The sequence below is a fragment of the Caretta caretta genome, chromosome 4, assembly GCF_965140235.1.
Source record: "Caretta caretta isolate rCarCar2 chromosome 4, rCarCar1.hap1, whole genome shotgun sequence".
In the NCBI taxonomy this organism is placed as follows: Eukaryota; Metazoa; Chordata; order Testudines; family Cheloniidae; genus Caretta; species Caretta caretta.
This window is the reverse complement of record NC_134209.1, coordinates 89,687,241-89,974,144: the sequence shown is the minus strand read 5'-3', so window position 1 is coordinate 89,974,144 and position 286,904 is coordinate 89,687,241. Positions and strand designations below refer to the sequence as shown.

Sequence of the window (286,904 nt, the reverse complement as noted above, 5' to 3'; positions counted from 1 at the left end):
CAACATCCTCTGGCAAAAACTTCCACAGGTTGACTGTGCTTTGTGTGAAGTACTTCCTTTTATTTGTTTTAAACCTGCTGCCTAGTAATTTAATTACCATACTCTGTTAGACATAGTGTGCATGCTACTATGTTACTTAAACATCTGATTGACTTTCTGTATCTTTATGTATGAAATTGCCATATTTTTCACTTTCTTTACACTCATTTTACTCAATCTAGTTGCTAAAATTTGACTTTCACATTATTAGTTTGTTAGTCTCAGCCCGGAAAGTCCACTTCACTTTTTTATCTTAGGTTTTTATTTATTTTTGTGCTCTGTACAAAATCCCCAGCTCTAAGCAGATCCTGGAATGCTCATTTTTCAGCAGCTCCTGCTGAGCAGTATGTGAAGTAGAAAGTAGACTCTTCTGCTAGACTGACCTGACCCAGAAATAAAGAAGATTTTGTCTGTCTGAAGTGAGCAAACATGGTGTGTAAGTCAAGAACATATCAAAACATCAACTGCACTCAGGCAGTACCTTGACAATTATTTTTCCTTAGACCAGAGGGATGCTGGCTCAAGTGCTTACATCTGCATTAAAAGTTTCTCTGTTTAAGGGCCTGATCTGACAATGTGCTGAGCGTTCACAGCTCTCACTAAAGCTAGTGACTGCAGAATGCGTTCTGTACTTTGCAAAAGTGATACATCCTTTCAAGAGATGTAGGGAACACAACACACCAAGTCTGGTCTCAACCCCAGGGACTAGGCACAACTCCCCACACTGGAATACATGTTTGGGCAGTATACTAAAATAACTATCCTGAACCCCCAGAACACAACATCCTCCCTGTCAAAGTTCAAGAAAAATTCCTTGATAGGAAAAGCCACAGCTCAGTATAGTAACTAGAACTCTAACTAGAGATGCAGGGCAGACTACCCAACCTTGTGCGGTAAAAAAGAAAAAAAAGGGATTATTCTGCCCCAACTCACTCCCCCCACTCTATCTACTTACAGATTCAAGTGGACAGAGGGGTTTGTGATGTCTCATGGAATGGCCGCAGACTGGAGTAGATGGTCCCAGCATAGCCAGGAAAGGTAGAAGTTCCACAGACCCCCCCAGTACTAAGAGACAGAGTCCCTTGAGAGGTGCCCTCCAGTACCTTCCCTAATAGGACCAGACCCTACCTCCCCCAACTCTGAACATGGGTGAACAACAGGAACAGAAGCATCTACTGATCCAGAGATGAGGAGTCCTTTGAACCTGACTCAGGTTCCTCGCCTCCTCCTTGTGCTTGTGGAAGATCTATATATGCCATCTCACGAGGGAATCTCCTAAGCAAAGTGATAGGAAAGTGGGCCAGTAGCTTTTAAAATCATGCCAGAAAACTACTTGGGCATTCCCACAAAATTGCGAATCCAAACATGTATTCCAGGAGACAAAACGCGAGTACCCTGTTGACAGTCATGATTGTGTTTCAAGTTTTCTTGATGTTGACACACTTGTTTCTCCAGGCAAGGTTTCAAGAAACTCCAGTATTGGCCACCTCATCAGCAGTTCCACAGGCGATACACCTGTTGTGCCATGAGGGATTGTTCTAAAATTACTTAAAAACCAAGATACCCTTGTCTGCAGTGACCCCTCAGTGACATTCCTGAGTCCATTCTTAGAGAGTGCTGTTAGTCCTTTACCAACCATTTGTGGATAGGTGGTAGGAAGCAGAAGTTATAATTTGAACAAAAAGTCCTGGAATTCCTCACTGGTAAAGGCACTAGCATTGTCTGAGACCACGGTCTCAGGCAGACCATGTGTGCTAAATATGAACCGAAGCCCCTCAATAGATATAGATAAGGTAGTGACTCTGACTGGCATGACTTCCATACACTTGTGGTGGATGCACATTCTAAGGAACGGTTTCAGAGTAACAGCCGTGTTAGTCTGTATTCTCAAAAAGAAAAGGAGTACTTGTGGCACCTTAGAGACTAACCAATTTATTTGAGCATAAGCTTTCGTGAGCTACAGCTCTCTTCATCAGATGCATACTGTGGAAAGTATAGAAGATCTTTTTATACACACAAAGCATGAAAAAATGGGTGTTTACCACTACAAAAGGTTTTCTCTCCCCCCCACCCCACTCTCCTGCTGGTAATAGCTTATCTAAAGTGATCACTCTCCTTACAATGTGTATGATAGTCAAGGTGGGCCATTTCCAGCACAAATCCAGGGTTTAACAAGAACGTCTGGGGGGGGGGGGGAGGGGATAGGAAAAAACAAGGGGAAATAGGTTACCTTGCATAATGACTTAGCCACTCCCAGTCTCTATTCAAGTCTAAGTTAATTGTATCCAATTTGCAAATGAATTCCAATTAAACAGTCTCTCGCTGGAGTCTGGTTTTGAAGTTTTTTTGTTGTAATATCGCAACTTTCATGTCTGTAATCGCGTGACCAGAGAGATTGAAGTGTTCTCCGACTGGTTTATGAAGCCCCCAACTAAAACCCCTCCAACGCATTATTAAGGATCTACCACCTATCCTGAAGGATGACCCAACACTCTCACAAATCTTGGGAGACAGGCCAGTCCTTGCCTACAGGCAGCCCCCCAACCTGAAGCAAATACTCACCAGCAACCACATACCACACAACAGAACCACTAACCCAGGAACCTGTCCTTGCAACAAAGCCCGTTGCCAACTGTGCCCACATATCTATTCAGGGGACACCATCACAGGGCCTAATAACATCAGCCACACTATCAGAGGCTCGTTCACCTGCACATCCATCAATGTGATATATGCCATCATGTGCCAGCAATGCCCCTCTGCCATGTACATTGGTCAAACTGGACAGTCTCTACGTAAAAGAATAAATGGACACAAATCAGATGTCAAGAATTATAACATTCATAAACCAGTCGGAGAACACTTCAATCTCTCTGGTCACGCAATCACAGGCATGAAGGTCGCTATCTTAAACAAAAAAACTTCAAAACCAGACTCCAGCGAGAGACTGTTGAATTGGAATTCATTTGCAAATTGGATACAACTAACTTAGGCTTGAATAGAGACTGGGAGTGGCTAAGTCATTCTGCAAGGTAACCTATTTCCCCTTGTTTTTTCCTACCTTCCCCCCCTCCTCAGACGTTCTTGTTAAACCCTGGATTTGTGCTGGAAATGGCCCACCTTGATTATCATACACACTGTAAGGAGAGTGATCACTTTAGATAAGCTATTACCAGCAGGAGAGTGGGTGTGGGGAGAGAAAACCTTTTGTAGTGGTAAACACCCATTTTTTCATGCTTTGTGTGTATAAAAGGATCTTCTATACTTTCCACAGTATGCATCCGATGAAGTGAGCTGTAGCTCATGAAAGCTTGTGCTCAAATAAATTGGTTAGTCTCTAAGGTGCCACAAGTACTCCTTTTCTTCATTCAAAGGAACAATGACCCAAGGAAAGGTCCAGCATAGTTGATGCATAGTCTGATCCAAGGCCTTCCTGGCCATTCTCATGGTAATAAGTCTGCTACTGGGGGCGATTTTCTTAACTGTTGTCATGTGGCACAGTCCAGTACCACTTGCTATCTGTCTCTCTAGGCTTGGCTGCCAGGTGTAACTTCTGTCCAGAGATTTCATTTGGGTTGCCCCACAGTGAGTTCCGTGCAGTTCCTCCAGTATTAACTTTCTTTCCTTGGGAGGTGTTAGGATTCATGATCTCCAGAGTAGAGCCCCCACTTTGGAAACTTAGTTCCCAATGCCTGTGAGACTAAGGATGAATGTCTGAAGATACCATCAACTTGGGCCATCCATGTTGTACAAAATGAGACTTGGGACAGAACAGGATCTCAGTTAGTCCACTGAGCAATCTGCTTCGCTGTTAGTGGAGCTTCTCCTTCTCTGCCTAAAGCTAGAAGTACTTCTTGAGATACAGGGTTGTCCTCTGGTGCTTAATCCCCCAGCAGCCAATTTGCGGCTGTCCACATCACCAATTGCCTGTCTAGGCTTAGCGATAAGCTGATACTAATAGGCTGTTAGCAATAATGCCCAACATTGCAGGCATGCAGAAGCCAAAGGGGTAATAGCTTTGGCCTCCCCCAGAAGTCCTAAAAGTGTCTTATGGTCACTTATTACCGTGAATAAGAGATACTGCTGGAACTTCCTGACTGAAAAGACAATAGCCAAGCGTTCCTTATCTAATAGGGAACACCGTTGTTCTGCAGATGGTAAGGAGCGTGAGGCATAACAGACTGGCCTGCCAGTCCCTTCTTCCATTCAGTGCAAAATTACTGTGCCCACACTTTAGGGTGAAGTGTCAAGTAAGTACCAGGGCACACTTGGGGTCAAAATGCACCAGGAGTTTGACTGACTTCAGAAGCTCTTTGATTTCTTTGAAGGCAATCTCCTAATCCTTATTCCAGTGCCACCCTGCCCCTTTTTTGAGCAATGCATGAAGGGGGGAAAGCTATGTAAACAGATTTGCAATGAATCATCCATAGTAGTTTTAAAGGCCAAGGTATGCCTGGAGTTCATTCACATTTTCTGGAATCAGGGCTACTTTGATGGCTTTAAATCTTCTCTTCTAATGGTTGCAGTCCTTTCCCTAAAACATAATGCCCTAAATAACCCACCTTCTTGGCCATAAAAACATACTTTCAGCACTTGAGTTGCAACCTGACTTCCCTTAACCCTCGTAGGACTTCATCTAGGTTCTGGAGATGTTCTGCTGACTGTCATGTTGCAAGAACATGGTCTAGATATACCACGATATGGAGCAATGCAGCCAATAAACCTTCCATGACCCTTTGGAAGATAGGACAAGCAATTCTGTAAATTCTGAATGGTAAGCACGTGTACCAGTAGAGTCCCTTATGTTTATCGATAGCGACCACAGTTTTCGAATCTTCATTCAGGACTAACTGTTGGTAAGCAAGCATATCTAATTTGGTAGAACAAGACTCCACCTGCCAGCTTGTTGTAAAGATCTTCTATCTAATATGAGGAATGGGATAGTGCTCCAAGTGGATAGCCTGGTTTGCAGTTTGTTTGTAATTGCCGCAGATAGGTATGGAGCTGTCAGCTTTTACTACAGGTACTCCCGGAGCAGCCCATTCAGAGAATGTCACTGGCCAGATAATCCCCACAGTGTCTAAATGCCACAGTTTCTCTTCTACCCTGGCTTGTAGAGCATAAGGAATGGGGTGGCCTTGCAAAATCGAGAGCATGCAGTGGTATCTACCTGTATTTTCTACCTATATTTTCACCGGGAGATTCTAGAGCTCTCTCACCTCCTCTATAAATACTTGCTCATGTTTTTCCAAAAGGTCAATGATTGATTTTGTGCTTATGTGATATGAAGGTCCCAGAAGTCTTTTCCAGTCCAGGTTCAAGATGGAGATTCAGTTCCATCCAAAAAGGTTTGGCCCTGTCCCAGCTACTACAAAGAGAGGTAGACAAGCCCTCTGCGGTCCATACCTTACCTTGACTTCCACCCTCCCCTTTGAAGGACTTGAGTATTGCTTAGTTAGGGGATAAAAAAGTCAAGCTGGAGCATGCATCAGAGGTAATTTTGTAGGTCACTCGCCTCCAAAACTGTAGCCCTGTGCCAATCTCAATTTTCACATTCTGCCCATTCAACTGAAGCTCGATTAGGATTGGTTTCTTACAGGAGTCAGTCTGATTCAAGATAGCCTATACCTCATCTTACTCCTCCTCCTCTGATTCAAAGTCCCCAGCTGATGCTTCTTTCACACGGCGCGTCCTATTCCCCCCATTTTGTTCCGGGTATCCCCATATTCTGTGCCTCTAGTTCTGCAGCACCTAGCCAAATGTCCCTTCTTGTTACACCACCACCACTGAGGCTTTATGCCTGCACACTGTATGACAATGATCCCCCACCCCACACATCGGTAGCATTCCCTACTCCCTCTAGCAATAGCAGGTCACCTTCACGGTGTGGCTTGACTCTCCCTTTCCTATCCCCCAACCTGTTGATCCACTTGGCCGGGATTTGTGAAAGAGCGTGGCTGCCTCTGGTGGCCATCTCTAGTGCCACAGCAATATCCATGGCCTTTTGGAGTTTTAGGGTGGGCTTTGCCAGAATCCTTCACTGCATACCTTCATTGTTGATGCCAGAAACAATGCAGTTGCACAACGTATCCTCCAAACCATTTCCAAATTCCAAACTTTGGGCTGCCAGCTGGCGTAGAGGAGCCATAAACTGCGAGACAGATTAATAAGGCACCCTGAGGCAGGAGTTAAATTTAAACCACAAGACACTAACAGATGGTTTTGGTTCATAATGATCTGTCACTGTGTCAGATGTCACCATTCCAGGACTTCTTGGCTCCAGGAAATCAATAATCAGTCCATAAGTCGCTCAACCCACAACACTGAGGAGGATTTGTTTTGTCCATTACACCATTAGCCAATAGGTAACAGCAGATGCATTCTGCATAACATGTCCATGTTTCCTTCTGACTGGGTTCAAATTCCCCACCCTGCTGTGGTATGCCATTCCCTTGTGTGGCTGAAGAACCCAGAATCTGCACCTCCACGCTTCCTTGGAGTCTCACTCTGGCTTTTCAGGTCAGCAAGGCCCCTTCTCTCCTCTCAGGAAAACAGCCGTCCCAGCTTTTCAGGAGCACCACAGTCCAGAAACAGTGTTTTGCACCTGTCAGTCAGTATACCCTCGTTGCCAATGCTACAGCTGCTCAGAGGGTGTGCATGGAGCACAACACTCCAGGCCTGGTCTCAACAAATGCTTCTTTATTAACACACAAAATGACCCGTAAGGACCAGGCTAAACTCCCCACCACAGAGTACATGTCTATGGCCTATTCTAAACGAACTATCCTGAATGCCCAGAATACAAGAAAAAGGCACTTAGCACTTGACAGTACTTGGCAATGGGCTAAAATGCCAGAGATGACATCAGGTAAGTATTCTTTGGGATGAAATAATATAGATCTTAAAACAATCAACCATTTTCATTACATTATCTCTCTCCTGGTTTCTATGAATATAGCCATGACGTTATCCCTATCCCGTGAAGCAGAATTAACCAGGACTCCTGCAATCTCAAACCACTCAGCAGTTCCATCTTTTAAACACATCATGCTTTAACGTTGATTCTGCTCCCTGCATCTCATTTCCACCCCACACATGCAATGTCAGGGGTCAGCTGAGAGACGGAGGCGGAAGAGCAGTGCCTGTGTGCATGGTGCCCTCACTGACACTAGCTTGGCACACAGAGTGAACTGTGGGCTCCCACAGCTGCTATACTCTCCCCCGCCCCCTCTGCCCCACCCCCAGCAGCCCAGACCCTGGAGCAGGAAGAACATGACTGCCATCCCTTTCCCCCTCAGGGAGCTGCTACAGCTGAGGACTCAAGGTTGGAGCCTCCATCTGACTCCAGCTCCCTCTGCCAGTGAAAGGCAAGCTGGCAGCTTCTGAGAGAAAGAGAGGAGCCACTGGCCTGCCATACCCTGAATTGGTTAGGCAGAGCTGCTTCCTATTTGGTTTTGTCTGCTTGTGACAGGGGATGGAGGAAAAGGAGTGGAGCAAGCTGGAGAGAAAAGAGGCAGGGGAGGTCATGATGGGGGGAACAAAGGGAGAGAAGAACATGAATGGGTTTTAGTGAATAACTGATGCATTTTTAATTTTTAAAATTTATTTGTAATTATGGTTTTTAATTGAAAGTTTTCTCAGTTTTAATATGTAAGGGGAAAACACCAAACATTGGACCAGCTTACCAGGGGAGGTGGCGGACTCACCATCACTTGGAGCTTTTAAAATGAGATTAGATAACTGTCTAAACGAAATGCTTTCATCCAGTTTCTGGAGAACGTTCTATGGCCTGTGTGTATGGTGGGGGCAGGCTGGATGTTTGTTGCTTCTGGCTTTGGGGTCTATGAATCTGTGAATCTGTGACATGCACCTGTTCATTCCCTCCTTTCATGGGCCATGAGGAGAACAGAAAGCTCTGCATTGCCCTCAGCATGCTCAAAACACTTGCATCTCTGCCTTAAGAAAATTATTGTAATCAAATCTCATGCTTCAGGGCTTCAGCTGCTTGCCTGCAGGGGTCAGGAATAGTGTGTGTCTGCATATTACACCCATATTAAATCGATGTATATTTATGAAGAGCACAGGAGACATATAGACAACATAACACCCATGTTAAACCAAAGTGTTATAATGAGTGATGGGTAATGCTAGAGAAGATTACACTTCTGACAACTCAGACAAATTATTTTCTTGGAAAGAGGTACATCATTCAAGGAAATCACATCTCCATCAATAGTCAAGTAACAAGATTTCATACTTGCAGTAGATCAGAACTACTGTGTTCTAGATTAAAAAATCCTTATTGTTCAGATAATCTAGTTAACCCTAATTTTTAATTTTGGATTGGGATGGTGATAGTAAGGTGTTTTGTGAGGCTTGTGCAGTTAATCTTGGAATATTCTTTATTCTTCTATTAAAAAGGATGGCAAATCCATGTTTCATTTTGATCTTTTGACTAAGTCTGTAAAGTACAAACAGAAAAGTTTTACCTTGTACTTATCTCTTCCTATTCCCTTTCCTCCTAAATCTTCTTGTTCAATTCCCATTAGTCAAAAATCTGAAATAAGGTGTTTCATAGGAGTGAAAGGTCTTGCTTTCAGAGAATGAGTTTCATTTCTTCTAACTAGACTTGTATATTCTAATCTTAGAGTCTTAAGGGATCTCACAGTTTCTTTTACATACTCACAAGGGCTTTTTAAAACATATCTATCACATTATATCACACTGCTGTAAATGCCTGGTTGCTTCCTTTTCAATAGTTGGTAAAACAGATTCTCTCTCATCTATCCATGTAAGAGACATGGATAATTCTGCTGTGGTGGTTTCAGTAGGAAGCAAGTTGCACCTTTCCTTCCAAAAGTCTGAATAAGCCAACAGGTTCCTTCATTATTATAAGATACAAGAGATTTAATTAGATAATTTAGATATAAATGATCTACTTCAGATTAGATTTAAGAACGTTCCAAGTGGCTGCTAATATTTCTCCTTTCTTAAAGAAATTGTGTATACACTTGAACACAGAACACGCAATATAATGGGCCAAACCCTCTGCTGTGTTAAGGTGTGCTGGATGCTGGAGATGGGGGCAAACCATTATACAGTTGGTTACGGCTCCCTGATTCTTTCCTTGTGCAGCTCCAGAGCATCCCTTAGCGTATGCCAAAGGACCATCAGCTAACAACTACAGGAGTACATTGGTGCTTTGGCCATACCCTACCCTACCCAACTCCAGCCTCACACCACACACACACACGCCACAGAAGACGGAGGTGGCACAGGATCCAATTACATTCATTTTATTCTGCCTGAGAATTCCTCCAGGGGAGGGGAATTTTCAGATGGCCAGAGGCAGCCACTATCCATCCCTCTTTGTGCTGCCAAGCAATGCAAAGGGGCCAGATTGGACAAGAGAATGTGGTCCAATGTTATTTGTCCGGCTTCTATTCAATTCCATGGCAGTAAATGTAATTGCGTCTATCCTTTTCTCTTGTAACCTCCGTACACAACATGCTCACATTTATTCCATTGTCTGCTAACTTTAACAGCATCCAAAACAATCCTACTTCTCAACACAGGGGACTTTAAAAAACCAAAACAAATTATTTAGAAATTATACCAAAATGAAGTCACTTACTTTTTGGCCCTTTTTATAAATGATCTCATCTAAATTTTGAATGGATGTTTTATGAAAAAGTAATGATCCTTGAACTGATTTATGTGTTTGATTAAGTAAACCACTGATATGTTTTTGTTTTGAAAGGGGAAGAAAACAATCTGTATTGCTTGCCCCTATACCCCCACCCCTCCTCATGGTTCCTAAATTCCCTTTTCCAATTCACTATCATGACAAGGTCTAATAGAATATGTATTTATAATTAGGGATTCTCTCCTCCCCTCCTTCCCCACCCCCATTTGTCAGGTCAGTGTTCAGATTGCATCAGTTACTATGGACCACTGGCAACTTTTGTGCACCCCCCCAGCTGCTAGTCCAGCTCTACCTAATGTCCAAACTAAGTTGATAATGTTTAAATAAAGAACATTTGGGAGGGGGTGAGAACATGGAGGGTATTTTGAAAAATAGTATTTCTCTAAGCACACGATTTCCTGCTGTGTGCATGAAGCGTTCACAGGAGGAAACAATTCAATGCAGTGTACTGCACTCTGCTGAAACCCCCAAACACTTACCGGAAAGCACAGAAAAAGTCAAGTGATTAATGAAGAAGTGAGGTGATGAAAACTTAAACCTTCAATATCTCCAGAAAACCAAGGACTGGTGGTTCTGTTCAGCACTGATTATAATGTACTTTCATCAAATTTCCCCTTGCAGCGCTTGCCTCAGGTTACTTCCTCACAAAGATTCCTTTATATGGCACAAAATAAGATATTCACATAGGTTAGAGATGCACTGACCACTATTCAAAGAATAAATAGCCTAGTCACTTCATGAAAATACCAGGCACACAGCTTACTCCTGCTATCAGAGTAGTAAAATTCACTACTTGGACTTAAGCTGAATATTTCTGTTGGATACAGATCTGTTTTAGTTTTCATGTTTTTCAGCAACCAACGGCTTCCTAATGTTCTTTGGAAGAAAATATATGTATATTGGGTTTCGATACTAATGAGACCAGTTCTGGCCATCAAGATTTCCAGGAGAAATGATGTAATTCTAAAACCTCTGAAGAAAAATAAATCGCATTAGAGTAAGATTCAGAATCCAGATGGAAACGGTTTTATAAGTAATGAGGGAAAAGTTAATGTATTTGTTTGAACAGGATGCTATGTAGACAGACTAGAGTTTAAACCGCCCCCCCCCCCACCCCACTTAAGACTTGTCACGCTGGCAAGAACTGGAGACATCAGTTTGCAGACTGATACTTGGAGCTATTTAAAATGAGTGATACGCTCTCAAAACATTCTTTCACGTTATTTTTAAAATCATAGGTTCCAGTTCTGTGTCAGGTGTTGGGCACTGTCAGAGGCGGGACACTGGACTCGAGAGACCATGGGTCTGACCCAGTATGGCAATTCCTACTGTCCCGCTGTTGCAGGGAAGAATTCAGTAAGAGTGTCATAGTGGACCAGTAACAAAATCAGAGTGGGAAAGTCCCCCTGGGCTTTGCATTGAACAGGCCTTCCTTACATTCAAAAAGTCTCTTTCCAAAAATCTCTCACATAACCTGAGTTCTCTTAGAAACCCCCAAGAACTCTGACGTGTTTATGTCAGGCCACCACTCGTTACAGAAGTGTGGTCTCAGCTTTTGTTTTACTTAAAAATGAGCTGGTATAATGAGACAGACAGCTCTCATCCCAAAGATCTGACAGTGTCAGCTGGGCTCCTGGGGTGGGAGTGGGGTGGGCAGTGATGGCACTCTTCCAAGCTCTGCCCACAGAATAAGCTCTCGCCACAGGAGACAGGACTCACAATAGATTGTGCTGTTGCAGAAGATATGATCACACATGCTCTGTGGGCTCCCTGAGCTCATCTCCCCCTTACTGGGGTCCAGGTACACCCATGGGCTCAGCTGGACTCCTTGAGCTTGGCTGCCTTCTCAGCAAGGCTTGGATGCACAGACGGCTGGTGAAAATATTCTTTGTGGGGTTTGTGTAAAACTGTCAGGCCGTGCTCTCCAGTGCACGAGATCACTGCGTAAGTCATGGCCTGGTGTGGAGAGGAGGAAGTTGGCGAGCGAGTCCACCGTGCACTCACCCCAGAGCAGAGGCTCCTGACCTGCTGGGCTGGGCCTGGGTTCCCACTCTGGCTGGTAGCTCTTGCCATTTTCACCTTTGCTGTGGTGGGCTCCGCCAGATGGAGGGACACCCACTAGCCATCTGACCACCCCAAGAGGACAAGGAGGTGACAGGGACAGGCAAAGGGAAAGATCATCAACCCCACATAACACTCTAAAGTGAAGATGGGATGCTGATGCCAAGGAGGGAGAGGCCCTATGGGGGACTTCCTGGGTGAGCCATCGGGGACTGGAGCAATTGAAGAAGTCGGGGGTTGGTGCTGCCAGAAGTAGAGGGGAGGTTTTAAAAGGTGGGTGTATTGGGGAATGGGGTTTGGGGGAATGGTGAGCAGAGGGCTTGGAGAAGGGTTTTGGCAGGGTGATTTATGGAGCATTTATTTGGGAGGTTGTGACGGGAGGGGTTTATTTGAGATGTGTGTTTGTGTGATGGGGGTTGATGTGGTGGGATAGGTGGAAGGCTGTGGCCAGAGGAAGTTTGGTGGCGTTGAAGTTTATTTGGGGAGGGGGGAGAAGCTTGGGTGTTTTTATCTGGGGATGAGGTAGCAGGGGGCTAGATGGGTTTAAGCAGGGCTGGGTGGAGCTGTGAGGGGTTTGAGGGGAAGCAGGGGAGAGCTGTGGGAGGGGCAGGTTGCGCGGCTATGGTAGGGAGATTGGATGGGGGCCAGTGGAAGGGCAGGGTCAGGGGTTGGGCTGGGAGCAGAGGGAGCTGTGTCCTGGTGGCCCCAGCTGGATCCCCTCCTCTTGAGCCTCTTCTGTCCTCCATCTCGCTCATCTCCCTCTCTGGTACCAGCTCCACTCATGGGCACCAGACAGAACTGGCTTGCTGGGGGCACTCAGGACAGACTTTGCCCCCAGCACGACACTGGGCTCTCAGGACTCTCCCTCCTCATTCTGCTGCTGGGCAGCCAGGTGGTGCAGCACTGAGCTGTCCCTGGCACTGCTGGATCTGCAGAGCTGGACTGCACATGAAGGTGGCTGGATCTGGCCCCCCTCTAGCCCTAGCCAGCCACTGCCTATGTTTGTACACGCCACTGGGCTTCTTCACTTGCTTGTGGGGGCCCTCTTGCCCCTCTGGGCTCTGCTAGGCTCTTTCTTGATTGGAAAGCTTGGAGAAAAGTGGCAGCTTTCTCAAGTCTGTCGAGCAGTGCCAAAATGAGCTGCCACTTACAGTAGCTTGTGCAGATTTTCATCCTATAGCTCTCCTTTCTTACGTGCTTTGATGAGCAATGAAAGAGTTAATACTTGAAGTGACAATGTAATTTTCACTGGGTATTTGAGAGGTGGCAGAGGTTGCCTGAGCCTGAGCTCTCGTGGAATGGATCCTAATCTATACAGGTGGGTCAAAATGGGTCACCCTGTAACATGTCTTATAACCTGGGACCTATTGTGACAGTGTGAATGGAGATTGGTTGGCCCTTCATTCTGTCAGTACGCATTAGGGAACGTTTTGGAGAATTCCTAAATGGCTTTGTTCAGTCTGGATAGTAAGAAAAAAAGCTTGATAATATCGAAGGCATGAAGTTTAGCTCCTCCAAAGTGGAGTGAGGTTTGGGGAAGCATACAGCTAAACGGATCATCTGATTAGGATAACAATCAGAAATTAGAAATTAGTAACCTTAGATAAGGGCATCAAATCACTTGGTTCTTTTGGAATACTATATAAAGTTGCCCCACCGTAAGGGTTTACATCTTGCTTATTCTTCTGTCTAAGGTTATGGCCACTAAGAAGGCAGTCTTTATAGATAAGTGGTACAAAGAGCAGACTTCCAAAGGGCAGACTACCAAGGCTCAAAAGGAGGTGCCATCAAACTTGTTAAAACGGTACTGGGGTCCCAGAAGGGCAGGGTCTCTGCTTCGTGGGAAAACATGAATGAGACCCTTGAGAAATCTAGCCGCTGTCGGATGAGACAACAGTCTGGCCTTCCCACCGGAGGATAGTGATCAGAGATAGGTGCCAGATGCACTGCAAGGGAGCTGATGGAGAAGGCCAAATACTTTAACATGAGCAGGTAGTCCAGGGATGGCAGCCATCAGTGCTTCCAAGAGAGACAGATGATTCCCCGATACCCAGATAGAGAGCCTCTTCCATTTAGCAGCACAGGTAAGACTGGTGGAATCCTTTCTGTTGCAAGCTAGGATGTGTTGTGGTGTAACTCGTTTTCCACAACAGATGTACTGAACTATTAAGAAGCAGGATCGATCAGTGGATGTTAGCTAGCCAGCATCCAGGCTGTGAGGTGAGGGGGCCTGGGGCTGGGTGCAGGATTTGTCCCCTTCAATTGCGAGATGACATCTGGGAGCGTTGAGAGCGTAAGTGGGGGCCGTGTTAATAGGTTAATGAGATCGGCAAACCAAAACTGTCTGGGCCACGCCCTCATTTGAGCTGTATTGTTTGATCTTGAGGGAATTAGAGGGTAAGCATACGCGAGTCCGGATAGCCGTAGGATCAGAAAGACATCTGACCGGAAGCTGGAACTGGATCCTCCTCTGGAACAGAACCTATGGCGGTTGGACACAAAGAGTTCTAAACTCAGGCACCCCCAACCTGTGCAAGATGTCTTGCAGAATGGAGTCCTTGAGTGGTCCTTTGTGGTTGTCTGAGTATTAATGACTGGGATGGTGCCCTAAGGTGTTCTGTAGGCTACGAAGGCGCAGGGGCCCTGTCATAAACACACAGCTAAGGGTATCATAAAATCCCTCCTTTACCTGTAAGGGGTTAAGAAGCTCAAATAACTTGGCTGGCACCTGACCAAAAGGACCAATAAGGGAAGAAGATCCTTTCAAATCTGTGGGGGGAGGTCTTGTTTGTGCTCTCTTTGTTTGTGTTCTCTTGGAACAGAGAGAGGGACCAGGCAGGAAAAAACCCTCTCCTAAAACCCTACCTGAAATAAGCAGCTAAGATTACAAAAATTGTAAGTAAAGCAAGGAAATGTGTTAGATTATCTTTTGTTTTAGCTTGTGAATGTTCCCTATGTTCAGAGGGAGGTTTATTCCTGGTTTTTGTAACCTTAAAGCTTTGCCTAGAGGGGAATCCTCTGTGTTTTAAATCTTATTACCCTGTAAAATTACCTTCCATCCTGATTTTACAGAGGTGCTTCTTTTACTTTTGTCTTTATAATAAAGTTCTGCTTTTAAGAATCTGATTTGTTTTTAGTGTCCTAAAAACCCAAGGGTCTGGTCTGTGCTCACCTTGTTTACCTATCTGGTTTGGGGATTGGGGGCATATTTTGGGGAAACAGGAACGCCAAGTGGTCCTTTTCCTGAATCTTTGCCTAACTCACTTGGGTAGTGGCAGCAATACCGTCCAAGGACAAGGAAGAATTTGCGCCTTGGGGAAGTTTTTAACCTAAACTGGTAGAAATAAGCGTAAGGGGTCTTTCATGCGGGTCCCCACATCTGCACCCCAGAGTACAGAGTGGGGAGGGAACCCTGACAGGCCCATCGGTGTGACACTGACTGATGCACTTTTCCTCAAGGGGGATCACTTCCTGACACAGCAGCAACGAGCACGTTCCTCCCTGTGTGTTGATATAGTACATTGCAGTGGTATGTCCATGAGTAGCTGTACTGTGCCAGGAGGAATGCTATGCAGAACAGCCCTCAGTCAGGATGAGAAAAAATAGATTTCAGAGAAGCACATACCAGGGCAAAAGCATGATGCTATATCTGGGTTCCATGATTTCCCACTGACCCTGCTTATTTAGGGCCTCATATGGGAAGGTGATGAGCATTTCCTACCACCAGGAATAGGAAACAACCTCAGCACCCACTAACTGAAATTGGAGTTGAGCAAATACTCAGCACGTTGCAGGACTAGACCCAGAGAGTACAGGGGACAACTTCAACTGATTTAAAATGGTCACAGCTGCATTTTCTTCAGTTTACAACAACTGAATTTCTGCTCTGAATTCATTATGATGGGTGGGAGTCTAGAATTGTAATGGATTGCTTTCTTTATGGCACTTTGATTATTTACTCACTTCTCCTTTGCCCCTTAAATGGGTCAGACCTTAAAAGAAGCCCATTTTAAGAGAAACAAACATGGAAAAAATGAAACATACAAGGACCTTTTACAGAGAGTCTTCCCAGTGCTTGTGACATAGAACAAGAGAGTGGAGAATAAGCCACTGTGTATGTTGAGGAAGTCTAAGAATAAAGATTATAGGGAAACAGTCTACCTTTCTTTACAAGGCCTCGATTTACATCCCTGAAATGTCAAGTTTTGCTATTACAATGAAGTCCTGTTGAGGACAGAGCTGGCTTTTTATCACCACTTAAAATCTAATTAATCCGTATTGAAGCACAAAGATTTCTGTTGTATTTAGGGTGAGGGGTCATAGAGCCTTCTTTGTTCATCCGCAGACTTGTAATCATCAGGCACTGGAAGGTAATAGATCAAATCTTGATCAGAAAGCCTAACCCATGGTTTAGCAGAGTCCTTCGTCCTTTACATGAAACATTATATTCATGAAGAACAAAAAAGTGTTTCAGAGTTTTCAAAGGGTTAATATCTAAGCTTATATTCAGGGCACAAAGAACTAAGATCATCATAGCTCCAACCACCACAAAAGGTATCAGCCCTTAGAGAGACATTCCTCCTAAAGCTTTCTGGACTGTGCTCTTCTAATGGCTTTAGTCTACAGAACTGTGATGCAATTAAATGGCATTTTTTTCTCTCTGTTTGGATGGTTTCTATCCTGTCTCACTACCTATTTACCTGACTGGAAAAATCTCGCTTTAGAGTTAAATGAATTCGAGACCTGGACCATGGGACTCTGGCAAGTTTGTGTTTCCCAAGAGGAAGGGGGAATTCAATGTAAGGATTTTGATTCTTTCTTGGCTTTGCCTCCAGAGTTTAGGATTTCTAGGATTTTGATGTTTGTTTCAAATGGATTAGGACTTTTGGGCTTCTTGCTTTCAGGTTTTGGGTTGGACTGTTTGAAGATCGGTGAAAGACAACAGGAACTAAAGAAACGGCTATTACTGCTTGGAGGAATACTCTTCTGGATATCAGCAATTACAGTCATGGCCCCAGTTTCTTGGGTTGCTCACACTGTAGTCGAGGAAAATTTGGATGAGAATATCCCAGAGATTATTCCCAAGTGGGACTTGGGGGAAGCACTGTTTGTTGGCTGGTTTGCTGGAATATGTCTTATACTAGGAGGGTCACTACTTAATTGCACTGTCTGTTCATCGGAAGTCCATCCATCCTCAGTCCATTACACAGTAACAGAAATGCAAGATCACTGTCAACACTTGGAAACTGAAAATAGTCCTGAAAATCTAGGAGTTTAAGTAGTACAGACAGTCTTCTCTTTCTTTTCAGAACTCTAGCACAAGGCAGAAGCTTGTTCCAATAATGATTCAAAGGACCCTTTGTTACTTAGCTGATTCATTAAAGTTGTGTGTCTAATTCTTTCTTCCTGTAATTGTTCTTTCAACGTAGTGTCGTCGCTCCGGGGGGCAAAACTGTTTTGTTTTGCAGCAGGACATTAAAGCTATCATGACTGTATGGAAGAACCACTACTTTGTTTTGCTATTAAAGCTGAACTGTAGACCCCCAAAATGTATAAGGTTGCTCTCTCGTATGTTGGTTAAGAGCCAAAAATGTTAAGTTTCCTTTTCATGAGAAGCCAATTAAGTGGAATTCAAAGGCTTTGACTCCCTATGGCACAACCATCCACCTATCTGATCCAGTAACATTTTCATGATCGAGAGTATTTCCCACCTCTACAAATACCCTCAAAATACTTGTGTTCTGGGTATAGACTTTTGCTACAGAGAGAAGGAGATCTCTGTGTAAGAACTGTGTTTCTTTATCCAGGAAAATTCCCAAAACCCTAAGAAGACTGGCAGAGATCTCGTTTTTTTTAAAGCACTCTTAGTTTCTTAAAAATGCTGCATGTAATTCACCAGCATCACAGGCCAGTGTCCCAAAACAGCTAGTCGTTTGTTATCCCAACCTACTATGGGGAAAACAAGACACAAAAGTTAACCTGGATGTTCTGGCACCTGCATATTTCAGATACAAAGAAAAAAATTAAAGAGCCAGGGGTGGCTGAAAAATACCTAGTTGAAAGAGTTAATCTGCTCATAAGCATTTGCTATTTTATAGAGTATAGGAACTGAGTTTTTAATCATGAATACTTGAACGGCATTCAGTGAAAGATTTCGGTTAAACTTTTATCATATATAGCAGTTCTTGTACATGGAATTAGTCTGATTTTAAACAAATATACTTCTTAAAACTTTGTAAAATAAATGCAGTATTTTTCACAGGCAGACCACCTTATTTGTTAAACTATATAAAGTTTGCATGGGCTTATCCAAATATACGGAATGTGAATTATTCAGGTTATGAATTTTATCATCCCAAACAATGAGCTAATTAAAAACATCCAGAACTATTAAAACTACTTAGTGAAAAGGGTTGGAGTATTGTTACCCCAATAGCGATAGAAAGGGCACTATTATTGAGTGTATGCTTTTCTGTTCAAAGACCAGCTATTTTCTGAAAAGCAAAACCAATGGAATATGAGCCCAGCTGCAGCCACATCTTTGAATTACTGATTTATCACGTTATTTCTCTATACTCAAAGCAAATCCACAAGAAACCAGATCAAACGAAATCTGTCAAAAATCCTTTTACGAAATAGCATATAAAAGGAGGGAATTATTTCACAGCTTACAAAGTTTATGTTTAGCGCAACAAGCACTAAACAGAAAATGTATCTGTAGTAGTTGGTAGAGATATTCCTGAAGCGTTTGGACTCTATTATTAAAATGGATTTAGCCCACATAAGTAGGATGCAATTAGCTGGAATTTTATTATTTTTGTTAGGATAGGTTTTTACTGGTGCTTATAATAATTTGTCAGACTGGAAAAAATCTCAATTTGGATGTAAATGAACTGGAGACCTGGGACTTGGGACTCTGGCAAACCCGTACTGTTCAAGACGAATCAAGAGGAACACAGTGTAAGGACTTTGATTCTTTATTAGTTTTGCCTGCAGAGTTCAGGATTTTAGTGTCTACATCGAATGGGCTTGGGCTTTTGAGTCTCCTGATCTCTAGTTTTTGGACTGCCTGAAAATGGGAGCTTCGCAACATGAACTAAAAGAAATGACTGTTTACTGCATAAAGGAATACTTTTATGGATATCTGGAATCTGAACCTTACCCCCCGTTTCTTGCGTTACCCATGTTATGGCACAAACATTTTGGAATGAGGCTATTCTGGAGATTGTCCCAGATGGGAATTCGGGGGTGCACTATTTTCTGGCTGGTTTGGTAGATTCTTTGTGATACAAGGAATCATTACTTATATGCACAGCTTGTTCAGCTAAAGATCACGAATAGTCAGTTTGTTATGCAGTGGCAGAAATTCAAGATACCTATCAACTTTTGTAAATCGGAAATATAGATCTGAACATTTAAGAGACTTTAAGAAGGGCAGACACCCGTTTCCTTTCAAACTCGACGAGAAGAATCAAACTTTTCAGTTCAGGATTTGTAGGTTTATCTGACACAGACGAACCACCTCACCTACAAGGTGTTAGATTTTTAAAAAAACTTTGTTATTCCCTTTAATCACCAAGTTAGAACACTGCACCCTTCCTGCAAGTCCGGTAAACCATTTTCATGTTCATTGTGGAGAGAAAAAACAATTGAGACTTAACAGTGATTAGACTAATTACTTTGGTTGTATCTGTTGATATGATAATACAGTTTATGACTGCACATATCTGGTAAATAAAATACAAAATCATAATATATGGATGTTTAGTTTAAAAAGTTACCACACATTTTCACGTGTTGATCAATGTATCTGTCATATAAAAATAACTTACTATGGATCTAAAGTATGAGTTCTGGATTTTCTATTATGGAATATAGGCTTGATTCTATTCAATTAAATGGAAAAAAAACCTCCCAGTGACTTAATTGAGCAAGAATTTTTTCTTTGACTTGCGTATTTCCAACACTTAAGAAGCCTAAATAGTTTGCATTGGTGGATTTGCTGTGACAAGAAGGTAATGGGCAAGAAAGTTCTCGGTGTCCATTAAAAATGTTTATGCAAGACCTAGTGGGGTAGATCCTCAGGTGGTGCAAGGAGTCATAGCTCCACTGACTTCAGCAGAGCTATGGCCATTTACACCGTCTGAGGCTCTACCTCAGTCTCTCTGTTCTCTCATGTGCTAGGGTGACAGAGAGCAGAGGAGGGAGGTTAATGTGGGAAAGTGGAGTCCAGAGTTCCATGCCTATCTCATGTCACATGTAAATATATTTTTTGTACTATCAGTTTATACAGACCTCAATTTTCTCCATCACTAGAGCACCACACGCATTGGCACAAACTGTAGCTCATAAGAGCCTCAGGCCTAGAATACATTCCAGGACAATACTGAGCTGTGTTGCCTGCACGTGGAAGTTTGCACTTTGGATGGTTGTGGTCATAGCTATTATACACCGTTTTAATGAGCAGTGAATCTACTTGGACATTAACACTGGAGTTTAAGTGAAAACCGATGAGAGCACTTCCATTAGCATGATATGCCACGATCCTAAGGACTAGCAGTGATTGACGTTAACACTGCAGTGACTTTCTGAAGTCAACAAAAATAGTAAGTGAACATCTACTTTTGCAAAGAGCTCAGAAACAGCCCAGGAATCAAAGATTTCACTAAAATTAAACACTAGTCTACAAAACGGCTTTGTTAACGTTTTTTTTTTTTTTCAAATCACTGAAACACATTGAAAGTGCAGAGACAAAAGTTAATCTATGTGATGTATTTGCATACTTTTACAGACAAAATTAGAACAGAAACACATTCGGAGTATAACCTGATTAAATATTTAGTTCAGTCCTGAGCATTCGATGCTTAATACAGTATAAACATAGCAACAGTAAAAAAGATTTTAAAATTATTTGATTTGTATCCTAGAACAATTTCTGCTGAACTTCATTCATAATATTGTTTTGTACCTGTAATACTTAATTTTGATTACACAAGTGCAATTACATACTGATAACTGAAACACGAGAACTAATTACTGCATTTGTTATTCCCTGTACAGGGTAAACTCTAATTCTTCAAGAGTGAGATTTATAAATCTGAACTTCATGGTTTGTTCATATCCACTTTTAGTTCAGTCTATTGAATGTTTCAGCAGTGTGAATAATTTGAATTAGTAAAAAACAAAACCCCCACAACTGTTAAAAGCTGCCTATAAAAAAGTTTGTAACGCTACTAATGAGTTGGAAAGCGAGGAGAAAGAGCTGATATGTTTAAGTCTGTCTCATTTTAAAAATGAGCAAATTTTGCAAACTAAAGCCATCAGAACTTGACCGTCTTGGCCACACCCAATCAGAATTTATATTTTTATACTCCTCTGAAGGTTATTCAACATATACACAAACAGCAGCTAGTCTGGCAAGAATTTAGAAAGCTGTAAATATTTCCCACAATAGTTTAACATCAAACATTTTAAATGGCCAGAACTGAACTATATTTAACAGAACATAAATAAGACTGTAAATAAATAAAAAAATAAATCATACGGTACAATTCTACACATCCTACCAACACTTTATATAATCAAACTGAGAAGCTGAAACAGTCAACCTTCGTTTCACCTCTACAGTAAATGTCAAACTTCTGTTTTTAAAGTTTGACCTCACAAGCATGAATCATATCTTCTTGTTTCTAGTAGTCGTGTGTGTGTGTGTGTGTGTGTGTGTGTGTGTGTGTGTGTGTGTGTGTTAAAAGAACAGCAATAAATGGATATCCATGAAGAATGATGCTCAGTCAGTTGGCCTGACTGGCACTTGTTCAGAACTGTGTGGCCTCCAGTTATACATTTATTATTTCAAATCCTTTAAATGTATTTGTGTATCACAAGAAAATCCTTGGTGTGTTTAACAAAAGATTCTAGGCACAGAATTTTCTTACCTTGACATTCGCAAACATATTGTAGCTATGTTCTCTTCATCTTTCAACAAGGCTAATTACTTTCTGGAAAAGTGAAGTGCTATGTATAGGTGGCTTGTCAATATAATCTGTAGGTTAAGGACAAAGATTCTATCCATAGAATAAAAAAAAAAACTTTGAATTTAACATTTTTTTCAAAAACCTTCAGAGATTAGGTACTGTAGATACAAGTTGAGTTACATTGTTTGGCTATAAGATCAACCACAAAGTTTTGTTTTACCCAACAGCGTGTTGTAGATGCTTTATTCCAGATCTGATGCAGTCGCATGCTTCCCCAGGGACGATGACAAGCACATCCACATTGTGAAACAAAAAGGTCTGGTCAGATAAGTGAAAATTCTATTTTGATAGACATCTTGTGCACATTTACTCCTTAAGTTTGTTCAACTTGAACCATCATTATTCTGAAAAACAGCTTGTGTTTCATTTACTTAAAAAAAGGTAATGAGTACTGGAGTACATACCCAACTGAAATAGTTTATGGTTTCTAGGTCACAGATTTTTCCAGCATGGATTTCTACACCAACAATACTTCCGGTACTAGCGTCAGTGGATTCATTTTGAATTTGATGGGTAGTTTTTCCTCTTCTGACAACAGCACGGGTTTAATTTTTCATGAACCTGATCTTTTTTACATACTGCTTGTTGACAAAAGTAGACAACATTTAGGTCAAAAGGTTACATTTAAACGTAAGATTTGACAGCGCAGTGGTATGACTACTCATCTATAAACACTTTGATGTGAATTTGATTCAGCTTCAGTTTCAGAAAGCAGCTGCCCTTTTGGTAGTGTCACTGTTAAGAGGTTTTAGGGTTACTGGTCTGCCCTTTCCCCTCCCCACCTTGCAGATGCAAAGTACTGTACAGTGCAGCCCAAAGTACTGTACATTCACAAAATTATACTCCTGCACTCAGTACTCCACCTTCTTTCTTCACAGAAATAAAAAGGACAGTCAGGAAATGGTTTTCAGAAACAAAATCCCAACGTAGGTGATGGAAATTTATAAGATTTCATTTCTGCTTTCCGGTGAACAAAACCCATAAACAATCTCTATCTGCCTTGTTTCTCCCTTGTGACTGTCAAAAGGGACTAGAGCGGGCCAAAGCCTCCCAGCCAGCCATCCAATTATGATGTCAGTTGTGAGGATTTCCTGATCAAACAGATACTGCCTTAACAGAGAGAAGAAGAGAAGAGCGGCTAGTCCTGTAGGAAAAGAGGAAGAGTTAATGGAGACTACACCAACTATGAGCCCCAGGAGGATACAGGATGGGTTAAAGAGGATTACAAGGGAGAATAGGAATGGAAAGATCTTGCAGCCAGAGGGAACAGGGGATAGACTGGAGAATAGCACCGTCACCAAGAAAAGGCAGGTCTATGTGATTGGGGACTCTTTACTGAGAAGAATAGATAGGTCTGTAACCAGAGCTGATCCAGAGAATAGGAGGGTGTGCTGTCTTCCAGGTGCTAAAATACGGGATGTAGACCTGAGGTTGAAAAGGATTCTAAAGGGAGCAGGAAAGAATCCCCTAATTATCCTTCATGTGGGAACAAATGATACGGCAAGAGTCTCGCTGGAAAGTATTAAGGGAGACTATGCTAGGCTGGGGAAGACGCTTAAGGAAATCGAGGCTCAGGAGATCTTTAGTGGGATTCTGCCTGTTCCTAGAGAAGGGCAACAAAGGTGTGACAAGATTATGACTATCAACAGATGGCTTAGGCAGTGGTGCTATAAGGAGGGCTTTGGGATGTATGGCCACTGGGAGGCATTCATGGACAGAGGACAGTTCTCTCGGGATGGACTACATCTGAGTAGGGAAGGAAATAGACTTCTAGGATGGAGGGTGGCACAACTGATTAAGAGAGCTTTAAACTAGGAATTTGGGGAAGATGGTTGGGAGATGTCCAGGTAATCTCCACGCCGGATTTTAGCATTGGGAGGAAAGAAAACGAAGTAAGAGGATACAGCCATGGGTAGGAGGAAGGGCAGTGTAGATACCAGTCTAATAGGTTATACTGGCTGTAGAATGACCGGGCCTAATAGGGTACAGAATGTGAGTGAGGCCAAACAGCAAAAATTAAGATGTTTGTACACCAATGCGAGGAGCCTAGGTAACAAAATGGAGGAACTAGAGCTACTGGTGCAGGAAGTGAAACCAGATATAATAGGGATAACAGAAACATGGTGGAATAGTAGTCATGACTGGACTACAGGTATCGAAGGGTATGTGCTGTTTAGGAAAGACCGAAATAAAGATAAAGGTGATGGAGTAGCATTGTATATCAATGATGAGGTAGAATGTAAAGAAATAAGAAGCGATGAAATGGATAAGACTGAGTCCGTCTGGGCAAAAATTACATTGGGGAAGAAAACTATTAGAGCCTCCCCTGGGATAGTGCTTGGGGTGTGCTATAGACCGCCGGGATCTAATTTGGATATGGATAGAGCCCTTTTTAATGTGTTCAATAAAGTGAATACTAAAGGAGACTGTGTGATCATGGGAGACTTTAACTTCCCAGATAGAGACTGGAGGATGAGTGCTAGTAATAATAATAGGGCTCAGATTTTCCTAGATGCGATAGCTGATGGATTCCTTCAGCAAGTAGTTGCTGAACCAACTAGAGGGGATGCCATTTTAGATTTGGTTTTGGTGAGTAGTGAGGACCTCATAGAAGAAATGGTTGTAGGGGATAATCTTGGCTCAAGTGATCATGAGCTAATTCAGTTCAACGGAACGGAAGGATTAATAAAAATAAATCTGCAACTAGGGTTTTTGATTTCAAAAGGGCTGACTTTCAAAAATTAAGGAAATTAGTTAGGGAAGTGGATTGGACTGAAGAATTTATGGATCTAAAGGTAGAGGAGGCCTGGGATTATTTTAGATCAAAGCTGCAGAAGCTATCGGAAGCCTGCATCCCAAGAAAGGGGAAAAAATTCATAGGAGTTGTAGACCAAGCTGGATGAGCAAACATCTCAGAGAGGTGATTAAGAAAAAGCAGAAAGCATACAGGGAGTGGAAGAAGGGAGGGATCAGCAAGGAAAGCTACCTTATCGAGGTCAGAACATGTAGGGATAAAGTGAGACAGGCTAAAAGTCAAGTAGAGTTAGAACTTGCAAAGGGAATTAAAACCAATAGTAAAAGGTTCATTAGCCACATAAATAAGAAGAAAACAAGGAAAGAAGAAGGGGGACCGCTAAACACTGAGGATGGAGTGGAGGTCAAGGATAATCTAGACATGGCCCAATATCTAAACAAATACTTTGCCTCAGTCTTTAATAAGACTAAAGAGGATCTTAGGGATAATGGTAGCATGACAAATGGGAATGAGGATATGGAGGATATTTGAGGTAGAAGCGAAACTCAAACAGCTTAATGGGACTAAATTGGGGGGCCCAGATAATCTTCATCCAATAATATTAAAGGAATTGGCACAAGAAATTGCAAGCCTATTAGCAAGAATTTTTAATGAATCTGTAAACTCAGGGGTTGTACCGTATGATTGGAGAATTGCTAACATAGTTCCTATTTTTAAGAAAGGGGAAAAAAAGTGATCCGGGTAATTATAGGCCTGTTAGTTTGACATCTGTAGTATGCAAGGTCTTGAAAAAAATTTTGAAGGAGAAGGTAGTTAAGGACATTGAAGTCAATGGTAAATGGGACAAAATACAACATGGTTTTACAAAAGGAAGATCGTGCCAAACCAACCTGATCTCAAAAAGAAAAGGAGTACTTGTGGCACCTTAGAGACTAACCAATTTATTTGAGCATGAGCTTTCGTGAGCTACAGCTCACTTGATCTCCTTCTTTGAGAAAGTAACAGATTTTTTAGACAAAGGAAACGCAGTGGATCTAATTTACCTAGATTTCAGTAAGGCATTTGATACCGTGCCACATGGGGAATTATTAGTTAAATTGGATAAGATGGGGATCAATAGGAAAATTGAAAGGTGGATAAGGAATTGGTTAAAGGGGAGACTACAACGGGTCCTACTGAAAGGTGAACTGTCAGGCTGGAGGGAGGTTACCAGTGTAGTTCCTCAAGGATCGGTTTTGGGACCAATCTTATTTAATCTTTTTATTACTGACCTTGGCACAAAAAGTGGGAGTGTGCTAATCAAGTTTGCAGATGATACAAAGCTGGGAGGTATTGCCAATTTAGAGAAGGACAGGGATATCCTACAGGAGGATCTGGATGACCTTGTAAACTGGAGTAATAGTAATAGGATGAAATTTAATAGTGAGAAGTGTAAGGTCATGCATTTAGGGATTAATAACAAGAATTTTAGTTATAAGCTAGGGGTGCATGAATTAGAAGTAACGGACCAGGAGAAGGATCTTGGACTATTGGTTGATCATAGAATGACTATGAGCCGCCAATGTGATATGGCCGTGAAAAAAGCTAATGCGGTCTTGGGATGCATCAGGAGAGGTATTTCCAGTAGGGATAAGAAGGTTTTAGTACCGTTATACAAGGCACTGGTGAGACCTCACCTGGAATACTGTGTGCAGTTCTGGTCTCCCATGTTTAAGGAGGATGAATTCAAACTGGAACAGGTACAGAGAAGGGCTACTAGGATGATCCGAGGAATGGAAAACCTGTCTTATGAAAGGAGACTCAAGGAGCTTGGCTTGTTTAGCCTAACTAAAAGAAGGTTGAGGGGAGATATGATTGCTCTCTATAAATATATCAGAGGGATAAATACCAGAGAGGGAGAGGAATTATTTAATCTCAGTACTAATGTGGACACAAGAACAAATGGATATAAACTGGCCACCAGGAAATTTAGACTAGAAATTAGATGAAGGTTTCTAACCATCAGAGGAGTGAAGTTTTGGAATAGCCTTCCAGGGGAAGCAGTGGGGGCAAAAGATCTATCTGGCTTTAAGATTAAACTCGATAAGTTTATGGAGGAGATGGTATGATGGGATAACATGGTTTTGGTAATTAAATATTCACGGTAAATAGGCCCAATGGCCTGTGATGGGATATCAGATTGGGTGGGATCTGAGTTACCCAGGAAAGAATTTTCTGTAGTATCTGGCTGATGAATCTTGCCCATATGCTCAGGGTTTAGCTGATCGCCATATTTGGGGTCGGGAAGAAATTTTCCTCCAGGGCAGATTGGAAGAGGCCCTGGAGGTTTTTCACCTTCCTCTGTAGCATGGGGCACGGGTCACTTGCTGGAGGATTCTCTGCTCCTTGAAGTCTTTAAACTACGATTTGAGGACTTCAATAGCACAAATATAGGTGTGAGGGTTTTTTTGCAGGAGTGGTGGGTGAAATTCTGTGGCCTGCATTGTGCAGGAGGTCAGACTAGATGATCATAATGGTCCCTTCTGACCTAAATATCTATGAATCTATGAAACACTAACTTAACTCACTATTATGTGTCCTAGATTGATTGGCATCTGGGAGATTTCCTAAAATTATGCCAAAGAATCTCTGTTAGCCCTGGTCTACACTCCAGGGTTAGGTCGATTTTATAATGAATGCATCTACACAAGAAACCCCGTTCCATCGACCTAAAGGGCTCTTAAAATTGACTTCTGTACTCCTCCCTGGCGAGGGAAGTAGCACTAAAATTGACCTTGCTGGGTCGAATTTGGGTAGTATGGATGCAAATCTACGTTATTGGCCTCCAGAAGCTATCCTAGAGTGCTCCAATGTGACAGTTTTGGACAGCACTTTCAACTCTGATGCACTAGCCAGGTACACAGGAAAAGCCCTGGGAACTTTTGAATTTCATTTCCCATTTGGTCAGCGTGGCGAGCTCAGCAGCACAGGTGACCATGCAGTCTCCTTAGAATCGCAAACAAACTCCAGCATGCAGCGAAGGGGAGACACTGGATCTGATTGCCGTATGGGGAGAAGAATCTGTACAGACAGAGCTCCGATCAAAAAGAAGAAATGCTAATATATATGCCAAATCGCACAGGGCCTGATGGACAGAGGCTACAACAGGGACACACAGCAGTGCCGCGTGAAAGTCAAGGAGCTCAGGCAAACCTACCAAAAGACAAAGGAGGCAAATGGCTGCTCTGGGTCAGAGCCCCATACATGCTGCTTCTGTGATCAGCTGCATGGCATTCTAGGAGGGGACCCTACCACTACCCCACCACTGTCCGTGGACACCTGCAAGGGGGGAGTCTCATGCAACATGGAGGAGGAGGAGGAGGAGGAGGAGAATGCATAGCAGGCAAGTGGTGAATCCATTCTCCCCAGAAGCCAGGACCTTTTCATCACCCTGGAGCCAATACCCTCCCAAGGTGAGATCCCCAACCCTGAAGGCAGAGAAGGCACCTCTGGTGAGTGCACATTTGTAACTACAGTACAGGGTTTAAAAGCAACAGTGTTTAATGTTTGATTTGCCCTGAAGACTTGGGATGCATTCGCGGTCAGTACAGCTGCTGGAAAAGTCTGTTCACGTTTCTGGGGATGGAACGGGAATCCTCCAGGGACAACTCCATGAAGCTCTAACCTAATCAGCAAACAGCGCCAGTAAGCTTTTTAATGTCTAAAGGCACACTCTACCACCATTCTGCACTTGCTCAGCCTATAGTTGAGCTGCTCCTTGCTACTGTCCAGGCTGCCTGTGTATAGCTTCATGAGCCATGAGAGCAAGGGGTAGGCTGGGTCCCCAAGGATAACTATTGGCATTTCAACATCCCCAAAAGTAATTTTATGGTCTGGAAGCAAGTCCCTTCTTGCAGCTCTCAAACAGCCCAGAGTACCTAAAGATGCAAGCATCATGCACCTTTCCTGGCCATCCCACGCTGATGTCGGTGAAACGTCCCTTGTGATCCACCAGTGCTTGCAGCACCATTGAGAAGTATCCCTTGTGGTTTATGTACTGGTTGGCAAGGTGGTCCGGTGCCAAGATAGGGATATGCATTCCGTCTATTGCCCCACCACAGTTAGGGAAACCCATTGCAAAGCCATCCACTATGACCTGCCCATTTCCCAGAGTGACTACCCTTGATAGCAGAATGTCAGTGATTGCATTGGCTACTTGAATCACAGCAGTCCCCACAGTAGATTTGCCCACTCCAAACGGATTCCCGACTGACTGGTAACAGTCAGGTGTTGCAAGCTTCCACAGGGCTATAGCCACTCACTTCTCAACTGTCAGGGCAGCTCTCATCTTGGTATTCTTGTGCTTCAGGGCAGGGGAAAGCAACTCACAGAGTTCCAGGAAAGTTACCTTACACATGTGAAAGTTTTGCAGCCAGTGGGAATCATCCCCTACCTCCAAGACTATGCAGTCCCACCAGTATGTGCTTGTTTGCTGGGCCCAGAATCGGCATTCCACTGTATCAACCAGCCCCACTGCCGCCATGATGTCCCAATTGCCACATCCCATTCTTTCAGGAACGTCTGTGTCCATGTCCTCCTCACAATCGTCCTCGTGCTGCTGTCTCTTAGCCAGGTTCTGCACATACTGCAGTATAATGCGCGAGGTGTTTACAATGCTCACAACAGCAGCGGTGAGCTGAGCGGGCTCCATGCTTGCCGTGCTAAATGGCGTCTGCACAGGTAACACAGGAGAAAAGGTACAAAATGATTGTCTGCAGTTGCTTTCACGGAGGAAGGAGGGGAGACTGACAACATGTACTCAAAACCACCCACGACAATGTTTTTGCCCCTTCAGGCATTAGGAGCTTAACCCAGAATTCCAATGGGCAGCGGAGACTGAGGGAACTGTGGGATAGCTTCCCACAGTGCACCGCTCCGTGAGTCTATGCTAGCCACGGTAGTGAGGACGCACTCTGCCGATTTAATGCTCTTAGTGAGGACATACTGGATTAAGAGAAGATGTAGGTTTTGACTAATACTGCACTGGCATATTGGCTTACGCTCAGATAATTCATGTTCCAACACTACAGCAAATTGACCAATTCTAAATAAAAGGATGTTCTTAAAACGAGAGCTTAGACTGACCAACTCTACAGATTTAGAAGAGCCAGAAGACCAACCAGAACATGCTGTACCTGAACGACTGCACTTCCACTGGCACTTTCTGGCTCTGTTCCCGTAACCGACACACATCCTTGGAAGCTTTTCTCATCAATTTTTCAGCACTTAAACCCTGTTTCTGTTCCTCCTTTGATTGTTCAGCCTGTAGAGGGGGAAAATTACAACATCCAGCAATTGACAATTTCAAAGAGGCTGTAGGAGGAAGAATGTGGAGTTAAACCCACAGTCCAGTACCACTTGCTATCTGTCTCTCTAGGCTTGGCTGCCAGGTGTAACTTCTGTCCAGAGATTTCATTTGGGTTGCCCCACAGTGAGTTCCGTGCAGTTCCTCCAGTATTAACTTTCTTTCCTTGGGAGGTGTTAGGATTCATGATCTCCAGAGTAGAGCCCCCACTTTGGAAACTTAGTTCCCAATGCCTGTGAGACTAAGGATGAATGTCTGAAGATACCATCAACTTGGGCCATCCATGTTGTACAAAATGAGACTTGGGACAGAACAGGATCTCAGTTAGTCCACTGAGCAATCTGCTTCGCTGTTAGTGGAGCTTCTCCTTCTCTGCCTAAAGCTAGAAGTACTTCTTGAGATACAGGGTTGTCCTCTGGTGCTTAATCCCCCAGCAGCCAATTTGCGGCTGTCCACATCACCAATTGCCTGTCTAGGCTTAGCGATAAGCTGATACTAATAGGCTGTTAGCAATAATGCCCAACATTGCAGGCATGCAGAAGCCAAAGGGGTAATAGCTTTGGCCTCCCCCAGAAGTCCTAAAAGTGTCTTATGGTCACTTATTACCGTGAATAAGAGATACTGCTGGAACTTCCTGACTGAAAAGACAATAGCCAAGCGTTCCTTATCTAATAGGGAACACCGTTGTTCTGCAGATGGTAAGGAGCGTGAGGCATAACAGACTGGCCTGCCAGTCCCTTCTTCCATTCAGTGCAAAATTACTGTGCCCACACTTTAGGGTGAAGTGTCAAGTAAGTACCAGGGCACACTTGGGGTCAAAATGCACCAGGAGTTTGACTGACTTCAGAAGCTCTTTGATTTCTTTGAAGGCAATCTCCTAATCCTTATTCCAGTGCCACCCTGCCCCTTTTTTGAGCAATGCATGAAGGGGGGAAAGCTATGTAAACAGATTTGCAATGAATCATCCATAGTAGTTTTAAAGGCCAAGGTATGCCTGGAGTTCATTCACATTTTCTGGAATCAGGGCTACTTTGATGGCTTTAAATCTTCTCTTCTAATGGTTGCAGTCCTTTCCCTAAAACATAATGCCCTAAATAACCCACCTTCTTGGCCATAAAAACATACTTTCAGCACTTGAGTTGCAACCTGACTTCCCTTAACCCTCGTAGGACTTCATCTAGGTTCTGGAGATGTTCTGCTGACTGTCATGTTGCAAGAACATGGTCTAGATATACCACGATATGGAGCAATGCAGCCAATAAACCTTCCATGACCCTTTGGAAGATAGGACAAGCAATTCTGTAAATTCTGAATGGTAAGCACGTGTACCAGTAGAGTCCCTTATGTTTATCGATAGCGACCACAGTTTTCGAATCTTCATTCAGGACTAACTGTTGGTAAGCAAGCATATCTAATTTGGTAGAACAAGACTCCACCTGCCAGCTTGTTGTAAAGATCTTCTATCTAATATGAGGAATGGGATAGTGCTCCAAGTGGATAGCCTGGTTTGCAGTTTGTTTGTAATTGCCGCAGATAGGTATGGAGCTGTCAGCTTTTACTACAGGTACTCCCGGAGCAGCCCATTCAGAGAATGTCACTGGCCAGATAATCCCCACAGTGTCTAAATGCCACAGTTTCTCTTCTACCCTGGCTTGTAGAGCATAAGGAATGGGGTGGCCTTGCAAAATCGAGAGCATGCAGTGGTATCTACCTGTATTTTCTACCTATATTTTCACCGGGAGATTCTAGAGCTCTCTCACCTCCTCTATAAATACTTGCTCATGTTTTTCCAAAAGGTCAATGATTGATTTTGTGCTTATGTGATATGAAGGTCCCAGAAGTCTTTTCCAGTCCAGGTTCAAGATGGAGATTCAGTTCCATCCAAAAAGGTTTGGCCCTGTCCCAGCTACTACAAAGAGAGGTAGACAAGCCCTCTGCGGTCCATACCTTACCTTGACTTCCACCCTCCCCTTTGAAGGACTTGAGTATTGCTTAGTTAGGGGATAAAAAAGTCAAGCTGGAGCATGCATCAGAGGTAATTTTGTAGGTCACTCGCCTCCAAAACTGTAGCCCTGTGCCAATCTCAATTTTCACATTCTGCCCATTCAACTGAAGCTCGATTAGGATTCAGAGGAACAGCCGTGTTAGTCTGTATTCGCAAAAAGAAAAGGAGTACTTGTGGCACCTTAGAGACTAACCAATTTATTTGAGCATGAGCTTTCGTGAGCTACAGCTGACTTCATCAGATGCATACCGTGGAAACTGCAGCAGACTTTATATATACACAGAGAATATGAAACAATACCTCCTCCCACCCCACTGTCCTGCTGGTAACAGCTTATCTAAAGTGATCAACAGGTGGGCCATTTCCAGCACAAATCCAGGTTTTCTCACCCTCCACCCCCCCACACAAATTCACTCTCCTGCTGGTGCTAGCCCATCCAAAGTGACAACTCTTTACATAATCAAGTCGGGCTATTTCCTGCATAAATCCAGGTTTTCTCACATCCCCCCCACCCCCATACACACACAAACTCACTCTCCTGCTGGTAATAGCTCATCTAAACTGACCACTCTCCAAGTTTAAATCCAAGTTAAACCAGAACATCTGGGGGGGGGGGGGGTAGGAAAAAACAAGAGGAAACAGGCTACCTTGCATAATGACTTAGCCACTCCCAGTCTCTATTTAAGCCTAAATTAATAGTATCCAGTTTGCAAATGAATTCTACAAGCCATTACCCTATGATCCCACTGAGAGTTACCAAAAGCAACTACAGCATTTGCTCAAGAAACTTCCTGAAAAAGCACAAGATCAAATCCGCACAGACACACCCCTGGAACCCCGACCTGGGATATTCTATCTACTACCCAAGATCCATAAACCTGGAAATCCTGGGCGCCCCATCATCTCAGGCATTGGCACCCTGACAGCAGGATTGTCTGGCTATGTAGACTCCCTCCTCAGGCCCTACGCTACCAGCACTCCCAGCTACCTTCGAGACACCATTGACTTCCTGAGGAAACTTCAATCCATCGGTGATCTTCCTGATAACACCATCCTGGCTACTATGGATGTAGAAGCCCTCTACACCAACATTCCACACAAAGATGGACTACAAGCCGTCAAGAACACTATCCCCGATAATGTCACGGCTAACCTGGTGGCTGAACTTTGTGACTTTGTCCTTACCCATAACTATTTCACATTTGGGGACAATGTATACCTTCAGATCAGTGGCACTGCTATGGGTACCCGCATGGCCCCACAGTATGCCAACATTTTTATGGCTGATTTAGAACAACGCTTCCTCAGCTCTCGTCCCCTAAAGCCCCTACTCTACTTGCGCTATATTGATGACATCTTCATCATCTGGACCCATGGAAAAGAAGCCCTTGAGGAATTCCACCATGATTTCAACAATTTCCATCCCACCACCAACCTCAGCCTGGTCCAGTCCACACAAGAGATCCACTTCCTGGACACTACAGTGCTAATAAACAATGGCCACATAAACACCACCCTATACCGGAAACTTACTGACCGCTATTCCTACCTGCATGCCTCCAGCTTTCACCCTGACCACACCACACGATCCATCGTCTACAGCCAAGCTCTGCGATACAACCGCATTTGCTCCAACCCCTCAGACAGAGACAAACACCTACAAGATCTCTGTCAAGCTTTCTTACAACTACAATACCCACCTGCAGAAGTAAAGAAACAGATTGATAGAGCCAGAAGAGTTCCCAGAAGTTACCTACTACAGGACAGGCCTAACAAAGAAAATAACAGAACGCCACTAGCGGTCACCTTCAGCCCCCAACTAAAACCCCTCCAACGCATTATTAAGGATCTACAACCTATCCTAAAGGATGACCCAACACTCTCACAAGTCTTGGGAGGCAGGCCAGTCCTTGCCTACAGACAGCCCCGCAACCTGAAGCAAATACTCACCAACAACCACATACCACACAACAGAACCACTAACCCAGGAACTTATCCTTGCAACAAAGCCCGTTGCCAATTGTGCCCACATATCTATTCAGGGGACACCATCACAGGGCCTAATCACATCAGCCACACTATCAGAGGCTCGTTCACCTGCACATCCACCAATGTGATATATGCCATCATGTGCCAGCAATGCCCCTCTGCCATGTACATTGGTCAAACTGGACAGTCTCTACGTAAAAGAATAAATGGACACAAATCAGATGTCAAGAATTATAACATTCATAAACCAGTCGGAGAACACTTCAATCTCTCTGGTCACGCAATCACAGACATGAAGGTCGCTATCTTAAAACAAAAAAACTTCAAATCCAGACTCCAGCGAGAAACTGCTGAATTGGAATTCATTTGCAAATTGGATACTATTAATTTAGGCTTAAATAGAGACTGGGAGTGGCTAAGTCATTATGCAAGGTAGCCTGTTTCCTCTTGTTTTTTCCTACCCCCCCCCCAGATGTTCTGGTTTAACTTGGATTTAAACTTGGAGAGTGGTCAGTTTAGATGAGCTATTACCAGCAGGAGAGTGAGTTTGTGTGTGTATGGGGGTGGGGGGGATGTGAGAAAACCTGGATTTATGCAGGAAATAGCCCGACTTGATTATGTAAAGAGTTGTCACTTTGGATGGGCTAGCACCAGCAGGAGTGTGAATTTGTGTGGGGGGGTGGAGGGTGAGAAAACCTGGATTTGTGCTGGAAATGGCCCACCTGTTGATCACTTTAGATAAGCTGTTACCAGCAGGACAGTGGGGTGGGAGGAGGTATTGTTTCATATTCTCTGTGTATATATAAAGTCTGCTGCAGTTTCCACGGTATGCATCTGATGAAGTCAGCTGTAGCTCACGAAAGCTCATGCTCAAATAAATTGGTTAGTCTCTAAGGTGCCACAAGTACTCCTTTTCTTTTTGATTAGGATTGGTTTCTTACAGGAGTCAGTCTGATTCAAGATAGCCTATACCTCATCTTACTCCTCCTCCTCTGATTCAAAGTCCCCAGCTGATGCTTCTTTCACACGGCGCGTCCTATTCCCCCCATTTTGTTCCGGGTATCCCCATATTCTGTGCCTCTAGTTCTGCAGCACCTAGCCAAATGTCCCTTCTTGTTACACCACCACCACTGAGGCTTTATGCCTGCACACTGTATGACAATGATCCCCCACCCCACACATCGGTAGCATTCCCTACTCCCTCTAGCAATAGCAGGTCACCTTCACGGTGTGGCTTGACTCTCCCTTTCCTATCCCCCAACCTGTTGATCCACTTGGCCGGGATTTGTGAAAGAGCGTGGCTGCCTCTGGTGGCCATCTCTAGTGCCACAGCAATATCCATGGCCTTTTGGAGTTTTAGGGTGGGCTTTGCCAGAATCCTTCACTGCATACCTTCATTGTTGATGCCAGAAACAATGCAGTTGCACAACGTATCCTCCAAGCCATTTCCAAATTCCAAACTTTGGGCTGCCAGCTGGCGTAGAGGAGCCATAAACTGCGAGACAGATTAATAAGGCACCCTGAGGCAGGAGTTAAATTTAAACCACAAGACACTAACAGATGGTTTTGGTTCATAATGATCTGTCACTGCGTCAGATGTCACCATTCCAGGACTTCTTGGCTCCAGGAAATCAATAATCAGTCCATAAGTCGCTCAACCCACAACACTGAAGAGGATTTGTTTTGTCCATTACACCATTAGCCAATAGGTAACAGCAGATGCATTCTGCATAACATGTCCATGTTTCCTTCTGACTGGGTTCAAATTCCCCACCCTGCTGTGGTATGCCATTCCCTTGTGTGGCTGAAGAACCCAGAATCTGCACCTCCACGCTTCCTTGGAGTCTCACTCTGGCTTTTCAGGTCAGCAAGGCCCCTTCTCTCCTCTCAGGAAAACAGCCGTCCCAGCTTTTCAGGAGCACCACAGTCCAGGAACAGTGTTTTGCACCTGTCAGTCAGTATACCCTCGTTGCCAATGCTACAGCTGCTCAGAGGGTGTGCATGGAGCACAACACTCCAGGCCTGGTCTCAACAAATGCTGCTTTATTAACACACAAAATGACCCGTAAGGACCAGGCTAAACTCCCCACCACAGAGTACATGTCTATGGCCTATTCTAAACGAACTATCCTGAATGCCCAGAATACAAGAAAAAGGCACTTAGCACTTGACAGTACTTGGCAATGGGCTAAAATGCCAGAGATGACATCAGGTAAGTATTCTTTGGGATGAAATAATATAGATCTTAAAACAATCAACATTTTCATTACATTATCTCTCTCCTGGTTTCTATGAATATAGCCATGACATTATCCCTATCCCGTGAAGCAGAATTAACCAGGACTCCTGCAATCTCAAACCACTCAGCAGTTCCATCTTTTACAACACATCATGCTTTAACGTTGATTCTGCTCCCTGCATCTCATTTCCACCCCACACATGCAATGTCAGGGGTCAGCTGAGAGACGGAGGCGGAAGAGCAGTGCCTGTGTGCATGGTGCCCTCACTGACACGAGCTTGGCACACAGAGTGAACTGTGGGCTCCCACAGCTGCTATACTCTCCCGCGCCCCCTCTGCCCCACCCCCAGCAGCCCAGACCCTGGAGCAGGAAGAACATGACTGCCATCCCTTTCCCCCTCAGGGAGCTGCTACAGCTGAGGACTCAAGGTTGGAGCCTCCATCTGACTCCAGCTCCCTCTGCCAGTGAAAGGCAAGCTGGCAGCTTCTGAGAGAAAGAGAGGAGCCACTGGCCTGCCATACCCTGAATTGGTTAGGCAGAGCTGCTTCCTATTTGGTTTTGTCTGCTTGTGACAGGGGATGGAGGAAAAGGAGTGGAGCAAGCTGGAGAGAAAAGAGGCAGGGGAGGTCATGATGGGGGGAACAAAGGGAGAGAAGAACATGAATGGGTTTTAGTGAATAACTGATGCATTTTTAATTTTTAAAATTTATTTGTAATTATGGTTTTTAATTGAAAGTTTTCTCAGTTTTAATATGTAAGGGGAAAACACCAAACATTGGACCAGCTTACCAGGGGAGGTGGCGGACTCTCCATCACTTGGAGCTTTTAAAATGAGATTAGATAACTGTCTAAACGAAATGCTTTCATCCAGTTTCTGGAGAACGTTCTATGGCCTGTGTGTATGGTGGGGGCAGGCTGGATGTTTGTTGCTTCTGGCTTTGGGGTCTATGAATCTGTGAATCTGTGACATGCACCTGTTCATTCCCTCCTTTCATGGGCCATGAGGAGAACAGAAAGCTCTGCATTGCCCTCAGCATGCTCAAAACACTTGCATCTCTGCCTTAAGAAAATTATTGTAATCAAATCTCATGCTTCAGGGCTTCAGCTGCTTGCCTGCAGGGGTCAGGAATAGTGTGTGTCTGCATATTACACCCATATTAAATCGATGTATATTTATGAAGAGCACAGGAGACATATAGACAACATAACACCCATGTTAAACCAAAGTGTTATAATGAGTGATGGGTAATGCTAGAGAAGATTACACTTCTGACAACTCAGACAAATTATTTTCTTGGAAAGAGGTACATCATTCAAGGAAATCACATCTCCATCAATAGTCAAGTAACAAGATTTCATACTTGCAGTAGATCAGAACTACTGTGTTCTAGATTAAAAAATCCTTATTGTTCAGATAATCTAGTTAACCCTAATTTTTAATTTTGGATTGGGATGGTGATAGTAAGGTGTTTTGTGAGGCTTGTGCAGTTAATCTTGGAATATTCTTTATTCTTCTATTAAAAAGGATGGCAAATCCATGTTTCATTTTGATCTTTTGACTAAGTCTGTAAAGTACAAACAGAAAAGTTTTACCTTGTACTTATCTCTTCCTATTCCCTTTCCTCCTAAATCTTCTTGTTCAATTCCCATTAGTCAAAAATCTGAAATAAGGTGTTTCATAGGAGTGAAAGGTCTTGCTTTCAGAGAATGAGTTTCATTTCTTCTAACTAGACTTGTATATTCTAATCTTAGAGTCTTAAGGGATCTCACAGTTTCTTTTACATACTCACAAGGGCTTTTTAAAACATATCTATCACATTATATCACACTGCTGTAAATGCCTGGTTGCTTCCTTTTCAATAGTTGGTAAAACAGATTCTCTCTCATCTATCCATGTAAGAGACATGGATAATTCTGCTGTGGTGGTTTCAGTAGGAAGCAAGTTGCACCTTTTCTTCCAAAAGTCTGAATAAGCCAACAGGTTCCTTCATTATTATAAGATACAAGAGATTTAATTAGATAATTTAGATATAAATGATCTACTTCAGATTAGATTTAAGAACGTTCCAAGTGGCTGCTAATATTTCTCCTTTCTTAAAGAAATTGTGTATACACTTGAACACAGAACACGCAATATAATGGGCCAAACCCTCTGTGTGTTAAGGTGTGCTGGATGCTGGAGATGGGGGCAAACCATTATACAGTTGGTTACGGCTCCCTGATTCTTTCCTTGTGCAGCTCCAGAGCATCCCTTAGCGTATGCCAAAGGACCATCAGCTAACAACTACAGGAGCACATTGGTGCTTTGGCCATACCCTACCCTACCCTACTCCAGCCTCACACCACACACACACACGCCACAGAAGACGGAGGTGGCACAGGATCCAATTACATTCATTTTATTCTGCCTGAGGATTCCTCCAGGGGAGGGGAATTTTCAGATGGCCAGAGGCAGCCACTATCCATCCCTCTTTGTGCTGCCAAGCAATGCAAAGGGGCCAGATTGGACAAGAGAATGTGGTCCAATGTTATTTGTCCGGCTTCTATTCAATTCCATGGCAGTAAATGTAATTGCGTCTATCCTTTTCTCTTGTAACCTCCGTACACAACATGCTCACATTTATTCCATTGTCTGCTAACTTTAACAGCATCCAAAACAATCCTACTTCTCAACACAGGGGACTTTAAAAAACCAAAACAAATTATTTAGAAATTATACCAAAATGAAGTCACTTACTTTTTGGCCCTTTTTATAAATGATCTCATCTAAATTTTGAATGGATGTTTTATGAAAAAGTAATGATCCTTGAACTGATTTATGTGTTTGATTAAGTAAACCACTGATATGTTTTTGTTTTGAAAGGGGAAGAAAACAATCTGTATAGCTTGCCCCTATAACCCCACCCCTCCGCATGGTCCCTAAATTCTCTTTTCCAATTCACTATCATGACAAGGTCTAATAGAATATGTATTTATAATTAGGGATTCTCTCCTCCCCTCCTTCCCCCCCCCATTTGTCAGGTCAGTGTTCAGATTGCATCAGTTACTATGGACCACTGGCAACTTTTGTGCACCCCCCCCCCAGCTGCTAGTCCAGCTCTACCTAATGTCCAAACTAAGTTGATAATGTTTAAATAAAGAACATTTGGGAGGGGGTGAGAACATGGAGGGTATTTTGAAAAATAGTATTTCTCTAAGCACACGATTTCCTGCTGTGTGCATGAAGCGTTCACAGGAGGAAACAATTCAATGCAGTGTACTGCACTCTGCTGAAACCCCCAGACACTTACCGGAAAGCACAGAAAAAGTCAAGTGATTAATGAAAAAGTGAGGTGATGAAAACTTAAACCTTCAACATCTCCAGAAAACCAAGGACTGGTGGTTCTGTTCAGCACTGATTATAATGTACTTTCATCAAATTTCCCCTTGCAGCGCTTGCCTCAGGTTACTTCCTCACAAAGATTCCTTTATATGGCACAAAATAAGATATTCACATAGGTTAGAGATGCACTGACCACTATTCAAAGAATAAATAGCCTAGTCACTTCATGAAAATACCAGGCACACAGCTTACTCCTGCTATCAGAGTAGTAAAATTCACTACTTGGACTTAAGCTGAATATTTCTGTTGGATACAGATCTGTTTTAGTTTTCATGTTTTTCAGCAACCAACGGCTTCCTAATGTTCTTTGGAAGAAAATATATGTATATTGGGTTTCGATACTAATGAGACCAGTTCTGGCCATCAAGATTTCCAGGAGAAATGATGTAATTCTAAAACCTCTGAAGAAAAATAAATCGCATTAGAGTAAGATTCAGAATCCAGATGGAAACGGTTTTATAAGTAATGAGGGAAAAGTTAATGTATTTGTTTGAACAGGATGCTATGTAGACAGACTAGAGTTTAAACCGCCCCCCCCCCCACCCCACTTAAGACTTGTCACGCTGGCAAGAACTGGAGACATCAGTTTGCAGACTGATACTTGGAGCTATTTAAAATGAGTGATACGCTCTCAAAACATTCTTTCACGTTATTTTTAAAATCATAGGTTCCAGTTCTGTGTCAGGTGTTGGGCACTGTCAGAGGCGGGACACTGGACTCGAGAGACCATGGGTCTGACCCAGTATGGCAATTCCTACTGTCCCGCTGTTGCAGGGAAGAATTCAGTAAGAGTGTCATAGTGGACCAGTAACAAAATCAGAGTGGGAAAGTCCCCCTGGGCTTTGCATTGAACAGGCCTTCCTTACATTCAAAAAGTCTCTTTCCAAAAATCTCTCACATAACCTGAGTTCTCTTAGAAACCCCCAAGAACTCTGACGTGTTTATGTCAGGCCACCACTCGTTACAGAAGTGTGGTCTCAGCTTTTGTTTTACTTAAAAATGAGCTGGTATAATGAGACAGACAGCTCTCATCCCAAAGATCTGACAGTGTCAGCTGGGCTCCTGGGGTGGGAGTGGGGTGGGCAGTGATGGCACTCTTCCAAGCTCTGCCCACAGAATAAGCTCTCGCCACAGGAGACAGGACTCACAATAGATTGTGCTGTTGCAGAAGATATGATCACACATGCTCTGTGGGCTCCCTGAGCTCATCTCCCCCTTACTGGGGTCCAGGTACACCCATGGGCTCAGCTGGACTCCTTGAGCTTGGCTGCCTTCTCAGCAAGGCTTGGATGCACAGGCGGCTGGTGAAAATATTCTTTGTGGGGTTTGTGTAAAACTGTCAGGCCGTGCTCTCCAGTGCACGAGATCACTGCGTAAGTCATGGCCTGGTGTGGAGAGGAGGAAGTTGGCGAGCGAGTCCACCGTGCACTCACCCCAGAGCAGAGGCTCCTGACCTGCTGGGCTGGGCCTGGGTTCCCACTCTGGCTGGTAGCTCTTGCCATTTTCACCTTTGCTGTGGTGGGCTCCGCCAGATGGAGGGACACCCACTAGCCATCTGACCACCCCAAGAGGACAAGGAGGTGACAGGGACAGGCAAAGGGAAAGATCATCAACCCCACATAACACTCTAAAGTGAAGATGGGATGCTGATGCCAAGGAGGGAGAGGCCCTATGGGGGACTTCCTGGGTGAGCCATCGGGGACTGGAGCAATTGAAGAAGTCGGGGGTTGGTGCTGCCAGAAGTAGAGGGGAGGTTTTAAAAGGTGGGTGTATTGGGGAATGGGGTTTGGGGGAATGGTGAGCAGAGGGCTTGGAGAAGGGTTTTGGCAGGGTGATTTATGGAGCATTTATTTGGGAGGTTGTGACGGGAGGGGTTTATTTGAGATGTGTGTTTGTGTGATGGGGGTTGATGTGGTGGGATAGGTGGAAGGCTGTGGCCAGAGGAAGTTTGGTGGCATTGAAGTTTATTTGGGGAGGGGGGGAGAAGCTTGGGTGTTTTTATCTGGGGATGAGGTAGCAGGGGGCTAGATGGGTTTAAGCAGGGCTGGGTGGAGCTGTGAGGGGTTTGAGGGGAAGCAGGGGAGAGCTGTGGGAGGGGCAGGTTGCGCGGCTATGGTAGGGAGATTGGATGGGGGCCAGTGGAAGGGCAGGGTCAGGGGTTGGGCTGGGAGCAGAGGGAGCTGTGTCCTGGTGGCCCCAGCTGGATCCCCTCCTCTTGAGCCTCTTCTGTCCTCCATCTCGCTCATCTCCCTCTCTGGTACCAGCTCCACTCATGGGCACCAGACAGAACTGGCTTGCTGGGGGCACTCAGGACAGACTTTGCCCCCAGCACGACACTGGGCTCTCAGGACTCTCCCTCCTCATTCTGCTGCTGGGCAGCCAGGTGGTGCAGCACTGAGCTGTCCCTGGCACTGCTGGATCTGCAGAGCTGGACTGCACATGAAGGTGGCTGGATCTGGCCCCCCTCTAGCCCTAGCCAGCCACTGCCTATGTTTGTACACGCCACTGGGCTTCTTCACTTGCTTGTGGGGGCCCTCTTGCCCCTCTGGGCTCTGCTAGGCTCTTTCTTGATTGGAAAGCTTGGAGAAAAGTGGCAGCTTTCTCAAGTCTGTCGAGCAGTGCCAAAATGAGCTGCCACTTACAGTAGCTTGTGCAGATTTTCATCCTATAGCTCTCCTTTCTTACGTGCTTTGATGAGCAATGAAAGAGTTAATACTTGAAGTGACAATGTAATTTTCACTGGGTATTTGAGAGGTGGCAGAGGTTGCCTGAGCCTGAGCTCTCGTGGAATGGATCCTAATCTATACAGGTGGGTCAAAATGGGTCACCCTGTAACATGTCTTATAACCTGGGACCTATTGTGACAGTGTGAATGGAGATTGGTTGGCCCTTCATTCTGTCAGTACGCATTAGGGAACGTTTTGGAGAATTCCTAAATGGCTTTGTTCAGTCTGGATAGTAAGAAAAAAAGCTTGATAATATCGAAGGCATGAAGTTTAGCTCCTCCAAAGTGGAGTGAGGTTTGGGGAAGCATACAGCTAAACGGATCATCTGATTAGGATAACAATCAGAAATTAGAAATTAGTAACCTTAGATAAGGGCATCAAATCACTTGGTTCTTTTGGAATACTATATAAAGTTGCCCCACCGTAAGGGTTTACATCTTGCTTATTCTTCTGTCTAAGGTTATGGCCACTAAGAAGGCAGTCTTTATAGATAAGTGGTACAAAGAGCAGACTTCCAAAGGGCAGACTACCAAGGCTCAAAAGGAGGTGCCATCAAACTTGTTAAAACGGTACTGGGGTCCCAGAAGGGCAGGGTCTCTGCTTCGTGGGAAAACATGAATGAGACCCTTGAGAAATCTAGCCGCTGTCGGATGAGACAACAGTCTGGCCTTCCCACCGGAGGATAGTGATCAGAGATAGGTGCCAGATGCACTGCAAGGGAGCTGATGGAGAAGGCCAAATACTTTAACATGAGCAGGTAGTCCAGGGATGGCAGCCATCAGTGCTTCCAAGAGAGACAGATGATTCCCCGATACCCAGATAGAGAGCCTCTTCCATTTAGCAGCACAGGTAAGACTGGTGGAATCCTTTCTGTTGCAAGCTAGGATGTGTTGTGGTGTAACTCGTTTTCCACAACAGATGTACTGAACTATTAAGAAGCAGGATCGATCAGTGGATGTTAGCTAGCCAGCATCCAGGCTGTGAGGTGAGGGGGCCTGGGGCTGGGTGCAGGATTTGTCCCCTTCAATTGCGAGATGACATCTGGGAGCGTTGAGAGCGTAAGTGGGGGCCGTGTTAATAGGTTAATGAGATCGGCAAACCAAAACTGTCTGGGCCACGCCCTCATTTGAGCTGTATTGTTTGATCTTGAGGGAATTAGAGGGTAAGCATACGCGAGTCCGGATAGCCGTAGGATCAGAAAGACATCTGACCGGAAGCTGGAACTGGATCCTCCTCTGGAACAGAACCTATGGCGGTTGGACACAAAGAGTTCTAAACTCAGGCACCCCCAACCTGTGCAAGATGTCTTGCAGAATGGAGTCCTTGAGTGGTCCTTTGTGGTTGTCTGAGTATTAATGACTGGGATGGTGCCCTAAGGTGTTCTGTAGGCTACGAAGGCGCAGGGGCCCTGTCATAAACACACAGCTAAGGGTATCATAAAATCCCTCCTTTACCTGTAAGGGGTTAAGAAGCTCAAATAACTTGGCTGGCACCTGACCAAAAGGACCAATAAGGGAAGAAGATCCTTTCAAATCTGTGGGGGGAGGTCTTGTTTGTGCTCTCTTTGTTTGTGTTCTCTTGGAACAGAGAGAGGGACCAGGCAGGAAAAAACCCTCTCCTAAAACCCTACCTGAAATAAGCAGCTAAGATTACAAAAATTGTAAGTAAAGCAAGGAAATGTGTTAGATTATCTTTTGTTTTAGCTTGTGAATGTTCCCTATGTTCAGAGGGAGGTTTATTCCTGGTTTTTGTAACCTTAAAGCTTTGCCTAGAGGGGAATCCTCTGTGTTTTAAATCTTATTACCCTGTAAAATTACCTTCCATCCTGATTTTACAGAGGTGCTTCTTTTACTTTTGTCTTTATAATAAAGTTCTGCTTTTAAGAATCTGATTTGTTTTTAGTGTCCTAAAAACCCAAGGGTCTGGTCTGTGCTCACCTTGTTTACCTATCTGGTTTGGGGATTGGGGGCATATTTTGGGGAAACAGGAACGCCAAGTGGTCCTTTTCCTGAATCTTTGCCTAACTCACTTGGGTAGTGGCAGCAATACCGTCCAAGGACAAGGAAGAATTTGCGCCTTGGGGAAGTTTTTAACCTAAACTGGTAGAAATAAGCGTAAGGGGTCTTTCATGCGGGTCCCCACATCTGCACCCCAGAGTACAGAGTGGGGAGGGAACCCTGACAGGCCCATCGGTGTGACACTGACTGATGCACTTTTCCTCAAGGGGGATCACTTCCTGACACAGCAGCAACGAGCACGTTCCTCCCTGTGTGTTGATATAGTACATTGCAGTGGTGTGTCCATGAGTAGCTGTACTGTGCCAGGAGGAATGCTATGCAGAACAGCCCTCAGTCAGGATGAGAAAAAATAGATTTCAGAGAAGCACATACCAGGGCAAAAGCATGATGCTATATCTGGGTTCCATGATTTCCCACTGACCCTGCTTATTTAGGGCCTCATATGGGAAGGTGATGAGCATTTCCTACCACCAGGAATAGGAAACAACCTCAGCACCCACTAACTGAAATTGGAGTTGAGCAAATACTCAGCACGTTGCAGGACTAGACCCAGAGAGTACAGGGGACAACTTCAACTGATTTAAAATGGTCACAGCTGCATTTTCTTCAGTTTACAACAACTGAATTTCTGCTCTGAATTCATTATGATGGGTGGGAGTCTAGAATTGTAATGGATTGCTTTCTTTATGGCACTTTGATTATTTACTCACTTCTCCTTTGCCCCTTAAATGGGTCAGACCTTAAAAGAAGCCCATTTTAAGAGAAACAAACATGGAAAAAATGAAACATACAAGGACCTTTTACAGAGAGTCTTCCCAGTGCTTGTGACATAGAACAAGAGAGTGGAGAATAAGCCACTGTGTATGTTGAGGAAGTCTAAGAATAAAGATTATAGGGAAACAGTCTACCTTTCTTTACAAGGCCTCGATTTACATCCCTGAAATGTCAAGTTTTGCTATTACAATGAAGTCCTGTTGAGGACAGAGCTGGCTTTTTATCACCACTTAAAATCTAATTAATCCGTATTGAAGCACAAAGATTTCTGTTGTATTTAGGGTGAGGGGTCATAGAGCCTTCTTTGTTCATCCGCAGACTTGTAATCATCAGGCACTGGAAGGTAATAGATCAAATCTTGATCAGAAAGCCTAACCCATGGTTTAGCAGAGTCCTTCGTCCTTTACATGAAACATTATATTCATGAAGAACAAAAAAGTGTTTCAGAGTTTTCAAAGGGTTAATATCTAAGCTTATATTCAGGGCACAAAGAACTAAGATCATCATAGCTCCAACCACCACAAAAGGTATCAGCCCTTAGAGAGACATTCCTCCTAAAGCTTTCTGGACTGCTCTTCTAATGGCTTTAGTCTACAGAACTGTGATGCAATTAAATGGCATTTTTTTCTCTCTGTTTGGATGGTTTCTATCCTGTCTCACTACCTATTTACCTGACTGGAAAAATCTCGCTTTAGAGTTAAATGAATTCGAGACCTGGACCATGGGACTCTGGCAAGTTTGTGTTTCCCAAGAGGAAGGGGGAATTCAATGTAAGGATTTTGATTCTTTCTTGGCTTTGCCTCCAGAGTTTAGGATTTCTAGGATTTTGATGTTTGTTTCAAATGGATTAGGACTTTTGGGCTTCTTGCTTTCAGGTTTTGGGTTGGACTGTTTGAAGATCGGTGAAAGACAACAGGAACTAAAGAAACGGCTATTACTGCTTGGAGGAATACTCTTCTGGATATCAGCAATTACAGTCATGGCCCCAGTTTCTTGGGTTGCTCACACTGTAGTCGAGGAAAATTTGGATGAGAATATCCCAGAGATTATTCCCAAGTGGGACTTGGGGGAAGCACTGTTTGTTGGCTGGTTTGCTGGAATATGTCTTATACTAGGAGGGTCACTACTTAATTGCACTGTCTGTTCATCGGAAGTCCATCCATCCTCAGTCCATTACACAGTAACAGAAATGCAAGATCACTGTCAACACTTGGAAACTGAAAATAGTCCTGAAAATCTAGGAGTTTAAGTAGTACAGACAGTCTTCTCTTTCTTTTCAGAACTCTAGCACAAGGCAGAAGCTTGTTCCAACAATGATTCAAAGGACCCTTTGTTACTTAGCTGATTCATTAAAGTTGTGTGTCTAATTCTTTCTTCCTGTAATTGTTCTTTCAACGTAGTGTCGTCGCTCCGGGGGGCAAAACTGTTTTGTTTTGCAGCAGGACATTAAAGCTATCATGACTGTATGGAAGAACCACTACTTTGTTTTGCTATTAAAGCTGAACTGTAGACCCCCAAAATGTATAAGGTTGCTCTCTCGTATGTTGGTTAAGAGCCAAAAATGTTAAGTTTCCTTTTCATGAGAAGCCAATTAAGTGGAATTCAAAGGCTTTGACTCCCTATGGCACAACCATCCACCTATCTGATCCAGTAACATTTTCATGATCTAGAGTATTTCCCACCTCTACAAATACCCTCAAAATACTTGTGTTCTGGGTATAGACTTTTGCTACAGAGAGAAGGAGATCTCTGTGTAAGAACTGTGTTTCTTTATCCAGGAAAATTCCCAAAACCCTAAGAAGACTGGCAGAGATCTCGTTTTTTTTAAAGCACTCTTAGTTTCTTAAAAATGCTGCATGTAATTCACCAGCATCACAGGCCAGTGTCCCAAAACAGCTAGTCGTTTGTTATCCCAACCTACTATGGGGAAAACAAGACACAAAAGTTAACCTGGATGTTCTGGCACCTGCATATTTCAGATACAAAGAAAAAAATTAAAGAGCCAGGGGTGGCTGAAAAATACCTAGTTGAAAGAGTTAATCTGCTCATAAGCATTTGCTATTTTATAGAGTATAGGAACTGAGTTTTTAATCATGAATACTTGAATGGCATTCAGTGAAAGATTTCGGTTAAACTTTTATCATATATAGCAGTTCTTGTACATGGAATTAGTCTGATTTTAAACAAATATACTTCTTAAAACTTTGTAAAATAAATGCAGTATTTTTCACAGGCAGACCACCTTATTTGTTAAACTATATAAAGTTTGCATGGGCTTATCCAAATATACGGAATGTGAATTATTCAGGTTATGAATTTTATCATCCCAAACAATGAGCTAATTAAAAACATCCAGAACTATTAAAACTACTTAGTGAAAAGGGTTGGAGTATTGTTACCCCAATAGCGATAGAAAGGGCACTATTATTGAGTGTATGCTTTTCTGTTCAAAGACCAGCTATTTTCTGAAAAGCAAAACCAATGGAATATGAGCCCAGCTGCAGCCACATCTTTGAATTACTGATTTATCACGTTATTTCTCTATACTCAAAGCAAATCCACAAGAAACCAGATCAAACGAAATCTGTCAAAAATCCTTTTACGAAATAGCATATAAAAGGAGGGAATTATTTCACAGCTTACAAAGTTTATGTTTAGCGCAACAAGCACTAAACAGAAAATGTATCTGTAGTAGTTGGTAGAGATATTCCTGAAGCGTTTGGACTCTATTATTAAAATGGATTTAGCCCACATAAGTAGGATGCAATTAGCTGGAATTTTATTATTTTTGTTAGGATAGGTTTTTACTGGTGCTTATAATAATTTGTCAGACTGGAAAAAATCTCAATTTGGATGTAAATGAACTGGAGACCTGGGACTTGGGACTCTGGCAAACCCGTACTGTTCAAGACGAATCAAGAGGAACACAGTGTAAGGACTTTGATTCTTTATTAGTTTTGCCTGCAGAGTTCAGGATTTTAGTGTCTACATCGAATGGGCTTGGGCTTTTGAGTCTCCTGATCTCTAGTTTTTGGACTGCCTGAAAATGGGAGCTTCGCAACATGAACTAAAAGAAATGACTGTTTACTGCATAAAGGAATACTTTTATGGATATCTGGAATCTGAACCTTACCCCCCGTTTCTTGCGTTACCCATGTTATGGCACAAACATTTTGGAATGAGGCTATTCTGGAGATTGTCCCAGATGGGAATTCGGGGGTGCACTATTTTCTGGCTGGTTTGGTAGATTCTTTGTGATACAAGGAATCATTACTTATATGCACAGCTTGTTCAGCTAAAGATCACGAATAGTCAGTTTGTTATGCAGTGGCAGAAATTCAAGATACCTATCAACTTTTGTAAATCGGAAATATAGATCTGAACATTTAAGAGACTTTAAGAAGGGCAGACACCCGTTTCCTTTCAAACTCGACGAGAAGAATCAAACTTTTCAGTTCAGGATTTGTAGGTTTATCTGACACAGACGAACCACCTCACCTACAAGGTGTTAGATTTTTAAAAAAACTTTGTTATTCCCTTTAATCACCAAGTTAGAACACTGCACCCTTCCTGCAAGTCCGGTAAACCATTTTCATGTTCATTGTGGAGAGAAAAAACAATTGAGACTTAACAGTGATTAGACTAATTACTTTGGTTGTATCTGTTGATATGATAATACAGTTTATGACTGCACATATCTGGTAAATAAAATACAAAATCATAATATATGGATGTTTAGTTTAAAAAGTTACCACACATTTTCACGTGTTGATCAATGTATCTGTCATATAAAAATAACTTACTATGGATCTAAAGTATGAGTTCTGGATTTTCTATTATGGAATATAGGCTTGATTCTATTCAATTAAATGGAAAAAAAACCTCCCAGTGACTTAATTGAGCAAGAATTTTTTCTTTGACTTGCGTATTTCCAACACTTAAGAAGCCTAAATAGTTTGCATTGGTGGATTTGCTGTGACAAGAAGGTAATGGGCAAGAAAGTTCTCGGTGTCCATTAAAAATGTTTATGCAAGACCTAGTGGGGTAGATCCTCAGGTGGTGCAAGGAGTCATAGCTCCACTGACTTCAGCAGAGCTATGGCCATTTACACCGTCTGAGGCTCTACCTCAGTCTCTCTGTTCTCTCATGTGCTAGGGTGACAGAGAGCAGAGGAGGGAGGTTAATGTGGGAAAGTGGAGTCCAGAGTTCCATGCCTATCTCATGTCACATGTAAATATATTTTTTGTACTATCAGTTTATACAGACCTCAATTTTCTCCATCACTAGAGCACCACACGCATTGGCACAAACTGTAGCTCATAAGAGCCTCAGGCCTAGAATACATTCCAGGACAATACTGAGCTGTGTTGCCTGCACGTGGAAGTTTGCACTTTGGATGGTTGTGGTCATAGCTATTATACACCGTTTTAATGAGCAGTGAATCTACTTGGACATTAACACTGGAGTTTAAGTGAAAACCGATGAGAGCACTTCCATTAGCATGATATGCCACGATCCTAAGGACTAGCAGTGATTGACGTTAACACTGCAGTGACTTTCTGAAGTCAACAAAAATAGTAAGTGAACATCTACTTTTGCAAAGAGCTCAGAAACAGCCCAGGAATCAAAGATTTCACTAAAATTAAACACTAGTCTACAAAACGGCTTTGTTAACGTTTTTTATTTTTTTTCAAATCACTGAAACACATTGAAAGTGCAGAGACAAAAGTTAATCTATGTGATGTATTTGCATACTTTTACAGACAAAATTAGAACAGAAACACATTCGGAGTATAACCTGATTAAATATTTAGTTCAGTCCTGAGCATTCGATGCTTAATACAGTATAAACATAGCAACAGTAAAAAAGATTTTAAAATTATTTGATTTGTATCCTAGAACAATTTCTGCTGAACTTCATTCATAATATTGTTTTGTACCTGTAATACTTAATTTTGATTACACAAGTGCAATTACATACTGATAACTGAAACACGAGAACTAATTACTGCATTTGTTATTCCCTGTACAGGGTAAACTCTAATTCTTCAAGAGTGAGATTTATAAATCTGAACTTCATGGTTTGTTCATATCCACTTTTAGTTCAGTCTATTGAATGTTTCAGCAGTGTGAATAATTTGAATTAGTAAAAAACAAAACCCCCACAACTGTTAAAAGCTGCCTATAAATAAGTTTGTAACGCTACTAATGAGTTGGAAAGTGAGGAGAAAGAGCTGATATGTTTAAGTCTGTCTCATTTTAAAAATGAGCAAATTTTGCAAACTAAAGCCATCAGAACTTGACCGTCTTGGCCACACCCAATCAGAATTTATATTTTTATACTCCTCTGAAGGTTATTCAACATATACACAAACAGCAGCTAGTCTGGCAAGAATTTAGAAAGCTGTAAATATTTCCCACAATAGTTTAACATCAAACATTTTAAATGGCCAGAACTGAACTATATTTAACAGAACATAAATAAGACTGTAAATAAATAAAAAAATAAATCATACGGTACAATTCTACACATCCTACCAACACTTTATATAATCAAACTGAGAAGCTGAAACAGTCAACCTTCGTTTCACCTCTACAGTAAATGTCAAACTTCTGTTTTTAAAGTTTGACCTCACAAGCATGAATCATATCTTCTTGTTTCTAGTAGTCGTGTGTGTGTGTGTGTGTGTGTGTGTGTGTGTGTGTGTGTGTGTGTGTGTGTGTTAAAAGAACAGCAATAAATGGATATCCATGAAGAATGATGCTCAGTCAGTTGGCCTGACTGGCACTTGTTCAGAACTGTGTGGCCTCCAGTTATACATTTATTATTTCAAATCCTTTAAATGTATTTGTGTATCACAAGAAAATCCTTGGTGTGTTTAACAAAAAAGATTCTAGGCACAGAATTTTCTTACCTTGACATTCGCAAACATATTGTAGCTATGTTCTCTTCATCTTTCAACAAGGCTAATTACTTTCTGGAAAAGTGAAGTGCTATGTATAGGTGGCTTGTCAATATAATCTGTAGGTTAAGGACAAAGATTCTATCCATAGAATAAAAAAAAAAACTTTGAATTTAACATTTTTTTCAAAAACCTTCAGAGATTAGGTACTGTAGATACAAGTTGAGTTACATTGTTTGGCTATAAGATCAACCACAAAGTTTTGTTTTACCCAACAGCGTGTTGTAGATGCTTTATTCCAGATCTGATGCAGTCGCATGCTTCCCCAGGGACGATGACAAGCACATCCACATTGTGAAACAAAAAGGTCTGGTCAGATAAGTGAAAATTCTATTTTGATAGACATCTTGTGCACATTTACTCCTTAAGTTTGTTCAACTTGAACCATCATTATTCTGAAAAACAGCTTGTGTTTCATTTACTTAAAAAAAGGTAATGAGTACTGGAGTACATACCCAACTGAAATAGTTTATGGTTTCTAGGTCACAGATTTTTCCAGCATGGATTTCTACACCAACAATACTTCCGGTACTAGCGTCAGTGGATTCATTTTGAATTTGATGGGTAGTTTTTCCTCTTCTGACAACAGCACGGGTTTAATTTTTCATGAACCTGATCTTTTTTACATACTGCTTGTTGACAAAAGTAGACAACATTTAGGTCAAAAGGTTACATTTAAACGTAAGATTTGACAGCGCAGTGGTATGACTACTCATCTATAAACACTTTGATGTGAATTTGATTCAGCTTCAGTTTCAGAAAGCAGCTGCCCTTTTGGTAGTGTCACTGTTAAGAGGTTTTAGGGTTACTGGTCTGCCCTTTCCCCTCCCCACCTTGCAGATGCAAAGTACTGTACAGTGCAGCCCAAAGTACTGTACATTCACAAAATTATACTCCTGCACTCAGTACTCCACCTTCTTTCTTCACAGAAATAAAAAGGACAGTCAGGAAATGGTTTTCAGAAACAAAATCCCAACGTAGGTGATGGAAATCTAAACTGCACCTGTTACGAGGCAGCCTTGCTGTTTTGGAAAGGAGCTTGCATTCATGGTTAATTTCAAACTATAAAAGTCACACTTGTACAAAAATATTGCATGGCATAACAGCCATCTTCACAGTCTGCTCACGTGAAAATAGTGAAAAGACAAACAATCTTCTGTTGAACGTAATATTTCTCAACACAGTGCGGTTCAACAGGATACACACTTTCCTTTGTTCCATCTTTACAAAATAAGAGCACACATGCGATACATACAAACTGTACAAAATTAGCATCCGTGTACCAGAAGTGTTCCACTTTGGTTTTCTGCTAGTTGTGGTTTGTTTGTTTGTTTGTTTGTTCGGCGCCTTTTAACAGACAAGAACTCAGTTCGCTGTATTTTACAAATGAACATCTTTATAGTCGGATGTAAAATAGAAGATCTTTAAAAGCAGGAGGTTCTAACTACAAAACGTTCATCTAAAAAGATGAGCGAGTGGAAAAATACTTCAGTGAAAAATGTAATTATACATCATCTGCTGGTAGGGATGGTATGTTGATCTTCGCTCTTGTGAAGTAAGCTATCTTCTCCCTAGAATTAGAAAATAAGTTTAAGGAAACCTTTAAAGTGATCAGCAGCTAAAATACCACAAGAACTCCAACAGCTTCAGTATGTGATGAATAACGTAAGAGAACAGCTCTTTAAACTATCGGTTTTATGCAAAAATTTCAAGTACAAATAATTTATTCTATTGATTAAAAGCCTTGGGGTCAGTGCTTTCAAGGTATCCAATGAATATGCTTGCAGAGAACGCTGTTGCCAGAGAAGTCTGAAATGAAGGGCCTATATTATGCACACTTATCAAAAGAGAGAGAAGCTCCAGTGGGAACAAAAAATGAAGCTTCTCAGTACAGCAGCGGCAGCAACAAAAACTCGTAATCATAACATTGCGATCATGGTAACCATATATCCTAATATGGCATTAAAAGGGGAAGAGTCACTGCTAAAAGAGCGTTTGACATCTGATCCAGACTTTGAGAAAGAAAATTAGTGGAAGGGAAAAACAGGGCAGGAGTAACAAGCTGCATGAATTCCCTCAAAAAGAGGTAGGTAGAATTGTCACTATATGTTCCAGTTGCTTCCCCAGGCCTATCATTATCACCTCAGCCTTATCTGGATTACGCTTCAGTTAGCTAGCTAGCTAGCTCTCATGCATGTACCAGTCTCACTCAGATACTGAACCGGCTTTCAATAGCACTGCATGGCTTATAAGGGAAAGATACAGAGCTCAATGTCATCAGCATGCAGAAAGTACCTCCCCATTAGCCCTCTCAGTAGCCCAATGGACACGATGAATGAGATAGGGACAAAAGAGAGCCTTGAACTCCACAAGCCATTGCCCCTAGGGGATAAAGAGCCACACTACTCTTGGGGAGTACTTGGCAAAGGAAGGAACAGCGGCACCAAAGAGCAGTTGTGCCTTCTCTTGCTACAGTCTACAGCAAATCTGTAACATTTCATAATGAACAGCATTGAAAACAGCAGATTTATCAGCACAGGCACCAGGATCTTCACACTTCAGTAGGAGATCATCCACCGTTACTACCAATGCCAGCCCTGTACCCACGTTTGTACCAGATTGAAAAGTTTCAAGCAGATCTGGGGCATCTAGATACTCTTAATTGTCTCTATCACCTTAACCAAAAATGGGAGACTAGACAGCCGGTGGCATTTAACCATATTGCCAATGTTACATATTGGTTTCCTGATCAAGGGTTGCGCAACAGCTCCCTGAACAGATACCACCTACATGACCTGTCGGAAGGAGGGGGTCGACAAGCTCCACTAGCAACAGACCGACTACTCTCCTGCTGACCCTTACCAGCCAAGAAGGAAGTGAATTCAAAGAGACAGCAAAACACCTCTAATCTCTCTCATTGAATTGGACTGAACTTGACTCCAGTTCCTGCCACTCATTCACAGTAGCAGGCAGCCAAGCCCAAATCTGCTCAGTTTTATTCACAACATATCCCTCATAACTAGAGGAACTTTATCAACTACCCCAGGAAGGCAGCTCTGATCAACAAGTTCTCTGTCACCCAAACCTAATCTATTGATTGAGACGTTTTGGATGATATGGCAGAGGCAAAGAATCTTTACTTTGCCTCCCACATAACCATGGCATAAGAATTTAAAGACTCTTTATGACTCAATCTCTGAACATCAGCCCCAGATTTCCGTCTCTGGAGACTTTGCTGTCTTCATTCTCACTTCACCCATGATAGGTTATCTATAGACAAAGGAAATCCATGAGGGCAAAGCCAGATAAGATGGTGCATAGGACACAACGTATATGTAACCCTTCTGCCTGTCAGAGTTGGCAGCAACAAGGGCCGGGTTCAGTATCTAGGGGTTCCATTCCAATAACATAATGCAAAACCGGCTCAAGCCCCCACCCAGTGACCTGGGACAAATTTATACCACCCCCGCTGGGCGCCTCCAAGAGGCAATACTTCCCCTCTCACAAGCGCATAGTCTGAATGCAGCAAAAAGCCTTTTAATAACAGAGAGAAACAATGTGGCATTATGTTGGGGAAATACCACCAACGGGATTCATAACACAACCCATGAGCAAAAAATCCACCCCAAGCAAATTGGGGCGTGTCCTTTCCCTTTGGTTCTTGAGTCCAGCAACCCAAAATCACCCAAAGTCCCAAAAGTCCAACGACCCAAAAGTCTCTGTCCCTGATCAGAGTTCAAAAGTTTATCTGCAGAGTTTTACCTCCCAACCTGGGTGAAGATTGGGGGAGGAGGAGGTGAAGGGGCACCTTACGTGGTCCAAAGCTGATGGCCCCACCTCTCCCTGGGGCTCCGCTCTGCCAGCTGCCCCATGAGCTGCTCTAGGCATCTGACAAACTGCTCTGCTCCACCAGCCGCTCTGGTCGCCATCCCGCAAACTGCTCTGCAGTATAGCTTCAGGCTCCCCCACTACTTAACACAACACTCAGTGATTTCAGCTCTTAGTAAGTTTAGCTCTTTTGTGACTTCAGCTTGTAGTAGGGGAGCCTCAGTGCTCGTGCACCATTGGCCCAAAGTGAATTCAGCTCAGCAGCCTGTAACTAGACTCCTAATGGAATCAAAATTAGCTCTAATATTCCACAGTGGAGAGAGGAGGAAGTGCAATTAGCATGTAAGGCCCTCACGAGGGGGCCCATGCCACCAAGTATTAATACCTGTCCCCAGACTCTCTCAAGTCACAGAGTTTTGGAACCCATATCCCTTGCCTAGCAAGTGCTCCTTAGTTGACGGCGAGTCCCTCCGTCATAACAAAAGGCCAAGTACAGGTCCACTGTCCTTGATACCCATAATCAGGGTAATAACAATTTATTATTCCTGCCCCAATAACAGAGACACTGGGGATCCCACGGCAGCCAAAGTGACCATTTTGGCAGCAATTGGCTCATGCTAGGTGGGGTGGGTGTGCCTATGCAAATGAGATCGGCCCCTGAAGTTCTTTTCCACAACTTGCCACACCTCACCACCAGATGTCAGGGTGGAGCTCATCCTGACTCTGCTTACATATAGATTATGGATGATAAAAGTTTACAATATTCTACCAACCCCTCAATAGTGATCTTTCACAGGAATATCTTCCCACAGAGCCTCCTAGAGGTGCTCTACTTTCATTAGTTTTTGAGTGGGGACCATTAAAACAGGTCCATCGCCTGACAGGATAGGCGTGCCCTAAACTCAAACTATAGGGGGCTATTTCCCCAGTACATGGAGCCTGGATTCCAACTGCCTAAGCTTGAGCTCCAGTTCAAAACACTCGGTCAAGAGTGCAACTATCTGAACTGAGCCAGTAGCTACCAGTTCACATAGTTACATGGCCATCAGGAACTTCGGAGATGATACCAAGGTTTTATCGTCCCGATGGATGTTGAAGTCATTGTGTAACTATCTGCCTCAATTCCTCCAACAACACTACGGTTAGGAGCTTCCATAGCTCATGCCAAGATCTGGGAGAGCAATGGGTTGATTAGCACTCTGACAAAGTTCCTCCTCTGCCTTGGTGGGTCCTGCGCTTATTGGTGGATTTGCTCGCCTCAGAGGTTCACGGCAGCCCTCAGTTTGGCCACTTTCAAGGCTCAAATCTGCCGTTCACTCAGTTAGCCTCATCACTGGCCAGCATGGGGAAAAGGAAGAACAACAATCCCTTCAGTCTCTGCTGATCCACCTAATGGATTGGGGAACAGGCCAGAGACCTTCCCCTCTGTTGGAACCCACAGTCCAGGTCAACTCCTCCGGTATCAAGTTGGGAGAATGGAGGGATGGGGGGAACCCGGGCCCGCCCTCTACTCCGGGTTCCAGCCCAGGGCCCTGTGGATTGCAGCTGTCTACAGTGTCTCCTGTAACAGCTGCGTGACAGCTACAACTCCCTGGGCTACTTCCCCATGGCCTCCTCCCAACACCTTCTTTATTCTCACCACAGGACCTTCCTCCTGATGTCTGATAATGCCTGTACTGCTCAGTCTTCCAGTAGTATGCCTTCTCACTCTCGGCTCCTTGCGCCTCTTGCTCCCAGCTCCTCACACACACACCACAAACTGAAGTGAGCTCCTTTTTTAAAAAACCCAGGTGCCCTGATTAGCCTGCCTGTCTTAATTGATGCTGGCAGCTTCTTGATTGGCTGCAGGTGTTCTAATCAGCCTGTCTGCCTTAATTGTTTCCAGAAAGTTCCTGATTGTTCTGGAAACTTCCCTGTTACCTTACCCAGGGAAAAGGGACCTCCTTAACCTGGGGCTAATATATCTGCCTTCTAGCACTCTCTTGTAGCCATCTGGCCTGACCCTGTCACAGCACCCAAAAATTAGTCACAAATTAACTCCATTCCAAGACACACACACACACACACAGAAGATAAAGACAATATATTTTATCCCATTTTGCAGTGAGTGACTGCTGTATTCTGAGTTGGAGGCAAACAGCATGGCCATACTACCTCCCTGATCATTCTCCTTAGGTTGATTCTGTACTAAATAGCTGGCTGCTGCATCAGAATGGATCCATCAGTATTATCCTACCAGCTTTTGGTGATGCAAGCAAGATCAGGTATTCATCCTTCAGTCACCACAGGTGACACTATTCACCACCAATCTTGCATTTAACAGCATGAGCCTAAGGCTAGAACCACAGCCTCTTAAGAGTTAATGACAGGCAAAACCAACAGAAATGAAATTTATAAGATATCATTTCTGCTTTACACTGAACAAAACCCATAAACAATCTCTACCTGCCTTGTTTCTCCCTTGTGGCTGTCAAAAGGGACTAGAGCGGGCCAAAGCCTCCCAGCCAGCCATCCAATTATGGTGCCAGTTGTGAGGATTTCCTGATCAAATAGATATTGCCTTAACACTAACTTAACTCACTATTATGTGTCCTAGATTGATTGGCATCTGGGAGATTTACTAAAATTATGCCAAAGAATCTCTGTTAGCCCTGGTCTACACTCCAGGGTTAGGTCGATTTTATAATGAATGCGTCTACACAAGAAACCCCGTTCCATCCAGGGCTCTTAAAATTGACTTCTGTACTTCTCCCTGGCGAGGGGAGGAGCGCTAAAATTGACCTTGCTGTGTCAAATTTGGGGTAGTACGGATGCAAATCTACGTTACTGGCCTCCGGGAGCTATCCTAGAGTGCTCTAATGTGACCGCTTTAGACAGTACTTTCAACTCCGATGCACTAGCCAGGTACACAGGAAAAGCCCTGGCAACTTTTGAATTTCATTTCCCATTTGGTCAGCGTGGCAAGCTCAGCAGCACAGGTGACCATGCAGTCTCCTCAGAATCGCAAACAAACTCCAGCATGCAGCGAAGGGGAGACACTGGATCTGATTGCCATATGGGGAGAGGAATCTGTGCAGGCAGAGCTCCGATCAAAAAGAAGAAATGCTAATATATATGCCAAATCGCACAGGGCATAATGGACAGAGGCTACAACAGGGACCCACAGCAGTGCCACGTGAAAGTCAAGGAGCTCAGGCAAGCCTGCCAAGACAAAGGAGGCAAATGGTTGCTCTGGGTCAGAGCCCCATACATGCCGCTTCTGTGAGCGGCTGCATGGCATTCTAGGAGGGGACCATACCACTACCCCACCACTGTCCGTGGACACCTGCAAGGGGGGAGTCTCATGCGACATGGAGGAGGATTTTATGGAGGAGGAGGAGAATGCGCAGCAGGCAAGCGGTGAATCCGTTCTCCCCGGCAGCCAAGACCTTTTCATCACCCTGGAGCCAATACCCTCCCAAGGCAGGATCCCCGACCCTGAAGGTGGAGAAGGCACCTCTGGTGAGTGCACATTTGTAACTACAGTACAGGGTTTAAAAGCAACAGTGTTTAATGTTTGATTTGCCCTGAAGACTTGGGATGCATTTGCGGTCAGTATAGCTGCTGGAAAAGTCTGTTAATGTGTCTGGGGATGGAGCAGGAATCCTCCAGGGAGATCTCCATGAAGCTCTCCTAGAGGTACTCTGAAAGCCTTTGCAGAAGGTTTCTGCGGAGGGCTGCCTTATTTCAATCTCCACGGTAGGACACTTTATTAAGCCAAGCCAGTAGCAAGTAGTCTGGAATCACTGCAGCACAAAGCATGGCAGCGAATGGTCCAGGGATTTGGTCGCATTCAAGCAACATTCGGTTTTTATCTTTCTGTGTTAGCCTCAGGAGGGTGATATCATTCATGGTCACCTGGTTGAAATAGGGGAATTTTTGTAAGGGAACAGTAAAAGGACCCCGTTTATGCTGGGCTGTTTGTGCTCGGCTAAAAGGGATCATCCCACAGCCACACTGCGGGGGGAGGGGTGAAGGAATCATCCCAAATAGCCACGCGGGGGGGTAGAGGGAGGTGTGTGCTGCACATCCACACGAAAACCGCAGCCCCTCCTTTTAAATGGCAAACCCAACCGGCATTGCTATGGGAAAGGAGGGTGCTGCAGTTTGAAAACATTCCCACATGTTATGAAGGCGTAAGAAGCCAAACCCGCTCACCCTTTGGCTTACCATGGCTGCCTGGAAACCAAATTCTGTTGACCAGCCAGCCATGTGTGATGTGTCACCACACCAGCAGGCGCTCAATATAAAAGGCAAAATGCGACCTTGTACCTAAAGCACATGTGCTGTCTGCTGTGAATTGCTTGATTCACTGGGAAAGAGTCTCCCTTTTGTTCTCAGAAATGTATCGTCTTAAATTTTACTCTCCCTTTTTATCCCCCCACAGGTGCAAGTGTTTCTATGTTCCCCCTATCATCTCCGTCCCTGAGATTATCATAGATCAGAAGGCGAAAAAAATGAACTTGCAATGACATGTTTTCCGAGCTCATGCGGTCCTCCCGCACTGATAGAGCACAGCTGAATGCGTGGAGGCATTCAGTGGCAGAGTCCAGGAAAGCATTAAGTGAGTGCAATGAGAAGAGGCAGGATGCAATGCTCAGCCAAACGGGGGAGCAAACGGACATGCTCAGATGTCTGGTGGAGCTGCAGGAAAGCCAACAAGAGCACAAACTGACGTGGCATCCACTGTAAAAGCTCCTGCCCTCCTCCCCAAGTTCCATATTCTCCTCACCCACACGCCCAAGAACGCAGGCGGGTTGGGGAAGGCGGCTCCGGGCACCCAGCCACTCAACTCCAGGGGATGGCCTAAGCAACAGAAGGCTGTCATTCAAACAGTTTTGGTTTTTAGCGTGGCTACAATAAGCAATGTGCCCTTGTAGTCTCCTTCTCCCCTCCTCCCCCACCTCACCTAGGCTACCTTATCAGTTATCGCCCTTTTTAAAAAAATTAATACATAAAGAATGCATGGTTTCAAAACAATAGTGACTTTATTTCCTTTGCCAGCTGTGATCGAAGGTGGTTGGCTTACAGGGAATTAAAATCAAGAAAGGAGGCGGGTTTGCCTCAAGGAGAAACACACACAACATTTCCCAGAGTGACTACCCTTGATAGCAGAATGTCAGTGATTGCACTGGCTACTTGAATCACAGCAGTCTCAACAGTAGATTTGCCCATTCCAATTGATTCCCGACTGACCGGTAGCAGTCAGGCGTTGCAAGCTTCCACAGGGCTATCACCACTTGCTTCTCAACTGTCAGGGAAGCTCTCATCTTAGTATTCCTGCACTTCAGGGTGGGGGAAAGCAACTCACAGAACTCCAGGAAAGTGGCCTCACACATGTGAAAGTTTCGCAGCCACTGGGAATCATCCCCTACCTCCAAGCCTATGTGGTCCCACCAGTCTGTGATTGTTTGCTGGGCCCAGAATTGTCGTTCCACTGTATCAACCAGCCCCACTGCCGCCATGATGTCCCAATTGCCACATCCCATGCTTTCAGTAACGTCTGTGTCCATGTCCTCCTCACAATCGTCCTCACACAATCGTGCTGCTGTCTCTTAGCCAGATTCTGCACATACTGCAGTATAATGCGCGAGGTGTTTACAATGCTCACAACAGCAGCGGTGAGCTGAGCAGGCTCCATGCTTGCCGTGCTATGGCGTCTGCACAGGTAACCCAGAAAAAAAGGTGCAAAATGATTGTCTGCAGTTGCTTTCATGGAGGAAGGAGGGGAGACTGACAACATGTACTCAAAACCACCCACGACAATGCTTTTGCCCCTTCAGGCATTAGGAGCTTAACCCAGAATTCCAATGGGCAGCGGAGACTGAGGGAACTGTGGGATAGCTTCCCACAGTGCACCGCTCCGTGAGTCTATGCTAGCCACGGTAGTGAGGACGCACTCTGCCGATTTAATGCTCTTAGTGAGGACATACTGGATTAAGAGAAGATGTAGGTTTTGACTAATACTGCACTGGCATATTGGCTTACGCTCAGATAATTCATGTTCCAACACTACAGCAAATTGACCAATTCTAAATAAAAGGATGTTCTTAAAACGAGAGCTTAGACTGACCAACTCTACAGATTTAGAAGAGCCAGAAGACCAACCAGAACATGCTGTACCTGAACGACTGCACTTCCACTGGCACTTTCTGGCTCTGTTCCCGTAACCGACACACATCCTTGGAAGCTTTTCTCATCAATTTTTCAGCACTTAAACCCTGTTTCTGTTCCTCCTTTGATTGTTCAGCCTGTAGAGGGGGAAAATTACAACATCCAGCAATTGACAATTTCAAAGAGGCTGTAGGAGGAAGAATGTAGAGTTAAATCCATCAGGCAAAATCTCTTTATACAAGGGAGTTTATGGAACATAGCACAAAGTTACCGAGAACTCAAGTAGAAGTGGTGTGCATCGCTTCAATAGGGAGCTGAGCGTTACTTTAGAAATGGAAAGAATGCACCAGCACATCTGCTAGCTAGATGCCTGAGGTGAGATAATTTATTTCCTGGGTTTATAACAGACCAGGGCCATGCCAGTTTGTTGTAGTTATGTTCCTGAAAAATGCGACTTTAAGCTAAATCATTTTAATTCTTATGGGGAAATTGGATTCGCTTAATGTAAATGGGGGGGTTAGGTTCCAGGGAAATTTTTTTCACCAGACAAAAAACTATATATATACACACACACACACAGAGTTTTAAACAAACAGTTTAATACTGTACACAGCAATGATGATTGTGAAGTTTGGATGAGGTGGTGAAGTTAGAGGGTGGAAGAGGGTGGGATATTTCCCAGGGAACGCCTTACTGCTAAATGATGAACTAGCACTCGGCTGAGCCCTCAAGGGTTAACACATTGTTGTTAATGTAGCCTCACACTCTACAAGGCAGCATGAATGGAGGGAGGGGAAGACAGCATAGCAGAGAGAGACAGCGACACACACCCTGTGTGAGGGAGAGAGAGAGATGCGTATTGCCCCTTTAAGTACACTGACCCCATTCTAAGTACATTGCCTTTAAAAAAATCAGGAAGTTGAGACAGCAGCTGCAGCCAGCTCTCTCCGTCCTGAGCCCTGTCCTGTCCCCACCCTGCTTTATATGGAGAAGGGGTAAGGGGGGCAGGAGTAGGGGAGAGGGGGACACCCTGACATTAGCCCCCCCTTCCCTGCACAGCAAGCAGGAGGCTCCCAGGAGCAGCTCCAAGGCAGAGGGCAGGAGCAGCACATGGCAGTGGGGGGAGGGACAGCTGAACCGCTGGCAATTGGTAGTCTGCTGGGCAGCTGCTGCACAGGGAACTTAGGGGAGCAGGGAGCTGATGGGGGGCTGCCGGTCCACCCTGGTTCCAAGCTCCCACCAGCTAGCTCCAACGGGCTGCTCTTCCTGCAACCCGTGGACAAAGCAGGCGGCTGCCAAACCTTATAAGGGAGCACTGCACAACTTTAAACCAGCATGTTCCCTAATTGATCAGCAACGTAACAACGAGACAATGTTAAATGGGACGACTAAGTGAGGAGTTACTGTACCAGTCATTGCCTGGCCAAGTGTTTAGTTACAAAAAGGAAAGAGAAGGTGCCTTCCTAATATTTAAAATACTTCTGCCCATTTATACTTCTCTACAATGCTGTTCTTACCAGCTTCTTAAAAAGAGACCAGCTTGGCATTAGAGCTTAGCCCCTCTTATGTTAACTATTTTAGATCGATTACTTACAAATGACCATTTGCTTTAGGATTGCTAAGGAAAATAGTAGGGCTGTCGATTAATCACAGTTAACTCACGTGATTAACTCAAAAAAATTAATTGCGATTAATCGCAGTTTTAATTGTACTGTTAAACAATGGAATACCAATTGACATTTATTAAATATTTTGGATGTTTTTCTACAATTTCATATATACTGTATTCTGTGTTGTAATTGAAATCAAAGTGTACATTATTTTTAAATACAAATATTTGCACTGTAAAAATGATAAACAAAAGAAATAGTATTTTTCAATTCACCTCATACAAGTACTGTAGTGCAATCACTTTGTCATGAAAGTGCAACTTATAAATGTACATTTTTCTTGGTTACATAACTGCACTCAAAAACAAAACACTGTAAAATGTTAGAGCCTACAAGTCAACTCAGTCCTACTTCTTGTTCAGCCAATTGCAAACAAGTTTGTTTACATTTACAGGAGATAATGCTGCCCTCTTCTTATTTACAGTTTCACCAGAAAGTGAGAACAGGCATTCGCATGGCACTTTAGCATATCTGGCATGTAAATACCTTGCAATGCCAGCTACAAAACATCTGTATGTTCCTTCATGCTTCGGTCACCATTCCAGAGGATATGCTTCCATGCTAATGATGCTCTTTAAAAAAATAACGTGTTAATTAAATTTGTGACAACTTCTTAGGGGAGAATTTTATGTTCCTTGCTCTGTTTTACCTGCATTCTGCCATATATTTCATGGTATAGCAGTCTCAGATGATGTCCAGCACGTTTGTTTTAAGAACACTTTCACTGCAGATTTGACAAAACACAAAGAAGGTACCAATGTGATATTTCTAAAAATAGCTATAGCACTTGACCCAAGGTTTAAGAATCTGAAGTGCCTTCCAAAATCTGAGAGGGATGAGGTGTGGAGCATGCTTTCAGAAGTCTTAAAAGAGCAACACACCAGAACCCGAAAGCTACAGACCCGAACCACCAAAAAAAGAAAATCAACCTTCTGCTGGTGGCATCTGACTCAGATGATGAAAATGAACATGCGTCGGTCCGCATTATTTTGGATTATTATCAAGCAGAACCTGTCATCAGCATGGACACATGCCCCCTGGAACGGTGGTTGAAGCATGAAGGGACATATGAATCTTTAACATATCTGGCACGTAAATATCTTGTGATGCCAGCTACGACAGTGCTATGAGAACGCCTGTTCTCACTTTCAGGTGACATTGTAAATGAGAAGCAGGCAGCATTATCTTCTGCAAACATAAACAAACTTGTTTGTCTGAGTGATTGGCTGAACAAGAAGTAAGACTGAGTGGACTTGCAGGCTCTAAAATTTTACATTGTTTTATTTTTGAATGCAGTTACTTTTGTACATAATTCTACATTTGTAATTTCAACTTTCATGACAAAGAGATTGCACTACAGTATTTGTATTAGGTGAACTGAAAAATATTATTTCTTTTGGTTTTTTTACAGTGCAAATACTTGTAATAAAAAATAAAGTGAGCACTGTACATTGTATTCTGTATTGTAATTGAAATCAATATATTTGAAAATGTAGAAAAATCCAAAAATAGTTAAATAAATGGTATTCTATTATTTTTTTAATCGCACAATTAACTATGATTAATTTTAATCACTTGACAGCCCTAGAAACTAGTATTTTTATGGCAGTCACCAAATTGCACTGTGGAGTTGGGGTGCCACACAGCATTTTGGAGCAAGTGAGAGCCCATCCCCCTCCCTAGGCTTCAGAGGCCAAGTTCCAGCCTCAGCCACAGCTTCAAAGTGCTAGTGTGAACCCTGCTAGCCCAAGTCTGTCAACACACACTGGGAGGCTCGCTCCTGCTTGCTCCAAAATGCTATGAAGGCATACCCTGAATGTATAGGCTACAAAAAGCAGCACACCTGCAACCTGTTGAAAATGAACATCTCTAATTTGCCTTCAACAACAAAGTCTATTGTACTAACATTTTTAATACCCTCCTATTTCTTTCACTTCATTTTTTTTAAATAGAAGCAATTTTGCAGTAATACAAGAGAAAATATCCACTTCAGAACATTAATACTGAACCACACATTTTAAAGGTGAGAGAAGGAAAAAGAAAGCAGCAAAAATAGCTGTTTTTCTTGTACGTAAGCGATCATTATAGTAAAAAATTGTTCTACTATACTTGCATAGTGTCTCTGCACCAGTGATTATAGAAAAGTTACCACCCCGAATAAAGCTATGGTCAGTGTTTATTAGTATCACTGCAGAAACCACTCACCCATCCCCCTGGAAATCCCTCTCTTCCCTCAAAATATCAAGTCAGATTTTAAAATTGAGGTTAATACAGAAATATTTTCCCCATTAGTTCTTGGACACTAGCAGGCATGGTATATACACAGTAAGAATAGCAATCTGCAACTTACTGCTGGCAAGTAAAGTAACACTTGGAAAATTAATACATGTTTTGTCAGTGGCCATGTGTTAAAATCACAAGCATTCCCAGCTAATACTGATAATCAGAATATGTAAGCATCCACTATTTCAAGTTTTCTACTTTTATTTTCACTTCACAGATCTATGATATTTCTGGAAATTGTACCACATTTAAGAGTAAATAGCAGGAAAGGAACGTGCTGCCTCTGATAAATGCAGAAACAAAACACCTACAGTGAGAAAGACAGGTTTCAGAGGAACAGCCGTGTTAGTCTGTATTCGCAAAAAGAAAAGGAGTACTTGTGGCACCTTAGAGACTAACCAATTTATTTGAGCATGAACTTTCGTGAGCTACAGAGTAGCTCACGAAAGCTCATGCTCAAATAAATTGGTTAGTCTCTAAGGTGCCACAAGTACTCCTTTTCTTTTAGTGAGAAAGACAGATTGTCAAGAGAAAATTTGCAGCAGATCTGGAAAAAGCTCTCTCTGGGTCAGATCTGCATTTTCAGCACAGGGCAGAAAAGGTCACAGCCACATGGTAAATGGTTTTCTTCTACAGTTCAAGAAAGATAAAATAGCCCCAATTCTCTCCCTTCCTGGTAAGACAGGTGTGGGTCTCAGTGTTTCACCTGAATGCTTCTGCAAAATGTTACAAAATCGTTTTAATAAAGGACAGAGAGGCATTTACAAAAGTTCCGGTGACACGAGGTAACCTTTTAGTATGGATGTAGGGAGCAATATAGTACATCATGATCATGCCACAGCTTACAGTTTGTAATTATCTGGGGACAGCACTTGAAAGAGTGACTGGTAGGGCTTTTGTTATTCAAAGCCTTGAATTAACTCACTTCAGTACTTAACAGCACCCAAGGAGTTTGTGCTAGCACTACAGGCAGGGGCAACAGACTGGCCACTCTGCCAGACCTGAGATGGCTGTTATAGCCCTGCCCATCAATCCACTGATCAAAGTGCTTGCAGCTCCCATTTCAAAACCTGAAAAAAATAATAGCAGAGAAGTGTGTTTTCAGAGCACTTTCAATAACTGAGTTGCAGACCCTGTTTCCCCTACCTGAGCAATTCCTACATCAGGTACTGGAGGCACCATGAGCCTGCACTCTCATATTTAATTGGGAAGGGGCTGAGTTGCACCTTCCCCCAATGGAAGCAGCAGGCGCTTCAACTGATCTTGGGAAATCCATGGAGGCAGATATCTCAGTAAACAGGCCCTGGGCCTCTGTACTGGCTCCCAAGCCCCTCCCTCACCTCCAGCTTCTTCCGAACCCACAACAGTATGGTTTCTGATCGGGATCCCCCACTAACACTTTGCTCTTGGAGACCCTTTGGTGACAAGAGGGTTACATGAAGGAATGTTGCCACTGACAGTAGAACCCACACACAGTCCTTGTCCCAACCCTGCCCAGGACACACAACGCAGACTCCATGGGGTTAGTGAAAGATGCCACAGAAGCTGCGCTCTGCTTTTACTGCTTCTCCCCTATCTCCTGGGTTCTTTCACCTGCAGATGTGGAGGGGACAAGGATGCCCTGAAAAAAGCAACGCACATCATTTGGCTCTGGCTAACTCCAGTATTATTAAAGCTCAGTGCAGCATCACCAGGCTACCACATCGCACACTGTAGATGAAGAGGTGAGTGAGCATCAGGACAACTGAGCACAGGAAAGCTCTCCCCGTCTAAGCGTATGAGTTCTCAAACATTTTACAGAACAGACCCACTTGATGATAGATGTTTTCTCTTCTCCCATTACCAACGGAATGGACCACCTCCCCTTCCCATTCATAAATGTGGAGATCATCCCTTCATCAGTGTAAGGAGTTGAGACAGTGATTAGGTGAATTTACCTCATGTAAAGTGGCAAGGGCTTAAGTGTACTTAATCAATCATATACATACAGACATACACACACACAAACACACACACATGCGCGTGCCACACATTGGCTAGTGATATATAAACAAGCGCATAACCAATATAATCAATACAATGAGTTGGCTAGTTTGTAGGGTTACCAGTAAATAACCCTTTTTGGGAAGGAGTGCAAAACAAAGCCATTTGGCTAATTCAGATATAGCTTACTGTGTATTTTCTTATTCAGCTCTTGAAATGTCCCTGATATTTGGGTACACAACAAGGATGAAGTTACAATGACCCAGCCAAATATAATCAGAAATAAAGAAAGTCCCCAAAGTCCCAGACAAATACACAAGTTATACAAGTAAACAAGGTTTCAGAGTAGCAGCCGTGTTAGTTTGTATCTGCAAAAAGAACAGGAGTACTTGTGGCACCTTAGAGACTAACAAATTTATCTGTCAATGCTCTTTGCCAAACTCTCACAGGGCTAGAGAAACCAAACTGAAGCCAGACACCCTGGGTCTACCCAGAAAGACACTGAATTGACAGATACATTTGTTAGTCTCTAAGGTGCCACAAGTACTCCTGTTCTTTTTACAAGTAAACAAGTTATACAATTTAGGGCACAATGCAGAATGTTATATTTGTTCAGAAAACTTTATTATTATTATGCAATGAATCAGAGGAGAGGGGTATTGATAAAGATACAGAATCATCTTGGGTATAAAAGACTGTACTGAGACATTAAGTCTTTGCCTAGTGTGTGTACAGCCTGTTCATTGGCCCGTCACCCTCAATTGATCCCTGGGGTGTGGCACTTTGTACCTATGCTGAAATAAACCTGTTCCTTGGATCTCAACACTGGAGTTAGCAGTGGTTTTGTCTGTTACAGCAAGCAGTGATTGTCTGCTTTGCTAGGTTCATAAGGTAACCTGTGGGCCTGTCTGGTGGTCCTAAAAACATCCTTACAATCATCAGGCAACATCCCTGTGGCAAGTACAGCATTTGCTTACACAGAAAAATAATATAAGGAAAATATTTTTACATCAATAGCTGTCTTTAATACAAGTGTTAAGATCTTTTGGAAAAAAAGATAAAAATGTCTAACTTTTGCTGTTCTTTCCACTTCTCCTTCCCACTTGCTTCAATTTTCTCAGCTGAAAACCAGGTGAATAGTATCACCCAACTCTCTGCACACCATTAAAAAGTGCTCTACAGAGCACAGTTTGGCAAGCTCTGAGCAGATAAATACCTGGGGTGAGTAAGTTTCATATTGATCCAATGCAACAATTCATTTCTGAACACCTGTTCTAATTTCCTACATTGAATTACAGTATGAAAGCGCACAGGATACCAGTTAAAGACTTCTTAAAAATGAGAGACACCCAAAACATAAATCTGAACTAACTCAGTCTGGGGATGTTTAAGATCTGAGGTTTTAATTCATGCCTAACATATATATCAGTTTTTATACTGCCTAAAAAGAAACATCTGGGGTGACAGTTTTGTTGTAATATACAGTTGGTAAGGTATATTTCTTTATTTCTGCAATTGCACTTTAAAAAATAAATTCTCCAAGCATAAAATATAAAAAGGGTGCTAAAACCAAAGACTTGTCTATGTGGCATTAACCTCATAATTACAGATTATTTCCATATTAAGAGGTTAATTTACCAAACAGGGAAACAGAATGGGCTTTTTTTTTTTCTTTTTTTTTTTTTAAATGAAATACGGAAATCTTTCCCAGAACTGTACAGTGGATCAGAACTTTAGAGGACTATACTCTAGATATGTAAATACTGAGCATGTGATGATAGTTGTTTTGGGGAACTCATTTGATTTATTATTAAAATATTAAGACGCCTAAAACTTGTTTTGAAATGCTGGAAAATGTTTCTATTTTTTTTTTTTTTAAATCTCTTCCGTCTCCTTAACCCTATTCAAACCAGAAGAAATACATCCTATTGCAGAGGAACTATACAAGGTTCTCTGCACTATGGATGCTCACACTAGCCCTGTTGGAGTGGGGGCTATATGCCCTGTATGCACAGGGGAGGTCTCCACATTGGCTCCAAATAGGTTGCTGTGGTGGGACTGTTGTAGCAGGCCACAAAGGGACCACTGAATTTTTGTTTACACTGGTGACTGGGAAATCCCCCACGCCTTCAGGTTTTGTTTTCCACAGAAGATTATCTAAAATTCTCCTACACTTGTTGTAGCCGTATTGGTCCTAACTATGATGGGACTCACAGGCTTTGTAAAGAAATACGACCATGTTGAGTAGACTAGCCTGTTTCGCCAACACAGTGGTAAAGTGGCACCAGCAGCCAGTCTACAATAGCATTCTCAACATTGCTAGCACTGTTGGGGACTGCATCAGTACTAAAACAACCAACCACAACCACCCAACCCAACCGTGGGAGGGTATCCTACCAGCTCTGAGTGTAGACAGCTGTAGAAGGTGCCGAGAGACTGATTCATAGCCTGGAACAGGAGGCATTAGAGGGGACTGTACTGTAGCATGTACTGAATGCAACTTGGAGGTGGATGGCATTCTCCTTAATTCTCCAAAAAAGCCTAGGCTTTGCACTGGGGGGGGATGAGAACTTCAGCCACTGGTCCCCTGACACTAGAGATGTAAATATTGAATATTTTGGTACTTCCTTGAGGGACTGGCTAAATTTAGATAGTAAATATAAAATAAGTATTAAGGGACTGTAGCGGGGTGGACACCTGCTCAGGCCCAGAGAGGTTTAAGATAGCCCTGGGAGAGGGCTGGGGCAGGGGAAGAGCTGGGTTGATTGGCAGAGCAGCCGCAGCTGGGGCCACGCCCCAAACAGACCCAGTGGGCCTTATAAAAGCCAGGGAAGCCAGGAGCAGAAGAGCACTCTCTCTCTAGCTTCTGAAAAGGAGGGACCTCGCTGTAGGGACCTAAGCAGAGTACCTAGATTGGAGCAGGGCTGGGGAAGGGCCTGAGGAGCTGGGGCGCTCCAGCCAGGAAAGCCCCAGGCTGCGGCCTAGCATTAGGCCCAACAGGTACTGGGGTTGCAGGGGACAGCCCAAGGTTAGACAGAGGCAGCAGGCCCAAACCCAACCTTGCTTGTGATGAGTGGCTCATACTGCAGTCTGCCCCAGGGTGTGGGGGCTAGCTGGTGACTGGCAGGAGCCTACAACTGAGGCAAGGTAGGGATAGTGGGTGGGGGGTTCCCCTGGGAGCGGGAGACCCAGAACTGTGGGGTACTGCCAGGGGGCAGCACCCAGTGAAATGGGCACCGGGGTCCTGGGAGGGACATGGGAGCCAGCAGCAAGGTGAGACACCGGCCTGAAGAGGGCACTCCAGAAGCTGGAACGCTAATTACCTGAAATGACCAGCAGGAGGCACCGCCGGTGAGTCTGTGCCCCATGACAGGAACCTTTACAGTACTAACTAATTCAGAAGCATGTACATGGTAATGGGGATAACTATGGACTGGAGTAATCCCTTAGTTTTTAATAAGGTAATCGCTTCATATTTGTCTAAAGTGTGGAGGTAGAAATAAGGTATAATACTTAATTGCTTAACAAATTTAGCTTTTTCTTAAATAATTAAACTTTTCAAGTACAAAACAACCAGAGGGAGCTTAAACATACACAAAGAACCCAAGTGGATAAAAACAACAAACTTTGCACTGTCGGCACATTTTACCCAAGAATCTCCAAAAACTTTTCCCAACACAAGCTCTCCACACTACTGTGTGCTAGTATTACAGAACCATTTTGGAAAACAAGGAACTGATGGACAGAGAGGATATGTGCCTTGCATACAGAGAGTCTGTGGTAGACCCAGTAATTGATCCAGGCAATGTGAGCCCCTACATTGCTCTAATCAGTAGACTATTTTACATACAGTTTCTTACTTATATTTTAATCTTTTCTGAAATGCACCTACCTCTTGGTGGGTGAAACTCAGCTCTCCCTGGCCAAAGTCAGAAGAAGGGTGTTCTGAAGGACAAACTAAGATGGGGTGGGAGTGGGGGTCCTGTGAGGCTGTTGCACAGCCTTGCCGCAGGTATTATTACAGCCTATAGTCTCAAATCATGGCCTCTGCCTCTCTGGGCCCTCTTCGTTGAGGTTTCTAGACAGCTACCACTGAATAGAACCGCCCCCCCCTCCCTCCAACAAAACAAAAACATTGACTTCAATGGGAGTAGGACTGGGATTTAAGATTATTAAACCTTTAAATGGATTTCTATATTGTTTCAGAACACAAACTCCGCCTCCAAATGAAAAAGAGCGTTCTACCTCCAAATTAATTGGCTACTCAATCTGATGTGCAACTCTAGAACAACATTACTTTTGGTGTTTAGCGAATTCTAGGTTTAAATAAATAATGGAGTTTGGATTAATTCTTTAATAGATTTTTTCTTTAGATTTCCCATGATCTTTTACTCATGCTACATAATTCAACTTTGTAATTAGCTAAGCTTGATACTCCTATAAATATCTTCTAAAAACATCTAAACCAAATCTACCCAAGAACCTATAGTAAGGGATTTTTAATTTTCTTTGTTTAACACTGCTATGGACCCATTCCATCTATAGGCACATTACAGGACATTTTTTCATTTGTGCTTCCTTCACAACCAGACTATAACTATTAAGTTTTTAAGCACAGCCCTCCCTGGAAATAAATGAGTGCTTATCACACAATGATGGGGAGTTTTGTTCACTCTTTATACCTGCTTTTCAGCTTGTTTCAAGAGCTTTTGGAATTGCTCATCCTCCAACACACACTGGGGAAGGTCAGTCTCTGCTCTGGCTTTCATCTCCTCAAGCTTCTGTTTAAGATTGCGCAGTGCCTGAAGTTCATCGTTCAGCCGACTCTGTCGGGTCCGAGATGCCTGGAGGTCCAGCTCCAAGTCAAGAGAAGTGCGTACAGGGTGCTCTTGCGTAGCTCTTCGCATGATCGACTGGCATGCAGCCTGAATTGTTCAGGAATGATAATGTAATAAAAAGTAAGAGTACATTTAATATACAAAGGTGAGGTGAGTTGCCAGTTGAGTATGGAATTTTCACATTTATTTTTTCTGAGCGTAAGTTGCCATACCAGATCAGGTCAAAGTCCATAGGCCATCTACTCTGGAACTCTGCTTCTGGCAGCAGTCAGTGCCTAAAGCTTCACAAGATGCTGTAAAACTCCTGTAGTTCATACATTACAGATGCCATATGGCTATGCCTGCATAGACCCCTCATGTATATGAAGCCTTCACTTCCAGGAGTTTTTCTGTCCATCAGAATGCTACCTCCCTGAATGATGTTAGCTATGTTGCCAGAAGCCCTCTCCTGTGAAGACAACTGCATCTACAGTGGGGGTTTTGTTGGCATAACTATGTCGGTTGGGGTGTGGTTTTTTCACTCCCTTGACTGATGTAGCTATGCTGACATAATTTATGTGTAGATCAAAAGCCTTAGAGAAACTGCTTTCTGACCCTCACAGCAACACAATTATGAAGTATGAGATTTAATAGTCTTTAGCTTTCCTAGCTCTGCATGTGTCATTAATGGTCATAAAATTATCCAGGACTTCTAATTTTCCAGACGTAGCATTTGATTCAATGACCTCCTCTAGCAGGCCTTAATCCAGCAAGGCACTCAAATACATGTCTAACTTTAAGCGCAAGTAGTCCCATTGATTTCAGCATGACTATTAATTTTCTGAAGTACCTTGCTGATTTGGGACCTCAGTGAATGCCAGAGATTGACCATAGTCTGTAAAAAAGTATTTCCCTTTCAGTGCTTCAAATTTACTTCCTTTAATTTAATTGAGTTTTCTCACAAGATGGTCCGAGTAGAGCCCCCCAGACTTTGCAATCTCTTCTCCCACATCAACTCTGCCATCCTAAGTACAGTCAGCCTTCCTTAGACCCTTTCAATGCTTGTTGCATCTCTGAAGCCTAGTAATCAAAAATGGACACAGCCCCCTAGGTGAGAGTGTATATTTCATTTTATATATTGTCACAATATCCTTTTCTCCTTCAAATCCCTTCATTATTCACAAATGTTCTTGGAGGAAATTCATTTGAAAAAAACTTAAGTATGGCTGAACCCTTGAAAGTATGGGATTTTCTCAACCCTTCCACCAAAACTATGTTTAGGATGAATGTTCTTTATGTATACAGTATATAAACATGCATACTATTTTTTATTTAAATAGTGTGTTGTATTATTGAAGGATCCCGATGACTTTTATATACTGTACAGCATATCTCTGAAATAACTAACTCTAAATGTGAGGGTGGCAACTATCTAACACACATCCTAATAGTGAGGAAGGTGCAATTCTGCCCCAGGCTACCAGGGCAAACCTCTACTCTCACAAGAAATGCCATGGGATCATTACTATCCATCCATAGGGGAGAGAATTTTGTTGTTAAAGGTCTCATTCAAAGGACCTAGACACAATTAATGGAACTCTGTTTATCTGCTTTGGGAAGATGATGGGACAAGTCACACTTGTGTAAAGATTTGGATCTGGGATCCCAGGGAGTCTGGGTGTTTCAAAGAGATCACTCTATAGACTCAAGATGCCTAGAATCAAGCTGATGGTATAAAATGAAATAGCAAATATGTGGATCACTGTTCATGTGAGACAGCACGTACCCTTTTAACTCTCAGGCTCCGTCGTTCTGTGGCATTTCTCACAAAGAGAGACTTTTTGGCCAGTGTTGAGCTGTCACTGTCACTTCGATTCAGCTGTCAAAATATGGATATAAACACTCTGATATAAAACAGCAGTATATTTTAATACAAGGCTTGTTCTGGTTTTAAGTTAGAAACATTTAGGAAAAACTCAAGGATGTTGATGTGCTGGTGGGTCATTCTTGCAGTTCAATAAAACCTCTCAGTCAGATAAAATAAATGTCCAGAGTTAGCATCTTAAAGAGCGCAGAGGCATTTACTTCATGAAAGCAATCTGAAGCCACATACTGAAACCTAGGCTATTTAAGTGGTGTTGAAGGATAACAGTAGGTAATTTGACGCTATTTTTGTTCTTCAATTTACATTGCCAATCCAGACAATATCAGTGGTTCTATAACATGAATATAAGCATCCCCACACACATATCAAGACATTTCAGCAATTTTTACTTGAAAGCAAAACGATGATTCAGCCAGTAGGTCGGCAACCTAACTTCTTAGCTGAGACCCCATTTCCCAAACTTTTGAAAGTCAAGCCCCACTTTGAGGGAAGGGAATCCCCTGTTACCTCATGTACTGTTAAAGGCCCACTCACCTTAATGTATCAATCTTATATGCCCCCCTGGGGGAGTTATGCCCAACTCTGGCTTAGTCAATCACATTCTCTTCCTCCTAGAGCATGCTACCGTCACAGCATAATGACGACCCACAGGTGATGGAAGATACTCATGGCTTGAAATTGACTGTTGCATTAGTCATCAATTATGGTTAAATTAAAATAGGATTTTAATATTTCAGTAAAAAATTACAATATTTTACTGAAAATGCATTGTGGATTGTTTAAGAAGTTTAATTAGCTTAGCACAGGGCATACTGCCAAAGCATTGGTTGTTTTACAGTCCTCTTACTTCCAAGGTTGTGAATACTATTCATCTGCCTGGAGTAGACCCTTATCAACAGAGCTGCAAAGGGAAAAGCAAATTACTCTACACATTCACCTGGCCAACAAGCAGCAACCTCAATCTCAGTCTTATCTGGATTGAATGTATGTATGTGCAGATCCTCCTACAAGAACATTACTGCTTCTCAGAAATCAGTACCACAGACAAAACAACAACAGTGGCTCTTTTCTTAGGCTTTGTCTACACTGAGTACCTTACATGCGGCACAGCTGCGCCTCTACAGTTCTGCCACTGTAAGGTCCACCGTGTAGCTACTGTATGCCAGCAGGCGAAAGCTCTCCTGCTGGGGAAATAACACCACGCAACGAGCGGCAGTAGCTTTGTCAGCGGGAGACCGTCTCCCCACGACAAAGTGTTGTCCGCACCGGAGCTTTTCGTCAGTCAATCTTTTGTCAGTCAGGGGTGTGTGTTTTTTCACACGTCTGACAGACAAAAGTTTACCGACGAAAGTGCCCTGTAGACATAGCCTTAGTTATATTATAAAAGTACATGAGATGACAGATTGTTCTCAAACTGAATATCTATTAAGTATATCAATGTATATAGTAGCTGAATTAAAAGAAAGCTGGTTTAAAGTCTTATACAGTTATCTGAAAGATTATTAGTACTCTTTTCTGAACAGCTGAAAAAATTAACATGGACTACAGGAATTTTGCTGCTGAAATTTCAATGACTGACAAAGTCAGAGCCCTACAGCATTCTAATGCAGCATTTATGTGAAAAAGAAGAACCTTGTGACATGGGTATATATCCCTAGAGAGAAATCAGTCTTCTCCTATACAAATTCAGCTGCTAACTCATCAATGCTAATGATCAGACATTAGCATCTAAATTTTTGTTAAACACTTTTCAAAGGAACAAATGGGATTTGGGTCCCTACTTGTCCTTTGTGTCTTTGAGAATCTTCCCCTACAATCTCTGACTATATATACTTCATGAGAGTCACTTTCAAATCATCATGTGAGAAGAGGTGCTTCACTATAAGGGAGCAGACATCAGCAGGTAGCTAGCTGGAGTGAATGGTCTGTAACTTGAAGTCTTTAAACCACAATTTGAGGACTTCAGAAACTCTGAAAGAGGTCAATGGTCTATTACAGGAGTGGTGGGTCAAGTTCTGTGACCTGCAATATTCAGGAGGTCAGACTAGATGATCACAATGGTCCCTTCTGGCCTTGAAGTGCATATCCATCAAATGTTTTCTGCCCAGGACGTGCTGCACAGTGGGGGAGGAAGGATGGTCTTGTGGTTCAGGGAATGGAATGGGACCCAGAAGGTCTGGATTCTGTCACCAGCTCCAATAGTGGCTTCCTATATGACCTTCTGGCAAGTCATAATCTCTGCATCCTGGCCCTGCCACAGTCACAATCTGAGTATGGTACCTTGGTTTCATACTCTAGTTACATCTATACCAGCAAACTTCATAGCCATAATTTACCACCAGTTCAGCTCCACTGCTGGTAGGATGGGTGGAAGTTAAGGTGTTTATACTGCCATGCCCAAGTTTACACAACAGTAGCTAAAACCATCAGGGCCCTCTCTACATCACACCATCCACCATTATTTCCTCTGGAGGAGCTGCACAAGTAACAGCATTAGGGCTGCAAGGTTCACCAGTGTAAACGAGGTCTCAATGCATAGGGGTTAAACACCACACAGTGGGCCCTGGATTCAGCCAAACTTTGGAAAGCTTGTAGAATAGTATTCTATCAGTACCTAATATGCTTAGTGAGTGCAAGAGGAAGTGAAAGGTCATTTCAGAGGAGATTCACCTTGTGACAGGATAAATATGGCTTACTGCTAAGTGTTTTGATACCAATTATTTTCATTTTTTAATCAGATAAATCACCACAAAGTTGGGACCAACTTTGAAAATTTCATATTTAAAATGGAAACTTCTGACCAGTTGGGCAGTGGGATTGGTAAGGAATTAAAATGCTGAGAAAAAAAATTACATACTTGCCACTGAAGCCATACTGGGGTCAAAGCAAATATCCAATTTTTTTTTTAAAAAAGCATTCAATTTGTTTTTAAATTAAAATTTGTGTAACTCAGCTTGTGGTCACTTCTTAGATCTTAAAACAAATGTTTTTATTGTTTAAATACCAAACACTTATACCTATTGCTGATAAACTAAGACAGTCTCCATGTTATCACTGTTCAAAGGGAGACTAAAACTGTATTGTCAGAACCAAATTTGAGACTAACGCCCAAGGCAGAGCTCAGGGACACAGCTGCAGCAGGGTTTCAGAACTGCATCATGTAGATGCTACCATGATTTCAAATTGGATAGTTTGATTAAGCTTCAAACAGCTTTTTCCAGGCTATGTTGCCCTCACACTGTACGTTATTAAAAAACGCTAATGCAGTGTTTGCTTATTGTGAGCTTTATTCTAACACATTTTCAACAGATCAAAGATGCCAGATTATTTCAGTGCATTGCTATGTGTGAATTACTATTCTGTTTATACAGTGAAACCCACCCCTTTGCAGAGGTCCAACACAAGACACTTCATACATACAAGCCCTTTGCAAAGGGTTGCTTTTCATCCATAGTAAAAGTGTTTTGTGACAATATAGGACTTCACTGTAAGCCTGTTCCACTGTGCATCAATATGTTCTTTTGAAAATCCAAGAAAAGCACAATTTAGACTCTTGCAGGTGAAAAGTGGGTTTTCCCAGTACACGACTCATTGCCAATAATGTGCCATTGCCAAGGAATTAAATGACTATTTCGTTAATAGCATCTTATTGAGAGTGCTTTTCCTCTTACCCTACAGATGTACTGGTTCCGCTCTCCTGGAGAGAAGGTTTGCGACCGCACGATCATGCTGTTCCTGACAAAGGGACGCTGTCTGGAGCTCAAGCTGGCTCTGTCCTTGGGCCGGACTGCCATATTCTCATTAACGGCTTCCTCAGTATTAGTCTCTTTATCAACCTGTCAAGAGGAATTTAAAATAAAAAATACATAGACACATACACTCCCCTGCCAGCGGTATACCTTGCAAGCACTGTTTATTACCCTCCCAAGACCATTTAAGTTGAAACCCAACACAGAAAGCAAAGAATCTTACCCATAACTAAGTGCAGCAGTATTCAATTAAAAAAAAAAATCAGTTACAAAGTGTAAGAAAAACCTTGCCAAGTGTTCCCTGTGCCCAATACGATTGCCACTTCCATCTGAAACTTCTACAGCAGGGGCCTCACTAATCTGTAAACCACAATCCGGAAAGTCTGTACTCAGAACAAACAGTTGGGTTTGCAGTTTACGGTTACACAGCGAGGCTCTGATGCTGTGCTGGGGGCAGGGCTGAGAAGTGATGCCACATGCCTAAAGGATTAACTGGGCATTTCGTATTGCCCCTCGACTCCCTCCCTGCAGCAAACACCTTGAAACAGGGCTCCATCACTGACTGCTGCTGTTCTTCCTTGCCCACCCCATGGCAACTGCTAATCTGCCAACCTCACTAATCTGAACTGGGGCTTCCCACTCAACTAATTCATACAATATTAATTGGGTCCTACTTTATTTACTGTGCCCACTGAAGTAAGCATTTAGGTATCTTTTCTCCTTTTTCTACAGCCAAGTTGATTGTTCGTTGAAGTTTTCACGTATCTAGTTGTCCATACAGATCAGAGAATGTTTTAAGCAGCAGCACAGCAACTGTAGGAGGATCTGGCACTAGTAGATCACATTTCAATCAGTATTGCAATCAGACATTGCACTGCCACCTGCTGCTAGGCCTCTGACTCACTGCTGAATGCAAGTCTTCTTAACAAGGCCTAGATCGCAGCTTTCGGCCATGATTCAGAAAACTACTTAAGCATGTGTCTAACTTTAAGCAGGTGAGTTGTCCTGGGCATGTGCTTAAGCAGCTTGCTGAATCAGGACTATCATCTGTGCCTGCCAGCCTGGTCCCCAAAAGACCCTCAGTCCATTTGGCCACTCCCTGCACTAACTGAGAGCTAATTACAATCCCCAATGAGTCACTAGACCAGGCATTGAACTTTTCCAAGTTCAGATGGAAGATTTATGTCTAAATTCCCTGCGCTAATTTCAAAGATCTTAATTTTTTTTGAAACACAATCTTAAGAGAAATAAGAAAAAACTAAAGATGAAATCATGACATACATAAGCAAAAAATAACTTACACATTCATAACCTTCAAGCTACTAAACGGATTTTCTTTCAGCTTGAATTTTTTCCTTACTCAGAGACCAAGTACAGACTGGAGTTTTAAGGTGGTAGTTTTTTAGTTAAAAGCATGCAAAATTTTCAACTAGAATGAATGTTAGAAGTTCACGCTTGCCTAACTCAAAAATGACCAATCTGATTTTTCTCAAACTTACTGTACAAACAATTGCTATAATAAAATGTCATGATAATCTTTAAGCTTTCAGACCCGATATAATATTATGGCATACTCCTAGGGGAAGAAGCAAATAAATATTTCATAAGACTAAGTGGTGTCTTCAAACATGCCATATGCTTTAGGGAAGCACAATCTAAAATACTCACCAGAGTTGGCACTACAGCAGCTAACTGATTGCCAGGGGCATCCGCATGGTCACTTTCTTCCCCACCCTTCTTTTCGTCTGTCCCTGCTGTATCGGTGCATAATCTCAAATTATCTGTATATCCTCCTTCCTCTGCCAATTCAACTCCATCCTCCTCTTCATCCACAATTTCATCAGATGCCTCTTCTAGCATTTCTAACCTGCAAGAACAAAAGTAACCCAAGTTACCCTTGAACTGACAAGACCCACAAAAGAAAAGTACTGGAATGCCTAAATCCTGCACCTTGTACAAGAGGTGTATTGTTATCAACATGTTATCTTGATAAGAACAGGATGATTATAGTCTCACCAAATGCTTCCAAATTACTCATGTGAATGCATTTTTAATTATATGCTCCAAGAAAAAACAGAAAGCTCTGTTATAATTCACCTTTGAGAACATTTTAACAAAGCACACTAAATTTGATAGCACCATGCTGCTCTGGTGAGAACGTACATGAGAAATTTAATGCTATGAAAAAGCCTTATTAAAGCTTCCTGCACGTGATCACACATTTCTGTATGATAACTACAGAAAAGGAGTACTGGGAAATACTGTTCCTTAACATACACAACAAGATACAGTAATTTAGCAACTGAACCCGTCCCACTCATGAAGAAAGTTCACAGCCCCTCCAGAACAAGAACAAACCGCAAACAAACAGCACATATCCTGTCTATGACACGCAGCAGCCCTCTCACCCTAAATCCTATTCATCTCTCATTAAAGTTAATGGGTTGTATGGATTGCAATAAGATGGGACAAGTAGCATTTGTGATGTGGCATTTTGGGAAACTGTCAGTGAGTCAGGAAGAACTGAGTGGATTACACAGAAGGGCGGGGTGGGGTGGGACATTAGAACATTCAGTATATTTGGTAAACTTAAGTGAAGATAATGGATTGTCCCTGCAGAAGAACTAATTTTTTCCCCTGGCAGGTAAAGCACTTTTCCTAAGCCTACAGTGAGGGTCAATGGAAAGAACAACTTTACCAGTCTTCATCAGCACCCCTGTGCTCCTGCCCCTCTTCCTCCTCCTCCTCCTCCGCCAGCTCTTGCTCTACCGCTTCCAACTCAGCAGATGTCCTCTCCAACAGAGCCGAAACAGCATCCTGATGGCGTAAATAAATAGAATGAAACTAGGCACAGTATATTAGGCAAGAAATGACAATGCTTACAAGAGTTGTGTTTCCCTGGCATTCCCTTACACCAGGAAAATGTGATTAAGTGATAAGAAGGCAAAGTATGGAAGTTTATGCCAGGAATCAGAATTCCAGACATGCTACATACTAATTAGTTGTGTGAAAACATTCAAAGGGAGATACCATGAAGTATATTTCTTCTCTAATGAGGGGTGATTATAGTATCACCTAAATAGGAAGAAAAGATTATTTCTTAAAATCACATATGTCTCATGCTGTTCTTGTGATGGAAGCACAAAACAGAAAAGTTTGTTTTAGCTGAAATGATTAAGGTACAATTTGCATAAAAAGTATTTTTAAATGCAATGAAAATATTTTAACATGTGAGTGCAAAGAACAAAAAACAAAGCTGTTTCCAAAATATACACATGAAAATAAGAAACCAAATTAACTAACAGGGAAGCTAGGGAGACTCTTATTTTAAAACAATGTAAAGTAGGTCAGGGGAAGGAGAGATTGAAACATAGGACCCAATCCTACAACCCATAGTTAAGTGTTTGTAGAATGAGGGTCTATGCACATGCTTAATATTTACAAACCCATGTGGGACTAGTCAAGTTAAGCATGCACATGAGTGCTTGCAGGATTGGGACCCGAGCCCCTAGTAAAGTCAATGAATAAGAACTGCAGTTTGGTGCATGTAACATTAGTGCAACTGCCTCAGTGGGGTGAGGGAGTAGGGGTCAATGCCTTTTTTCTTGCTTTTACTGGCATAGCCAATGCACACTGCTCACCAAGTCATACGAGCCTGACAATTGCTTGTAAGGCAGAAACACCGATTCCTCATTTTGTTCCTTGTTCTTTTTGCCTGGAATTTGCTTGCAGGGCAGCAGATTATACCACAGAGTATAGGTCTCATTAGAAAGTGATAAATCTGCAAGGCTGAGCTGAGTTCCAGCCTACATGGAATGACAGATGGAAGGAAAAAGTTAAAATTGGTCATTTTTCCTTTATGAGAGCTGAGCTCTCATTCTATAGTATTTTTCACTGTACAAAGGGCACCACAAACTTGACGAGCATTTCTGGGCATTTTACAGCACAAAAAGCATTGTTTTTTTCCAGCGATGAAACAGAGTTTAAAGAGCAAATGGAAATCTGTACAAGCTACTCAATATTGCATATACCCTTTTTTTTTTTTTTTAATTAAATACCAAGCTGAGCATTTACCTGTTACAAAAAAATGAGACCCCTGAAAACCCCCAAGATGCTTCTCTGGTATTCTCTAGCATTAAATAATGAACAACTGTTGGAGTCCACTGCAGAGTGTACAGCTTGGGTTCTGGAGAGACAAAGCCACAATACCAATTCTGGTTGATCTCAGTCCACTTCTCCGCAGACAGTTGGCCCATCACAAAAATCACCCACAACCACCAATACTAACTGGAACCTTCCTGGCAGTATCAGCGAAGAAGAACAAGAGTGAATAGTATGGGAGATTAAGCTACCTTTTCATTCAGGGAAGGGAGGCCTTCAGGTGAGGTTTGAGGCTTACTGGTTGGGAACTATGGGGAAATTTGCACTATTGCTGCCAGGGCTATACCCTGGAGATTTAAATTCTCTGTTTTGTAGCTACAAAGAGGATTTCATTCTCCATGGCTGTCAGTCTGGGTGCCTGGTTGGCAAAGTTCACTGACAGCCCTGACATGTGTCCCTTCTGCAGTGAGGGAGACCCTGGTGCACATCTACCTGGAAGGCACTAAATGGCAGCCCCTCTTCTGGCTCCTCCAAAACCTCCTGCTGAGGTTCCAGTGCATTTTCCCCCACATCTTTTCCTGTACAGGCGAGTTGCATCATACACGCATTTAACTTACGCGAATTCAACTATATGCGCCTGGCAAAAAAAAGAAAAATGAATAAAAAAGAAAAATAACAATTCTGCCCACCATTCCACTCAATGAGTGTATGCCCTGGAGCGAGCGTGAGATGGGAGACGTGAGATGGGAATCTGCTGTTCCCTCAGTCGGTCTCAGTTCCCACTTGCCACTCGTGGTAGTGGAGTACAGGAGTCGACGGGAGAGCGCTCAGGGGTCGATTTACTGCGCCTAGGCTAGACGCTATAAGTCAATCCCCGCTGGATTGATCGCTGCCTGCCAATCTGGTGTGTGAGCATCTTGCTGCGCTGAGTGGATTCTAGTGCAGGGGTTGGCAACCTTTGAGAAGTGCCAAGTCTTCATTAATTTAAGGTTTGGCATGCCAGTAATACATTTTACATTTAAAGGGGCCAGCGGCTGGAACCCCAGACTGGCAGCGGGCTGAGCAGCGCCGGCGACTGGGACCCCGGCTGGCAGCAGAGTGCCACCAAAAATCAGCTCGTATGCCGCCTTTGGCACGCGTGCCGCAGGTTGCCGACCCCTGCTGTACAGGGTTGTGCAATATACACAAAACCATGTACAGTATACTTTATGGGCTATTTAAGGGATTTTCAAGGGCAATTTTGACTATATGCGATTTTCGCCTTACACGCTGACTTTAGAAACTAACCCCCGCTTAAGATGCGACTCGCCTGTACGCAGTCCCCGACTATAACTCCACAAAGTTGCTGGCCACCTCATCAAGCTCCTGCCGCTGGCCAAGATAACCATCCATCGGTCCAGGAGGAGGAAGCTCGAGGGGAGGTTCTTTACAAATGTGGGGCCTACTTGTGGACCTTATTTGTCTCATATACCTGTGCAGAGTTCCTCTGGGCAGTGTTCACTGGCTCCTTGGACTCCTCCTCAGAGCTATAGGCATTGTTCATGGTTCGCAGTTTATATTTTAAAGAGTCCTTGATTATTAATCAATGTGCCTCATATGCATCACCACTGCCGCTGGGCAACAATATGTGATGACAGTGATAACAAATACAAAATATGGAAAGACTTTAAAATAAACCAATTATCTCTCCCCATGACAGTATCCTGGAAGGGAAATTTCCTTTTGTCTTTTTCACATGATGGTAAGCTTAATGGTAAATGGAAGCAAGTTATTAGTTATGTGATGATGACACAGTTAATGATGTCAGAAGCCAGAATAAATGGATAATGTCACAGTCTACAGTATCCTAGATTGTTAATGTCACATATTATTACAATGAAGTATACTAGTCTCAAAACATGTAGCTTAATGCAATCTACAGTGTTGTACAAAAGATTTGCATTCCAGGCAGTGTTTTGTTACAACACAAGTTCGCATCACTTTGTTTTACATATTGTATTTTACACTTTGGAGACCCAATTCTACTCTGACTTGCATGAAGTTTAGATGAAATTACTCATGATCTACATCTGTGTGCTACACATCAACTGTCACTGTGAAATATCATGGCAAGATAGAGCTTTTAAAACGGTCTCCATCCAACACTGTATTGTATACATGTGGAATTGCAGAGAAATTTAATCATCAGTGCTATTAAGACAACTCAGATGTGGTACTGAATTCTTCTGCGAGCGTTGCAGAATTCTAGAACCCATATTCATCAGTGGGGAATAAAACAAACAAATGCATGCCAAGCAAAGCTAATAAAAAAAATGCATACCAGGCATTCTTCCCGTCGAATTTTACTGACAGAACAGACATCTACACGTAACGTCTTCTGCTGCAAAGCGTCTTGGGAAATGGCTACTCTGAATATCTCATTGAATAAAATGGTTTCCATAGCAGGATGGACTTTAGTGCGGAATAGACAGCTGATATCAACTGAAGATGGAAGTACTGCTACCCTAAAATAACTGAAGGGAGCAAAATAAAATGATGTACATGTGTAGCAAATAGCACCTACTGTACAAGCACAATTACAATTTAAGATCATTCACTAAATCCAAAATGAATGGCTTAACATTTTACCCCTGTAATTGTCTCATGCTCAGCTGCATGTGCACTATGCTTATCATGTGCCAGCTGCTGAGGGGAAAAGTGAATCACTGCAGCCAGCCTTCCACTGTGGAGGGAAACTGACCACAAGGTTTGAAGGAAAAGTGCATGCCAGGGAAATGGACAGGCAACAATTCAGTTGGGAGGAAGGAGAAAGAAGGGGCTGATAAGTTTAACTTCCCACCTGTCCCTTGCACAGCCATTTCCCCAAAAGTTATTTCTGTGCCTTGGGAAGGTAGTGACAGATGAGGTAGGCATTGCTGACTCTATCCAAATGAATCCTTTGCTTTAGTATTAAGTGAGACACGCTGAAGATCACGTCACAGACAGTGGGATACATTATCCTAATGGAAACAAGAAATCCTAGGAAGTTGAAAGATCCTTTTGGAACAGAGAGAGTTGGAAAATTGAGAGAGAAAAGTTAAACACTTAGAAATGAATTCAGTCACATGGTGAAATGCATTGTACCTCATATTTCTGAGAAAAAGGAAAAATGGAAAACTAGTAAAAGAGAAAGAAAACAGCTAGGAAAGATGAGAAGCAGTACTTGAAGGAGATTAAGATTATGCTAGTATTTAATAATCACACCCCTACTCCCACGTGTATATGGTAGCCTAAATTCAAGAGTCTCTGTACTCCTATTGAACACCCTGGCCAATCGTGTGGTTTCCATATTTGAATCCTGCCTTTACATATGCATCAAGTGTTCCAAGGATCTTTCCTTAACCCTCTTTTATGCACCTTCTCACTTTAGCTAGCTTCATTTTCACCTCATTATCAACCATCTTGGACTTCTCTTCTATACTGAAGTCCTCTAACTACGACTCCCAAGTATCTGCTTTTATTGACTGTATCAGGTCACAGCTATGTCAGGTTTCAGAGTAGCAGTCGTGTTAGTCTGTATTCGCAAAAAGAAAAGGAGTACTTGTGGCACCTTAGAGACTAACCAATTTATTTGAGCATAAGCTTTCCACTGCTGAATACTCTGAAAGACACTGACAACTGAATGTCTTAAATTCCAAATTGTGAAAACAAGGTTTCATAAAACCTACCATCAACAGCACAACACAATTATTTTTTTTTTAATAAGGGATCAATGAAAACAGGTGTTTTTTCCACAAATGTTCATTCTCCTGCATGTTTCAAAGATGGCAGTACTAAGTGAACAAAAGTGAAACGGACTTCATTGATTGTCATTGTACAAGCTAAGAAAAATGTAAACAGCTTACAAATACAGACAAGTACACTGGATTTTAAAAATTCTTTCACTTCTAACAGCTATGGCTTTATATCAGAAGAAAGCAGCTCATGTTTTTGAAATTAACAGTATACCTTTGAGTCCTTTTTGTGGAGTAAAAAATTCTTTGCCCCAGATCTCTGACTTCAACCATCTACTTTCATCCCAAGGCCAAAAATATTGGGAATCAACTTGTTTTTCTTACTATATTTTCAGACCATTGCTAATATTTGTACTCCACTTGATCTTTAACGCTCTAACTTTGACAGCCTTCTTCATGCTTATATTAGCCATATCTCATCTCAACTTTCCATTTTCACGGTCTTTCTAAATTCCTGCACTATAAATTTTAGGGGGGTATAATAGTGAGAGACACACAAAACTATTAACTCCAGAAAACAAGATTGTGTCACACACATCCTTCATGTTCACTGGCTTCCTATTGGTCAATGAACCCAGTTCAAAATAGCCTTAAAAATACCATCTCTCCATGGACTGGCTCCATCCTACCTCTAATCATATTAAGCCTCGGTAACAGCCTGTTGAGATACTCAAATATTACTGTACCTATTTTACAGCCTGGAAAATTTAAGCAGTTGTTTGCCCAAAGCCACACAGCAAGTTAATTTACAAGATCTAGGTGTAGAACTCAGAGATCTTTAATCCCAGTTTCCTACTCTAATCACCGTAAGGTCCATCAGTGGCTGTTAGCCAAGATGGTCAGGGATGCAATCCCATGTCCCTAAATCTCTGACTGCCAGAAGCTGGGACTGAATGACAGGGAATGGATCACATGATAACTGCCCTGTTTTCTTCATTCCCTCTGGAGCATCTGGCATCAGCCACTGTCAGAAGACAGGATACTAGGCTAGATGGACCACTAGTCTGACCCAGTATGGCCATTCTTATGTTCACTAAGAACACTCCCTCTTGTTTCTTTCATTACTTCCTACATCAGCCATTTTTCAATATTTTCATCAACCTGTTTTCCCCTTTTATTGTTTTGATATGTCTGCTGTCTATACAGCACAACACAGAGTCTAATTTTTGAGAGGCCCTCAAACATCACTTGTTAGAGGTGATGTGTCTAGCATTTTTGCTGAGCCACTTAGAGTTTATGAAATTGCCCCTTAAACTTATGACAGGCCCTTGTTTAAAACTAGTATACACTATTTTAAAATTATTTAAAATTTTATACACACGTAAGACCACATATATACACAACCTTCTGAGAGATTGTTGGAAAGATTATAGTAACAATGATTTTTTACCTACTATTTTTTAAAAACTATAACTTATAATTATACAGTATTTAAAGCTACAGTACCTTCCAAAAGGAATGAGTAAAGCATAATCACAGAAATCGTGCAATGTACACTTCAGCATTACTACTCAATGATTATTTTACTTACACTCTGGAACCAAAGGGGACAGAGAAGGCATGAAGATTTCTGAGCTGCATTACAATTACCACAAAACTTGAACTGCTTCGGTCATATCTGTTAAGATAAGAAGACAATGTGAGGCAGTTTTGCCACAAGATTCCCTAAATATGAACAGATGTTTCCCATTTGCTTATTACTTACCTAAGTCCTATTTGCACTTGGGCAGCCTCTAGAATCGTTGTGTCATCTTCACTATATACAGCATCTTCAGTTTCATTTGGTCTAGATCAGGTAAGTAAATAATTGGATACAAGGGTGAGAAAATCATAGTTAACTTTCAATTATCATAGAAGAATACAAAAAAAACCCCATAAGCCTCCCAACAGACAGATTTAATTGAATCACTTATCTGTAGCACAACTGAAAATTTCAGTGTTTGTACTGCAACAGCATAGGTTTTAAAACCAGCCACTGGAAATTGATTGGTTGTTTGAGGAAGGACATGGCATTAACAAGATTCATTGATTTTAAGGCCAGGAGTGACCATTGTGACTATCTAGTCTAATCTTCTGGATAACACAGGCCAAATACATCACTTACTGATGCAAAGAACAATGCACACAGTCAATATAGTGTCAAGACATCATGCCATGATTATTTTGTGATTGGGACTCCAATCTACGTTTATAGCTCTCTCTTCTCATAGCTGCCCAATCACTTCTTGATTGCAAGCAAAAGAGAGAAAACACCCACTCTTTCTCCCCACCTTTTGTTGCTGGAAACAAAGGAAGTCTCTCTCCTCTTTCCTTCCACCATCTCCTGGTGAATAGTAGATAGGAAGGGGATTTCTTCTCTCTTCCATCTACCCCACCATTCTTAGCTTTTTGGAGGGACAGGAAAGATCCCCATATATCCTACCTATTCATATTCTGCTTGCTGCAATTGTGACAAGCAGCATGAGGTGTCCTCTTGTGACCAAGATGGACTGAGATCCAACAGACAGTCTTCATGACCGCCACATGCAGCAGCACAAATCACTGCACATGACTTTAATCTAGGGCTGTCAAGCAATAAAAAAAACTTAATCGCGATAAAAAAATTAATCGCAATTAATTGCATGATTAATCGTGCTGTAAAACGGACTACGTGGCTCTGGGAAGAAGGATAAAGGAGTTTGAGGCGCAAGTGGTGTTCTCGTCCATCCTCCCCGTGGAAGGAAAAGGCCTGGGTAGGGACCGTCGAATCGTGGAAGTCAACGAATGGCTACGCAGGTGGTGTCGGAGAGAAGGCTTTCAATTCTTTGACCATGGGATGGTGTTCCATGAAGGAGGAGTGCTGGGCAGAGACAGGCTCCACCTTACGAAGAGAGGGAAGAGCATCTTTGCGAGCAGGCTGGCTAACCTAGTGAGGAGGGCTTTAAACTAGGTTCATCGGGGGAAGGAGACCAAAGCCCTGAGGTAAGTGGGAAAGCGGGATACCGGGAGGAAGCACAGGCAGGAATGTCTGTGAGGGGAGGGCTCCTGCCTCATACTGAGAATGAGGGGCAATCAGCAGGTTATCTCAAGTGCTTATATACGAATGCACAAAGCCTTGGAAACAAGCAGGGAGAACTGGAGGTCCTGGTGATGTCAAGGAATTATGACGTGATTGGAATAACAGAGACTTGGTGGGATAACTCACATGACTGGAGTACTGTCATGGATGGTTATAAACTGTTCAGGAAGGACAGGCAGGGCAGAAAAGGTGGGGGAGTAGCACTGTATGTAAGGGAGCAGTATGACTGCTCAGAGCTCCGGTACGAAACTGCAGAAAAACCTGAGTGTCTCTGGATTAAGTTTAGAAGTGTGAGCAACAAGAGTGATGTAGTGGTGGGAGTCTGCTATAGACCACCGGACCAGGGGGATGAGGTAGATGAGGCTTTCTTCCGGCAGCTCACAGAAGCTACTAGATCGCACGCCCTGGTTCTCATGGGTGACTTTAATTTTCCTGATATCTGCTGGGAGAGCAATACAGCGGTGCATAGACAATCCAGGAAGTTTTTAGAAAGCGTAGGGGACAATTTCCTTGTGCAAGTGCTAGAGGAGCCAACTAGGGGGGGAGCTTTTCTTGACCTGCTGCTCACAAACCGGGAAGAATTAGTGGGGGAAGCAAAAGTGGGTGGGAATCTGGGAGGCAGTGACCATGAGTTGGTTGAGTTCAGGATCCTGACACAGGGAAGAAAGGTAAGCAGCAGGATACGGACCCTGGACTTCAGGAAAGCAGACTTCAACTCCCTCAGGGAACAGATGGGTAGGATCCCCTGGGGGACTAACATGAAGGGGAAAGGAGTCCAGGAGAGCTGGCAGTATTTCAAGGAATCCCTGTTGAGGTTACAGGGACAAACCATCCCGATGTGTCGAAAGAATAGTAAATATGGCAGGCGATCAGCTTGGCTTAACGGTGAAATCCTAGCGGATCTTAAACATAAAAAAGAAGCTTACAAGAAGTGGAAGGTTGGACATATGACCAGGGAAGAGTATAAAAATATTGCTCGGGCATGTAGGAATGAAATCAGGAGGGCCAAATCGCACCTGGAGCTGCAGCTAGCGAGAGATGTCAAGAGTAACAAGAAGGGTTTCTTCAGGTATGTTGGCAACAAGAAGAAAGCCAAGGAAAGTGTGGGCCCCTTAATGAATGAGGGAGGCAACCTAGTGACAGAGGATGTGGAAAAAGCTAATGTACTCAATGCTTTTTTTGCCTCTGTCTTCACTAACAAGGTCAGCTCCCAGACTACTGCGCTGGGCATCACAACATGGGGAATAGATGGCCAGCCCTCTGTGGAGAAAGAGGTGGTTAGGGACTATTTAGAAAAGCTGGACGTGCACAAGTCCCTGGGGCCAGACGAGTCGCATCCAAGAGTGCTAAAGGAATTGGCGGCTGTGATTGCAGAGCCATTGGCCATTATCATTGAAAACTCGTGGCGAACGGGGGAAGTCCTGGATGACTTGTCGGATAGATTGTCGGGCTCAACGGGTAGTGATCAATGGCTCCATGTCTAGTTGGCAGCCGGTGTCAAGTGGAGTGCCCCAGGGGTCGGTCCTGGGGCCGGTTTTGTTCAATATCTTCATAAATGATCTGGAGGATGGTGTGGATTGCACTCTCAGCAAATTTGCGGATGATACTAAACTGGGAGGAGTGGTAGATACGCTGGAGGGCAAGGATGGGATACAGAGGGACCTAGACAAATTGGAGGATTGGGCCAAAAGAAATCTGATGAGGTTCAATAAGGATAAGTGCAGGGTCCTGCACTTAGGACGGAAGAACCCAATGCACAGCTACAGACTAGCGACCGAACGGTTAGGCAGCAGTTCTGTGGAAAAGGACCTAGGGGTGACAGTGGACGAGAAGCTGGATATGAGCCAGCAGTGTGCCCTTGTTGCCAAAAGGCCAATGGCATTTTGGGATGTATAAGTAGGGGCATAGCGAGCAGATCGAGGGACGTGATCGTCCCCCTCTATTCGACATTGGTGAGGCCTCATCTGGAGTACTGTGTCCAGTTTTGGGCCCCACACTACAAGAAGGATGTGGAAAAATTGGAGAGAGTCCAGCGAAGGGCAACAAAAATGATTAGGGGTCTGGAACACATGACTTATAAGGAGAGGCTGAGGGAGCTGGGATTGTTTAGTCTGCAGAAGAGCAGAATGAGAGGGGATTTGATAGCTGCTTTCAACTACCTGAGAGGTAGTTCCAAAGAGGATGGTTCTAGACTATTCTCAGTGGTGGAAGAGGACAGGACAAGGAGTAATGGTCTCAAGTTGCAGTGGGGGAGGTTTAGGTTGGATATTAGGAAAAACTTTTTCACTAGGAGGGTGGTGAAACACTGGAATGCGTTGCCTAGGGAGGTGGTGGAATCTTCTTCCTTAGAAGTTTTTAAGGTGAGGCTTGACAAAGGCCTGGCTGGGATGATTTAGTTGGGGATTGGTCCTGCTTTTGAGCAGGGGGTTGGACTAGATGACCTCCTGAGGTCCCTTCCAACCCTGATATTCTATGATTCTCTGAAAACAAAAATAGAATACATTTATTCAAATATTTTTGGGTGTTTTCTACATTTTCAAATATATTGATTTCAATTACAACACAGAATACAAAGTGTACAGTGCTCACTTTATATTTTTTTTTCCAAATATTTGCACGGAAAAAAACAAAAGAAATAGTATATTTCAATTCACCTAATACAAGTGCAATCTCTTTATCATGAAAGTTGAACTTACAAATGTAGAATTATGTACAAAAAAAACTGCATTCAAAAACAAAACAACGTAAAACTTTAGAACCTACAAGTCCACTCAGTCCTACTTCTTGTTCAGCCAATCACTCAGACAAACAAGCTTGTTTACATTTGCAGGAGATAATGCTGCCTGTTTCTTGTTTACAATGTCACCTGAAAATGAGTACAGGCGTTTGCATGGCATTGTTGTAGCCAGATTCGCAAGATATTTATGATATGCTAAAGATTCATAGGTCCCTTCCTGCTTCAACTACCATTCCAGAAGACATGCATCCATGTCGATGATGGGTTCTGCTCGATAACAATCGAGAGCCAGAGTGTGGATCGATGCATGTTCATTTTCATTATCTGAATCAGATACCACTAGCAGAAGGTTGATCCTCTTTTTTGATGGTTTGGGTTCTGTAGTTTCTGCATCAGAGTGTTGCTCTTTTAAGACTTCTGAAAGCATGCTGCACATCTCATCCCTGTCAGATATTGGAAGGCACTTCAGATTCTTAAACCTCGGGTCGAGTGCTGTAGCTATCTTTAGAAATCTGATATTGGAACCGTCTTTGTGTTTTGTCAAATCTGCAGTGAAAGTATTCTTAAATCAAACAACTTATGCTGGGTTGTCATCCAAGACTACCATAACACAAAATATATGGCAGAGTGCAGGTAAAACCATGGAGCAGGAGACATACAATTCTCCTCCAAGGAGTTCAAACACATTTTTTTTAACAAGCATCATCAGAATGGAAGCACGTCCTCTGGAATGGTGGTTGAAGCATGAAGGGACATATGAATCTTTAGCATATCTGGCACATAAATATCTTGTGACACTGGCTACAACAATGCCATGCAAACACCTGTTCTCACTTTTAGGAGACATTGTAAATAAGAAGCGGGGAGCATTATTGTTGGATCATATTAAAGAAGTTCTGTATTAAAATCACAAATGAGTTTGATTCCCCATAGTTTAAATTCCAGGGTATTACTAATTAAGAGGTCTCTTGGTTTTTGGTCTCTTGTTTTTACTGTTTCTCTCCCTCTGCTAATTGCATTAGTGCATCCTAAGACAGAGTCTGTTCTCAAAGCCATACTTTGTAACAGAAACAGCACACACAGACTCCCTGCCCTTTTGTTGTATTTATCTCGCTTTGTTAACAATTGCGATTAAAATAGAGATAGAGGATGTATGTGGATGGATGCTTGGTGTGGATAATAAATGAATGATCAGGGAGGTGCCAGCCTAAGAATCCAGTGTTGATTGGCTGAAGGTGTCAATTGGAAACAACCAGAGGACTCCCAGAGGGCAGACTGGAATCCACCCAACAGCCTCAAGGATGGGAGAACCAAAGAACAAGATAACATCTGGCAGTACGGAGCCATCAGGAATGTGCCATCTGCTGACTGACTTAGTAACAGCATGATGAAGCAATTCCCATAGACTGGCATAGGAATAAATTCCTATAAAAATGGACTCTAAAAACTGAGAACTTTGGGGTCTGATTCTGCAAATCACCTTCCAGGAGCATCAGATGTGCATCTGACAAGGCCCTGCTCCCTCCTCGTGTCCAGGCCACCTGGCCAGTGGCTTGGCACGAGCAACTCTAAGGCCGGTAACTATGATAACAACCTTGCAGAACCTGCGTGAGTGTATGAATGAATGTGTGAAATAAATATAAATTGAATGGAATGTTATAGCTATAACTAACTGCTTACTATGATTCTTTCTGTATTCACAATAAATGTGGCATTTTGCCTTATCCCCTTTCATAAGCTCCTGCTGGTTTTTATTTTATTGGTGTAACATTATCTCCCCTCTGTAGGCTTTAATGTTTTACATTGTTTTGTTGTGGAGTGCAGTTAAGTTAAAAAAAAAATAAAAAAATTTACATTTGTAAGTTGCATTTTCACGACAAAGATTGCACCACAGTACTTGTATGAGGTGAATTGAAAAATACTATTTCTTTTGTTTGCCATTTTTACAGTGCAAATATTTGTAATCAAAAGTAATATATTTGAAAATGTAGAACATCCAAAAATATTTAATAAATGTAAATTGGTATTCTATTGTTTAACAGTGTGATTAAAACTGTGATTAATTGCAATTAATTTTTTTAATCACAATTAATTTTTTTGAGTTAATCACGTGAGTTAATCATGTGAGTTAACTGCGATTAATCGACAGCACTACTTTATGCACAAGCTAAGAATTACCTGTGTAAGTCTAATTCCACCCAAACCTTACATTAGAGAGGGACCAAGGAAGTAGTGATAAGATCTGATGAGGAACAGGCTTAGGTTAGACCTTAGAGTTCAGGCTGAAGTACAGATCCACAGCTTTAGGACAGGACTGAGTGGATGCTCCTGAGATGTTCTGGTAAGCTTTTAGCTCAGAATGGTAGAAATCTCACAAGACCTTCTATGCTAGGTTTCATCTGAATGGTTTTGTTTTGTCTTTTTAATTTGAGAAATTTTGAACCTACTAAAAGTTTTACCAGAACTTAATGAAGGCCCACTCCCTCTACGATACCATAATGCAGTGGTTCTCAACCAGGGGTCAAAGAAAAAGGTTGAGAACCTCTGCCATAATGTACCTTCATTTGCCCAGCAAGGAAGGTTATTGTGGCTGCTGCTGGAACATTTGAAAGAGGGATATTAGGTAAGCATCTCATTAACACACGCATCCTGAAGTTCTCAAACCTCTCTTCCCAGATCTCTTAATATCAGGTACACGCAAAAGTTGAGGTGAACACAGAAGATCCTAGAGACTCCCTTTAGTTTGTTTTTGTTTGTAATATTCTTAAAATTCTATTATCTGTGCTAAAGTTTGTTTATTGTTCTAAGAAACCTATAGTTTACATATTACATTTCTGCCTAGGACATACTTTTAGCAAGAGAAATCGGAATAGAAAACATTATATTAGAGCAACATGGCCAAATTAAGGTGCCTAAAACAATTTAAATCTAAACCTTAACTATAGTAGCACTGGTAGTCCACTATAATGTGCATGTTTCCTAGTTTATAAAAAAGTAAATATTTTGTTAATATACTTTTCTTTATAAATTAAGCTGCAAATGGGTGGATGGGCAGGACAGATATAATCTCCTGGGACCAAAGTGCACTAATTTCAGTCAAAAAGTCACACAGTTTCTTAAACCTACTGTTTTACAGAAGCTTCATATACACCACTGTCTCCAGCCACAGACTCATCAGACACTGCAGCAGATACACAAGTTGCTTTCTCCTCAAGCAGCTGACTTACCGCTCTTCTTGGTAAGTTGACACCTAAGCAAGGGAGGAAGAATAAACATTAGTTCTAGACAATTATCAGCAAGGTACCTGCACAGCTTAGAACACTGCCAAGTTGAAAGTGATGACCTGTAGCTCAATTTCATGGAGTAATTCTGTTCCACGCCACTGAACAGATAGAGGATGTATTACTATTGTCGCATATTCTAGTTAGGGGTTTACATATCTCAACTGATGAGCTTGAAAATGTATGACTATTATTCCCTTTCCAATCACAAGCTTCTCTCACCCTTATTCATCTTTATCTTGAGCTTTGAACCTACATTTCCAATTTTAAATTCTCACTGTAATAACATTTCAGCAGCACACAAAACCAGTCCTGACAACTACGCTTTATTAAAAATATAGAAGTGATATAGAAGCTTCAGGATTTCCCTCCTAAGAATGCAAACTCCCGTTTGGTTTAGCAAAGGAATGCCTAACACTATCATCAAAAACTTTTTACGCTAGAGAACCTTTAGCACCAGCTACTACTTAATTTTAACCTCCAAGTAATATTCATATGCTAGTGTCCTGCAACGAACACACAGCATTCATTGAAAGCATCATTTTACCATGCAGTAAGTTGCAGGCCTATGGAGTGAGTTTGTTTTTTAATTTGCAAAGGAGTGAGGATATTGGTATGTGTTATGCACACCTCCTGAGTCATGACTTTACATCTTGTTAAGATGTTAAAATTTTAAGGCTTCTGATTAGAGGACTGATTGCTACATTTCTGCTTTTATTTGTAGCAGTACGGATGCTTTTTCCTTGATGATAAAGTGCTCCCCCCTCGACTCATGCGAGGGATGAAGGTGATGACACGATTTATTGATTACCCCCAGGAATAACTACAGAAGCCTGCAATTGACTTTGACAATGACAGAGACTGACTGTGGAAGAACTTCATGGTTGCTGCCGGCAGGGATCTGTACAGAACAGTAAATCTATATGTACTTCCCCTACACACAGAAGTGCCTACAAGAGTCAAGTACAGAGGCACTTTATCTGCCGGGGAGTTTTGTACTGTAATAGGTGGCACTGGAAGCACCACCTGTAGTTAAATTTATCTGCTTCCCATTACCGAACCTTGTTTTTAGCTGCTTATAATACTTTGCCAAACTTTAACCATCCCGGCTGACATTTTCCATGCAAGAGGTCTGCCGGAGACTGAATTATTTTTTGAAAGTTTCAGCTAAAACAGGACAGCCATTTCCAAGAGCGAGATTAGGGAAAACCAGGTTTTGCCCACATTCAAAGAACTCTTATAACCATTTCACTGAGGCGCTCTAACACTCTGACGCTTTGGTGCATGAACTTGAATTTGGTGTGGTGTAGGGTGAGTGCCCTGGTGTCAGGCATGTGCCTTTTGCTGCTTTGTGAAAATCCACATAAATTAGACCAAATTATAAGCCGATTAAAAAAAAAACCTGCAGTTTGCACATGACCCATAAAAGCTTTTTAAAATTTGGCAGCTAAATTGTCAAGTCAGGTCTATCCTTAAAATGCTGCAGCACCGATGGGAGTTTTCCCATTGACATAATTAATCCAACTCCATGAGAAACAGTAGCTACGTCGATGGGAGGCCTTCTCCTGTCGACACAATGCTGTTCAAACCCATGGTTAGGTCAGTAGAAGTGCATTGCTTGGGGGGGGGGGGCATGCACGTGTGTGTGTGTGTATTTTTCACACCCCTGAGCAACAGGGTTATACCAATGTAAGTTTTACTTTAGACCTGGCCTCAGACTATTCCACCTGCACTGAGCAAGCTCTATGCCCTAGATGCCTAGCAGTTGATCAGACTATGCATGCACCATCCACATAGCTACTTAACATGCTCCATCCCAGGGCTAAGCAGAATGCTTCCTACAATTGCTCCTGCCAGCTGCAAGTGTCCTACAGAAAACAGCCTCATTCATTACACAACCCGATGCACTCCCTGAGCACCATTCATCCTGTGCACTGAATGAGGCAGGGGTCCTGTGGAAAAAATTGTACGTATCATGTAATGAAAGACTAGACTATCATAATGCAGGCTTACAAAGGGGTGGGGTTAAATTGTTTTTTGCATTTCCTAACTTTTGAGTTCTTGACTTTGCAACCTTAATGTACTTTTAATGTAGGCTTTTTAATTTTTTTGTGTTTTATATTTATACACACACGGCACTACATATATTAATAATAGGAAATCTCAGCATAAGGATTAACTCTATTTATAGCTTTTTAAAAAATATAAGTGCTTTTAGAATTAAAGATACAGTGGCACTGTCAAGAACGAGAGCTACAATTTAGGGCTTTTTTTGCTGACCTATACCTCTCTTCTCTGTATCATCCCTTCAAAACATTTAAAGCTATATTCCTTCAAATCAGCAAAACCAGGGACCTGGATTTCTCATTGGCCACTGTATGCCTCCCTTTCACATCTGTCTCTTTATTCGTCCTGCCCACTTGGACATTGTGAACAGCTAGAGTATCGAAAATAGAATAAAGTTAGTTGTTGAAACTAAGTTGTATTTTTTGAAAACTGGTTGTGACTCAACTGGCCACTGAAGAACTGAATTGAATCATTCCCCCAGCATCTTATATCAGATTCTGTGAGGCTTCTAAAGCAGACAAAACACTAAATTCCATTACACTGAAAAGACAAAAGAACAGCAAGAAGTAAAGGTAAAGTAAAGCTCTAATTTTGCACTTCACAGATTCAGAACACTTGTGCTTTAGAGCGTGTCTACACAGGAAAACTGTCGCAAAAAAAAGCCAGGGTGCGAGTTTAAAGCGCCATAAAGCAAGTACTGTACTAGCTCCCTATGTGGGCACCCTTAGCTTAGTCCACTAATTCTGCAATAGCTATTTCTCTGGGTAGACAAGTCCTTAGTCAACTTCTGATATCTCTTTCTGTGCATAACTGAAGGAGACAAAAGGAAGTCCCAAGTGCCTCATGCAATCCCTGATGGCTCCCCATGCTATGAACTGGAAAGTATTGAAACACTTAGCATGATAAAACCACTAAAAAAGATGCTGCAATATATTCATTTAATATTCAGATATTTTAATTCTAGCTTTCCTTTAAAATTTACCTTTTTGGGGGCTGTTTTTTCCAGGTGCTCCTTGCTGGTAAATTCTAGCCACAAATGACTGAGTCTGTGGCCCCAATTTTCACAGTTGGGCATATAAATTGGGCACCCCCACATTATGCACCTACACAATCAAATTAGTACTTAGATGCTCAAATACCTATGTCAGGCAATTAAATGACAATGTAGACCTGAAATGCTTAATTAAGAATCAACTGGATCACCATGTTGGCTACACGTTCTTTTAGAAAAACACAAATTATTGAAAAAAGAAAAGGAGTACTTGTGGCACCTTAGAGACTAACCAATTTATTTGAGCATGAGCTTTCGTGAGCTACAGCTCACTTCATCAGTGAAGTGAGCTGTAGCTCACGAAAGCTCATGCTCAAATAAATTGGTTAGTCTCTAAGGTGCCACAAGTACTCCTTTTCTTTTTGCGAATACAGACTAACACGGCTGTTCCTCTGAAACAAATTATTGAAAAATTTACATCATTATTTTGGTTCACAATAACTCTGCAGCTGGGAGATGAAGAATAGTATGAAAATAGCATTTATAGACCCAACATATGTAATGAAATGGGATTTATGTAACTAACTTCTGAAACTGTATTTGAGGATTCATGGAAAAGAGAAAGAGTTAACAGGTAATGCCAAACAATTAGGGTAATATCTTCTCCTGCAACACTGAATGGGTAGTGAGAGCCCTGAAATATGGCAATTCCGACACAACAACTTTTCACCTTTGATCACTAGAGCAAATCCACACACACAGACTACTATAATTGCTTGGACAGAAAGCAGGATGTGTGTCCTGGAAATTACATCCCCAGTACACAAAGGACATTGAGTGTGTGTTTATTTCTTCCTACCTGGACATCACTGGAAAGGCGGAGGATTTTTTTATTTAAAGGAAAGAGAAGCAGCCTAACATAAAATAAATAAATAAAATACACTTTCTGGCGAGACATTCTGTTGTGCCAGACAAGACGGTCCAACACAAGGATTTGATCTCTTGGAAGCATATGAATGCAACTGACCATAGCCTCCCTAGGTAGACTTTTGGCAATGTAAACCTTAGGTATGCTGAGGAATTTGTTTGTTTTTCTATAATTTATTTTTCTATATTTTTCATTAATAAAACTGGTTTTTAAGGAGAAAAATGCTGCCCATTCAAAGATTGCACGCTGTCTTCCAGCTCAGAGGAGACTCAGACTGCAGGTGCCCTCACACAATGGGGCCTGCAAGACACACAAGTCTCTAAATCTAAAGGTACTGCTCTTGTTCTGGTCTAAAAGGCAAGGACGGGAGGACCCTCTCCCAAGGAAAGTGTGTTGTGGACAACTAAAGCCAAGTAACACAAGACACACAGGGCCCGCCCACACTTTGACCTGGAGCTGTAATTTCCAATTAGAATAAATGCACATGCATTAGCTTTGATTGAGCTAGCATGCTAAAAATAGCTGGGTAGCTGTGGTGACCTAGGTGGCATAAGGGGCTACCTGTCCAACTAGAGTCTGGGGTGGGACTTCATTCAGGCCGGCTAATCTACCCCACTGCCCATGTGCATCACCACAGCTATGACCCCAAGCTGGAAATTACACCTCCAGCTCCAAGTGTGGATGTACCCACAGATACTGAGGAATAATTGTTACAGGTGATTCAAAAAGATAACAGATGATCTTGTGATTAAGGCCTAGGACTCAAGAGAATCTAGGTTGTGTTCCTAGCTCTGCCACACAGTCGTTGTATGAACTAAGGCAAGTCACAATTTTTAGAAGTGCTGAGAACTCAGTTCTCTCACAGCCTTCAAATAGGGCAGCAGGGGCTCAGCACTTTGAGAATTAGGCTCTTTAATCTCTGTGCCTCAGTTCCTCAATGGAAAAATGGACATAGTATGAGAAAAGATAAATCCATTACTCCTCCAACCAGGAGTGCCATAAGAAAAGCCAGAAGTGAGGTGGCAAAGTTTGCAGATGATACTAAACTACTCAAGATAGTTAAGACCAAAGCAGACTGTGAAGAACTTCAAAAAGATCTCACAAAACTAAGTGATTGGGCAACAAAATGGCAAATGGAATGTAAGGTGGATAAATGTAAAGTAATGCTCATTGGAAAAAATAACCCCAACTATACACACACAATAATGATGGGGGCTAATTTAGCTACAACTAGTCAGGAGAAATATCTTGGAGTCATCGTGGATAGTTCTCTGAAGATGTCCACGCAGTGTGCTGCGGCAGTCAAAAAAGCAAACGGGATGTTAGGAATCATTAAAAAAGGGATAGAGAATAAGATGGAGAATATCTTATTGCCCTTATAGAAATCCATGGTACGCCCACATCTTGAATACTGCCTAGAAATGTGGTCCCCTCATCTCAAAAAAGATATACTGGCATAAGAAAAGGTACAGAAAGGGCCAACTAAAATGATTAGGGGTTTGGAACGGGTCCCATATGAGGAGAAATTAAAGAGGCTAGGACTTTTCAGACTGGAAAAGAGGAGACTAAGGGGGGATAGGATAGAGGTATATAAAATCATGAGTGGTGTGGAGAAAGTGAATAAGGAAAAGTTATTTACTTGTTCCCATAAGAACTAGGGGCCACCAAATGAAATTAATGGGCAGCGGGTTTAAAACAAATCAAAGGAAGTTCTTCTTCATTCAGCGCACAGTCAACCTGTGCAACTCCTTGCCGGAGGAGGTTGTGAAGGCTAGGACTATAACAGGGATTAAAAGAGAACTGGATAAATTCATGGAGGCTAAGTCCATTAATGGCTATTAGCCAGGATGGGTACGGAATGGTGTTCCTAGGCTCTGTTTGCAAGAGGGTGGAGATGGATGGCAGGAGAGAGATCATTTGATCATTACCTGTTAGGTTCACTCCCTCTGAGGCACATGGAACTGGCCACTGTCAGACAGAATACTGGGCTGGATGGACATTTGGTCTGACACAGTATGGCCATTTTTATGTTCTTATAATAAACGTGCAGGGATGGCATAACACAACATACATCTCAACAATTGCAACAAAGCCAGCACCTTAGATTTGGTAATGACTGGTCACATCTTGGCAACTGGGATTTTAATAATGTTACGACTGTCACTTAGGAGGCATTAGGTATCTCACTGACAGGGGAATTACAAATATATATTATGACAGAAGACTGTAATCAAATGAAAGTCTCTCTTACATTGCATGCAGCAAATCTATATGGATGCTTCTTCTTTGCATAGCTTGAATGAGGAAAATATCCTTCCAACATTCAACAATTGTTGGGGTTTTTTTGCATCTATATTGATGTAATCCTCCATTTGTTGGCATCCTTAGTGGTATCTCCTCTGCACATTTTTTGCTGATTCTAGAATGGAGACAGTAACGCCTTCCTTGGGCCTTACAAACTAAAAGCATCAGAGAAAGACTCACTTTGCCACTACTGTCGGATAGATTCCTCCCACCTCCTTCCCCTTAGTGGGATTACTGCAAAGAAGAAGGAGGGATAGCTATGGCAGGGCATGAGAGATTTGGCCACTGCTCTATTGCTACTCAGGATTCCTGCCTTTTGACCTGCTAGTTATTGAGAACTGAGGTATTCATTCTGAAGTCACTTACAGTTCCACAGGATGCTCATGCAACCTTCTTGTGCCCTTTAGGTAGTGCCCAGATTCCTTGTTATTCCTCACAACTGCCCGAGAATGACTTTTTTAAAAAAAATGTTGGAAACTAAATGGTAGAGGATCATGCATCACATAGACTTTCAACTTTGAAAAAGTCAGCCTTTGACAAGGATTATTGTTCCACCAAATTTGGCTATCATCACCACTGTGCCGTACAGAGTTCTACAGTCTGATGAGGTCAGAGTGACCATGCTAACCAGATTTCAGAATCTGTTTTTTGAAAAATTAGATGTGTATGAGCTCTTCTCGTAAGTCACAGAGTACGTAGTAACAAGAGCAATAAGAAAGAAACCTAGGCTGGACAGCAACTTAACATCTTGGCCAGAAGATGGCAGTGCAATACTGTACACAAAAGCAACTCCCCCTTTCCTCTTCCCCCAAATCAGGGTCTGAACATCTCTCTCCACCGTAAAACTTAAACAAGCAGAGTTCTTCATACAGAACTGAAAAGAAGCATATTAGTACAGGATTCCCTAAACAGCCAATACAGTGGTTACTGAATCTCAACTATTAATTAGCTCAGTAGTGCAACTGCATGTTAATTGCCTCTCTCTGTTTTCTGTTGTTTTCATCCTTCTTGGGCAAATTTTCAAAGAAAACACATCTTTCTGGGCCTAAGAACCAAAGAAGATTATATATCTTGGTGCTTGTAAAAAATCCTCATAGAGTGCATGAATACATCAAGTATCTGGATAGCTCAGCCTGGACATTTTTAGAGTACATATGCACAGCTCAGTTATTTAACTAACCAAAAAAGAATATTTGAATGTCTTCAGTTTAAATTAACTGAATGGGAGTTGTACCGCTGACTTCAATGGGAGAAGAGTTCGACCAATGCTGAGATACTATTTTGGAAAACCAACAACAAATTATATTCTAAGGTAATAAAGAAGATAGTTGACTACTTACTAAAGACCTCACTCATCCTGTAAAGTTCATTGGATTGATTTCAATCTAAGTTGCAGACACCACACTTTGTAGGACAGAACCCTAAATTTAAAAATGTACATGTTGTTCCTAATATCTACTGATTGCCCACAAGCGCAGGTGTAGCCTGTCCAAATCGGTTATTGATCATATTAGAGGCAGACCTATACTTAAAAGTCAGGACCCTAGTTAATAATTTTTATCCATTCCATAGAGGTTTCAGATTACAATTATTTCTTTACCTGCATTTCCTTCACGTAAAGGTGACAAAGGCTGCCGAACACTTTCATTGCGATCTTTATCATCTGTAAGAGCTTGTGAGCTTGCTCTGGCTTCAGAGTCCAATGACATTTGATTCTCACAGAGACTGATACCTGCAAAATCACCAGGCAATTCACAGTCTTCAAAGTCTGTGATGAGGTGGTGCAGGGGGGAATCTTGGGCAGACACTGAAAATGCACCTTCCAAAACCAAAGGAGACCCTGGAGGGGACAAGGAAGAAAGGGAGGATCTTGAAGACAGTGATGTCACAGATTTGGGCGGCTCAGTCAATTTTGGAGGGTGGCCTACTGCCAGAGATCCAGAAGAGTCACTGTATCCCAATCTCCCATGGGAATTGACCACCTCATTTTCATGAATAGTAGTGATAGGCCCAGAAGGAATGTAACCACTCTTTTCTTGCAATATGAAGTCAAGTTTATACTGATAGTCCAAGTCTGTTATTTGATCGCCTTGGTTATAATAGAGATCCGTGGAGCTGAGGGAGTTTAGTGACCCCCTGCTGGATGTGTTCAGAGACCCCCGACTGGATGCCAGGGATCCCAGGCTGCTCCCTGAAGAGACAGATAATGTACTGGCGGAGAGACTGCAAAGACAGGACAAACAACCATTTATGTTATTAATCTACTATAGACCTGACCACCAGCACACAATAGTAAAAGATGAGGTCTGAAGGGGTGCACTCCTGGACCACAAAGGGGATGCTATCCCTATAACAGTGACATGAGGTATTTAAATTATAATCCTGTCAGGGCAGTGAATGGGTCTTTAAATCCTCTGTACAGTAGGCAGCCCTCTGTCATGACTATAAAATTAACAACAATAATGTAATTTCATAAAGTCAGACTTTAAAATAATGAATTACAGGGGAAAATGTCACTGTGATTATCATTGCAACAAATATTTTATTTCTGGAAAAAATAAGTTAACTGAAAAAAAGAAAACCAGAACAAACGGTTTACATTAATGTTTATGAAGATGTCCATGCAATGAGGCTCAGTCGGTAATAAAAGCTGACGGTCGTGCAGTCAAACTTATAGATATAGTCATACTCAAAAAAATCCCCAAGGATTTTCATTAGGAACAAGGGTTTTTTGGAGACATCTCATGTACTAAAAGATGGTTGCCAACCATTTTTTAATCTAAGCAAGAAGATGCTTTGCTCTCTGCTTAATTATAAAACGTGCAAAAATCCATTCTTGTACACTTACTAAAGTTATATAGATACAGCAGATTTGCACAGAGAATGCTAGAAGCAACTGCACCTATGTGTCTTGCCACAATTATCAAACAAACTTGTTTCAGTCTCCAGCTAGCAGAATATCTAAGAATGAAGTTCAGACATATTCAGTTCTACTGCACCACAGCTGAAAACCGGTCTTTATTTTTTTCTTGTTAAAACATAATGTAAAATGCAGCCTTACCTTTTAAGCTGCGAATACAAATAAGTAGTTAACTTTGTAGTTTCTTCAAGTTTCTGAACCAACTCTTTTCTTCTCTCTTCCAATTTCAACCTGGAAAAAAAAAACTATATTCAAGTATATAAAGACATTATAAAATATACAAGACACAAAGTAAATATGGAAGAATATTTTACAGCTAGGAAACAAAGCTAAGGCCTCCCACTCCTCCTTATAACCATTTCCTTCCCCTTGCTTGTCATTGCTAATCAGTTCTGACTCTACTTGGTCTCACCCTAGCTTTCAACTACATTGTACAGGCTAAGATTCTAAGCAATTTAGAAAAGGGACTGTGAAATTTAAGGCACCACACAAACTTGAGTCATCATACAAGTAATAAATAAGATCTGTATACACACTATACAGAGAGAAATGTCATGCATGCAAAGAGAAAGAAAAAGAATGGGGATAGGAGTTTGGAAAACATCCATAACTTAAAAAGTGTAAAAGCTGTATCTATTGCATTTTAGCAAGCTGTATATTGGCTACTTATCTAATACAGTTCCACCAAAAAAACCAAACAAACCCCAGGAAACAGGAAAGCAAATATTAGTGTAAATTCTGAAAATTTAAGAACTCTGGGGAATACTGTGGAAAAAAAAGAAAAATGGAAGCAAAATCACTAGTGTTTGTCTGCATGGAGACTTAGCAAGCAGCAGGCCAGGGAGTAAATCTAACAGCTCACCAGCTTTGTGCAGCAACCTGCTGCGTGAACACTGCTACTGGGTACAGTAAGTTCCGTTGTGCACTTTGACTACTGCAGTTTGAAACAGGAGTCAAGAGAGAGTCCCTTTGTACATCAGATGCTTCATATATGGATATAGAAAAATATCTGATACCCCAAACAGGATCCAAGTTAACAAGTAGGTTTAGAATTCAGAGATGTTGGATAGTATCTAGGAGTCCAGGACACACAGTACTGCATCCCAAACATTCCAGTCTTTGCTTCATAGAGTCACAGAAGTTAGAGAGGAGACCCCACCGCACCATCCAGCTCATCTTAATCCCAACGTAGGACTGTTCCCTCCTGTACATTTGTCCAGTCTAGCTCTAAAGATCCAAGTGGTGAAATGTGTTGGTTTCTTTTGGCTGACAATTCAACAGTCCGGCAGATCTGTCAGAAAAGCTCTTCTGACAGTTAGACTCCTGTTCAGAATTTTACCTTAGCATACCATTTATTGATCTCTTCAGACATAATGCTAGATACATTGTTATCTCTTGCTGGAGTTAACTAATTCTCTTCCATAGTTGTGGATTATTATGTTCCCCATTAGCCGTTGCTCAGTCAAGTTACACACAATATTTCTCAAGCACTTGATCTGAATCACAAGTATTAGCCATTTTAAAAAAAGAAGTTTTAGGCTTATTTCAGAAACTTTCCCTTTAGACTCCTCACTCAGTACCAGCAGGAACAAACCAACGTTCATATGCAAATACAGCATACACATTCAAAGATACTATACCTGCATGAAAAACAGATTATTACACTCGGAGGGTCCCAGGACTAAGCCTCTTTAGTGGCACCAATACCATAGGGAGGGGTTAAGGCCCCAATTCAGCAGAGTGTTTAAGCACATCCTTGCTCAGCAAAGCACTTAAGGAGAAGCCTAACCTTAAGCAGATGCTGGGTAGGGATGGTCCCATTTAGTGTCTTGATATTGCTGTTGATAGTCTCTCAAGGCTCCCAAGTTAAACTCTTTTACTTTTTCTGCTGCTTGTTATAATCTATGATTTCAGACTCTTTCCCCCATTTCAGCCATTTTGTAATTTTTCAGTTCTTTCTACAGTTATTGAACTACAGTTTCTCCTGTTTTTCTCCCCCAGGCAATGTTAATCTTCTATTAATATTTTTGTGACTTTTTAAAGGTGTCTTTTCACCTTCCCTTGTGGAAGCAGCAACTAGGTCAGGAAGGAGGTGCAAAAATTTGTAACTTCTGAGTTACCAGAAACAATGAAGACTAGAGAATATGCGATAAGAAGCCTTTTGCTCTTATCAGTGTCCCTTACTCATATACCTATATTTCTGTTAGCAAGGCTGTACAATCAGTTGAAAATGAAATTTCCTCTAAATCAATCTACTGGTACTTCTAAGATTTCTCTATTATATTTAATGTAGTTCAGTCACTGGAAATAACATTTGATTATTCTGATTTAATGTTAGTGTTAAGTGAAATTACATCTAATTTAGAATGCTATGTCAATTCTGTCGCTAAATCTCAAAGGTTTCAATGATAAGATGGCTGAGTCACAAATAGAAGTTGACAGCATAAAATCACTATCAGGAGTACAAGACTGCAATAGAATATAAACTAAAAAACCTGAGACTTTGGGAAATTTTTTGAAGTCATGCAATATTTATATTTTAGGTATTATTTACATCAAAGGGAAATCGACTAACTGATAATGCTTCATGTTTATTTAATTCATTTACTGGATTTAATCCTCCTAGTCACTATTTCTAAACTTTTTCATTTCCTATTAAGTAATCTTTAAATATTCCTTGCTACTGGTACCATATGCTCAGCCATTGTTTCAGCAATGATGGTAAACAAATCTCGAGTCAAGTCTGGAAATCTAAAGGGAATATTCTTTTCAGTGATAAATGAAGTCAACAGAAGTTTAACCCATGACCTCAGTGGAGCTAGGATTTCATCCCAAGTCTGATGCAAATAAAGTAAGCATAGTCAAAAGAAAGGTATTTCTTGTTTTAAGAACATGCTGTATTTTCTGCATGCTGTATTTCCTGCTAAATGTATAATAGTTTAAAGACAAGAAGGTTTTGGTTTCGGACTATGATTAGGCCAAGGATTTTCTGTAGCCCTAGTTACATAAAATGATGGCCAATTTGCAAAAGTAGTAAAGGGGAAAGCATTAGCATCCTATCTGAATGATTTGCACTATTTTAAAAATATTTATTTTGTGATTATTAATACATCATGTATTGTTAAAGCTCATTGCCAAAGTGTTAGGAAATCGAGATACAAAAGGAGCACTTAAAGACGATAAAGTCATCGCAGAGAAACTAAATGAATTCTTTGCTTCAGTCTTCACATCTGAGGATGTTAGGGAGATTCCCAAACCTGAGCCAACTTTTGTAGGTGACGAATCTGAGGAATTGTCACAGATTGAAGGAGGTCTTGGAATTAATTGAGAAACTTAACAGTAACAAGTCACTGGGACCAGATGGCATTCACCTAAGAGTTCTAAAAGAACTCAAATGTGAAATTGCAGAACTATTAACTATGGTTTGTAACCTGTCCTTTAAATCAACTGCTGTACCCAATGACTGGAAGATAGCTAATGTAATACCAATATTTAAAAAAGGGCTCTAGAGGTGATCCTGGCAATTACAGACTAGTAAGTCTAACATTGGTACCAGGCAAATTAGTTGAAACAATAGTAAAGAATAAAATTGTCAGACACATAGAAGAACATAAATTGTTGCGCAAAAGTCAGCCTGGTTTCTGTAAAGGGAGATCATGTCTTATTATTCTATCAGAGTTCTTTGAGGGGGTCAACAAACACGTGGACACGGAGGATCCAGTGGACATAGTGTACTTAGATTTCCAGAAAGACTTTGACAAGGTCCCTCAACAAAGGTCCCTCAATCTTACGTACATTAAGTTGTCATGGGATAAGAGGGAAGATCCTCTTGTGGACTGAGAACGGATTAAAAGAAAGGGAACAAAGGGTAGGAATAAATGGTAAATTTTCAGAATGGAGAAGGTAACTAGTGGTGTTCCCCAAGAGTCAGTCCTAGCACCAATCCTATCCAATTTATTCATAAATTGTCTGGAGAAAGGGGTAAACAGTGAGGTGGCAAAGTTTGCAGACAATACTAAACTGCTCAAGATAGTTAAGACCAAAGCAGACTGTGAAGAAGTTCAGAAAGATCTCACAAAACTAAGTGATTGGGCAACAAAATGGCAAATGGAATGTAATGTGGATAAATGTAAAGTAATGCTCATTGGAAAAAATAACCCCAGCTATACACACACAATATGATGGGGGCTAATTTAGCTACAACTAGTCAGGAGAAAGATCTTGGGAGTCATCGTGGATAATTCTCTGAAGATGTCCACGCAGTGTGCTGCGGCAATCAAAAAAGCAAACAGGATGTTAGGAATCATTAAAAAAGGGATAGAGAATAAGATGGGGAATATCTTACTGCCCTTATAGAAATCCATGGTACGCCCACATCTTGAATACTGCCTAGAAATGTGGTCCCCTCATCTCAAAAAAGATATACTGGCATTAGAAAAGGTTCAGAAAAGGGCAACTAAAATGATTAGGGGTTTGGAACGGGTCCCATATGAGGAGAGATTAAAGAGGCTAGGACTTTTCAGACTGGAAAAGAGGAGACTAAGGGGGGATAGGATAGAGGTATAAAAAATCATGAGTGGTGTGGAGAAAGTGAATAAGGAAAAGTTATTTACTTGTTCCCATAATATAAGAACTAGGGGCCACCAAATGAAATTAATGGGCAGCGGGTTTAAAACAAATCAAAGGAAGTTCTTCTTCACTCAGCGCACAGTCAACCTGTGCAACTCCTTGCCGGAGGAGGTTGTGAAGGCTAGGACTATAACAGGGATTAAAAGAGAACTGGATAAATTCATGGAGGCTAAGTCCATTAATGGCTATTAGCCAGAATGGGTAAGGAATGGTGTTCCTAGGCTCTGTTTGTCAGAGGGTGGAGATGGATGGCAGGAGAGAGATCACTTGATCATTACCTGTTAGGTTCACTCCCTCTGGGGCACATGGAACTGGCCACTGTCAGACTGAATACTGGGCTGGATGGACCTTTGGTCTGACCCAATATGTCCATTCTTATGTTCTTAACTATATATGTGTTTTTGAGACAGTCTGATAGGTTGTACTTTAAAAAACAACAACTTATTTTCAGAAGTTAATTACACAATCTGTAATTTCTACAAATGTATAAATAAAATAAAGAGATTTAGAAGAGACTTAAAATAGCATTAAGAAAAATATTTTAGACCTGATCTTCAGCTGCTAATAAATTGATATAGTTCTAGTGAAGTAAATGGTACTATACCAGTTTACATCAGATAAGGATCTGACCCTTTGTAAAAAAAAACCAAAACAACAACAACAACAACAAACCCCACAAAGAACAAAAATATTTAGTGTGATTTAAAGGAATGCAACTGAATTATCAGGAGAACTTCTGAAAAACTTCAGAGAATTTTCTTAGTCTTTTTCCACAACAGAGCAGAAATGTGAAAAAAAATTATTAAAGAGCCATTTTTCTAGACTAAGGACAGTTCCTTCACGTGAGAAAGTTTTCTAATTGAGTGGGGCATTACCTCAAAATGTAGCAGCTTCACTTCTTCTGCCCCCCACGCCACCTTCTTCTCCCAACGTGATCTGGACATGGTTGTAGATGCCAAACACAAGACCTTACCACCATTTTGGAAGCAGTAATGAAAGGACAAGGACACAGAAAAACAATTCACTAGATAACTCCCTCAAAGACCAGACAGTCTACAATCAATCAGGGGACCTTTCCTATGGCCAAAGAAATAAAGGAACTCGCTACCATAAATGGAAATCAAGGAGAAACAGCAGGGGGCCCTTTTGATAGTTCCATAACTAGGAAAAATGGAATGCTATTTCCGTGCAAACCAGACAGAAACCTACCGTATTCACTGAAGATTATAAAAGAAGACTGCAATACAGCCACACTGCCATTTGTTGAAGAAAAGATGGGTTTTCTGAACTGGCTGCTCCCACAATCACTGCAGGGGTGATTCTTTTGTCCTCTGGGAAGTAACATTCGGAGGTTTGACCATTAATTAAAAGAGTTTAAAAATTCAGGAAAGGTTCACCTTTGAATCTTTTTACAAAATTTAGAGTACCCTCTGAGTCAGCAAGAGATGCAACAAATCTAGCTTAGTGTGAAAAGAGCATATTTACTTTGGAGGTATGGGATTTAGTTAAGTTATAAAGGTTACAGGTTGAGATTCATTATAATGTTCAGTCAAGCATGAGCACCCTATCTTCAAGTACCACCTACTGGTCAGAAGACAGAATACCAGAACTGCTGACGGCCTCGGAAGAGACACAGCATTCTGCCATTCTAGTTAGAGGACAGTTTGTGGAGGGACAGAGGGAAATGTTAGTCCAGAATGGGTCACCAGCCAGCCACACAGTAAACGGAGTCCTGGAAAATATCATCATCACATCTCTTCTTGATAGCAGAAAAAAATGTAACTTACTTTTTTATTATACTCATGTAAATTAAGAATCTGTCTTATATGTGCACACACCTATAAGCACAACATTATCTTTAGTGATAAACATGCAAATTCAGACACAGACTAATAAATCAACTGCTAAATCGTAGCATAAGAACCAGGATCCAGTTGTTACTAGTTAGCCTACTTATCAAACCCTTGGTTTACACTCTTTAATTTGTTATAAATGTGATTTTATGATTCTTCTTTTTTCTATTTATTACTTCATCAATGGATGTTAGAGGGCAACACATCTCTGGTAACTTAATCAGAGAGATTACTAACACAGCTGGTTAATTTCTTCCTTGGAAATTTAGTTCCATTCAAACACATCTCTACATCTATAAGGCTCTATGCACTTCTAATTCTCACATGATTCAGGAATTATTCTTGAGACTGTAAATATTACTAAACACACCCAGCATGCTGGCTCTCTTCTGAGGTAACCCCGCTCTGCTATACTTCCTTCCAAATTGCCTTATTTTTCCTGCCAGCCCCTTCCCACAAGTCTCCCTACATCCTATCCTCAAACCTAGTCTCCTTCGCAAAACTAGACTTCCTGAGTGCAGCACAGATAGTCTTTGCCTGCTCCCTCCATTGAAGGGTGAACTGTATAAAGACGACAAAGTTTTAACATTTTAAAACATCAAGTCAAATCTTCCTATTCAAAAAGTCAAGAGGAAATTTTTTCAGTAGTTTCATAAGGCTGAGATCACCCCTAACCTGCTTCTGTGGATAACTGAAACAAACCACAATTTAAAGGATTGAAAAGGGTGTAAATCAAACCTTGCTTAATCTACCCTTTGCTAATATACAATTGACATAATTTGCACACAGAAATGGGAAGTGTCTTCTCTACTCAATGATTTAGGGCTCAAATCAATCTAGCTCCCATTGCCATTCACTTTAATGGGACTCTGAGCAGGATCAGACCTTTGACAGAGTGCTATAGTGAAAGTCTGAATATTGACTTCTTTATTTCTACCAGACATACTACAGTGTATTTACTAACGCACGAGAAAAAAATCCCCAATAAAATTTACATCCACCATTGTTTAACGTAAGTCGTATTTTGTGACAAAGTTTCCATTAATTTTTTCAAGCTCTTTCTCTAGCTGGCAAAACTCAGTATGTTGCAGTGGGCATCTTATTTACTAGTGCAAATTAGTGAAGTTCTGCTGCAATTGCCTTCTTCTGAGCTTAAAGCAGTGACACATCTGCATTATTTGTGTAATGAAACCCAGCGAGAGATTTCAGATGTTGCAACAATCAAATAGCTAGAGTTCAAACAGCTTACAGCTATTATCTGAAACCAGTGAATGATGTATTGCCCTCCTGATGGTATGTTGACATTCCTCAATTATCCAACATCTGTCATAGGCATTTTAATGCTGGTAACAAATGCAGAGCAACCGATACTGCACAACCGATACAGGGTGTGTGTTTTCTTTCATGATACAACAGGATCCTCTGCGTTACTCTTAGTGGAATAATAATAAATGTAATTATGATCTGCACAGAACAGTTACTGAAGGAAAATGGTCCATCAAGGCACAGCACAGACCTGCAACAAGTACAAAGGTTAAACTGCAGATAACAGTACTTAACATTAGCAAAAGATGAAAACGTACCTCTCAGCAAGTGCTTGATTAGGAGTGCTTTTCACAGACAGCAGCTCTTCTTCCAGCCTCTTTCTTTCTGCTTCCAGGTGCTCTAGCTCATCTTGAGTGCGTTTGCGCGGTGTGACAAATTGCAGTTCTTTTAAAAGCTCTTCCTTTTCATTGATCAGCATCAGTTTTTCCTTCTCAATATCCAGTGCTCCAGGCCAGGTCTCACTATCTAATTTAGATAGTTCAATCTTTAAGTTTGCCATGCTAAAACAAAAAAGATACATGTATTTGGGTCTGGCATACTGAACAGTTCCAAAGAATTGGGAGTGCAAAATGGAGACTTTATAACTACCAACAAAGGTGCGTGACATGTACATACCAGGATATAGATTTTGCACAAAAAGTTATGCTTACAATTAATGTTGCTTCACGAAAACATAGGAATTTTCACACTGCATCAGATCAGTGGGCCATCTAGTCCAGTAGCCTGTATTTGTACCAGATGCATCAGAAGGTACAACGAACCCCATTCCTTGCCAATATGGGGAAGTTTCTTTCAAACACCAGGCAGTTAATGACTGGCTTATGCCCCAAAATGTGCTCCCTTACACATTTATTTTTTTTTATTCATATATGGAGGCATACTAAAATGTGAAGATTTATGTCTTTAAAATGTGAACCTCTTTCTCCTAAAGTGCAAAAGCTGACTTAAAAATACAGTTTACAGCTAGAATGTTTTAAAAACATCAGTCTGCTGACACTGTAGAAGCACTGGGTAGACCATGGAACCAAGAGAGGTACCCAGCTACCCTAAAGTGCTAGAGGCTGGTTAAATTGCAGTAATGGAATATTTGTACAACTTTGTGACATAACGAGCATGATATCTGGGCACAAACTCTAGTGGCAAATAGATGAATGAGTCTCAAAGGATGAAGGAAGTCTTATCACCCTTCTGAAAGGTAAGGTACCATTAACAGTTGCAAGCAAAAAGGAAAGGGAGATAACATTTTAAAGGCTGGGTGAATTGTCAGAGGTGCTAGACTGCAAGTCTTCTGCTTATTGACAGAACAGATATACTGTAGTATGTCTAAGGGCGGGTCGAAGCTTCCCAACATTATCCTGCTAACATGACTCAACCCTGACTAGGAAGGACTACTTCTAGTAGCTCCCTCTCCATAACCATTCAGTCCTCAACCTCTCTGCTGAAACTAACGGGCACAAATTTGTATTGTGGCTTTTCGTTACATAGATACAGAAGCCCACTGGGAGCTTCAAAGACCATCAAACTTACATCACATGGGCCACATAATTACTGGATGGGAACTTTCAGTAACTACCAACATGAGCTGGATTTCAACAGACCACCTAGTTCAAAAGCTGTTTATCCCACCCATTAACATTTCCCAGAGCCATTCAGCACCTCTCCTCTTCTAGACTGGGAGAAGGTCAGAGCAAGGGAAGGTGAGAGAGAAGCACATTGCAGGATAGCTCAGGGTAAGAAGCAGTGAGTGTCTTGTCATTGTTAAATAGATGTGGGTCAGATCCTCAGCTGGTGTATCAGTGTAACTACACTGACTTCAATGCCAATTTACATCATCTGAGGATCTGGCCCATATAATATTTCACAAACAAGAGTAAATTTGTTATTCACAATCTCTCTGCAGTCTGGAAAGACCCAACATCAGCTGTTCTTTAGCTTCAACCAGAAAAGCCATAAACAACTGCCTCGATGTACTGGAAAATTAATAATCAAAATGCTAAATAAGCATGATATTATTAGCGTCACTGATCACAAAAAACAGGTCTCTCAATAACCTGTCCGCCCCATTACTTAATTCAGAAATCAGAAGGACAAACGTGGTTGAATCACAAACTGAGATCTTGGAGATTTCCTCCCCACTCCAACCTCTATACCAGCAGCTTAAAAAAACCCCACAAGTCAGAAGCATGATATTTTATAAAACAACAATGAAACCAAAGTTGAACACAGTACTTTAAGCTGCAGTATGAAGTCAGTAACCAAACAACTGGGGAGACTGAAAAAATAAACTGTTTAATTTATACGTAAACATATTTTGGAGCTGCTCAATATATCAATTATTTATATTTAACATTCTGTTAGGGAGGAGAGACTTGTAGGGAAACCAACTGATTGGTTTCACATTGAGAATGGGATGTAGAGACTTTCATCTCCAAGTCACTGGTTCAAATCTAGCTAACCTTGGTCGCGTCTGAAAATAGATGCTGCTGACAGCTGTTTAATGGCTTATGGGATGAGTTGGTGGTCTCAGAGCTTTCTCTGATGTAGCCAGCTATCCACTATCATAATTGGCACCCTTGTTAACAGTCTCATCAGAGGGGAAAGGGATTAAATGGACATGAAAACTGAATTACCCTCTCACCCTCTGAGGCATTCCCCACTTAACCGGGTCAAGGCACATTAGTAAGAGCTTCACCACAGATAGCATTGCTCATGCAGTACCTGCTCTCTGTAAATAAAGATTCAAAGCCGGGCCCAATTTGTGAGCACCAAAATTCACTTGAAGCATTGTACAATAGTTTAAAAGTGTTTATCTGCTGTAGTTGAGGCCAGTAAAGCTGACTTTTTGTAGCAACATCTGAGTTTGTCCCACAGGATTTGCTATTTTCCCTAAATGCCCAAGTGTATTTAAAGCCAAAGTTCCATCTGTTTAAGAGAGATTTTTCTGGCTAAACAATATGAATTAATTAATTTAATTTAAAAAAAAGCAAGTAGCCTTTTGAAAAAGAAAATATTTTCTTATACTTTCCAAATTGGGAAACCCATTTGAAAAAGTGTTTTTTCCCTTGCTTGACTCTTCTAATACAAGACAAGTGAATCTCACACATTTGACACTTCAGAAAGAAGGGTCATACTTACTACTTTTATAATAACGATTATGGCTACAGTAATTGGCCTGGGAGATGCTGTGATATGATTATGCATTGAGACTGAGGACAAACTGGTTACCTTCGTTCATTATTTCAAGATACAGGAATTTTATCAAAAGCATTCTCTAGTCACTGATAAAACCAGAATGTCCCTTCCCTTAAAAGGAAGCCTTTAAATGTGTTCTGTCTTTCAGGAAGTCTCATTTGCTTCCTATTAGAACTGAAAAGGATGCAAATTACTGGGTTATTTCCAGAATGTCTCCATTAAGCTACAGCCCAAATTCTAAACAGAGATCCGTTCAATTAAAATGACATTACTAAAATGTTCTAGTTATAAAGAAGAAATACTTGGAAGTTCAAAGTTAAGGTTTCATAAAAACCTTAAATCTGACCCAAATCCCATATGTAATAGAGGAGAGAGCTAGATCTGATGGTGCAGAATTATGTATTCGTATTAACATATACTTTATATGGTGGGTTTGGTAGACTGACACAGTCAGTGTTTTTGGTCTACATGGACAGAGAGAAGATGTGAGATGCCGTGTTTCTTGACACCAACACATCGTTGAAATGGAGGACAGCATATGTTTAAATTAACGGTCCTTATGGAAAGGTGCTGTCTGTTAGTATCTACAGTACTGGATGGTAGTTGATGTTATTTACATTATGAACCAGAGCCAAAAAAATCATACAACTTTTGATACTGAGATAACCTCCATAGCCCTGTCTCTTTACATTTTTGCAGACAGTACTGATTTACTGGCAAAACCAAGTATTATGGTCTATATTGGAGATGTGGTTGAGGTACAGTTTCCCAATAAGATGACTAGCTGTTAGGTGCTTATATGGGGAACAATAAAGGTTGTTTGTGTAATCTCCTGCCTTTTACTCTTAAAAAAAGTTACGTTTTAATTTCTAGGACTTCAAATGTCTCCTCTTCCATCCCTGACTGCCAAAGTTATAATGTTCTCATTAAATTGATATCTACTGTGGCAAATTACCGGCACTACTATGATGGGTCTTGCGCTTTCTCTTCTTGGGTGGGGGTTCAGGGCACCGTTTCTTGCCTCTGAACTGGGGTATTAACTGTCCCACTAGTGTCCTAGAGGAGGGGAGTGGACAGGGAGGGACCTGGGCCCGCCCTCTACTCCGGGGCCCAGCCCAGGGGCCCTAGGGATAGCAGTAAACCACTAGAACTAGCGGTTCCCTCCCCTGGGCTACTTCCCTCTCCTGCCCTTCAGCTTCTGCGGCTTCCTGCCCTCTCTCTGCACAAACCAGGTGTCACTTTACCTAGGGTCTTGGTCTTCTTAGCCCACCACAGCACTTCTCCAAACTCTTCTTTGCTTCCCTCCAAACTGCTCTCTGCTCCAACACCAATCCACTCTGTTTCAACTCCTCCAAACTGCTCTTCGCTCCAATGCCAATCCACTCTACTTCAACTCCTCCTCTTGTCTGATTGAAGCAGGGGGTTTTTATCATGTGACTGGCTTCAGGTGCTTTAATTAATTTATAGCAAACTTTCTTCCCTCTACAGGGAATAAGGCTCCCTTCTAACACTCTCCTGCTGCCCTCTGGCCATGCTGTATCACACTACTTACAACTTTAACAGTATCTCAGATCTCATTTTTGTCTGGGAATTTCCTTAGTTCTTTAGAAATTGAAACTTCAATGTGAAAAGCCCCTCTAGGCTTCTGTGTCTCTATAATGAAAGGAAAAAAGTCCCTTCATTGGGTGAGGTTAATAAGATTGGTTTCTGATAAAAGCCTTACTTCAACACACCTATTTTATGAAGAAGTACCAGAAATAGTATCAACATAGCACAACTGGAACACGAGTTACAAGTGACCTATGCACATATTATGTCTAAATAAACATATTTAGACATAATATGCATCTGACGTGCATCTAACATGCATCTGACGAAGTGGGTATTCACCCACGAAAGCTTATACTCCAATACGTCTGTTAGTCTATAAGGTGCCACAGGACTCTTTGCCGCTTTTACAGATCCAGACTAACATGGCTACCCCTCTGATAAATAGGCATAGTAAATCTCTTCCCAGTGCTACATAATATTTTCTGGTGGTCAAGGAGAATCAAGTGCAACCGACAATTTAGGACAACTCTGCCCTGCAAAACCTGTTTACAGGGTTGTGGCAGCCTTTAATCAAAATTTCATTACTTTTCTGAGCAGTCACTGCAGCATTTTCTCTGAAGGACATCCCACATTCATCAGTTGTGGAGATTTTGATTTCCTTTCTCCCGGGGCAAAGCATTCAAAAGGTTACAATTGGTTAATTTATCCAAGCTCCCAACGGAAATGAGATCCTTAAGCCAATCAGAGACTATACTGGAACTCGCACGCTGAGAAGAAGCAACTCTGTAAAACCAAAAAGCCACTTGTGCCATAGTAAACTGAAGCCCTGATCCTGCAGTAGGATGTACATGGGCATAAGGGTTTGCCAGTACTTTCTGTGAGATTGGGAATTAACACTTAATTTACTCCACTTCCTTAATCCTGTGAACTGCAGTCAAATTATTGTATTTCTGTATTGTACGTCTGTATTTTTGTTTCTAAACATGAACTAATATTAAACTAGAACTTGTACTTTATAGTAAGAATAAACCAGTACTCAAGTCTCTGACAGAAGTAAGAAACAGGAGAACAGCCTTGAAATGAATGCATTGGCTGCAATTTGTCCAAAAATACCCTCCACTAGATGTCATGGCATGGCAAGCACAAGATTAGTTGTACTGCTACAGAATGCATTATATGCTGAAACATGTTCCAATTCACGATCTACTTAATTTAACAAAGCAACTAACCCTATTACCTTCTTTTTGCCTCTTCATATTGAAGACTTAGTCTGACTTTTTCAGCTAAATTTGATCTACTTTTCACTCCAATCTGTCGAGAAAAAAAATCAACTTTATTATTATACAAGACACATCCACAACACAAAGCAAATGCATGTACTACAGAAATTACTTACTTAAAATGGAAAACATGCCCAGTAGTAGCAACACAGTCTGCCAACTGTTTTTCAGTACAAGGTCTAATTAATACACTACTCAAATTCATAATGTTTCGTGATTTTTTTCTTCTGTTTATTTTTGTTTTCAACTGCTAAATTGACATTAGGGCCACATTCAGATGTGGTGTAAGCAGCTGTGACACCACTGAAATCCTACTTTGAACCACATTGGTTTCATCCAAAGTTCTGACTTCAATGGAATTCAAAGTAGAACTTCAATGGAATAGCATTTGCTAAAACCACACCTAAGTTACGCCCTGAGGCCATGTCTACACTTATCGGGAATCCACGCTGCTGCGATCGATGCAGTGGGGTCAATTTAGTGGGTCGAGTGAAGACCCGCTAAATTGACCACAGAGCATTCTCCGGTTGACTCTGGTACTCCACCAGAACAAGAAGAGTAAGGTACGTCGATGGGAGAGCGTCTCCCATCAACACAGCACAGAGTAGACACGGCAGTAAGTCGACCTAAGCTACACTGACTCGAGCTATGTTATTCACGTAGCTGGAGTAGCGTAATTTAGGTCGATTTACCACAGTAGTATAGACAACGCCTATGTCTTGAAAACCTAATACAATCTTTTCTTTATACATTTAGCTCATGAACGCCCAGGAAAATGCCAATGTTTGATAAACATTTCTGAATGCAAACTCATGACAGGTGTCTAGGTTAGTTACATACAGAAGATTTTAATGACAATCACTGAAAGGCTAATACACCAACTGGTTTTCAGCTGGACAAAAATTAAATTATTAGGTAATTTTGAAATCCTGTTTTTCAAAGAGATCAGCTTTAAACTTAACCTCTATGTTACTTGGCTTTCATAATATGTTTTAAGATAAAATGGCTCATAAAAATAAATAAAAAATACTTCCCAGTTATAGAACTGTTCATCTATATTATGTAAGAATTGTTTGATAAAATCAGATTACTATACAAAGGCTTCATGGCAAATTATTTATTTAATTTGAAATAAAAATTCAGATTAAATTTTTAAGGGGAAAGTAAAAAAAACTTACCCGGTAGCAGGGTAGGTAATTTTCCCTTACACCTAGTTACACACACAGCAATAAGAGTAAAGATTCCAATCCCATCAACAGCAGCATTCTACCATCATTCTCCCTTTACCCTTGCCAAAATAAAAAGGACTTACATCGCCAGAAATGTCTGTCTGAGACCCTGCATCCAGAGTCTGTCTAGAGAGAGACAAATGAGAGTTTACAGAGCTGGACCTCAAATCTGGTTCAGATCTCCCAACGGTCTGGTCAACGTGAAATCGCTCTCTCAACTTTGCAAGGCTCTGAAATCAGAGAATGCTTTACTATTACATCTTCGCACTTCAGGAACATTTCACCACTGCTACATATCAATGTATAGTTTAAGCACAATAGTGTGAAGCTTATTTCCTCATTCAGCTCCAGATTAGACCTGGGGAGGTGTACAGTTGAGTGTCTCTCTTCCTTTTACATGTCCATTCAGGCTGCATTCAGATGAATGCCAGGACTGCATGAGCCTAGTACCACCTGCCACCGCAAAAGTTCCAAGAGAAGAATCAGAGCCTTGACCTCATGTCCTTTTTGCACCAGCCAGCACAGCTGGCCAGCTGTAGAGGGGAATGCATGGGAGACCCCTTAAGAAAGCTGTTTCTAAAAGGCACAATAGAGTCTTCAGGAGCAGAAGGACCACAATGTAATCTGAAAAGGATCCCATACATAAATTGTATCTGAGACATTTAATCAAAAATCCCAAAAGAATAAACATTCAGTTTTCATTTAGCACTAAGTTATCCAGCCATCCAAATAGCTCTACTGGTTTATTTATACCCAGAAACACATCTCCATTATAAAGCTGCTCAAGATGAAGTATGCTGTCTTTGGGGAAGACACTACATCTTCCCCTGTGCTTGGAATACCTTGAGAAGATTTTGTGGACTACTTCAATATAAATAATAAATGGTCTTTTCTGTTTTTATAGATGGAGAAACTGAGTCTTGGAGAGGGTGATTTGCTCAAGGTCACACAGCAAGAGAGAGGGAGAAACAAGAACAGAACCACGGTCTCCTGATTCCAGTCCCAACCTATGAAACTAGTTTGCTTATATTGGCAAATTACTGTTCAGGCAGTGCCATGAATTAAACAAATTTGTCCATCGAACTTCATGGCACAATACACAGTAAAGTTCAGTGATCTGCTGGACAGGATGAAATAAAGGAAAGAGAGCTCTGTTATCTTTCAACCCTTTGTATTCCATATGCAGATGGAAAGTCAACCTTTCCATGTCCTAATATTTTATAAAGAATTGCTGATCCAAGTAAACAGTGTAACCATTTCAAAATAAAAAGGCAGAAAATGCTAATTTAATCTTGGACCTTGCATTCACAACAGGTTAATTTTTATTAATATTAAATCAAATCAATATATGACACAAATGCAGAAGATAAAAAGATAATAAATCAAATGCTTAAGACAAGTAGACTTCTCAGACAAAGTGAAGGGTACATTATGACCCTTTGTGTAATGACAAGAAAGACGCTTTTGTTGTTATTGTTAAGTGAGTCAACTAACTGACTATTTAGCTACTTATGCCAAAACATGTTTTCCGGAATGGGTACAGTGGAAGTTAGACTCAGGGTGAAATCCTGGCTCCACCGAAATCAACAGCAAGACTTCCATTGACTTTAATGTGGCCAGGATTTCCCCCAGGTTTCTTAAGTACAGGAGGAAAAATATTTAACATGCATTCTCTCTCTCTCTCTGAGCTATGATTTGTATGGTTAATGCTTGGCTCTTTTAAAGCGATTACCACCACAGGAACTTCTGGTCAGAGCCAGGATATTTATGTTCTCGTCCTGACGCTGCCAGCAACTTGCTGTGTGACCGTGGGCAAATCATGTAATCTTTAAATGCCTCAGTTTCTTCATCTAAGTTGGTATATGTAGTGTTGCAAAATTATTTGAGTTCCTCTGATTAAAGACATTGTACAAGTGAAGAGTAGTTAACACCACTAAATCAGGTTAGGATTTAAAAAAAAAATTGTTATCTTGAGGGGTTGATGTCAATCAATCAATACAAATACCTGCATTAAATCTTGTTTTTCTCTTTCTCCTGAGCTTATGGCCTTTCTGATAGACTTCAGCTCGCTCAGAATGGCTTTGGCTTCACTCAGTTCATACCCACTCTGACCTCCAGACATTTTTTGATCAATTCTGTAAAAAGACAGGTTGGGAATGCTTGACACAGAAAAGAAAACAATGATCCTTGCTGGTCCATTTTAGGAACAGTTCATTTCTAGAGAATGGGGGATGAGACAGACAGCTTCCTTATTAAAATAACTACTTACCTTAACAGAAAAAGGGAAAGGAAGTTTTCATTAAAATGTTTATCATGTAAGCCTTGGTTTATGCACTGAAAAAAAAATCAATCCATCCCACATCCAGTTCCAAGCTGGAGAGTTTCTATAGCTATGTACCCATTAGACAAATTTGGGAAAAAATGCCCAGTGGCACCACCAATTCAGCAATAGCACTGGAATCCTCAGTGCAGACAAGACTTCAGCAGCAAGGTTAATGACTCAACAGTAAAGAGATCAGAAGCTGTTGGAGTCTTCTATAAAAGTAGGACGCCTGCAGATACTAACATGAATACAGCTGAACTGGTGGTAGCACTGATGACATTTTTTTTCTAAATTCTGTTAGTGTAGACACAGCCTTTGGGTGCAATTTAAATAAAATACTAACTTCTGAATATTTAATTGTGGGGAGGGAGGGGAAGGAATTATGAATTCTTGCTGCTGTCAATGATCACAGTATAGTCTGAATTTTTTGTTTTGTTACTTTACACACTCCCGCTCATCTCCCCCACATATCCAGATCCATGCTGTGGCACTTTGACAGGTAAGCAGAAAACAACAGCACCAAGCTTGGCTCAGCGTCCCTTGATCCATCCTATTCTTAGGCATTCTATGGTTAACAGCAGCAGTTCTGTTCTCACAGACAATCTCCAGGCTCTCTTTTACCCACAGAATGTCTGGAGAATTGACATCATATGCCATACAGTAGGTAATTTACAGAGTAAACAATTCTTGGAATATCAATGATTTTTAAAAGTTGGTGGGGTTTTTTTTGTTTATTTTCATTTTAGATGTTTACTCCGTAGAACATAAAGACAAAAGGTATTTCATCTGGTCTTGCCATGTTTACTTTAACAAGTGCCATTTATAAACACATTTCTCCTATCTAGTACTATTTTACTGAATATTTCATAGTATTGTGCAAACTATTACAGCTGTGCCTCGCAGAATTTAAACAGAAACAGGCATCTTCACAAAGATCAGCACCTAGTAGAGAATACATTTTTATGCAATTCATTTTCTGCTTCTTTCATCGTCCACCATCTTCACTTGAAGATGTTAATCTTGTGAGTGAGGAATGCATAAACACTTCCATGATCAGAAGTCATACTGAGCATCCAGTGCATGCACAGTTACTTACAAGAATACTTATATTAGAGAACTATATTTTTCCCTCTGACTTTGGACATTAAGATCCAGTTTTCAAAAGTAGGTGCTAGAATTGCAGCCATAATTTTTCATGTTCAAGATTTTGTGTAAGGAACTGCATTTGTACAAGTTTAAAATTACTTAGACAAGTTAGAGGTCTTCAAGCCACCAGGGCCTGATGAAATGCATCCTAGAATACTCAAGAAGCTGACTGGGGAGATATCTGAGCCATCAGCGATTATCTTTGAAAAGTCATGGAAGATGGGAGATATTCCAGAAGACTAGAAAAAGGCAAATATAGCGCCAACCTATAAAAAGGGAAATAAGTACAACCCAGGGAATTACAGACCTGTCAGCTTAATTTCTGTACCCAGAAAGATAAATCGAGCAAATAATAAAGCAATCAATTTGCAAACATCTAGAAGATAATAAGGTGATAAGTAACAGTCAGCATGGATTTGTCAAGAAAAAATCGTGTCAAAGCAACCTGACAGCTTTCTCTGACAGATTAACAAGCCTTGCTAATGGGGGGAAGCAGTAGACGTGGCACATCTTGACTTTAGTAAAGCTTTTGATACTGTCTCGTATGACCTTCTCATAAACAACCTAGGCAAAAGAAACCTAGAAGGAGCTACTATAAGGTGGGTGCATAACTGATTGGAAAACCGTTCACAGAGAGTAGTCATCAGTGGTTCACAGTCATGCTGGAAGGGCATAACGAGTGGGGCCCTGCAGGGATCAGTTCTTGGTCCGGTTCTGTTCAATATCTTCATCAATGATTTAGATAATGGCAAGGAGAGTACACTTATAAAGTTTGCGGACGATACCAATCTGGGACGGGTTGCAAGTGCTTTGGAGGATAGGATTATAATTCAAAATAATCTGGATAAATGCAAAGAACTCCTTTTAGGAAGGAACAATCAGTTGCATACATACACAATGGGAAATGACTGCCTAAGAAGGAGTACTGTGCAAAGGGATCTGGGGGTCATAGTGGACCACAAGCTAAATATGAGTCAACAGTATAACACTGTTGCAAAAAAGGCAAACATCATTCTGGGATGTATTGGCAGGAGTGTTGTAAGCAACACACGAGAAGTAATTCTTCCGCTTTACTCCGTGCCCACTGGAGTATTGTGTCCTAGTATTGTGTGTTGGATCATATTAAAGAAGTTCTGTATTAAAATCACAAATGAGTTTGATTCCCCAGAGTTTAAATTCCAGGGTATTACTAATTAAGAGGTCTCTTGGTTTTTGGTACTGTTTCTCTCCCTCTATGTGTGAAACTTGCAAGCTGCTAATTGTGTTAGTACATTCTAAGACAGAGTCTGTTCTCAAAGCAATTCACAGAGAGAGAGACTCAAGGCAATACTCTAACAACAGAAACAGCACGCAGAGACTCCCCGCCCTTTTGTTGTATTAACAATTGTAATTAAAATAGAGATAGAGGATGTATGTGGATGGATGCTTGGTGTGGATAATAACTGAATGATCAGGGAGGTGCCAGCCTAAGAATCCAGTGTCCATCGGCTGAAGAAGGCATCAAGTGGAAATAACCAGAGGACCCCCAGAGGGCAGACTGGAATCCACCCAACAGCCTCAAGAATGGGAGAACCAAAGAACAAGATAACATCTAGGAGCACGGGAGCCGTCAGGAATGTGCTATCTGCTGATTGATTCAGCAACAGCATGATGAAGCAATTCCCATAGACTGGCATGGGAAGAAATTCCTATAAAAATAGACTCTAAAAAGTGAGAACTTTGGGGTCTGATTCTGCAAACCAACTTCCAGGAGCATCAGATGAGCATCTGACAAGGCCCTGCTCCCTCCTCATGTCCAGGCCACCTGGCCAGTGGCTTGGCATGAGCAACTCTAAGGCTGGTAACTATGATAACAACCTTGCAGAACCTGTGTGTGTGTGTGTGTGTGTGTGTGTGTGTGTGTGTGTGTGTGTGTGTGTGTGTGTGTGTGTGTGTGTGTGTGTGTGTGTGTGTGTGTGTGTGTGTGTGTGTGTGTGAATGAATGTGTGAATAAATATGAGATTGAATGGAATGTTATAACTAGAACTAACTGCTTACTATGATTCTTTCTGTATTCACAATAAATGTGGTATTTTGCCTTTTTCCCTTTAATAAGATCCTGCTGGCTTTTATTTTATTGGTACAACATTTGTATTAGGCCTCAGCTGGAGTATTGTGTCCAGTTCTGGGCACCACATTTCAGGAAAGATGTAGACAAATTGGAGAAAGTCCAGAGAAGAGCAAGAATAATGATTTAAAGGTCTAGTAAACATGACCTATAAGGGAAGATTGAAAAAATTGGGTTTGTGTAGTCTGGAAAAGAGAAGACTGAGAGGAGACATGGTAACAGTTTTCAAGTACATAAAAGGTTGTTAGGATGAGGAGGAAAAAAATTGTTCCTCTTTACGTCTGAGGATAGGACAAGAAGCAATAGGCTTATGTTGCAGCAAGGGAGGTTTCGGGTGGACATTAGGAAAAACTCTCCATCACTGGAGATTTTTAAGAGCAGGTTAAACAAACACCTGTCAGGGATGGTCTAGATAATACTTAGTCCTGCCATGAGCGCAGGGGACTGAACTAGATGACCTCTCGAGGTCCCGTCCAGTCCTATGATTCTAAGCAAATCGGCTATGTGTGTGCAGAAATGTAGTCTGCACACACAAATCTAAGTTTTTGTCCCCCATGTGAAAACGTTTGGTAATGAAAAAAAAAACAAAACCAGTGCCAACGATTATAAATGCTGGAATAAGGTAGACCATATTTTCTGAAAGGATTGCCAAAGCCAAATATTCAGTTTTATCCGCAAGTGCTGCACAAATTGTTTAATTGACAGCTGTGTGCATAACACATTCTGCACAGAAACTTGGGTGTATCTTTTTGAAAATTTTGTTCCGTAGCTGTAAACAAAAGATGAATACCCACACCAAACCAAACATGACATTTACCTTTTGACTCATTTTTATTTCACAGCAGAAAAATGCTCTTTTTGTCCAGAGCACTTACACCATAAAACAAAGGCAGTTATCACACATGGAAATTGCAATGGGTGCACATTACAGAAGTGGAAATATATGTTTGTTTTGGCCCAACCTAGTTATTAGCCCACATGATTCGAATACAGTGCCACAGCACTGAGACCATAACCCAACAGAGAGGTGATGGAAGAATAGGCTTTAGAAATAAAGATAAGAGGTTGTGAAACATTTCCACTCAGCACTCGTTTTATACAGACAAAATAAACTGGGTTCCAATTTACATCAGAAACTCTTATGAGCAGGGGGACATTTACTGCCAGTTGTCACTTGACTTTTCATGAATTACCTCATTTCTAAGGTCAAATAGCTATAGGACATGCCTATGGCCTAGAGCCATGAATGAGTGGTCAGGTAATAAACTGCATGCTGCTTAATAGAATGATGTGCCACATTCAAACTGCAACTTCTTTATTCTGTATATAATTAAGATGGACATGAAGAGACTCGGACACATAAAATATTCTGTCTTCCTGTTTTAAATTAATGGATTAGTGCTGTTCAGAAGGGACTGCCTGAATTTCTACAATAAATGTCCATTGTTTTCCTGTGGTATGCTGCTGACAGTTTCTCAAACATGCTTTGGAGTCCTATCAGAATTACTTGCAAGCAAACTGCTTTAAAACAATACTTCATTGTTGCATTAATATAATAAAGCCAGCATGCTTGGCTAACCTTTAATCCAGAGACAGTGGCATGAGTTTTTATTACTTTAAGCTTCAGAATTTTTTTTATTTTTTTTTTAAAGTGCCCCTCCAGTGAAGTTTAATTTATAGTTAAATAAATCCGGGCAATTATCTTTTCCCTTTCCCTCCTCTCATCCTATTATAGATTTAAATAATTAATATCTCATTTTTATTCACAATTAAAGAGTTCAAGGAGCTGATATTATGAGCTGCTGAATGCCTTCCACTCCCACTTTGACTTTGGTCTCTATATGCCAACACAAAGGAAAATAATTTAGTTTCTCTTTAGAGCTACATCCCCATCCTTCATTCTCATCGCACTATGACTGAAGCAGCAACAGTTGTGTTCACTTTTTTTGCTAGCAGTTTCCTGAACCAGGAATTTCTTCCATCTCAGAGAATCAGGTTGTGTAAAAGTGTTCTATTAAACTACACAGGACGTAGTTTATAGTATGTTTTAGTTAAAACAAGTTAAGATACCTTTGGAGAATAAGCCACAACGATAGCCTGACACTGCACAGGAGAGCAGAGAGATCTGGGTTCAATTCTCAGCTCTTCCAGTTTGTGTGTGAACTTGAACAAGTCACACTCTCTGTGCCTCAGTTCACTATCAGTGAACGAGGGATAATAATTCTCTTCTCCAGTGCCTTTGTAAGTTCTTCAGGACAAAGACTATCTATTATTATGTGACTGTCCTGTATTCAGAGCAGAGGTGAAACTAAGCCGGTTCGGTCCAGTATGCCATGCCGCACCGGACCAACTTCCGCAGGCTGGCGATTTAAAGAGCCCAGGGCTCCGTGCAGCAGCTGGAGCCCTGGGCCCTTTAAATTGCCGACCAAACCCTGCTGCCGGAGCCCTGGGGTAGCGGCATCAGAGATTTAAAGGGCCCGGAGTTCCACTGCAGTAGCAGTGGCTGGAGCCCTGGGCCCTTTAAATTGCCCCGGAGCCCCCAGCCGCCTCTGCATCTGTTAGCTCCAGGGGTGATTTAAAGGCCCTGGGTCTCCCAGCCGCAGCCGGAACCCCAGGGCCTTTAAATCTTGATTTAAAGGGCCCGGGTATTTAAAGGCCCTGCCTCTTCCGGTTGAGGCCACGCCCCCTGCTTAGGACTCCGGCGTCCCGGTAAGTCCTTTAAGTTATTTTCACCCCTAACTCAGAGCCATAGGATCCCTGGTTTCAGTCGGGACCATTAAGTATTACCATAATACAAATAATGGTATTAATAAAATGCTATTCAGACTAGACAGGAAAAACATGTTTGTTAGCAAGGTGACAGCTACAGTATGTACCGGGTCACAACATGCTGTCAGTTTCTTTAGTAATAGTTCTGAGCAATGCTTAGTCACTTAGGGCCTGACCTGCAGGAGTGAAGCACAGCCGCCAGTGCTCCGAGCCTCTGAAAACCAGGCTGCTACCGCTCGACTATGCAAGGTGCCGAGCATCCTCAACTCCCATGGAATTAAATCAACTCTTTGTAGTATGAGACCTTTAGAGCCAATCAGGCAGCTCAGAAGTTGCACTATTTTATTTACTGATGCAATCTATGGCTGAGGCCTTGCTAACCTACACATTAACATGTTTTCCAATTACTGCTATACATTTCCATGACACATACAAACTTGCATTGTTTTCCTGTGCATGGTATTAGCCTAACTATGCCACTTCCTGCTCCTAGGTAGTTTATAGAGCTGTTTTAGAGTATGGTTATTAACTCGCTTCTCCTCATTTTGTCTTATTGTCTGGTGATCCTCCAAAAACCTTAGCAGCTGTAATTACAGCTGCTGTCTCTGCTCTGCTCTGAGTTGATATGGAAACATTCCCAGACAAGGTGGCAGTATAGTGCTGTGAGTAACTGCGAACAAGTAGTTACAATTTAACACACTTGAGGGAGTGCAGGAAGTTAATCTGCTAAGTAGCTGTGTTGAAGCCGGCATGGAAGGCTTCGTTCATAACAACAGACTTTCCTGCATGTACATACACCTTTAGCTAGCAGCTGGAAACTCCTGACCAACCAGTAGTGAGTTCCACCAGGGGTAAAACTGGCAGACATTTTGAACATCAGTCAGATCCAGCCCAAGTCTGCAGGGAGAAGATAGAGCTGCTAGGGGTAACCCAGGCTGAGTCTGTGGTCTCAGTGTCTGAGTCTCGATACAGTTTTTTTGTAATTTTACAGAAGTCAGTGGAATTGAGGCTGGGAAAAAACCACAAAGTAGACTGGAGGTCCAATTTCTCAGTGAAGTGTGTTACATAATTGAACCAAAGACACCATGTGTACCTAACAGCTACAGTAACGGTCAGTTTTTCTCTGAAAATTTCATCTGAAATTGTTTCAACATCCACAATACTGAGCACGTACACAACTGGTTATGTGGTGCAACTGGATGTTTTATCAATATAATACCCAGGATGAGCCCATGTGAAAGCAGAAGTCCCAATCCTTGTATTTATTTTATAAAGGTGTAAACATATATATTTTAGGGTTTAGACCCCGTGTAACATCCTTGACTTTAAAGGAAAATAACACATCGCTAGTTAGTGAGGTTAGTCTAGCCAGGAGCACTTCCACTGACTAAAGTCAGGCATTGTGGGACACTGACAGCTGGAGCCCTGAAACCCTCTGGCTGACATCCTCAGCCGTAGGCATGGGGCTCACAGAGGTTTCCCTCGTCTCCAGCTGTTAGGCTCACCACTGGGATACCCCAACCCGACAGCCCGAGCTGTCAGCAGGGTACCGGGTTCATATCTGTGAGCCGGAGCAGGCTGCAATTTCACAGCAGGAAGCCTAGCAGCAGCAAAATTGCCATTTTTGTCTGTTTCCTGGCTACTATAATTTCATGTTTAGACTCCGGCAGGGGCCTCACAGCTGGAGATCCCCCAGCTTCCGACCCCTGCAATCCCTCACTGGGAGGCGGCAACAGGAGGAGTGAGCCTACACTCCCTGACAGCTCAGGCTGCCAGTGCCCAATATAACAGCCGATATAAGTAACCCCATGTCTACAGAGACACAGTGTTGCCCTAACTACATCGACATAAGCACTATATCTCTCGTGGAGGTGGAGTTATGTCGGTGCAGTGGGCCGCTTACTTCAGTGGAAGCAGCACTGTAGTGGAGACGCTGACATAATTAGGTCAACGTAAGCTGCCTTACAGCAACCAAACTCTGTAGTGTAGATCAAGCCTGAGAAGATTCATGGTGCAGGGCTCAAGAGTGATCAGTTTAAAAAGGCGAGATCTCCCTTAACTCCCAAAACTGCAACTCATTTTGAGCTTTTCTCTGCTGTGCACTGTTCATACCTCCTTATAGTAGCAGACCTCTCTCTCCATTTCAGCTGAAGGGGCAGCCAGGATCTAACTGCACTTCTTACGGGACTTACGACAAAGCCTCCTTCCCACCCTCTTCCAACACTCTCTGGTGTAATGGGCAAGTTACATATGCGATGGAACTTGTTTTACTGATTTTTTTTTACTCCCAAAGCAGGTTTGTGGTTTCTATCGATTCTCTGGAGCCTAATAAAAAAAGCTTTAGCCCTTTGGAAACAGTTTATTTTTGGTGGATTCTTTCCAGCCATTTTCTTATTCCTAGTCTTTTCACTGCAAATCTGTGCAATCATAATTGTATTCGGTTTAGCCTAACAAGTAGAATGAATTATTTAAGTTAATTTCAATTATTTTCTTATACTTACTGTTGCAATGTTTCAAAGCCCTGTTCTTTATAGAGCAGTTCTTGCTTCATATGAAAGAGCTCCCTCTTCAGCTTCTTAACCTTTTGTGTGAAATCAAAGCAAGAATTAGAAAATTCCTCTTTTTAAATAGTGTAACACATGGTTTCCAACAATTAATACAGACTCTACATGAGATAAGAAAAAAAGGTAAATTGCTGTGTGTGATGCTTTTTAGCAGTTATATAAAAAAAGGCATTCTGTTATCCTCTTGATGTCTGTGTGCAATTTACCTCTGTGTTAAAGGGACAACATCAGATTAAAACACATTTCTTATTAGCATTGACACTAGGTTACTAAACCTGAGAGAATTTTAAAATGTAATTTACTTTTCTCCAGTTACGCATGCATGGTAACTATTTTAGAGAGCCAGTCAGATTTTTTTAAGTTTTCTATTATAATATTTTCACTTGGTCATTCCAAGAAGCTCTCAGCTGGTTATATTTCAATAGAGTCAGAAGAGAAAGTGTTCCTAGTCTCCTCCCGAACTGTTCCTTTTTATAAAACTAGTATGTTGGCTTGTCTGTTTAGGCTGTTTGTTTACTTTTTGCATTTCACTCAGCCTGGAAACAAGAACAGAATAGTCAATTTCACTTTTGTTTCTAAACAAATCAGTTTCTAGATTCTCAATCACAAGGCTGGTCTGTTTTGGCTACAAACCCATACACACCAACTATATTTATTTAGGAGGAACATTTGAGGAGAACACTTTTCCTACTCTAACAAAAAAAAAAATCTCCTCAGTCCAATGGGGATTAAAGGAATATTCCTATTTTTTCACCCTAATGTTGCTATTTCAAATACAGACAGATTGGGATGTGCCATCCAAAAATGTCTGTCAGTGACAACAAAAAGCTCTGTTGGAACGGTTTTTAAATGTCATGTCAAAACTTTCCAAATAAACTAAACTTAACTGTGGAGGCCAGCTATGGGACAGTGTCCCTTTAAAGTAAGTAATAATTACTTAACACATTACAGATGTCATTGTGGCAGTAATACCCACATGAAATTGTGGAGTCTTGTGATAAATTGCACTTATGACACCTCTGACAGCCTTACTTCCACTCTGCACACTAGCCAATCTGCCTTGGGACTACTTTTAACTTTTTAAAAAATTGTTATTTGAAAATGAAAACCCTGCCAAATATTTCCTACCTTCCCCTGCCATGATGGACTTTAAGCTTCAATATTACATTTGCCAGAAGCCCAGGATATACAATATTCAGTCTTGCACCAGTGACCAGTTTAAGGTTCAATATACAAATCAGAAGGGCTAGAAATCAGTGCTGTCTCATTTGGAAAATGGAGCTTCTCCCCTTTCCAGTGAAACACACAGCACTTGCTCCCAGCCCTGGAAAGTCATGAGATAGAGGATATTTAAAATTACAACATTATTTTGTATTTTATGTGTTATTTATGTAACTTTTAAAGCTTTCAAAAACTGTATTCAATAACATTTCTCTTCTTCATCTACTATGAACCATATAGTTGACTCATAAGCAATATAAAAAAAAAACATTACATTTTTTGCCCCTCAAAACAGCCTTAATTTTCTTTTCTGTGAAGTGTAGCAAATAGAGTCTGATTCAAAACTCATGAAAGTCAATTCTTTCCATTTATTGCAATGGGCTTTGTATCAGGGCAAATAGAATACAGGATGGTTTCATATTAAGGTTTTTTGGCACTCATTAAGTTAGAATGACCTCTATAAATCATGGCTTTAGCACTCATAAGTAGCACAAAAAGAAAAGGAGTACTTGTGGCACCTTAGAGACTAACCAATTTATTTGAGCATAAGCTTTCGGATGCATCCAATGAAGTGAGCTGTAGCTCACGAAAGCTTATGCTCAAATAAATTGGTTAGTCTCTAAGGTGCCACAAGTACTCCTTTTCTTTTTGCGAATACAGACTAACACGGCTGCTACTCTGAAGTAAGTAGCACAGACATCCTAAACTAATGCAGATATAGTCTTTCTATACCACCATTGTCTATTCTTTATATATGGTACCACAGGTAGAGTTGCTGCTTTACAAGGAAAATGAAAAAGACAAGGCCCTTACTCCAAGGAATTTACAATGTGAGATTAGACCGATGTAAGTCACAAGAAGGGTACTGGGAAAGTGGTGGTAGACAAAAGTAGTGGGGTTCGCTTCTTTGCCAGGAGAAAATGGTAAAAACTTGGTTGTGTCAAAATTTCTAGTTACTTTTAATATAATTTTGATGATTAACTATGGGCTTTGTTACAATTACATTTTGAGACCTATCAGTCAGCCAGCTTTTACTCCATTTAATGTGTGCCATGTAAATTTTATATCAAAGTTTTTTTTTTTACTCAAAAAATGTCATGCAGTACAAGTCAAACACCTCACAGAAGTCCAAGTACATTACATCAACACTATTACCTTTATCAACCGAACCTGTGTTCACATCAAAAAAGATCTCACATTAGTTTGACAGATCTGTTTTCCCATGGTGACTGACATATAATTATGTTACCCTCCTCTAATTCTCTATTAATCCAGTCCCGTATCAGCTGCTCCATTATCTTGCTTGGAATCATCAGACCGACAGACCTATAATTACCCAGGTCATCCTGTTTACCCTTTTTAAATATTGGTACAAACATTAGCTTTCTGCCAGTTTTCTGGAAATAAATATGGTTAAATGCCTTAGCCATTCCTAAAGGGAGCCATCCACATGTAGAGGCAATCATTTGCCCTCCCCATCATATTTATTTTAGAAGCTCTTGTTCTTCTCCCATCCCTGGCCTTGTTGTCCTGTCAGACTCTCCTACAGGCTTAAATCCCTCTTCCCAGAGGGCTCCCACCTCTTCAAGGGTTCCTGAAACTTGCTGCTGAAATATGTTCTGTAATCTGCTGGCCAGCCACTCCCTAAAAATTAAGTAACTGGCAATAATGAACCTGGTAGAGGAGTGGGAAGGGTGCGCATGATCTGGGAAGCAAATTTACTGCAGTATGGTGTGTGTGTTAAATGTTAATGTGAAAAAATAAGTTAAACGTGATGTCATAATTTTTCCAAATATTGGCTGTTGATAACACTAAATTGTGATTTTGACTACATATAAAGAGGAGACATAACTTTGGGGCTGCTGTAAATGCTGGGAATTGTCCAGCAGGGGACACTGAAAGCTCTATAACTGGCACCCCTTGTGTAAATTCTATGCATACAGAACTATGTATCCTTAGCACCGATTCAAGCACCAAGTTTTGACAAGACAAAAAATTCAGTACCAAATGGACAACGCAAATTGTCCAAAATGCAGTGTTTGCCACAGTTCACATAACGGAACTCCCTCCTCCTACTTAGATTTTAAATTTATTCTATACCATTTCCCCCCTTATTTAAGGTTAATTCATGAGAGTGTAAAATATAAATCAAACTATTTATTTTTCATATTATTAAAAAGATAACCAAATCCAATGCCTATAATATGCAGAAATCTTTTAGTAGTTGTGTACAGAAGCACACTTATGTTCACTACTTTGTATCTGCAGATTAAAACAAGTCCCAAATTATCCTGGTCATTACAACTTTAAAACCAATTCTGCTGTGAGAGCCCCAAAGTTGATTTTAGAAATAAAAGGATCTCATTTTAAATTAAGCACTGGGTGTTGCTCCACATACTAGGCACTTTTAAAGGATTTTTCCCTCTCCTTTCCCAGCTTTCGCCTTTAAAAAGGAATCAATCAATTACTGAATTATTTTCTAGGTGAAATAAATTATGAGGCATATTTAAACCAACGAATATATTTCTCAAAGTTAAGTGTGTTCCCTTTAAAAATTAATTGGATTGATTTTTAGGATGATTTGGCTAACAGTTTAATTAAATGCTTGAGTAGCATTTAGCCAGAATGCTGGGTGGTTTCAATATCTGGGTGCAAAAGACCTCAATCTGAATCTCTGCTAGCCCAAGCTCAGCACACTGCAGTCACGAACCTTATGCGCAGAATTCCAGTAGAACTAAATTAAGTATTCTTACCCTTAATCTTGTAGTGGAGATTTCCGCCTTCAGAATGTCAGGGTCATATTTTGTGCTGGATGAGGAGCCTGAGAATACTTATTTAAAAAAAAAAAAATTTAACTACTTTCAACCATTAAATCTTGAAGAGTTCATTTAGCGCCAAAACTGTGAGGTTAACGTAATAGTGCAAATAAAATGGATATTCATTTTTAAGGTGTACCTCTTATTACAGTACAGTCAGCATCTCTGTGTGACAATAATTAATGAATTCTCAACACATTTTCGTCTACTTTTGCTAACATCATTTGGGTGAGTTCAAAAATTTAAGGGAGGAGAAACTCTTCCTCTAGGATGGAACCCAAGGCAAGTCCTCATTTCCCCCTGCTTTCAACACCTGGCCACCAATCTTCTAGCTGGGCAGCACACTTTGTTGGGGAGGGAATCTTCAGAGCTCAAGGAGCTCTCACAACAAATAGGTTTTCTGGAAGGTGGGTTTATTCAGCTGGCTGAGACTAGGGTTGCCCACTTTCTATTTGCAGAAAACTGAATACCCTTGCCCCACCCTTCCCCAAGGCCCCACCCCCCACTCACTCCATTCCCACTCCCTCTGTTCTTCGCTCTCCCCCACCCTCACTCACTCACTCATTTTCCCCGGGCTGGGGCACAGGGTTGGGATGATGGGGGTGGGGGTGCAGGCTCTGGGGTGCAGGAGGGGGCTCCTGGCTGGGGCTGAGGGGGTTGGAGTGTGGGAGGAGGCTCCAGGATGGGGCCAGGGTGTGGGAGGGGGTATGGGCTTTGGGCTGGGCGTTTTGGCCCCCCTCAGTGGGGGCCAGAAATGAGGGGTTAAGGGTGCAGGAAGGGGCTCTGGGCTGGGGGTGTGGGATGAGGGATTTAGGGTGCAGGGGGGGCTCAGGGCTGGGGCAGGGGGTTCAGGTTCTGGGTGGCATTTACCTCAGGCAGCTCCCAGGAAGCTGCAGGTATCTCCCTCTTGCTCCTAGGCAGGGGCATGGCCAGGCAGCTCCGCATGCTGCCCCTGCATACAGGCATCGCCACTGCAGTTCCCATTGGCCGTGGTTCCTCCCTGGCTGCCCCTACACTTAGGAGCCAGAGGGAGATGCCGGCAGCTTCCTGGGAGCCGCACAGAGCCTGCTGTGGGTGGCCAACCAGACTTCTAACATTCCGGTCGAAAACTGGGTGCCTGGCAACCCTACAGCCTGAGACCCCCTACTCTTCTCTTCAGGAGTTGAGTTTGCTGCTTTTTAAACACTACCCACCCTAGAGTAAGATATTTGGTCAACCAACCCAAACACAGATCTCTCAAAAACACTATACTGGCCACCAGCTTCCCTCCTTTGTTCTGAGGATTTAAACCAAATTGATCTCACTTATTTTTATTGAGCCCCATGCCTTATATCGGCACATTTTTTGCAAAAATTAAAATAAACTGTTACCAACAGCAAGCAGTGAAATCTACTGCTCCATCTATCATTGCCACCTGTTTACATACTGAGTACCTGGTGGCTGCATGCCAAAAAGGAACAAGTGATCCTGTATCCTTAGAACACCAACCCACCTAATCTAGATTCCAGCAAACCATGTGAAGGAACAGATTCCAGAGCCAAATGCCTGGCCCAAATTTCTGTAGGAGTTCAACTGCATTGGACAGACCAGAGCTTTCTGCAGCAGAACACAGTTGCCTTGAGGCGCAAAAAGTGGAAAGGCTGTCAGAAAAACAGCCAGGGGCCCAAAACACTGAGGACTAATCTTGAATTGCAGAACAAGAGCCATTACAGAACACGATCAAAGGACTTACAGCGTACACATTTCTAATGTACTTACAGCTTGTACGAGAGCTTGATTTTTCTTTGTAGGCATCATTCAGACGTACATACTCATCCAGGGCAAGTGCCAATCTCTGTTCTTTCACCTGGTACAACTCCTTCTGGGTACTGAGCGCATCCTGCGCTACCATGAGATAGTCTTTTAGCATTCGCTCTTGTTCTTGCCTCCATTGTTTTCGGGGATCTTCTATCTGTGTGGTTTCTTAAAAATATATAGTTTTAAAAGCTTCAGCTTAGTTAAATGAATAGACTTCAGTGTGCTAGTCACTTTTGGTGTGTCTACAATTTTGGTTTTATTTGTAATTCAGAGTTCTAGTTTAAGTCTAGACGGTAGGGCTAGTCCCTCCACAAAAAGATAAGTCAGGAGGAAGAAGCTGGGAAGCCAGTATAAATAGCCTGGATACTCCACAGTTTCTTCAGTTGGTTTAGCTGTCTCAAAGAAATTAAAAGGGATCCAATGTTGCAGCTTTAGTACTACATGTTTTTTTTTTTTTTTAAAGAGTTCATTTTATTACCTTGTTAACTTAAAATGACAACTAAGCTTTGACTAGTATGCATGTGGAGTAGTTTATTTTTATAAAAGCATTTCTTCATTATTTTAGGGTGTATTAAATATTGTTTAACAGACCAACTTCAAAATGAGCAACTAATGCACAGTAGGTAATATAGTAGTATACATTCTAGAAGTTTCTAAACAGTTGGCATTGTCTTCTGAACTGATAAAATACCTTGACGTTTTAGGAAAAGCCTTCCACCTGAATTACAGCTAAGGTTCTGTTATGAATAACTGGGTCCATATAAAGCCCTTAAAGGAGCACAGACCACTTGAAATCTAGTTTATTTCAAAAAAGTTAATTAAAAGCACTTTCAGGCACCAGCATTACACCTGTTCTGGAGTCCCTCTACCATTTTTTTTTTGTGGTTTTACAATCACATTTTCCTAATGTTTTAAAAGGGTTTTCTCCCCACCTCTGCTGAGTAAAACGTTAAATTATTTTTCTTAATGTGTATTTGTGTTTTTTCTGCCATTAGCAATCTAATGGAGGAATGTTTATCCACACAAACAACATGGGAAAAAGTGAACCTGACTACAAAAAATGCTGTTAAATGCACAAGGTAAACACTCTTTAAAGTCATACTTACACGGGCTTTGAGAGGCAAGATTGTAGAAAGGTTATTATATTGCAAGAAAGAAGTGTGATTCACATGATATAAGATTGCCTTAATGCAGATACGTAAGGGGGCAGAATTACAGCAGCATTTTCAACCTTAACTTTAGCATTTCCTGGCTGCTTAATGCCATGTTAGCTTGCACCAAGTTATAATAATAAAGGAGAGGAAAGCTGATGTTCTCTTCAGTCATCCCCATGGCAAAGCTATCCAATCTGAAATCTAAACACTGCAATTCCATTATACATACAAGAAGATCATTAAAACTCTTGGCTCACTTCAAGATTTACAAAGTTTTATCAGCTAAAGATTTATCAGTTAAAGGTACAATAACTCCATATCAAATGACAAAAGGGAATATTCAATAATAAATGTTGATCACTTCAAAAACATTAATCCCACAGAATACAAACTGCTCTATTATAAGCAAGTGTCCTGTTTCACTCCACTTCCTGATATTACCATGCCCCTCACTAAAGACATTTTCCTACTTTGCCACCTTCAGGTCCCCTCAGGCTGCAAACCCAAATGCAGGTTGACCTACAGGTCCAAAAATCCCAGACTTCCACCCTGTGCAGCCCTTGAAGAACTCCATGGTCACTGCTACCTACCAACACCCTCCAACATACCATGTGACATCACAGGGCACATAATTACCCCATCACTCTATGCTAGGAACAGCAAGGAGAACCACAGTTTCACATATATTAACCTGTGAGAACCATGGCTGATGTACGTGTAGCCATAACAAACTACGTGTGTGCACTGAAATGGACAGAAACATTTACTGACTTTCCAGTTTTAAAGTTCCATGCTGTTAATTTATATTGCATTGCCTGTGGTTTTTTGCCTATTGTTTTTCTGCCCTGCTTTTCCCACTCAATGAAGTTCTATTTTTGGAGAATAAAATCATCTTTATTACTTCTCAACACATACTGCAGAATGCATAGCGGTACTTAAAGCAAACAGTACTTTTAAATGTACATACGGCACGCCCCACATAGTTAATGGCTTCAGGACAACACCTGCATTTATAAGCATACAGCAAACACTACTCAATTCTGAGCAACACCCAAAGCTCCCGGCCTACAGAACACTATTGTGGCTCACCGTTAAAGTGTTCTTTCAAAGCCTCCTGCAACCACTTACTCTGACTTTAAATGCCGCTCCACCTCTGTCCTCCAACCTGGAGGCAGCTTTTCCCCCTTTGCCTCACAGATATTATGCAAAACACAACAAGCAGCAATAATCACTGTGATATCACTGAGAATAATCACTGAGATCCCATCTAGTGAGTGAACACCATCACCAGTGTCCATTCAATCTATCAAAAGCACATTCATTTTGCACCTGTTGACCCAGTAGTTGGATCTTTCCTTGGTGCTATCAAGGTGGCCAGTTTACAGCTTCACAAGCCAGGGGACCAAGGGGTAGGCGGGGTCCCGCAGAATCACAATTGGCATTTCCAGTCAGGAAAGAATGTCTGTACCCACAGCTTTCTGAACATTCCTGCCTTCTTAAAGATGTGAGTTTCATGCATCTTCCCTGACCAGCCCTCATCGATACTGGTGAAGCATCCCCAGTGGTCCACCAGCACTTGCATAATCAAAGAATAATAGCCCTTTCTGTTGATATACTCTATGGCGAGGTGGGCTGGTGCCAAAACAGAGACCGTGATGCAAATCCATCCAGAGTATCTGGTATATTGTCGAGAGTCTCAGCCCTCCATTGGCAGAGATAATTAATAGCCCTACACACTTGCCTGGCAATGGCTCCCACTGTGGATTTTCCAACTCCAAAATGACTTCCCGCAGACCAGTAGCAATATGGCTTTGCAAGATTTTAGAGTGCAATCACAACACGCTTTTCCGCTGTCATTCTAGTATCATGCATTGAAGGGCTGGGGCGAGCTTGGCACACAGATCCAGGAACAAGACCTTTCACATTTGAAAGTTCTGCAGACACTGCTCATCATCTCAAAAACGACATTAGGATGCAATCCCACCAGCCATTTCAACCCCACAACACACTGTGAAAATTTCCCCAAAGGTATCACTGGACAGTGGCGCATGGCACATAGGGATACCTATTCATGGTGTACCGTACCTTGCATCAGTAGAAGCACTCCTGATGAGTAGGTGCAGTGCTGACGCAAGCATCGTGCACAGATGCCTGAGTGATACACGGACTTCAGCAGCTGTACACCAAAGTAATTTGTACTGACTGAAGTTTTTAGTGTAAAGGACCTTAAGCTTCTTCTGTTCCAAGGCAAGATCCCTGGTGATAATAATTACCAATAATACTTGATAGTCTTTCAAATTTTATCTTTTTTGGTGCTAACATTAGGCATACCTGGGAGGCAGAAAAATAAGACAGTTCATTAAATAAATTCACAAAAACAACAAGATGCCCAATTAATGAGAGGTTTGAGAATATAATGTTGATGACTCTTCTCCAAATACAGATACATGACAGTGTAGTGCACTTCTACTGGAAAAGTATACATCACACAAGCATAGGGAGAGAGAGGACCCATCATATAAAACTTAAGTGCAGTACATAAAAGATTAAAGCAGGGCAGCTTTATTCACAGTTGGCTTTCCAACAAGCTCAACACGGAAACGGTCTCTAAACTAACTTTAGCTACACACACACAAAATCCATGTTTACAGTCACCTGCTCTTTTCCACAGAGACAGCCGACACACACAAAGAAGCCAATCAACACGTTTTTACCCTCAAATGGGCAACACATGTCCCAACCAGTACATTTATTATTGCTATTGTGCTTTAAAACACCTCCACAGCTATTTACACAAAATACCGAGTGCTGCGTTTTCAGAGGTGTTCCTTCAGAATACGGACCCTGAATTTCAGAAAAGCAGACTTTGACTCCCTCAGGAACTGATAGGCAGGATCCCCTGGGAGAATAACATGAGGGGGAAAGGAGTCCAGGAGAGCTGGCTGTATTTTAAAGAATCCTTATTGAGGTTACAGGGACAAACCATCCCGATGTGTAGAAAGAATAGTAAATATGGCAGGTGATCAGCTTGGCTTAACAGTAAAATCCTTGCTGATCTTAAACTCAAAAAAGAAGCTTACAAGAAGTGGAAGATTGGACAAATGACCAGGGAAGAGTATAAAAATATTGCTCGGGCATGCAGGAATGAAATCAGGAAGGCCAAATCATACCTGGAGTTGCAGCTAGCCAGAGATGTTAAGAGTAACAAAAAGGGTTTCTTCCAGTATGTTAGCAACAAGAAGAAAGTCAAGGAAAGTGTGGGCCCCTTACTGAATGAGAGAGGCAACCTAGTGACAGAGGATGTGGGAAAAGCTAATGTACTCAATGCTTTTTTTGCCTCTGTCTTCACAAACAAGGTCAGCTCCCAGACTACTGCACTGGGCAGCACAGCATGAGGAGGAGGTGATCAGCCCTCTGTGGAGAAAGAAGTGGTTCGGGACTGTTTTGAAAACCTGGACGAGCACAAGTCCATGTGGCTGGATGCGCTGCATCCGAGAGTGCTAAAGGAGTTGGTGGATGTGACTGCAGAGCCATTGGCTGTTATCTTTGAAAACTCATGGCAATCAGGGGAGGTCCCGGACGACTGGAAAAAGGCTAATGTAGTGCCCATCTTTAAAAAAGGGAAGGAGGAAGATCTGGGGAACTACAGGCCAGTCAGCCTCACCTCAGTCCTTGGAAAAATCATGGAGCAAGTCCTCAAGGAATTAATTCTGAAGCACTTAGAGGAGAGGAAAGTGATCAGGAACAGTCAGCATGGATTCACCAAGGGAAAGTCATGCCTGACTAATCTAATTGCCTTCTATGACGAGATAACTGGCTCTGTGGATGAGGGGAAAGCAGTGGACATGTTATTCCTTGACTTTAGCAAAGCTTTTAACACGGTCTCCCACAGTATTCTTGCCAGCAAGTTAAAAAAGTATGGGCTAGATAAATGGACTATAAGGTGGATAGAAATCTGGCTAGATGGTTGGGCTCAACGGGTAGTGATCAATGGCTCCATGTCTAGTTGGCAACCAGTATCAAGTGGAGTGCCCTAGGGGTTGGTCCTGGGGCCGGTTTTGTTCAATATCTTCATCAATGATCTGGAGGATGGTGTGGATTGCACCCTCAGCAATTTCGCAGATGACACTAAACTGGGAAGAGAGGTAGATACGCTGAAGGGTAGAGATACAGAGAGACCTAGACAAATTAGAGGATTGGGCCAAAAGATATCTGATGTGGTTCAACAAGGACAAGTGCAGAGTCCTGCACTTAGGACGGAAGAATCCCATGCACTGCTACAGACTAGGGACCGAATGGCTAGGCAGCAGTTCTGCAGAAAAGGACCTAGGGGTTACAGTGGACAAGAAGCTGGATAGGAGTCAACAGTATGCCCTTGTTGCCAAGAAGGCCAATGGCATTTTGGGATGTATAAGTAGGGGCATTGCCAGCAGATCGAGGGACGTGATAGTTCCTCTCTATTCGACATTGGTGAGGCCTCATCTGGAGTACTGTGTCCAGTTTTGGGCCCCACACTACAAGAAGGATGTGGAAAAATTGGAAAACGTCCAGCAGAAGGCAACAAAAATGATCAGGGGACTGGAACACATGACTTATGAGAAGAGGCTGAGGGAACTGGGAGTGTTTAGTCTGCGGAAGAGAAAAATGAGGGGGGATTTGATAGTTGCTTTCAACTACCTGAAAGGGGGTTCCAAAGAGGATGGATCTAGACTGTTCTCAGTGGTAGCAGATGACAGAATGAGGACTAATGGTCTCAAGTTGCAGTGGGGGAGGTTTAGGTTGGATATTAGGAAAAACTTTTTCACTAGGAGGGTGGTGAAACACTGGAATGCGTTACCTAGGGAGGTGGTGGAATCTCCTTCCTTAGAAGTTTTTAAGGTGAGGCTTGACAAAGGCCTGGCTGGGATGATTTAGTTGGGGATTGGTCCTCCTTTGAGCAGCAGGTTGGACTAGATGACCTCCTGAGGTCCCTTCCAACCCTGATATTCTATGATTCTTGTGAAGGAAGATGCAGAACAGGATTTGAATGGGTCAATGATCAAATAAGATAAATGCAGTAGTGTTGGATTTTGAAAGGATACAATGATGTAGTTGTATTTTAAGAGTGACTAGTAACAATGGAGAATAATTTTACAAGATTGGAAGGTCTTGTCTTCAAGCATATTGTAGGTACTTGCTCTGTAGGTTTAAGTAAGGATTGCTCAATATGTGGCCTCAAGGCCAGTTGTAGCCCACAGAGTCCTAAAAAATGTAGCCTACCCCGTCCTTGTGACTGCAGGGCAAGGACAAAGCTGATCAGTGGCAGATTTTTATTGCTGACAAACTTAATAAAGCAATTTCTTTTTGCCTCTCAAAACTGCATATACAAATTAATATTATGATTATGTGAGCTTATTTTAGAATATGTGCATTCATAAGCACCCCTCTGCCTCCTGGAAAGTTGTTAATATGGTCCCTTCTGTGACTTCAGGATTAAAGGACTAGATACTTATTTACACAGGGAAATTGGCCAGCACTGCTATTCTAGAGTGGAAACTCTATTTCACTATAAATGTGATTTTATTCAGAAATAGTTACTCCACTCAAAGCTATCCCAGAATAGCCTTCATGTGTAGATAAGGATTTAAAATCCCCTCAACAGATGCTTTTCAAAACAGAGGCTAGTTTTCACTATATGGCCTTTTAGAAAGGAGTGAAAAACAACTCATTTGATAAAGAAATATATTTATGTGAAGTTACATTGCTAAATGTATGTTTACATGAAAATTCAGAGCCACATTACTGATCTAACAGTTTACCAGTTTCTACATGGGAGTCATAGACAGAACAAAGTTTATTGCTCTTTCCTGATAATGTAATGCTAAAGTTCTAGAAGCAGTGATCATTTGGGTGACTTACTCTGCTTTTTCATGCTTTCTAATGTTCACGGGACATTCAAAATTAAGGGTTCATTTTTTTCAAAGCGAATTTCACACTAAGATGATCCACAATGCCCTTCTAAGGTTTTTGTTTGAATGAGAATTGGTTTTGTCATACCTGACTTCCGGTTCTTAAAGTTTTACATGGGAATATTATCAAGACAGTTAAAGGTATGCCACTAATGGGTTGGATTGCTCAGAAGTGGTAATGGCATATGAAACCTTTCCTCTCCAAGTCACTAGTTGAAATTCAGCCCAGCACAACAAAAAAATGCATTTCCATCCAATAGCTGTTCAATAGCTTATGTGAAATGAGTTTGGGGGTTTCAGTCCAGCTTCCAGTGAATAAGAGTCTACATCATAAGACACTCCACCACAAACAGCAATCTTGTTGGCTGTGTCAGAGACAAGCACTTAATGAGTATGGATAGTGAACTATACTCTTACCATTACAGGCTATTCCTCCAGCTCAGCATGAAGACGTATTGGCAGAGAATGGAAGGGAATCCAGCACATCTGGGGAAGGATCTGTTCTACTGAAGAGAACTTTAATCCCCACAACTTAAAAAAATACTTTGTCATTACCTTTTCATATCAACACTTTCTGTATCACCAGAGACCCATCCTTCAAGGTCCAGAATCAGCATGCAGTACGGGCAACAGGCAATAAGGAGCAGACTGGAGAAAGGGGAGCCACCTACCCTCAAGGGTGAGAGGGTATCACATTCACCACACATAAGAGGAGGGAATGTAGGATGCTAGTGTTGCGGAATCCCTTCTAGGGGGAAAAGAGGCATCCATCTATCGACTTGACTGATGTCCTGAGAGGTGTGCTGCCTGCCTGGAGCCCACATCAGTGACATTATGGGAAGATTGAGGAGGCTCATCCATCCCTCTGGCAGGTGACCAAAGCCCACCAGCAGGTATAAAAAAGAAGACTTAAGAGCTAGAAGTTGGAGACGTGTGTGCACGCATGTAAGTAAAGTTACAACAGTGTCATTGGACCAACAAGAGGACAATGAGTGGAGGAATTTACTCAACATCTTAGCAGTGCATACACCAATGTAAGGAGTATGCAGAACAAACAGTAAGAACTGGAAGTCCTAATACACAAACCAAATTAAAACATAGTTGGCATTACAGAGACTTGGTGGAACAATTCACATGCCTGGATTACTGGTGTAGAGGGGTACTGCTTATTCAGGAAGGAGACAGATAGGGGAAAAAAGGAAGTAAGTGTTGCACTATACATCAATATATACTATTGTTCTGAGGTCCAAAAAGAGGTGAGAGGCAGATCAGCTGAAAGTCATTGGGTAAAGATAAAAGGTGGTGATGATGGGGGAGAAGGGGAGGGGAAGACAGATAGGCGCAGCATCATGGTAGGGGTCTGCTAAAAACCACCAAATCAGGAGGTGGTGGTGGAGGATCAGGTATTTCTAGAACAAAACAGAAATATCTAAAAACACAAGACGAGGTAATAATGGGAGACTCGAACTAGCCGGACACCTGTTGGAAAAGCAATATGGAAAACCCAAAAAAATCTCCAATAAGTTAATAGAATGTATTGGGGATAATTTTTTGTTCCAAAAGGTGGAGGAAGTAACTAGGGAAAAGCGATTTTAGACTTGATTCTGAGTAACAGGAAGGAATTGCTAACAAATCTGAAGATGGAAGGCAGTTTGGGTGAAAGTGATCATAAAATGACAAATTTGATGGTTCTAAGGAAAGGAAGGAGTGAGAACAGCAGAATAAGGACAATGGACATCAAATAAGTAGACTTTAGCAAACTCAGAACTGGCAGGTAAGGTCCTATAGGAAGAAAATCTAACGGAAAAAGGAGTTCAGGAGAGGGAGCCATTTCTCAGACTATTAAAATGCTCAACTACCAACTATCCCAATGCAAAGGAAAGCTAGGAAGAATAGTAAGAGGCCAATACAGCTCAATCAGGAGCTATTTAATGACCCCCCAAAATAAAAAAGGAATCACCAGTGGAGCCACGGGTAAATTGTGGTAACGTGGACATATTGCTAAGGATGAATAGAAAAGAAAAAAGGCCACTCACCTTGTACAGAAACTGTGGTTCTTAGACTTGCATGACCCTGTAGGTGCTCCACTCCAGGTGTGCATGTGCCCCTCAAGTCCTTGATCAGACATTTTCCATTAGCAGCGTCCATTTGGCCCACTCATATGCTCTATACAGCCTCATGCCGTGCTCTGAAGGTATACAGCGCTGTGCTGGAGAACCACCCTCAGTTCCTTTTCTATCTGTACGTGCAACAAAAACAGTCCAAAGCAGAGGGGAAGTAGGGCAGTCAGTGGAGCACTCATAGGGATCTCTCTCAAAGTACCACAGTTACTGCACCAGGTGAGCAACCTTTTCTTCTTCTTCTTCTTCTTCAAGTAGCGTCCCTGGGGTGCTCCACTTCAGGTGACTCCCGAGAAATATCCTCCCAGAAAAGAGGCAGTTTCAGAATCAAGTCCAAGTCCAAGACAGTACAGCAGAACCAAGTACTGCACTAAAACGGATGGCATGGACCAAAAAATGTTTAGAAAAGGTACTTACTGAAGCCCATGTAGCAGCTCCTCATATCTCACACTCTGGAATTGGGGGGAGGTGGGGGTCTATCATCAATGCTCCAATTTCTCCAACCCTGCGGACTGAGGTGATAGCTACTAGAAAGGTCATCTACATAGGTAAGTGAAATAAGGAGCAGGTCACCATTGTTTCAAATGGAGGTCCCATAAAGACATTTAAGTAGTAGGCTGCCATCAAGAGTCAAATAGGATCCTTAACCTGGTGGTAAAGATTATTCAGACCCTTAATAAATCTCAAGGACATAGGGGGAGCAAAGAGAAAACCTCTCTAGTGGAAAATGAAATGCTGATATTGCAACTAGATGAACCTTAATAGAGCTAATTGATAAACCGGATTTTTTTAAAAAAAATCCATCAGATAATCCAAGATGTCTCTAAACGGAGAAGATTCATGCACAAGGCGGTGATGGTGATAAAAGTGATTAAACTTTTTCTATTTCTGAAAGTAAATAATTCAAGTTGGCTCCCTTCTACTGTTTAGTAATACCTGTATTCCTGTAAAGCAGGTGGAGTCTAATCCCATGAACCATCTATGAGCCATGCTCGGAAACAAAGGACCCCTAAATTGGGGTGAAGGACATTACCTGTGTCCTGGGAGAGGAGATGGGGGGCGGTCAGAAACTTGAGCACTTGTTGGACACACCGGTGAAGCAGGTAAAGATATAAGCTTACCTCGGCCAGGTAAGTATTAAGAGGATATCAGGCAGGTTGAGGTCAGGGTTCTTATTCATCACTCTTATAATTAGTGGTGTTGGAAGAAATTAGTAGGACAGGCCCTTTGTCCAAGGAAAGAGAAAGGCATCTCCCAAAAAGAGAGGCTCCTCTTGAGCAGAATAGGCAGCACTTCCAGAGGTGGACCTATTTGCCACATCCAGCAGCAGGAAGTTCACACCTCTGGAATATCCCACAAAGTATTTGAACATTCAAATCCCATTAGTAGCCCTGGGAGAAGTGCCTGATGAGCATATCAGCTGTAACATTCTGGACTCGTGGAAGGTAAATGGCTGAGATCTGACTCTGGTGGGCTAGATACCAGTTCCACAACTTTATCTTTGGTGCACAGGGAGGGGATTTTGCTATTACTGGATGACAAAGAAGCCTGAGGTACTGAATGCCTATTTTGCTTCAGTCTTCATTAAATAGACTACAGCTGATTGGATGCCTAACACAATTGATATTAACAACAAGGGGGAAGGAATGCAAGCCATAATAGGAAAAGTAGTAGTTAAAGCAAGTCTGTAGTGCCTCAAGAAATTAATTCTAGGTTATTTAAGGAACTAGCTGAAGCAATCTCAGAACAGTTAGCAATCATCTTCGAGAACTCATGGAGAGCAGGTGAGGTCCCAGATGACTGAAGAAGGGCAAATATAGTACCTATCTTTAAAAAGGGAAACAAAGATGACCCATGGAATTATAGACAAGTCAGCTCAAATCTGATACCTGAAAAGATACCGGAGCAAACAAATAATCAATTTGTAAGCAGCTAGAGGATAATACTGTGATAATAGCCAGAATAGATTTGTCAAGAACAAATCATGCCAAACCAACCTAATTTCTTTTTGACATGGTTATTGGCCAACCTAGTGAATGAGGAGGAAAGCAGTAGATGTTATATATCTTGATTTTAGTAAGGCTTTTTACATTCTCATATGCAAACTAGGGAAACACGGTCTAGATTAAATTATTATATGGTGGGTACATAACTGGTTTCAAGACCATAAATTCAAGAGTAGTTATCAACAATTCTTGGTCAAACTGGGAGGATATATCTAGTGGGGTCATACAGGGATCTGTTCTGGATCTGGTAGTATTCAATATTTCATTAATAACTGAGATAATGGAGTGGAGAGCACGCTTATAAAATTGCAACCACTCCCATATTGGTGTCATCTGCAAACACTCAAGATTCAAAACAAAATTCAAAACAACCTTGACAAACAATCTTGACCTCAGTCCCTGAAAAGTCACGGAGCAGGTCCTCAAGGAAACCATTTTGAAGCACTTGGAGGAAAGGAAGGTGATCAGGAACAGTCAACATGGATTCACCAAGGGAAAGTCATGCCTGACCAACCTGATTGCTCTCTACGATGAGATAACTGGCTCTGTGAATATGGGGAAAGCAGTAGACATGATATATCTTGACTTTAGCAAAGCTTTTCATATGGCCTGCAAGTTAAAAAAAAGTATGGGCTGGATGAATGGGCTATAAGGTGGATAGAAAGCTGGCTAGATTGTCAGGCTCAACAGGTAGCGATCAACGGCTCAATGTCTAGTTGGCAGCCGGTATCAAGCGGAGTGCCCCAGGGGTCGGTCCTGGGCCAGTTTTGTTCAACATCTTTATTAATGATCTGGATGGGGATGGATTGCAGTCTCAAATGACACTAAGTTGGGGGAGGGGGAGAGGGAAAGAGGTAGATACGCTGGAGGGTAGGGACCTAGACAAATTGGAGGATTGGTCCAAAAGAAATCTGATGAGGTTCAACAAGGACAAGTGCTGGGGACTGCTACAGGCTGGGGACCAACTGGCTAAGCAGCAGTTCTGCAGAAAAGGACCTGGGGATTACAGTGGATGAGAAGCTGGATGAGAGTCAGCAGTGTGCCCTTGTTGCCAAGAAGACTCACGGCATATTGGACTGCATTAGTAGGAGCATTGCCAGCAGATTGAGGGAAGTGATTATTCCCCTCTATTTGGCACTGGTGAAGCCACATCTGGAGTACTGAGTCCAGTTTTGGGCCCACCACTACAGAAAGTATGTAGACAAAGTGGAGAAAGTCCAGCGGAGGGCAACAAAAATGATCATGGGGCTGGGGCACATGACTTACGAGGAGAAGCTAAGGGAACGGGGCTTGTTTAGTCTGCAGAAGGGCGGGGGGAGGAGATTTGAAGACAAGTGCAAAAGTACATCAGTTAGGAAGGAAAAATCAGATGCACAGCTATAAAATGGGGAATAACTGTCTAGATGGTTAATATTGTTGAAAAGATTCAGGGATTATAATGATCACATATGGAATAAGAGTCAACAATGTCAAATCGTTGTGAAAAAGGCTAATGTTCTGGGGAATACTAACAGGACTGTCCTATGTAAGACATTGGAGGAAATGGTGCTGCTCTACTCGGCACTAGTGAGGCCTCAGTTGGAGTATTGTTTCAAGTTTTGAGCACCAGACTTTAAGAAAGATGTAGACCAGTGGTCCCACCCTTATCCGGTCTGCGCTTCCCTGGAAGCGGAGCCACAGCCAGGAGCTACGGCCAGGAGCCAGGGCTGGAGCTGGAGCTGCGGCAGGGAGAAAGGGGTCAAGGTCAGGGCTGGTGCTGCAGCCGAGGGCATGGCCAAAGTGAAGCTGAGGGCAGAGCAGGGCTGGGTAGTGCTTCCTTTCCTCACCACCCCCCAGGGGCTGGCCCGGGCCCCACCACGCCCCCTCGAATGTTCCTCCGCACCCCCCTACAGGGACACGCCCCACAGTGTGGGGACCAGACGTAGACAAACTGGAGACTTCAGAGGACAGCAACAAACATGACAAAAGGTTTAGAAAACCTGACCTATGAAGAAAGGTTAAAAACTGGGTATGATTAGTCTTAAGAGAAGACTAAGACAATCTCTAAATATGTTAAGACCTATTATAAGGAGGATAGTTATCAACTATTTTACAGGTCCACTGAAGGTAGGACAAGACACAATGGGCTTATTCTGCAGCAAGGGAGATTTAGGTTAGATAGTAGGAAAAACTTATTTTAAGAGTAGTTAAGGATGTGCCTGCACTTAAAACGCTACTGCAGAGCACCTGCACCACTGCAGCTGCACAGCTGTAGCACGTCAGTGCAGACAGTACCCATGCCAACAGGAGGGCTTCTCTGTCAGCATAGGTAATCCACCTCTCCAAGAGGTAGTAGCTAGGTCAAAGGGAGAATTGTTCTGTCCATCCAGCATTGTCTACACTGGGGGTTAGATCGATGTAGCTATGTCTCAAAGGTGTGGTTTTTCCACACCCCTGAGAGACATAGCTATACTGATGTAAATCCAGTGTAGACCAGGGCTAAGTCTGGAATAGGCTTCCTAGGGAGGCTGTAGAATCCCCGTCACTGGAGGTTTTTATTTATTTAATAACAAGAACAACTGGGGAATCTTACTTCCTCCAATTTTCAAGATCTGTGAGATACTTCCAGGAAATTCTATAAAATGAAAAACCAACACTTATGGTTTCTACTGGGAGAATTACACAAACAGCAAGATGCCACATTTTGCCCAAGAAAATTCCTGAGCACTAGAATTATTATACCTCTTATGGACAGTTTTGTTTCTTACTATAACTTTTAGTGCTAATGCCAAAGTGGGGACACCAGGATTCATGGCCAACAGCAGTCAAGGTTCAAAACACTTAACTTGGGATAAGAATTTGGGCCAAATAATAATTCAGTGCCAACACACTAGGATTTTTTTAAATTATATTAAACTGCCCTTGAAGAAAGTTGTAACCAGAAGGAAAACAGAAAACCTTCAGTACAACACATTACATGTGCATGGGAAACAAAATGCCTCATAGGACATGAGGTATTTCAATTTTTCATGAGTTCATTTCAGCCGTTTATGTTCTTGTTTGCTACAAAGTAACTCTGCCAAGTCTTGGTTTAAAAAAAAAAGTCTTTAACAAAAGGAAATTACCTTATCTTCAGTAGATCATACTTCTATAAAATAAATAATACTAAAACCTTACAACCTACTAGAACCAGGAGAGAGTTGGACATATTTATTCCAGGGACAGCAATGCTATGGAAGCAATAAATGTTCAGCATCTCCCCTGGTAGACTCAAGTAGCACTGTTGACTTGCTCCAGCGTGAATCACTTGCAGCTCTCCTTGGCCAACGATATAGCAATCAGGCATGGAGGAGGGATGTGAGGGAAGGCGTGTAGCTGGGAGATGAGAGATTTTTAGGGCTCCCAGAAAAAAATACCAAAGAGATGCTAGATTGTTGTTTCAGGGGAACATGAATACCAAGAGAAAAGTACAGACTCATGGGATTATACAGGTCACCTAGGAGAAAAAATGTCACCTGAAGATTAAGTCACTCTAGTATATTACTTTATAACTGTAACAGGGTGGCCTGTCCTCTTTCAGGACAGTGAGGGGCTGCGGCAACACCGGCTGTTAAGAAGAGGGAGAAGGGACTGACCAGAGGCCAAGAGGATTGGGAGTTGAGCCCAGGAAGAGAGGGACCCAAGACTTGTGTGCAACAGGACAGAACCTCAGAGGAAGGGCTGAGCTCAGCATGGGCCTAGGGCAAAAGATTGGTATTGGTGTTTTCCTTTAGACTTTGATTACCCCGGAAGGTGTAGATTTTTGTAACTTAGTCTTCTGACTAAGCTACCTCGTCAACCAAGCTATGCTGAAGACACAGAGAACCATCAGAGACCAACGGAAACGGAGGCAAAGTGACGGCAGGGTCATGCCAAAGAGGGGCGTGCTCTGGAACAACCACCAATAGATGTTTTCTCTCTGCAGTTGCTCTTGCTCAAATACTGAATCAGTGACAGGGGGAAGCTTTATTTCATCTGACATCATAGATCTCTTAACTCATCCCATAGTTATACAGTCACTGCCTCAATTTCACTTTTTGGTGAAAGTGATTTAACCCTCCCAGCCAAACTGAGTGCCAGCTCTTCCAGGGTAACAGAAGCTGAAAACAACAAGCCTCCAGCCTGGCCACAAAAGTTCAACAAAAACTGCCCACTCACAGCACACCTTCTCCCCAGGGGCTTCTCCTTCAGCTGATTCATCCCAGGGGCTTGTATACAAGGATAAAAAATTAACTAAAAAAAGATCCAAACTAAATCCAGGAAGATTTTCAGCCACTAGCTCCAATCTGATTGCAGCCGGAACAGAAGGATTTTAGAACAACAGGCTTGGGGAAACTGTTGCGCCAGCATCTGGAAACAGATTGACTCAGACTTTAAGGCCAGAAGGGACTATCATGATCATCTAGTCTGACCTCCTGCACTTTGCATGCCACAGAACCTCACCCAGCCACATCAAACTCCTCTCCCACCCACCACATCCAAAAAAAAAGAGTGGAGAAGGACAATCAGGATTTGAAACAACAACATTTCAGGGTTTATCTTTTTATTAACATCTTAGCTTTTGCTATTTCTAGGATATTAATGCAGACAGCACCGCTTTTATATCTAGATCAGAGGAGGAAAAATAAACAGTTATCTATCTATCAGCAGTGGCGCCCCCTTGAGTGCTGTGCTCATGCATACGTATATCAAGCACTGCCGGCCCTATGCCCTCTCAGGTCCTACTTGCTGACAACTCCGACAGAGGGGCAGGTGGTCAGGTAATAGAATGGACATGAGCAACATATCTCAAAGAACTGCGGTTGTGAAAAGGTAGGTAACCGTTTTTCCTTCTTTGAATGCTTGCTCATGTCGATTCCACTCTAGGTGACTCACAAGTAGTTTTGATGGAGGTGGGCTCAGAGTTCATGGTCTTGCGGTGTGCAGCACTGCTCTGCTGAAGCCAGCATCGTTGCCGGCCTGCCACGTAAGTGCATAATGGGACGTAAACATGTGGACAGACGACCAGGTACCAGCTCTACAGATTTCTTGGATCAGCACCTGAGCCAGGAAGGCCGCTGATGAGACTTGCACTCTAGCTGAGTGCACCATGACTACTGCTGGTGAAGGCACTTTTGCCAGCTCAAAGCAGTAGCGGATGCAGGCTGTGATCCGGGACGAAATCCTTTGTGCAGACACTGGGTGATCTTTCATCCTGTCAACCACCGCAACAAACATCTATGTTGACTTACGAAATGGCTTTGTCCTGCCAACACAGAAGGCCAGTACCCTCCTGACGTCCAGGGCATGCAGCCTGCATTCGTCTTCCAATGTATGAGGCTTCTGGAAGAAGATGGGTAAGTGTATGTTCTGGCCAGTATGAAACTGGGAAACTACCTTGGGAGGAACACTGGATGAGGCTGCAGCTGGACCGTATCCTTGTAGGATACCATACAGGGCCGTTCTGAAGTAAGCACCCTGATCTCAAGACACCCTGTGGGCAGACGTTACCACAACCAGGAACAAGATCTTCCAGGAGAGAAGGAGAAGAGAGCAGCAAGCCAGATGTTCAAAGGGAGACCCCATGAGCCTCGACAGCACAAAGTTCAAGTCCCAGGGAGGGAGAGGGTCCTGGACGTGAGGGTAGAGATGCTCCAGACCTTTCAAAAACCAAGCCGTCATGTTGTGAATGAAGATCGACCTACCTTGGAACAGAGGGTGGAAAGCCAAAATAGCAGCCAGATGGACCCTGATCGATGACCGGGACAAGCCCTGGAGCTTGAGGTGCAGAAAATAATCCAGGATCATCTGCAGCAAGGCCTGGTCAGCCCGAATATGTCATTCTGAAGCCCAGCACATGAACCTTTTCCACTTGGTTAAGTAAGTCGCTCTGGTAGAGGGCTTTCTGCTACCCAACAAGACCTGTTGAACCCAGACCAAGCATTCCTGCTCGACCACATTCAGCCATGCAGTCAAATGCAATGCTGCTGGGTTTGGGTGCAGCAGACTGCCGTGATTCTGGGACAGCAGGTCAGGCAAGAGAGGTAGCCGCAGCAGGCTACCGAAAGGTCCAGTAGAGTGTCCTTTAACCCATGCAGCTTTGCATCAGTCTGTTCTGAAAAAATACTATTCCCATCGAATGGGAGGTCCTGGATCGAGGTCTGCATCTCTTGGGAGAGGCTGGCAGTCTGAAGCCAGGAGCTGCACCTCATAACCACCATCAACACGACCACCCTAGCTGCCGAGTCAGCCACATCCCACGCCATTTGGAGGGAGCACCTAGTTGCCATGGTGCTCCACCAGGGATACTGAATTCTTGGGCTAAACCCTGTGGGAAGGACTCCTTGAACTTACAGAGGGAATCCCATAAGTTAAAATTGTATCTGCCTAGGAAGGCCTGATGGTTCGCCACCCGGAATTGCAGGCTGGCTGCTGAATAAATTTTCCTCCCAAACAAGTCCAGTCTTTTGCCCTCTTTGTTTCTGGGAGTTGAGCTGGAGTGCCCCCTGCTTGTCTTTTTCATTGGCCGCAGAGACAACCAGTGAGCCTGAGGGAGGGCGGGTATAAAGATACTCAAACCGTTTGGCAGGGACAAAGTACTTCTTTTCGGCCCTTTTGGAGGTGGGAGGGATGGACGATAGGGTTTACCAGAGGGCCCTGGCAATTTTGAGGACTCCATCGTGCACTGGTAGTGCAACATAGACAGGGGTAGAGGCTGAGAGGACGCTGAACAAGATGTCCACCTGCTCGGCCATCTCCTCCACCTCAAGGCCCAAGTTCTCAACCACTCATCAAAGCAGGGCCTGGTGTTCTTTAAAATTGTCCAGCGGGCTGGCCCTGGAGGGTCCGGTAACTGCCTCGCCCGGGGATGAAGATGAAGACCCGCCAGGGGAGGCCTGGGGCATCTTCCCCTGTGAGGGAGGGAGGTTTAAGGGTGTGTGCAGTCTCCTCTGCCTCGACCTCCGAGCATGCCTCATGCTCCAAGTCTGGTGCTGTCAGTGCCGCCAACTATTGCTCCAAGGTGGTGGCAGATGAGCCGTGTGAAGGGGGCATCACCATGACCAGCACTCCCCATGCGCTCCAATAAGGCCACTGCACTGGCCACTGGTCATGCTGCCAAAGCGTTGCTGTCGATGTTGACGTGGCCTTGGGGGCCCAATCGCGCCAGTGGAGTCTGGGTGAGGGACTGAACTGCCCTCCTGTGCCGGAGGAATCCCTTTCCGGTGACCATGGTGGGGTTGTCGATGCCTGAGTCTGCTGCTGACCGTCGCCACTGGAGACTGGAGCAAGAGGATCAGTGCCGGTATTGAGGGGACCAGTGCCGGAGACGTGATGGGGAGCATTCCCACAAGGAGCAGGTGGCTGAGATCTGCGCCAAGAGGATGACTGGTGGCAGGGCAAACGGTGCCAGTAGTACGGAGACCGGCACCTCCCTCTAGGTCAAAGGGGACCCTCCTGCCTGGCCGGCTAGCCCCTGGCCTCTCCCCTGCTGTTCCTTCTACCCCGCAGCCTCAGCTCACTGTGCCCCCGGCGCAATGCTCTGGGCAGCGAGGCTGCGAGCTCTTCCAGGCAGCGCAGCTGCAGAGCCGCGGCCTGAGCCAGTGCTCTGTGCTGCGCGCTGGCATGTCTAGCTCAGCTGGGTGGCGCAGCTGTAGCGCCACCAGCCACTGGTGCTCCAGGCAGCGCAGTAAAGGGACAGAGAGCGGGGGGGTTGGACAGAGGGCAGGGGAGTTCAGGGTGGTGGTCAGGGGGCGGGGGTGTGGATAGGAATCAGGGCAGTCAGAGGGCGGGAAATAGGGGGGGTTGAATGGGGGCAAGGGTCCCAGGGGGCAGTCAGGAAGGAGAGGGGGGGTTGGATGGGGCGGCAGGTGGCAGTCGGGGAGGGGGGTCCAGGGGAGTTGGATGGGGCAGGAGCCCCGGGGGGCCGTCAGGAGGTGAGAAGCGGGGGGGTCGGATGGGGGTGGGGGCCGGGCCACGCCTGGCTGTTTGGGGAGGCACGGCCTCCCCTAACCGACCCTCCATACAATTTCGGAAACCCGATGTGGCCCTCAGGCCAAAAAGTTTGCCCGCTCCTGCTCTCGGCAATCCGCATCGAGATGGTGGAGACCGCCATTGCAGTGCCGGTGACTGAGGGCAAGCCCCAGAGGATCTGGGCTGAGTCTCTGGCGATCTGCGGCACGGAGATGGAGAGCGCGGTCTTGGCTCGGGGAATCGGCGGTGCTCTCCTGCCCCCTGAAGGGTCTTAGCAGCTGGCTTGCCCTCGTGGGGAACCTTTGCCATTTCCTGCGGCATGTGCTGTGTTGGCGGTGCAGGCGGAGGCCTCTGCTTTCTCGGCTCCAGGGGAGCTTGGGAATGAGTCTGTGCCATCAGGGGTTTGGGTCCCATACTGCTCCCGGGAGTTGGTGGTGGACCTTTTAAAGGGCTAAGAGCCCCAACCAGGAAGGCACGTACACGTGGCTACGGAGTGGCCGAGCGGTCTGAACTGGGTCTCTTGCCCGATGACACATGGCTCTTCTTGCCTGCTGCCAGGGAGTCGTGCTTCATTGGTTTCTTTTTGGGCACCAGCGACAGGGATCGATGCCAGATGGAGCCCAATGCCGGAGGCGTACTGCGCACAGAGATTGAGGTACTCGGCGAGTCTTGGCGGGACTGCTTGGAAGCCAGATGAAGGGCAGACTTCATGCGCAGAGCCCGGAAATGACTATCCCGCTCCCTCTGAGTCCTGGGCTGAAAGTTTTTACAAATACGGCACTTGTTCTTCGCGTGCGATTTCCCCAAGCACTTGAGGCAGGTGCTATGGGGGTCACTTACAGGTATAGACCTGTTACAGTCCACTCAGGGCTTAAACCCGGGAGATCAGGGCATGCCCCGCCTGGGGCGAAGTCCACACTGGGACTCTAACTTCTAAGTACACTTAACAACTACTTAACACTAACCACTACAAACAAACTATTTACAAGGCCCTAGGGCTCTAAGTCAGTAGAGACAAAACCGCTAGCCCTTGCTATGCAAGGAAAGGAACTCTGACTAACCACCACAGGTGGTAAGAAGGAACTGAGAGAGCGTAGGGCCGGCCGCACCTGATGTACCGACACATGAGCACAGCACTCAAGGGGACACCACAGCCAGCCCTATGAAGGCTGTTAAGGCAAAAATTTCCAATGACCGCACATGTGGGCACACGGACATCTAGAAAAGAATCTACATGAGCAAGCACTCAAAGAAGAACTGGGGGTTGGACTAGATGACCTCCTGAGGTCCCTTCCAATCCTGATATTCTATGATTCTTTGGTGTCAACTATCGCAAGATAAAACAATTTGGCCTTAATGGTGTCTAGTAGTTGTAATACTCATTTATAAATGTTACCGTAATTACTATTTATTTTGATGTATGAATTTTAAAAAGGGTGTACCCATTCTGTAATTAACATTTCTGGTAGATTTGTTTATCAGACAAAAATACATAGTATCTTTTTTAAAAATAGTATGCAAGTATTTCTCAAATCATCTAAACTGACAAAATAAACATTACATGTAACTGAATGGAAGCCTTAATGAATAGTTAAAAAAAAAAATACACCTGCATTAGTTTCAGGTAGATCAGCAAAAGTAAAAACATGCAACAAGACAATACTGGATGCTATAGTTTACATTCCAAAAGCTTTCTGTAAGGAACATTTACATTGTGAAATACTGCACAATTCAAACTTGAGCCACAAAAGAAGATTCCCAACTACATATCTGAGAAAGGATTCAAAAGAAATAGTGTCACATTTCCATTTGATACATTTGCTCAATGGGTATCTGAAGAATAAGATAAACAGAGTATGTTACAAAGACAGTGGGTTTGACAAAACCCTGTGGCCCTTCAAAATCACAGTTATAAACACATAACATGGTTTCAAAGTTATCTAAAATACAGAAGATGAAGTAGTGGAGTATATATCCCTCAATGATAAAAATGTCACACACACACAGAAATTCACATTCCACCAGTTTTATGGATGGGGAAGTTTATGAGTTATAAGGACAGCATGGAGCACTAGATTGCAGAGAAAGGGGAAAATGCTCTGAACACTTTGTCCTCTTCATTCTGTTAGGCACCTGCAGATAAAACAAGTCTCCTCTCCTCCAGCCACTTTCTTCAACTTCCCATAAACTTAAAATAATTCACTCACACACCCCTTTCCTCAGGAAGTTTATACTCAAAGATTTCTACTAGGAATGATGGAACAAAACTGTAATCATGTCACTGAGCTTGTGGTGCACCAGTCTCTCTCCATATCTGGTAACAGAGCTCTAGGGAACACGAGTTCAGAGGCAAGCACTATAGACATTTCAAGCACTAGGCTTTACAGGATTCAGCCCTTGGTGGGGTCTCAAAACAAGAACACACACTTCAAGCAACAGAGGATTCTTTCACTAGGACTGCCAGAAATAAAAGATGTGAAAACCTGAAGACGCATTATAGGATATGTGTATTTTTTCATTTCCCAAGATTCCTGCCTCTGTCCCCCAATATCCTTTCCCTGAAGTGGATGCATTAGCACCAGGCTGGTGGAGAGAGAAAAGTGATCCTATCAGCAAGGCTCCATACAGTGGGCAAATCAGTCACAGGCATAAGCTGGTGCTAAGGCCTGCAAAAATGTGACAGGAGTGGAGATCCTGTTGCCATGACATTGCAGACTGAGTTACTGCTGTCGAGCAGTTTAGCCAAACCACCAGGGACTGAAACTACATGAAGGAGGCAGCAGGGGGATGGAATGAGCACCTCCACTGAGTTTTACATTCAGAGTGCAAGGGATCAGGAGTAGGGGCACCATCCTTGTCTGTCTTCTTCCTCTCTATGTCTCTTCTGCCTTACTCTTTTTATTCTCTTATTCCCTATCGATGAATTGAGACTGAAAGCAACCCATGAGGTGCACGTTACATGCTTCCAGAGTAGGAGACAAAAAAGTGACTTAGATAGAAATACTTTTTGGCATGTAGAGGTGTAACAAATCTGTGTAGGGAATTCTGAGAGAAGAGGAAGACATACAGTGGATTGGAACTTATATTACACAATACTCTAAGCATGTACAATGGACTGCTTACCATTCAACTTGTAAGCGATAAACTAACAATTCTGCCTGGTATCCACCTCTCTTGTGTTGTGAAGCTGTCCCAGGCTTGTGGTATTGCATATTACAGTGATTATTTATACATCAAATATTTGCTCTTCTCCAAGCTCAGAGTGGAAGGGATTTTTTAAATTGCTTTAAAATATTTATTACTTTTCCAGATTAAAAAAAAAATAAGGCCTTTTATTTTCTTCTTAAAAGGGAGTTTCCTTTCTTTAATTCAGTAATACCCACTATTACAATCAACTACACACAAACACTGAGATGGTAAGCACATATTTCAAAGCCAAAAGGTAGAAGAAAATATAGTAGATAATCTTTAGCTTTGCATATGGCATAGACAGTCTAGCTACAATCACTTAATCACACACATGAATGGACAGGACAAGGTTATTTGTCAAAATCTAAAGATTTTGGAGACTTTGATTTTGACAACTTTTTTCCAGAAACCAGGGATAGTTCCCGAGGGCTACTAGGGAGTCTAGGCTTCCAGGGGTCTATGGCAGCTCTCCAGGTGGACTGCCCCTCAGGGCCTGGGCTCCATCCCCTATTGTGGAAAATTCTGAACTTTTGTTTTATTTCCAAATTGAAAAGAAACAAAAAATTTTCAAAGTATCAAAATCCCCCATGAAATGGAATGCCTCTCTCTACCCAGTTCTAGTTTTTAGAGAATTAGGGAAGAGTTGGAAACTATAAATGGGAAAGGAAGAAAATAAAAGGTGGATGAAACACTCTACATCTATTTGAAAGTAAAAGACACTTTGGGGGGAAAACAGCTATCAAATTCTGAACACAGCAAATAACCTACACTATGCAAGCAAAGATGCACTGAGAAAACATGATGTCCTAATTTAAACCATGAAAAGCATGGAGACAGTTTAAAAGATTAAAGTTTCTATCTATAAACAGATTGGGGAAAGTGGGAGCAACATTAAGGACTGGATTACCACTGGGGCTAGATAATAGAGATTTGATCCTCAGAGCAACACAGAATATATTCCTCAGCTTCTCCTACTTCCCATTCCCCAATTCCTGCTCTCCCAAAATTTAACATACAAAGCTATTCCAACCTCCCTACCTTCCCCATAGTCCTGTCCCATCAAACAGTGCCCAGTCCGACACTGCTTGTTTTACAGTACCAGCCTGACTTCCTCTTGCAAACTCTTTCCCCCCTGCTGGCTCCTGACCCAGGGGTACAGTCAAATTCCCAGCAGGGGAAGTGGATTATTTAGGGAGCGCAGGAGATGGAGTAAAGGGAGGTTCCAGGTAGCGTGAAGGCAAGGCAGAAGTTGCTCGACTCCAGAGTCTCTTCATAGCATATAATTCACAGTGGCCCCAGAAAACCCAAGGCAATTTAGCCAGTTCCCTGGTGTTGATCATATTCCTGGGATTTAACTGGTTTCCTAATCTAACACACGTTTGAGGGGTTTTGAGCATTCAAAACAGACTCAATGATTTTTTAGATTATTTGGGGTGAAATCCATTTTATTCTACTCCTGGGGGAATTCTGCACCACTGTGTGTGCACAGAATTCATGTGTCCCGCAGAATTTTATTTTTTTCTGCAGAAAATACATTCTGCCCCAGAAGTGCTGCAGTTCTGCCTTTCTCCCACAAGAGACCACTGTGGTGCCAGAACAACCAACAGCATTAATGCAGCAGGCTGTTCTGGTGCCACAGTGGCCTCTGGTTGGCAAAACATGGACCTGCAGAACTTCTGGGGCAGAATGTATTTTCTGTGGGGAAAAAAATTCTGCGTGTGCGCAATGGCACAGAATTCCCCCAAGAGTAGAAGCTCATCACAGCACCTGCCCGTGGAGCCAGGTTAGGACAGAGTGGGCATATGGGGCTTCTGGGAAGGTCATAGACTGGGGCTCAGAATGGCTAGTTCGGGGCACAGACTGGGATGTGGGCTCAGAAGCTAGTGGGGTGACAGCATTGAGCCAGAGGCTGAATGGGAGTCGGGTGCATGGCCACATGGGAACAGGCAAGGGGGGCTGCAGGGACACATGGGGATGGAGGAGGAAGTTGCAGGGACCCATTGGGATGCGGGGTGGGAAGATGTGCCTGACTGAATGGGAGAGGCTTGGGATCAGCCAGGGTCTGCATGGGGGAGGCTCCCCAACAATTCTACCTCTCCCCCGCAAAAAAAACCTGTTCCATATTTTTCTACCCACACTCAGCAGCCCTCCAGGTTCACTCCAGGCTCCTTCCCTCTCCCTTAGCTCCTCCATTACTCCTGACACTCACAAACCTTTGCATTGCTTCTGACGGGTACAGGAAATACAGTTCTGTGTTGTAAATTAAATGAATTACTCAAAGTTCTGTATTAACATGCCCAGTAAGGAATCTATTTGTCCAAAAAAACCAAACCAAACCAAACCAAAACAAAAAACAGAATCTCTTTTTTTGGTCTGTATTGTTACAGACATACTTGCTAACAGATATTTTGAAATAAAATTACCAAAATAATTTAAACTGGAATGTTATATTGTGTTATTTTAACAAATAAAATATGCAGAATTTTGTAAATTTTAAAACATTGTGTGCAGAATTCTTTTTTTTTAAAACAGACTTTTTAATTTTTTGGTGCAGAATTCCCCCAGGAATAATTGACTTCTACTCAGTTCAGGGAATATGCTTTATACAGTCACTTCAGGAAGAAAGAAGGAAATGAGGACCCTTCTGTTAGGATAACTGAAAAATCACTTTTAATACCAAAATTTGAGTAGGTAGATGTAGAAAACAAGAGGCAAAAAGACCCCACACATATCCATCACTGTTTATGGCAATGTCAGTGTTTAATTTTGGGTGTTAAAAGGGCACACAAATTGGAAATCTTATTTCTACCTGACTTTATTATACTTATTACAATTGTACATAACATCTGAGGCCTGGTCTGAAAATAACTGAAAAGTTATATTGGCATAGCCACATCAGTCAGGGGTGTGCAAACAAAACACACACACACACACACAAACACACACGAAAGAAAAACACGGTATGACATATTCCCAACCCGATCTCACCCATTTCAATAATAATTTTGATTAAAAAAAAAAAACACACACTCCACATACACTTTGGCGAAAACTGTTACCATTTAAAAGCAGGAGCAGTGGTGGGCAACCGGCAGCCCACGGGCGGCCCGCAGGTTGCCCACCACTGCTATCGAATATTTCCTGCTTCCCAATACTTCCTAGCTAGTAGATTTATAGTGCAGGGCAGACAACAATCTCAGCCAGGGTGGCCAACCTGTGACTCTTCAGAAGTTAACATGAGGCTCCTTGTATATAGGCACTGACTCTGGAGCTAGAGCTACAGGCGTCAACTTTCCAATCTGCCACAGGCCCTGCCCCCACTCCACCCCTTCCCGCCCCCTCCCCTGAGCCTGCAGTGCCTCGCTCCTCTCCCCCCACCCCCCAAGCTTCCTGCACGCCATGAAACAGCTGATCGGGAGGTGCAGGGAGGGAGCGGGAGGCGCTGACTGGCCGGGCTGCCGGGAGGCACTGGGAGCGGGGGAGGGGAGGGAGCTGGTAGGGGGCTGCCGATATATTACTGTGGCTCTTTGGCAATGCAGATTGGTAAAATCTGGCTCCTTCTCAGGCCGGCCACTCCTGGTCTAAGCCATCGATTTTTGTAGCATTTAAACTGTTCTTCTGAAAATCCCATGACATTTTTTTAATAAATGTTCAACACTGACCTAGCACTGTTTCCACTGAAATCAGTGGGAATAGAACAGTGGACAACTCCCTCCTGCCTGCAGAATGCAGGAAGCAAGGGGGGACAGGATAGGCGAGATTGCGCCTTCTATCAGCTGCTGGGGGATTCACATTTAACAGACACCTCCTACTCAGAGGCCAATACTTAAAGTGGAACTTCAAAACAAAATCCACAGCCAGCAGCTTGGTAGGAATCCCAGTGACTTTCCCCATCCCCCGTGGAATTTTACCAAGGCATTGCCCCATGGTATTGTCACTGGTGGGTCCTTATCCCCCAGTTTATTACACTTATTAGCCAGAGACAAATTGTACTCCCAACTAGCCAGTGTCTGATTTCCTCCCCCCCCCCACCCCGGAATTCATAAAATGTATTTCTTTTATCATATGACACTCGGAGAATGATGAAAACAAAATCCATGACTACTACGTATGAAAGAATCGACAATAACCTTCCTTGTAGTTCTAGTTTATCCACCATTCTAAGACAGACTCAAGAATTCTACTCTGGGCAGTCAATGATGCAGTCAATGCGGTCAATGATGTAGCAAACAGGAGCAAACATTGTTTTTTAGAAAGATGCTGGTACTTTTTGCAATTAATCACCCCATACTGATGTTTATTTCAAAAGCATCAGAGTAACACATTCATTCCAGTCAGGTGAATTAAAGCTATAATCTCAACGTTTGGCATGTTAGACAAATGACCTGCCTCTGACCCTTATCACAGGCTGCTTGCCTCCCAGCGACTCAGACAAAGACTGCTCTCTTCAGAACACCACCTCATACATGCCACATAGCTAACATCTACTGCCCTCCAAAATAAAATAGAAGTTGATAAATTTCACCGAAATTGCAACAAGGCAACATAGATTAATACAACAGAGCTGTACATGTCAGATCTCTCACTCCCAAACAATGGGTAAAAAAAAAAAAAAGTTTAACTAAACAAAAACCCAACAAACCTATCTGCATTCCATTACCATCCATCAAACACACTTACAAAAAAGGGAAGTTAGCTAAAAATACTTCTATTCTGTTGCAGTCACAGGAAAGTATAAGCATGTACACAGCTGAAGCACACACAATTCTTCTATAACCTGTTATAATTGGCAAGTGGGAATATTCTTGTCTAGGAAGTCTTACAGTGACAATTTTAAAGCAAAACCTTGCACATCTAAGTTCCCATGGAAGTGCAAAGTAACACTTATAGACAACATGTACAGAACATATCCATGTATAGAAAGAGATTATAAAAAGAAAACAACTTTTTTTTTAAAAAAGGTCAAGATTTTTAAATAGTGTCTAGTAATTCTGAATGCCTCAATTGTTAGTTGGTGTCCAACCTGAAACACCTTAAAGGGGCATGATTTTCAGAGTGGTGGTATTCAAGCTTTTTGAAAATTAGGCACCCAGAAACCTAAAGCACTCAAAATCTCATGAGTCATTTTTGAAAATCCAAGTTTATAATCATGTGTCAGCACTGACATGCACCACAAGTCTGTACACTGGGCTGTATAACGGGATTTGTAGTAGTAATATTTTGCATTCCCTCAAAGTATATTTAATTCAGATTCAGTGGCACTGTTTTTTTTAAAATCATTAACAATTCCTGTCAAGGTTCCTTCCCCACTCTGAACTCTAGGGTACAGATGTGGGGACCTGTGTGAAAGACCCCCTAAGCTTATTTTTACCAGCTTAGGTTAAAACTTCGCAAGGTACAAACTGTTTTACCTTTTGTCTCTGGACCTTATGCTGCCACCACCAAAGTGTCTAACAAAAATAACAGGGGAAGTGCCCACTTGGAAACGTCTCCCCCCAAAAATATCCCCCCAAGCACTACACCCCCTTTCCTGGGGAAGGCTTGATAAAAATCCTCAACAATTTGCATAGGTGAACACAGACGCAAACCCTTGGATCTTAACAATGAAAAAGCAATCAGGATCTTAAAAGAGAATTTTAATTAAAGAAAAAGTAAAAGAAAAACCTCTGTAAAATCAGGATAGTAAATACCTTACAGGGTAATCAGATTCAAAACATAGAGAATCCCTCTAGGCAACACCTTAATTTACAAAAAGACACAAACACAGGAATATACATCCCATTCAGCACAACTTATTTTATCAGCCATTTAAACAAAACAGAATCTTATGCATATCTAACTAGATTGCTTACTAACTCTTTACAAGAGTTCTGACCTGCATGCCTGATCTGGCCCCGGCAAAAGCATCACACAGACAGAGAGGACCTTTTGTTCTCCCCCCCCCCTCCAGCTTTGAAAGTATCTTGTCTCCTCATTGGCCATTTTGGTCAGGTGCTAGCGAGGTTATCTTAGCTTCTTAACCCTTTACAGGTGAAAGGGTTTTTCCCCTGGCCAGGAGGGATTTAAAAGGTGTTTACCCTTCCCTTTATATTTATGACAATTCCATATTCTGATTTTTTTAATTACATGAACAACCAAAGCGAAAAGTCTGATAGAGAGAGAAATGAATGAGAAAAAGACAAATTTGCTCTGACAGTGTTGCTCTAGTTTTAGAAGCATATTTTTTTCCTTCCTTGCTTCTAGAGCAGATTTGGTAAAATACTTCCCTACTTTTATAGAAACATATTAATTTAGAAATATTCAAACCATAATAAAAGACAAGTGAGAAATTTCTGCTCTCTTTTACTCGGTTACACACGAGACTTTTAAAACAGCACAATATGCACATTTTAGATGCTAAGGAGCCTTTTTGTGAAAATGCTAAAGGCATCATTCAGTATTTAACAGATAGGCATGGAAAAGCACAGAAGACAAAAATGCTTATGGGAAAATATTTACCTACACAAATCTAATATACATTAGAGTCCTAAATTTTCTAAGAGTTGTTTGGGATCTAGACACAAAACCCAATGCAACTCTGAAAACGTAAGGGGCAGGGAGAACTGTCCTATTATACCAACATAGGTCCCTACTGTAAGGCTATTGCAGCCAGTGGAGTCACACGAAGGATGAATTTGTTCCACTGGCTTTATTTTTCTGAATTACTGTAGATGAAATAATTTGCAGAGCAGAATCTATTCTAAAAGAATGCTGTTCTTAAAACTACAGTTCGTTTGCCAGTCCTCATTTGGAAATTATACCAAGTAAGCACTCCTACCCAACACCAGCTAATCTTCCCTGGTTCTATCTGCCATTAGATTGAAGCTGATATTTCATTCTTCTTCTAAGATTGCCTCTGTTACTGTGAATTACTGAATGTTCAAAAGACTCAAAATGTCCTAACATTATGCCTCCGATTGGCAATTATTTGAGTCCTATAGCAAATGCTTATTTAAGAACACTAAGCCTTCTCTACTTACTGTACACTTCTGAGCAGTATACTTCTTCCACAGCAGTTCTTAGAAGACTGAGCCTTTTGATTAGTTCTGAGCCAGTTTCACTCTCAGAAAAAATATATATTCACAGGAAAGTGAGTGAGGGACCTGTTTTTGGGGTGAGGGAGGGACCTGTTTTTTTAAGCAAGGCACTGAACAGGCTTTCTACGAATTACAGGTCTCAAAAAAAAATCCTTCCCCACTCTTACTCCTCCTTTAGGAGAAGAAAGTCTAATGCAGCTAAGCCTTCTTATATAATCCATAAAACAAACCAAAAACACTTACTGTTTATGTGATCGATATAGTAGACACCAATCTGAGGATCATATGCAGCTTCCCATCCCCATGGTAGTTCATCCCCCACACAATCCGCGAATGACAAAGGCTTTGTTAACCTAAAAACAAATTAAAGTAATGCAATTAAAGCAATGGGGTTTTTCTTGAAAAATTCTGGACCTGTCCTCTTGTTCATAATTAGAAGCGAGGGATTGCTATAGAGGGCTAGCAGGAGGAAAGGAGAAGAAAAGTTGCCAAATGACATGGAAAAATAACCTCAAGCTCTTGAATGACTTTCCAAGGATATCCTGACTATATTAACTCAAAAGTTAGATAAATTATTCCCCAAATTTGCCTAGCCTAGACATTCGATTGAGAAATCTACTGTAATGCTATCCTCAAACTCTCCAGTAATTAAACAATAGCAGCAGACAACAGCTTGAAAAATCTACTCTCCTACTTGACTCTTGTAAGTGGGAGGACCTACAGTTTCAACCTTGATTTCCAAAGTATCAGTCCTCTGCTTTAATCATAAAATCATCCTTCCTCCGCAGTGTCAACACAGAAAATTCAGAGAACAGAAAATAACTTCCCATGGTGTACCATACAGGTAATCCTATTCTGATGGACATTTATCCTTGGAAGCATGAGTGGCAGCTGAAGTAAGACTACTAAATCTTAGAAGAAATGTCTAAATTGTAAGAGTGAGTGCATGCAGCTCACAAAATTAAAACTTCTCAGAAGCTCACAATTCATGCTGCAGTGATGGGGGGCCATAAGTACACCAAGATAAGACTTCTTACTGAAGAATACTGAAGTCAGTATATTGTGTATGTATCAGCAGTCAAAGCAAGATGACTATACCAGCCTATCAAAAAAAAAAAAGGGGGGGGTGGGGTGGGGGAAGCAGGGTGACGAGACAGCAAATGTGAAAAATCGGGATGGGGGTTGGGGGTAATAAGAGCCTATATAAGAAAAAGACCTAAAAATCAGGACTGTCCCTATAAAATCAGAGCATCTGGTCACCCTAGGAAGGGGGCATGTATTCACCAATGAGATTTTACTGAAACAATTCACACCCTTTCCCCGTCTCAGAGAGGAAATGGGACTTATCTAGTGTCAAAGGGGCCTGATCCAGTAGCCACTGACTTCAGTGCAAGTCTGATCAAGCCCAAATAGAGTCTACACTAGTGTTGTTTTTAAAATTCTTTATTAGTGGCAGGTGCAGCTGCACTGGTGCTAGCAGCTGCTTAAATGCTAGCGTAGGCAGGGCACAAACAGTTTTACCATCATAAATCCTAGGGTTTCATGTCACAGCGGTAGGAACAAACGTGTCCTGAATGCATTAGCCCTTTCATTGGTTAGAGCATCAGTGAAGCTGCATCCACTGCTAACAGGTAAAAATTGTTAGCGTAGACATGACTGGAATGTGAAAAATGTTCTTCTCAAGATGCAGCAGCCTTGAACCTTGTACCTAGACCCACAACAGAAGGCCTGAGGAACTCTATAGGATGACATTACACCATCAAAGCCCTGGTAGGATTACATTTTGAGAGTCTACATCTTCACGTCTCACTCTTCCTCACTCATCTCTGACTTCCTTTCCTTTCTGTGCATTGCTTACGTCTTTGCTTCCCTCATTCCTTTCTCCTTTTCAAGCTTCATTCCACATTAAAAAATTAAAGTGTTCAATGGTTATCCCTAATCAATGTCTGTAGGCATGTTCATTTTTTATTTGATGACTAAACAATGACAATCACTTCTAGCCAAACTGCAACTCTGAACGTTTCCCTGTGGAGATTCCCATATGGTGTGTGTTAGAGAGAGACCCCTCAGTGTGAATTCTCTTTGGATGGATTTTATCTGTTTTGTGTATGTATATATATGTATATACATGGTTTTGGGAGAAGGCAGTAACACTTTTTTTTAGAATGGTTAACAAAAGGTTTTATAGGAACCACTATTTCTAACAAGGCACAATGAAACAGACTATAACCATAATTGGTTACATCTGTGTCACATCAGAAAGAGACAGTGTCTTCCATAGCTAAGGTTGAATAAAGCCTTCCAGTATTATACTTTTATTTCATTTGGAACAAAATGAGTACTGGTTTTCCAGCTGAAAGACCAGAAGCTTTACAGAATACGGATATATTTTAAGAAAAGGAAGGATTTGGGGATTTACTGTCTAAGTATCAATAGGATTGGAGGTTGCATCATAAAGTGACCTTGATGAGAGAAGATAATGGGATACAATAGTAGAATTCCCACAACTGTGTTGACCATGCTCATTTCAGCTTTAGTTCAACTCACTTTATTATAAAGCACTTAGTGAAGAGTCCACTGTAACTTTTACTATCATCATACTATAAATTTGGTTTGACACACACCTTTATCACAAAAAAGCACACATTGTCCCATTCTCCCCTCTACTCCCCCCATCCCACCCTTTTATTATTATTATTTCTTATAATTTGAGCCAAAGGAAGTTTGTTTTGGTTTTTGAGGCAAAGGATGGAATTATAAGGCTACGACAAATTTAGAATGTTTTACTTTTGGTAAAGCTTTTTGTTGTTCTTTTGTAACTCAAACCCAGTTTCATTTTAGGAAGCCAAACTTTTCATGCAGTTCGATTCTCCTAGCAACTAGAGCACAGGTTTGGTGTAGAAACAATTGGTCCACAAACAAAACCACTATAAGAATTATAGGGACTGAATCTTAAAAACACCTGCAGTCCTGGTTCAACTCTCCCATAAGAACGGCCATACTGGGTCAGACCAATGGTCCATCTAGCCCAGTATCCTGTGCTCTGACAGTGGCCAATGCCAAGGGCTTCAGAGGGAATGAACTGTTAGAACAGGCAATCAGGTGATCCATTCCCTTTCACCCACTCCCAGCTTCTGGTGAATGGAGGCTAGGGACACTCAGAGCATGGAGTTGCAACTCTGCCCATCCTGGCTGATAGTCATTGATGTACCTATCCTCCATGAACTTATATAGTTCTTTTTTGACCCCTGTCATAGTTTTGGCCTTCACAACATCCCCTGGCAAAGAGTTTCACAGGCTGACTGTGCATTGTTTGAAGAAGCACTTCCTTTTGTTTGTTTTAAACCCTGCTGCCTATTAATTTCATTGGGTGACCCCCAGTTCGTGTGTTATGTGAAGGAGTAAATAGCACTTCCTTATTTACTTTCTCCACACCAGTCAAGACTTTATAGACCTCTATCATATCCCCCCAGAGGTAATCTCTTTTCCAAGCTCAAAAGTCCCAGTCTTTTTAATCTCTCCTCATATGGAAGCTGTTCCATACCTCTAATCATTGTAGTTGCCTTTCTTTGTACCTTTTCCAATTACAATAGATCTTTTTTGAGATGGAGCAACCAGATCTGCACATGGTATTCAAGATGTGGGCATACCATGGATTTATATATAGGCAATATGATATTTTCTGTCCTGTTATCTATCCCTTTCTTAATGGTTCCTAACATTCTGTTACTGTGCACTGGCAGTCAAAAAAAGCTGAGTGGATGTTTTCTGAGAACTATCCACAATGACTCCAAGATCTCTCTCAAGTGGTAACAGCTAATTTAGACCCCATCATTTTGTATGTATAGTTGGTGCAGTTATCAACACAATTTCATCTGCCATTTTGTTGCCCAGTCACCCAGTTTTGTGAGATTCCTTTGTAACTCTTCGCAGTCTGCTTCGGACTTAACTATCTTGAGTAGTTTTGCATCATCTGCAAATTTTGCCACCTCCTTGCTTACCCCTTTTCCTGGATCATTTATGAATATGTTGAACAGTACTGGTCCCACTACAGGCCCTGGCGGACATCACTATTTACCTCTCTCCATTCTGAAAACTGACCATTTATTCCTATCCTTTATTTCCTATCTTTTAACCAGTTACTGATAGACAAGAGGACCTTCTCTTTTATCCCATGACTGCTTACTTTGCTTAAGAGCCTTTGGTGAAGGACCCTGTCAAAGGCTTTCTGAAAGTCTAAGTACACTATATCCACTGGATCACCCTTGTCCATGTTTGTTGACCCCCTCACCACTAATAGATTGGGGAAGCATGATTTCCTTTGACAAAAAACATTTTGACTCTTCCTCAACAAATCATGTTCCTCTATGTGTCTGATAATTCTGTTCTTTACTATAGTTTCAACCAATTTGCTTGGTACTGAAGTTAGGCTTACCGGCCTCTAATTCCCAGGATCGCCTTTGGAGCCTATTTTAAAAATTGGTGTCATATTATGTATCCTTGAGTCATCTGGTACAGAAGCTGATTGAAATGATAGATTACATACCACAGTTAATAGTTCTGCAATTTCATATTTGAGTTCCTTCATTACACTTGAGTGAATACCATCTGATCCTGGCAATTTATTACTGTTTAATTTACCAATTTGTTCCAAAACCTCCTCTAACAACACCTTCCACTTGCCAAAGAGCTGTTTACTTGATTTGGTCTTCACCAAGCACTGCTCATTCTCTGATCTCTCTGTTCCCTCTCCAACCCTCACTTGCTCTCGTTCAACATCACACATTAAAACCTCCCTCATGCCCTAGCATTCAGTCTTCCTATGGACTTCATCCTTCAGCACTGATGACGTCTCATCGCTCTCAGCTACCTCTCTTCCATCAACATGGTCGCTGATTCTCTCCATTCTCACTCTCCTCCACCCTTGACTCTTTGCCTCTCTCTCCAATCGCCAGGTCCACCCTACCAACCTTCAGCCCTGGCTCATCTGCAACATCCACTTCCTGTGCTCCTACTCTCGCACTGCAGAGTGTCTCCTCCATTACAAATTTGTTCTCCTCTTTCAGTACTGTCATCTTCCTAGCTAAACAACTCTACTTCTCCAACTTAATGGAATCTCACACCCACCTTCCTGCCACTCACTCCTCAGATGTCCTCCTACCTCCATTTTTCTCGCTGAAAACTATCTTGCCTATTTATTTCAAGAGAAAATTGACAAAATATGATGCCCCCCTCCCTTTAGCTTGTATTACCGTTCCCTCCGACAACTCTTTCCTCCTCCCTTGTCACAGGTGCAGAAGTTTCTTGTCTGTCCTTATCCTCTAACCCCTCCACTTACCCCCAGCAACCCCATCCCATCCCCTGATCTCTCTTGCACTCTCCCACCCCCTCCCTTACTCTCCTCCTCAACCCTTCACTCTTCAGATGCTTTCCCCATCAGTACAAACATACTTAAGTCTCTTCCATCTTAAAAAATGTACCCTTGACCTTACATGCCTCTCCAACTACTACCCCATCTCCCTTTATCTCTAAGATCATTAAATGCATTGTTTACAATCGCTGTTTGCAGTTGTTCTCCTCTTAACCCACCCTAGATTCCTTCCAATCTGGCTTCCACCCCTTGCACTCAACAGAAACCATACTTGCTAGAGTCTGAATCAGTACTCCATCCTTAATCTCTTTGACCTATCAAGATGCCTTTGACAGTAGATCATGCTCTTCTTGAAATCTAGTCCTCCCTTGGATTCCATGAGAAGTCTTCTTCTGGTTCTCCTCCATCCTCTACTACATCCTTCACAGGATTCTGCTCAGCCCCCCTTCAGCTTTCTGTGGGGGTTCCACAAGGTTCCGTCCTTAGTCCCCTTCCCTTCTCCCTCTACACCTTTTCTCTATGTAATGCCTTCTGCAAACACAAATTCAGCTACCATCTCTGCATTTTTACTCCTAGTACAACCCCCCCAAAAGTTTACCATAAATGAACCGATATCCCCTGCTGCACATTAAGTGTCAAGCTTTAAATGTATTGCACAAATTAAATTTCATGTCCATTTCATTTAAATAAGTGAGGGTTCACTGTATATCTTTAGCTTTCCATAAAGTATTGCACGGTCCATTGTGTCCTACGATGCAAATTTTGCTACTACCTTTGTAGATAGATATCCGAGTGTTCTGAGAAATGCACATCTCTCTTTACTCCATGCTCTAGCAATTAGCAAGGCAAAGCATGCATATATTATCACTTAAACTTCACAGAATGAGCATTTATTAGAACATAACTGCAACAATCCAGTGACAGAATAAGGTCACAGGACCACCTAACTGCAATCTGACTCACTTGACTATGCACTTTCTCACAGTGGTGCATAATGAGGACAGAGGAAAGGTTTCTATGACATACAAAAGACTTTACAATGACACAATACAATGCTAATATATTTTTGTTTAACCTCCTGGTGTTTCCCAATCTCAAACAACTTTAATTATGACAAATACCATGGACAGAAATGTACGATCAGCTTCAACCATTTCATCTGGTTTTGCACAAGGGAGATATAAAATGTTAAATCCTTTCTTTGTTCCTAATTATTACTGTAGTTAGGAGTTCAGAGACCAGCATGCCGAATGGTCTAAGCAGGTCAGAACTGCATGCCTACCAGTCCAAGCACGGTATTTTTGTAATGGTTTGCCTCCTATTAATTTGACAGAGCAGGTTAAATATAAAGCATGAAATTAACAGATATGATCCTTCATGCTAGGTTGCATAAATTTCTGCTCTCTGCTTACAGTACTCATGTCCTTTGAACTCAAGTTTATAATATAAAAATTAAAAGGAAAGGAAATGCTGGTCATTCATTGAAATGATAAGCAAAAGTGTATATATGAAATGTAAACACAAGCATGGTATTTCTTGTTTTTTGGCACCAGATTATATTGTTACTTCATATTATACGAGCCTATAAAGTGCTAGACAGAAGATGCCAAATACTCAAAAGAAAAGACACTGTATTCGTGAACTCGCTGCCTGAAACAGGAAGTAGGCCAACCCAAAGTAAGCTTTCAGTTATTGTACCAGGAAAAAGGGTGGTATTAAAAGAAGGGGAGGAAGAAGTTCTATAGGATTCATTAGTACTCTATCTTGAGGTGGATCTTCATGTGCTTTAAATCACTTACCTAGTTCTCAAAAGTTACAGTTGTAGTAAATTTGGCAGCACTATGACCAGTACTTCTAACTCTCTGCCAGACTCCCTTCCAAAAGAGAGTCAGTGAGTTCATTTGGTCCATATTTGTCAGAGTATGTTTGCTTCTGACATCATCCAATAAAAGGCGCAACACACAGGAGGGCTGGGAGAGAGAGAACTTAATTTCCATGACACAGATCACGGTTAGAAAAAGAGGATACTCCTGTCACACTGACTTGCAGTTATGGATATCCGCGTAAGCCAATCATCTAAGCTACTCTACAAAAATCTCACCTGTTCAGACCATCTGAACCTGTTTGCGACAACCTTGCCTATTAGAATGGCTGTCAATTCTCTTTTTTTTTTTTAAATTACGAAAGAGAGATGGCACAATATTTATCACCTGCCTAGCCCTAGAGAATGACAGAATTTGCATTCCCACACCAAACTATTCATTCACGCTCTCCTTCACCCACCCAGTTCTGTAAATCAGCTGGTCCTTGGTATTATTTCCTTGTCCAAAAAAGCCTTTGTTATCCTTGCCTTTCCTGACAGCAACTGGCCAGCAACTATAATGTCTAAACATTGTGAATCCTTTGCACACCTGCAGGCAGTGCTTTAAAAAGGAATCTCTGAAAGTCATGCCACTGATACCCACCTCACTGTATGCAAAAGGTGGACTGCGTAGGTACCCACTGCATACAACTGAGAAAAGATAGGGATACCCTTTTGGAAGGGCCACTTGGTGGGCAGGAACTCCACAGTCAGAGAAGAACAAGCCAAGAATGGCTTGGTGGTGAACCCTGTCCTATTCCAGTAGTGGCTCTAGATGTAGCAGGCTAGGTACCTATGTGTTTATCTTGGTCCTAAGACCAACGTTATTAGATTTGCAACTGCACACTGAACCACTGCCGTAATGTGGTACTCTATTCACACAGGAATTTTTTTTTTGGTTTGGCTGTGGTTTTTTCTTCTTTTCTTTTTAAGGAAAGTGCCAGTTGTTTTAGCTATGCCAATGTAAAGTTACTGGGAGTAGTTCAAACTAAATGTCACTCAAATTTTTAAAAATGTGAAAATCCTCAGTTATATCAAGTAATGTTGCTGGTGCCCAGAATCACTGGTAATCTTAAATATATTGTTAATTAGATCTGCTCATGGGCATGCACATACAATATAAATAATCTGATCCAGCTTTGAGGCTGAGGTGCCACAATTTGGGAACATACTCAGATGACGATAGTCTTGATGTTCATGCATGGGAGATGACACAATATTTGTGGTGCTAAGTATTCTGAGATCTGAACTGGATCCTCATTTTAGAAGTCTACTGTTGATAAGATATAAATAGTTAAAGGAAGGATGCACATTTAAAAGGAAGCAGGTTTATTAGTTCTATCAATAAACACCTCTTGGCTACATTTTATATAGTTTTGTTTTCTTTACAAAGTTTGGAGCATATCCTATTGGTAGAAGATCAAACTAAACTGTTAGAAACTTTTAACAAACACACTGAAACCTCAGGCTAACTGGACCCTGCTGAGTCCAGGTTGGGAAGTTTTCTAAAATTCTGACATGGTCCTGGATTATTCCTGCTCTTTTAATAGCTTTGTATGATAAGCTAAGGCCTTTTAAATACCAAAAGGTGCTTATGCAAGTCAATGGGTTTGAAGAAAATAAATTTCAGGTTTTTTGGTGAAGTGCAATGCAGAAATATACAGACTATTGCCCATATTAAAGGACAAAAGAATAGTGCCCTCATTATCATAACGGCATTAGAACCCAGTGTTGCTGAACAAGGCAAGGACACAAAGGGTTCTTAAGACTTAATGAAACTAAGTCTCAGTGATTTTCAGTGATATCTCCCTGCATCAGCATTAAAAATAGCTTAAGTGCTAGCGTAAAAAGGACAAACCAATGTTCCCTCTAATTTTTTACATCCATGTGCGGAATGAATTTTGTTATGTGCACCAATATGGAGGTGACGTTTGGTGGGCATGGGGCAGAGAGGTTTGGAGTATGGGAGCGGGCTCAGGGCTGGTGAAGTGTGTTGGGAGGAGGTGGGCGTGAGGGCAGGCTCTGGGGTGTGGCTGGCAATGAGGGGTTTGGAGTGCAGGGGCTCTGGCTGAGGTTGCGGGCTCTGGGGTAGGACTGGGGATGAGGGGTGCAGGAGAGGGCTAAGGGCTGGGGTGCAGGGGGGTGAGGGCTCCGGCTGGAAGTGCAGGCTCTGCGGCGGGGCTGGGGATAAGAGGTTTGGGGTGCAGGCTGCCCTGGGGCTGGGAGAGAGGTGCCTCTCGCCGGCCATGGCAGCTCCAGGGTTAGGGCTGGGGGAGAGGCACCTCTCCCCGCCTGCGTGGCCGCGCAACTTAGAGGGAAGTTCAGACTATGTTGAATCCCATTTTAGAAAATGTGATGGAAGCTGGAAAAAATATTTCTTCCTCTTAAAAGTTTTAAGCACAGCTCTGAGCCACCTAGTACTGTTGTCACCATCAACTAAAAAAAGTGTCAGGGAGAAGAAGCAACCAAAGCAAGAGGTGACTAGTTTCACTCTATTTAATGGATATTTTTTTCTAAACTAGGTTTGAAAACAAGCAACAAGGTTTAGGGAAGGAGCATTTGCAGTCTTGAGACTGGATACGTGATGGGATTTTGAAATGGGAGAAGCGAGAGGGATTATTTATCTGCTCTGTTAGTTTCTTACTCTACATAAGTGCCTCTTCTCGGGAATTTAAGCCCCAACTTGGTACTATGCTGAACGGGGCGGTTTGCTGAATTGGGGTCTTTAGTTCTCATCTAGAGAACTCTGTTCAGCCACTGGTACCTCAGTATTGCCATGTGAAATGGCAGTATCACTGTATTATTGCTTAATGCTGACCTACATAGAACTGCACACATTGTACCAGACTACACACATTCCTGAGCAGTCATAACTGGCAACAGAACTGACTGTCTCACTGGAGAGTGGTTTATTTGAACATTCAGTTTCTGTCTACAGTAGAAAATGATGTCCCATTCCTCCAAATGTTGTTCAATAACTGGTCCGCTTGAGTCAGTTTTGAACAGGATTTAACTGCTAGCATCAATTGGACAAAGTTGTTTTCAGCCTTATTACAGAAAATGTTCTTTCCAAAACTTGCTTAATTCAAAATTTACTATTAATCTCATCATTCAAGTAGGTACTTCATTCAGGCCATGTGTTTTATGGTGTAAAGAATTTTGTCCATTAAAAAACAATAAGCATGTTCCAGTTTCACATAAGATATCTCTGCAGAACATTATGGCCTCCATTCATTTTAATGGTAGCACACACTAAGCAAGTAAAAAGAAAAGGAGTACTTGTGGCACCTTAGAGACTAAGGAATTTATTTGAGCATAAGCTTTCATGAGCTACAGCTCACTTCATCGAATGCATCCGATGAAGTGAGCTGTAGCTCACGAAAGCTGATGCTCAAATAAATTTGTTAGTCTCTAAGGTGCCACAAGTCCTCCTTTTCTTTTTGTGGATACAGACTAACACGGCTGCTACTCTGAAACCTTTGGTAAGGAAGAGATCCACACCTACAGGTCAATGGAACTAGGTTGAACTGCATGCTGACAAGTTCCTGCTTATATTGTAAGCAGAAAACTAATTTAGTTTAATCATCGTCCCTGGAGAAAAGGCCCTGCTGAATGCAGCAATATTTTCTGCAACATCATTCCATCAGCTCACAATGTTGGAAATATCAAGTAACTAAATGCAGAAAGAAAAAGAGTTACAAAGTAGCATTTTCAGTTTCTCACACAGGTATGCTATACTATAAAAAACTGGGGTACTGTAGTGCATGCCACTCTATGGCACCATGTTCAATGCAGAATATTTTGAAAGCGTATTATGGGGCTTTTTGGTGCTATGACAGTTTTCTCCTGCATTTTTCTTTCACACAGCAGTAGGCCCTGCACTAGCGTGTAAAACCTTAATATTAGACACATGGAATGTTAGGAATGTCTGATACTCATTCCCTGTGCAAGGATCATTCCACGGCAATAAACCAAATGATATGACCTTTGAGCTTTCCAGAGGAAACGAAGAAGCAGCAGAATTATAAAAAGGCCATTATGTTGGGTGCTATTATAGGTTATTTTAAAATATAGTTGTGCATGTTGATAAACACAGAAACTATCATCTTTAAGTACATTAAAGTTTTAAGAAAACATATTCCTAACTTTAATTAGTCCATGTGTTATTGTTGAAGTACTTCCATATTTTTTTTTTTAAATCCTCTCTTCCTCCCTCCCCCGCTACTCTCCTCTCTCTGTTCAATCACTACCTGTAAACTAAACATGGAAATGTTTGTCTTACCAATTTTCCTTCCTTCCTTCTTGTTTCAGGCACTGTTTATTACAGGGTTGCTCTTGTGTGCTGGGCAGCTATTTCACTGAGAAATAAAGAATACTGAAGTATTGGTTTTAAGGCCTTTAACACAAAGGCAGAGACAACTGGATTTTGCAAGCAGCATTATTTGAACAGCTCAAGAATGTTAGGCATTTCAAAGGCAAATAAGAGAAAGTCTGTTCCAAAGAGCTTACAACCTTATTTCAGACATGATGCAACAAATAATGAGGGACAAAGTGACATTACAGTGGAAATACTGAATGAGAGGCTTTAGAAAGGGAAATAATCATAAATGACAAGCTTATTATAGGGATCAAGTCTTTTATCCCAATATTTTGAAAAGTTCGACAGCTTAGAGGGAAAATACTGTACCTTATATGTTTTCAGAAAGTAAATAATAAAAGTGACTTTCCTGACATCTAGAGAACAGACCAGGCTGATGATATCCACTGCATTTGCTCTGGGAAATAAGCTGGACCTGCACAACAACTGCGACTGCACATGTAAATGCAGTAATTATGTGTGAAAACTTCTAAAATCTGGCTTTAATATTATTGATTTAAATGTATTGAACTAGTGTATTTTAAAATATAGCATCTTTCCCCTGGTTGTATTGTTGACTAAAAAGCAATTTTCTTCCAGCTCAGTTCACATGTAGCAGAGGAAGAAGTTTCATTGCTCTGAATGATTGCTGGGAAAGAGGAAAAATAAGAGGAACCTGGGTTTTCCAAAGATAGCACCTGAAGTTCCTATAGAATCGCTATATGGGAAATCAGATCACTTTTACCCAGGAGCCTAAATTTTAGGCAGCCGGGTTTGGAGACACTGGCCATTATCTTTGAACATTTGCTTTTTTTCTTTAATGTACTGTTCACATTCTGAACCTCTTCTATATCTCCATAGAGCATGTTCTGATGTTTAAAATTGGTTTAGACACTGATCCAAGGAATATTTAGCCACCAAACATACGGTGAAGGGGAGGAAACGGTGGCTCTGGCAGCAGCAGCAGTTTGGGCAGCCCTTTGTTGTATAAATATGATGGTGGTTTTCAATTCAGGTTCCTATTCAGATGTTCTGTTTGGGTTAAAAGTACACTCAGACATACTTTTTCTCCAGTTTCAAAGTTGTAGACAGAGAAAATTTTATTTTTTTTCCTTCCAAGTTTAATTTTGGAACTGGAGAAAAGATATGTCTGAGTGTACTTTTAACCCAAACAGAACATCTGAATAGGAACCTGATTTGAAAACCACCATCATCACACATGAGAGTTAGAACCTTTCACTCTTCCTTTTTCTTCCCTTTTTGTGACTTTATATACCATTTCTACAATTCATCCTGCTCACCTCAACATCCACAGAAAATTATTCGAAATTTCATGTGCAGAATTCCCCTCCCCTGAAGCTTCCACTATAGTAAATAATATTTGTAAGTGGCATTTTCAAAAGCACTCATTGTTCATCTAACCCTGCTCCCACTGAAGTCAATGGGAATTTTAACACTGATTTCAATGGAAAATGACCTAGGTCAATGCCAAGCACCTTTGAAGAGTCCCACCCATATAGCATCTCAAAGATTACAATTACAAACATTTAATTCCAGGAATACTCCTGTGAACTACTGTAATGAAGTATAATCATTTTAAAACAGGTAAGAAAGAACTTACGTGAACTGTCCAAGGTCACATTCAGCCTTAACAGAGGGCCCCACTGAAGCCAAAGGAAGTCTTTGGATCAGACTCACAGTAATTCAGTGGCAGCAGTAGGATTGGCTCTTGAGGGGCCTAGACTGCCAATCACTTGTTTCCCAACAATTCTTAACACATGTTTCTATACTACGTGGCATATAGCCCAGTTCTCCTCCTGTGCAGCAGATGGATGGACTAGATCAGAGGTTCCCAAGAAGTGGTTCAGCAAGTCCTTGCTGGTGGTCATCAGAGACCCGGCAGGTCACATGGTGCTGGTTCTCCCCATTTCCAGCCGCTAAACTGCATTAAAGACAACTAAAACTACATTATGAATTGCTTAAATGGAAAATATAGTTGGCACATGGATTTTGTGTGATTGCAAAGACTGAGTCCATGAGACAGCGAGTTGGAGACAATCTTTGTATTAAGATATAACCACAAAAAGTTGGACAACCCTTAGACTAGATAACACAAGGGGTTCCTTCAAACTACTTCACCTGCAATTGCATGTAAGAGCAGCAATCTCTAGAGAAACTACACTTTTGCAGAGTCCATCAGACCACCCACTAAAGTGAAATGTCCTGGAAATATCAGGCTGACTTGAGGACGAGTGAAAAACACAGAAAACAGACATAAAAAACTTTTATAGTTTAACAAATAACTTCTTATCAAAGATAGTCACTCCACATAAAAGTCTAACATTAAGCTAAAAATCACTAATACTGAAATCTCAAAGTACTTTAAAACCACACATCTGAAAACTTGTTGTTGTTGTTGTTGTAATATAAAAGTGTGCCAATTTGGATTTGTTAACCCCACCTCCACACACACAGAATCAGATTCCTTGAATATTTAAAATTCCATCTTTCAGTGCATTAGGTAAAATGAAAATGCTTTTCTATGTGCAGTTCAAGACCGATCCATAACATTCATACACCCTATTAAAAACAGTATTGTTTCCGCTGATTTCAGTATTGAGTCCCTCTAGCACCTCCAATGTTTTTACATTCTTTACTTGCAATATTAATTGAATTTAAGTCTTAGATGGGATTTACTCCCATTGGTAATAAAGTTTGAGGCATGAGAAGTATGCAACAATTATCTAACAGTAAATATCCAAGTGTTCACTGAGAGTTCAAACACACACACCCTCTCCTTCAAAAGCTTTAACTAATACAGCAAAGCAAGCATTGGTACTCTTAGTGACTAAAAGGAACACTGCACATATTCTTTAATTTGTTTCGGCAAGGACACTATATTGAATTACATTTCTCTTGCTCATTCCACCACTCAACCCTGCTGTCCAAGCTGATTTAACAATTTGTTGGTCAAATGTGTTTTTCTGCTGTTATCAGGATGGAATTCAGAAGGGGGTGGTTATAAAGATTATAAACTCTTTTTTATTCTCAACATACCAATCACTGATCAAGAGTTCCTCTTTAATGAGCAACACTTGGCATGACAATTACTCAAAGTAGGAGTACTTTCCCCAAATTATTCCTAGTTCCCAGCTGCTTAACTCTCTCTTGTAAACTTTCACTTCAGGAGCAGAAACAAGTCATTGAACCCGTGAAAAAGTTTATATATCCATCAAGTCAATGTATTTAGAACATAAACATTCAAAATTAAACAGTTATTTTATTGGAGAGAATATATATTACACACACTGAGAATAATTGCTCCCCAACTTTTTCAGCCAACGATACCAGCTTGTCAGACTGAAACATCCTTTGTACTAGCCAGTGTCTGCTCTCTCCACCCAAGCAATTCCATACTCTTTTACTCAGAGCACAGACTACCCCAACCCCCAATCAGGGCCAGATTAACTTTTTGTGGGCCCGGAGCCAAACATATTTGTGGGCCCCCATTAGGGAAATACGGCATGTGATGGGGGGCGGTCCACAAAGCAAGGGGCCGGTTGGGGGCAATGAGGCGCAGCGCAGTGGGAGTGGCCCCACTCAGCCCAGAACAAGGGCACTGTTTACAAACCAACAACTGCTAGACACATACTGGCCCACCCAGCCCTGCGCTGCCAGCATGCCCCTTCCGCCCTGCCCTTATGCCCAGCACCCCCTCACCCAGAGACTTCCCCCACGAATCCCTATGCCCAATGCCCCTGGACCTGCTATGTCAGCGCCGCCTGCCCAGAGACCCCTCCCGCTGACCTCCCACCATACCCCCTGCCCAGCTCCCTCACCCACAGATCCCCTACTGTCCAGCACTCCCTTATAGTCCCACCGTCACAGCTGTACAGCGCCCCATATTCCTGAGGGAATTCTGCATCAAATGCTGTGCATAATATTTTAAAAGTCTGCAATTTTATTTACTTTACAATGAATACATGTGGAAGCTCCACCATGGCAAGGGGAGCACAGGCCACTGCGGTGGGAGAATACCCTGCAGCCTCCCCTGCCCCCGGGACTTGGCAGTGAGGCTGAACCTGGCCCTGACATAGCACAAGGGCCACGCCTGCCACAGAAACATCCTGGGGCCCTTGCTCCTTTTGCGCCAGGCACACCAGATGTGGGCAGGGAGGCTCAGCCTGGCAGCAGGATCCAAGTTCAGAGGGACTTAGTGTGGGGGGATCCAGATGGGGGTAAGAGGGTTCTGTGTAGGGTAGTCTGGGTGAGGGTAGCTCAGTGGGGGATCTGGATACACAGCGAGGTTCCAGGTGCAGGGGCAATGGGAGTCTGCAGCGGTGCCAAGTGAAAGTGGTTGGAGCTCGGGGGGGAGGGTCTCTGGGCAGGGGAAGTGGAGTTCATTTACGTGGGAGTCCAGGTGTAGGTGGTTGGGGCTCAGTGGGGAGGGCATCTGGGGGGGGCTCATCAGGGTGGTACAGCTGCAGAGGAGGTGGGGCTTGTCAGGGTGAGGGTTTGATGGGCCTGCTTAACAGGGGAGCCCCAGCTGCTGCCCAGGGGATCCGCATGCTGGGCCCCCACTTCCCCTATCCCAGGGGTCTCAAACTCAGTGACCACGAGGGCCACATGAGGACTAGTGCATTGGCCCAAGAGCCACATCACTAACACCACCCCCCTCGCTTCCCCTGGCCCTGCCCCTGCCCCCACTCCACCCCTTCCATGAGGCCCCACCCCTGCGCCGCCTCCTCCCACCCCTTCCCCAAAGTCCCCACCCCAACTCCGCCCCCAGGAGGTGCAGGAGGGGTGCGGCAGGGGGCTCAGGGCAGGGGGTTGGGGTGCAGGAGGGGTGAGGGGTGCGTTCCCGGCCAATGGGAGATGCGGGAGACGGTGCCTGGAAGCCATGGCAACGCACTGAGCCCTCTGCCCTCCCCCCCGGCTGCAAGGACATTGTTCCGGCCACTTCAGGGAGCGGCGCAGGGCTGGCAGAGCCACTGGGGGCAATCCCGCAGGCTGGATGCAGCCCATGGGCTATAGTTTGCCCACCTCTGGCCTCCATGTAGGCCAGGGGCAGGCTGCTTGGCAGGCCACAGGAAATAGCCCCACAGGCCACGTGTTTGAGACCCCTGCCCTATCCCCTTCTCTTCCCCATCCCATCATAAGTGCTGACTTTTGGTTTTGCCAGGGTGTGGTTAAGGAACAGGCCTGGGGGCCAGGTGTTCTGGGTTTGGGTCTCTGCTCTGCCACAGACTCCCTGCTTAGCCTTGGGAAAGTCACTTCACCTCCGGATCCCACCCTAGATCCCCAGCCCTAGATCCCACCTGCCAAATGGGGCTAATGCTGACCCTGCCTCCTAGAGTAAATTCATCCATGGCTGTGTCACGATGAGGGAAATGAACATACCAAGGTTGGTAGATTTGGGCTGAATTTCTCCACAGCCTGAGAATGAGAGCCAGCTCCACGCAGGGGGAAAACAGGAGATAGAGGGGCTCAGGCCAGCTCTGCACTAGCGCAGCTGGGGGCTTCAGCGCCGCAGCTCCTGCCAGGGTCAGGGCTTCTCCTCCTCCTCCCTGCAGTGCAGCTCCTGCCGGGGTCAGGGCTTCTCCTCCCCCTAAACCGCCACGTACCCACCAGCCCTAGGCTAGCTGGGCTCACCTGGGTCACCTGATGGCTGCTGTGGCCAGAGTGGAGCCTGAAACCCTACAGGTGGACGCCATGGCCACCAGCTCAAGAGGTGCGGGGCGGTTCTGGTGAGCAGGGGTGGGGCTGGGGCAGAACAGGGGAGGGGGCAGAGTGGGGGTAAGGGCAGCTCCGAGCCAGGGGATCGGGCTGGCTGGGGCCCCTCCTGACTCTGGGCCCGGTGCCATGGTGCCACTGGCACCATGGTAAACCTGGTACCATGGTAAACCTGGTACTGCCCCCAGTCACAAAACTGGTGTTTGGAGCAACTCAATTCTGTTCCAGGTTAGTGTGCGCACAAATAAATGGGAAGCTGAGAATAGTGCTATGCAAAACTATCATAGAGACTCATCACTGTGGCAAGTCTAGACCACAAGACATGAGCATATTATCTTTCTAAATCTATCATGACATTGGTAACACTATATGGATGCCACTGTCTCAAGTCCAACTGCATGGCAGTCACCATTCATACCTTCATTCCTTTTGCACCTTCACTATTACGACTTCCTTCTTTAAGGCTTTGCTAACCCCTAGCTCTCTAGATTCTCGTATATACACAATTCTGGTGCCCACACTCTCACATATATAAAAATGCATGATCACATCTTTTTGCTTATAGTTTACCAGTAGTTGGTACCACTGGCTTAGAAGGCAAACATAGCCCAGTGTAAAGAAAAATGGCTTTATGAAACATAGTACACCAATACCGTTATCAACAGTCTAATAAAATCAGTAGCAGCACTTCAAATCTTCAAAGAATTGTACAAAACGTTAACCTTCATAATACCCCTCTGAGGTAGGTAATCAATCACCGCCACCATCATTTTACAGATGGAAAAAACAGAAAGAGGTTAAGGCCCACATTTTCAAGCTTAGTTGCCTAAAGTTAGGCACATAGAAACATATGTAGGCATCTAAAAGTAAAGAGATTTTCAGAGTGGGTAAATTATTTCAGTGGGAGCAGGGGGCACTCAGAACCACTGAAAGTCAGGCCACTTACTCAGGGCTTGTCTACATTGGCAAGTTTTGTCAACGAAACTAACGTTGACAAGGAAAAATTGAGAAAAACAAAGTCACCAAAGCATGTCAACATTTGCTCCCTCTGTCGACAGATCATGTCCACTTTCAGGGCACCTTTGTCAACGAGAGCAATGGACTGGGGGTATGTATCCCATAGTGCCTGGCTAGGTGTTGCGGGAATGTGGAAACAGAGCGTGGCGCATCCTGGGATGTGCGAAGTGTACCGTCGTGCACCACTTTGTGTTCCAGCCCTCCAATGCTTTCTGGCTTCCTTTCGCGCCGTTTTTCCAGCTGTCAGTCTTTTGTAGTGTGTGCCAGCATCTGCAGTAAGAGAGGATGGATCCCACACTTATCTCCTATGTGCGGTTAGCTGTCGTGAGGACATTGCGCATGGCAGCAGTTACTCGCAGAGGATGAATCACAGGCACCCGAGCGTGATATGGATGGCAGCAAGTTGTCAGCACTTTCTGCATTCACAGAGAAGCTGCATACAGTAGACCGTCACTTTTGGACGAGGGAAACATTGGTTTGGTGGGATCGCATTGTCATGCAGGTGTGGGATGACGACCAGTGGGTACAGAACTTTAGGCTGCATGAAACAACCTTCATGGAACTACGCGCTTAGCTGCCCCCTGACCTGCGGTGCAAGGATGGCAGATTGAGAGCTGCCCTTTCGGTAGAGAAGCGCGTTGTAATCACTGTGTGGAACTGGCGAATCCAGACTGCTACCGGTCAGTCGCAAATCAATTTGGAGTAGGAAAGTCCACTGTTGGGACTATATTACTCCAAGCATGTACGGCAATAAATCGTATCCTGCTGCATAGGACCGTGACTCTGGGAAATGTGCATGAAATAGTAGATAGCTTTGCAGAGATCGGTTTCCCTAACTGTGGCGGAGCGATTGATGGCACACACATTCCAATTTTAGTGCCAGACCACCTTGCCTCTGAATACATAAATAGGAAGGGATACTTCTCCATGGTGTTGCAGACACTTGTGGATCACCGGGGGCGTTTCACGGACATCAGTGCAGGCTGGTCTGGAAAGGTGCATGACGCACACATCTTCAGAAACAGAGGCCTGTACAGAAAGCTGCAGGCGGGGACTTTCTTTCCAGACCACAAGTTCACAGTGGGGGATGTGAAAATGCGCATAATAATCCTGGGAGATCCGGCTTACCCCTTACAGCCCCTGCTCATGAAACCTTACACAGGGCACCTGGACAGCAACAAGGAGTGTTTTAACAACAGGCTGAGCAGGTACCGAATGGTAGTCAAATGTGCCCTTGGCCGTTTGAAAGCTCACTGGAGGTGTTTAAATGGCAGGCTAGACCTAACAGAGGATAATATTCCCGTGGTCATAGCCATGTGCTGCACTTTGCATAATCTGTGTGAATCTAAGGGTGAAATATTTGCTCAGGTGTGGAACACTGAGGCAGAGCGATTGGCTGCACAGTTTGAACAGCCAGATGCTAGGGCTGTCAGAGGAGCCCACAGGGCTGCTATTAACATCAGAGAGGCTTTGAGGAACCACTTTGACAATGAGGGCAGTAACACGTCTGCTTTGGAGTTGCTTCCCTGGTGCATCTGTGTACAATTTTGGGGTCCAAGATCCATGCAACACAATGATTTAGAAGCCTGTTCCCAAGAGTGAATTGATTGCTGTACGCTTCTGTAGAACACAGAATAAAAACGCTGTACCATTAAATACCTTAGCCTTTATTTATTGTTAAAAAAGGGTAAAACCTCACAACTGTGTGTAGCTCCAGCGATCATTGTGCAAGCTGTGAGAGGGGGTGGAGTGATGGGGAGCATCAGGAGGGCCGTGAAAAGGAATGTGTGGGCATAGAGGGGGGTGGGGTTGGCAAAGAATTGTGCACGTGCATGTGGTGCAGTGGAGGTCAACCACGGATCTGCTCAGTCTGCAGCTGCGTGTCAAAGGCTTGAGCAGCTCCGTCTGATCCTCCATCACTTTTATCATCTGCTCCGTCGCTTGCCTAGCAAAAGCAGCACTCTCTTTTCTGTCCTCCCTTTCGGCTTCCCAGCACTCTTTCCGTGCCCTGGTCTCTCTCTCATAACGCTGCAGCACCTCCCGGAACAGGTCTTCTTTGCTGCGCCTAGGGTTCTTCCTTATCTGCCGAAGCCAGTCCATGGGGGTGTGTGGTGTGTTCCTCAAGGTCTGTGCTAAACACAAGGGGGATTTTTACATTCCAGCAAATGATTGAAACATTTTAGTAAAAAGGGCCTTTTTCTAGTAAAAATCACTTTCTCTCAGACTCTAGGCAGGCACACAGCTCTGCAAGCACCCCAGTCATGGTGAGAGTTGGGAGCTGGGGGAAGGCGGTTGTGCATATGGACAAAAAGGTCACGGCTTGCAGGGCAGCTTTGCAGGGAACTCATTCTAAAATTATCCCACACTTTTTCACAGGTGGCCAACCTGCTGACTGACATCTTGCTGCTGAGGATGACCAGAGAAACCACGGCACAGCTGCTGAATGCTTGCGGCTTTCAACCCAGTCTATATGCAGCTCAGAGCATGGCTACACTGGAAACTTCAAAGCACTGTCGCAGGAGCGCTCCCGTGGCAGCGCTTTGAAGTGCGAGTGTGGTCGCGTGCAAGCGTTGGGAGACAGCTCTCCCAGTGCTCCTAGTAATCCACCTCCATGAGGGAATTAGCTCCAAGCGCTGGAATCGGAGCCTGTCTACACTAGCGCTTTAAAGCGCTCAGACTTGCTGTGCTCATGGGGGTGATTTTTCACACCCCTGAGCCAGCAAGTTAGAGCGCTATAAAATGTAAGTGTAGACAATCCCTCAGCTATGTGTCACTTGGTCCTAGCACCAGTGATTGATAAATGGCATGGTACAGTTTCCTACAACTAAGGAACTAACAAGGCTGTAATCCCTTGGAATTCGCGGCAGAGGATTAACAAGTACCTCTTGGAAACTTTCCAGAGCCTTTTTCTGGAGAATTCCCTGCAGGTCTCGATGTCCATTAACACCCTGCCTGGCCATGCAGATTAGCTACACAGGGCAATGTCCAGCTCACAGAAAACACTGACTGCCTCCCACTTTTCGATTCCCTACACAAGCCACAGCAAATTACCAGGCATCTCATCTGCTTCCTGTTCCCCGCTGAGCACTTCTGGAGTGGAGAAAAGTTCCTGGCTGCCAGCCCCACTGGGCGACCCCGCTGGGAGTTCCACATCCTCTTCTGGCTCGACCTCTTCATCCAGAATTTCAGCCTGCGGGTTACCCCCTCTTTCTGCTGTCTCCAAAGTATCCACGGGGCAATCGGCGATGGAGGCGGGGTCACCACTGAGGATAGCATTCAGCTCTTTATAGAAGCGGCAGGTCTTAGGTTCAGTACCAGAGCGATGGTTCACCTCCCGCACCTTATGGTATGCCTGCCTCAGCTCCTTTATCTTCACTCTGCACTGCTGCATGTCCCGATCATAGCCCTTTTCGCACAAGCCTTGAGAAATTTGCCCATATGTGTCCCAATTCCTACGGGTCACTCGCAGCTGCAACTGAACAGACCCCCCTCCCCATACACTGATCAGAATAAGAGAATATCAGGGTTGGAAGGGACCTCAGGAGGTCATCTAGTCCAACCCCCTGCTCAAAGCAGGACCAATCCCCAATTTTTGCCCCAGATCCCTAAATGGCCCCCTCAAGGATTGAACTCACAACCCTGGGTTTAGCAGGCCAAAGCTCAAACCACTGAGCTATCCCTCTCCCGCCCCCAACAATTCAGCGGTGGTCGAAGCGGGAGAGCGTTCGGTGCGATAGCCAGCCATGCTGACCTGGGAAGCCACCTGGGAAGCTCCACGGGGAAGCCAGCAAACAGGAAATGAGATTTAAAATTCCTGGGGTTTGCAAGGGGGGGAGGGGAGGGGGAGCAGGTTGGCTGCAGGGCAGCGGAGTTCGAACTGTTGACCAGAGCAGCAGCATGGGAATTGTGGGATACTTTCTGGAGGCCAATAAAATTGAAAAAAACCCTGTGGTGTCTACACTGCATGTTTGTCGACAATAAAGGGAGGGAAAAAGACAAAAGTTTCTCGCAGGGGTGGAAGTTTTTTGTCACCAAAACTAGGTGGTTTTGGGGTTTCTTTTTGAAAAAGTCACATTGCAGCGCGTACGCTATCGCTGTTTTGTCACCAAAAGCCAGTTTTGGCGACAAAACTTGCCAGTGTAAACAAGCCCTTAGATGCCTAACATTAGTCACCTAAATTTGAAAAGTTGGGCAAGTGGCCAAAGACCACTCATTTATATTGCAGAAGTACTCAAAACCGTTTCTGACGCTTTACGAACAGAGGAAGACAGTTCCTGCCTCCCAAAATATAGGTTTTAAAAAAGCTCACACAATAAGTCTGTGGCCAAGCAGCAAGAACAGAATTCAGGAATAATCCTGGCTGCCAGGTCCAATCTTCCACACGTTAAAATTAATAAGCAGAGCTACAGTTTGATATGCCTTGTCACATCTGAAATTAAAACTTCAGTATGTAGCAATCAAAAAAGAAAAAATCAGCTGCTGTTTTATACAGAAAAACATGCTGTCTGTTTTACATTAGCTCCAAAAAACGTGATATGGCACCAAACTGTGCAAGCCAGGCTCAAATCTCTCAAATAAAAGGAGTTTAGCAGATTGTGGTTTTGCTCTGAAGCGGCTCAAGGCTGAATCTACACTCCAGAGCTTATATCAGCATAGTTACTCCAGCATAGTCACTTAGTATAGACGCACCAGACATCGACAGGAGTTCCAGTATAGGAACACCACCTCAAACAGTTCTGTTTGCGTAGCTGTATCAACTCTGGGGGTTTTGTTGCCATAGCCATGTCTCTAAGGAAGTGGTTTTTTCACACCCCTGACCAACATAACCACACTGGTATACATTTTAAGTGTAGACCAGGCTTTAATGTTCGAATAGTATGATCCTGTTGCAGTCAGGATCATTATTCATCTTTACAGCACCAAAAGCAGTACATGGCTGTTCACAATTGGTCAGTGTCTCGCACAGAATGTGCTGCTAAAAGTACAAATTGGAAAAGTACAGTACAGGATATTTCTATGCAAACAAGTGCCATACAAGTAATCACAGGGGGAGATTATATCTGGAAAGGATTGAAGTACATTAGCATTGCTGTGCAAGAAGCTGTTTGAAAATGGCTCTGACCATTATGCTTATCTGTAACCAGGACCATTAATCTCTCCCATTCGTGAACATAATACTTCACCAAAACACATAACTCAAGTGAGTTTTCTAAAAAACTAGGTTTTATTTTTCCTAATAGAGTTGAAGACTAAAATATAGAGCATTTGCTAGCTTGCAAGTGCTTACCCCCAAGAAAATAAAGCTTATGTAAATGACTATTTAATATAAAGTAGCACTGTAGTGATCAGTTGCCTACAAGACCTGTTAGTGAAAGTGATCAGGTCCTTCAGTGCAGTATCCCATGTAGTTCTTTTTCATTGGGGGGGAGGGGGCACAAGGGGTTAGGATCCTTTTAGGGTTTTTTTTGCTTATTCACTATTATATGCAAACGTATTAATTCAAACATTTTCAGATACAGTATTTGTCCTGTCAGCCAGCCACCATTTGTCCAAGCTCAAAAAAAAAAAAAAAAAAGAAAAGATGTTAGAATTGGAAAAAGTACAGAGAAGGACAACAACAATGATTAGGGGCATGGACCATTAGGGGTATGGCAATTAAAAGGACTGGGACTGTTCAGTTTAGAAAAGAGATGACTAAGTAGGGACATGATGGAAGTCTATAAAATCATGAATGGTGTAGAGAAAGTAAATGTTATTTACCCCTTCATATAACGCAAGAAGCAGGCATCACCCAGTGACATTAAAAGGCAGCAGATTTAAAACAAACACAAGGAAGTTAGCCGGTGGAACTCGTTGCCAGGGGATGTTGTGAAGGCAAAAAGCATAACGGGGTTCAAAAAAGAATTAGATAAGTTCATGGAGGATAGGTCCATTAACAGCTATTAGCCAATAATGTCAGGGATGCAACCCCATGCTGTGGGTGTCCCTAAACCTCTAATTTCCAGAAACTGGTACCGACCACTGTCGCAGGACAGGATACTGGGCTAGACGGACCATTGGTCAGATCCAGAATGGCCACTGTTATGTTCTTATCCTTCCTAATCTTACAGCTGCGCTTGCAATATTTGATTTATAAACTGTTACAGAGCAGATAACACTAGAATCCTGTTCATTTTTGTAAATAAAATTCAATGGAAAAAAGAAAAGCCTTCTAAACATGCTCTAGTCGAAACTATGATACACAAGAATCACACTTCTGCTGTGGAGATAAAAAAAATAGCTCCTTGAGCCCTCACCTGCTTCCACTGAAGTCAAGAACAGATCCTTTCATGACATCTAAAGTTGTGGCTGCTAGTTGTGATTTATTGGATCTCCTCATATATAATTATTTTGCATAGCCTGGCCAGAACTGAAACAGTGCCAATTTCATTTCATCTAGGACTACTACCATGTTGAAAATGAACCACCCTCCATGCATATCTTCTTACATAATTTGATTCCATATACAAACAAATTGCAAACATTAAGCCTTTACATCACAAACAATCATAGATAAAGTGCAATGGGACACTTTAACTTCCAACAAGTTAGTCAAAAGAAGAGGGCCAAAAGAATCTTGTTTTGATTTCTTATTCAAAAGAATAATCCACCATACTAATAAAGAAGTTAACTCATATAGCATCTTTTACTTGTATCAAGATGCTGTGCATAATCTCTAAGGCAATAAGACATATTAAGACAATAACAGAAAGAAACGTCAGATAGTTCAGCATCCGTGATAGTACTGCTGAAAAGGATCTGGGTGTTATAATGGATCACAAATGGAATGAGTTAACAATATGAGTAAACAATATGATGCACCTGCAACCAATCTAATATTCTGGGGTATATTAACAGGAGTGTTCATATGTAGGATATGGGAGGTAATTATTCCATACTACTTGGCACTGGTGATGCCTCAGTACTGGAGTAAAAAGAAAAGGAGTACTTGTGGCACCTTAGAGACTAACCAATTTATTTGAGCATAAGCTTTCATGAGCTACAGCTCACTTCATCGGAAAAACTGGGTGTTTACCAGTAAACACCCATTTTTCATGGTTTGTGTGTATAAAAAGATCTTCTGTACTTTCCACAGTATGCATCCAATGAAGTGAGCTGTAGCTCACGATAGCTTATGCTCAAATAAATTGGTTAGTCTTTAAGGTGCCACAAGTACTCCTTTTCCTTTTGCGAATACAGACTAACACGGCTGTTACTCTGAGTACTGGAGTACTATCCAGTTCTGGGTGTAACACTTCAAGAAAGATGTGGATAAATTGGAGAGAGTCCCGAAGAGACCAAATTATAAAAGGCTTAGAAAATCTGACCTATGAGGAAAAGTTAAAACACTGGGCACGTTTAGTCTTGAGAAAAGACAACTAAAGAGGGGAATGGCTATTCTTCAATTATGTTAAGGGCTGTTATAAAGGAGACAGTGACCAATTGTTCTCCATGGCCACCGGAGGTACGACAAGTAGTAATGGGCTTAAATTAGCAGCAAGGCACATTTAGGTTAGACATACTTAGAACATTTGTGCTAATAACTATAGTTAATAATATTTAGGCTGATTAACCCCAACCTCTCCAAATTTCTATAGAAATTAATTCACAGTGATGAACAGGCTTCCCAGAAGTTTGTGGAATCCCCATTATTAAGGGTATTTAAAAACAGACTGGAAAAACATCTGTCACGGTGTGAAGGGGCTGGACCTGACGACTTTGAGGTCTCTTCCAGCCCTATGTTTCTCTGACTCAGTAATTCTAGAAATATGACAGTTTCACCATTGGATACGATCACAAGTTCAGCTATGGAACATGATTCACTAATTTTCTGTTCTTGACTGGAGAAAGATACCAAATTTGCCATGCATACATAGGTAACTGTTTGTGTGCCCTCACTTTTTTCTTTTAAGAGCCTACAAAAATGCAAGGGAATACAGAGTTAAATCTGCCACTCCTTCCTTTACCGATGCTGTTATGCCTTGGTAATAGAAAAGTAATCATACCAGCTGCAATTCTGGTCATAACAAAATAAAGTATACTTCAACTCTGGAGTGTTTTCCAAAAGCTGCACTGATCCTCACAGTAATGACTAAGACAAGACATTAACTAAAACATGTAAAATTAAGTATATTAAAAACAATGAGATAGCTAAACAGGATGCTGCCATCTTGACTGTGTGATGATGCAAAGTAGCACCCAAAAAAAATTTTATTTAGAGAATGTTGGAAATCAAAATTTCAGTGTGCATGTAAAGTAGGTTCTCTAATTAGGACTCCATGACTTCCTGTGACCCCTGTGACTTCTGCAGCAGCCAGTGAGATTGACACCAGAGCTGACTTGCTCCAGGGCTAGCTGTTCAGTCGGCCTTGCGGACAGCCACACCAGCCACTGCTGGAGCAGCTCTGGAGCCAGCTACTCAGGCTTCCCCACAGCCAGCTACTGCTAGAATGGCCCCGGCCCTGGGGCCAGCCACATCAGCCGCTGCTCTGGTGGCCATGGGCAGCTGGCCCCAGGGACCACCTGAGGAGTGGGCTAATGCGGCTGGCCCTGGGGACCACCTGAGCAGTGTTCCTGGGGCTGGTGGGAACAACCACAGTTTGACAGCTCCCAGCAGTGGTCCTGAGGCAACTGGAGTGGCAGCAGCCCACCCCCCTCCCCCCCCGGGGTTGCTCCCTCTGCAGCTCATGACTTTTTGAATTTTAAAATTCCACACACACCCCGGGGTTGCCCCCCCCTGCAACTCATGCTGCGGGCCCCTCTGGGCTCCCCCGCCAAGGTTCAATTTATGGTATAAGTCATGGACAGGTCATGGGCTGTGATTTTTTGTTTCTTGCCCGTGACCTGTCTGACTTACATTAAAAATATCTGTGATTAAATCGTAGCCTTAGCTACAATATATTTACAAATGAGTTAGTTTACTATTCCTTACCTGAAGTTGATGTTTAGGCTAATTATCCCCACAACATCTCCAAACTATAGAAGTTAATTCACATGGATGAAACGGATTTTCAATGCTTTCCTGTGGCAAAGAATGTGACTTTATTCCTACATTACATACCTCCTGGTAAACTGCATCCAACTAGAGAGCCTGATGGCAACGTGGCAGGGTAGCTCCTATAAAATACCACAATGTTGCAACCTTCAGAGTAAGGCATGTATAGGGCACCTCAAAACCCTAGCTCCCACTGCCTTGTGGGTATTCCTTGGTTGGAATAAAGCTAAGGGACATCACCCTGACAGAAATGTGTCCTCGCTATCAGCAGCAGCTCTAATCTGTTGCTGCCTGACAGAAGCTACAACCTTTGAGGTACTGAACATCTGGACTCGGTCTGGTCTTAGAACCCTGTCTCAATGATCTAAAAGGGCGGACAGTAGATCTAGGGCAGCCTCCACTCTTCCATGCTCTTGATTAGGTGTACGCGTCAAAGGTCTTGGTGTGATGGTTGCACAATTCCGTAAGAGACATAAGGAACCTGAGGCAGCTACCAAGACATCTAAGCAATCCTTTTCAGGAGTGGCCTGCTTGCCTCTAAGTAGGCCCTAGAAAAGGTGGGCCAAAAAAGCCATGCTCCAATCCAACCCATCCTGGCTGAAATGAAATAAAGTGACTTTTATGTTGGAATGTTCGGACTTCGACTCCTGAATTCGATTCAGACTCTAATTTATGGAAAACGGCATTACTAAACTATGAATTGGTTAAACTTGGAATTGACATTGCTGCATTATAAGAAACTCAGCTCTTAGATACAGTTTCTATCCAAGAGAATGATTATGCTATATTCTGGCATGGGAAGCCAGCAGGAGAAAGGAAAGAAAAGGAAGTAGGCTTTGCTATTAGAAACAGCTTACTATCTTCTTGTGAAAGCCACTGCTGTATTTATTAGACTCATGACGCTCAGGGTGCACACCCAGAACGGATTCATAGCGTTATTTAGTGTATATGTGCCTACCCGTCAAGCTAGCGATGAAGACAAGAATGTTTTCTACCATCAACTTGAAGAAGAGATGGAGAAAACTCTTAGAACTTAGACGATTATAATGGTGACTTGGCAACTTCAATACAAGAGTTGGATGTAGTTTTGAGAACTGGCCTGGTATTCTGTGAAAACATCGCAAAGTTTAGAGGGAAAACCAAGGTGAAAGAGCTGGTTCTGAGAGATTTCCTGTTTGCAGATAACGCAGCCTTGGTTGCCTATAGGGAATCTTCCCTGCAAAAATCTCTTGGGTAGATTTTCTGCTTTCTGCAAGAGCTTTGGACTGACAATTAGTTTCAAGAAGGCGGTGATCAGGTACCTAGGGGTGGAAGAACCTGTGCCTGATGTCACTCGGGAGGGTAAATCTCTTGGCGTCATCAACATGTTTTGCTACTTGTGTTCTACGATCAGCAGGAATCTTGATCTTCAGACTGAAATGACTAATAGAATTAGAAAAGCAGCTAAGAATTTCAGGCTATTACAGAAACGTGCATGAAATAACAGCAAACTATCAACTAAGGTGAAGATACAAATCTACAAGATTTGTGTGCGGTCATTCCTGCTTTATGGTTCAGAAACCTAGACTACATATGCTAGGCACATCAGGAGACTGAACAGTTTCCACATGAGAGGCTTACATAAGATCCTGAAAATAAAGTGGGAAGACAAAAATACCAAACACAGAGGTGCTGGGGCGCACAGGACTGACACTCTTCGAAATCAATAACGAGAAGAGGAGGTTGCGATGGTTCAGTGATGTCAGGAGAATGGGAGAAGAACATATCGACAAGAATATTTTGTATAGCGAGATTCAGGATAGCTCTAGAAAGTGGGGTGGCCCTTTTAGTGGTACCACAATGTGTGCAAACATCATATGAAGTCATTGCTGTTGAATGTAGAAAGCTGGGAGAAGCATACAGAATGCCATTCAATTTGGAGGGATTATCTGGAACTTTGGGTGCAGCTCAACGTGAAGTGGTTTTGATCCATAAGATGGAAGCAAAGCGAGAAAGAAAAAAACAGCATGCTGTAACCTTGGACTCTAACTCAGACAACACATGGAACTGTGAAATTTGTAACAAGCTATGTCGCTCTCAAATTAGGCTTATCAACCATAAGCTGATTCATCAGGCACCTGATTAGGCCTCTTATGTGTATACCATGATCCAGTTTGGATTGACAGTTGCCGATGATGATGATGACATCAGAAAACTGAGCCTGTTAGGAAGTATCCTTAAGATTGTATCCCCTACTATGGACAACATTTATTCATTTAAAGGAGATACTGAAACAGTGACACATTAGAGCAGTGGTCCCCTAAACTGTGGGGTACACCCCTATAAGGGCACAGAGGAACGTCCGGGGAAGAGGGGGCAGGGGCCCCCGGGCCAGCCCCCACAAGGGTTTCTAATTTAATACAAGCTATTCTTTTTAAACTGACATCTCTGAATTTATGTTGTTAACCCCATTTAGAGCTAATAAATAGCCAATATTAATGTTTAATATTAAATTTTACTATTTTTAATATTACTATGAAAAACTAATTTGGTACAAAATTAGAATTTAGCTTTATCTGCATCAAAAATACATTAAAGCTACATCTAACTTTCATCATTAAAATTTGTGTCACTCAGGGGTGTGAAAAAACCACACCGCTGAACAACAAAAGTTTTAACAACGAAAAGCACCGGCGTGGATAGTGCTTTTGATGAAGCTACCACTCTTTGTTGGGGGTGGTTTTATTTTAAGCAGGAGAGAGCTTTCCTGATGATCACAAAGAGCGGCTACACTGCGAACCTTATAAAAGCAAAGCTGTAGCAGCACAGCTGCTCCGTTGTAAGGTGCACAGTGTAGATATAGCCTAAGTCTTTTTCGTTTCCTTGATCTTTCAACAGTTTGAGTCAAAAACTCCCTCGTCCTCCACTGTCTTTCATTGCTCTTTCAATATCTTTTCACGGTCCTCCTCCTACCTCTCTAATTGCATCTTCAGAGTCTCACTTGGTGTATACTCCTGTACTCCAGATACCTTCATAGAACGTTCCCGAAAGCTCCTGCCTTGAACCCCTGCTCTTCTCTCTCCAAAGACTGTTCCTAGGTGCTCTTACCCAGAAGCATGGCAGTACACACCACCTTTACACAGACACCTGACAAATCTGTTTCTCTTCTTGTTTCCTCATCATCCAATCTTGCATCTTATTCTATCTTTCAGGTATCTCCTTGTGGATGTCCAGGCTAAACTCATGGTGGCCAAAAAAATGTGCTTTTGATCTCACCCCGATTCTAGATTTTTTTTTTTTATTATTATCATCATTTTTTTTTAAAACAACCAGAGGCAGGTGGACAACAACCTTTAATTGTTACAAAGCGAAGGTTATATGACGGGAAGAATTTTGAGAACATGCATTTTCTGCTGCAATATAAAGAATGGCAACAGCTTCTCAGTCAGTTACTGTAGCAGATCATTCTAATGGCCATTTGAATTCCTGAGAGTCAAAATTTATGACAAAGAGCACGATCCTGAGAGGACTGAATACCTCTAGAATGAGAGTTGAGGGCACGTAAAACTTCGGTCCTCACCCTGCACCACTAAAGTCAATGGAAGCTTTGCCATTAACTTCAATTAGCTCAGCAATCGTCATCAGTTAGCTGAAGTCAAGTTGAAGAAACATTAAGTCTACCTGTGAGAGGCTTCAGATTTCAGCGGCTTTAAGTTGCACTAGGCTGTTCCTTCAAGCCAGAACTTCTCTCCTTTAAAAGTTCACAGTCTTAGACCTTAGTAAAGTAATTGCTGATAGCACTGAAAGCTACAATGCTGCCTTAATTTAAACAGAGGCACTTTTACAAAAACATGGTGCCTAAGCATAAAACATTGATTGAACAGTAATCTCACACACTGTACATATTTTCTGTACTGGATGAGACACGATGCCATTAAAGCAAGGTTTCAGAAGACTGAAAAGCTGCAATTTCACATACTTCTAGAATTTCTTATAAACTACATGTTTTAAAGGATTATTTGGTAAGATCACTGAGTATTTGTCTAAGACTACAGTTCCCATTCAGTTTGAGCAATGCAAGACCAAAATATGAGCTTGTATACACTTGAAATATGTGATAACACTTGCCTTGGCAAAAGATGATTGTCTCCATTTGCCATTTATTATTCTTTTAAGCTAACTAGTGAAGATTTACTTATGAGATGCCCCAGATACAGACCTCTATCATAAAATAACCTGGTACAAATCTCAATGAAAGCATATTACTAGCTACATAAATATTATGTACATAGTGCAGTAATACAAAATTAACACACTTTAGCTAGTATTACCTTCTCCAGTTTTCTATGCTATATGCCTCCTTCCTTTGGGAAACAGTTTACTTCATGCTGTGTTCAAGCCTTTAAAAGATCAGACTTTACATACAGAGAGGCTTGGCTTCAGATTTTCCCCTTGCTGGGGTTAGTCATCCAGGGTCAGATTTTCAAAGGTATTTATTTGTTTAAAGATACAGATAAGCATCTATCTCCCATTTAAATTAATTGGAGTTAGGGGCCTAATCTGTTAAGGTGCTTTAAAAAAAAATCCTACTAGGCACCTGTATCTTTACATACCTAAATACACTTGAAAATCTGGTTCCTGGAGCCTTATTCTACTCCTGGATATAAGGCACAATAGCTTAAGTGGGAGTTAAACATACGTATATGGACACAGAATTTGGCCTAATGAGGGAACAGACTGCCTGCAAACTGGTAGTGGTGGATGAACTTACTTTTGAGTCTCTGGGAATGAGCTCAAATGTGGCTATCATTCTATTTTAGAACCTTTGCAAGAGGAGAGGTGCAGGAAAGAAGAGACACTACAATTATCTACACTCCGACATAATTCTGTTTTCCTTGTTTTAGACTCTGGGAATTCTCTTGCATGTTGAAGAGAAGCAAGAATTTTCTGGCTTAGCAGATATAACTAGCGAGAGGGGAGAAAAATAAATCTTAAAAGGAGTTTTGAAATGTTGTCTTTGAACTGAAGAAGGACTGATTTAAAATCAGTTAGAAAGCGAAATCTGCTTTTCTGTCAGTTTTTTTTTTTTTTAAGTTTAAAAGGGAAAAAATAGTTTTGAATGATCTTTGCAATGAAAAAACAATTATTTCACCACAGGATTCCAAAAGCAATACACATTTGCAAGTTGAAATCACTTAAAATTTCCAGTTCTCAGTGAACTAACTGTGTTTATTTGTGCCAAGCTGCCCAGCACTTTCATAATTAAACAGAATAAAAGCAGAGCTTTGAAACAAACAGAAAAAGTAGTAGTTTAAGTTGTTTCTTAAACGTGACTCGAGTTTGTTGACTTTCAGCCCATGACTCATGGTCCATGAAGATCTACTTCTGCTTTATTTTTTGTCAAAACCTCTGTTCTCAAATACATTTTTAAATAAAAAATAGTTGTGCCTTACCCCTACCTTTCCGGAGAAATTCAAAAGAGGGTCTTAAGCTCCACCCCTTACTGATATCACTGCTATAAGCCAAGGACACACAAAGAGCACTGCCCTGTCATATTCTCTTTCTTTATACACTGCTACATTGTCTGGGTTAAAGTTGTTTCATCGTCATAAACTGATATCATGAGCAAGGCTTCTGATTTGGTATACAGGCTCCTTTAACAAACAGATATACCACCTTGAAGAACAAGAGAACTCATCCAATGGCTCCAAAGCAGCCACAAATTCATTGTCATGCGACGTCTTGACAATTTACTGTACTACTTATTTCTTGACTTCACATCGCTGCAACTCAGCATCATCACATATTATGCAACACAACCATGAAGTGTGAGAGACATTGTCCGGACACGTTTTGTGCCTCCAGCATTCCAGCCACATAGGCAAAAAAAAAAAAAAAAAATCTCCTCTTGTAGGAAGCATGGAGTCCACAGGCACCAGGGGAAATTAATTACCACATCTACCTTTGATAGTGATATCTGGTTGGATTTGGATAAGTGCACAATGAGGAAGTTTATGGCCTTATATAACTGACACTGAGGGGGCTCAAAAGCAACGAACAATGGGCTGAGAGGCCCTTTACGGCCTACTTGTTCTCCTGTGCTGGGCTGCTCTCCCCTCTCCACAACCAGCTGCTGGGAGAAGTGGAAGGAAGCAGTGGTGCTTGGTGACACTCACTGGCAGCTGAGGACATTAATCTGGTTGGTGGAGCATGGTGACCTGCAGTGGCAGCTAGGGACATTAGCCTGGTGCTTTCTTTCTTTTAACCAGACATTCTGAGCACAGCTTCAAAACACTCACTGAAAAATGAGTCTCGCACTCCGTCTCGCACCTCCTTGGAGGCCCAGTGGAAGCAGAGGGGATAAGTCTTCCTGCATTCTCTGGCCCCAATAATGTTTGAGCTATCTCAAATGTCTCCCAGGTGTGCCCCAAGACATAGTAGAGGTGTGGAGATGGCCAAGCTCCACAGTCTGGAGAAGTGGCTGCAGACTCCAGGGGGACAGGTGAGATTTGCCTTATGGTGAAGGAATGGTGGCTCCATGTGGTAGCAGAGCAATCCTGCCTGCCTCTTTTTCCGCCTATGGAAGAAGGTCAAAGAAAAGCCAAGCCTGGAATGACCTGCTGGGGGGGGGGCGGCGGGGGCACAACCTACATTCTGCCTATAGAAGAGGTCAAACTCCCCATTAAGATACTTGAAGGGGATTGAAGCAGGAGATCTTGTCCCTACCCTCACCCCTCATATCTTCTTCAGTCTTGCTTGCTCCTCAAGCAGCTGCAGAGAGGTACCAGTCACCATAGCACCGCTGAAGGAGAGAGCAGAATTGAAGAGGAAAAATAAAGTCCCAAAACACAAAAGTAGCCGCAGGACAAAGCTGGAATTCAGGTGGCCAAATCCCTAAACTCAACTGTTAGTCTGAAATTTTCGTCAGAAGAGCTCTGCAGCCGGGAGGTCTTGTTGAACTTGGCTGCCGGTATGGAGGCAGAATAAAACTGGCAGAAACTGCCTTCCCTTTGAATTCTCCAGCTGCCAGTAACTGACAAGTCAGATACTGGCCTCAAGCTACAAGCAGGCTAAAGACCCATCGGAATGTGGACATTAACACAATGAAAAATTGTGTGTTCTCCCACACCTAGTCACCCTTAACCACCTCTGTGTTTATTCCACAATATTCATACACATAGAATTCCCTGAGGGGGACCACAAAGCCACTACCCTCTTTAATTCCTTCCTGCAGACCCACTTTTTCCATGACCCTACCGTTGTCTACTTATTTAATCTGTCTTGTGAATTCATTTATTCAAAAGGAAGGATCCAATGTGGGGAGGGGAGAACACGGAGGACACTGAAACTGAAATTAGCAGTTGCTGTGGTTAAAGTTATGAGGCATTTACTGTGATAAGCTAAGCAATGATCTGTAACTAGTCAGAAGCACATCACGAGAGCTGTCTGGAAAACTACAATACCATTTCTCAGCAACTTTTGAGGTTTTGACATATTTTTATTCCACATTGCTACAAAAGTAAGACCTTTCAGGAGTTTTTGAGAAAACGGAGTTGTTGAAATGTCAGTTATCAGATCGAAACGTAAGCTTTTCTGCCTCTATCTAAATGTCCTGGTGTTTAGGGCCCAGGTCTAGGATGTGGGAGACCCAGGCTCAAGTCCTAGCTCTGCCTTATTCAAAGCAGAGTTTTTCTTCATCCCCAGGTCTGCCCAGTGATCAGGCAGAGCAGGATTTGGACACGGGTCTCCCACATTTCAGGAGAGGGTCCTAACCACCAGGCTCCAGACTGTGGGTCAGTTTCTCTCTCTCTCTCTCTCTCTCTCTCTCAAAAAAAAAAAATCTTCTTGACAAAACTTTATTGAAACAGCTAAATTTGAGCAAAACATTTTGGATGTGATGAAATAGCCTATTTTGTCTAATTTCATTGTGTTGAGAGTTTTCTGACCAGCTTTACCTATTACCCCAATCAGTTTGCTTATACCACTTTAATTTACCATTGTCTTTTTAGATTGTTCATACTTAGGGCCGAGGACTATGTCCACCGCTGCATCTGAAAAGCAGAAACAGTAGAACCTCAGAGTCATGAACTCCTCAGAAATGGAAGTTGTCACTCTGAAATGATCGTAACTCTGAACAAAACGTTATGGTTATTCTTTCAAAGTTTACAGATGAACTTTGACTTAACGCAGCTTTGAAACTTTACTACGTAGAAGAAAAAGCTTGCTTTTAACCATCTTAATTTAAACAAGCATAGAAACAGTTTCCTTACCTTGACAAATCTTTTTTTTTTTAAGCTTCCCCTTAATTTTTTTAGTAGTTTACGTTTAACACAGTATTGTATTTGCCTTTTTGGGGGGACGGGGAGGGTGTGTATCTACTGCTGTCTGACCACACACTTCTAGTTCCAAATGAGGTGTGTGGTTGACAGGTCAGTTCGCAACTCTGGTGTTTGTAAATCTGAGGTTCTACTATAGCACATTTTGGGGCACTAGTGCAACATGAATATACAAACATATTAATACAGTACTATATACAGTATAACTCCTACGGATCATGGTGGAAGTGCTCCCCAGAAGGCATGTGTTCCCTTATAAATAAAACAGCCCAAATGAAAGCAGTAACCAGTTTAACAGAATATACAATGAACAACAACATTCCACAAGGAGGAATAGCAGAAGATACATCTATTATAAGCATACAGTTACGTTTAAAACAGAAGCATCTCTAAATGCAATATATCATAACTTGAAATACTTCACATTTTCTAGCTGCAAAATTGAAAATATTCCTATTATTCATCACTGCAAGAGCTTCTTAAAATGTAATTGTGCCATATGACAAGTAGGGTTCAAAGAGACTACTATAAATTGACAGCCTCAGGTAATTTAAATGCATGACAACTTCAAGACAGAACACATCCATCCAATCAAGTATGCAACCTGCAGTCCACAAATGTCAGTAAGAAATGAAAACCAAATACAAAAACTTTATTTTAAGTTGAATTCACCAAACTCAGTTAGGAGACCAAATTTCATGTCACAGAACTATTTCTCCAATATTTATTAGTGTCATCCAGACAGAGCGTATGTAGAAAAGTAGAGTAATATTAAAAAAAATAATAAAAAACCTGAATCAATCTTTCATATTGAACTTGTCACAGGAATAATGAGGAAAAGCATTTTAAAACTTGAGACTTTATAAAAGACAAGAACCTCTGCAGATCTCTCCTCTCTGAATAGTAATTTTAAAGATGATATTTAAAAACATATCATCAGGCCCCTATATACAAATCTGGAACCCCAGGGCAGAGCACTCTGGAGTACTCTGTGCCTTGTGACTAGAAGCTAGATTGCTAAGCAATGAAAAGCCAAGACCTTTGCACAAACGTAAGTTTAGAATCTAAAGGGGAGACGATGAAAACAGCCATTCCACAAGAAATTCCACTTTGCTCATTACCAAACATATCAGTCTTTCATAAATTGGCTCACCATTGGACATAATTTTTGAAGCTGGGGGATGGAATTAAGTTAGGTGCTCTTCACACTTACTTGTTTAAAACAACTGGATTGTTGGACAGGAACTGCTATGATTTATTGAGTACAGCAAGATGCCATTCAGAAGAGTTATACTCAGTCTTCTACTCCTGAGCACTTTCAGGGGAGAACTGCTGGACATCAGGTTTTAAAATGCAGTCCCTTCCAAGAGTTCTGAGTTTGGAAAAGACAGATAAAATGTTTTTCATGTTATGACTACACTAATTTAGTAAGAAAAAACCAGGAACATTAATCTTATTGCTCCACCATAAATTAATTTAGCACCTAAATGCAGGGCTCGAAAGAGTCACTCCTATGTGGCAACAGAAATCTTTGCCAGGTAAATGCTATCAACATAAGCAAAATCTAAAGCTTTAATAAAAATATCCCTTACGGATGGGAGACACTTTCAAATGTACACTAAGGGTAAACTGATGAACTGTTGTCTTCCTACATCTTCAGAGAGAAAGGGCCAGTTTCTGTACTGCTGCTCAGAGATTTCCCCAGACTGCCATACGGTAACACTGAACAGGGTCTTGTCAGGTTTCACAAACTTCTGAATAGAAGAAGTGGGCACCAGTGAAACTAATAAGAATCAGATGAATTTCAATGCTGTTCAGGAAAACTCCAAGCAATAGGAAGTATATTGGAGGAAGACAATGACCCCTGCCCAAAAAAAATGGACTGGGTGAAGGGTAGAGTGATAGACACCCACATAAGATCAGATCATATAGCAAAGAGGACCTCTAACCCTTAGGTCTCCAAGAAACATCCTAAAAGGTCCAGACAATAGCCTTCAGTGCCCTTGGTGATAAAATGAAGAGTTGTCTGATTGCTTCACCCTTTAGTCTTCAGATTCCTTAGGACAGCATCCTGCCTTGGTCCACCTTGAAAGTGCTGAAACTAGTTATACCTTGTGGAATGACACTAAGAGTATGTCTACACCGCAATTAAAAACCCATGATTGGCCCGTGCCAGCTGACTTGGGCTAAAGGACTTGGGCTAAAGGGCTGTGTAACTGTGGTGTAGGCATTCAGGCTCAGGCTGCAGTCTAGGCTCTAGGACCCTGCAAGGTGAGAGGGTCCCAGGGTGGCATCTCCAGCCCGAACATCTACACCGCAGTTAAAGAGCGCCTTAGACTGAGCCCTGCAAACCTGAGTTACAGGCCAGTGGTGGGTTAACTGCAGTGTAGACATAAAATTTGCTATAAGGAGAGGGCAAGAGAAAGGGATCATAATCGTCATCATCCAGAAGGTCAGCAGGCGTTCGGACAATCTCCAGCTATAGCTGGATTTCACACACGGAAATTTACAACGTTTGCTTACATTACAGCAGTGGTTCCCAAACCCGTTCCGCTGCTTGTGCAGGGAAAGCCCCTGGCAGGCCGGGCTGGTTTGTTTACCTGCCGTGTCTGCAGGTTTGGCCAATCGCGGCTCCCAGTGGCCACGGTTCGCTGCTCCAGGCCAATGGGAGCTGCTGGAAGCGGCACGGGCCGAGGGACGTACTTCCAGCAGCTCCCATTGGCCTGGAGCAGCGAACCGCGGCCACCGGAAGCCGCGATCAGCCAAACCTGCAGTCACAGCAGCTAAACAAACCGGCCCAGCCCGCCAGGGACTTTCCCTGCACAAGCGGCGGAACAAGTTTGGGAACCACTGCATTAGAGGAATCACTCAGATGTAGGAAAAGGAAGATTTGGGCGGTTTTTAGCAGTTGGCAAAGGTGACTTGAAGCACGAGAACCTACAAGGTGAATAGGTTTTAGAGTGGTAGCTGTGTTAACCTGTATCAGCAAAAATAATGAGCAGTCCTTGTGGTACCTTAGACACTAACAAATTTATTTGGGTATAAGCTTTCATGGGTTAGAACCCACTTCATCAGATGCATGGAGTGAAAATACAGGAGAAGGTATAATTACGTGAAAGGATGGGGGCTGCTTTACCAAGTGTGAGGTCAGTCTAACAAGATAAATCAATTAACAGCAGGATACCAAGGGAGACTAGAGTAATTTATAAGGTATACACTGAAGATGGTCACCACTTCTCCCCTCCACTCCTGGGAATAAAAAGTGGAAAGGTTTGTCATACCTTCGAATGCAGCCGTATCAAGATTAGAAGATGCAAAGATCCGATTCATCACCTTTGCAAGCTTTAAAAGGTAGGTTTCCGCTTTGAAGGCTAGGCACATAAACAAGTCCTAAAATGAAGCCGCAGTTATCGGCTGCCCCCCAAAATCCCAAACAAAATCTAAGATTGGATATTTCAAAATCAGAAATGCTTTCACCTTTAACTGCTGCAGAACTCAAAATTAGCTTATCTGAACTTTTTTTTTTCCCCCAAGTCATCTTTGGGTTGAGATCAAGCATGAGAAATTTTAGCTCAAAAGCAATCTGCACAGGACTAGTGAAGGAATGCCAGATGGAAAATAGATGGGCACAGAGGAAAAACAAACAGGAGGGGCAGATAGGATGGAATGGGCTTCTTTACTATGGAATCAATTTTCCATATTCTAGGAAACATATTGAGTACAGCAATTCTCAGAGTTCTCTGTATTAAATATTTTCTAAATTACTAAAATGTTTTTGAGTAAACTTCCTTGTTACTTTTTACTGATCGGTACTTGCTGAATGGTATCTCTGGATTGTTATTTATCAAATTACACCATGAGATTTTTCTTCCCTGAAAGAAATTTCTCTCAATACAACACTGAGCACTGAAATATAGTGTTGTAGTAACAGTTTTCTCTAGAACCAATCACAAATGATATGGAAATTCATAAAATTATGGCTTTGCTTCGCTTCAGATTTCTTTTTTACAAGACCTGTTGGCTATGGCTATTTAAGTTCTCCCCCAACTCCTCTCTCTTCCTGCCTCATGTTTACTTCCAATATTATGTTTTAAAATGGAATGGTCCTTACATTATAGTTAACTTTAAGATTCTGTGACAGGATGTCATAAATGTAAAGGGAAGGGTAAACCCCTTTAAAATCCCTCCTGGCCAGAGGAAAAATCCTCTCACCTGTAAAAGGTTAAGAAGCTAAAGGTAACCTCGCTGGCACCTGACCAAAATGACCAATGAGGAGACAAGATACTTTCAAAAGCTGGGAGGAGGGAGAGAAACAAAGGGTCTGTGTCTGTCGGTATGCTGCTTCGCCGGGGATAGAACAGGAATGGAGTCTTAGAACTTTTAGTAAGTAATCTAGCTAGGTATACGTTAGATTAGGATTTCTTTAAATGGCTGAGAAAAGAATTGTGCTGAACAGAATGACTATTTCTGTCTGTGTGACTTTTTTGTAACTTAAGGTTTTGCCTAGAGGGATTCTCTATGTTTTGAATCTAATTACCCTGTAAGGTACCTACCATCCTGATTTTACAGGGGTGATTCCTTTACTCTTACTTACTTCTATTTCTATTAAAAGTCTTCTTGTAAGAAAACTGAATGCTTTTTCATTGTTCTCAGATCCAAGGGTTTGGGTCTGTGGTCACCTATGCAAATTGGTGAGGATTTTTACCAAACCTTTCCCAGGAAGTGGGGTGCAAGGGTTGGGAGAATTTTGGGGGGAAAGACGTGTCCAAACTACGTTTCCCAGTAAACCCAGTTAGAGTTTGGTAGTGGCAGTGGTTATTCCAAGGACAAAAGATAAAATTAATTTGTACCTTGGGGAAGTTTTAACCTAAGCTGGTAAAAGTAAGCTTAGGAGTTTTTCATGCAGGTCCCCACATCTGTACCCTAGAGTTCAGAGTGGGGGAGGAACTTTGACACAGGTATTTTTAGTAAAAGTCAGGGACAGGTTGCAGGCAATAAACAAAAATTCACAGAAACCCTCAAGCTGTCCCTCACTTCTACTAAAAATAACTTGGGGGAGGAGGGAGGACGACAAACAGAACGCTGCTGGGGCTTGCAGCTGCTCCAGCCCCATTGGGGCTGACCCAACCCCAGCCACTGCACCAGGGCTGGCCACCACTCCAGTCCTGCCCCAGAAGTAATCACAGAGGTCCCAGAAAGTCACGAAATACATGACCCGTATGATGGAATCATATCCTTAGTTATAGTAAAGGACAGTTAGAAAATTATTATTTTGACTAACCCCTTTAAATATTTAAATTAAAAATTTCTTTAAATCTTGTAAGCTGAGCATGATCAGGCTGGTCAATAACCAAATGAGAGACCTCAAGGAGAAGGTGTTTCAGAGAATGGTGAAGGCAATGTGAGAGGTAGCATTCCTTCTTACGAGCCATTACTGAACCTCATCATGGTGTTAGTGGTCCCTGTATTACTGAAGATGCTGTTTACTGCATGAGATGTAAAGCATTTCTTTCTTTCTCCTGGTGGTCAAGGAAGGTACTATTACTTTTTCTTTTATAAGATTAGGGAAATTAGCCAATGTGTCCAAGAAAAGGCAAATTAAGTAATAAACAAAGTTCTTAAATGTTTCAGTTAGATAAAGTGGTATTTTTCACATCTTGTCAAACTATTACTAAGTGGGGCTGTGCACCGCCCAGAGATAATGGACGTTTCAGTACCAAACTGAGCAAAGACGGTAAGTATTTGTTTGAGATTGAGCACCTTTCATTCCAATATATTAGTGGTTCATGTTGATACCATGTTAGTCATCCTAACAATACATTACTATGAATGTTTATTATACCAGCTGAGACCACTTGTCTGTCTATTTCCAGCAGTAACCAACATCGGATTGCTTTGAAGGGAGGTAAAAAAATCTAAAAAATGCATCTAGGCAATTGTACAGGCTTATATTTGTGGGGAAGGTGAATTTCTTCAGTCATCCAGAGGGCAATCTCCTTATACCATAAAATATAAGGTTAGATTGTCTTAGCATAGATACAATAAGGAAAAACATTAATGGTCAAAGTCATCAAGGCTTTTTTTGTTGTTGTTGTTAAATCCACTTTAAAAAGTATTTGCCTTGATAACCTCCTGCAATGATGAATTCCACACACTGACTATAAACATTATTTCCTTTAATGAAGGCTAATTTTACTACCTTTTCCGTTTCAGCAAGCATCTCCTTGTCCTTGTGATTATTTACCTTGTCGTGTAAATAATCAGTTTTCACACTGCCCTTCATAAATTTGAAAACTTCAGTCAGGTTCTCCTTGCCAATTACTGTCAAGGCTAATTGAAACTTAATTTTTGAAACCTCTCTTGGTACACAAGCATCACCATGCCTCTAGCCATTGCAGTATCAGCTAAAAACATGGATATATCAGTCAAACACAGTTGTTGATCATGCTCAACTGTGGTCACTACAGCTTTGGGATTTGTGAGTGGTTTTTCCCCCTAAAAATCTTAAATATAAAATCCCTAGTTTAGCCACAGATAAAATCCAGATTAGAAGCAATGGTCACACAAAAGCCTGCAACAAAGCCCATTGCCAACTGTGTCCCCATATCTATTCAGGGGACACCATCATAGGGCCTAATCACATCAGCCACACTATCAGAGGCTCGTTCACCTGCGCATCTACCAATGTGATACATGCTATCATGTGCCAGCAATGCCCCTCTGCCATGTACGTTGGCCAAACTGGACACTCTCTATGTAAAAAAATAAATGGACACAAATCAGACGTCAAGAATTATAACATTCAAAAACCAGTCGGAGAACACTTCAATCTCTTTGGTCATTCGATTACAGACCTAAAAGTGGCAATTCTTCACCAAAAAAACTTCAAAAACAGACTCCAACAAGAGACTGCTGAATCAGTATTAATTTGCAAACTGGATACAATTAACTTAGGCTTGACTAAAGACTGGGAGTGGATGTGTCATTACACAAAGTAAAACTATTTCCCCTTGTTTATTTCCTCTCCTACTGTTCTTGTAAAGTGCTGGAAATGGCCCACCTTGATTATCCCTACAAAAGGTGTCCGTCCCCCGCGTCCTGTCTCCTCCCCCCCCCTCCCCCCCCCAGCTCTCCTGCTGGTAATAGCTCACCTTTCCTGATCACTCTTGTTACAGTCTGTTTGGTAACACCCATTGTTTCATGTTCTCTGAGTATATAAAATCTCCCCACTATATTTTCCACTGTATGCATCCGATGAAGTGAGCTGTAGCTCACGAAAGCTTATGCTCTAATAAATTTGTTAGTCTCTAAGGTGCCACAAGTACTCCTTTTCTTTTTACAAAAGCCTGCAAAAAGCAGAAGAATGCCCCTTAAGTTAAACTGGATGACCAGCTTGTGGCTTTCAGTAGCATTACCCACTACCACAGCAGCTATTAGTTCACATTTTAAATAGATCACTCCTGCTTTGTGCTTTACAGTGACTGCTTTATTTCAGGGTGAAATTCAACATACTGCTTATTATCTTTTAGAGCCCTCTATGATGTAGGCCCCAACTTTCAACTTCTCCCCTACCCAGTCTTGCAATACCCCACCACAACTATGCTTGGAATGCTTCAGTCCCAAGGGTTAAGCTAATGGGAGCCAGAAACTGTATTCAGCATTTTGCAAGTGTTCATTTTTCTTTTTCAACTAAGAGATTGCACAAGAACCAAACCAACACAAAATTTAGATTTTATATACAGAACCAAGAACTCAATCAAATTTTAATTATATATAAAATCATATACTCTTGTTGCAATGTTTGCCAGATACATATTATTACTACCCTTCAAAAGCAGGGTTCATAATACCGTTACTACAAAACTTGGATTATATTAGCGTTAGTGTAAAATGGATTTAATTCTTTAGAACGTAACTTGAAGCTGAAAAATATCTGATAATCAGACAACACTAGGATATACATAATTGGAAGACCATGATCATCATGAAGCTTAAAAGGCTCAGCACTCTGTATCTTCTTTGGTTATAAGAAGAGAATCCTTTAGTAAAGAGAATTTTATCTTGGTGTTTAACACAGTTAAAAAGTTAAGATCTTCATTATTATATGGAAATGGATTACAAACTGTTGAACTAAAATTGATCAGCTATCCTGTAATTCTAACACCAGTTTTATCATGCAAACCCTCACTATCCCCTTGTACAAAATGCACTTGCCGAGTTACAGGCTAACATACAACACAGCATCCCAGATTCATCCCACTGCAACTCCCAAGGTCCATCTAGATTCAGAAGGGATTAACTTGCCCCAGTGTTTTTAACTAATGCCACGAAGGGAGCAAATTCTGGTTATATACTGTGACAAAGCTCTGTCCTTGCCTCCGTGGGTCCCGCGTTTCCTGGCGGATTGCGCTAGCCTCAGAGGCTCACTGTGACCCTCCACGTAACCCTTCTCTCTCTAGAGACAAGGGTCACAATCTACTGAGCCATTTTCATCATAAGCCAGAGAGGGAGGTGAGGAGAAGTTTTCCTTCCTTGCACAGTCTCTGTTGTCTCCCAGTCTCAGTGATTAATCGGGGGCAAAGATGGGGGGGGGGAGCCTGGGCCCACCTTCTACTTCGGGCTCCAGCCCAGGGACCCTAATGGTATCAGCTATGGTAGCTGACCTTTTAGAAACATAACATGTACAATTCCCTGGGCTACTTCCCCCACAGCAGCCCTCACTTCCTCAAGCTCCACTTCACCCTTACCTCAGGGTACCTCCTTCCTTGTGCCTGATATGGTATGTACTACTCAGCCTCTCCAACAGCACAACTTCCTCCCACAGCTCCTGACATGCACACCCACCTGACTAACTGGGAGGCTTTTAAGTAGCTTCAGCCAGCCCCTGATTGGCTTCAGGTGTCCCAATCAACCTAGCCTTCTCCCTGCCTTCTGGAAAGTTCTTAATTGGCCCCAGGTGTCTTAATTGACCTAGAGCAGTTCCATTTCACTTATCCTGGTACCAGGGATTTGTTTAGCCTGGAGCTAATCTATCTCTCTCCCACTACTTTTCCATAGCCATCTGGCCTTGCCCCATCACAATACCAAAAAGATCCCCTACCAACCCAAAACACAGAACTGCTGATGGGGAGTGGAGAGGAGGGAAGAGTCATAGATTAAAGAAAAATAGTGAAGGCGATGGAAATTTAATTGGTATGCATATACACGTACAGTAATTTCCAACAAATCTAACCGCAAGAAATAATTCATTTCATTCATCTACTTCAGTTGCCATTCTTAGCTGCTCTTCCTGACTGATTCTACTGATTTCTTGCAAAGACAGTTCAAAATGCAGCAGAATATATATTTTTCTCCTTCTCTGCTAGGCACTATATCTCATATCACTATTTATTATATTGGATTTAAATGATTACTTATTTTGAGAGGTTTAAATCATTTCTACATATAAAGTTCTCCATTCTGTGCTTCCACTATGTTCATCTGATTTTATTTGCATTTTCATCCCTCTCAGGACTCATCCAACTCTAGACATCACAATCCCCTTTCAGACCCAGCGAAATTGTCCCAATTATAAAGCAATCTTTCATTTAATTCCATCTGGTTGAATGGAGTACCAATTCCAGTGTGGTCATGTATTAATTTAATTTTCTTTACAAGCTAGTCTTATGGTATTTTCTCCCCATTCATTAATTGTGTATTTTATTGTTCCCTTGTCTCTTTGAGTGCCTTCATACTTGAAGGACATGTTATTATAAATAATCAAATTACTAACTGTACAGTGCCTAGCACAAAGGGGTCCTGATCCATGGCTGGGATCCATATATGTTATCGCAATACAAACCACTACCACATAGTATACCAAACCTAATAAGCAAAGTACACAGGAATAGCATCTTTTATTTATATTGTAAAAACTTCCCTTTTGAGTCCCAACTATAGCATCATCACAATCGGAATGAATATAATAATTTTCAATCTCCGCATAGCAAGGATGGCAGAGTTAATTTTACATGCCTCTCAAAGAGAATGCTGCTCTACGAGGATTCGATGAAACCTAGGTTTGCAAGAACTTTCACTGTCTCCTGTACATAGAACAGGAGACTCACTGAGAAACAGCACTAAGTTGCCACATTCATATTTGCGGTTACCAGAGCATCAGCTAAATGTCTTTTCCCCAGAAACAGGTTACCAACAGAGGTATCCAAGTAAGTTATCTTCATCATAGACTGGAACACAAGTTTCTTTGGTATTCTTTCACCGCCAATATTTCTTTTCTGGAATTAATCAGCAAGCCTATCCGTGACATTTGGTCTACGGCTTCTATGAGCGTCAATGCTGAAAGGACGGATCACCTAGAAATGTGGTCTCACCAGGAAATCCCCATCATAGGTTTAATAAATATTTAATACTGTAGTAACATTACAGGAGCACCAAGAAGCACCAACCAAGGTTGGGGCCCTCGTATGCATGGTGCTGTACAAACACATAGCAAGAGACAGTCCCTGCCCCAAAACACTTAAAATCTATGACTATGAGCCTGACAAAGGGTGAGAGAATGTGTGTGTGCATGCATGTGTCCAGGGGGGGATATAATCCTTATATTACAGATTAGTAAATTATTTGTACAAAGGTCACAAAAGAAGTTGATGGTAAAATTAGGAACTGAACCCAAAACTGAGTCCCAATCCAACACCTGCCCACAAGACTATCCTTCCCCTCATCATTCTGCAGATTGCTCCCTGCTGAAAACAATACCGGATAAATTCTTTTCCCTCTGTCATGGCGTTGATATGTCACTTGCATGCCACAGAGCCCTGGCAGCTGGAACCACCACTGACAGACAAGCTGCCTATCATGCTTCTTTCACAGATTAACTCTTGAACAGACTGAAGAATGTGGATTACAGTTTACCAGGCTCTCCTGTGCCAGAACAAAGCTATCTCCAACCACCTACAAGAAGTAAGCGATGTTCTCTCTCATGTGCACACACGTGCGAGCTCCCACTATGGCTAGACACTCTCCAGGCTGTTGTGTTTGGGACTCAGCTCAATGGACCCTGTGTGCTCTTTAAGCCTCGAATCTGATCAGGCTCCAGGCACTGTCCCTGGCTAGGATCTCTAGACACATTCCAAGGGTGTAGATCCTGTCTAGCACCTACTTCTGAGAGCTGGGACCCTGAAGTCCAATTGCTCAGCCCCTGATACTAGTGCTGGCCCCTTAGACTTTCCTTTCTGCAGCTTACAATATACCTCCTCCCACCACTCTGAATTTATTGTTTAAACTCTTCAGGGGCACAAGACAATGAAAGCGAACAGATACTTTGCACAGGACTGTAAAACCATTACCCTTTACTTATCATGAAAGATACACAGATAGATCTAGACAAAATAAACACAGGTGTAGGCATTTTCCCTGCCATTCTGGAGAGTTTTTTGGGCTTGGGAATAGTTCTCTGCAGCTCACAGCACCTCCCTCAGCCAACTAACCTTCTCTTACGTTAGCTGGTTCCCTGGTTTAACCAAACTCCCTGCTATGAAAACATGCCTCTCTCCTGCCCAAAGCTTCCCGACTCTTGCTCTGTGAATTTCTCCCCCTACCAACACCTGGACTCTGCTACTGAGGATTTTCCACTCTCCCTCAGTGCATATTAATTGAACGGACAAGCTTCTCCCATCTTTAGTCAATCCATTGACCCAGGGTGTTTCCATCTGAACAGTTGACTATTTAAAGTTTAATGATCAACTATTGTCCCTAGTCTGGCAGACATAAGCAAATGGTGGCTGCCATGTCCACATAAAGACATTCCATGATATAGCAACTTCATAATGTCAACCAGAATTCATACACTGTATACAGACAGACTCCTTAACTCATCAGTGATCATAACCCATGTGTTTCTCCACCAGATTTTTTTGACCCAAAATAGGTAGAGTTCCATTTTGAGAGTCAGCTGGTTCACAAAAAAACCACCTCATTTCCCATTTGCAACTTAGCTTGGGCACAGTGGCAAAATATCTTACATATTTGTACCTACCTGCCCCACCCATCACACCCCTGTAAAGCAGGGTTATCATCCCCACTTTACAGATGGGAACTAGAACACAAATATTCAATGACTTGCCTACAGTCATATAGGAAGCCTGTGGCAAAGCAGATGTTCCCCAAGTCGTAACCACTGGGACAACCTTCCTTTCCCTATACTGAAGATTTTAAAATGGCTAGCCAGCTTCTAATTAAACAAGAGCTTGTTTTGTAGAGAAGTTGGTTTTAATAGAGCATCATCATAAGCTGCATGTCTGATTAAAAGAAGTCAAACATTGCATTTTGCAGTTGCATTTTGCATTTCACTATGTTCACAGCATGAACTTTGCGAGCCAAACTGATACTCTTTTTGGCACGCTCTCATTTAAGAGTTTTCCCAGAAAGGCATCCAATATGCCTTTAGCGTGTCACCAGCATAAGTACTACTTTTAATTTTGTTTAAATGCTGCTCTGTTACGTGACCTTTCTACTTCTTGGTCACCAAGTGCTATGTATGACTTCCCTATCAGCTCTGAAGACTAAGATTCTTCGAGCAACGGCCATGTCTTCTATGTGTTGTGAAATACCAAACACATTGCCAGTGCTCAAAATGATCCAGTGAGAGCAGTCCAGCAACAGGTGGAGACACTGGGCCCACATAACTGCTTGCAGATTTTAGAACGGGAAAGCTATAGGGAACATGCTGCTCCCTCACAGCTATCAGAGCTCACCAGTGGTGCTGGAACGCTTTTTATAGTGAGGGTGCTGAGAGCCAGCAAAAACTATCCCCAAACTTTTCGTGCTGCTTCCCTCCCCACCACCACCACCAAAGCTGAGGCAGAGCTGGCAGTTGGGACCCCACATGTACCCCTGGGCGTGGGGCCAGCAGGCGCAGCTCGGAGCAGGACTGGGAGCTGGGACCCCACATGCACAGTCAGCACCCCGCATAAAATCTGGGGGTGCTTCAGCACCCCCCTGCATCCCTACTTCCCGCGCCCGTGTAGGTCACCATTATTTGAAGTTGTTTAATTCATACAGAAGAGAAGCGTCTTTTGGGATTCCTCTCCCAAAGCCCATTTCTTCACATTAGAAGTTAGCTAGTGATCAGCTGCCATCATTTTACACAGGGCACACTGTATATGAAGTCCCTCTGGCAATTCCCTCTTCCATGGCCTCTTTTAGGCTGCATTTTCTTCTGTATACCTCTGTACAATTTCCGGGGATTGTGGCCAGACTGAAATGCTACCTACATGGTACACTCTGTTAACCTGTTCAATAGTGATCTGAAACCTTTCCAATGCTCAATTTCAACATGTTATGGCAGATATTATACTCCCCCAAAATTTCCACCTTACAAAGTTTAGTTGGCTGAAGCAAGGTAACTGACTCATTGAAAGAGATTTCCAAACAAAATTTCTCTTTTGCTCTCATCCTGCCTAAAAGCAGTTTTAAATGGACACTTCCCAAATGGATCACTCACTGTTTATTTTTTTAATCAGTCAATTTAATTAACCTGCAACCAAAATAAAGTTAAAGAGAAAATGTTTTTTCAGCCTCAAGCTCTGAAAGTCCTAACAGGATTTCACTTGGTCCACAAACTGCTAAATGAACAATTCCAAATATCACAATTAAGTCTCTTATGCCTACTGTATTTTTTTCCATTCAGGGTCTTAGCTTGTGTTATCAGAAAGCCTTCCAATGAGAAAAACAGATGGTTAACATCTATCATATGCTGTTTACCTTATTCCCCTCCCTATGGTAAAATTGTGTTTTCTTAATTTATTAAGATGGTAGACTGTGCTATTTGGGAAGTCAAGGTTGAAGAAGAGCTTTGCATTTGTATACAAGAGTGGTGAGATTTGAGGTTGACACTTGATCACACAAGAGCTAACTGACTTTTTGCAGACTGACCCAAGTCTGCCAATAGAGCCATATTCCTGAAAGATATGCCACATAGACGTACTTTCACCTTTATTATAATATCTTCAAGAGAAGCCAGCAAAAAACAAACAACTTTTTAACATTAATAACTCCTGAATATACTAAAGATGATTCTCTCTTATTAAAAACATTTTCTGTTCAATAGCTGCCCTTATTGCACAATGGATATTGTTTCTGGATATTTGACGTTTCATCTATCATCGAAACACCCAGCACAGATACTAATTGACCATTATTTCAACAGTACATTCTATGCAAGTACCTTTCTAACACTGTTTGCATTTGGTGTTATTTAAAACCAGAGCTTAGCTTTACACTACCTTAGTCTGTCAGTACACAAGTGGCATATCATCATAAATTAAATTTCACACATCTTAGACGCTATTGACTCTATTCAACTTCATTTCAGGTCTGTGGCACACTAAGGATGCCCAGGTGCATAAAAACCTTCAGACAATCACCAAGCAGACTTTCTGAATATATTCTATCACTTCTTGAAAGAAAGACAGAAAGAGACAGACAGACAGAAAAAAAAAAATCCACTCCAGCTCAGCAATCCCCTCCCCACTTCGGTTTTAACACACATCTATGGATATGACAAAAATACCATGCCACACTACTAAAATGAACTGCTGTTATCTATGATACTGCAAACTCATTCAGACAGAAAGCCTATTCCCAGGTGGACTGAATTGTTTAAGGCAGTGCTTCTCAAGCTATCTGATGTGGGGGACCGGCAATTTTTTTTTTCCAATGTGCATGCAGACCGACAGCCGATGGCTCGCGGACCAGCACCGGTCCGCGGACCAGCACTTTGAGTAGCACTGGTTTAAGGCATTAGTAATAGGATCTGGAACAGTCTCTCTAGATCACAGGTTCAAATCCACCTTTCCAACCAAAAGTCATTATCCAAAACTGTTTGGAGACCACCATAAAACAAGCAGATAGTTTACCCACTTCCTAACTGACAAGCATCCAAGCCTCAAAACACACCATTACAATTACATTATGGTTGGCAGTCTCAGCAGATAACCTAAGGCCTGATCTACAGCTAAAACTTAGGTCAACCTAGCTATGTGACTCAGGGGTGTAAAAACTGCATCTCTCAAGGGTATGACTTTAAGACAACCTAAGCCCCAGTACAGACACCACTAGGTCAACCTAGCTACCTACTGCCTCAGAGGGGGTGGATTTACTACAGAAATAGAAAAAACCCTTCCATTGCTGTAGCAAGTATTTACACTACAGTGGCATAGATGCAGCTGTACTGCTGTAGTACCCGTAGCGTAGGCAGAGGTGGATTAAGATTTATTGGGGCCCTGGGCACAAAGAACATTTGGGCCCCCGCACATTCCACCCCAGCCACGGAGCTCCACCCTCTGCTCCTCCCCTTTCCCCAAAGCCCCACAGTCACTGTGGTTCACGCCCCCCCCCCCCCCCGGGAGACAAAGAGGAATGTTCGGGGGTGGGGGTGAAGAGAGGGGGAGAGCACCACCCAGTCCTGCTCCACCGCCTGCTCCACTCTGGCCCCAACCAAGCCCTGCCTCCTGACCGCAGCCCCCAGTCCCAATGCGACCTCCAGCACCTGCTCCTGGCTCTGGCCCCCACTCCCAAGGGGTGGGGAAGAACCTGGTAAGGGGGGGGCACAAAAAAAAGTTTGAGGACCCCTGGCCTAGGATAACCTTATGTCCCGTTTTGGCCCTGGATGTCCCAACATTTTGGCAGAACTGGGCATTTGTCCCATTTGCTCTTGCCAACTGATCACCTGGGGGTGAGGGTGGGGGAGGAGGAGCTTGGGCCAGCCCTGCACAGGGGAGGAGGGGGCTTGGGCAAGTGGCTCAGGCCAGCTCCATGAAGAAAGGGGAGGGAGAGGGGGCTCTGGCCAGCTCCGGGCACGGAGAATATGCTCATTCTACCCCAGGCTCTGTCTTCTGGCCTGGTCAGGGGATGGGGCCTCAAAGGGAAGAAGAGGAGCAGGGCTGGGGGGGGAGTGCGGAGAGAGGGGGGGAGCAGGGGGCAAGGGCCAGAGTGCAGAGCCCTCAAAGCGGCTGGTGCCCATGCAATAATCCGCTACTGTGTGAAGACATATCCTAAGGACTGAGTTAGTACATATAGAAGATAAACCCTTCAGGACAGGATCAAAGTACATTGTTAGGGCAGCTATAGGAATGCTGCATTGCTATTATCTTTATACCTATTATGGATATAAACTCCAATGGCAAAGAACTTCTACAAAAATTAACATCCACCATTAAAATGAGGTTCAATTTTAGTCATTTTTAAAGTCTGGTATCCAAAAATCTCAAATATTAAAATCAGATTGTTTTAAAGGTAATCTTGTAACAAATAGATTTCTTCCTGAAAGTCAAGATGACAGGCAAGTGGCATTCTCTCAGTTGTTCAGAAGCCCATTTTCTCAATATGTCTGGGCAGCCCTCCCATTTAGAGGGCCACATGAGGAACATGACCACCGCTCAACATTAGGGACATCCAATGAGTATGTTCACCAAAAGTTTCTGGTAGGCTTACTAGGGAAAGAGGAGCACTCCTAAAATGAACAGCTTCAGCTCATTGCTTAAATCGCTGAGGTAGAACAAAAAGAAAAAAGAAAAGGAGTACTTGTGGCACCTTAGAGACTAAGCAATTTATTTGAGCATGAGCTTTCGTGAGCTACAGCTCACTTCATCAGATGCATACCGTGGAAACTGCAGCAGACTTTATATACACACAGAGAATATGAAACAATACCTCCTCCCACCCCACTGTCCTGCTGGTAATAGCTTATCTAAAGTGATCAACAGGTGGGCCATTTCCAGCACAAATCCAGGTTTTCTCACCCTCCATCCCCCCACACAAATTCACTTTGTGTGGGGGGATGGAGGGTGAGAAAACCTGGATTTGTGCTGGAAATGGCCCACCTGTTGATCACTTTAGATAAGCTATTACCAGCAGGACAGTGGGGTGGGAGGAGGTATTGTTTCATATTCTCTGTGTGTATATAAAGTCTGCTGCAGTTTCCACGGTATGCATCTGATGAAGTGAGCTGTAGCTCACGAAAGCTCATGCTCAAATAAATTGCTTAGTCTCTAAGGTGCCACAAGTACTCCTTTTCTTTTTTCTTTTTGCGAATACAGACTAACATGGCTGTTCCTCTGAAACCTGAGGTAGAACAGAACAGAAAAGAGAGGGAAAAAAAGATTGTTGAACAATGGCACATGATTCTACTTCCTCTAGGGAAGATCAGATTTTTTTTTTTTTCTTCATTTTGCCCAGCCAGATACAGGCCCCTGGGTGCAGGTCACACATCTCTGTGACAGCTAATCTAATTCTAGCACCAACTTCTGTTGTTTAAAATTCCTACATTGCTTCAGAGGACTCTTTCCAGAATTAATTAATCAAAACAACAGAAATTGGGCAGAGTGAAAGTAAAAAGAAAAAAAAATTACACTCTGTTCTCCAATCCAGGTAAATTCTTCATGCTAAATCTTTGTGTCTGGAAAATGAAATCTTCAATAGTTTGGATGTACAGTATTTCCAATGAAGAAGTCAGGCAGGTTCTGAGCAGAAATTTGCAGACTTCCCTGGCCTGGAAGTTCCTGGATCTTTTTATATGGATTACAGCACCTAGCAAGCAAAGGAGAACAATGTATAGCAACTAACAACATATGTAAGGAAACAAATCCAACAAAAAGTAATCCATATCACTCCAAATGCTCTGTTTTGCTATACGCAATCCAATTTCTATACTTTGGTAAGCATAACATGATCACCTAGTGAACCTCAAACTTTTGTTCACTAGCAGTATCAAGCTATGAGAGCAAAAGAGAAAGTACAATTGGTTAGTCTCTAAGGTGCAACAAGTACTCCTTTTCATTTTACAAAAGGAGAGGTTTAGGAATGATAAACAGAGAACAAGCTATATAGGAAAAAAAACACCTGAGGTTGAACAACTTAGAACAAGTCATCTGTTTACACATCACCGCCAGAAGGAACATCCCCCCCGCTCCCCAGCAGCGCCAGCCGCCGAGGGCAAGCCCCCCCGCCTTACAGCAGCTGCTGACCCAGAGTCCCCCGCTCTCCAGCAACACCAGCCGCCACTGGAGAGCCCCCCCGCTCTGCCGCTGCAAGAGGCTCCCAGGCGACCACCTCCCACCCCCGCAGCTGCCCAGGTCCCTGGCGCTGATGGTGCTCTCACTGCTCTACACACCAGCAAGAGAGGAATCTCCATTGATGGGACCAGCATCTCTCCAGAGACCACCCAGAGGGTCACCAGAGCCTTGCCAGATGCCTGCCCAGCCTCCGAAACCACCCAAAGAGACCGCAGGCCCCTGCCAGATGCCCGCTCAGCCGGACCTCTCGACCCCACCCGCCCACACCAGGATGAACCAGCCAGCGATACCGCTAAAGCTGCTGGCACCCCCCCGCTGCAAGGTAACGAGGACACCATCTACCTGCAGTACCCCCTCGCGGCGGACGTGTTCATCTGCCCCATCTGCTTCCCTCCCCGAAGCTTCCACCTCCTTGGTGGCGTCACCAGGCACCTAAAGAGATGCCACAGCAAGCGGGTCACCTTCAGCTGTGCCCTCTGCAGCCTGCCCTTCGAGACGCAGAAGCAATGCAAGACGCACCAAGTCACCTGCAGGAAACGCCCCAAGGGAACCACACAGCCTCCTGCCCCGGCTCCCAGCCCTGCTGCTGTGCACCGGCCCACCGCTCCTGAGCCTCAACAAAGAACAGCGATTGTGCAAGCTGCCGTCAAGAAGCCTGCCCCCGTTGCCAGACGGGCGCAACGGGGTGCTGCGATTGAGAAGGTGCCTGCTGCCGCGGGGACCACCACCCAGGTCCTCGCCAGCAGGAGGCACGTCTCACCCTCCCACGTCGCCAGGCAAATCTCCATATTGAGACGACTCAGTGCTACCTTGCCCCCTGCCCAGCACGTCCCCGTCCCCAGAAGGATCAGTGCCCCCTCGCGCGTAGCTGCTCGAGATCCTGTCGCCGGAGGAGCCAGAGCCACACCTCAGATCGCCCCGCGAACCCCAACCGCCGGAGGAGCCAGTGCCAAGCCTCAGACTGCTCCACAAGCTCCAGATATTACTGAGGGAACCAATCCCGCAGCCACAGAAAACCACCGGGCCCTCATCACCAGACGGCCCAGCACGGCCCCCGAGTCCATACTGCGGGACGCTGCCAACAGCGGATCTCACGTTCCAGCAGCAACCGCCCAGACAGCAGCCACCCCTAGAAGGACCAGCGGTGTCCCAGCAACCCCCGAGCCGGACCGCGTCCCTCCGACCACTAGTAATGCCAGCATCCCACCAGAGATCCCACCCCAGCTCCCAACCAAAGGGAACGGTGACTCACGGGATAGACGGCAGGTCGACTGTGCAGGCGTTGAGTCTGCTTCAGACAAGGTCGAGGACCATGAGGGTCAGCAGCCGGTGGAGAGAGCTGCCACTCCGTGGCAGACTGCCTGGACCGAGGAGCTAAGAGCAACAGCTTCCTTTGACGACTTTGACCTCCTCGTAGACAGACTCACCCAAGAACTGTCTGCAGAAACCGCTCCCAGGAGACGTCCCAGCCAGGAGAACGCCCCGCCTGCCCACAGAATGCCTGCTCCAAACCTCAACACCTCTACCAGGGGAGCCAGAAGGAGAGGTGCCAACCACCGCTACGATCCAGCAGCGGCTTCAAGGATCCAGAAGCTGTACCATGCAAACCGCTCCAAAGCCATGAGAGAGATCCTTGACGGGTCCTCGCCCTACTGCACAATCCCATCTGAGCGCCTCTACAGCTACTTCAAGGATGTATTCGACCGCTCAGCCCAAATTGACACGCAGCGCCCAGAGTGCCTCCGCCCCCTGTCCCGTGTCGACGAAGCGGGTGCCCTGGAAGCTGACTTCACGCCCAAGGAAGTGTTGGCCAGACTCTCAAAAACAAAAACACAGCTCCTGGGAGAGACGGCATCCGCTACAGTCTCCTGAAAAAGCGAGATCCCGGCTGCCTGGTCCTCGTCACACTCTTCAACCAGTGCAAGCGATTCTGCCGGACTCCCAGCTCCTGGAAGAAGGCCATGACAGTTCTGGTGTACAAGAAGGGTGAGCTGGATGACCCAGCAACTGGAGGCCCATCTCCCTCTGCTCCACGATGTACAAGCTCTATGCCAGCTGCCTGGCGTCGAGGATCACGGAGTGGTCGGTGCGTGGGGGGGCCATCAGCTCCACCCAGAAAGGCTTCATGTCCTGCGAGGGCTGCTATGAACACAACTTTGTCCTCCAAACCATCATCGAAATGACCAGAAGGGCGCAGAGGCAGTGTACGGTAGCATGGCTCGACCTGGCCAACGCCTTTGGGTCCATGCCCCACCACCACATCTTTGCCACACTCCAGGAGTTTGGGATGCCAGAGAACTTCTGCCGTGTGATTCAAGAGATGTACGAGGGATGCAGCACCACCATTCGCTCGGTCGAAGGGGAGACCGCTGAGATCCCGATCCGGAGCGGAGTTAAGCAGGGCTGTCCCCTCAGCCCCATCATCTTTAACCTTGCCATGGAGCCGTTGCTGCGAGCGATTTCCAAGGGCGCAGACGGCTTCAACCTCCACAGTGAGAGGGTGAGCGTCCTGGCTTACACGGATGACCTGGTCCTGACCACAGACGACCCAGAGAACCTCCAGCGTATGCTAGATGCCACCAGTCGAGTTGCCGACTGGATGGGGCTCCGCTTCAATGCAAAGAAGTGCGCATCCCTCCACACAGATGGCAGCAAAAGGGACTCCGTGCAGGAGACAGAATTCCAGATCCAGGGCGAGCCCGTCATCCCCCGGCAGAGGGGCAGGCCTACCGACACCTCGGCACACCGACGGGTTTCTGTGTCCAACAGACACCCGAGGACACCATCCAAGAGATCCTACAGGATGCCGCCAAGATCGACACCTCACTGCTAGCACCGTGGCAAAAGATAAACGCCCTGAACACCTTCCTGATCCCCTGCATCTCATTCGTCCTGAGGGGATCCGCTGTGGCAAAGGTACCCCTCAACAAGGCAGACAAGATCATCTGACAGCTGGTGAAGAAGTGGTTATTCCTTCCCCAGAGAGCCAGCAACGAGAACCACAGGCATGATGGTGCCAATGTCCGCCGCATGGGTGACCTGTGTGACATCGCGGTGACCACCCACGTCTTCTGCCTGCTGACGTGTCCCGACGCCATGGTAAGGAGCATCGCAGCAAAAGCCCTCCATGACGCAACACAAAAGCGGATCAGTAGAGCCCCCTTCAGCCAAGACACCGCCAGCTTCCTGAGCAGTTCCCTGGATGGCGAATTTGGCCGAGATGGGGGCAACATCACTTCACTGTGGTCCCGCGCCCGCAATGCCACGCGCCGCCTGGGGAAGCGCATTGGCTGCCGCTGGGAGTGGTGCGAGGAGCGCCAGGAGCTGGGAGTCCTGGTGCCGCAGATCAGGTCTGAGGGCAACACCATCGTCACCCCGAGCGCCAGGGGCCTACTGGAGAGGACCCTGAAGACAGCCACCCACTCACTGTACATAGAAGCCCTGAAGCGTAAGCTGGACCAGGGAAAAGCCTTCGAACTGACCAGCAAGTGGGACGCCAGCAACCACTTCCTCGCCGGGGGCGGCTTCACCCACTTCGCCGACTGGCGGTTCATCCACCGTGCCCGGCTCAACTGCGTCCCGCTCAACGGAGCCGTCCGCCACGGGAACAGAGACAAGCATTGCAGGAAGTGCGACTACTCCAATGAGACCCTGCCCCACGTCCTGTGCAGCTGCAAGCCCCACTCCAGAGCCTGGCAGCTGCGCCACAACGCCATCCAGAACCGCCTGGTGAAAGCCATCTCACCGTGCCTGGGGGAGGTCGCCGTGAACTGCGCCATCCCCGGTACTGACAGCCCGCTGCAACCCAACGTGGTTGTCACCAACGAAACCCAGAAAAAGATCATCCTCGTCGACATCACGGTCCCCTTCAAGAACAGGACCCCGGGCTTCCGAGAAGCCCGAGCTCGGAAACTGGAAAAATACGCCCCTCTGGCCGACACCCTGAGAGCAAAGGGCTACGAGGTGCAGCTGGAAGCCCTGATCGTCGGAGCCCTGGGCACTTGGGACCCCTGCAACGAGCGTGTGCTGCACACCTGCGGGATTAGTAGATGCTATGCACGGCTGATGCGGCGCCTCATGGTCTCGGACACCATCCGATGGTCCAGGGACATCTACATCGAGCACATTACCGGCCACCGACAGTACCAGGAGGAGTGAGCCGGTACGACATTGTGCACACACTATGGGAAAGAGACTGAGCGGCCTTCCCCATCGGACCGTATGAACTGGAACCATAAACCCATTGAACATTAAACCCCACCAAATGAGGGTAGACCCATCCCCACCATCGTATCCACTCACTATACTCCGCATACTGAACATAGCCGTTGTGTGGATAATTTACCCCATATCTCAATGTCTGTACTCTGACCAGTTAAACTTTTCCCCCAGTCGGGGAGATTGCAGATTATTATGTGATCCTTACTCCACCAGCTCTTAAATCGAATTTTACACCCCTTGATAATCTGTACCTTATCCCCTAACAACCAGAAACTTCTATGCTTGAACTCTGTACCATTTCTTATTTCAACATTATCTTAATAAAATTATTAAATCTGAGCTGCTATGTATCATCTCTCATTTACCACAATAGTAAATCACATCTGACTAGAACGACTCAATGCTTGGCTGCATCGCATAATTTCTCTAATCATTTGAATACTATGTGAGGAATGTTCTGTAAACATGTCAGATGATTATTTCCACAACATTCCACCATTCACTAGGACAACTGTAAATGTATAAACAGTTCATTTTATACTTTGCAATGCTCGCAATACAGAGGTTAAAAAGGTTTTCACTTCATGCCAGATTGTTACCTAATTCACATAGCCTTGTGTGCAGTCATTTGCTTCAGTTACAGTGGTGTAAAATGTATTCAGGAAGCGCTTTCCATCCCAATGGATCTAAGCTCACTTCACAAGCCATATAAACATCACTGTTGGAGGCAGTCACATTGGGGCAAGAGGAAGTCATTTGATACACTTAACAACAACATAAGGAGAGGGAGGATTGGGGGGCACTTCTGTTCAAGGACACCAGGGCAAGCCCTTATACTTACAGAGTACCTTAGTAGTTAAATTTATTAACCTTAATTTGGAATGTTGCTGATTTTGTACTCTATGTATTTTATGACTTTCAAACCAACCTTTGTACAAATTTAAGCACTATACCCAGATGTACTGACACTCTTTCTTAACCTGTGTAGGAGACAATTTTAACATTGGCTTTAATAAAAAAGTTTAAATCTAATGTTCATGCAGAACAACCAGAAAGGACCTCAGTTTTTGGATTCTCATCTGAGTTCCGCATTCATACTCAGAAAATTTAACTCATTCATTTACTTTACAAAGCTGAAATCTTGAGTCAAACCTCTGAAGATCTGAACATGTCTAATCTTTCACCATCAAGCCACTCTCTCTTGTTAGAGAAAATAATTTTTTTTATACAAAAGTGTCTAATCTGCATAAACAATTAAAAATACAATACAAGTTAGGCCTGATCCTGCAAACATTAAAGCACGTGCATAATTTACTCACATAAGTAGTCTCATTGACTTCTATGGAAGAACTTGTGTGAGTTAAGTTACATACATGATCAAGTTTCAGAGTAGCAGCCGTGTTAGTCTGTATTCGCAAAAAGAAAAGGAGTACTTGTGACACCTTAGAGACCAACAAATTTATTTGAGCATAAGTTTTCGTGCATCCGATGAAGTGAGCTGTAGCTCACAAAAGCTTATGCTCAAATAAATTTGTTAGTCTCTAATGTGCCACAAGTACTCCTTTTCTTTTTGCATATACACGATCAAGTGGTCTGTATGAATGGTCGCAGGAAAATAAGGCCCAGATCCTACAAACTGTACCCAAAGGTGCTTTACAGGATTAACGGAAATACAATAGAGGAGGTACAACCAGAATGGAGTTGAAGAGGATTGATTTTTGGAGTTGTCAGACGTGTTGGATGAGAAACAAAACTGGTCTTGAAAAACATTGACTGCACTATGTCCACAGGCAAGTCTAGGCACCCTGGGGTTGTTTGGTTTTTGTCATCTCAGAACCTAAAACTGTATTGAGAATCACACAGGCATAAGCAAAAGCCCATGCTCTCGACACAGGCTCAAAGCCTAAACATTTCTTTTTAAAATGTCTAAATATAAAAAAAAAAAATATAGTAATGTAGTAATTATGCATCCACATCCACTCATTATATCCTGAAAAACTACTTCTATAATCCAAAGATTCCTCAATATTCATGAGTCAGTGCATTTTTGTCATATCTTTAAAAAAAAAAAAAAAGTGTTTTAAATCAAGCTACTGGATCTTGTACTAAGTAAGAATGTGTATAAACAAAGAAGTGCTTAGCGTAGAGCACATAATACAATCTGTGGTAGCAAGTGAAATGTTTTAAAAATTAGATCAAAACGCAATTGATAACACACATTTAACAAAAAGGAATGACACATGACTTATGGATTTCTCCTTTAACAACTTTGGGTAACAGCAAACTGTGAACTAAATGGCATGTTTGTTTTCAATAAGGACGTTTCATACTTCATGCACCTCAAATAAAAATGCAGTACACTCCCTCTGCGAGGCTGTGTTCTGTTGTTATCAATGGTTATAAAACTAGTTTATTAGTTATAAAACCCTTTATTCAAAATCTGTAAGTTCATTAGAGGTACCACTCCCTCCATCACAGAAAGTTACATTTCATCCAGTCCCAACTATTTCACACTCCCTGCTTAGTAAAACATTTTTCACAAATGAACTTCTTCCTACTGAACCTGTGTAATATGAAAACCAAACTCAATATCCCTTGAGTTGAGCCCTACATTTGGGCCATGATCATGCAGTCTAATTGGCACAGGCAGAACCCTGCTAGCCTTGTGGAGGCATACTGCATGTGCATAGAGGCCCACCTGTACAAACCACATTGCCAGGGCCGTACTCTCTTGCTGTGATATCAATATTTGTTTGAAAACCCTGTTTATGAAAATCAGACTCACATCTCTTATTGATGTCAACTTTAAACAGACATTATATACAGCTATTAATAATTGTAATTTATATTTCTGAATTGGGCTCTTGATTAATCACACTGTTAAACAATAGAATACTAATTGAAATGTATTAAATATTTTGGATGATTTTCTACATTTTCATATATATCATATTCTGTGTTGTAATTGAAATCAAAGTGCATATTATGTTTGCTTACAAATATTTGCACTGCAAAAATGAAACAGAAGAAATAGTATTTTTCAATTCACCTCATACAAGTACCGTAGTACAACCCCAGTCATCAAAGTGCAGCTTACAAATGTAGATTTTTTTTTTGTTACATACTCAAAAACAAAACAATGTAAAGCTTCAGAGCCTACAAGTTCACTCAGTCTTACTTCTTGTTCAGCCAACCGCTAAGACAAACAAGTTAGTTTACATTAAGGGAGATAACACTGCCCTCTTCTTATTTACAATATCATCAGAAAGTGAGAACAGGCATTTGCATGGCACTTCTGTGGCTGGCATTGCAGATATTTACGTGCCAGATATGCTAAACATTCATATGCCCCTTCATGCTTCAGCCACCATTCCAGAAGATATGCTTCCATGCTGAGGATTGTTAAAAAAATAATGTGATAATTAAATTTCTGACTGAACTTCTTGGGGGAGAATTGTACATCCCCTCTCTGTTTTATCCGCATTCTGCCATATATTTCATGTTATAGCAGTCTCAGATGATGACCCAGCACACGTTGTTCATTTTAAGAACACTTTCAGTGCAGATTTCACAAAATGCAAAAAAGGTACCAATGTGAGATTTCTAAAGATAGCTACAGCTCTGGACCCAAGGTTTAAGAATCTGAAGTGCCTTCCAAAATCTGAGAGGGATGAAGTTTGGAGCATGCTTTCAGAAGTCTTAAAAGAGCAATACTTTGATGTGGAAACTACAGAACCCGAACCACCAAAAAAAGAAAAATCAACCTTCTGCTGGTGGCATCTGACTGAGATAATGTAAATGAACATGCGTCAGTCCACACTGCTTTGGAATGTTATCGAGCGATTGGCTGAACAAGAAGTAGGACTGAGTGGACTTGCAAGCTCTGAAGCTTTATGTTGTTTTATTTTTGAATGCATTTTTTTTGTACACAATTCTACATTTGTAAGTGCAACTTTAATGAATAAAAGTACTGTAATGCAATGTCTTTATTAGGTGAATTGAAAAATGTATTTGTTTTTTTTACAGTGCAAATACTTGTAATCAAAAATAAATATAAAGTGAGCACTGTACACTTGGTATTCTGTGTTGTAATTGAAATCAATATATTTGAAAATGTAGAAAAAACATTCAAAAATACTAAAATGAATGGTATTCTATTTCTTTTTTTAAATAGTGCAATTACTTTTTGACATAACTTGCTCAAAGTCACATAGGAAGTCAGTGGTAGGGCCAGGGATAGAACCCTGACAATCCTCTGCCCTAGCCACTAGAATATATTTACCTTGCATACATAAGTGGACTTACTCCAGCATCTTTTGATTAGTCAACTTTAGCTGTTTTGATCAGAGAAAAGTTGAGTTCTATCATCCCTAAAGATATAAGGGTAACACTCCTAGGCAAGAGTCACCATAGCATTTCAATTATAGTTAAAAAAAGTCAATATTTTATTTTAGAAGTGTCTATACCACACATATGGAACAAGTCTGAATTTTGTTAAAAAACACAAACACTGCTGTTCTGCCATACTTGCTGATGCTATCATAGTACCATACACCACATAATATTAGAATTCTGCCTTGCATTCCATTTCATAATCCTGCAGAAGGCAGGATACGCAGCTGAAGGTCTGGTGCCAGGAGTTCAGGGACCTTTAGCATTTTATTGTGGATTCAATTCCTGCACCAGGCATGTTTATTTTAAAGAAAAACCCTGCAATCAGACAGAGAAAGGAATTCCCAAACTACCACTGAAACCAGAGTGAGGAATCAGGGAGTTTCACAAGGAGCACACTACACTGGTCATGAACAGGAGAGGCTATGCAGGAACAGATGGAACCTAGTTATTTGGGGTGAGAGTAAAGGAAGATGGAGTGCTAGCATGTAAACCAAAGCAAGTCAGGAACTACACTAACAGGCATAGATGCCAAATGATCTGTCTTAGTGGAATTGTTTATAGAAAAGTTGTACAACTTGGTGTGTCAGATGATCTGCTGCATACTCCTCCTCTTCACTACCAGAACAGAAAAGGTAATTTGTACCTTACTATACAGAGGATTTATTTAATAGAGTTACTCTAGTGACTCCATGGTTAAGGTCATGTTGAGATCTGTACTTAACACAGTATTAAAATCCCTATATTTCATAGTTTAATGACTCAATTAGTCTCCAAATGTTACACCACAACTCTTCAAAAGATAACTGAACTTTCCACCTTTTTTTTAGTCAAAGTTAAAACTTACACTTTTTAAAAAAATTTCAGGCCTTGCAGCTAAAAAAAAAAAAATTACTACCACAACCCCCAAGTTTCACATGCAAATACGTTTTCATAGCCCCTCAGACACTGAACTCTTCACATGTGAACAGAAAGTCATTTTATTTATCTGTGACAACATTGTTTAGTTCTGTGAAGAGCAGATCCACTAGTTACTTCTGTCCTCTGATGCTGCCCGCTGTTCAACTAGCTCTCTTGCCTGGGGTCCATACTTGGATCTTCCCCAAAAGCCCTTGCCTGCACTGTACCCCAGCTTCCTCTATGCCCCTGCCTCCCCTTCCATCTCTAATCATGCCTCCTTCCCAGCCTTCCTGTAACATATGTCTGAGCAGCAAGCTCCACTCCTCAAGCAGCTGCAGCTTCAAGTCTCCCCATCTCCTGTCCCTTCTATGCCCCCTGCTATTCATAGGATAGCAACCAGGAATCTCCAGAGGGATGGAGAAGAGACAAAAAGATTGGGGCAGGGATCGTCTTTTTGTTCTATGTTTGTAGCGCACCTGACACAATGGGGTCTTGGTCTACAATAAGGGCCTCTAGGTAATACAAGAAATAATAAAGCTCCTTGTCCCTTCCATAAGGAGAGGGAATAGAGCTTTTAATGTCCACAGTGTCTCCTAGCCAGAACGACACCATTGGAGGATGTGGGGATCCCCAGTAAAAATCCCAGTACCTTCTCCATCCTAGAAGCTGGAAGTAGCAAGGCGAACTGGACTTCTTCTCCACTTCAGAGGTTCACAAGATAACTATATTTCACACCTACCTCTAACTAGCAGGTTTAGTCCTCTAGCTACTAGCTGTCTGGTAAATTTTTCAAACCCTTGTTTTGGTTATTCAGACAGGGTATTTCTAGGGCAGTCTCTAAAGGCAAACACCACAACCCGATAAATCTATCACTGCTTTGATAAAGTAATCTGTAAATTCTCTAGAGATACATTTTACCAGCTCTACAAGAGGCAAAGAAAAGAAGGAAGGGGGAGTTCAGTCCCATGCTAATTCATTCCCTGAAACTCTGCTGAGGTTGTTGATAAGTGTGTCTATCAGGGCCAACTGTGACAGCAGATTTTATGATATGGAATTCATTTTATGCAAATGACTAGAAGGATATCTATTATAGGTGACTGGCAGTCATTACAAGGGTATACAAAATTTATCTGACACTTAGCTGCCCAGAAGCCAACACAAAACGCAAGGAGACCCACTGCCCTGGCGAGAAATCCAGCACCATCCAATTTCCGGAAACTGGAGGGAGCTGAGATTCCTATCTAGCTTCTGTTTCTAACCCCTGATTGCAGCACCACCATTCATGCTAGCCTCCAATGAGGTGTCTAATAAATGTGAAGCCCTTCCAACATCTGTTGGCTGCTGCAGAAGAGAAGCATATTTTCACCGTTTCCTTCTCTTCTACTCTAGGCTATTCTACTCTGCCCTTGCCTCAGTCTCTTAACTAATACAAAGGGACAAGGAGGGAAATGTGCGTTCTTCTATCCCTCTCCCACCTCTTACTTTGGTCTTCCTCTCCAGTCAACAGCTGGTCTCTGCAGCTTTTCATATCTTTCCAAGCTGAGGCAGAGTGAAACTGACATGGTTTGTGTTTATTTCACCCTTGCCTAATTGGTTCTAAATAGCAGCAGTGGAACTGACAAAACTTGTCAGTTTTCAGTCTGCTGTAGCTTAGCAAAACAGCAAAAGTATAGGCAAGGGAGTCAAGTCTGTAGATTTAAACACTAAAAATATCTCCAGCCTCTTTGCATTCCTGTTTGAATTCAACTCAGTTTCTCTTCTCTGTACAGTCCATACCTTAGAGGCCCTGCTTTTTAAGCCACCAGTCTCCTTTAGCCCAGTCAACACAGCTCCTGAAGCGTTTGGAGGGGGTCGCTGCCAAGCAATGCAAAGCACTCCAAACCCCTTAGCAGCTGAGTGTATTACAGTACCTCTACAGCACTTCCAGCATGCATGGACTTAGAGAGTACAAAAAACAGGGGCCAAATCATTCTCACCGACAAATATGAGCACCATTAAAATCAACAGGATTACTCACGCAGGCAAGGTGAGCAAAACTGAGCCCCAGTCCATGAATTGACTCCAGGTCTTCTTCTTTGTAGTGTAGAGTACAATCACTATATCAGCAGGCCTGATCCATATACTCAGCAACATGGCTTTAAATTGGAAACTTCTGGGGGGGCAGGGATCTTGTCCTAGGAGTGTCTAATGTGCTTAGCACAAATTTGGTACTATAAGTTTCATATATTCCTATGCAAGCAAGTTTCACCAAAGCTTTGAAGGATCATCAACATTTTCAATTGCCAGGTCAGTTTCCACACAAAAAGAAGCTTCATACATCTAGTCTTTTCTCTGTTAATAAAGAGTTTCCCAAACTGTGATCCAGGAAGCATTAGCTGATGGTCCAGAGAGCCGCCTAGTCACAAGATGCTGGATCCCCCACTATTCTCATCTGCTGAATCAAGTTCAAAGAAGCTAAAAATCTATTAAATTTTTTCCAAATATTGCTTTTACCTTTAAGCAATTGCTGTGGTTTCCATGGGGCTGTTATAGAATTGCAAATGGGAAGGAAGCTGCCCACAAGACAGTATCTTAAGATTTAGTCAAAGTTATGAAATAATTTGAGAATCCCTGTATTAGTGTATTCCAAAAGTACATTATGCAACTGTTATGATTTACATCAGGGAACTGAATAAAATAAAAGTTGAAAATAACTAGCTGAATAGATACAAGTATGTTGTCAAGTCAGTCTCAGACTCTCCAGTACACCATCACCACAGTACCTCAACACTTCATCTTGACAGTTTTAGATACATTCCAAGATCATTCAGAACCCAGACATTGCTGTACTGACAAAAACCTGAAGGCTCACTTTCTAGTTCTTCTGACAGCTATCTATTCTGTCCTGTATGGGATATCAACGTGCATTTTTCTAATATACTTATATTTTCAACATAATGTAGCCCACAGTTAACTAATCACAGGCATTTCAAAAAAGTTATTTCTACTATTCCAAATCTAGTCAGCAATCTAAATATTGATTGTATGTGTAGATACTAAAATTTTATCGTACATGGACAATCAGCCTCTTTTCCGTGCAGGTAATTCAGTTTCAGCTGAGCCATAGCCACTATTTTATGGATCATCTCAAGTGCCTCGTGCAACATACCTCTTTCTGTTTGTTTTGTAACAGTAAGAAACAAGATTGACAAGAGTTAATGGAGTTACTCCAAACACTGTCTCCTACACTGTTTAACAAGGACTTCACTCCATTAGTCCTCATTAAAGAAAATACATCTAGCCCAGAGCTTGATTGTGTTTTAAATCCTCTCTCGCCTCAAAAAAAAAAAAAATCAAGAAATTAATTTATACTAATACCTGCATGATGAGAGAAATACAAAGTGTAATTCTCCTAGTTCATATTTAAAAAAAAACAAAAACCTCTGTAGTAATTGGAGTAAAGACTCAAATGTACTAGGAGACCAATCACACACATACAGGATAAATATGGCTGAACATTTTAAGGACAATAGAATCCACAATAAGCGTCAAATGTTTCTTTTGTTTGAAAGTGTTAATTTGTTCAGAAGGCAAGATAGATAAGCGCAATCATAATTTTACTTTCTATTTACTTTACGCTATTTTCTTGTCATCTGTTTTGTAAACACAAATCTAGAACAAAACTGAACTGAAAACACTAATTTCAAGGAACATTGAAAAACTCTCCATTTTAACTATCAGAAGTCAAAAATATTTACCAAAACATCTGCAGAAGCTAAATATTTAAACAGCTCCAACAAATATCACTGTCCTGTGAACACCACCATGTTACTGACATTTACAATATATTTAAGATGTTTCAAAGTGCAAAGAAGTCAAACAACAGGGCTACCAGTGTTAGAACACTTAATTCCAATATCATGTATATCAGGAAAGTAGGTCTGACTGTGTATGATGCTTGTCAAAACTTTCACTATGCATCTAACAAGCAGCAAGGCTCTGACACTAGCTAGCTTCATCACAACTGCCTTTTCTAACTTCTGCAGAGAAATATAAACCGAGACCTTCATGGATAATTCATCATGGTTTGTGCCATAAATTTATAATGTCATTTATAAGTTTTTGATCACTGGATTACAATAGGCTTAACAAGAATACTATAGCTTGCACTATGCACAAAGTAAAGAATAATCTATATTTCTGAACTTTTTAGGCCACAAATTAAAACAGATCTCAGGTTTAAAAAGTGTTTTATAAAGTAAAAGCCTCTTCAAAACTGAAAGATTTACATAAAGTAGTTGGTGCCTTAGAAGGGTCTGAGTTGGTTTTACTTCCCCCACCCCCAAGTTTTGTCTTTTGTGGCTCTTGTTTAAATACATAGGACTGAAAAATGCAGGGAACATCCCAGTCTCTAGGTGGGGGACTGAAAGGATTTAGCCTGGCTGAGGCCTACTTAATAGACGAGGCCTGTAGAGCTCTTGCAGCCTTAGCTTCTTCACAAGAAGAAATAAAAACTATATTTTGGGCTATGAATATCAGGCATGTTCATGGAGCTTGGGGCAAAGAGACAGGCAGTTTCCTGATATAAGGTTTCACAGTAAAGGAGAGTTAAATGCCACAGCCCTGCACTTTCACAAACTGAGGGATTCAGACCCAAGTACACCATACTCAGGAGCCAGCGGGACGCCTAGCATTTGCTTCTCTGGGTTGTCTCTGGAAAGACTGTTATAGAAGTTGGTACAGGACAGGCAAGTAAATCCTAACTACTTTCTATCTTTAAATCTCCTTCTTTCCTGGGATCTATGGGTCCCCAATATCAGACTACATTAAGGAAAGATTTCATAAGACTACAACTATATAAACACACAAAGGCTGCATAGATTAACCATAAAGAGCATGAAAGCTAGTTTTTAATAAGATTAAGGGTGGGGGTCACAAAAAAAAAATCACAAAATAGAGACACAATAAATACTGAACTGCCAACAGGATCAGGCTGATTCCCTTGATAAACAGGCACACGCCCTCCACCCCACCCCCTTTCCAGCGTTTGTTTGTGGGGGGGTTGCCTCAGTTTCCAAGGCGCTCTCCCTTCCCCACTCCTCTTCAGTCCGCTTCCCATCTGAGCGAGAGCAAGACTCCCCCCAGTCCCAGCACATCCCCACCCTCATCCCCTGCCACGGGGCTGCCCCCCTCTTTGTCTCTCCCATTATATAACGGGAAGGGACCCTCCTGCCTCCCCCCAGGAGGGGCTCCGGCTGCCGCTTCTCAGCCGGGTTCACACTGCGGCTGCCGGGTCTCCCCCACGCCTGCCCTTGCCCCCATCCCCCGCGGTCCTCCCCTCCCTCCGTCCGCGCCCACCTGTCCCGGGGGTCGATCCAGCTGGTCTGCTTGGTGTTGTGGTCAATGTAGAAGACTTTACCGTCGTAATCCCTCGCCTCCTCCCAGCCATCGGGTAAGGGGAGCTGCCCATTCCCCTCTTTCCTAGGCATGGTCGGGCGCCGGGGATAGCTGCTCCATAGGGCCAGGAAGAAAGAAGGGAAGCGGGAAAAGCCCCCAGTAGAGCCGGGGGACTGCGGGGGGGTCCGGAGCCGGGCCTGGGGCGGGGGGGAGTAGAGAGTCTCGTGCAATCGCTCAGGAAACCCTCCTCCGGTTCAATCCACCATGTCTAGGCTGCCGCCGCCTGCTCCAGCAGCACCAGGGCAGGGTCCCGGGCTGAGCCCCGCCGCTGTCTGGGTTCGGAACGGGGGAGCCCGGCTCAGCCCCGGGCAGCAGTCGCCGCCGCCGCTCATTAGCATGAGATTAACATCCATCTCATCTGCATGCACATTCCTCGCCGCCGCCGCCGCCGCATTCCTCAGCCTTAACCCTGCCGCTGCCGCCGCCGCCGCCGCTGCCCACGGCAAGCGCGCGGGAGGGGGGGGCGACCCGGGCCTGACAGACCCCGCCGAGAGCGGGAAGGGGCGATCGGCGCGGTGGGGCCCGCAGCAGCGGGCGAGAAGAAGGAGAGGGCTGCAGAAAAGGGGAAGGAGAGCGGGAGGCAGGAGCTGGAAGGGCTTCCCTGCCCCGGCGCTGCTTCCCAACTGAGCAGCACACGGGGAAGCGTGGAAGGGTCACTGCGCGCCCCCCCTCCGGAGAGCCGGCACGTAGCCCTGACCCCCAGCCCTCCTTTGGGCGCCCCTAAGCTAAGTGGGCCCGGGCTGAGCTGCGTCGCGGGTGGAAGCGGCCAGCGGAGAATCCTCCCTCACCCCGGGGCTGGTGGAAGGACTGTGCCCTTCCCGCGCTCTCGGCGCTGGCCCCGGGGACGGAGGGGGCGTGCCTAGCATGCACCGTACGGGGCTGCCGCTAGTCTTTGCGCCTCAGGGCCCGCCGCAGGCAACAGCCTCCGTCCTTAGTGACCCGCAACCCGCTGTTGCCAACCTCAAGCGGTCAGAAAGTCGTGCCCCAGGCCCCTCGAAATCCTGAGATATGACTCTTAAAACAGATCGTTTTTATTTTGTTTTTAAATATTGGGTTCCCTTTATTTGGCTGCAGGTTGCTGAACCTTGAGGTTGCACTCAGCTTTTGTTTTCGAGCTTTCCTCCACAGCCATAACGGCCAGGAACTTTCATTTAAACACACCAGTAAGCTGAGATGCTCTCCGAGTGAATCGTCTCCAGTAGCTGGGGATGTAAATACATTCTCAGATATCACAAAACTGGGCAACACTGCAACCCCGATATCTCTTAATCATCAAGCCTATACTCTGAATAAGGCCAGGGGCTGTGTGGAAGAAACCGCATGTGACGATGCAGAGACAACCTGAATCCAGGAGTTTCCTGACTTTTGAGCGTTTAGCTTTGCAACCTAAAAATTTTAAGGTGGTTGGTGCGGGATTGTATGAAATTATAAACACAGTATCAGACATTCACTGCTAAAATCAATATCACCAATTTCTTCTATTTTATAATAAATGTGTGGTAAAGTTGCTGCCCCAATACGCCCCCTCCTGGCTGCCTGGGGCACTGCTGCAACGATTGTCTCAGTTTCCCCCACTTTTTGTCCTGCTCTGGCACTTGGAACATCTTATCCAGAGGCTCTCAATCTTTCCAGGCTACTGCACCCCTTTCAGGAGTCTGATTTGTCTCACGTACCCCCAAGTTTCACCTCCCTTAAAAACCACTTGCTTACAAAATCAGACATCAAAATACAAAAGTGTCACGGCACACTATTACTGAAATATTACTTACATTCTAATTTTTAGCATAGGATTATAAAATAAATCAATTGGAATATAAATATTGTACTTACATTTCAGTGTATAGTATATAGAGTATATAGAAATTCAATGTTGATAAATTCAAAGTAATGCACATTGGAAAACAGTCCCAACTATACATATAAAATGATGGGGTCTAAATTAGCTGTTACCACTCAAGAAAGAGACCTTGGAGTCAGTCATTGTGGGTAGTTCTCTGAAAACATTCACTCAATGTGCAGTGGCAATCAAAAAAGTGAACAGCATGTTGGGAATCTTTAAGAAAGGGATAGATAATAAACCAGAAAATATCATATTGCCTCTATATAAATCCATGGTACGCCCTAGCCTACAAAAGATATATTAGAATTGGAAAAGGTTCAATAAAAAGTATTAGGAGTATGGAACGGCTTGCATATGAGGAGAGATTAATAAGACTGGGACTTTTTATTTGGAAAAGAGATAACTAAGGGGGGATATGATAGAGGTCTATAAAATCATGACTGGTGTGGAGAAAGTAAATAGGGAAGTGTTATTTGCTCCTTCTCATAACACAAGAACTAGGGGTTACCAAATGAAATGAATAGGCAGCAGGTTTTAAACAAAAGGAAGTATTTTTTCACAAAATGCAGTCAACCTGTGGAACTCCTTGCCAGAGGATGTTGTGAAGGCCAAGACTACAACAAGGTTAAGAAAAGAACGATAGTTCATGGAGGATAGGTCCATCAATGGCTATTAGCCAGAATGGGCAGGTATGATGTCCCTAGCCTCTGTTTGCCAGAAGCTGGGAATGGGTGACAGAGGATGGATCACTTGATGATTACCTCTTCCGTTCATTCCCTCTAGGGCAGGGGTGGGTAAACTATGGCCCATGGGCTGGATCCGGCCCATCAAGGCTTTGGAGCCAGCCTGTGGGATTGCCCCCCGTGGTGCCGCAGGCCCCGTGCCACTCTCAGAAGCGGCCGGCACCACATCCCTCAAGCCCCGGGGGCGGAGGCAGAGGGCTCCGTGCGTTGCCCTTGCCTCCAGGCACCGCCCCCCGCAATTCCCATTGGCCAGGAACGGGGAACCTGGAAGCGCGGCAAGGGCCACGCACGGAGACCTGTGCCTACCCCTCCCGCAGGGAGGGACATGGTGCCAGCCGCTTCCCGGAGCAGCATGACGTGGGGCCATGGCAGGCATGCAGGGAGCCTGCCCTGGCTCAGGTGTGCACCGCTGCCACCCTGGAGCCACTTTAGGTAAGCAGCGCCAGGCCAGAGCCCAAACCCCTCCTGCACCCCACCCCCTGCCGCACCCTTCCTGCACCCCAACTCCCTTCCTTGAGCCTCCTGCCTCACCCTGCACCTCTCCTGCACCCCAACTCCCTGCCCTGAGCCCCCCGTTGCACTCTGCACCCTTCCTGCCCCCCTGCCCTGAGCCCCCTCCTGCACTCTGCACCCCAACCCCCTTCCCTGAGCCCCCTCATGCACCCCACACCCCTCCTCTGCCCCAATCCCTTGCCCTGAGCCCGTTCCTGCACCCCGCACCCCCTCCCACACCCCACACTCCCTCCCGCACCCCAATCCCCTGCCCCAGCCCTGCATACAATTTCCTCACCCAGATGTGGCCCTCGGCCCAAAAAGTTTGCCCATCCCTGCTCTAGGGCACCTGAAATTGGCCACTGTCGGAAGACAGGATACTAGGCTAGATGGACCTTTGGTCTGATCCAGTATGAGTTGATGTACGCCCTGGAAGACCTCTGCGTACCTAAGGGTATGAGTACCCTGGTTGAAATCCACTTTCCTGTCACATTGTGCATTATGAGGTTAGAGGGGTTTTTTACCTTCATGCTCCATAATTGTACATTCAAACTGTCAAGTTAGTTGAGAGTCGGTCTCTCATTCCTCCCACACCCCCTCCCCCGCCCCCGAAAGAAAGGGCTATAATTTGGCCAGCACTAGGCAGGATGTCAGAAAGAGAGAAACAAAGCCCTATTTACAGTTAGGCCTAGTCCATTTTTTCACTGTTAGTCTTCTTTTCATATCCCAGCAAACTGCTATCTTTGCTCCCAAGAATATGCCTAAAAGAAGCTACATTAGTCTCTTGAAGTTGTGTGTCCACATCCACCATAATAAGGTAACAGTGAAATAAGAGATTAATATAAGGCCCCGACTCTGCAATTGATGTCAAGCAGGGAGACTTCTGCACCTGCACAGAACCTGCCTTCAGTGGGGCTCCTGCATAGATTCAGTAATCTGCCCACTCACTGTCTGCTGCAGGACTAGAGTCTATCCAAGCAACAGACATATTTTGTTTTTCATTTAAACTATTACATTGAAGTGAGCTGGTCTGTTTATAAAATTGAGTCCTGTTTTCTAGTGATATTGCTGAATATTTCTACTGTCTATTGTAATTTGGGCCTCTCAATCACCTCTAGTTTTATTATATTGTAGTGTTATATGGTCTCCACAGTGACCAAATGCATGTGACATGTATGGGAAAGGACAAACTGGTTTTCATTTTCACTTTTAAAAATGTTCTTTCCTTTAATAAAAGATCTAGGGCTACGTCCATTGAAAAAAATCTAGAGAGAAGATTCTTGTCTTCTGAAAGTAGCTGCCCACTATTTATTTTTGGCATCAGTGTGGAACTTAGTATAGAAGAAGATATGGTCTTTAACTATGCTAAAAAGCAGGCCTGTTCTGCAATTATTATAGTTTCTTGCTCTGGTGGGCCGTGGGCACGCCTGGACATTTCATAAGGCCCACTGCCTACTTCAATACAATATACTAATGGCCAATTCATTAGCATTTTGTCATTGTGTTTACACACTTGTGTAAATTAAAATGATGTAAACAGACAATACTGTACATAGAAACAACCCATCTAAATACATACAAAACAAGCTGAACTTAAAATATAAAATCAATAGAGGTGACTTTAAATCTTATTAATGTGTATAGAATCTGTTTGGCCTACACGAGGTTGTGCTTAGGTTTATGTGGCCCTCCTGTGTAATAAGGTTGGGCAGCACTGTTCTAGTCTAAAGAGTCCCAGCAAAGGCAGGCATGTGATACAGAAAATCTACAGTACTGAGCCAAAACAAACCTCATTTACTTCAGCACTTCCTCCATAGTTAATTTTGACCCCCTCAAACAATATATTAAGTGCAGTGCTACGGTACCCAACAGCTAACATTTTTGGGTCAAAGCCTTTGCTTTATTCATACAAGATCCATGCTTGGAAGCTTATATATACACTTTTGGTTAAACCGACTGTAGAAATATTCAAACTTCCCTTCTTTGCTCAAGCAAATTCTCTTTGGTAGGATTCTCTACTATGGGGGAATATGTATATCAAGACAAATCCATAACAGCCTGATCTTTTGTATACTTACATACACAAACACTCATGAATAGCAAGAGGCCTTGTTTTTCTTTCTTCCCATTGTTTGACTACTACACCTTATTCATAAATAAAAATATTAGAGCCCAATCCAGCAAAGCACTTCAGGTGAGAACTTAGGGGCCAGAGCAGTTTAAAGGGACATTAGTGTACATGAGAAATTGGGCCCGTTTATCAATAAGAATTGGAGGTTTTTAAAGGAATATTAGAACAGTAGGCAACAGGGTCCCAACTACTCAATCAAGTTTTGCTTTTGCTTTTGCTCTTTGTTAACTAGATTGGTAGAAATCCAGCTCTCTCCAGTCTATTGGCCTGTGTCAGACTAGATGATTACTAAGGTCCCTTCTGACCTTAAAACCAAAAACTACAAATCAATTTTGCAACTATACCTACATTTCAACTGATAATGTCAGTACAGAAGATTGTTCAGCTTAATTGTGCAACACAGCATAGTTCAAAAAAATTAGAATGTCTACACTGTAATTAAACACCACGGGTGACCCGTGCCAGCTCACAGGGCTCAGGCTGAGGGGCTGTTTAATTGTGTTGTAGACATTCAGGCTGACTGAAGCCAGAATGTCTACACCTCAATTAAACAGCCTCTTAGCCTAAGCCAACTGGTATGGACCAACCAGGGGTGTTTAATTGCAGTGTAGACATAGCCTTAGAGACACATAAGTGTGCATGTGAAGAGATTGTCAAAAAAAACAGAAGAGCAAACTCTTAATATCCTGTGACCATGTAATGCTACACTGAGCTGGTGTAAGTCAAAGTAGCTCTGTTGATTTCAGTGGACCTGTGCTAATTTATACCGGCAGAGGATCTGACACTGTCTTTGTACCATGCCTAGCACATTGGGGCTATGACTTGGTTGAGAAGACTGGGCATTACTACAATGTAAATGATGAAGTGAGCTGTAGCTCACGAAAGCTCATGCTCAAATAAATTGGTTAGTCTCTAAGGTGCCACAAGTACTCCTTTTCTTTTTGCGAATACAGACTAACACGGCTGTTACTCTGAAACCTGTCAATGTTAATACCAACATGAGTTGAGCTACTGTTTCCCTCTACTTGGTATTGTACCTCAGGGAGCTGGAAAAGACTTTGTTTTACACCAACTTGAAAAAAACATTGCTATCTGAAAGTTTTGTACCTACCATCTTTACAGGTAAGATATGTATCTGACCCCACCCCTGGCATAAGGGACAGCTCCACTATACCTAATCGGCCACTGGTGTAAGGTCCCTGAGGAAACTTATACTAGCGGTGTAAGTTCGGGCTGCACAGGAGTAACCAACTTGTGATAGAGCCAAGTAGCTCTGGATCAGGGAGTCACAGCTGTCTCCTTGCAAACCCCTCCGACTCCACTGTGTTTGGCTAGGGTGTGAATGGAGTAGAGAATTGAGCCTAAAATATCCTGACAGAACTTTGATTTTAAAACTTCACACAATAAATTAGTTTGAAATGACATATTTGTTGTCTGAGATTTTGGATGCTTGAAGTTCTTGATGACAAATCTGTCTAGTCAACAAGGATATTATACAACAGCTTCCCTGAATTACAGTCACTGCAGAATTCTGAAAAATGTAAATACAACATTGTGAAAAGAAGGGGCGGGGGGGAGTTAGTCACAAGATTCACAACAATGAATTCAAATTAAAAGGGACCATATTTTCAACAAAAAAAAATATCAAGAATTGGGACGCTTGCATAGCAACTTTTCTAGGGTTGCAAAATTCCTTGGGTTGCGAAAAACCTTTTCTAGGGTTGCAAGGAGTGCATTTAAAAAAAAAAATACAGGGTGCTAGTGTTGCTACTGCCAACTTCTGACTTAGTGATTCATGTGTATTTCTTGGAATGGAGAATTTGTTTAAAACTAATGTAGTATTCTGGTTGGATTTATCATGAAATACTGAAGTGTTGACATTTACTTGGAACAAGAGAACAGCTTTGATCATGTCTACTTTTCTCTTCACTCCAAATCCTGTTCTTCCTATTGAAGTTCCACTGGACCAACTACTTGTGGTAAACATAGAGCTGGTTCTACTATTACAGAATTTACAGAATGCCTTTACAAAAAATACTTTATTATAAAAAGCTCAGGTGTTCTGGCTGATTAAATTAAAAATTGCAACATTTCAGGTGTCCTACAAATAGATATGGAATATCCTGGGGGGGCAGAGTCCCAGTAAAACTGAGCTGTCGTTCAAGTGTAGATGTGTGAATTTTCAAGCTTACACAATAAGCTTGTCTTCCGATACAAGTTTTTTGTCATGGTGAAAGGCATTTTTTTTTGTCTTTGCCATAAACGTAGTTTTGATCATATACATCTGAAAAACAGAGGCATATGTACTATTCTCTTACACTTATCACTGACAAAAATTTAGACCAATAGCTACTTCAACTAAAAAAGTTAGCGGCAGGGAAAGAGGAAGGGGAAGGAAGGGATAAGAAATCTTACAATAAAACACTGCCTGCAACTTTTAACTATGGAGTTGTAAACAGCATCTTAAGAATAAAACCTTTCCCTAAAGACCTCAGAAACACTTGTTGCAAATTGATTAATCATTCAAGGCAGCCAACATCCATGATTCACACTGCTAAATGTTTCTGTGGATAAAGATAATGAGATACAGAGTTGTAGTTTGTTCTGCAAACCAGGGGCTTGATCATAGTCACGTTAGGCTCCAAGGTGGCAGCCTGCAGAAGCTCCTCTAGCATGCAGCCTTGATGCTACTGCTCCCTTGGAAATGACCACATCATGCAGTCTTTTTGGCATTAAATGGCCAATCATTGGTATTACATGTCCACCAAGTCTGCCTTTTCTAGGGGCACAGTTGTGGACACCATGTAGATGTATTGCTGTTTAATGGCTCAGGGGAATTACTTCACCATATTCAGTTCATACCCAGTGGAGGTACCAAATAGTACAAGCTCCTTATCTCCTCTATCTACCTCCTGGCCCAACACAAGATGGAAGAAGGCCAGCAATAGAGAACACAATGAGGGTTTCCATTCACTTATCCTCTTAAGCAGGGAAGAGTGAGGGGATGTCTCTTATTACAGTTCCCTTGGTTTGTCAAAAGTGACAGTTTGTCACTCCCAACAGATATTTGAGCAGGTCTAATTCCATCCAGTATTGCATCATTACAAGGCCCCTAACCACTTAGGCAAAACTCTCTCAGCTTAGCTGGAAGAGGGAACTAGTGTACGTATCTATAAATTTGACATTTCATCTAACAGAGGGCAGTGGATCAAACACACAGAAAAATGAGGGATGTACAGATATAGGCCTTGTGTCTGAAAAGCACTCTGAAAAGCAACTCCAAAAAAATGGCATGGTAGGGTTCCATGTTTACGGCCTCTGATTTCCCAGAACAAGTGTGTTCATTTTACAGATAAGGTGTTTTCTAACTGCAAACAGAACCTGGGATCTGGGTCAAAAAGGGTTCTCTCCTTCTTGTGCATCACCACCTGTAATAAAAGTTCTGGGAGCCAAATTAAAGCTCTGCAATCCCATTGTCTTAAATTTATTCCCTCAGTGACACTTGTGAAAACTCTACTGCCTTCAATGTGGGGGTCTACAGGCATAGTGGATTGCACCTGAGTAAACAATTCCGTTGATGAGATGCAGAAAGGAACAGAATCTAGCTCATGTCCTCTTGGCTGAGTTGGCTTTGCAGGGCTAATGGCAGTAAAGTAAAAATGTAATTTTTTTCCCACGGAAGTCAGTATAGATAACTGCATACATCCAGGGAGCAGATCTGTTGAGGATTCCTTTGCTATCTAGCCATTTTTCAAAATACCACCAGCCTTGAAAGTCTCTACCCAATGAGCAGCTCTGTTACACGTCAGGCTTATGGATGCTCAAATATCCTTGACTAATACCTTATAAATCTGTAACCTCTCACCAGGTGCCATTAGCAGTAGTAAGGTTCTGATTTCAATCCTGCCAGGGGGATCCCTTTTAAGATTAATTAAGTGATTTAGATTGGGGAAAGGGGACAATCAAGCCAAACTTGATCCACTCCCAGGCTTTAGGAACTTAAATTTTAACCCCCTCTATCACCTTTGTGAGTGTTGCTTCCCCACTCACAAATATTTCCAAGCAGTCCTTGGGAATATGAAACCACCAAAACCACTTTTTTGAGAGGAAAAACCATAATCTCCACATATATACATAAAATACAATTAGAAAAATTTAGTGTATGAGGGTTATGGATGACCCAGTAGTCAGTGGCATGGCTTGTTGAGGTCCAGAACTTATTCAGAAAGCAATCCCTTCCTTTCTCCTGCCCCAGCTTCTCTCACAAATCCAATTAGACTCAGGGAACAACAAGGAGACAGCTGTCCTCAGACTGTCTGTCCCACTCTAGTGAAACCCACAATCCAAACTTCCCTGTCTAGTCCCACAGTCAGTACCATACAGGATTCAGAATTTCTCAATAGGAAACACAGAGTAGAATACTTAGATAAACCGCTCAAGTTCCCTTGTTGAATTTGGGCTCCCACTACTTCTCAAGTCAGGGTGACCCACTTATACTTCTCATAATTTCTCCCTATTTGCATTAATATCATCACATGCACCATATTCTTTCATATCAATTCCAAAAAACAGAACACAAACTCAAGACATAAAACACTGTACAGGAATGCACTGAAGAATAAATTTATGCAGATTGGCAGGCTCAATGCTAGCTTTTCTCCCCACCCTCCCCCCCACTCCCTACCCCCCTTCTCCTATGGAGGGAGCAGAGAACTTCAAGTCTTTTAGCTCTCAGGTTTACAAACGCATGTAGTAATAATTAATAATAGACCTCTGGTTTCTAGAGGGCAAGGCAAATGCTTGAGCAAGTCTGATTTCAGTAAGTTTTATTGACATTCACTAAATCATGCACTGAGTCTTGATCAGTTTTGCATAGTTAAAAGTTTTACAAGGAAATGTCACTCCGTCTCATTCAATGACGGGGAAGAGAGAGATTGATATAATAAGGATAGAGGAGTAGAGGCTGCAATTGCAGGTGAGTAAGTCTGATGGGTGGGGGTTAGTGATCCAGAGAAGAAGATTAGTGGGTGAATGTGACTGTTGGAGAGGTGAGGCGGTCTAGATTGTACATGAGTAGTTGGGATATGTGATGGAGAAATGGGTGATGCCAACAGGGGTGTATTTAGAAAAATCAGGACCATAATCAGTCAAGTCACCATAAAAAACAATGCAGCAGCCTCAACCTTATGCAGCATTAATTAATGCAGTCCAATAACAAATATCTTCCTTCCTCAAAGTTATACCTTAACCAACATCTCCCACCGAAAAGACCCCTTAAAAAAACCCCTCAAGGCTTTCATGTTTCCTGAAAGCCAACAGCTTGTGATTTTAGATTGAGCACCCGAATTCCAAAGTCCAGGGGCTGACTTCACTGAGAAACCATGCTAACAGCTTTTTCTTTTATATTGAATTAGCTTAATTGTAGCAGCAGACAATAAAGATGAAAGAGAGTAACAATTGTTCTTTGGAAGCAATCTATCCCAGAGGTCCAACTGCTTGGGGTAAGAAAATCTTTGTGGAGAGTTGTGGTGAAAGCGTTCAGGAAAACATTTTGTTGTGGAGCCATTTTGTAAGTGTGGTTAATGCACTGGATTGTTAAGGGATTTAAACAGTTAGGATTCCTGAATTGTGCAGGAACCATTAATAGCATTCCCATTCTGTGTTTCTCACTCCCAGCACCAAAGCCAGCGGTGTTATAAGCCTTAGTGGATAGCAGTATTTGTTCAGATTCAGTTTGACTCCTGTGCAGTGCAATACATAAAACGAAAACAGATAAGCCACCTGCGCAGTGATCAGTGCACTCTGGAGTGATAGTGGAAGAACTATTTGCACCATTGAGGTTATGCCAGGACTGGCACAGTGAAGGATCACAGTGGTTAGCCTACAAAAAGTGGTTGTAACACCTGTTCCGGTTCTGGAAGCACTTGTGTGTGGACATTTAGTTACAAGCATATAAGGAGAACCAGAGTGGTTAACATGCCAACTTTCTCTAGTTTAGATAGGGCCATCATGAGTGTTTTATGAAAACAATAAAAATGTTCTTTGAAATAGGGAAGAGGAAGGACATGGCTTCTAAATATAATGAGAAAATAAAATAACCTCACCTCAAAATACCAAAATGGGGGTGGGATGGGGGGGGAGTCCAACTACATTCACATTAAAAAAAAAAAAGAACTTTAAATTACAAAAGAGTAATGGAAGCCTATTTTAACAGGCTAAAGAATTCTATTCTGAAACACAAAACAGGTACAAAGACACATTTAGATTTAATAGAAGAAAACATTTCTTTGCCAACAGACAATCTCATCTTTCTCCCAGAAAAGGAAGGTACAGTTAGTTGCCTTGCAACAACTCAGACTACTTTACAGTTTCTATCCTGGCAAGCCATAAAGCACTTCCCTTCCTATTATACTGCCACCCCGTGGTGAAAACTGCACTGAAAATAAAATCACCAACACCCACAAGTCTATGCCAAACTGGAAATGACGCATTTGTAACAGACATTCAATATCACTGGACTAGCAGAGAACTGGAAAGTGTTGTTGAATTGCACTGATAATTTCTTGGTAATTATGACCAGTATAGTTGACAAAAGATGGCACTTACAATGCCTCACACTTTTCAAAGCACTGTGCAAACTTTAATCCTCAAAGCAAGACAATAATGGAGTAAAGATTAGAATATAGGGGCCTCTCAGTCCCTGGGCTGAATCTTCTAGACCACATTGCCTCAGTTCTGTTATTTTACTGTGCTGGCTCAGAGGTACACAGAATACATGATAAATTCTTATCACCAGGAAGAGATTGCATTGCATGAAAAGTTGCTTTTATGGAGTATTTGAGACTCAGGTAAATGCAGAGTAGGAGTATTATAATTTCCATATGGCCAAGCATCTCCTATAAGATGCCTTAAATCCACAGACACAAAACCCTTGCATGCACTCTTTCATGCCTGTGAGGGTTTCTTGGTAAAGATAAAGACACAAATTATAGTTCCATATTTGTGAGTTCATTAGATGAAAGGCACTGAGGGAAAAAACATTAATTGTATTGGATGACCTGCTAATTATGGTTCATACACACTGGAGTTTTCTTAGAAACATGCAAGCTACAGGAGAAACGATTCAGAACCAGGCAAAGACTACAAAAGTCAAAGTAGTCAGATAAATGTTTTCAGAATGAAATCTTTGAAGCAGATTGTGAAAACTCAGAAGTGTTACTAAGTGAAACAGACTCCTCTCACATTTGTAAATGTGTAGCTACTGGACCAATATATGGCACCAATCACAAAGCCATCCTCATCCAAAGTACATGCCACTCATCTGAGACTGCCACATATTTCCATTGTATGCAGAGAATGAAAACCCTACAGAAAACTGGCTTCCGTGCATTCTGATTAACGTAGGTGTAACAAAAGATTGTCAGCAGATGAATGTTTCAAGTCAGTGCCTCTCCACTTTTTGGTCTAGCTGGACACACAGTACAAGAGGTAAAGATTGCATTTACTGGGGGATTCTGTCAGGGAACATCATGAACAACATTTACAAAAGATTGATTCTTTCCTGTAGATATTCATATCTATTTCTGTTAATCCAAAATGCCCCCTTTCCCCCAGCAACGGGAAGAGTTGAAAGACACAAAGAAAACACGGATCTGAGGACCATTTTATAGTTCACTCAGATGCCATCTGCCAAGATGCTGGATATACTTCAGATACTAAACACTGTGAATGAACAGTGAATGAATACCCTTATCCAGAATTCCATCTTACTACTTCAAGCACTGAGAAAAAATAAAAGCTCACAGGTTCACTAGCATGAGGGTGTATTGGTGCCATCAGGATGAATTGGTGCTTCTGTGGAACCTCACAGAATAATCCCCTTTTAACCTGAGGAAACAAACTGATATGCTGCTGAAGAATTTAGAGGAACAGGTCATTGCTGAGCACATAAGTGGTTCTCCTGCACAGACAGGTCTCATCTAAGTCATTCCAGCCAGAGCAGCAATTTGCATGGACATGAAACTCACATACACCAAAACTCCTTTATTGATCTCCCCAGAGGTTAGTTATATTATTCCTCTGTTAGGTAATGCCACTGTATTTTCCAAGCTAATCTCAACAAAGTATTTCAGCTGCTGCTATTATCTGCATCTTGATATTTTCCAACGGGGTACTCCAGCTTTTCATTGTATGAGCCACTTTGTAAGAGAAGCATTGTAGCAGGCCAGCTGCCTCCTGAGCACTCCCTCACAGCCAGACATCACTGCACGGCATCACCCTGCCTCAGTTTCCCTCTCAGTTCAGTAACAATGAGTTCACTTTAACAGCTCACAAAGAGAAGTCAAACACCGTATTCTGCATTAGTGTGTCTCTTTTTAATGGAGCCCTCTGGAAATGGACATAAACAACAGTTTACAGGCTCTTATCTCAGAGCCCAGGCAAAACTTAAGTCCCCAAACACAAAGTCTTTGGGTTCCAGCAACCACTCTTTCTTCTGTAAGGCTTCAGGCTTGCTCAGGGTCTCTCACAGGCCTCCCTGGCAGGAAAGCTTTATAATCCCTTTTGTTTGTTCCGAGTCTCTCTCAGGCCTTCCTGCCTAGAGAGCTCTGTCCTCCCTTCTCTCCCTTTGGAGCTCCCTGATGCTCTTTTATAGGGGAATCACAGATCCCTCTTAGGTGTGCCTGCTTAGTAACTAGGGTTAGTTGGCCCCACGCCTCTAGCCCTTAAAGGGGCAAGACATCCTTACAAGCAGCTTGTGGACCACCTTTCCTCTCAACACCATTTATTCTGTGAATACCTGGAAGGGCTGGTACTATGAACTCTGGGTGATCCATGGACCATAGTTTGAGAACCACTGTATTACAACATTGGTCTGAAACACTGTAAAATTGTGTGTTAGTTGAAGTGTGTAAAGCGAATAAATATTATAAATACTTTAAAATCTTTCCCAGGAAAATATGTATTGATATTTTGGGTTAATTACATTAACATATTATAATTACATTGTCTTGATTTATATAGGTATACATATATAGGTATACCTACCATATATTGTTATTACCCTTTCCCTTCCCCCCTCCCAAATATTTAAACACAACCTTAACATGGTGTGTGTGTGTGTGTATATAGATACAAAATCCTTTTATATATATATAAAATCCTTCACATTCACTTTTTTTGGTGATGGGGGGAGGGGAACAATGTTTTCCTGGGATGGGGGAAAGTCTCAGGAGACTAGAAGGAAAGGAAAGCTAAAGGAGATGAGGAATTCAAGACACTTCTGGAGGAATCATTCAGTTCATTCTCAAAGTCTTCAGTTATACAGATGAAATCTTGGTAGATGGAGAATCTCAGCTGAAAGATGCTGTAGGTCTTCAAATAGTTTTCATGCAGACATGTGTTGCGGACAATTTTAACCTGAAAACTTGGAAGTATAACCTCAGTAAAGCCACCATTTGGTTTTCTCTGCCAAAAAAGTGTAGTGCAACATAAGGTCACAGTGATCAAGACAACATCCACAAAGCCTAATGAAGTTCACTCCCTTTTTAGCATAACTAAGTAGCATGCACACTATGTCAAAGATTCTATACAGTAATTGCAACTTTATGGGAATATACAAAGCAAACAAAAAGCCATTTAAAGGCATTTACCAGAAAGCTTTTGATAAAATCCAACCAAGAAATTGATCATATCTGACATGACAAAGATTTATTTGGATCCAGATCTGCTTACAGAACTAATGACTGATAATAGTCTGTCACACTGTCTGGTATGGGGCACAGCTAAGAGCACTAATCTCGGATCAGACTGTCAGAATATAGAGCATATACCCTATATTGCATCAAACCAGTAAAAAATGTGTGCTTCCAAAATACTGTACAAGTTATTATGGAGCCACAGACAGTTCCCCTAGGCCCTCATGAACCACCCAGACAAACTAGACTTTGTGATAAATGATTATTAAAACCAGAAATCACATATATTAGGTTCTTCCAGTTCCAAAGAACCAAACACCCACGCCATGTCAATATATATTTCAGATCTTACCCAAAAGCCATGCTAGTAGCCAGTCCTTTAGTCAACTAAAGGTTTACTAATATAAAAAAGGAAGAGCATTATTAAGAGGTTAAAATGAATCATATACATTACAGCTGATTTCAGAGTTTGTAGGTCAGGATAATAACAGTGATGTTAAATCTGCCAGTTTGTAATAAGTCTCTCTGGTTCATCCCAAACATTGGAGTCCTCAGTCCATTGTTCAAAGCTCTCCTTTTGTCAGAAATCATAATCCAGAGATGTGGAGCAGGAAAGAGGAAAAGAAGTAATGTCACAAGACTCCATTTTTATATCCCCAGCCCAGTGGCACAAACATGGAATCTTGGATCACATGTCCTTACATGCCATCATTGAGCTATGGGACATCCATTGTCTTTGTGCCTTCCGAGACATCCTCAGGAGGGGCTAGGGTGACCAGACGTCCCGATAAAATCGGGACTGTCCCGATATTTGGTTGTTTGTCCCACGTCCCGACTGATGTACGGTCGGGACGCCATTTGTCCCGATATTTTGTTTCGGCAGCACTCTGGCTTTTTTTTTTTTTTTTTTTGCTTGGGGCGGCAAAAAACCTAGAGCTGGCCCTGGTGGGGTGCGGGGGGGGTTGAGCCTGTGGCTGCCCCCCATATGTCCTGATATTTTGTTCTTGTCATCTGGTTACCCTAGGAGGGGCTCACTGAAGAGTTATTCTCCTTAATAGACCATCAACACATGGCTGACTAGCCTCAATGCAAATCTGTCTTGTGGGTGTTATCCAGGAACACAACACATTTGAGATGCAAACACATAGCAAATATTCTTAGCTTCAGATACAATGATGATCCACAGATTTAAACAGGATAATAATACTTAACAGCTGATAACTTTTCCAATGATACCTTACAAGGCATACTTTGCCAAATATTTACCACAATTGTGCAACTGTTGTGATGCAATAGTGGTGATACTTTAATGTACACATGCTCATCTTTCTTTCTATACACAGTGTCACACAGTCCATAGGGTTAGGTGCTAAAAAACGCAAGAGTCAGACTCCAAAGAAGGGCTGTGTCCTACACAAACTGAAGTTTGACGCCAATGGAACATAAATTCTTCACTTGCTGTGAAGGAGAGTTTAGCCGTGGTATGGGCATCTGAGCTCTTTTGTTTATACACGAAGCACTGCTGGCAATTGCGACTAACCACCATCTTTGGTAACCCAAGAGCTAGAATTCCTGCGCCTATGGAACTATATGCATTCAAGACTATGACTGCAAGATAACATACAAACACGGAAGAGAAGATAATTTTTCTAATTGTTTATCACGTCAGTCACTTCATCTGTGCATGGAGATCAGCTTTTTGGTCTCACATGCCATATACAAAGCACTGACTATCGATGACATTTGATGTGCCTCTAGGGAAGGCAAAGACCCCATAGTATTAATTACTTTCAGCAACTGACTAAAGTGGAAGGTGTTAAATTGAAATCAGTCTCATTGACCCAATCATTAGACAGTCTAAGAATCAGTATCCCTTCCCTACTAAGTTACAGGGAGGGAGAGCTGTTGCTCAGGTTACAGTTTTATATGACATCACCATTTACATGCTCCAAAGATTTTGCTAGCAAAGAGATTAAAGCAATGACCTGATAACAAATAATTAGATATATTATTAAATAACTTTGAGATCATTTTCCTAGATCATGAATGGAATAAAACAGGGTTGTTGTTTTTTATTTTGCTTCACAATTCACTTTAAACAGAAAACACAAAAACTGTGGGAGAAGAAAAGAAGAAGCTGTAGGCACGCATGTTGACTGGAGTCATTGTTTATGAGATTTGCAACTGAGCGCAGCCTATGGTTTTTGAAAGATCAAACAATAAAAAGATCAGGTGGCCACAAAACTTTTAAGACTTTTTCTAGTATATCTTTTAAATACTGTCAATATTTGATTCATTTTTAATTTGAAGTAAGCAAGGGAAAGTTATACAAATAATAGAAAGCTGAGAATTTTCAGAACAGGACCTACTGTATCAAATGGCAAAAGCTAGTATATGTCCAATCACCTTCCAAGTTACAAAAGAAAAAGCAGAGTACTCTGCCATTTAATACATAGGAGGTCTACTGCAAGTCACCGTTGCTAATCTTCCTTCTCAAAACTATTAAACAATGGTCCTACAAAGGAGGTGGAGGAGCACTATCAGGTATATTAATTGTCATAATCTATTAATTCTAGAACTTCCAGGGGAAACAAGCTGAATGTAGAACTATTGTAAAAGGCATTTTGTAAAAAAGAAGTTAATTTAAAATAGCAAATGTGTCTCAGAGGAATAAAACCCTTAGCAATTCCATCTTAAAGAAGCATTCTGGCAAATTAAACCCACACTGGTACAACTTTCACTAAACTATATCTTTTCCAAGTCAAAATAAAAATCAAGGGCCTCAAATCAAAGTGGAAAACTAGATCTCTCATCTATTGTTTTTAACTCCATTCACAGAACAGTTATATTCAACATACCAGATCATCCATGACAGAAAATTTACCATGTCTTGTAGCATTGTATTTTAAAAAATGAATGCCAAATAATAAACATACATACAAAAGCAGACAATACCAAAAGATGACAAAAATTAGTCCATATGGACAATCATTATACTCATTAATGAGTCAGATGTCTCTCCTGGTTCACTTGACAGGTTTTTTTGAGTGACTGGGTGGGGGTGCATCAGGGACAGGTCTAGCTTCTTCTGGTGATTTAAAATCATACGTATGACCTCCACATTCCAAATGCAGTCTAGCTGGTTATAAGGCAATTGTTGTCAGTCTCAAAGTATGATAAATCTTCTTAGCCTCTGCAAAGCTTTTTCTTTTCTTTAGCAGCAAAGGAATGTAATCCAGATAGATGCCCACACAAGATGCTTGATATCTGAGATTAAGGGCAGCTGGGCTCTGAGACAATCTACTTTTATTACTAGTCCCAGGACAATTTTGATCATTTGTGCAGATAGGTTAAAAATAAGATTTTCTTGAAAGAAGCTAGGTGGGAAGTTAGAGTTGCTGAAAGAGGCTAGGTTAACCGATCATTACCTATATCTCACAAAAAAAATTACAGCTTCTTTTCTAACTACTCTCATGAAACCTAACTAGCTATAGACTGGTGGCTCTTATTTTATTCCACTATATATCTATTTTATATATAAGAAAACAAAGCATGCAGATGTTGCATGCTATCCAGCTACTGAGTTATATTCTCCATTGCTTTGCACCTGGAGAAATTAAGTACAAATATGCAAAAGGTGGTATAAAATGTAACCAAATCAGAATTTTCCACTCATTTACACTAGTGGGAGGGTTTTACACTTACCTTGCTCAAGTGTAAATGGCGACACGTGATGCAAGGCAGAAGGAAATGAAGCCCAGCATGGTTTCAGGATCTGCACCACAAGATCTTATTCCCAGCATTTTAGAAGAAATATTTTCTACTTTGCCTTCTGTGACGTTTAGAGAGTTTTTACCTCATGAAATCTTGAGTTGAGTCCAAACTTTTGGTGGTTTCAGACTTTACATTTTGCTGCTTCGCTCCTCATCCAAAAACCAATGGTATTGCTTCTTGGGGAAGTGTAGTAAGTTACAACCCTCTGGCACCCCTCTGCTCCACCATAGGACCATTGTGATCATCTTGTCTGAGCTCCCATATAACAGGAGTTAATTCCAGTTTGAACTAGAGCATACCTTTTAGAAAAGCATCTAGCAGGGTTCAATCACCTTTCAGGCACCTCCTTGTGGCTGCACCCAGGGTTTCGCTCCTTTCAAGTCTGATACTCCACCTTCCACTGATTGCTCACACCTCGTTCCCCCTCACTCTCCAGGGCTCGCAGAGCTCCCGCTTCATGACTCAGCCCTCCAGCCAGGTGGCTGTATAGTCCTCCCTTTCCAGGGTATCAAAGTCCCCTACATCAGCTGTCCATATGCCATTCCAGACAATCTTCCTGTGTCACTTCCCCAGCAGCTGGTAGGGGAATCCAGGCCCATCCACTAATCCAGGTTCCAGCACCAGAACCCTATGTCCAGAAGCTACGGTCTTCTTGCTTCCAGACCCTGTAGCTATTCCCCTGGACTCCTTCCTTCTTCTCTTCTCTACCTTCTGGTCCATCCCCTCTGAGCTTACCAGCCCAAATGTGCTCTCCCAGGAAATAATGGTAGACTACTTCCCCTCTTTGACTTCTTGCCAGACTCCAGAGCCCCAAACAAACCTCCCGTCTCTCAGAGAGCGACCACAGATTATTTCCCCTGAAACCCCCTTCTGTTGTCCACTTTCTCGGAGCCGACGGGTCACTGTAGGACATGGAAAACCAGCTATAACCAGCTCCAGGCTGGTTTCGGGTGCCCTGCAGGGCCCTTTGCCAGGTAGCGGAAAGCCCCCTTAGGACAGCAGCTAATTATATATTCATGAGCTGCTTCCGTGTATGGCTTATTATGGCTCGCTGGTCACCCCTTTGTCGGACTCCGTCCCAGGCAGAGCTCCGGTGCGCTGGGTTCCCCGCCTCCGTGACAGCAACGCTTGGAGTCCCCGTTGCGGGTGTGTCACTTACCTTCAATAAAGCCAATAACTCGCTGCTTTGCTGCGTGTAGGCCTCGTTCCTTCGGAGCCCTCCGGCCTAGCACAGAACACCCGCCCAGTCTGCTCCTTCCCTGCTGAACTTCATCTTTCATTGAGTTTTGAGTCCTGGCTCTCCTTCCGGTTCAGCATAAGATTAATTGACCTAACTTAAACCTACTCTGCTTTGTGTCGGGTAGACGCTCCATCACAGCATCCAAATGATTTTAGGATTCCCATTGATGGAGAATCCACCACAACCTTGGTTAAATTGTTCCAGTAGTTAATTACTGTCAATGTTAAAAATGTGCACCTTATTTCTAGTCTGAATTTATCTAGCTTCAAATTCCAGTCTTTGGATCTTATTGCACCTTTGTCTGCTAAATTGAAAAGCTCACTGTGACAGATGTGAGACCTTGGAAGTGTGGAAATTTCAAAAAACTAATATATAGTGCCAGACACTACGAGCCCAGGGATTTGTCAAAAACTTGTAGATCTATAAATGTTATATATCTTTGTGAACTAGAGGTCATATTCTAGCCCCTTGAGTAAGAGATACCAAGCTTCCCCCAAGAATTAAAATCAAAGATGGGGACAGATAATTACAGCAGATCCCAGGACAGGCAAACAACTCCAGAGGCATACACTCCTGGAGTTCATATCAGGTATGAGAAGCCCAGAAGACAAAGAAAGAGCTTGTAGTATAAGGAATATGCCTGAACTGACTGAGTGACCCTCCTCTAGATCCAAAAATTGTCATGAGTTTATAACAAAGAGAGCAAAACCCTGTTGGTAGGTATCAAGGACTAGAACCTGCTGGAGTCTCCATGTGGACTGTTTATTGTTTTACAATATTTTTCTCTGCATTGTTTTTGTCCAAAAATAAATGTACTATGCTTTGTGGAAGCTGGCTGGTTGTTGGTAACTATTGTCTCTGTCCCTTGAGTGAGAACAAATTGCACCTGCTGGACTAAGGTCAGACCTTCTGGGATAGTCACAGGCAATTGAAAGGGGACTTCAAGCCTAAATCCCTGGTCTGGAGGGAGAGGGATGCTGATCCCTGCCCATAAAGAGGGGACAGCTGGAGACCTGAGACCTAAAGAGGTGCTGCTGAACAGGCTGCAGAGGGGGAAGAAGTGTCGTTAACTCCAGACCAGACACCCTGTATTATCAAATGTATGTTCCTGAAGTAGGTATTTCTAGGTTATGATCAAATCACCCCTTAACCTTCTCTTTGATAAGCTAAATATACCCAAGGAGCTCAATCATTAAGACATTTTTTCCAATCCTTTAATCATTCTTGTGGCTCTTCTCTGAACCTTCTCCAGTTTACCAGCATCCTTCTGAATTCTGAACAGCAGAACTGGACAGAGTATTCTAGCACTAGATGCACCAGTGCCAAATAAAGAGATAAAATAAACCTCTCTACTTCTACTCAAGTTTCCCCTGTTTATACATCTCAGGATCACATTAGCCCTTTGGGCATGGGCAGCGGGTCGCATAGACTGGAGCATGGCTTTGCCTCCGCAAACAGCCAGGTGTGACCCTGCCCCCTGCCGTGACACTCCCTGCATGCAGCTCCAGCAGCCCAGTTCTCCACTGGGGCTTCCCATGCTCCAGAGCTGGGGCAGCTGTGGCCAGCAACCAGCCGCGCCCCTGGGCTGCAGAGGCACGCCGCCCACCTTCCCGTGCTCCAGGGCTAGGAGGCTGGGGCTGTGCACAGTGGGGTGGGGCAGGGGGCTCTGGGCTCTGGTGGAGGAGGCATAAGGGCCTCCCCCCCCAGCCAGCAGTTCACACGCCACCCATGCCGTTTGGCCACAGCATTGCACTAGAAGCTTATGTTCAATTGATTAGCCTGGAAAGCAGAGACTGTGAAAAAGACTTTGTGGGTTATGATGGATAGAGTCCTCCCTTCTGTAAGCATAGCCTTCCTTCTCAGTTCCTAGATGTACGACTACACATTTGGCTGTAGAAACACTTATTGTTGGTTTATAGCCAGCTTACAGAGTGAACTGGATTGTTCTGTATCAGTCACCTGTTCTCTTCATCATGTACCACTCTCCCACCCTTTGTGTCTTCTGCAAACTTTTTCAATTATGATTTTATGTTGGTCATTGATAAAAATGTTAGATAGCCCAAGGCCAAGAATCAATTCTTGCAGGACCCCACTAGAAACACACCTACTCAGTGATGAGTCTGCTTTTGAGATCTGTCAGTTTTTAATCCATTTAATGTGTGCCATATTGATTTTTTTTATCATTCTAGCCTCTTCATCAAAATATTATGCAGTACCATGAAGTCAAATGCCTTACAGAAGTTTAAGTATATTACAACCACACTATTATGTTTGTCAATCAAAGTGGTCATAAAAAAAAGATGTAGTCAGTGTGACAAGATTAATTTTCCATAAACCCATGTTGATTGGCATTAACTATATCATCCACTTTTAATTATTTATTAATCAAATCCCATCTCAGCTGTTCTATTATTTTGACCAGGATCGATGTTAGGCTTACAGGTTATCAAACTTACCTTTTTTTAAATATTGGCATAACATTAGCTTTCTTCCAGACTTTCTGGAACTTTCTGATTTTTTTTTAAATGAGTGTTGGAACAAAGTCAATGTTAACAGTCCAGCAAGCTCCTCAGCCAACTCTTTTAAAACTCTTTGATTTTATCTAGATCTGCTGATTTAAAAGAGGTCTAATATCCTCCTAGCTACTGTTGGAATGAAAGTATTCATATCATATACTGATGATGAAATGCATCTTCTGGCTTTTTCCCAAATGCAGAACAGAAATGTTTATTGAATGCTTTTACCTTTTCTGCATTATTGACAATTCCATCATTTCCATCTACTAATGAAAAAATTCCAATGCTGGTGTCAGCATGTGAAAAAGCCAATTTAAACAGACAGACTAAAAATAGCAGGTAGGCAAACACAGCTCAAAGAAACAATGGCTGCCTTTACCAACAAAGTCAATTTTTAAAAGTTGAAATTTCTTTCCATGTTTTTCCACAGCAAAGAGAAAAATCTCTCTTTGGATTTAATGAATGCAGCATTGAGAATCAAAGGGAACAAATAATGAGTTTTCCCCTATCACAGCATTTTCCCCCCTGCTCTTACAACAACCTTAAATGAAAGTCAAAACCAATTCACTCTTTCCATGAGGACACCAGGATGTTTAGTATAATTGTACAAAGAAAATCTGGACAAGTAATTAATAAATAATAATAAAAACACCACTCCTGGGGCTTTAACTTGTCTGGATTTTCTTTGTAGACATACAGTACATTTTATAGTTCTCTCATGGGCAACTTGTTATGCTGTAGAAAAAGAAAGATCACCACTGATCTATCAACACTATTGCACAATTGTGATAAATCTTATACAAAATATGCCTTGCAAAGTATCATTGGAAAAGTTGTGATCTGTTGAACAATGTTATCCTGTTTACATGTGTGTATTATCACTTATATTAAATTATGAATCTTTGCTCTGTGTTTGTATCTCAAACATTGTGTTCTTGGGTAACTCCCACAAGACAGATTTACAGCAAGACCAGTCAGCCATCATTGACAGGCCATTAAGGAGAATCAGGCTCTTTCAATGGGCTCCTCCTGAGGATGCCTCAGAGAGCATTTAGACAAGGGATCCCCAGGGACTCAGCGAGGCAGGTAGAAAACGTGATCCCTGACTCCATGTTTGTGCCAGTAACTTTCCATGCACAAGGACTGAAGCAGGGGGTATATATTGAAAACTGTGACATCTCTTTGTCTCTTTCCTGCTCCAGAGCTCTGGACTATGATTTCTAACAAAGGAAAGCTTTGAACAACGGACTGAGGACCCACAGTCTTTTGGGTGATCTAGAGAGACGTACCGCAGGCTAGGAGATTTAACATCACTGCTATTATCCTGATCTACAAACTCTGAAATCAACTGTAATGTATATGATTCATTTCAACCATTTAATAACTTTCTTTTTTATAAATAAATCTTTAACTAAAGATGGGCTGCAGCATGGTATTTGGTAAGATCTGAAGTATATATTGACATGGGGTGAGTGTCTGGTTCTTTGGAACTGGAAGAACCTAATATATGGGATTTCTGGTTTTAATAATCACTAATCATAGAAGTCTGGTTTGTCTGGGTGGTGCATGAGGGGCTAGAGCCCAACTGGGCTTTGGATCTGGCCAGCAGGATTGCCACACCCATGGCGCCACAAGTCCTGCACCACTCCCAGAAGCATCCGGCACCATATCCCTGCAGCCCCTGGGGGAGGCAGAGGGCTCTGCACGCCGCCCTCGCCTGCAGGTAATCCCCCTGCAGCTCCCATTGGCTGGGAAAGGGGAACCGTGGCCAATGGGAGCATCGGGGGAGGTATTCGCAGGCGAGGGCAGCACACGGAGCCTTCTGCCCCACCTCCCCCAGGGGCTGCAAGGGATGTGGTGCCGGCTGCTTCCAGGACTGGTGCAGGGCCAGGGCAGGCACGGAACCTGCCTTAGCCCCGCTGCACGCAGTTGCCACCACGGAGCCACTTAAGGTAAGCGGTGCTAAGTTGGAGCCCACACCGCAAACCCCTCCTGCACCCCAACCCCCTGCCCTGAGCCCCCTGCCGCACCCTTCCTGCACCTCAACCCCCTTCCCTCAGCCCTCTGTTGCACCCCAATCCCCTGCCTTGAGCCCCCTTGTACACCCTGTATCCCTCCTCTGCCCAATCCCTTGTCCTGAGCCCCATCCCACACTTCACACTCCCTCCCGCACAAAACCCCCTGCCCCAGCCCTATATTCATGGCCCTGCTTGAAATTTCCCCACCCAGATGTGGCCTTCGGGCCAAAAAGTTTGCCTACCCCTGGACTAGTGGGCCTGAAGGAGACTGTCTGTGGCTCCATAACAACACGGGCAGTATTTTGGAAGCACGCATTTGTTACGGGCGTGGTGAAGCGTTATCGTAGAATACACCACCAGTCTGGGGTATAGGTCCTATATTCTGGCAATCTGTCCTGAGATTGGCTCTCTTGGCCGTATCCCATACCAAGCAGCAAGACACAAGGCTTATTTGTTTTCAAATAAATGGCATTACTCTGGCATAAATTTAGGGCCAGACTAAGGCAATGAATCATAGAATCATAGACTATCAGGGTTGGAAGGGACCCCTGAAGGTCATCTAGTCCAACCCCCTGCTCGAAGCAGGACCAATTCCCAGTTAAATCATCCCAGCCAGGGCTTTGTCAAGCCTGACCTTAAAAACCTCTAAGGAAGGAGATTCTACCACCTCCCTAGGTAACGCATTCCAGTGTTTCACCACCCTCTTAGTGAAAAAGTTTTTCCTAATATCCAATCTAAACCTCCCCCACTGCAACTTGAGACCATTACTCCTCGTTCTGTCATCTGCTACGATTGAGAACAGTTTAGAGCCAACCTCTTTGGAACCCCCTTTCAGGTAGTTGAAAGCAGCTATCAAATCCCCCCTCATTCTTCTCTTCTGCAGGCTAAACAATCCCAGCTCCCTCAGCCTCTCCTCATAAGTCATGTGTTCCAGACCCCTAATCATTTTTGTTGCCCTTCGCTGGACTGTCTCCAATTTATCCACATCCTTCTTGTAGTGTGGGGCCCAAAACTGGACACAGTACTCCAGATGAGGCCTCACCAATGTCGAATAGAGGGGAACGATCACGTCCCTCGATCTGCTCGCTATGCCCCTACTTATACATCCCAAAATGCCATTGGCCTTCTTGGCAACAAGGGCACACTGCTGACTCATATCCAGCTTCTCGTCCACTGTCACCCCTAGGTCCTTTTCCGCAGAACTGCTGCCTAGCCATTCAGTCCCTAGTCTGTAGCGGTGCATTGGATTCTTCCATCCTAAGTGCAGGACCCTGCACTTATCCTTATTGAATCTCATCAGATTTCTTTTGGCCCAATCCTCCAATTTGTCTAGGTCCCTCTGTATCCTATCCCTCCCCTCCAGCGTATCTACCACTCCTCCCAGTTTAGTATCATCCGCAAATTTGCTGAGAGTGCAATCCACACCATCCTCCAGATCATTTATGAAGATATTGAACAAAACCGGCCCCAGGACCGACCCTTGGGGCACTCCACTTGACACCGGCTGCCAACTAGACATGGAGCCATTGATCACTACCCGTTGAGCCCGACAATCTAGCCAGCTTTCTACCCACCTTATAGTGCATTCATCCAGCCCATACTTCCTTAACTTGCTGACAAGAATACTGTGGGAGACCGTGTCAAAAGCTTTGCTAAAGTCAAGAAACAATACATCCACTGCTTTCCCTTCATCCACAGACCAAGTAATCTCATCATAAAAGGCGATTAGATTAGTCAGGCATGACCTTCCCTTGGTGAATCCATGCTGGCTGTTCCTGATCACTTTCCTCTCATGCAAGTGCATCAGGATTGATTCTTTGAGGACCTGCTCCATGATTTTTCCAGGGACTGAAGTGAGGCTGACTGGCCTGTAGTTCCCAGGATCCTCCTTCTTCCCTTTTTTAAAGATTGGCACTATATTAGCCTTTTTCCAGTCATCCGGGACTTCCCCGGTTCGCCACGAGTTTTCAAAGATAATGGCCAATGGCTCTGCAATCACAGCCGCCAATTCCTTCAGCACTCTCGGATGCAACTCGTCCAGCCCCATGGACTTGTGCACGTCCAGCTTTTCTAAATAGTCCCTAACCACCTCTATCTCCACAGAGGGCTGGCCATCTCTTCCCCATTTTGTGATGCCCAGCGCAGCAGTCTGGGAGCTGACCTTGTTCGTGAAGACAGAGGCAAAAAAAGCATTGAGTACATTAGCTTTTTCCACATCCTCTGTCACTAGGTTGCCTCCCTCATTCAGTAAGGGGCCCACACTTTCCTTGGCTTTCTTCTTGTTGCCAACATACCTGAAGAAACCCTTCTTGTTACTCTTGACATCTCTCGCTAGCTGCAGCTCCAGGTTCGATTTGGCCCTCCTGATATCATTCCTACATGCCCGAGCAATATTTTTATACTCTTCCCTGGTCATATGTCCAACCTTCCACTTCTTGTAAGCTTCTTTTTTATGTTTAAGATCCGCTAGGATTTCACCATTAAGCCAAGCTGGTCGCCTGCCATATTTACTATTCTTTCGACTCATTGGGATGGTTTGTCCCTGTAACCTCAACAGGGATTCCTTGAAATACAGCCAGCTCTCCTGGACTCCTTTCCCCTTCAAGTTAGTCCCCCAGGGGATCCTGGCCATCCGTTCCCTGAGGGAGTTGAAGTCTGCTTTCCTGAAGTCCAGGGTCCGTATCCTGCTGCTTACCTTTCTTCCCTGTGTCAGGATCCTGAACTCAACCAACTCATGGTCACTGCCTCCCAGATTCCCATCCACTTTTGCTTCCCCCACTAATTCTACCCGGTTTGTGAGCAGCAGGTCAAGAAAAGCGCCCTAGGGACAATGCAGGGCCCTAGGGACAGCACAAGATAAGGCAGCAGCTGGGACGCCCTCTCTCATCCCAGAAAGGCAGCAAGGAGCATCCCGGCATTCCTGGGAGCAACAACAGGGTCTCTCCCTCCCTTTGGGAGCAGTAGTAGGTGTCCCCTCCCACGGTCTGGAGAAACAGGGGTGACAGCAGGAGGGGGGGAGGGTGCCTCCATTTCTTACTCCAGCATGCATCTGCTTGAGTAAGTGGGCAGGACCTGCTGCATTTATCTTCCTGTCACACACAGTCCCCTTTTAGGGTGGTGTAGGGCAGGATACCCCAGAGCAGTGGGGAGCTTGGAGCTATTCATCTCCATACGGTGTTCAGGACTTCACACACTTCTCCAAGCCATCATTGCAGGCTCTCTGCAAACGTTAATGAATCAGTTAAACCAGGTCCCATTTTAAACTTTTCTTCACACCCATGAGAACTAGAAACTCACTCCCTCCACCCTGAAAGCTGAGATTCTGAGGTAATAATAATTCCAGGAGCTAGGCCCTAAACACAAGCCCATAGTGCCTATGCCTTAATACAGCCCCAGTAAAACTGGGGTGGTGTATCACCCTCATGTGTTACACTGACAAATAAAATGATAATATACATTCCATAGGGAAAGTCTGAGTTCAAGAAGAAAGGCACAGGGTCAGTGTGAGGTCCCTGCAATCAATATTTTAGAAATAGGTTCAGAATGTTTAGTAATCCTTTTGAATGTTGTTAATACGATATAAATTACAGAATAAGAGAAATGGGAGCTGCCATTGGGGTGGGGGCACAGTGAGTGAGCTACTGTAGAGGTGACAGTATGCAGAATGCCAGCTGCAGAGTTTAGCCTGTAGCTATGTACTGAAGAGGTCTCTGTCTGCAAGAAGCTTCCTAAAGAAAAAGATTTGGATTACCAGGCTAAACAAGTTTCTCCTTAAAAAGCTGAGTCTTGTGATTAACACTAAACACCAGCACTAGCTTTTGTGGAGTAGAACATGCACCCATCCAGTCCTGCTCTCCACAGGTGGGTCCGAATCCTGCCATCAGTTCTGCACCGACAGCCCTTTGCCCATGTGGAGCCCTATTGATGTCAATGGGGCTGTGCACAGGTGCAGATGTAATGGAGGGAAGCAGGGGATGCTCAGGCAGTATTCTGTATAACTACACTCCCCTTCTTCCTGCACCTCAGCTTAACTTTTTGCTGAAGCTCCGGTCAAAGTTCTGTCTTTTCAGAAAGCATTACACAGAGCTAAACCTCCCAGCTTCTTCTTTGATTCCCGTCTGCCAGCTCAGCAGCAGTGAAAGGGCTGAATTAAATTCTTCCACCACTTTTTATCTTGTGCCAGCATCTCAGCTTTTATACATCTGTAAACCTTTTTGTTCTAGGTCATTCTTCACTGTGCCTATCCAATGCATCCTCAGTCTTCAGAATTTTCTGCTCTGTCAGTTATTCTCTGTAAAACTTCTTGGTCAGTGCTGTGAAGTCAATATCATCTGCAAATCTAAGGTGCACTATCCTCCCACATAACATGACTCCTCCTGTTTCATTTCTCAGTGCTATGGTCATTACTGCTTCCAGTACCAAGTTGAACAAATCCGGTGATAATATGCATCTTTGTTTCATTTCTATGATCATTCTGAACCATTCTGTCATCTCCTTGTTAACTCTCACCACACTCAACTTGCTTTAGATGTTTTCTATCAGCTTGATCAATTTCTTGGGGATGCTATGTCACGTTCTGAGGTGCAGTTTAGACCAGTGAGAGGTTGTATCACTGCTTGTATTATAATGCCCCAAAATGCATCTGCTGCTTGTGGCTCTCTTCCTAGGACACAGATGCAGCCAGCATGCAGTTCATGTTTGGTGTGAATGAGGGCTGTACAGCAATCACTTTGAATCCAACAGCCTGCCAGCAGTTATCACAGACACTCTCTTGTCTTCACCAGACTTGATTGATGGTAGCAGGTGACCCTAACAAAACCCAGTTCTGAACTTTCTCAAACCTATGAGCTCTGCAACGTCCAGCGCTTTCCTGCAACATTCGGAAGAATAATAAGATCTGTTTGTGTCTTTAAAGAGATAAAACCCACCAGCTTGCAACAAATGCAAAGTTTATCATGTTCTTCATTTGCCCAGCAGGTGATATTGAAGTCCACTCTCTCTGCAGCTTTCTTGGTTGTTCATTATCACCAGGCTGCTCTTTGGGCAGAAATTTAGTAGTGTAAACTGCAGGGCTATTATTTACCTTTATTTACCAGGGTTTTACATATATTTCCCAATTTCAAAGAGTATCCTTTCTTAGTAAAACAAACATTTGATGCATGCAAACACAGTGTAAATAGTACAGAACATTGTTAATAGTACTTGGAATTCTAAGAATAGCTTTTAAACAAAAGCTACTAAGACAATAAATCTACTGATGTTTATTATACAGACTTCCCCCTTTTGTTTCTGTTACACATTCAGATGTAACCTTTCCACATAACATGCTTCAGCCATCGCACCAGCACACATACCCCTCTGATCTTCTCTTAAAGTTTTATCAGTCTTTATAGTGTGACCTGTTGTGATAATTGGACCAGCAAGTGTTCCTTAATTCTGAACTGTAAAAAGTACACATAAGCTGGCGCGCATCCATGGCAGAAAGAGGTCACACCTCCTCACAGTTTGGTCGGCTACTGCTAGAGTCTTCTGCACATAAAGAAAAAAATGGGGACAATTAGCAGTTCTCAATGGGCCCTGGCCTTCAAGCGAGGCAGGGCCGTAAACAGTCTGGGCTCTAGCCTGAAACCAGGCAAGGCAGTAGCAGTTTATTGGCCCAGCTGTTAAGCAGAGCAGGACAGCAAACAGTCACAGCTCTGGCCCGCAGTCAGGCAGAGCTGTAGCACCAGCCCAGTCTCTGGAGCTCAGGTAGGGGTGAGCGCCCCGCACAGTCTATGGAGCTCGGGTAGGGACGCCCAAGGAGTGCAGGTCTCCTGGCCTACAGAGGCGGACGTACTGCCACCCCAGTGTGGGATGGCAGGGAGGGATGCTGGCCCACCCCACTCTACTGCATCCCAGCCCAGGGCCCTAACAGTGGCAGTGGGGATCCGCCTGCAACACGCTGACCCTGTATCAGGCCAGCTCTCAACCAGACTATTGCCTGGTTTCCCTGGGCTGCTTCCTGCTCTCCCCCTTGGGTGTACCTACGTCCAGGGATCATCCTCAGTCTCCCTGGGATATACTGCAAAGAGTAGCAGCAGCAGCAGCTCCTCAGCATCAGGTGTGGCAGGGCTCTCTGGAAGCTCAGGTTGGTCTCCAGGGCAGCAGCAGTTCTCCTTGGTGTCCCACTCCAGCAGCAGGGAAAAAGCATCTGTCTCCTTCATGAAGTTGTTAGTCTCTAAGGTGCCACAAGTACTCCTGTTCTTTTTGTCTCCTTCAACAGCTCCCTGTCAACTGAGCTGTTGGGCCATCCTTTTATACTTCTTGTTCTGCCCCTCTGCTTCCGGCATGTGGGGTATGGCCCTCCTGGCTCCGCCCTCCAGGTGGCTTGTGGCATTCGCTCTGTGCCCAAAGGAGGCCACGCCTCCTCACTACAGTCCATGAAAGTTCTTAAGATGTCACAATAATCTATAAAAAAAGTTAATGGAAAAAGGTGCAAAAAGGAGACAGACTGAATTATTCCAAACAAAAAAGGCTTGCTGATATAACTCAAGGACTGTGTTAAGAATAGGTCATGTATGGTAAACAAGAAAAGCGTGGAACCAGAAACCAGTGAACCAAAATTGGCGTATCAGAAACTAGGCCTAATTAGCAGACAAACTAATGAGGGGATGAGCTTTTCCACCCATCATTCCATATTGGGGTTCTTAAAGAAAGACTTTGAAAGAAAAATCGGCTACTGCAACAAGCTTCACTATCAGGACTGCCACCCTCACCATCTCCCAGAACCCCAGGCCTTCATCATCCTTTTCCTGAGAGATATCCTGACCAGATCAGATCAGTCAGAGGGACCCAGTGACCTCACCACCTATACCAGCTCCATATGAATCCCAAACATCTCCTGTGATGAAATGGGAATGGACTTTAACAACAGCAGCTCCAGCCCATCTCAGCTAACTTCTCCTTTCCCCCAAGTGTCAGTTATTAGCATCTTTTGACAGTCTTAGATGGTATTAGGGAGGGCTTTCCCCTTCTAAAAACTCTCTCCAGCTAAAAGAAAAGGGAACAAGGGATGTTATTAAGATGAAAGCCATAATTAATACATCACTTTTCAAATGGTTTATCTGATCTCCTTTTCTTTATCTTTAATAAAAGGTTAAAATGATTTTTAATGGTGTTTTTGCCATAGTGCTAAGCAGGCTGAGGCCTCTGTACAAAACCCCAAACCTTGTTTAACACAGTATTGAACAGTGACTGGATTACATTAACACCTTTGGCTCATATATTCCATCTAATTTAATACAACAGATCATAGCATGTAGTGTGTGACACCTGGACTCTTCAGAGCTTGAGAAGAATGGTAGAGATATTTGGATCAGCATATCAAATATAAATTTACTGGATCTCTGTAAGGATCTCACTCCATAGGGCAACATTTGCTTCCCATAAGCCCAGGTAAGTCAGGCAAGAATTCACAAACCCTCATCTCACTACATGTTGCACCATTCTCTCTTTAACTGAGACAGAATCCCAGTATAGAATAGTCAGCTAATAGCTAAATGTAAGTTTCCAGAGGTGATGTAGCCATTAGGGTTGACAAATGCTTCCCTCCAGCTCTCCCTCATAAAACACACCACAGTGGACCAAACATTACCTGAATGGAAGGCTTCCCTAGTGAATGAAGCTGGAATAGCTCTCACTTGTATCCAAAGTAGTGCAGATATTGGGAGCCAGCACTCACAACAAACACAGTTCTTGATCCTGTATAGTTCAGTGGCTGAGTCCACAGGGCTCTTTTTAACTCTTGCATTTAAAACCATCTCCCCATTCTTGCTCTGTTCTCAGAAAGTAATTAAGCTGTGACCTGTTAGTGGATTGCCCACGATGAAAACTTCCTATACAGCCTCAAAACAGCTAGTGAGCATGTCTGGTGACTGCCATGCCCTGTTCTGGAAGTTTCTATGTCTGAGTTATGCCTCCCTGCACTATGTTTTGCAGAAACACAGACTACCTAGTTAAGATCCATGTATCCTCCCCACTGCTTCCCTTCTCTCCTGAAGGGCCAAAGCCAAATGCTGCAGTATAAAGAATGTGGGTTATACCAGCATCTAAACCCACCTGGATCCAATTCCAGGACTAGAGCCATGATCAGATTCTGTTACCTCTGCATACCTATAAAATCTACTTTTTCTCCCTAGATTCCATTTGGCCTGCTTGTAGTGCTGTCTCAAGTTTTAGCAGATCATTACCCTCTCTCATAAGACCAGCATTCCAAAGCCAGAAAGATTGGGGATGCATAGCTTTCCAAATGGAGGAATACCGTTTGGGATCTAATCTTTGCCACAGCCTGGTCATACTGGAGTTATGTGACCACATACTGAAATTCTGTGATGGCATTCTGGTTAGCAGGTCAGGTGTGCATATGTAGTGCAGAACCCTTGGGAGAGTGGAAGCTTTCTGAAATAGCACAGGCCTAAGAGCATTTCTTTTTTGTAGCAATAGCAAATTTAGGCTTGAGAAAACCCTTTAATATGTAAAATTTTAGAACACAGTAGATGCTGCTGTTCTCTAATAAGAATAATACTTTTAATCTCTTCCTGCATCTAAACATAGTTTGGTATTATATATACTCAGTGTAAGGCTTCTGTTTTTCAGAATTTTACAAACAATCAAGTTTTTCAGCAATATTACAGAAAGAGCACCAAATGCAATTATTATTTTCAGGGGACAAAGCTTTAGATAATACATCCAGAAGTTATAGTTGCATTCAAGCGTTTGTATTTTGTAACTGTTTCCATTAGCATAAAGCACTTTCCAAACATTTGCTAATTAAAACCTTTATATCTTTTAGACAGCAAAAGTGGCTTTTCAAACCTGTAACTATGTAACTTACTTTATTAGCAGTTCAATAACATAGTCAGATAAACTGCTGATTTAATAATTAGCACTTAGAGTGCTTTACCTTCAAAGCACATTGCAAATCATCTTCACAGCACCCTGGTAGTTTAGGGAAGGAAGTATATCCCCTTATGTTTGCCTGTGATTTAGGTAAATAAGTACGCTCATGCATTTTACACTGAAGAGAATTAGGCTAGAGAAATTGTGACTCACCCAAATGGGGGGATGGGGGCAAAGAGAGAGAGAGAGCCATTGTCAGAGCAGGAACTGAAATTCAATCATTCATGGCTTCCAGTTCTGGGCTGTAATCCCTAGATCAAATCTTTCATTTGCTCAGTTTGTATGATGAAATCCAGCCAGGTCTGCTAAGAGAAATTCTAGACCCGCAGGGCATTTCAGAGTCCTGGGCCTGTTTTCTTTTATAACCCTCTTTTTAACTATTCCACCGATTGCTGTCTCTTCCCTTACCATAGCACTACCATCCTGTAAAACCCCCACAAAGAGTCCAGTCCTCTACCCAAAGCTATGATCCTTATTCTTGCCTTTGATTTTGGATTCAACTTGATTCCAGCAACAAGCTCCAGATTCCTCTCCACATCTCCCCAGTGCTTACTGCTGTCGTGTATCAGTGTTGTTCATGGCCTTTCTTTGCTGCAGGATCTAGTGGTACGGTGCTATTGATGATTCGTGAGCTGCTATCAATCCAATCTAGCTAGCTACTGAGGCTTTTATACTGCATCTATCTCCATGGTTATCTGATGGCTTTTTCTCTCTCTGCTCATGCTATAAGTAAAAGAGAGAAGAGAGCACTATTCACAGGCTGAGCTGTAGGATGGGCCTGTTAGCATCTAGGGCATATGAAGACCTCTGAACAGCATTGTCAGTTTGGGGCTCCAGTTCAGCAAAGTACATACGCATTAATTGGTTAGTCTCTAAGGTGCCACAACTACTCTTTCTTTTTGCACATACGCATTGGGACTTATGCTTAGTGCTTTGCTGAATCAGAGAACAAGTGAAGACGACATGCTTACTACATGGTGCAAGGTCATCCATACAGCTTAAAAACAAATACATCAGTGTCATGAATCTGGGGGCCCTCTACGACCCAAGGGCCCCAATAATTATCATTCTCTGTTTCTGCTAGATATTGGGATCAACTGTTATGGTGTAAGATTATTTTTCCCTGTGTGATGTATCAGACAGAAACACATATCACAGTTGTGCATCTATTTATCTTTGTAGCAACATGCATGGGACGTGGAGGGAGGAGCACAGGTTGCAGGAGGGAAGAGTGTGGAGGAGGCAGCAGGAAGTCAGTCTGTTTTTTGCAGTTGCACCCTCTCTGTAAATAAGTCACTTAATTAAGAGACAGTTTAGTTTTAGAAACATGGAGTTCTCTCATGTTAGTACCCAGCCCATGGTATATGAAACCTGGTGGCAGTGGTCCGTCTAGTGAGACCCACAGTGAGGAAGAGACTGTGATTAACAGGAAGACAAAGAGCACCTTGAAATGGAGCAAACAGGTGGCATGCAAGGACTCAGGCCACCAGGAATACTGGATTTCCAGACTAAAAACCTTACATGAGCATGGAAGCAAGAACTCAGTCCATATACAGAGCTGACCCTGGGGGATAAAGATGAGAAAATGAAGGCAATGGTTTTTTTTACTATCTCACTGGGGAAAAGGGGGAAAAGTGAGTGAACACTGTTACTAGGAATAATGACCAAAGCACTAGAACATCTGATAAAGGTAATTGAGTGGGTGACTCCAGACAGAATGCAATTGTAAAGAGATGATCTCTTACCCAAGACCAAGTCGGAGAGGGAATGGAGCTGATAACACTGGTATCCCCATGTAACTTTGGAGATATTAAAGATTCTGTAATTAGAGACAGGATCAATTGTGGGACACCTGATAGAGACACACAGGAGAGAGTGTGGAAAGAAACAGTTCTCACTCTCGAGTAATGCCTCCAAATAGCAAGGGCAGCTGAACTATCCAGAGAAAGGATCAAAACAATGACTGCCACTAGTGCAGAACAAGTACATAGGCTCAAACTAAAGGAACCCAGGAAGCAGGACAGAGACACACTGACTGAGAATGCAGACATCACATACTGTGGAAAGCAACACCTAAGGCAGCAAGAATAATGCCCAGCACAGAAACATGCCCAGAAAAATGCAGTGGTGCAAGTGTATGGAAAACAGAACCCATTTATGTCCTACTGCCGCAGCCACTCTGGGAAGAAAAAGTAGCAATACGTGTAGTGATTGTGGATGCAGAGATTTCCAATGCCACCTTAGCAGATCCAAAGTCTCTCAATGTATATGCACTACAGAAGAACGTTGCCAGCCATTCAACTACCATATTTGTATCTATGCTATTAGACAAATTTGATTCCAGGAGGATTATGGAGCCAGCTGCAACGTAATCCCAGCAACAGTGGTAAGCAGCGATATTAGACTGGAGAAGTGTGACCAGGTGGTGTACAATGAAACCATTCTGAGGCCAGTGGGAAAATGCAGGCTGTCAACAAGAAACAAGAGATATTATCACTTGGAATTTATAGTAACTGATGCATAGGAATACCACCCACTGAGAAGCAGGGCAGTGCAAGCCATGGATTTGATCATATTAGAATACCAAAATAGCCTTTTCAGAGTGTGGCCGCCTCTATGGCTCTTTCTTATGGGCTCAGGGTGGCCCTGCAAGCAGCCACCTACCTCAATTTCCGTCTTCCAGAGTCCCAGTAACTCCATGTAAACTGTCTGAACATAAATAGCCCTTTGCAGGGTTAATTTAAAAAGTCCAACAACCATAATCCAGAATTCCCAAGCACAGTCCAAAAAGTACATTCTATCTTTCAAGTCCTAACACTCCATCAACACATCAAATACAGCTCTGGCATTTCTCACCATGGTCAGGCTTTCATGTACAACTCTTGCATCTCTCACCACACCTCATCCCCAGTTCCTCCTGGGTTGATTCTCTGCCCTGTTTCATCCTTAGATATGATTCTAGCTCTCGCCCGGACAGATGAGCAGGTTTACCCGTCCATCATTCTCCAGCCCTCTCTGGCCCTCTGGCTCGAGGTCCCTGGCTCAGAACCGCAGCAGGCCCTCTTTGGCCATGGCTCTCTGGCTTAGGGAAATTTGTAGGTTGGCCCATGACTGCCTGCACCAGGCTGATATGGCTCCACTGTTCACTAGGGAACTCACCACTCCTTTCTTCAGAGGCATCCCCCCTTCCTGAAGCTCTCAACTCACCTCTTCTCTCCTTCTGAGCTCATACTCTCTTTCTCAGGACTCTGGATCCTCCTTTGCCTTTGGATAGTCTCTCATATATAACTTCCAGGGCAGCCCCACCCCCCTCATTACACTAAAGTAGGGTGCACTTGGACTGGAATAAGAGAGCTGGGCCCCTGATTTCTTTTAAAGGACCAGCTACTCTGTTGCCATCCTCAATATGAGAGAGGAGGAGAACAGTTACCATGAGCCCTGTCCAAGATTCTATGGGAATATAAGGACACATTTCAAGGAAATGGGGCCACCTAAAAGTTAGAAATAGACTCCAATGTGCAGCCCATGAGACTACTGAAACACAGAGTGCTGTTAGCCTTGGTCAAGCCCCTGAAGAATGAACTGGTAAGCCTGTAAAGAAGAGGTGTCATTACACCTGTTGAAACCAGCACAGAGTGGATTAGCAGCCTAGTGAGAAAACCTTTGGGTAAACTGAGGATCTACACTGATCCAAAAACACTTAACAGAGCATTGACAAGAAGTCACTACCCATTACCAAAAATGGAGGATGTACTAACTGATTTATCCAAGGCAAAAGTGTTCATTATTTGTGATGTCAAGAATGGGTTCTGCCATATTGAGCTAGATGAGCCATCCAGCCACCTGACAACCTTTGCCACACCTTTTGGCAAAAAAGTGTTGGATATGAATGCCTATGGGCATCAGCCTCGTCCTAGAGATGTTCCAGTGTAAACTGATCCAGGCACTAGAGAGAATCCTAGGCATCACAAATGTAGCTGATGGCATTTTTATTGAAGGAAAAGGAGCTGTCAGGGAAGATGGGATCCAGGACCATGACATCAAACTCTAACAACTCTGAAAGAGCTGCCAGGAGTGGATTATTAGACTGAATGCAGACAAGTTGAGGCTGAGGAGAACTGAGGTCTTCTGTGTCGGATGTCTGTTGACTCTGGCCGGGCCCTGAGAAACTGAGAGCCATTAAGGAAATGCCCAGACCAAAGGATGGGAAGGGAGTCCAGAGATTTATAGTGATGGCCAGCTATCTTTCCAGATTCTGTGCACACTTATCATTAGCCTGTGAGCCTTTGAGATAGTTAACTTCCAATAATGCAGTGTGCCCAAGAACAGGTATTCAAAAGAGTAAAAAGAAATCATAAGTGAGGCACCAGTGCTAAAGAATTACAATCCTGCTGTGACACAGGGCCCTTTGGTGCCAGAGGGCATAAGGAGAGCGCAAGGCTTTATAGGGATCCCCTGAGTTGGATATATAGTTCACTAATGTGTGGCATGTGAGGTCTCTACTGAGAGCCAACAGCCCACTGGCCATCATAATCATGTTCTTTCAGGCAGGAGGTAACAGACACCTATCTCCCCGTCTGGTCATTTGTGTATTTTATGCCTCCCAATGTATGCCAATTTGCATGCTGAGCTACAGGCAAAAGAAAAGATTACAAAATCCACAAGAGAGGAAATCTACCGGAATAAGCAAACAGCAGAGGGGGCTGTTTATGAATAAAGAACAAAGGATAGCTCTGGTATATCTTGGAGCGCAAGCAAACACATAGAATCCATCACCTAGGAGACAAACTGACAGGACGCTTGTCTCATGAAAGCAGGGACACAGCCAACCTGGCCACAAAGCACTGCAAAGGTTTTGGGTGAGCAATATTTGGTTAGACATAAGAGTATATTGTTAATTAAGTCTAGGCTCAGAATGCGTTTACTTTATATGTAACCATTTGTTGCCAACACTTCTACTTGCTATTACTTTAATCTCTGTGCTTTGTGAAATAAACATTCTTGATTTCACTATAAACATATCTAACGGCAGGTCTACACTTAAAACGCTGCGGTAGTACTTCAGTGAAGACACTACTATGCTGACAAGAGAACTATTACTACTACTATGCCAACAGGGGTGTCTACGCTGGGGATTAGGTCGGTATAACTGTGTTGCTCAGGGCTGTGGATTTTTCACACACCTGAACGACGTAGTGATACCAATGTAAGTTTGTAGTGTAGACCTGGCCGAAGTGCTGTGTGTTAAGTAGAGTGGTGATCAGAGGTGGAACTCGTAAGCTGGGGTGAACTGTTTCTTTGGAAGCAGTGAATCTGAATGCTGTGCTTATCCAGTGGACCAGGGGCTGGACACTTCAAGGAGACACTCAGATGGCTCAAGGGTTGGGGTGTGCCAGTCACTGACCTGTAAAATAACAGTGGGACCTACAAGGCCTAGGGAGCAGTGCTTGTGTTGCCAGTGGACCTGGGGAGCTGAACCATGGCAGGCACAGACATGCTAAGGGCAGGTGGTAGCGTGGTGCCTCACAACCTTGGGAAGCGTCCCACCTTTGGAACAGCTAGAGCTACAGTGTGATGCCTCGAAAAAAAGCTCAGGAGTAGCACTGATGCCAAGTCAGTAGCCTATATCACATGCTAGAAGAGCCGTGACAGACACAGAAAGGGGATATGCTCAAATACAAAAGGAACTACTGGCTGTGCTCTTTGGAATGGAACAATTCCATCAGTTCACCTTTGTCCTCTGCTAGTTGGCATAAAGAGGTCCTTGGGCCAAAGTCTACAGAGTACAACACAGATGCCTCTGTGAAACAGGAGACAGTCTATCCATGTGCTACGACACCTTCATATCTCTGATGGACATTCCAGGCAATCCAACAAAGCACCAAACAGGATGGGGCGTTACAAACAGTAAAACTATTCACACTCCAGGGATGGCCAGATCACAAGGGGCAAGTGCTAAAGGAGATAACTAATGGGGGACAAGCTGAATGTGCAACACAGGATTTTGTTTAAAGGGGACTGTGACAGGGTGTGACTCACCACACTAGTGCCTCCTGCTGGTCATCTTGCGGATCAGCCCCACAGGTCAGTATGCTGACTCCCAGTGGTGTCTCACCCGCTGTCACTTCTGCTCGCGGACCCATGTTGCTCCAAGGACTGTAGCACCTCTTCAGGACACAGGCCTCCTGCTGTACCACACTCTGTGCTCCCCCCCTTCCAGGGGAACAGTACCACACAGTCCATTGGTCCAGCCACTTCATCAGTGGCAAGTTGGAGCAGAAGGGACCCAGGCCCGCCCTCTACTCCAGGTCCCAGCCTAGGGACCCTGGAGATGGCAGCCACGTGCTGCGTCTCCTCCAGCCTCTCATTCTATTTTCCTGGGCCACTTCCCTGCAGCTCCAGTACCTTCTTCATCCTTGCCTTAAGACCTCAGCCTGCAACGCCCAGCTGCCAGCCAGAATCTCTTCCCTAGCCCCTGCTACCAGCACTTCTGTGTCCAAAGTGCCAGCTTTCTTCCTCCTGCAAGCAGCCAGTTCTCATTCCTCAAGCTCCACAGAGCAACTGAACCTGCTCTTCCCCGCAGCTCTTCTTATATGGGCCTGCCCAGCCCTGATTGGCTGCTCCTCACAGCCCCTCTCCTATTGGTTGCTTTCTACACAGCCTCCCTAGAGCATCATTAAGCCCTTTCAGGCTGTGTGGGGCGGACGCTCAATCACAGGGACCAAGCAGTCATCTTAGAAGATTTAAAAACTGATATCATGAAACATAGGTGCTTCACACCTGGATATACAGGCATGCCTGAGATGAACCAAGGAGTGTATCTACTGACCAGGCATGAATGCCTAATTGAGAGCACACATGGAACTGTGTGAGGTGTGTAAAGAGTATAGTGACTGGCAACAGAAGGAGACTGTAGAGCCTCATAAAATTCCAACCAGACCCTGGGGAAAGGTTGGAACAGTTCTGTTCACTTTCAATGTCAGGACCAACATGGTCATATATTACTCCTCCAGTTTCTGGAAGGTAGACAATCTGTAGGACACTCAGGCAAGAACTGTGATCTGGAAAAGAAAGGCACATTTTGCATGGTGTGGCATATCTCACATGCTATGCTCAGACAATGGCCTACATTACACGTCAGCAGAATTCAAATGATTCAGTACTAAATGGGAATTTGAGCATGATATGTCTTCTCCTGATTACCCACAAAGCAATAGGAAAGCAGAGTCAGCAGTAAAGACCAAGAGGCTGTTGGCAAAGGCAGAACAGACAGGTAGGAATCACTACCTGACAGTGTTAAACCATCTAAATTACAGGGCCTAGATTCATAGATTCCAAGGCCGGAAGGGGCCACAGTGATCATCTAGTCTGACCTCCGGTATAACACAGGACATAGAACTTCCCCAAAATAATTCCTCAAGCAGATCTTTTAGAAAAACATCCAATCTTGATTTTAAAAATTATCAGTAATGGAGAATCCACCAGGACCCTTGACTTTAGCAAAGATGTGGGCAAATTGGAGAGAGTCCAGAGGAAAGCAACAAAAATGATAAAAGATTAGAAAAGCTCATCTCATTAAAAACCTGGGCATGTTTAGTCCTGAGAAAATTAGACTGGGGGGCACGGGGAACTTATAACAGATTTCAAATATGTTAAGGGCTGTTATAAAGAGGACAGTGATCAATTGTTCTCCATGTCCGCTGAGGGTAGGACAAGAAGTAATGGGCTTAATCTGTAGCAAGGGAGATTTAGGTTAGACATTAGGAAAAATGTCTTAAGTGTAAGGGTAGTTAAGATCTGGAATAGGCTTCAAGGGAGCTTGTGGAATATCTTCCACTGGACATTTTTAAGAATAGATTTGACAAGCACCTGTCAGGGATGCTCTAGGTTTAGTTGGTTCTGCTTCAGCCCAAAGGGCTGGACTTCATGACTTAGAATCATAGAATATCAGGGACGTCAGGAGGTCATCTAGTCCAACCCCCTGCTCAAAGCAGGACCAATCCCCAATTAAATCATCCCAGACAGGGCTTTGTCAAGCCTGACCTTAAAAACTTCTAAGGAAGGAGATTCCACCACCTCCCTAGGTAACGCATTCCAGTGTTTCACAACCCTCCTAGTGAAAAAGTTTTTCTTAATATCCAACCTAAACCTCCCCCACTGCAACTTGAGACCATTACTCATTGTTCTGTCATCTGCCACCACTGAGAACAGTCTAGATCCATCCTCTTTGGAACCCCCTTTCAGGTAGTTGAAAGCAGCTATCAAATCCCCCCTCGTCCTTCTCTTCCGCAGACTAAACAATCCCAGTTCCCTCAGCCTCTCGTCATAAGTCATGTGTTCCAGCCCCCTAATAATTTTTGTTGCCCTCCACTGGATGTTTTCCAATTTTTCCACATCCTTCTTGTAGTGTGGGGCCCAAAACTGGACACAGTACTCCAGATGAGGCCTCACCAATGTCGAATAGAGGGGAATGATCACATCCCTCGATCTGCTGGCAATGCCCCTACTTATACAGCCCAAAATGCCATTGGCCTTCTTGGCAACAAGGGCATACTGTTGACTCCTATCCAGCTTCTTGTCCACTGTAACCCCTAGGTCGTTTTCTGCAGAACTGCTGCCTAGCCATTCGGTCCCTAGTCTGTAGCGGTGCATGGGATTCTTCCATCCTAAGTGCAGGACTCTGCACTTGTCCTTGTTGAACCTCATCAGATTTCTTTTGGCCCAATCCTCCAATTTGTCTAGGTCCCTCTGTATCCTATTCCTACCCTCCAGCGTATCTACCTCTCTTCGCAGTTTAGTGTCATCTGCAAACTTGCTGAGGGTGCAATCCATGCCATCCTCCAGATCATTAATGAAGATATTGAACAAAACCGGCCTGAGGACCGACCCCTAGGGCACTCCACTTGATACCAGCTGCCAACTAGATATGGAGCCATTGATCACTACCCTTTCAGCCCGACAATCTAGCCAGCTTTCTATCCACCTTATAGTCCATTTATCCAGCCCATACTTCTTTAACTTGCTGGCAAGAATACTGTGGGAGACCGTGTCAAAAGCTTTGCTAAAGTCAAGGAACAACACGTCCACTGCTTTCCCCATATTCACAGAGCCAGTTATCTCGTCATAGAAGGCAATTAGATTAGTCAGGCATGACTTGCCCTTGGTGGATCCATGCTGACTGTTCCTGATCACTTTCCTCTCTAAGTGCTTCAGAATTGATTTTTTGAGGACCTGCTCCATGATTTTTCCAGGGACTGAGGTGAGGCTGACTGGCCTGTAGTTCTCCAGATCCTCCTTCTTCCCTTTTTTAAAGATGGGTACTACATTAGCCTTTTTCCAGTCGTCCGGGACCTCCCCCGATCGCCATGAGTTTTCAAAGATAATGGCCAATGGCTCTCCAGTCACATCCGCCAACTCCTTTAGCACTCTTGGATGCAGTGCATCCGGCGCCATGGACTTGTGCTCATCCAGGTTTTCTAAATAGACCCAAACCACTTCTTTCTCCACAGAGGGCTGATCACCTCCTCCCCATGCTGTGCTGCCCAGTGCAGTAGTCTGGGAGCTGACCTTGTTCATAAGACAGAGGCAAAAAAAGCACTGAGTACATTAGTTTTTCCCACATCCTCTGTCACTAGGTTGCTTCTCTCATTCAGTAAGGGGCCCACACTTTCCTTGAATTTCTTCTTTGTTGCTCACATACCTGAAGAAACCCTTCTTGTTACTCTTAACATCTCTGGCTAGCTGCAACTCCAGGTGTGATTTGGCCTTCCTGATTTCACTCCTGCATGCTCGAGCAATATCTTTATACTCTTCCTTGGTCATTTGTCCAATCTTCCACTTCTTGTAAGCTTCTTTTTTGTGTTTAAGATCAGCAAGGATTTCACTGTGAAGCCAAGCTGGTCGCCTGCCATATTTACTATTCTTTCTACACATCGGGATGGCTTGTCCCTGTAACCTCAATAAGGATTCTTTAAAATAGAATCATAGAATATCAGGGTTGGAAGGGACCTCAGGAGGTCATCTAGTCCAACCCCCTGCTCAAAGCAGAACCAATCCCCAATTTTTGCCCCAGATCCCTAAATGGCCCCCTCAAGGATTGAACTCACAACCCTGGGTTTAACAGGCCAATGCTCAAACCACTGAGCTATCCCTCCCCCCCAACAGCCAGCTCTCCTGGACTCCTTTTCCCCTCATGTTATTCTCCCAGGGGATCCTGCCCATCAGTTCCCTGAGGTTGTCAAAGTCTGCTTTTCTGAAGTCCAGGGTCCGTATTCTGCTGCTCTCCTTTCTTCCCTGTGTCAGGATCCTGAACTTGACCATCTCATGGTCACTGCCTCCCAGGTTCCCATCCACTTTTGCTTCCCCTACTAATTCTTCCCGGTTTGTGAGCAGCAGGTCAAGAAGAGCTCTGCCCCTAGTTGGTTCCTCCAGCACTTGCACCAGGAAATTGTCCCCTACACTTTCCAAAAACTTCCTGGATTGTCTGTGCACTGCTGTATTGCTCTCCCAGCAGATATCAGGGTGATTGAAGTCTCCCATGAGAACCAGGGCCTGTGATCTAGTAACTTCTGTTAGTTGCCAGAAGAAAGCCTCGTCCACCTCATCCCCCCGGTCCGGTGGTCTATAGCAGACTCCCTCCACGACATCACCCTTGTTGCTCACACTTCTAAACTTAATCCAGAGACTCTCAGGTTTTTCTGCAGTTTCATACCGGAGCTCTGAGCAGTCATACTGCTCCCTTACATACAGTGCAACTCCCCCACCTTTTCTGCCCTGCCTGTCCTTCCTGAACAGTTTATATCCATCCATGACAGTACTCCAGTCATGTGAATTATCCCACCAAGTCTCTGTTATTCCAATCACATCATAATTCCTTGACTGTGCCAGGATTTCCACTTCTCCCTGCTTGTTTCCCAGACTTCTTGCATTTGTGTATAGGCACTTGAGATAACTCGCTGATTGTCCTGTTTTCTTAGTATGAGGCAGGAGTCCTCCCCCCTTGCGCTCTCCTACTCATGCTTCCTCCCGGTATCCCACGTCCCCACTTACCTCAGGGCTTTGGTCTCCTTTCCCCAATGAACCTAGTTTAAAGCCCTCCTCACTAGGTTAGCCAGCCTGCTTGTGAAGATGCTCTTCGTTAGGTGGACTACTCCTCCTTCTTGGAACACCATCCGATGGTCAAAGAATCCAAAGCCTTCTCTCCCACACCACCTGTGTAGCCATTCGTTGACATGATTCGACGGTCTCTACCCAGGCCTGTTCCTTCTATGGGGAGGATGGACAAGAACAGCACTTGCGCCTCAAACTCCTTTATCCTTCTTCCCACAGCCACGTAGTCTGCAGTGATCCGCTCAAGGTCATTCTTGGCAATATCATTGGTGCCCACGTGGAGAAGCAGGAAGGGGTAGCGATCCAAGGGCTTGATGAGTCTCGGCAGTGTCTCCGTCACATCGTAAATCCTACCTCCTGGCAAGCAGCAGACTTCTCGGTTTTCCTGGTCTGGGCGGCAGATAGATGACTCAGTGCCCCTGAGGAGAGAGTCCCCGACCACCACCTGCCTCCTTCTCTTGGGAGCGGTGGTCATGGAACCCCCTTCCCTAGGACAGTGCATCTCATGCCTTCCAATCGGCGGAGTCTCCTTCTGTTCCCTTCCCTCAGATGTATCATCTAGTCCACTCTCCACATTAGTACCTGTGGAGAGAACATGAAAACGGTTGCTGTATCTGCGCTGCTGGTACATGGACGCTCCCCTTTCTTCTAGTGTAGGTCACATGCTGCCAAATTTCTTCACCATCCTCCTGTCCCCTCTGCGCAGCCTGCTCTGAATCTTCAGAACATTGTGTCCATAGAAGCATATCCTGACGTCTGTCCAGGAAATCTTCAGTTTCTCTTATGCAACGCAGGGTCGATACTTGTTTCTCCAGACCTTGAACCTTCTCTTCCAATATGGAGACCAGCTTGCACTTTGTACAGACAAAGTCGCTTCTGTCCCGTGGAAGAAAGACAAACATGGCACATCCAGTGCAGGTCACAACAGCTGAACACTGCCCATCCATATTACCTTCCTTCTATGAGCTTCCTCAGGAGTTGTAGTAACTACTCAGAGAAGCCGGCAAGATTTAAGCCTCAGTGGGCTCTCCCCAGGCGAACTCCCAGGCAAACTCCATCTGTTAGCCTCTCTGCCGTTCACTGGTTCGCAGCTGACTGGCTTTTTATAACAGTCACGCCCACTCAAGGCTCACCTGGAACAAAGCACTCCCAATTCACACTTTTCAAACAACCAGTCAAGCACACGGTCAAACCATCAAACTGTCCCCACAACAGACACTCAGATACTCACCAACACAGCCTCCCTAATGCAGCCCTTAGCATACCTCCTCTCAGACAGATCCCAGGCAAACTCCCTCTGTTAGCCTCCCAGCAAACTTGAAGGACTATGAGGCCTAACAGGCCACAAAGGGCTGCTGGTAAAGGCCATGTCACTATTGTACTACTAACCTCTGGTTCCAGCATGTAAGCTAACACTTGCACAAAAGTCACAACAACAACTGTTAAAAGGAAAGATGTAGAAACCTGAATGGAACTTGAAGAGAGGAACACAGGTTGGAAGAGGAAGAAGTCTGGAGGAGGCACTGGAGAAATGGTCTGTGTGCACATGGCTGGAATGTTTGCTGCAGTTGCAGTAGCTCAGTAAATAGTTCTCTTAATAAAGAACCAGTTTAGTTTAAGAAATATGGATAACTTTCATGTTATTACCCAGAACATGGTACATTTAAACATCTTCAGCCAAATTTTAGGTAATTTTTAAGAGACTAGCTGGGCCAAGCTTTCATATATCACAATCTCTTCATCCACAGCATGTATATTTAAAAACAAAACAAACAAAACCTACAACTCTTATCAAAATAAGACACCACTGCACACACTTCTCCCTCTGCAGAGAGGACAAAAGAACAAGCAGAAATGTGACAGAAATGTAGTTATAGTGCTTAATACACTACTGGAAGATACTCAGATTGGTGTCTGAGTATGGTATAGGAACCTATATCGAATAGAAATAGAGCAACAGTTACAGTGGCAGTTCACACTTCATAATTAAATTCAGATACACAAATAACACAAGGAGGTTTCCAAAGATTAAATGGCTAGGGGCAAAGTAATTCTTGGCGATTAGCAATTAGTTAAATTCTAAAGAGTAACTTTCTGTGGTTTTATTTGTGTAATCAGAATTTGACAGCAGAGACTGCTAGAAAACAGAACAGTGTTGCATGTTATATTTAGTTTGGCAAGAGCTATTTCTCTGTGGATCTGAAGTTTTTTTGAAATTTTCTTTTTTATTGTATTTTACATTAGCCTTCTGCAACAACAACAAAAAAGGGAGGTGGAATTGGCTTCTGCAGTAATGAATTGACTCTTTCATTATAGCAAATACCCATGACCCCCACTGTTCACCTGTAAACAATAATAGTTACTGGTCTCTTTAGGAAACTAACAGATGGATTATAAATTCTCACTGGAGCTTTTATCCATTTGTGGCTTGCAGTGCGCACATGTTTGTCTTTTAAACAGTATAAAATGATGTCAAAAGGGGATCTGTGTTCTGTTTTTATTAGTATTAATTTATTCTGATCATAGATGAAAAGAAATCTTCTGAATGCATCGTCATGCTGCTCCTGGCTCCAGGCAAATTGACATCCCACGTACTAGGGGAAAAGTGGTAGAGTTTCACCTTTGGCTTTTTGACAGAGTTGCATTGTCTTTAAAAGAACCCACACTCAAAACTTTAAAAAAAACACAAACTGTGTCCGCTTCTGCAGAGATTAAACTGCCTGATATTTTACTCTAGATGAGATGGCAATTGGACCTTGGAAATTATTAATGTTCTATCATTCTGCAACTGAAATTTTTTGTACAGCCAACATTTCTGTACATAGTTTTGGAAAACGTGATGAACTGTTCATTTACCTTGGATGCCAGGATGGGCCCTAGCATATGAAGACGTTTAGGATGCTTGTCTGGTTGGCTGCATGCAGGTAATGACTGTCATTCCCAGTCACATCTATTATACGGCTGTGCAAGATGCCCAGTGCTATGTTGAGACCAATTAATCTTTGATAGCATTTGGTAGAGTATGTTGCTGTTTCAGAGAAGTAACATTTTACCTTAGTGTGTGATTTTGTGATGAGTCTTCTAGTTCTTTATATGCCCAGGCTGTCACGGTTGCAGTCAAACACTCAGTTATTTTGCTAGCTGAAATCAAGCTCTGTTATCAAGAAACAAAAATTATTGAAAGGAGAGAAATACATTATGGGCCTTCAGCTCCCAGTAACTTCTAACCACCTTGTAGATTCATTTATGTAGTTTATGTAATTTTTTGTTTTGTTTTGATTTTTAACTGATTTTATTGCTACAACTGATAACTACTGGAAACTGAAGTCCTCTGTTTAGCCCCTGAACAGCTACAGCACAATCAAATGGCATTGCAATCTTCTCTCTACTTTCAAACTTTCAGTTTCAAACTGGATCTGAACACCTCTGGGCCAACAGATAATTCATTCTCTACGCTCAGTCAGTCTTGGCCTCTCCTACTAACAGTTCCTATTAGTGTGTACAGATTTGGTAGGCTGATTTTGTGATGTGGAGGCCTGTCCACTGGGAATTGGATTGAGACCACCTGCTCATTTACAGAGATCAAACATCTATCAAAAGGTAACTGTACTTTCAGTAAATACAAGACAGGTTCAATTCAAAAAGGGAATGGGAATAAAAGGCTTTGCATCCAACTGCTGTACCAACCCACTGAGCCAACGAGGGCCTCTGGGGACATGCATAACTGACAATATTGAATTTTGAAAGTTTGCCAGCAGGCTGCACTATTGGTATTTTTATTTCCTATTGCCACTATATCTTCACATACTAAAACCTTGTGGGTGAAATTGACTCCTCTACAGTGGGCCACACGAAAATCTATGCACCATGTAAATCCTGTTTTGAGGACTGAAAAGCATGGACCTGACACTGTCCTTCTGCACAGCAATACATTTCACCACAATATAACAAACTAGTTTAACCGGGGCAGTCTTCGCACTATGGGCACTACAGCAGCACAGCTACAGGGCTATAATGCCATAGTGTAGATGCCTCCCGCAGTGACAGAAGGGTCACTGTAGATAATCCACCTTCCTGAGTGGTAGTAGCTAGATTGACAAAAGCATACACCTAGCCCCACCTACAGCAGGGGTTAGGTCATAGCATAGCTAAGGTGTTCAGGGGTATGGATTTTTCACACCCCTGAGCAACATAGTTATGTTAATCTAAATTTTTAGTGTTGACCAGGCCTGGGTCACTGATAGTTCTTTCATATGAAGTTAATAGTGATCTCAAACAAAAGTCTATTTTATCTTTGCCCTTGTGTTCCCATGTATTATATTCAGCTTTTAAGTTTTACACACTGAATTGTTACTGCTTTAAAGATACCAAAGCCTCATGCAAAAAGTTTGCAATCAGAGCATGTATTTTCTGTTTTGTCTTCACCTGTCCTTATTTGAAAGGATATTTACATAAAAAAAGATCTATGTTCCTTAAGCGAAACATCTGTTCTTGCTGCTTATTCTTCACCTGAAGATATAATCTTCTGCTTCTGACATCTTAGTGAGAAATAAGCAACAGGAGCAGATGAGCTCTTAAGAAACAAAGATCCTATTTTCATGCAAATGTGTTAGTAATTAAAAGTGAGAGGAGAAAAAAATCTGAAAGAGTGACATCTGCAGCATTGATTTAAAATAGAAAGATTTTCAAAGTTTTCCAGAAGAACTCAGTGCCTCTTTAAGTTGTTTAGACCTTAAAACAATAGAATAATTGTAATTAAACTGAATGGGATATTTTTCTTTGCAAAAAGAGATCTAGAACAGTTTGGCAATGGTGATAAGTTGAAAAGATCTTATTTTTCCTCTTGATACAGTGGAAATAGGTTCGTGGAGGACTTCTTTTGAGATCTATGAGTGAAGGTTACCCTGTTCAGAGGGCAAGCAGGAGGTCTGTTCACCACTTAAGCCTCACAGGACTTCCTGTCTTCGGGGGGGCTCACATAATTAGGCCCTTATTATCCATCCTCCACTAATAAACCTCCCGTCCCCCTTTTTGGGGGGTATGTGTGTGTGTATGTCCTCTGGTATTTCCGAAAAATTGGTTTCAGGTTAGACCAAATCCAAAAATTCAAAGACATTTTGGTGAATTGAAAGAGTTGACAAAAATCTCATTTGGGGTTGAACAGAATGCTTCATTTGACCCAAAAACATGAGGTTTCACCTACTTTCTAGGCACTTCTTCCACATAAAAAGCAAAGGAAAGGAAGGACATGACAACTATCTCTTCATCCTCTTCTGGTTATTTTGAGAGTTACTGTATAAACGTCTAGTCCAGTAGTTATTACCAGCTATTACCAGCAGGACAGTCAGGTGGGAGGAGGTATTGTTTCATATTCTCTGTGTGTATATAAAGTCTGCTGCAGTTTCCACGGTATACATCTGATGAAGTGAGCTGTAGCTCACGAAAGCTCATGCTCAAATAAATTGGTTAGTCTCTAAGGTGCCACAAGAACTCCTTTTCTTTTAGTCCAGTAGTAAGCACACTCAGCTTGGATGTGGAAAACCCAAGTTGAAATCCCAAAGGGAATTGAACCAGGAAAGAAGAATGTGATGGCAGACTGTTGTTTTGTAAGGTGATTGTGTGAGATGGATTGATATGTCAAAGCATGTCATATATTAGGTTTGTATCCACTGTTGAATTTTTGGAAGATTATGTAGAGCTATGGAATTATAAATATACATAAAATATACCCATCACTCCAGTCCTGGCTGTGCATTGGTTCTTTAATTCTGCTGTTTTTGTGGGGGAAGGCGTTTGTTGATAGGGGTGTGCGTCAATGAGTGAAATCAATGCAAAGCTGCCTCATATAGATCACAAGGAGGGAGAGGGAAAGAAAAAAATGAAATATTTAAAATGTGTTGGTTAAAGCTTATATTTTGCCTAGTTTGACAAGGAGATGCAGGAGTTTGTAAGTAATATAAATTGTTACAGATTCTGTCAGTGATAATCTGAATGGAAACCTAACTTGCTTACTCAAACATATTTTTAAAAAGTACTGCACCGAAACAAGCAACTAGAATTTTCTGCACAACAGGCTGATCCACAGCTCACTGACTTCACAAGGATTTGGATCAGGCCCAACATGCATCAGGCGATTCTTTCTTTTAGTGCTTTTGGTCAAGGAAGGAAAACACAAGACTGAATTTGGGCAGTTCTAGGGAGAAAGTGTTTCCAGGTAATGGTATTCATGTACAATATTATTTACCTATATATGCAAACACCAGCATGATAGGTCATCTTTTAGATCTAGGACATGACACTGAATTTACATGGACATATTAGGGAGCTGGCAACACCAGACAATTCCTCAAGGTTCAGTGACAAACAGAGGGAAAAAAAAGGAAGATAAAATTTTTTCAAGTACTTTAACTCTGGTATCACGGCAACACTGTTAATGTTATCCAAGGTCTGTTCAGTTGGTGCCTAAGGCATCTACACTAAGGCTCAGAGTTTATGATAATGAGCAATTAAAGCTGTCTGGAAGAGCCTATATTTTTATAACTGATTTGTTTTTAACTGTTTGTCTCTTAAGATTAATGATTCCCCCCACCCAGTTCAGAGAATATTGTCAGTTGGTGCCTCCAACCATATTTATTTTTATTACAAACATCACAGCTGAAACATTTGACAATGATTCTTTTAGGAAATGAAACAGACTGTGTGTAAAGGTTGAGAATTCAAACGACTGTGCTCAGCATCACCACAAAGGCCACACTGATGGGCAAATGCTGGTTATACGTAATATACTAGAAGATGTTTCATGCATTAATTCTGCTCTCTGTAACAATGTAAAGCAGGGAACTTGCAATGCAGCTGACTTCCACTGCATGTAGAAAGATAGTTTCTGTTTCTGCTTGTACCATCATTCTTTCCATGTAGTTCCATTTACTACATAACTATCCAAATTGTTATTTTGTTTCTTTCAACTTATTATAAACAAGCATCCATCTAAAATCTCTAGGTGCCCTGCAACCTTTATAAAGCAACTCTGTGGATAAGTATCCAGAAGGAGCTCCCCAAGAAAGTATTCCCCAACAAAATAAAATCTTCCCTTTCAACCCAGTGGGCCTAGTTCCCAAGTCAGGTACAACTCTACCAATGTCAATGGTATGAACATTACTGTGTAAAGCTAAGTATTCAACTCAGAAATTGCCACTATTTAGATGGAAAGCATAAGGAGGCATCCAGGGATAAGGGAGAGGACGGAGAAAAATGTTCACTGCCCAGATCTTCAGCACAGAACCCAGTGAGAAAGGAGGCTAGACTTTGTTCTTTCCCCACAACCATCTGTTCTCAATCCTCTCTTCCCCACATACACCCCTGCACACCTCCTGGTGTCTGTTGAAAGGTAGCCCTGTTCCTTCAGATCAGGAAATGACAATTTCTGTGGGGAAAAAAGCAAAGGCAGGCACTGAGATGCCGTGGTGATGATGGTGTGGGCAGTATAAGAAATTAAATAGTGTGGAGACAAAGCAGCACAATACTGGAGACTGACCTTCTATATGCACATCATAAAACCTGTGTTCTGTGGTGTACATTTTCAACGCTCCACCCACAAGGACAGTGAGCTGACATCCCTAGGGGAGAAGATTTAAAAGATCTTGGGTACCTTAACTGTGATTTTCCATCCTTTAAAATGTTTGCATGAAAATTTAACTCAAATTGCTGTTTTATTAATGGCTGCTTTTTGTTAATTAAAATGCCCCAAAGGGTTTTATCTGTCTGAAAATACTGGTATGCATTTTTAACCTTAACTTCTTAACATTTTTGCAGGGCTAAGTCAAATGTTCCCAACCTCTCATATTAGCCTCCAAGATCCCTCATTGTCCTTATGGACTTTCACTCCCTGCTTTCAGTTATTCAATATCATGTTTGTAATGTGGTACCCCAAATTTTTACAATACCTCAAATGTGTTCTCACTATTCCAGATATAAAGCCCAATTATGCTCCCTACTAAAGTCAGTGTCAAAACTCCCATTGAAATTGGGCTTTATGATTTTTTAAATGATTTGACTCCCTATAAAAGGCACCAGACTGCCAACCCGGGAGACTAAAATCCCTGCTAATGCCCAGAAGAGGCAGTGCAAGCTTCCCACAGGTATTGTCCCCTAACAATGGGCCTCAACTTGACCCTACCCCTAAATCCTGAGAACACTTCAGTGTCCATTCCCAGACCACCATACAACAGCTTGATGGGAACTACTTTTAATGTCTGCTGTCCGAGGGGAATTTCCCTACACCCCCTCTGAACTTCCCCAGCCCTGCAGTGTTGGCATTTTCTAACCCCACCTGTAAATTTCCTGGGGAAATTGCTGCCTGAGATAGATTCAGACTGGTAATTTAGGTTCCACTTCCCATTCTCATTCCCCTGTACCCGAACACCTGCCTTATAAGCTGTGTGGCACTGTGCACTACTCCTCTATCTCTACATTGTTGTTTTTGTGCTTTCCAGCTTCTGCCAGACATCAAACTGCTAACAGCATCTGTATTGTTTTACAGAGCTGTACAAACATTAACGAATTAACTCATTTATCTAATTAAATAATGTTTTAAAGTTTACATCCACTGTCACTGCCAGATCCTTTACATACCCCGTATATGTATATAATTTAAGCCAGGGTGAAAGTAAGGGGGTACGGGCCGCTTCGGCGTACTGGTAAAAGGTAGCTGCCGGCACCGGCCCGAACTGCTGACTTTAAAGCCCTGCCGTGGCAGTGCTTTAATGTCGCTGCCCCTTTTGCCCCCCAGCTGCCAACAGTGGGGAAGGGCGGAAGTAGATGCCCAGGGGCCGTGCTTTAAAAGGGCCTGGGACTCCAGCCGCCACTGCTGCTAC

The 286,904-nt window shown here is 42.9% G+C and overlaps 3 protein-coding genes and 2 pseudogenes across 4 annotated transcripts; 4 read left to right on the top strand and 1 right to left on the bottom strand.

Moving 5' to 3' along the window:
* Positions 1–16,415: 16,415 nt before the first annotated feature.
* LOC142071773 (claudin-22-like) lies at positions 16,416–17,084 on the top strand. Its single transcript, XM_075127341.1, has one exon. It carries the CDS (start codon positions 16,416–16,418, stop codon positions 17,082–17,084), a length of 669 nt encoding a protein of 222 aa, XP_074983442.1.
* A 1,512-nt stretch (positions 17,085–18,596) lies between these two features.
* LOC142071973 (claudin-22-like) lies at positions 18,597–19,134 on the top strand (annotated as a pseudogene).
* Positions 19,135–45,653: 26,519 nt separating this feature from the next.
* On the top strand, positions 45,654–46,322 carry LOC125635855 (claudin-22-like). Its single transcript, XM_048848118.1, has one exon. It carries the CDS (start codon positions 45,654–45,656, stop codon positions 46,320–46,322), a length of 669 nt encoding a protein of 222 aa, XP_048704075.1.
* Positions 46,323–47,834: 1,512 nt separating this feature from the next.
* On the top strand, positions 47,835–48,372 carry LOC125636018 (claudin-22-like; annotated as a pseudogene).
* A 1,373-nt stretch (positions 48,373–49,745) lies between these two features.
* On the bottom strand, positions 49,746–234,339 carry WWC2 (WW and C2 domain containing 2). Of its 2 annotated transcripts, none has more exons than XM_048847887.2 (23): positions 233,438–234,338; positions 165,072–165,181; positions 135,329–135,532; positions 133,508–133,584; positions 129,471–129,550; positions 120,630–120,759; positions 118,708–118,854; positions 117,353–117,426; positions 111,630–111,872; positions 103,706–103,795; positions 102,245–102,867; positions 94,200–94,323; positions 86,984–87,064; positions 86,810–86,896; positions 83,826–84,018; positions 81,046–81,210; positions 80,103–80,221; positions 79,073–79,271; positions 77,327–77,491; positions 73,557–73,649; positions 71,636–71,878; positions 61,027–61,154; positions 49,746–52,607 (listed from the first exon to the last, which is right to left on the bottom strand). In XM_048847887.2, the coding sequence occupies exons 1-23, from the start codon at positions 233,566–233,568 to the stop codon at positions 52,541–52,543; spliced, it is 3,573 nt and encodes a 1,190-aa protein (XP_048703844.2). In that variant the 5' UTR covers positions 233,569–234,338; the 3' UTR covers positions 49,746–52,540. The 2 variants fall into 2 exon arrangements, with proteins under 2 accessions (XP_048703844.2, XP_048703842.2); XM_048847885.2 differs by lacking the exon at positions 49,746–52,607 and adding an exon at positions 59,870–60,563 and having other exon boundaries at positions 233,438–234,339.
* Positions 234,340–286,904: the final 52,565 nt, after the last annotated feature.

Bases quoted from the DNA above. Each gene is read 5' to 3' on its own strand.
- LOC142071773 (XM_075127341.1), top strand. From the start codon at position 16,416: ATGGCTTTAGTCTACAGAACTGTGATGCAATTAAATGGCATTTTTTTC.
- LOC125635855 (XM_048848118.1), top strand. From the start codon at position 45,654: ATGGCTTTAGTCTACAGAACTGTGATGCAATTAAATGGCATTTTTTTC.
- WWC2 (XM_048847885.2), bottom strand. From the start codon at position 233,568: ATGCCTAGGAAAGAGGGGAATGGGCAGCTCCCCTTACCCGATGGCTGG. The intron at 94,324-102,244 runs GTAAAGAAATAA...TCCCTTGCTTAG, and splicing joins TTTACGTGAAGGAAATGCAG to GTGTCAACTTACCAAGAAGA. The intron at 81,211-83,825 runs GTATGCATTTTT...CATTCCATGTAG, and splicing joins TTCGACGGGAAGAATGCCTG to GCTGGAACTCAGCTCAGCCT.